At 32.5% G+C, this 288358-nt stretch overlaps 1 protein-coding gene across 1 annotated transcript; it reads left to right on the top strand.

The window, feature by feature from the left end:
- The first annotated feature begins 60382 nt into the window (after positions 1-60382).
- LOC129218856 (dual specificity calcium/calmodulin-dependent 3',5'-cyclic nucleotide phosphodiesterase 1-like) lies at positions 60383-203719 on the top strand. Its single transcript, XM_054853177.1, has 13 exons — positions 60383-60504; positions 65155-65268; positions 103555-103740; positions 110132-110198; positions 110291-110407; positions 134646-134786; positions 149277-149377; positions 154121-154246; positions 165068-165172; positions 169613-169733; positions 172063-172144; positions 189542-189688; positions 203649-203719. Exons 1-13 carry the CDS (start codon positions 60383-60385, stop codon positions 203717-203719), a joined length of 1500 nt encoding a protein of 499 aa, XP_054709152.1.
- Positions 203720-288358: the final 84639 nt, after the last annotated feature.

The raw sequence follows: 288358 nt of genomic DNA, 5'->3' as shown, positions 1-288358 counted from the left end.
TTTGGTCTTACCTTGTAGATCCGCAATCGCAACTGCAGTTTATGCAACCAACCAGGAGTAGTTGGCGTAGACACGATAACTATAGATTCTTTCCAACACTTATGGACACAAGAAGCATTTTTCAACGCTTATTTTGGACGATTCACTTTAATTTGGGTTCATCTCTGCCAGTTTTTCTACCTCATTTATTTCGGTTACTTTTCAGTTGGTCAGTTCTTCTATATTCGTTTAAAGTCTTAAATACCGTAGATTGTTAAACGTTCATTTGAATTGAGTTGGATTGTTTTTTTTCTAGCTTTAAGCAATGATAACATACGTAACTTCGTTTTTTTTTCTTATTTATCATCTTGACGACCCATTTTGAGGAATAAAAGACTTTTAAAAAAGCAAAAAAATACACCGGGCGCCATGCTTCATACTTCTGACAAATGACATGTTCCAATGTGCGAATGATTCATTAGTTGTTTTGTTCAAACAGTTCAGATATTCTATTATTTTGAATTTGGGTTGTATAATTCAAGTTATTAATACCGTTAAATACTTTTAGAGTTTCTTTATTTTTTTTGCAGCAATCTGCGTTTCATTTTATCAGTTATTATTTTTGCAATAATGTTTTCAATCTCAAAGCTCTAACTAGGACACTCTGTACGGTACTTCGGAACTGAAGTTTGTATAAAGTGTTGAAAACCTTCTTAGGATTCTTAATCTTTCTGGAAACTTCCTTCATCTACACTATTAAACCTGTGCGCTCGCGCGCGCGAGTGTGTGTGTGTGTATGTATGTATATAAAGTATATATATATATATATATATATATATATATATATATATATATATATATATATATATATATATATATCTTATTTATATAAAAATCTCGTGTCACGATGTTTGTTCCGGGTAAACTCCGAAACTACTGAACCGATTTTATCCAAATTTCATACGTATGTGTAATTTGGTCCAACTTAAAAGATAGGGTGGTTTTTATAATTTTTTTTTATTGCAAATAAAATGTTTATTATACATTAATAATGTGTATTGATTGTTTGATTCTGTAAATTCTTATAGATGCGCTGTAAGTTAATTCCTCCTCAAAATTTTATTCTTAAGTTAAACTTTACAAATGATACTATGTTTACGGATATTGATGGTTATCAACAATATCGCCGTAGAAAAGAGGAGTATAGAGGTCACACTTTTCTATCTAAATGTCAAATTCTACAAATCAAGTTGGAAATTGAGAAGCAGTTGGTAGTTTCATACTCACGACTGCTTTTAAAAACGTATGAGGCTCATATAAATGTCGAGTTTTGCCGTTCCATGAATTCCGTTATATCCTTTGTCAAATACGTTATTAAAGGTCCTTATTAGGTCGCATTTGAAGTAAGATATATGGACAAAGTTTCTGAAAAAACGCAAAAAACGCTGAAAGTATTGAATAGAATCAAAAAAATCATGGAAGCCACGCAAACAAAGAACACAACATTCATCAGTCTCGGGCATAATTAAAAATTAAAGCCAAGACATTGTGACCAAAACTCCATCCAAAACAAAACTGTGCATCCAAAACAAAGAAAATGTTGTTTTTGCATTTGTTTTCGTTAAACATTCCCGAACAGACGGGAATATTTGCCGACCGTTGATTATCGAATGTTTAATGCATATCACGATTACATTTCGCGAATTGTAATTATTGGTAGCACACAATCATTGGGAGTTGCATTTTCTAATGCAGGTTTTGCATAACGAGAAACAGTATTCCTCAACTGTTTAAGGTTATTTTCATGACATAATATCCAACACAATCATCATTTCTGTGGGGAAACTATATACATTTTATGCTTGAAGATGTACTCCACAAATACACCGATGTCCAAATCTAGATTTTACACCAAGGATGTATAATGAAGCTTTAGTGGTTGATTGAAGATTTATGCATTTCAATTTCAAATTTGTTGTTTAATCATTATGGTGTGATATCACCTGATCGATTGGTCACCGACTTAGTTGACACTGATTTGCAACGAGAAAAAACGGTGCAATGGACGCTGTCTTAGCTACAATTATGGTGAATAATGAGCCATTACTGACATCTGAGAAAAAAATCATAATCAGGTTGTGCTGACCGTTGATGCTAAACAAAGCTATACAGTTGTCGATGAAAACAAAGCCGTAAACATTCCAACTGAATTTTTAAATTCTCTTGATATACCAGGAATGCCTCTAGATGATTTCCGGTTGAAAATTCGTTCACCAATTATTCTTTTTCACAGTTTAAACCCACCTAGATTATGCAACAGTACACGTTTCTTCAATCAAAATTTCAACAATTTTGACGGAAAAGTTTAAAGGAGAAATTTTTGTGTTGCCACGTAAGCCATAATTAGGTCATAATTTTCAAACACATTTGGAAGGCTTCAATTTCTGATTTGTTTAGCTTTTGAAAAAACCATAAATAGATCTCAAGACCAAACAATGTCTACTTTTTTTTGTACTTGAAACATACATGTTTCTCTCATGGGCAACTATCTACCGCCTACTCACAAGTGGGAAAGTTATCATACCTATTCGTGCTAGCAAAACACAGGTTAAGCCAAGAATATTGTGCGCAACTTAGTGCTTAGATAATCTTCAGTTTTCAAATAATAGAAACAATAGATCGAAGTCAATGTTATCTACCTCATTTATGAAATTTAATTTTTATATGTTTTTAATTTAGTTAATGTATTTTGTTATTGATTACAAACTATAGATAAATCTGAGATGAAAAAAATGTAGTGTACATTCTAAAAGTGTATGTTGGTTTATGTTTAATTTCTACGTTCTTATATTTTACAATCAGTTTGCAATATTTACTATCACTTTCAAGTTATTTTGCTTTTATTTTTGGCCGAAGTCATACTTGTGAAATTTACTAAGCGTAAGTATAGTGCTTTAACCATTGGAAAAATTAGTTAGCACTTACTAAATTCAATAAGTACTTAAATCAGCCTAACATGGCCATTATCAATCTCATTTGTTTTAAAATTGGCTAGACTACTTTAAGCTTTACTAAAAAATTACTAATTAGATTCTATCAAAATATTGAGTAAAAAGAATTTTTTAATCCAACTACTTCGCCACAGCAACGCGTGGCTGGGTCAGCTAATATATATATATATATATATATATATATATAATATATTATATATATATATATATATATATATATAGAATATATATATATATATATGTATGTGTGTGTGTGTGTGTGTGTGTGTACGTAACCCCTATCACCTCCAATACTTGTATCGCTAAATACATTACATCCAAAAGAAGCCATTCCACCAAATCTCAACCCTCTAAACCCTTAAGGGACCAGATATACAGAATGTCCTGAGGACCTCCAGAGGTAAAGGCATCCAAATCATCAATTGCTCCCCGTCGCAGGCGGCATTGAATCATCACAGGCGGTTGTCGATATTGTTACAATATTCTAAACATGTAAGTTTGAAATATAGATTAAATGAATCTGAAATTTTCAATACAACATAAAAAAAAACAAATATTAATGATCTGAACGAGTCGTACTTAACCTGCTTTTTTTGTGTAGCATCCCTTTCACTTGACAAAGACTTCATTCGCATCTTTAAAACGAAAATTAATTTGCTTTTTAAGCAAATTGTTCTTTGATAATGTCGCTGAAATCGCCTAACAAATGATTATTTCATTGATAAAGAAAATAATCGGTTACTAAAAAATTCAAGTCTTATTAAATTCGAAATCCTCATCGATTAACCAATAGTTTAGATAGTTTAGTTCAAAACTATGCGCACAATCGATTTCCCATCTATTGATAGTTTTGAACCGGTAGTTCATAATAGGTAAATGTGCACTAAAATATCAGATTTTGACTGAAATAAAATTTCTCTTAAAAACTGCTATACTCTACACATTTTTTTTAATTTTATAACAGAAAGAAGCTGATTTCCATTTACGCAAAATGTATCAACTCTTACTACGTTACACTTTGCCTGAAACTGCTTACTTTGCGTATAGACTTACAAAAAGAACCTGAATAATCTTCCAACATCTGGGACACATACACGTATCTTCTTGTGTAAACAACGTATTCAGAGAGAAAATATTTAAATGATATTGGATGTTTGCTTGAGTCATGGAGAAAGTCTAACAAAGTTTAAAGAGGGTATAAATTGTTATTCAAAATAGCTGAAAAATCTTTTCTTGGTACTCAGAATATCATGTTTTATGTTTACACATTGACGTTAAAAATATTTTACTTTTTATAAGCTGTACTGAGATAAAACTAAACATGAAAATTTTGATTTTGTATTAGCAGCTAAGAATATTTTTTATAATATGTGCAAAAAATAGAATAGTGTTTAGAATAACTAGTTGAAAAAAAAAATAGTTTTAGAACTTGGAAAAGTACAACATAATCAGAAAAAGAATTCAAATATTTTTTATTCGTAAAAAAAGTATAACTTTCATAGAAAATAGTTTATTAGGACGCAAATTTGAAAACCAACATATGCCAAAAATTCTTAATGAATTATGCAACTGTAATAAAAATAAATGCTTTTCTAAATCTTTAGATATAAAAATTCCTTATTTCTGAGTATCACGCCAGCTACTACTGCATGAAAGCAACCTAAATATTGCATCGGAGCTAGATATTTTTTAAACCATTTATTTCGTATGTTGTAAATTGTTTTTCAATTTTGTTAATGTTTCCATTCTAAAAATCGCATAAAATTATTTTTAACTCTGATACTTTTGTAGTGCATGCAGGTCTATATGGAAATTTTTTTATCAACTTGCAATTTCGTATTTCAAAAAAAAAATCGATAGACCCTTTTGCATAAAAAATAAAGTACGTTATAAGAGATTGCAGTATGAAGTATAGCACAGCACAGCAGAAAAATATCCTGGTCTACAAATGAACTTAAACTCTCACAATTAGAAAAAAAAAACTTGTACTGTTTGCATTCATATACATAGCTAATTAGTTTATTTACACTCAAACCTGTTTTTTATGATTTAGCGGTAATTTTTGTTGCTAAAATTATTTTTACACTTACTTGTGAAGTTTTGAACAATTTTTTATGCGATTTATTTATTATTATTATTTTTTTTAATGCGTTCAATAGCCACCGCCAAAAAACATGTTTAAGTGTAATCTCTAATTTACATAGAAACATTTGCTAAATGTTTTAAACATTTCTAACTTTGCAGTTAAATGTTGAAGAAATTGATGATTTACTACATTACATTTTTTATAGGAGACATTTAATTTGCTTTAAGTTAGAACTCCGTCACAGGATTGCGAACGTAAAAACTGTATTTATAATTATAAATTATTATTTAAAAACATAAATATTTCTTGCACACATTTTAAATTCTGCTACATAAAAAGCATTTTAATTTTTTTGACTCCCAGTGACAATGTATTTTTCCTTATAGTGGCGAATCCACCGGATAATGCTGAGAGTAATGAAGAAGGTGCTGCTGCAGTCAGCAATGCCAATTCTGAGCCGGACCAATCAGGTAGTTCAAAATTACTTCAAATTTTCTTATTGTTTTATATTGTAGCTAATCTATACATATAATAAAATAAGATGTTTTGTGTGTGTGTGTGTGGCGCGCTTCCTGGGAAAACGGTAAGGCCTAGAAAGATGAAATCTGGTATACAGTTGCAGTTTTTGCCGAAGATGTGCACCTCGGGCTTCGATTTTTGAAATTTCAATTAGAAAAAAAGTTATTTAATGTTTTATGTGTTTTTTTGCACTTTTTAGTACGTTTTACCTCACAGACCCCGAACCAATCGCACCACACAAATATTTTTTGTACTATAGTGTAGGAAATTTAATTTTAAATATAATGAATGAAAAAATTTTGAAGATAGAGCAGTTTTTGAATTTTTTATGAATTTTTGAAAAAAACCTTTAATTTGCAGCTTTTCATGGGTTTTATTTTTTTCTAATATCATCCTGCGAGAAGTATCAAAGCCTCATTTCTAAAATTTAAGTTGGTAATAGTAAAAACATTTCGTCCTCTTCAGAAGAAAAAAGTTCTTAAAATAAGCAATAGTTTTTTTTTACAATTTTTTTAATGCTGAACACATTATGTCTTTCCACGCATCGGTCGAAAAAAGGTTCTTCATTCCTTTATGCCTGTGACGTCACTACTTGGATTTCGATACGATATTTACGACGGAATCTTAATCGCAAACAATGTTAATCTTTTTTTTACTATATAGCTTAATTCTACATTTTATTACGTAATGACCACGTGTTTTTCCGGCAGCTGTAGGTGTCTGTATGTATTGCTTTTTTTCTTTCCTTTTTTTTTTTGTTTTATTTAGGGATTTCATTTTTTTCTTTTTCCACCTCTCCTCCCCTCAAGCTGGACGTTTTGCATCACCTATATTACGTTACATTTCATAGTTGTGCGCATTTAATTCAATAAAAGCAGCGAGATTTTTTTTTCTTTGTCAGACGATACTTTTTGCACACTACGGGGAATTTTGAGGATAACTTTTTTTTTTTTGCTCTACTTAAATAAAAAAGCGGTTTTTTGAGTGATCTTTGTTTTTATTAGGAAATAGGCGGGGATGTTAAAATAAATAGAGATAGATAAGAAAATTTAGAGATGGATCGTAAAGGTAGATAGCAGCCGAAGCGGCAATCTTGGCGTAAAAATGGCACAAAAAAGAGATAGAGATGGATTGATTAATGATGCTGCCAAATTTATTTAAACAGCCGCCAAAGGCGGCAAACTTGAATTAAAAAGGTAAATGACAAGGTATATGAGCCGTAGGTGGCTGCTTGCACAGAAAGGCGAATGGCGTTAGAAGGCGAACCAGCTGGTCGCCGCAGGCGGCTAGTGGATTTATAATTTTGCTTGTTTATTAAAATTTTCTCATATTAATAAAAAAATAGTAAATAAACGCACGAAATAAAGTCCAAAACTGAGTAAGTAATAAAATAAAAAAGGAAAAAAAAGAGGTGGGGAGGGTGCAATGCATATATTTGTCGGTCTGAGTCTTCCATAACCCTCCTCCCCCTCTAATAGCATTTTCAGAAGTAAACTGTTTCAAACAAACCATTTTCAGCAAAGTTCTTCTTGGAAGTAAAAAATAAATAAATATCATGAAATGAGCTTCGTCAGTTTAAAATATATCGCAAAAAAAAACGTAGGGATTTAGATGAGAATATGTGAGTCAATTTTATTATTCGGTCCAAGAAAAAAAGGCTATTTTGAATCGATAATTTAAAGCGGTTTTATAGCATTTGAAACCATTTTGAAACGTACAACATTAGCTACGCTGGGAGAATTATAAACTTTGTAACAAAAAAATTTAAATTTCTCAAACATTTATTTTAAAACCGGAAAACTGAGAAAAATTGAGAGAGTCTGCCTATATTTTGTTATTGTTTTACTATATAGAAGCAAATTATTAATAAGTTCCAAACTACATTTCTATGCAGATTTATCATTGACAAACGTAAGGGACGGATTAATAGGGTAAAGTTCAGATACTTTAGTTTATAAAAAGATCTTTTATCGTTATATAACGTTAATTTCAAAAGTTTAGTAATATACTTGTAGTTTTGCGGAACTTCGTGAAAGAATAAAACTTTTGGGTAAAAATATCACGCAAAAAAAGGAAAAAAAATCACATTAATTTATTAAAGCTAAATTAGTATACCGTGATGAACAGAACAAATTTGCAACCTATTTATATGAAAATCAACTCTCAATTTCTCAAAAATTTAGATAGATATTTCAAAAACAGTATATTTCGTAAATTTCATTCTCACACTTCATTTTTCATGCACAATAATATTAACATATAGTTTCTTCCTTATGATATAACACAAACGAATATTTATTCAAAATATGACGTGTGGCAAACGTAACTAAAATTTTACAATTTAGAAATAGACTCAATTAATATCATTTACATGTAACTCGTTTTATATCTTGAACATGTATGAATATTAATTCATAATTAAGCATTAATATTTAGTTTTATAATTAGCACTTCTATTTACAAATTCGAAACACATTAATTACTGCTTTGCACAAAATTAACCGTTTCTCTCTCTCTCTTTTTAATCATGCACAAGCAGGAGGAATATCTTTTTCCTAAGTAACTGCCGAGAAAAGTAATCCTTTTTAAAAAAGAATTAGTTTTAATAATTGTTTCCCCCAAGAAGGCTTTGTCATGAACTGTTTTGACTTTAATTTCTAAAACAGTAATTCCTTTTTTTTTCTTCGAAGATCACATGAGGAGGTGAGAAACAAAGGGATGTTAGTGGACATTTTCAAGTTTTGAGTAAAATGCGTTTAAGAAGGAGGTTAAAGGAGGTTAAGGAGGAGGTGAGAAACAAAGGGATGTTAGTGGACATTTTCAAGTTTTCAGTAAAATGCGTTTAAGGATAACTACCTAGGTAGGCTTTCATTGACTTTTTTTTTCTTTTCTTTTTTTTTTTTTTTGTAAATCATGCTGTACAGCAGGACCTACTAGTATTATCTCTTTACCCAAGACAGAGGATGAGTTCACCTACCATTTGTACTGGTTATCTGCAAGTTTCTGAATTTGCCACTTACATCCCTTTGCTTCTCACTGCCTCAAAAAACGTTTATGCAGGGGTTTTTTTATTCCCTTCTTTTTTTTTTTGAGAGAGGGGAGTACTTAGAAGACCATTTATTGATGTTTTTAGTCTTTCCGTCAACTTGGCGTTTGAGAAAAGTGAAGTTACTTGGGTTTACAACACTATACAATTTAACTTACTAGTTTCCTTGCGATCGATTCTCATTTTCTACAATCTCATTTTTATATGTTTGGCATCTTTTTTTGTAATTTTCTTTTACTTTGCCGTAATGTTTGTAGATATTCTGCTAATTTTTCATTTCATTTTCTATTTGTTCAACTGCCATTTTTACTCTGATTTAACTCTTAGTTTGAGCCTTTTTTTCCATAATGTATTGCCGACAAAAATTCCAAGTTAATGCTGAAACATCAAGTTAATTCTTTTAAAATTTTCAAAATGTTATACGGTGAAATTCAAAAAACTAAATTATTTCAAAATATATATTTTATTTATTCCTTATTGAGCTAAGCATTCGAAAGATGCAGTGTTTGTTACAAGCGGTTACATTCGTCACAATCAATTTGTTACATTCTTCATGATGATATCTGATTGTTAATTTTTTTTTTTTTTTTTTTTTTGAATCAGCAGTTTCAATACACTCCAGGTAGCTCTTGTGAGGAGAATAACGCACAGGTGTCCTTGCTATAGTGCTAAAAAAGAGTGTTTAGAGGGGGAAATGACGTTTTCTGACGAAGGTAGCCGACTATTCAACACAAAACTCAAAATAGGTGCAACTGGAAAAAAAATAAAAACTCCATGAAAGAAATTACAGAAACTTAAAATTCAAAATATGAGTAATAATAGCAAAAAAAAAAAAGAAACTTTTACAACAAAAGTACGCTGACAAGTTTTTCCAAGCTGTAATTGTTCTACGCAAATCATCTTTTTTGAAAGGACTGTGTGTTTGCCGGATTAAAATATTCAAAATGATATCTTTAAAATGACGTTAAACGCATTAATATTAAATGTGTTTGAAATTTCGGCCTACAGGTTAATATTTTAGTGGAGTGACTTAAAGAACACTTATAAAGTTTCTCTAACTTAAGTCTTAGGTTGTAATTCATTGGATTAGAAATTTTGTGTTAATGTAAGTTTCTGCGGAAATATAATTCTACGATTTGTGTCTTATATATTTTTACGCTTCAAATCGTAGTGAAAAACGTGAAGCAAAAATAACAGGGCATCAAAAATTATTTATTATCTTGTAAAAATGTAAGGTAAGTGCGTCAAATAAGGCCAACCTAAGGTTCAGGAATTAAATATCTCACTCATTTATCACTCCATTGGCTCCAATTTTTTTGTAAAATTATCAGTTGACTCATAAAAAGTAAGAAAAAAATCATTCCTTGCGAAAACTTTAGTTAAAATTATGTTTTTCAGCAGTTTAACAAGAAATATTGAATTGGCCTTATTAGGAATAGGGTTTCAAATAATTCCAACTCTTAAAAAAATCAAAAAAGTAGGGGAAGACTGCCTATATTGGACCACTGCTTAAATTGGACTGGGGGCTTGAAATTTAGCGTAGAGATCTGTGCACTCTACCGGTGGAAATACAGAGATTTGTGTCTGAAACCTTTGATGGTGAAAATTCGTCAAATTTCGATCTGCATAGCTGGAGTTACTATGTGATTTGTGTTGAAAACGTTTTCGATCTTTTTTTGAGAACTTGTATCTAGTAGGATAATGCTAAAACTTGTGAACCTAGAAAAGTGCTTTTATATTATTATAAACAATATTTAATACTAATGTACAGCAATGTATTTACGTGCACGATTTGGGAACTTGTTGACAAAGTATAAATAAAAGAATAAGAAATGGCGTGCTTTCCTTTATTGGATTGAAAGAAATTCCTATATCGGACCGGTGTGGTGGTCTAATTTAAGAATATGAAATTAAGCAAGTCTTTTTACTTATCACGTTGTAAGATAAGTGATTAGTGTAACTTAATAGCGTAGGTATTATATTATTAAGCATATTTTAAAACTAATTCAGGAAAATTATTTTGACTTTTACTTTTCAAGCACATTTTCTAGAAGCTGCCACCTATTAAACTAGATAATTATCCATTAAGATTCAATTTTAGTTTTGTTAAATGTAGTTTTTTAATTTGACTGACATTTGTACTTGTTAACGTTACTTTTTGATTAGTTATATTATTAATTGCAAGGACCGGTAGTCCAGTTTAAGAATCTGAAGTTCAAACGAACTTTTAAATTTTTTTTATAGAAAATAATTAAGTGGTGACATTTAAATGCGCATTTAGGATTGCTTAAAATACAAATCAAGGCTTATTAAAGCATTCAAGCTGGTTTTATTAAGTATCTTGCTTAGAAGCTTCAACCTCATAAAATATTTTTTTCTCCTTTTTTTTCTTTTTATTTTTGAATTTGAATGAAGTTTGTGCTCGTTAACGATATTTTTTAGCTGATTTCTTTAATAATTATAAGCTACGTTAATTTCTATTATTTTTGGTTTAAGAAGATGTCTAAGAGAGGAAATGTGGTTCTTATGAGGAAAAAATGATGGAAAGAGCCTTAGCTGTTTGTAGGAATGATGATATGAGGCTATGCTATAAACTTGGCTTACGATAACGGTGTAATAATGCTTCCTCTTCCAGCACATGTTAAGCATCGTTTAAAGCCCTTTGACGTGGTCTTTTTCAAGCCTCTATCCACATATTTCAATCGAACCTGTGATGCGTGGATGCGAGAACATCCTATGAAGTACATTACCCAATATAAAATAAGAGAACTGTTAGATGACTCTTATGGACAAACTGCTAGCGTGGCCAATATTCTGTCAGTGTATTCTCAAGAACGGGAGTTTGACCTGTTAAAACAAGTGTGTTCAATGACAGCACCTTTGTAGCAACCGAGTTAGAAGTTAAAAGTCTGAATGAGAATACTCGCCGAAGTGAACACTCAACATGTCGGTCGGAGCTGTACAAGATGCACAAGAACAATGCATGGATAAAATTAATAAAAGTTCCGAGTAATCAGTGGCTAGTTCTCATCAAGTAATGATTGTTGGTTCTATTGATGATTTTGTAAAGGTGGCACACATTAACCTTTGGATAAAAAGTGGATGGCTGAAAACGGAAATCTAACTTGGTAAACGTTCTAAGTGCTCGCTACATAAAAAGGACGCAAAGCAGATAAAGTCACAAAAGAAGGAGCAAAAAAACGCACAAAACAAATGTACTGCAATATTTGTCATAGAGATAAAGTGTAAAGCATAATTTAGAGAATGAAATGCCATCAGTAGGTTCACCAACCCTGCGCAAGTTAGCCTAAAGCAAAGTAAATAATACTGCAAATCCTGTAAAGTGACTGTATGGTTCAAATGCAAGTTATTGTATCATTTACTAATACGGTCCAATTTAGGCAGCGCATTTCAATATAGGCGCATATATTCCTAAATTGGACTTTTGCAACTTTGTCAAAATATTTTTCAAACAAATTATCGTCATATTTACAGAAAATGTAAGTACCTATAGCGGTTCCTAATTAAATTAAGGCTTCAGATGCCCTATTTTTATTTTATTTGCTTCACATTTAACGACACAGGCACCTTGTTCTTAGGGGGTCCAATATAGGCAGTCTCCCCTACTGTCAATTTTTTTTAAAGTGTTTACTGTCAATAAAAATACATATGGAACCTCATTTCGTGAACTCAAAAACATTAACAAAAATTACATCTTTACTCAATAGGAAGAAGAAAATCAATCGTCACATTTGAAGCACTAAGAAGTCATTATTCTGTATTTTATGTCATTCTTGCGTACGATTCGTGCACATATAGCCTATGCACCATAGAATCATATCCTTCACCTGTTTTTTCGGTGTTTTAAAAAATCATCGGAGTCCTTATAATGAAAATCCTTGCCTTATTGAGATATTATCTTAATTGTGAAAACATGACAAAGTAGCAGCAAACATTTTTATTTGTGTCGACCACATAAATTTGGTTTTTTTTTACTAGTAAGCTACAGTAAACCATGAAGCAGCAAAATGTGTTTGAAATAAGATCATCAATTTTGACAAGACTCATTTGTAATAAATGTTGCTACGTTTTTGTATGTTGATAACAGACTTGTTGATAACGTTTTTATCATGACTTAAAATACACCGCCAGCTCAGTCATTCAGCTGCAGTCCTCGGATAGAATGACTGAGCTGCGGGTGTATTTTAAGTATTTTCGCCTTAGGGCCCTCTTAGGGCGGTAACTTACTACAAGTTTTTATCATTAGTTAAAGCTTTCTGATGAAGATTAAAAAAATGATCTAGCAAGTTTTTGCTATTTTACATAGAAAAATGTGGGTTGATCATATTGTTCTACATGTCGAATTTGACGCACTTACCTTGCTTGAAAATGAGGGGAAAATGTATAGCTTTTTTTATGGACTATGAAATGGAAATAAATGCAGATAGATTTGAAATAAACAATGATCCTGCACTAAAGAACGGATTTGTTTTAAATACAATTCATTGAAAAGAGCTCTTGATATTGAATATGAAGAATAAAGGATTTTTCTTCACTTTTTTGGGGGGGGGGAAGTTTTTTTTTTTTTTTTTAGCTATTCAAAAACTACTAACATTAGCGTGCCTGCAGAAAAAAATTCAGTCATTTTGAAAAAGTTAACAGCATTACAAAAAAATGTAACTCGTTAACTGTAAAGTGGACTACCGGTGAGCCTCAAAAAATGTTTTGATTGTGACACAAACCTCACCTGTCTATTTCCACATAATGAAGAAGTAGACCTTAGGCACTTCAGCAATAACTTTATGTTAGTATGTTTATTTTTGTGAGATAACTGTTTTTCAAAACTGTTCAAACACGGACAACTTACGCCCTTTTTTAGCTTATCAGCAAGGTTTTTATATTTATTTGTGTTTTTTTTTGGGAAGATATATGTACTAAATAAGTAGTAGTTTTACACATTAATATTTAAAAAAAACAACTTTCAACGCAAAATTTCACAAAAAAGTTGCACAAATTTGTGTCTCTAGGCCTTAAAGAACTCCCATTTCAATGCAGAAAGTAGTGAACTTATGAATGTAAATTCATTAGACAAAAGCGACGAGGAGGGTCAAGAAAAAACTAAAGTAGCAAAACAACCGAGACAAAATAGAAATTTTAAAATGGAATTTATTTGTAATTCCGCAACAGGAAAAAAACGTTATGCAATGAGTTTCTCAAAAAATAATTTCATTAACACATTTCGCGCTGCCGTAATTGAAACCGTAGATTAAAAAATAATTATCAATAGAATTCAAGGTATTGTTTGAAAAATTACGTAACGGATCAATTGTTCCATTTAGAGAAAAGTAATAAATATAGAATGAAATAAAAACGATTGAAATTTTTTCGAGAAATTACATAACAACTCTTCGAAATATTAAAAAATGAAAATAAAGAATGCAAATGGAAAGACGAAAAAGGTATTTCAGTAATTTTCAATAAAATAATGCAACTCTTAAAAGACCTATTTTTTCCTTTAAATAGGTTTAGTTTTAAAGACTAATTTCGCGTATAGTTAAATTAGTGTTTAATTCAGGATTCGGTGGGTTGTCAGTTACGTTATGCAGTTGTTTATAGGAGACCCCGACTTCAAAAGGTTATTAAAAATTAAGAGATCGTATATAATTAGTTAGGTATTTAAAATAATTCATCGTATAGTAATATAAATCAGTGTTTATTTTATAATTCGGGGTTTAGTTTAGTTGATTTTTGTACTGGAATTGTAAAATAAATTTCATTTCTATTTTTGGGTGGGAAATAGAATGTAAGTGTAATCAGTTATTTTTTGCTTTTTAATTCCTGGGTATTTTTTAAAGGCGGTTTTTTTTTATTATTTAAAAGTAATTTATACATTAAGTGTAAAATAGTTGCTCATGTAATATAATCGATGTATTTATAAATATGATTGTTTGAGCGATTTTGTTTTTGGTATAATTTTTTGAACTGGTTGTTTAAAATTTTGGAACACATTGTAAAGTCTGTTATGAGGCATATTAAACTGATTTTAGGTACACTAATATATAAAAAGTTCTGAAACTCAGTTGCATTGTTTAGGTTTTGTTCCTCTTTACCTAGGAGCATGATCGTTTAATTCTTGGAAATGACTAATTTATTTATTTCTACATAATTGTACATGCTTATGCTAAATAGTACTAATACAAATAACTGTTAGTACTAATACGTTTTTCATCACTTCCCCACCTCACTTGTGTAACTAATGTACTTAAAACTTTTTTTAGTTTAATTTCGGCATTTTGGTGATTGTATTGACAGTCTGTGCGAGCAGCGAACATATTGAAGCAATAAAAATTAAGAACTTGTAACGGTTTTAAATATATATTTAGTTCTTCCGTAAAAAAAAAAGAGCAAACCATTATAAACAAAAACCAAAATGCACTTAAGCACAGACTAAACATTAGAAAAAATTATGAGATTGATCGATTGAGTTAGAATAAGATAAATTTTTTAAAAAAATCATTTTGAACACGATGTTTGTACCTATATATTCGTTGATATTTTAGGTAAACACGCCAACGGTGGCCAGTGCTTCAGTAGTGGCCATTTCAAGGTTTGTATTTGAAAAAATAGGATTCCAGGCATTTCATTCCATTGGGAAACCTGGAATCCTCTATTTTTCAAATATATTGGAGACTGAAATACATTAATTTTCAATTTTTTTCTCTGCTGCAAATTATCAGTTATTTTTTTAAAAAAAGTGCGTGAACAAAGGTAATTATTTTTTATATCTGACCGTATTTTTTTTCGTTTAAATGAAACACATAGTTTTGGTAAGATAATGTTTTTCAAAAATTTCATAGAGGGATCACACATCAAGGGATACATGATCCCTTCATGGGGGATACTTGATGCCACTGAGAAAATACATGGACTTTTCATTTGATCGGCAATTTCATTATAGATTTTAGTTTTCTACATAATGTTTGTAAAAAACAACACCATTTCTAATTTTCTTTATTAAATTATAATAATGTAAACACAAAATAACAGTTTCAAATTTCACGAGACATTTTTTTAAAAAATGTACAGAACTTTCTTGAACTTATGATGCTTTTGATCAGTTAATTATTACACAATACAGTTGTGAGCAATATATTATTTTATTTAAAAAAAAAAAACATTTTTTTTTAGTGTAAATGAAGTAGCGTAATGAAACTAAAATTACAACAAATAAAAAAATAGGATGACAAGCACGGAAATCATCTTATTTGCTTCTTTTCTTGCAATAATAAAATTAAGAGTTTCATCAATTGAATTAATTTTTAAAAAGAGGGATGAAAATGTAAGTATCAGTGTACTTATAAAAAGGAAAGCCTAGCTTATATGTTTTCAAAACCCAAGTTCCGCTCAATCCATTTGGATGTGTGCAGCTTAACACATTTTGTCAATTTTTCAGGAAAAATAGATTGATTAAGGATATTACCTTTTCACTTAGGGGAAAACTGATTTTCAAACTCTAGAAATCCAATTTTGCATTCTATCTGCTAATGGGTCTACATAATGAGCAACTCACTTCTATATTGTAAATCTAACTATAGCAAAATCTTTTTTTTTTTTTTCAAACAAAGATTTGACATCTGTTTTACAACTTCTTAAAGCTCATTCGGCTGATCAAAAAATAATTTATAGTAGAGTTAGTTTATGTTTAGATGTTTGAGATGTTATGTGGGTTACAATTGCGAACTGATATTTTAATTGTTTAGCATATTTACTGTAGTGATTGTTCAAATCTATCACTCAAACAATGATAAATTTTACTATGTTGACATGGTTTTGAATGTTTAAAGTTAATGTCAACTAAATAAAAAAACATTTATATTGTTTTCATTGTGTTTATATTGTCATATGGATGCTTGATCCTTGAGATTATGTATCCCTCTAAACGAAGGGATCAATTATCACCAATATGCGATTTTTACAAACATACTTGTTCTACTATTCACAATCAGTGGCAATTTACTAAAAATATGTCTAAATTATTAAAGACTGTCTATACTTTAACATTACACTTCGGTTTTTTTTAAAGTTGTATTTAACGGATAATGTAAACTTCGGAATGCTTTCCTAAAACAAAGCTTCCCTTGACACATTCAGACGATCATTTCTTGAGTTAAAACAAAATGGCTGAAAAAAACAAAATGTTGCCAGTTTTTATGAACAAGTATAACTTTAATATAATTGTCAGGTTTCAAATCTCTAATTAATTATTTCGGCACATTTTTGGCTACGGGATCATGTATCCCTAGAGATCAAGTATCCCCAGTCTCCCCGTAAACCTTGAAGTGGCCACTACTAAAGCACTACTAAGCACTGGCCACTACTGGTGTGTTAAACTTAGGTATTACTACGTTTTACTTCCTTTTTTTTTTACTGTGAATACACCCTTAAAATTAATCTGTGATAAGAAGATCATGTTACTTATCAATAGGAAGCTCTATTTTTTAGCTTTACAATATTTTTTGCATTTTCATTCTACTATGATTAGGAGAGAAGTTTCAGTCATTTGTAAGAACACACTTTTCATTTTTTCGCCCATTTTGAGTTTTTACACTGGTTTATATTTCGAACAGTTTTTAAAACAGAAATTTGAAAATTCGTAGTTATTACTGATCTTGTCATATGTGTCCTTCACATCAAATGTTATTGAAGTCGGAAATAATGAGGTCAAAGAAGTTATTTTTTTTGACATGGAATTTCTCAACGGCAACTAGCCGCGCAACGGGATAAGATTGAGGAATGGTTTATCCCGAAAAATAGTATTTTCAGAAAAATCCTGAAAACATGCAAACTTTAGTTTGTTTAGTTTTTTTCTAATTGTCAATCATTATTTCAATTTTTTGAATTGAAATTTAAAATAAAAGAATATATAGTGCCCTCTAATTCTCAATTATCCAATGTTTAGGCGTAAATTACACTTTGTTAAAAGTGTTTGTTGCCAAACAAAAAAAGAAAGAAAAAGTTCGGGTTCAATATTTTTAAGTGTTCTCTCGATGTACAACTATAATCGTTAATTACTTGCGAGCCGCTGGGCTTTGTAACATTACTGTAATTATTTGTAACATTAATATTATTAATATTGAAAGCAGTTAAAAAGTTAGAGTTTACTTAAAATGAAATATTACCTAGTGAAAAATTACCTAGTAAATTACCTATTTCTTAATGAATTACATATTACGTAGTGAATTATCTAGTGAAGTATTGCATAAAACTTTATATTTTTATTTGTTTTCCAACCTATCACATTTAATTTCATTGCTACTTAACTATGTATTTGTTTCTTCTCAGTGGACGCTTTCACGTGGAAAAAAAGGACTTCAATTTAAAATGTCCTATTAAAAAAAAATACGAGTTGGAATTTTTTTCGTCGAAATTAATTTTACCTCTAATGGTTTTTCAGGAGTTTCAAGGGAGAAATGTATAATGAAGCATTTATTGAAGCATTCGAGTTTCTGATGAAAAACGACAAAAAAAAAATGAATTGAATATTGTGATCATTAATATGTTATAATATATTAAATCTAATGCCTAAGTTTGTAGACCTTAATGCCTATTTTTTAAATAGTAAATTTTATAAAGTATATTAATTTTTTAATCGTTTATGGAGAACTAATTTAGAATGGTTTTTAAATTATGTTATTTTCTTTTCGCACAAAAACATATTTTGTTTTGAAAAAAATTACTTAACTGTAGAAGGAGTTTGATGCCTGAAAGAATCGAAAGAAAGGGTGAAGGTTAGAAAAGCAATGTTGGTATGCAGAAAAGAAAGAGCGTTTACATAAAGAAGAGCTTCATTTTATCTTGAGTTTTTCAGTTAGTATTAATGATTACAATATTCAAGCTTTTTCAACGTTTGCTTCAGAGCCTAACATGCTTTAATGCATTTTTACTATACATTAGTCCCTTGGTACTTATAAACAAATCATTAGAGGTAACTTTCCTTTCGACAAACTACAAATGAGGCAGTTAGAAGCAAATGGAGGAATTGGCTAAATTAAAAAAATTTGCAGAGAAAACCAGTACCAATCGTAGGTGAACATCTCCTCTGTCCTGGGACAAGAGATGATACTATTAGCCTTGGTAGGTTCTGTTATACAGCATGATTTAGAAAAGCTTTTCAATGATAGCACCTTATCTTTAAACGCGTTTTACTCAAAACTTGAGAATGTCCACTTACATCCCTTTGCTTCTCACTGCCTCAAATATATTTCTAGTTCACGAAACAGAGATACCAATTAAGTTATAAATAAAGAATTAATAAGTATATTATAATACTTTAAGCAGAAAAAACTTAAAAACAAAGTTTCATCTAATTTTCGACACAGGTTTTAATTTTATGTTTGTTAAAGACTAGTAAAAATAAAAATACCCTTCAATTTACAGATGACAGGAAACTTAAGTTTTTAGCCATAATTTCCTTAAATCATAAATTACTATTAAGATGCTCATGGAAAATAGGTGTAAAAGATGGAAATTAATATTTACTAATGTTTTCACTTTATGGCCTCAATTGATTAAAAAAAAGTACTAAGTTACATTTTAAAAACGTAAAGCTTAGTTAAACTGATCGCTGAATATTTTACGCGTTCTATATACAAGTGCAATATATTTAAGTGTTAAAAAAAATGCTAAGTTTTAGTTTAAAATAATAATGAAAGTAATAAGTAATTAATGAAAGAAGTAAAATCTCTTCCGATTACATATTACAGTCTAATAATATATCTTTATAATTGTTATCATAATACATTTCATAACTTTGAAATTTGTTTGCAACATTGACTTTGAAAACTGTTTCTAATATTTATCAAAGATGTAAGCTTTTAAAAAGCCTATGTACTCAAAATTAAATTGTTTTTGTCAGATGAGAAAAGAGGATTCCTAATGTAAGCAGAAAAAAAACTGCAATTTTTTTACACCATTTTCCTCTTAACGGAAGAAAGAAATTAAATATGCATTTGGAATCCTTTGAAATATTTTTCAATTCTTTTTACCTCAGTTTATAGTTTTATTTTTTCAGTAGATGATTAGTTTCAATTACTGCCCATGAGAGCTTTAATGTTAATCTTCTTTGAGTAGTAAAAACTTAGATAGAATGATAAAATTCAAAAAATGTGTTTTTAAGCATATTTTCTTTTAAAACATATAAAGATATTGATTTTCAATCCATTTATTTGCACAGGATTTCAAACAGTGCAAAAAATTTTTTTTCATTAACTGGTTCATGCTATGTTGTGGTCATGACAGTAAAATTTATTTTCAAGCATAGCATAAAAACTGACTATTTTAGATCAAAGAACAAGTTTTGGATATCCGTATAAAAGATCCTCTGGATTTATTTTTCATCAAAACATGTGGTTTCAGATCCTTTTTCTTTTCAAAAACTAATTTCATAATTCGTAATAATAAATGAACTTATATTTTAGAGATCGTAACTATGGGGTTGACTCATATTTGATAATTAAAAAAAAGCTTCCATGTGTCTACGAGGTAGAATTTTCTTAATTTAATTGTAAAGCAACAATTTAATCAAATTAACTGAAATTTAGGAGTACGCAGTTGAATGTTGATGTTAGTTACAAACCTGTAGTGGAAAATGTTGTTATCATAGAAAATTTTTAAACATCGTGATCATTATAATATTAAGACAATCTTTTAACGAAGTTTTAACAATTAAATTATTTCGAGTACATTATTCCTTAAAAAGTAACACAGTTCATGTGTGCCTTAGCGTAAATAATTTTTAAACATGTGTGTGTCTTTTTTTTTTTTCTGTGATTGAATCTGAAGCAAGTTTTGAATCTCGTCCAATCAAACTTGATGCATGCTAATTTTATACTAGATCATTTCCTGGGTGCGAACTTTAGAGGAAGAACTTCTTTCTAAAAATCTGCAGGACATAGCGTCATTAAAATAGGAATTACATAAAGTGATACGGTACTAAGTGTGTGATAAACTAGATTTTGAAGTTTTTAATTGCAGCCTTTACTGAACTTACAAAACTCTGGTGAAACCATCCGTATTAAAAAAAAATTTTTAAGAGAAACTCACATTTTATTTATTGAAGCTTAATTTTGATTATGAGCTTAACGGAAAGACGCAAACTTCAAAAGTCACTAATAATTGATAGAATCCAAACTGTTAAAGATTCACGTGGCATTTGATGAAATTGATAATTGCGTTATTTATTTGATTTAATAATTTTATTGTTTGCACAATTCAATGATAAGAAAAATAATCGACTTTATAGGGGAAAAGGGAACTTCTACTGGATGCTATCGAGTAGGTACTCCAGTGTGTACCAAGACGTAGTGTAATTGGTCTAAAGGACAAATGGGCAAACGCTGGCAAATTCACTCAAAACACTTAATTGACAAGTTTTTAAAACAAAGACTTCCAATCAACAAAAAATGTGTAAAATACAAGTTCTATAGCTAATTATTATTCAAAAAAAATCGTATAATCGTGTAACGGGTCCTTAACGTAATCCAAACTTTTAACTGTCAATGAGACTATGATCGCATATAAAGGCATTTGAAATCGTCGTAATTAGGGGTTCAACGACCTTCTTCGTCAAATCAGACCGTACAAATAAGGATGACGAAAAATAGTGCCCTAAATTTTTAATTTTCTTCAGATACTGCGGAAATTTATTTTGGCTTGGACAATGCTTTCCATGGTTGTTTTTTTTTTCTTTTTGTGGTAACTCCTCGATTATTGTAAGAAATTCCGCTAATGGACGTAGGACTAAAAAATATTTTTGTTAGATACGTATTTGATAAACCCATTGGTAATCGTACATTATTTGCACTTAACAGATTAATTTATGTTTATTATATGATTTCAAAGGCATATTCGTTTTAAATAAAATACGTCTTATACTTTATACGTAACTGCTCATACAACAATATTCATGTAAAAGAATAAAGCTCTGAACATTTTGCTGCATTGAATTTAAAGTAACATGATGCTCTCAATATTAAAAAGGTAAAATATTTTAGTTAAATTTTTCGAGCGTTCAAAAGCAATTCTTCCTTCACCTCTCCTCCTCCAGCTCCCTAGTTACTATGAAATCAATAGAATAGTGTCTCTTATTCTTCCAGAGTGAATTCGTTGTTTCAAATACTTTAAATGCTAAGTGATGAGACTCTGCACAATGTAATGTTCTCCTGCATTAATTACAGTTTGAATGTGGAACGCATTATTTTTAGGACTTTCGCAGTACAAACTTTTAGAACTTATATTTGGAAGTTGAGCTGTTCGAACAGTTTTGTGTACAAATAATCGATGAAGTTTAAACCAGTTATTCAAATTTCAACTCAACAGTAATATGTGCACAAGTTTTACTCTTTGCGGCCCTACGTCTAACGAAGTTCAACATAATAAAACAGGCCACATTGTCGTTGTGGGCCTGTGCATAGTTTTTTCGGACTGAAGACGGCATCTCTGAACACAATGCTAAGATACTTGTATAATTCAAAATAAGGGAGAGTGTTGTACCTTGGGACACTGCCAATTTCTAAGAATCTATTTTTAACAGCCATATTTTTGTAATCTCTAATAGTAACTTTCACTACTAAATGGTGCCATAGTAAAAATCAGCATCAAATGAGTAAAATTGACGATTTAATGAGATAAAGAAAATTTTATGCCTCCAAAGTAAATATTTTCTTCATTTTTAATTCATTTTCTGTCTTCATAAATTTAATCAACTGAATTTTATTTTGTTATAAAAGAGTAGTTCTTTAAATATTTTACTTATAAGAAAACAATGATAGTGCATCCTGATTGACCATCACTTTGGTTTTTCTTAAACAACGTGGTGATTGTACCTTGAGACAGCCGAACATTTTGTGCCTTAGGACACGTTCCAAGGTACAACATATGCATGGTGCTTAATAATTAAGTTATGTTTAGGAACATGGGAAAATGTTCTAATCTTATGTAGTCTTTTAAGCACGTTTAATTTTAGAGAATAATTTATAATTCATTATTAATAATTCATAATTAAATATTCATAATTTAATTCACTACCATGAAAAAAATATTTTTTTGGTTTTCTGGTGCACAATTGGATTAAGTATATCAGTGTTTCCTGATTTATGAAGACTTTCTATAAGTACATTAGAATGTGCCCCAAGGTACAATAGGATGTTGTAACTTCGGACAGCTTGGAACTTTTACTTTAAATGGCTGTCAATATTTTATTTTAAAACTGTCTGGATTTTAAAAAATATATTGCATAGGAGTATGCTGGGGGAATTTAATGTGACATTTAGATTTTAAAATTGATTCAAATAATTGACGTTAAAAATTAAAAAATGAAAAGTGTCCCATGGTACAACACTCTCCCATGTGTGTCTTACCTCCTCCCCCCCCCCCGCCCCGCAACTCCAGTTGCGGTTTATAATGTTTTTGGATCTCCTCGTTACAAAAACTTTAAAAAATAGACTGCAAAGGGTATAGATTTGTTTATAACCTATATGTTTCTAATCCCTTGAATAACACTGTTAAAAATCTGACTTCGTTCCCTTCGAGCCGCTATTTCATTTAAAAGCAGAATTTGAATTTTGTAGTTAATTCTGTAACTTCATTTTTATTTAATTCCATAATGTTTTATTTATGATGGCTTTGAGCCATAAAACTGTTAAATTTCAAGCTGTTTTAATCGGTAATTTTCGTAATTTATTGTTAGTAACGGAAATTAAATTTGCCATTTCGAAGTTTTTTAGCTGTGAAAAAGACGTTTCCATGCAGCACCCGTAAATGACCGAAACAAGCTGTGTTTCACTATCATTCTATTTCATTAAAGTCTATTTAAAAATTTTCTTTAAATGATTATTTAAAACAAGTGTTGGAAATGAATGTGATATTTTTTGTTACCTTCCAGCTATTTTACAAAGCTAGCAAGCACCGTTTAAACTAACATTAAAGTCGAAAACGTATTTAACTTATACTAAGATACGGCAATTTCAAAAATCTAAAAAAAAAGTTAGTTCTTAATAAATGTTTCGTTTCTTATTCTGTTTTTCATATTTACTACCTTTTGACTAGCTGCAGAAATAATTCAAAAATTAATAAGTGAATATGAATATAATCCTATAATAGAAAAATGAACGTGTACTCTTTTCCCGTGCAATAAAACTCTCTAAGAGTATGATATCTCAAAACTCGTTATTATTTGAAAGATTAACATGGAAATTAAATGCAAATGATATTTTGAATTTTTTATTTAAAAGTTGAATATTGCAATCAGTTATTTTTCCTTTTTCGTTCTTTAAATTAGCAGTTAAAAGAAATTGAATCAATAATACGATTTCTTGAAAGAAATTGAATGGACACATTACGAAAAGAAAAGTAATTCATTCGCCCAAAAACAACCTTGAAAGAATTTGTTTTTCTCACCCTGTTTTTAGCATTTTGAAATACTTTCCTTATGTAAGAAAAATTTTTCTTTAAGACTGTTTAAGTTGCTAAAATATTAAAGAAATTAATTCAAGTCTTATCAGGTAAAAAGCTGATAGAGGAAATGGAATTTAAACCTTGAATTTATACTCTGAACATAGAATTTTCACAAAAATCAGCTCGAAATAACCAAAGAAAGTGTCTTTTCCTCTTAATTGTTCCAATACCAAGTTTGAAGAAAATATATTTTGCACATTTTTCATACATACGTGATGCTGAAGAAAGTATTCATATTTAAAAGCCATTCATTAGAAAATTTATACGTGGCTAGTGATTCTGCCACTTTTATGACATAAAATAAAAGCTAAAAATAAGTCCATTTATGGCATAATTCAAATTCGTAAAAAAGAATATACTAAAATGCTTAACTCTATTCCAAACAAGGGGCAAGTAAACTGGTTTTTGCAGCAAAGAAATGCTATTAATAAAACCAATTTTTGCGCACGATGGTTTTAACACTTGAAAAATTTAAATAAAAAGAAGATTCACTATTAGTGACTGAACAGGAGTAACATAATAAATCACGCTGTGGATATAACTTATGTTTACGAAAAATGAAATTCTGTTATTCTTGAAAGAATCTTTTTTTTTAAATCCAGTGATGTAAATATCCTATAATATTGGTTACAAATTTGATTTTGATAAAACAACCTATTAGTGGTCAGCTGACCACAACTAGTCATTTAAGTTAGCGTTAACAGTGAACGTACAGAAGGGTGAATACTATTTTAATTTGACACAAATAGTCTTTAAAATAAAACCCTTTTGAGTTTAACATTGAACAAAACTCTAATAGAGAAAAAAATATATAAAAGATGACTGCTAAATGAAAAAAAAATCATTCGTCTTACAAAAAATTTAAATATGTAAGTCAATAAAACATCTGCACAATAAGCATCAGAATAATACTTTTTTCTCTGTCGAAAATATAAAATGCAAAAATAAAAAATTAAAAAAAAAAAAAAAAAACAAATAGTCCCTTTGAAATTGAAGCTTCTTGGCATAAAACTAAATAATATAAAAATAAGAATAAATTATTTCAGAAAATCCAAATGCTGAAATGAAAATATTATCCCATTAGGCACGAGCTGATGTGTGCATCACATGACCTCCTTTTACTCAAATTTAATGTCATTTTCTCATGATTGGCAATTTTAATGTGATTCAATTGTTTACTCTCTAAAGATCACCAACAGTAGCCAAATTGAAACCAAATTAAAAATTAAAAAAAATCGTCAAATTTGTCGCCAAATTGGCGACAAAACTTAGCGACTAAAATACTAGCGATATATCGCCAAGTGTCCAACAAATTATAACACAACTTGAGTTTACATCGAAATTAACAATGATTTCCCCCCAAAAAGGGGCAAAAGATCCCTTTAGAAACATCCGAATGCAACCAAAAGGGAAGGTGCACAACTAGACCCCACTAGGAGTCAACGTACCAAATTTCAACTTTCTAGGACATACCGTTTTTGAGTTATGCGAGATACATACACACATACGCAAATACATACGTACATCGGACCTCACGAGAAATTTCGTTGTAATTAACTCGGGGGTTGTCAAAATGGATATTTCGGATCTGTTTGAACACATTTCTTAACTATGTATTGCCAATTTTACATGAATAACTGAATTTTTACTGTATTTAAAAGAAAAGCAGTGATGTTCAACATAAAATAGTGTTCCGATGCACAAAATCTATTGCAGAGAGAGTTATTTTTATAACTATAACTGACGTACCATACGTATAGCATGTAGTAATAATAAAATGCAGAATGACTATCGTAGTTTATAAGTGGATGGTGTCAGAATAACGTAATATTATTGACAATCAAAAATATGAGCTGGTGTACGACTAATCACAAGTTACAAAACTTTTTTTAGAAATGTATCATTTTATTTAATTTAAGCCTGCTTATTTACAAAAACCTTGTACTGTAGATAGTATATTTACGGACTGAAAATAAAACAGTTTTTTACGTTATTATAATATTTTTCTGAAAAAAAGAGGAATGAATCTGGAAAAAAAGGAAAAATATAATTTTTACTTTGAATCGCATTTTTTAATCTGTCCTCTCCGCAATGCATTTTTCCTATGAATGTAACTTTAGCTGTAAATTACGATACTTAAAAAACAACATAATTCGTTTTATTAACATTCATTAACAACTTCAGAATGTATAGATTTTACAAGCACAGTTTACTACAATCAAAGTGTTTTTATTTTTTATGCCTTAGGATCAGTTGTCGTGGTTTTTCTTTATTATAACTCAGTTCAGCGATCATATAGCTTTTGAAAAAACAAAATTATAAATATATTTTTTTAATTTTTACAAAGTGATTCTAATGTTTCAGTTCAACTAAGGTGCTTTATTTTTCCCCTTTTAATAATTCTTCCCCATCCTTCAAGGTTTATCTTTTGCTCTTAAAAGATTTTGACGGTTTGCTTATTTATATTTCTTAATGATACGTGTGGTGACAATAAGGATCGCAAAAAGCGCACAGACAACGCAAGCTCACATCCAGACGGGCAGTTTCTGGGTTCAAACATGTTAAACCTATTTATTTTGATTTAAGAAAACAAAATTACATGCGGACTGTTGGATTTTATTCTTTTTTTATTTATGAATCTATTATTTTAAACATCGGCACTTTTATCTGAGATACAATTCTTTCTCCTTTTTTTTGGATTTGAATTGCTTTGCTAAATTAATGCAAAAATTGTATAATAACGTAAAAAATTGTTTTGTTTTCAGCCCATAAAAATACTATCTTCAGTGCAAGGTTTTTGTAAATAGTAGCTTAGTCACGGTGCCTTCAAAACTTTTCAGTTCAATTTTCATTCGAATGATATTAACTAATAACTCACTTTTTCAATTCCAAAATTTTTATTAGTCAGACAAAAAAAAATGACGAGCCAGTCAATTGTGCTCCAAAACATTTAAAATATCATGTAAAGTAATAATTCTAATGCCAGAACTAATCACTAACCTTAATGATGTATCTTATTATGCCGCTAATAACTGAAATAGTCGATTCTCTTGCAATACAATTTTACCGTTATTATTTAGAACTGTATAATCACGCATTATTACCAACTCTACAAACATCAGTCAAGATAATTTGGTAATTAGCCGTCGCAAGACGACATGCTTAATTCGTTTGCATGGAAATCTAGTGCAAATACTTCGAACTCAATTTGGTGACATTTACTCCTTCTGAGGATTTGTACGAAGAAAACTGAGTTAACGTTTCGGAGTTTTAAGAACTAAAAATCGGGGATATGATTTACGCGTCTAAGAATTACCCTTTATTTATATTAATGATGTTCAATAAGTGTAACGGCAGATATTCAAATGATAAAACAATATAAAGTCATTCACACATGTACCATAAAGTTTAAAGTATAAAGTAAACATTTTCTAAGTGAATTTCTCCTAGATTAAGATTACTGCACAATCATTCAATTTTAATTGAATCGTTTATTTCAAAAGCCAGTCAAGCGACAAAATTGCTAATTTTTGGAAAATATGTATATCACCATGTTAAATTTTTCAATGATGATTACAACATTGTTTACTGAAAGAATTATACCTAATACTATGTATCCCTTTTCGTTTCAAACATAGTAATCCTTACAGAAAATTTTTAATACAAAGGTATAAATGCTTTTTCGAAATTTTAGAGTTTTCCGCTTGACTGATTTTTGAAATAAACTGCTCAATTAACATACTTATTTGAAAATAGTTTAATATAAATAATTAATGTAACAGAGTTCTCTTCTTCTATTGAAAAATATTTGCAAAATAGTTATATTAAACCCCAGCAATTATTTTATAAATCCAACATGTGAAGTTAATTTTCATTTTGTCTAATTTGTTCTTTTTGTCAAATTTTGTTGATTTTGTGTAACATTTTAGGCGTCTCGGAATTTTCGCAAAAACTTTGTGAAACAAAAACCCTGAATATAGATCATAACAGATATCTTATAACTGGAAATATCGTATACATGATAAGGGAAAAAATACTTATTTTCTTATCTAGAACCGTTATAAAATTTAAAAATGTTATCTTTCATCACAAATGAGAACAAAACATCATTTACCACCAACGGGACGTCGTTTCGTTCCTGCGTTAATTCTGCCATGTTTCTGACGAAGTTGATAAAAGAAGTTATTTGTCTATTATAAACTTATGATATTTATGCAGAAATTTCGATTATCTCTTGTAAAGAACTAAACTCTTTTACCCAGGGTAGTTTTTAAATCTATGAAATTTGCATATTTATTACATTTAAGGACAAAGAAGTTTCAAGATAGCAAGTAAAGTTTTTCTTGTGTGAATTTATCTGATGACTACCTGGAGAAATATTTTAAATAAGTGATATAAAATCAAAATTGCGAAACAATTGATTTTTTTAAAAACTAAAGCGATTGGTAAAATCTTTAACTTTTTCATTTCTTTCATTCTGTAATTAAATAAAAACAAATAATTGCAAAATAAAATTGCTGTTTTACCGATGCAATATTACTTTATACAGACATGACCAGGGGTGGACTGGCCAGGTCGGCTAGTCGAGGATCCCCGACCGAGCCAGCCACCGAAAGGACCACTTCAATCATTTTTTTAATTGATGTTAACATTTAAATTCACACCTAACATTTTTTAAAGTATCATAATTGAAAAAAAAAAACATGTAATTCGTTTACTCTATATGAAAAACGCGTTTGAAACAGATTTTTTCGTTCCATCCTAATCAGGGACCAAAGTAAATAGTCCACACGTGCGAATGCTTTTCTCTCTTTCATCAACTTTCTCCCTAGTTTTTAGAGCTCTGGGGGGCCATGACTCCCACATTGAGGAACGGGATGGGGCTAAAGATTTTGGGGTCCGACGCGGCCTGAAAAAGGCTCGGGACGAAAAGAGAGCGTTAAAAACTGATATTTGTACGTCTATTAACAAAAATTGAAGGAACCTGCACCATCAGATAAAACGGTCCCGGTCCTGCTATAAATGCGTGGGCCATGCTTTAGGATGTTGATACATGAGCAGGGGCACGCAAAGGGGTGGGGGGACACCTATTGACCCGGTTCCGAGTTTGAAGCAGGTCCGAGATTTTTTAAATGAGGGGGGAAATATTTGTAGGGACGTAGGGGTAAACAAGATAAAAGGGGGGGGGGACGTAAAAGTCATTTGTGACGGGTCCCAAAATTTATGTGCGCGCCCCTAGTATTCACTGGTTGTGATAGATTCAACTAAATGCTGTTAGTTGGCAAGATATTTCATTGGTCTATTGAAAATTATTGCTATACGAGTATTTTCATCTCAGAATCGAATACGGAAAAGTAAGTCTGGACTGCGATAAACTGAATCTGAAACAGGACAAAATTTCGACTTAGAAGAGAGAGAGCTCCTGAACATAGGCGAATTTAGGACTGAGTTCCAAAGGTGGAGTGGGGGCAAGGGTTTTTTTTTTTTTTTAAGTAGCATTAGTTTTATCATGGCCAGATTTATACTTAACGGGGTACCTGAGGTATTTCAGGTATGAGGTCCCTTTGTAGTTCAAAAGTCACCAACGATATTCTTAAGTCTACAGTTGAAGTCTTAGATGCAAGAATCAGTTTAGTCCAAACTTGTTTCTTCTTTTTTTTTTTTATTCATTTTTGTGCATGGAGAATATCAAGTTCCGATTGCTGCAACAACGGGACACAAATATAAGATCAAACCTCTGCTTTCGAGTAAATAATGTGAGAAAGATAGCCTTTCTACCGGACAACAACGTTATTTGTTGATCTTACCAAAAATGAGTGAATCTGGACTTACTTGGTTCTTGGTTCTGCATCAAGTCCTCATTTGTGTTTTTCAGATTTAAATATCGAAAAATTGCCAGACAAAGTCTTCGAACCTTTGCCATTCCCTTAAAGTCACTAAAGATAGCTTAAAATGTCACTTATTGAAATTTTCGTAAGAGAGTTCCGTAACCCTTTAATCTGCACTACAGCCTAAAATTGATTTAAGTTTCAGAAAAAAATGCCCAAAGGGAACTAGTGTTTCCTCCAGACTAAAAAAGGGACAGTGGGCGTTCAGATAAAAGGGTACTTCTTAAAAGAAGTTTTGTAAAACACAAGAGGTGCTTCTTTTACTTTTGGTTTTCCAGGTACATACAAAAATCAAGCGTTTTCGATAGTAGTTATTTTTTAAATAATGAAAAGCTTTTTGATGTTTAGTTTTAAAGGTAATGCAAGAAAAATTCAGATATATTCTAATCAAATTCTTGAGGATAAGTTATTGAAACGAGAGAGTGACGTTTCAAGTACACAGGCTTGTGTGAAGCTTTACCTTTTGAAAAAAAAATCGCTTTTGTGAAGTTTTGTTTAAACTTTCAAGGGACAAGGGGGTTGATCAAGTTAAGGGTCATAGGTTAGCTTAAAAGCGGAAGGACAAGGCGCCCTCCTAAAAAATGTTAGTGGAAACATTCGAGAACCCTGTCCCCTTTCATTTTAATGTTTTTTCAAATACATATTATAAGATTATATTTTTAAATTTTCAATGTCGAAAAATTCCGAAGGAGAGTCGCCGGATTCCGTATAGTAACTAAATGTAGTTTAAAATTGAGTAGAGTATACTTCAGTTTTTAAATGCTTCCAAATGAGCCTCCTCCTCTCTCAAAAATGACCAATGATATTTGTGCGTTTTTTAATATAGTTCAAAGTCGAAACGTTTCGTATAGGATTCCCGATGCTTCCCTGTTCCATCAATTTTGCCAAGGGTAACTTAAAATTTCATTTCTAAAACTTCCCATTTCAGAGAATTTCTGGGAAGAGCCCTCAACATTCTATTGTAAACAAAGATAGACTGAAAAAAACTTAAACTTTGAAGAAAAAAAATTACGAAAACAAAATCGTGGGAGAAGCCATTCTTTTCCCTCATCTAAAAGAAAATTGTAAAATTGCGTTTTTTGACATCAACTTTGAAAATATCGCTTGAAAGGAAACTAGAATCCCTTTTCATTAATTCTTTTTTCCTTATGTCTATGTAGATCAACCAATTTTGAAAAATTTCCGGGGGAATTTACTTGATTTCTCACTTTCCTTCTTCCTATGTTGTCAGTTTAGAAGCCTAAAGATGAGCCTTTTCAGACTTATAACCATTAGTATCCTTTTTTGAAGGTACATAAAAAATGTGTCAGCGTTAGCTTTATTTTACGTTCCACAACTTTCTTTTTTAGTACTTTAAAACTTGATTTATAAACTAAAAAAAAAGGAAAGTAGGAACTAGCGGTAGTTTAATGTTTTGACTCTACTAAGCAGAATCAGAATCCGGTATTGGTAAATTTAATTTTTTTAATTTACAGAGGTGGGCTAAAATACTTTTTTGCCGACTGGGCCAAAGTCAGCCAGTTCGCCCCTGGACATGACTGAACAAATCTGATGAAATATCTTGCGCTTTGCTCAATAAATTTGAAATAAAAAACTATTCCTAAGTGTCCAATATAGTTTGAAAAATAGTAGTAAAAATCAACAAAACATGGTTGAACTAAAATTTTATCTGGATAAACGAACCATGCTCGTTTCATCCAGATTTGAAGACTTTTTATACTTGCTATTCCAACGTATCGTGATATGGTATTTTATATTAGTATAAAATGCTAAGTAAACAGTTGAGTTTTAATAAATTATGATCCAGTTAAGTTTTTTTCAAACAATCTGAAGTTTTGCGAAAATGTATCGTAGATATCTAAAGTGTAATAAAGCGATGAACGATAAAAAATATATCCATGTGGTACAAAAAAAAAGAAAGAAAAAAAAACATGAGATCATCCTGAATGACGCTCTAACATATTTCTTTGACAAATTACGTTGTGTTGATTGGTTATTGAAGGTAAGTGCTTCAGATTTGAACTTGTGTAACGCTTTATTCGGAATATTACTTCCAAATACAGTTGATTCTCTATTTAACGACTTTCAAGGGATCACAAAAAATCGTCCTAAAGTAGAATGCGTCCTTAAAAAGAATGCTTCTAAAACTACAATGGAGTATTCGTGACTGTGAAAAGTTGTCTTTAATTAGAGAAAGTCGTTAAATAGTGCATCATTAAACAGAGAACTGTAACACCAAGTTTATTCTACAAGCCAATTAATACGTTAAGTGAAAAGTGAACAGATAAAATGTGTGCTACAATATGAGTGAAATGAAAAACCAACGTAAATAAAGCAGAAATTCTCAAGAACATACAGCATACATTAAATAGTTACTTCAAGGCTACAATGGAACCGCTTCATCAAGGCAAACAGTTCAGTTCTCTGACGATTTTCTTGTTGTGAAGTGCGCTTTTGCACTGATGAAAAGGCTCCATTCAGGAGCAGCAATAGCTAGTTGCTGTATGTTCTTGAGAATTAGTGCTTTATTTACGTTGATTTTTCAATTGGCTCCTATTAATATGTTTAAAAATTGTTTTTTTTTTATGAGAAACTGATTGTGTATCCGTAGTTTAAAATATTGAATGAAAAAATAAACCTAATTACATGAATCAGCGCTTTAAACACAGATCGAATTTTGCTGATTCTCCAAGTACATGAAAAGGTTTAACGTAGGATAACTTATAAGGTACAAATTTGTAAATTTAGTTAAAGATTGCTTTAGATTTCTAGGAGTTTATTTCTTTTTTTTGAAAAAAATATCTCAAAGATCCTACTTAACTTTGTTTTGAAATTATTTTCGTTTTCATTTTGCTGTCATATCCTTTGTCAATAAATCTTTGAACTATTTTTCTCGAAAGCTTCAGAAGTAGCTAACTTTCTCGAAAGTAGCTTTTCTGTTATTAGCAAGCTTCTTGCTGAAAAATAAATGGTTCTGTGGCTGTCGCGTATTTTCATATCTAAAGTGGTATTTTAAAAAGTTTGCTCCATTTTTAGAGGAAATAAATATTAAACTAGAAGAAATAAACAGAAAAATCACCGTATTTGTTAGAACTTAAATTGTATACTTAAAATTTATCGATTTTTTTTTTTTTTTTTTTTTGATCACTTAATCAAAATAAAAATTAATTTGATCTATTAGGAAAAATATTTATTTTCATAGTTTATTTTAGTCGAGTCTCAACTTACTAGAGGAATGCGTTCCGCGTAAGTCAAAAATTTGCGTTGTGGAAAAAGTATGTGTAAGATTTTTCTATAAACATACCCAATTACTTGAGACATTCGAAAACACCCCTGAAACTGTTTGAATACATTTCTTAGCCATTTATTCCCACTTTTACATGAAGAACTGATTTTTTACTGTATTTAAAAGAAAAGCAGTGATATTCAACATAAAATAGTTTTCCGATGCACAAAATCTGTTGGAGAGACACTGTGATAGTACTGTGCAGTAGATACAGTAATTACGTTCGACACACGGTTTAAGGGCTCAAGTATATCGAGCATCTTCATCTTTTCTTTATTTGTCTAAAACTATCCCTTTTTCCTTCTATTTTCATACTTTAGATAAAGAGCATGCTGTGGTGAAATTATATTTATATTATCAATAATATAAAGGCGATATTTAATACCAGCGATTCATTTCCGAAATTGTTCTTTTTGAGGGAGAGGAATTTGCGTTGCTCTGAAATTCGTTTCTCATGAAAAATTTTCGTTATAGCTATTTTACGTCCAGTCGAATCACGATGCAGCGCGAGTCGACTGTACTGAATTTTTAAATTTTCTTTTATTTTGGGCTAATTTCTGCTCATTTCTTCATTTAACCACAGTTGAAGATCTTGTCTCTAAAAGACGTTATTTTTTTTTCTATTTCTGAAAAAAACGCAAACTTCGAACAGTAAAAAATCCGGACAGTATAAATATTTTTAAATAAAAAAAAGAAGAAATGACCTAACCGCTTCTGGGGCAAAACTGAATGACTTACGCCCTTTTGGGACAAACAAATAACGAAATGAAATGACTTACTTTTATTTAAAAGTAATCAAGCATATTATTTTCATGTATATAAAGCATAAATTTCAGATCCAGAATTTTGTAAGATAGTTCGTTAGAAAAAGCTCCACAAAACGAATTTACCATAAATCGTTTTTTACAAATTCCATTTCCTCATTACTATCACTTTTTTCACTTATATTTAGCTTTAGGTGTATCCTTTTATTGCTGCAATATTGTTCATGAATGTAAAAAAAAATCATACAGTTTGTTAGATTTTAAAGCTTCGAGTAATTTCAAAACATGATTTTTTTTTCTTGTTTCATATTGCATTTTGGTTTTATTAGCTCAATATGAACTCAAGAAAGTTATACTTGATTAAATCATTTTCGGCACAAAACGTATTGTGACTTTGTTGCTCTTTAAAAAAACACAAACGTCACCCTGTTTTCCAAAGCGAAATAATTTTGTTAGCAATTTTTTTTATTGTTAATGTATTGTTGGAAATGTGCTGATATCTTTTCTATCAAAACGTCAATTGTTGAAAGTTTTGACTTAACGCCGTTTGGCAACAAGTTCTTCATTTGTCTTTTTAAATGAAGAAATATTAGTTTTTCTGTTTTGTTACTTAAACCACCTCAAAGGGATTTTTACATTTATCTTGGGACTTAAAATTAGTTCAGTATTTAAACGGTAAAGCACAAATAGGATTTAAGAAACCCAATAAATGTCGATTATTCGATATATCTAATATTACAGTTTATAACTGTATTTTTTAATTATAATATGTATATATTTATCATAGGGGAAGGTCGCCGTCAATGAACCGGTTCCATGACTAGACCGCGAAGATAATTACCGTACCAGAGTTTGTGCAATCAGATTTAAAACCTTCTTTTGTCTGAAAACAGTCTACTACAGAGTCGTCAATTAGCTAGAGTTTATTAATCACAATGGTTATCGGTCAGAAATGATTCCTACCATTATCTTACTAATCATTGGGATTTTCATTTAGTTATAACATGTTTTGAATATCACTGATTATCTAAACGTGAATATTGACTTAAAAGGCTTTTCAAGTACAATTCCCTATACTTCATGTTTCATCATGATTCGTCACAGCAGTAACACCTATAAGTACATTCAAAATGACGCAGTTGCTATCATTGGAACACTAGGTGTTTCCATGAATGGACCACCTGAAAAAGTGTTTCATTCATGGAAAATCTCAAATATTGCGTAACTTCAGTTCAATTACCTTTGAAAATTGATCAGTTGCTTTAAATTAAATATGACAATGAAAAAAATAATCTCAGTAATTCAAGAAAACTCTTATACTTTATTATAATTTCAAGTCAATTTTTTTATGAAATTGATTAAAAGTTTAAAAGGAATAATACAGTTTCAAATTTACTTTTGCTGTTCCAAAAAAATGCAAAAATTAGTAAAATATGGCCAGTGAACACGTGAGAGCATGTAAGTGCTACAGTAGCTCACAGAAATGGTGACATGAACCTTAACGAAGTCTGCCGACAATATAGAGTCCTGAAAGCAACTTTAAACAGTCGCATGGATGATAAAAACCATTTTGTTGTTACCCTAGTCACGTGTTAAAAATTTAGGAGATAAGCCCTCCGAAATAGGAATGTGATTAGTGAATCTGAGTCATATTTTGAAGCTAAAGAAGAAGTTTTTGGAATTATATCCGAAAAATTGGGGGAATTGGTCTTTCGAGAGGCTGAGGAAAATAACATGCCCCACAGATTTAATTAAGACAAAAAGTCTGTTAGTACTATAATCTCTGGTAGTTTGAGACTTAAGCTTTTGGTTTCAGTAATAAAATGGTCAAAAATGTTCTCTGAAATTTTAGAGAGCAAGTACAATCTTGCGTCAAACGAAAATTTTCAAAATCGATTTGACAAAATCATCAACAGTTCAAAAGAGGTTTAAAAGATATTAGATAAGAACACTGTCGCTTATTTTGAAAAAATATCAAGTGATGAACAAGGTGTGATGACAACAAATGTGTGTTGTGTGAGTGCTGAGGGTTTTTTATGTTCCTCTTATCCGAAAATAAAACATTTTAGAAAGTGAATCTATTTTTCTTTAACTTATTGTTATTTTTAGTGTTTATTGATCACCTGTTATAAATATTTGTAAGTTACGCATTGATTTTTTTTAATTTGAGAATGTGGTCCATCGATGGAAACTCTATGGTCCATCCATAGCAACCGGTAGCCATGAATGGACCACATGCTGAAATATTTATCTTTAATTTTCATTCTTTATTGTGTATATTTATCATAAAAATGAATATTATTATTAAAAGAGAAATATCCTGAGAAATTGTTCCTATGATTAACGCGAAATTTTAGTTGGATTTCTTTTCTAAAAAATCGAAAACTGTTATGTGGTTCATTGACGGCAACCTTCTCCTATATACTATACTGTACATATCGCCACCTCGGAGCAACAATAAGATATCTAGTCCCAGAAATAACGCTAAGATATCTTACTGTTGCTCGGAGTCGATGATATACATATTATTATTATTATTACTATCATTATTATTATAACATATATATATTTTTAATTATCATTTCTATATATTATTTTTAGCATATATAAGCAAGTTTCGTAAGCACTGTAGCTTCACAACTCGATTAATTCAATTATTTCTTTTATATAATTGATTTTATAAAACTTATAAACTCACTTTTAAAAAAATGTAGTATTTTCCTTTTAAACTGCAATTATATCAAATGCGGTATTTTATACATGAATTAATTGCAAAATTATTTTGCTTTGACTTGCATAAAAGAGAAGAAAGGCTGTCTAACATCGACTTCGATCTCGTGGTTTAAAGGGCTTTATATTTGAAGCATTAAAAACTTTTTACATTCCTAATTTTAGCATAAATGTTAATAATTTAGTTCGTAAAAAATACGAATGGTTTTTTTTTTCGATACGAAAGTTCAAAAAAAATGCTCGACTCATGTTACGTACCACACACGTCAAATTCTGTTTCAGCATGAGCATGATTTTGTTCAGTTTTTTTTTTTTTTTTCTTTTTATACATTTTATAAATATAATAGTGGAAAAACTCCTTTTTCAATTATGAAAGAAATTCAACTAATAAATAATGTACTTTTAAACCATAAATAACCCAGTTCAACACAAGCGTTTAACATCCTTTATACAGAATCCGTAGCATTTATTTAGTTTTAGTTTTTAACTTGCTATTAAAGGGAAAGAACAAAAAAAAATCGAGAGTTTCACGTTATTTCTAGTGTTTAATAAGTTAAGTATAACGGTAGGTGAATCCAAAAATAAAATTTTACTATCGATATAATTGTGACCTTTGTCAATTTGTAACATAGTTTATATTTTTGTTTAATTTGAATGTATCTATTTTATTTGATTGTGTCTTCACGTCAGAAAAACTCAATTGTCCTACTGTCAAAAGCAGCATAGAAGATTATTACACTTCACACATTTTTCCACACATGCTCGACTTTTGTCAAATTCAGCTGTTAAAATGATAATAGTTTTCTTGAATGGTGATTTTCAAATCGCTAAAGTTGAACAGAAACATTCCGAACCTCTTGGCTGACTCAGTAAAATACGAAATGAAATTCCCCAGTTTAAAAATCATGACATTTATTGTCGATAATAAACAAGTTGTAGTAGCTTTTTTTTCGACATTTTATTGCAAGAAAAATATATGCATCAAATGACTTATGTGCTCTCATATTTCAATCAATATTTCTTTGGAAGTTGGAAGTACTCTTTGTAGTACATTGCAAACCCGAAAAAAAAGGACTGCCAAAAAAATAAATATTTTGCAATTTCCTTTACAAATGGGGAAATTGAAAATTATTTCCTGCTAAATAAACGGTGATCAAATATCGTTCGTAACACATAATTATTTCTATTCATCTATTTCTATTATTATCTTATTATTATTTTATTCATTTCGGTTATAAATATATGCATCAAACAAATGACGTATATATTGTCATTTTTCAATCAATATTTTTTTGGAAGTTGGAGGTACTATTTGGAGTGCATTTCAAATCTAAAAAAAAAGTGTCAAAAAAAAAAAAAAGAAATATCTTGTAATTTCCTATAAAAAATGGAAACTGAAAAATATTTCCTGCGAACGAAACAGTGACCACATATCGTTCATAGCACATAATTATTTCCATTCATTGTTTCGCGAATAATGTATATTCATGTGCTTGCGAAACAAAAAGTTGCGTGTCCTTGCAACGTAATAATGCCAGCCCGAAACTGAACGTAAGCATTAGCAATATGCAATGAGATTGATGCATTTCTACTACTATTACGTTATTATATATATATATATATATATAAAGCTTTATGTTTTATTTCATTTTGCATTTTATTAATAGAACTGTTATCTACAAAGATCTTTTTTTTTTCACAGGGAACTTAAAATTATTTTTTCGAATTTTCTTCGAAACTGTCATTGAAAATGAGAAGTGCAGTAAGTGCTTTCCAAAAGATTTTCATTTCAAGAATTTAATATCTCTGAACGAAAAATCAATGCAGAGATTTTGTAAGAATAATTCGGAAACATAAACTGTCCTGTCAACGAATTTTTAACAACGTTAACTATTACAGTAATATTTTGTTTTTCTTTTTGAATGAAATATTAACTTTTGGTAAAATTTCTGATTAAAAAAATTTTGTGCAAAAAATGCATTGAGAAATAAAAATGGATGAAGTGCAGCGGAAGTGAAGGGCAGTAGTTTTAAAATGTTAAGTAATAGAATGTTTTTCTTTATTATCTAGGCTAGGCAGAAAATCATAGTTTTGTACTTCCCGAATAAACTGTCAGAAAAAATGAAAACAATTGCTTGTTACCACGGTTCGTCATTTCTAGCCTATTTATCAATAAAAGAAAAACAGCAAAAGGGATGAAAACAGATGTTATAAGCTATATAAATATTACAAAATATGTTAAAACTAAATAAAAAGAATAAATTAAAATTGACAAACTTAAAAACTGAGGCTAAGGATTTGAGATAAGAAAATATATTTGTCAATGCTTAGTTGCTTAGAATCTCATTTTGTTCGAAAAATCTTGGCCAAAATACGTTGTTTTCGTTTTTCTTTTTTGATTTGAGCTAATTTTGTTCAATTTTGAATAGTTAAAAAAACTGCCTATAGTGAATTTTAAGGACTATATAAAATCCAAACTAAACATAGGTATTTCACCGACATAACATTTCTGAAAAAAGCTCTTAATAAAAAAAATATGTAAAAATGTGTCGGTTTTTTTTTTTTTTTTTTTTTTTTTTGACAAATTTAATGCGTTTTTATTCATGCTTTAAAAAATACATTTTTTAGCATAAGCGGAACAGAGGAAATAAAAACAGTCTAATCTAAAAAAACTAACGCTAAAAATATTCTTAGAACCCAAAAATACAGGTTGTCCTGAAATAGACTAACTGTTTTAAAAAATGTATGTCAGGAAAACGATTAATGATAAAAAACAAATTCTTGCAAAAAATTCATGTTGTGGGCCGTAATGTTTTTCTCCCACAGTCGAAATTCACCGAGCTTTCCTCTGACCGCTGCCGACGGTAGACATTTTGAAAACATTGTTATGTAATTTTGTTCATTAAAATATTTTTCCGAAAAATTATGCTGCAATTTTCTATATTTCTTTAATTAACGGGCTTATTCTCTGCAGCGCCATCTGTTGGAAAATTTTTGAACTAAAATTTCGATTTCGGGGGGGGGGAGGAATTTACGGCCCACCTCATGAATTTTCTGCAAGAATTTTTTTTTTAATTTTTATAATTAACCTTTTCCTGTTATAATATTTTGAAAACCGTCTAGTTCAGTACACCCTGTAAAAACACTGTCCAAATTTTGTATGTGTTTTTAATTTTTTCTATTTAAAAAAGTAGTTTTAAAATGTTATAGAAAACCAATCTGCAATCTCTTGTGCACTTAGTACTGTCGAAATCTATGTTTTCCTTGAATTAAAGTGTAGTAAATTCAAAGAAAACTGCAAACGATTTCCTTTGTGATGTGATCTTTATTTTCAAAATAAACTATCTCTTTTTATATTTAAATGCAGTTTTTAGTTGACACTGTAAGCATTGATACGTAAATTTTTGACTTGCTCAAAAGTCTTCGTATTTTTTAAATAGCCACATTTCAAGAATTATATTTTTTGTACACGATTTTCAGCTGTATCACTTTCAAACAAAGTTATGTCGGATCAAATTCACTCTTTAGTTCGTCGTTTATATATGCTTTAAATATCCGCCTAGACTCTTGTGTTAGTTGTGATTGTTCAAAATTGAACGAATCATCGCTCCAAATAAAAGAAAAGAATGAAACAAGCAAATGTTGAAATGAGGTACTCTGGCACGATATCTTACTATCAAAAAATGATTTCTTCGAAGCAGACGATTATCTCAAAAGTTATTAGTGAGGAGACAGGCACACTGACAGACCGACCGACATACATATCCCCAACTGAAAACTCCCTACATTTAAATCTTATACTCCTCAATACTCAATTTTTTATTTTATTTTTTACCTTTATTTCTTTTATTTATTTGCTTACTTACTTATTTACCCTTCTTGTTTAGTTATTAGTTTTTAAATGTTTTTACGATACAGGACTCTTTTTATGTTTTATTTTAAATTAACGTGAAAGTAAACGCCTTGTTTATCGAGTAAACACGGTGTGCATGTTATACTCTATTAATAAAGTCTTATAAAAGCATTTTGTGGAGCTATACCCTAAATACTGGGTTAGTATGTTCTCAGTGGATCATTCATTTGAGAAATTATACTCCATGCGCAGGCGTACTGAATTTGCATTCCATAAAGGCAAATATTCCATTAGCAGACTAAATGCGATCTAATAGAATAAAGTGCATTGTATTTTAAAACGTAACAGTTAATCCTGAAATCATTCGAACTGTTTACATAGTATCGAAATCGGATCAATCTGTTGTTTCAATTTTACAGGAAAGAGAAAAAACATATCACGCTCTACACACTTATTTTTCTAAAATAAGTTTTTTTTTTTTTTTTTTCGTCGGACAAACATTCGGTGGGTGACCTCATTTTAGTGTCCTTTTTAAAATTAGCAATGTTGTCTAATTCTTTACAAAAAAAAGGTAATAATAATAATTAGACTGATCAGGATTTGAACTAAATCGGCCTTATTTTGTTTAAATTTTCCATTCATATTCTAATTAAACTCATATGGTCACTCACTTTTAGGTCATGTACTCAGCTGTACAATCAAAAGTGTGGAAAGATTAAGTAATTAATTGTAATAATGTTTTTGATGATACCCATACGTTTTTACTGTGGCTCTGGCTATATGGTAAAAGGACGGATTGAGCTGGTTTAGCACTAAACAATTCCTTTACTATATCTTCAAAACTTTAGTAGTTTTATAACTCTACAGCTACAAGGCTGTTGGATGTTAATTTTATTTAATAACTTCTTATTTAACTATAGAGGGCGCAGTTTGCACTCATGTATATTAAATGGCTAATAAAGGTGTTAGTAGTGCTGAAAAATCGATGATGTTAGTGTGTCTTGCTTAACATATTTAGACTGCGGATAGTTCTTGTGTAAGCGAAATATTTTGATTCCCTTGTACTGTAGTGCGTACAAAGGCTATTCATGCATAAAATATTCTGCACAAGAACTCTCGTTCTTTAATACAGTTACAATCGCCACCTCATTTATAATCAACAAAAGGAAGTTATTGCTATGACAAGTACAGGAGTATTCAGAGGTATGAATAAATAATAATTGAATGGCTTAGCTTGAAATAGTTAGTAAAACCCTATTTCGTTTACAACGACAATTAGTTAGGGGACTCACTTTCTCTATTGATTTAATCGTTATTCTTCTTGTTTAAAGTCTATGCTCAATATTAAAGAAAATAAAACTTTTTTTCATTCGAAATAAATAAATATCTTTGTGCAAAAAATATTTGTAGGGGAATGTGAGACAAATTTAAATAGCAGGCAAAGTGAAATGGTGAAATATTTACTCTGATTTTAGCACCAACTATCTCATAATATTTCAACTATGTAATGGCACATGTAGTCTATTTCAGTAAGGTAAAAAGTACAGCCGACGATTAAAGCATATGATAATACAGGCAGTTTTCAAAAATTGATACACATATTGTAATTATGCTGCAAGTCAAAAATTATTTTTGTAATTATAAAATGATAAAGTGCTAACTATTAACATTTGAAATATTAATTGAGAACTTCAAATATTCGGTACAGTATTTATTTAGTTAATATCTGTTCCTCAGAGCCAGAGTGACGTAATTCCCATGTTGCGATTATCTGTTTATCAGTGCATTGTATGTAAAAACCTATTCCGCATCGAGCCATGTGGACATAATTCTTTTTTAAAAAATCCTTTTCAGTTTTTTACCAGGGTTAAAAGAGCGCGCGTCCCATCTTTTGCATGGGCGAGAAAAAAGTTCTGTACTGTAAAATTATCATAATGTGACATACATCGTTCTGGCTCTGAGGTACAGATATTATGCTTACATTTTCATTTCAAATACTATTTACAATTGGTCAAATACATGCGGGGCAAAGTGTATGGGGCAAAAAATAATTTATTTCATTTTCTGATTCAGTCATGTACTAAATCACTTACGTATTCGACTATAACAGTTCGTTCATTTACATCCCTTCATTTAGTAATTCACTTATATTTATTCATTCATTCACTTATTTTCTTATTCAGTCACTCTTTTAACTCACTCATTTATTTTTTTTTCATATATTAATTAACTTATTTATTTGTTAATTGTTTCATTATCATATTCATTTATTCATTGAACCTGTGGCGACTTAGCCTTGTAAAATAGTGAATGTAGGTTGGTCTTGCATAAATTGTTTTTCATTATTGTAATTGCGTTAGCATAAGCATATGACGCTCGTTGTTATAAAGAAATGGAAAAATAAAATTAGTCAACGTCTTGTTCTAAAGTTGATAGCAACAGATTTTAAACGTGCGAAATATCTAACGGGAAAGAGAATACGCTGGAAAATAACCTCTGAATTGTGGTGAATGCGTTCCGAGAAATGAAAAATCACATTTTATGATTCATTTGATCAAAAATATCTTTTTACAATCAAAAAGAAAACGTTTTATTCGAAAAAATATTTTATTCTTATTTGCCCATGAAAAAAGGAAACATTTTCCACTTTTTTTAAGGTGAAAAATCCTTAATTTCATCAAACAATGCTTTTTTTAAAGTTGTGATTGTATTGTTGTCTGTGAACGATATGTTTAAATACTCGAAAAGTCGATCGCTTGCGGGTTTTTTTTTTTTTTTTGCTTCCTTTTCATATGGAAGGAAAGTTCCTAGTCATAGTTTAAAACACGTATAAGAGCGGACTACAAATGAGGCAGTGAGAAGCAAAGGGGTGCAACTTCGAATTGCGCAAACTTCTGACCAGCACTTTTAAGTATTTAATAAATTTCTTCGCTTGTAAAATTTTCTTTTTAATATTTTTAAAAAATTGCAATTTATCATAAAACAAAATTTGTTTAGAGAACATATAAGGCAGTGAGAAGCAAAGGGATGTAAGTGGCAAACTTAAAAATTTGGATATAACTAGTACACATGTTAGGTGAACCTTTCCTCTGTCTTGGGGCAAGAGATGGTACTAGAAGCCCAGGTAGTTACTGCTATACAGCATGATTTAGAAAAAAAAATTCAATAAAAGCCTACCTAGGATGTTATCTTTAAACGCGTCTTACTCAAAACTTGAAAATGTCCACTTACATCCCTTTACTTCTCACTGCCTCAAATGATGTCACACTTTAAGGGGGAGGGGGTCGGGAAACTGTGACAGTCTGTGACAAGGAGGAGAAAGAGGGAGTAACAGAAAGTGCAATCGTGCATATTTTTATGAAATGTAGCCTAACAAGTGACAAAGAAGAGGAGGGGATACAGGCCGGACGAGAGGCCATGTCAGCCTAGTTGGAAACTAGAGGCCCGTCGCTCGAAGGGGCCAGGTTTAGAATCCGAATAGTACAAATTTGACTAGTTTTATGGGGGGAGGGGCGGTGACCAAAACGACAAGGGGCCCACAAGGCTCTCGGCGGCCCTGAGGAGATAAGGTAAAGCGTGACACTTTGTGACAAAGGATGAGAATGGGTCAAAATGTTGAAAAACTCACACGGACAGTCCCAAAATATTACACAAAGTAGTTTACTAATATCCTCAAGGAGAAAATCATATACTTTCCTTGGCTCCTGAAACTTATAACAACTTTAAGCAAAAAGGACCAACTTAATTCTCAGACACGACTTTCATATTCATTAAGTGAGAAAGTTCTAATTAAAAGAATATCGGCAGCTAATGGACCGTTTTGAATAGCTAAATGCATTGTTTATAACATTATCTGCATGATACTTAAATCTGACTTATGAAATCATCTGCAGCTGCTGTTTGATGGGAGAGATCAACTGAAGCGGGAGGATAATAAATTTCTCTAACAATATCCGGTGAATTGAATAATATATATTACAGATAATTTTCAGACTTCAAATTTTCATGTTAAAATAGATCCAAGCTCGAATAAATTCCGGCTAAATTAAATATTGTATTTGAAAAGGTTTTGGTTAGTATAGGATACACTAAAGTGAATATTTCTCGCACAAATCTTAGTTGTACGAGAATTTAAGTTAAGAAGGGGAATTTAAACGACTAATAAACTGCTTTTCTACTAACTACTTGATGGGATTTAAGAGTAAGAATTAAACTAGGGCTCACAATAGGGTAATTTTTCGGCTGTAAGAACGGAAGTTATTTTGACTATCATTGTTTGCCAAGTACAAAGGCCTAGCTATCAACTAGGAGTTTAACTTCACCATGGTGTGGCGAGAAAGCTGCGAATTGCAGAACACACCTTTCTTGTTTATGACCTCTAGTGTATATAAGCTCTATGGGTGGGAGGGAGATGATTTAAATCTTTAGGCATCAAAATAAAAATTTAAAAATATATTTTTAAGAAATTATTAGAGTTTTGAGAAATTATTCGCAATGATCAGTTAATTAGTAATATTATTGTCGACTAGGGGGCAAATCACTCACGTTTGGACTAAACACAAAAATTTTCGTTTCCTGTACATTGGGGGCCATTTGCAGTCCTATTACATACCCTAGGATCTGGCATTAATTCTTTAATAAATGGCAACACTATCGGCGGATAGCCATTACTACTAAAATTTTGTTACTCAGTTTCCCTACGGCGTCTAGGCTCTTCGATGCAAAACTGCACCAGGAATCTTATTATGCCGAGAGTATTCAAAGTCAAACAAATATGAAAAGGACTTTCTATATGCCGTGGAAAAGACACTTAATTTTCTTAAACTTGGAAATCCACCAACTAGAGTCAGGTTTGAGCCTGTGCCTTTGTGTGTAAGAGGCCAACGCCAAACCACTATACCACTCTACTGCCCGTTACTTATGAAAAGTAATAAGCATTCTTTTTTCAGCAGACCATTTTAGTTTAACCCACTTTTAAATCCTGTCTGTTTAGTTTCAAAGTAGCTTAAACTTTCACTCATAACCTTCAAGACAAACAAGCCTTAAGATAAATGTGTTTCAACAATTTTTAAAATATTTACTTCACAGTCAGACATAGTAGCATTCCTATTTCAACAACAAATCCATAAATTTGTTCGTTTTTCCCTTAAGGAATCAAAAGCACGAGCTGGTTGCAAAGGTAATACTTCCGACTGCTGGTAATATTCTCAAATCAGAACTTCAGCATGTATTTGCCTATTACCTTTGAAATGCAATGCGAAATGTAAATTAACGTTGGCTTGCACTTAAGCAAAGCTCTTGGGTGCACTTTGGATGGAAAAATCATTATTTCTGACGCAAAAGAAAAGGATTTTATCGCAATATAAAAGCGTACTACGTTAAGGAATAACATTCAAAAGCTTATCTGTCCTTTGCTGCTGAATAATTCAGACAACAGTATATATGATATTAATTAGCATAATCTTTCTCCCACGTACTGCCTTGCGTTATTCTTTTCATTTTAAATGCATGGAAAATGTATTATTTAGTGCTATGCAGTCCTTTTTTCGTCTTGAATTTAAAATCTCTTTCGTAATAAAACATGTTTAAGCTGGCATAATTTCTCTGAATCACAACATAAAATTCAAATTTAAAAACTTTTCACTCTCTGTTTATTATAGAAACATTTCATCAAAAAACAACTAGACAACGCTGCAAAAGGATCAAACATGATAATCAGAGATTATTTTCAAAACACCGCAGTAGCTAGTTAAGGGACGTACAAGCTATTCTAAAATTATATGGGGAAAAAAAGCGTTTCCTCTACCTATGACTTTTTACATTTCAGTATAAAAAATGCTGTCTTAAGAATATCAAAGTACTCATTCGAAACGGGAAATTTCAAAAGTGTTTAACCGACTTAAATATTAGTTATTTCCGTATGTATTTTTCTCATAAATAATTAATTAACAGTATTTCATCTAAGCATCATTCTTAAAAATTTCGTCGATTTTTTTAGTAAAAAAATATTTTTTTTAAGTGAAAAGATGCATTTTACCGTTGTCATGAGTTTATTTTCGATCAAAAAATATTTTTAAAACCAAACACGTATCATAATCTAAAGCCCGTGCATGAACGTTTCATGTAATATTTTGTTATGTACCTGCGGTGCATACCACTTGAGAAATTCAAGTTTATCAAATTAAAATTATAAAAGTTACGATTTTCGAACTGATAATACACAAGAATGTAAAATAATGCTAACTTGAAACATTTTCAGGGTTTACCTACACTCTCAGAAATGGACTTTCAAATTTGACGAAATTTTCTTCGTTTTTGACGAAACCACTTCCAGGGATATGCTCCGAGCGAACATTTCGTCAAATTGAAGAAACTGCTTTTGTTAGTGGTTTGAGGATGCGAATTTCGTCAAATGTAACGAAATATTTCTTCATTCTAGTTTCGTCAAATTAACAATCATTTTCGTAGTTTTGAGAGCATTCGTTTCGTCAAATTAATTTCGTCATATATGAGGACGTTAATTTCGTAAATTTTTAAGAAAATTTATTTCCTTTTTTTTTTCTTTGAGCTCATTAGTTTTTTTTATTTTTGAGAATACAGTCGAACCTCGTTAATTCGAACACGCTTAAAACAAATAACTGCTGAAATGAACTTTTTTGCAATCCTTGTCTTATTGTTTATTGTTTTTCGGATAAAGCGAACCACGTTTTTAATCGACTTTAATGGTCCCTTTAAGTTCGTTATAACGAGGTTCGACTGTATTTTATAAGATTCGTGTGCGTGTGATCAAATCGTAACTTCAGAATCTTACCACCGAAGTTTCCCACTTTAATGCGTATAGTCACTTCCACAGGCCCGTCATTTATGGGGTCGGGGGGTCAATTGACCCCCTCCCCCTCCCGTCTTGATTTTTGAACATTCATGTTTTTACACATGAATGGCCGTCGTTTTAGTTGGTTTTCTGTAAAATTTTTATTGAGTACAGACTCTTTGCCATATTTGGGAAAAAATTTAAATAACGGGCCTGCAGCCCCCCCCCCCATCAAAAAAAGACAAGTAATTGTTAAAAAAAGAGGCACATAAAATATGTCAAATAAATTTTTATTTATGTAAAAATGCAAACAAACAACTTCTTAAAAAATTTAAAACAAATCATTGCAGATTAAACTCCCCTTGTTATCTAATTAAATCCCCATAATGGGGCTTTTCCTTCAAAAAATCTAATTTTTGTCGGATATTTACCAAATTTGGCACAGAGGTTCGTTATTGGAGGCTCGGGAATTCACACAAGGTCGTTTATGTCCCTCTATGGGTGGGGGGGGGGGGGCGGACAGACAACCTCGCATTGGGGGTTCTCCGGATTAAAAAAAGTTTTTGTCCGATCTTTTTCTAATTTGCCACAGAGGTTCTTAGGTGCTCAAGAATTACGCAGGGTATTTTTCATCACTTTATAAAGGGAGGGGGGGGTGCTAATTGAAAAAATCTAGTTTTTGTCGGATCTTTCCAAAATTTGGCACAGAGGCTCTTTGATGCCCGGGGATACACGCAGGGTAGTTTTCGTCCCTCTATGGGGGGGAGGCAACTCCTAGGGTAGTTTTCCTACAAAAAAAAAAATCCAGTTTTTGTTGGATCTTTCCGATTTTGGCACAGAAATTCGTTATTTGATGCTCAGGAATTCTCATAGGGTGGTTTTCGTTCCGCTATGGGGGCAACCCCCATACGGGGGGAGGGAGGTTCTTATGAAAAAAGTTTTTATCATATCTTTTCCAAATTTGGAACAGAGGTCCTCTGATGCTCTGGATTCACACATGGTAGTTTTCAACTCTCCATGATGGGGGGGGGAGCAACCCCGCATTGGGCGGTTCTTCTTATATAAAAAAAAGTTTTTGTCCGATCTTTTCTAAATTTGCCATAGAGGTTCTTTGATGCTCAAGAATTCACGGAGGTTAGCTTTCGTCACTCTATGGGAGGGGGGGGAGGTAATCTCGATGGGGGTTTTCCTTGAAAAAATTCATTTTTTGTCGGATCTTTCCAAAATTTGGCATAGAGGTTCGTTTATTGATGCTCAGGAATTCTCATAAAGTAGTTTTCGCCCCGCTATGGGGGACAAACACCAAATGGGGGTTTTTCTTTTAAAAAACCAGTTTTATCAGGTCTTTTCCAAAATTGTCACAGATGTCCTTTGACGCTCAAAAATTCCCGTTTTCGTCCCGCTATGGAGTGGGAAACCATGTGTGTGTCGGGGGGGGGGGGGGGGGGGGTCTTATAAAAATCCAGTTTTCGTCGGATCTTTTCCAGATTCGGCCCAGATGTCCTTTGATGCTGGAAATCCACATAGGATAGTTTCCCATGGGGTAGTATTCATATGGGGTACTACCCGATGTGATTAAAGGAAATATGTGACAAATTAAGAAAAAGATCTGACAAAAGCCTGGATTTTTGTAAGGAAAACTCCCCTAATGAGGGAGGGGGGGTGGCCCTAAAGCGGGAAGATTATTTCAAACTGTTTGAACTACATCCCGATGCATCGCTACGTCGCGATGTAAGGATGGCGATGCATCACGATGTAGAAATTCCTACATCGCCCTGCCCTACTGGGAATATAAAAGTGCTACTTCCTCAGCAGACATTGGGTTCTGGAAAAATAAATCATGTGTCACTTTCATGTACAGTTACATCGATATATGCTCGGGAGAAATTTGCTGTGGATTTTCTTCTTGATTGCATCGCGTGAAAAAAATTCCAGAAAAAAAAATATATTTTTATCCAACTTATACCACAAATTTCAAAGAAAAAGTACAATAAAATGGACAACTTTAAGTTAGTATATCTTTGTTCTAAAATTAGATACAGAAAATAAAATTAGATAATCTTAAGAAAAAACTTACCTTTTTCTTTTTCCAATCAATTATTTGTTTTATTAATTTTGCTTGTATGTAGAATGTTTGTTTGGTCAAATTTATGTTTAATACAGGAACTTTATTATTGCATGCATTTCATACTTCATACTTTGAAAACAATTCTCTGCCAAAATTGCAAAAGGTATTTGAAAATATAAATATTAAAAAAATGCAGATGTGAAATAAATCTTTTGGTAAAATTAGTGTAATGTTTGTTAAACAATTATAAAATATTCCTTTGCTATTTACCCCTAAATTTTTATTATTATTTCCAAACATGTGTAACATGAAATCAATGTATAATATATGAACACTCTGAATATTGTTATAATTATGGAAAAAATCTTCGTCTGTCTTGGTTCTGATTATCTCCATGATGTTGGATCCATCCTAAAAGAGTTTTAAAAAGAAAATATATGTATAATAAGTAAATGTGTAAGTTCATGGGTGTATGCCCTCATGCACGCACATTGATCTTTTTTCTATTTCTAGGAAAGTTTTACGATTAAATGCAGCAGCTTATCTCTAAAATAAAGCTTTTTTCCACAATATCTTTCAAAAGCTGAGCTTTTTTCCCCTTTAGTTAAAAAGCTACGATTCTCATGTGACTTTAAAGAGCATCTGATTTCATTTTCATTACTTTTCAAAATATGATTATTTCGACGGTGACAGCTATTTTTCCAAGCAGATTGCAAGAATGAGTTATTTTTACAGCGGATGGGCAAAATTTTTATTTAGGCAGACAGACAATGATTTATTTCTCTCAGTTGGTATCTGAAATTAATTTCTGAATAGCATTCTGGAATTAGGGTTTCTTCAATTTTTCGACAATCAGCATTACTTAGCCATTAAACTAGTTGATTCCTTTGCATATCAAGTCGTGAATTTTTTTTTTTTTTTTGAGCTATAAAAAAAAATTAAGGGTGCGACAATTGTTGATCTGTGATTTGTTTTTTTTTTTTAAATTTATTTTTTATTTCAGCTGACAGCCAAAATACACCGTTTTCTCCCGACTTTCGTTTTAAGATTTGCAGTTTTCTTGACGAATGTTTTCTGAAGTACTCCCTCCACCACAAATTAGTTCTATTAAGATACTAACAAATTAAGTAGTACTGAAACTGATGATTATGATTTATTTTTACTTTTTTCCGAGATTTTATTGTGTTATGTTATCAATAAGCAACATTTATTTACCGAGCCTTACCTCCTTAAACCACTACCAAATTAGAGTCAAAAACCCCAGGGCTCCAACACTCGATTAATTGATAGTATAGTACCTTGAAATCATTAAAAAATATTCAAACAAAATCATAAAATCGTCAGAATTAATCGCTGGTGCAAAAATATTCAAACGTCGCTCTACTAGTTTGAGACGGAGGGAGTCTTACCAAGGAAGTATTACCTTTTCCCCAAGCATATTTGATTTCTAAAATATGCAATTTTCACGCAGTAAATAAAAAACACGCCAAGGGAGAAAAGTTGCCAAAGACAGGAGAAAATCCAAGAACATAGTGCTTTTCCTTGTTTGCGTCTTGAGAACTAATTGACCGATATCAATGGATTTTTTTTTTCGATTATCCTTTCAATTTTTCAACTAAAGTATAGCTGTTCGGTTAAAATTTCAGATATTTTACTTTGCATTCAGCAAAAATCACAACTGTAACTTACATTTGGATTGATTGGTAGTTCATCTATAAAATGCTTCTTAATCTGGTGTCATGTAGACCCGGATTTCTCATTTTTTGTTATATAATTTTATTACCATATTATGCAAATATGGTAATAAAATTAATGCTGCATTAATTTTAGCCGTAGAAACTATGTATAGTAGAAAAACTCATAATTATCATAAATCATGTAACACAAATTGACATAGAAAAACTTATAAATTTAGTGTATTAAGTGTGGAAATAAACAACAAAAAATGCTTATCATTATTATTTTCAAAACATGCTATTATATATGTAATTTTTTTTTCAATCGAGGTTAAACATTAAAACTCTATTTTCATTAATTTATTTAATTTGCGGAAAAATTGAAAAACATATTGAAAAAATTCTGCTGAAATATCAAGCACAAAGATAGAGTTCTTTACGGAAATTAATATTTTCTCTAGATTAAAATGATTTGTTTTAAATTGATATTTACTTCACCTCATGCTTCATGCAAGTAAAAACATAAAAAAAAGGCTTCACAAATAATGAAATATTGATACAACATAAACATTCACGAGAAACATCTGCTGAAGGGAAAGATATTATATAAACAACATGAGGTACGCCTTTAAAAGTCCTGCCACCAACGAGCATAACAAAAAAAAAAAAAGGTCATCGTTTCGGAACCAAAAGCTGCTATAAACGGTTTGCATTAATTTTTTATTGCATCAAGCGCTTTTTTTCTTCGAGTATCATAGGTTTGTTTAAAAGGTTACTAAACAATTATTTAAAAATATTTTGTGCCATAAAGTTCTTAATTCTTTTTAGATTAGTTATTTCTTCAAAATCATATTTTATTTTGCTATTAAAATAATGTTGTTTACCCATTCCAAAATATTATTTCTAATGGGTAGAGCAATATTTCATTGAAAATGATAAGTGTACGAACACTTTTGGGAGCAACTGTATAAATTATAACATTGAATAAAACATTACATGTAGAGTGGAAGAAGAAAAAATATCAATACTTATTGGGGGATGGGTACATATTTGTTTAAGAAAATAAAAATGCAGAGTGAAAAAAAATTTGAACTATTAAACTAAAAAATACACTTTGTTTTACAGAATTATTTTTGTAAAATTCATGGAGAAGTATGAAAACACATAACCATGCAATATATTCAAAGTTGAAATTAAAATCTTCAAAGTTCTATGACTTTTGTAAAAGCGCTGTATTTATCATCTGCGTTAGTTTAGCTACGGTGGATTTTTTTTTTTTTTTTTTGTAAGTTTAAATTTGCACAAATTCTGTGGTCATGTTTGACATTTTTTTTTCAACGAAATAAAGGAAGTACGTTTTTGGAAACTAATGTCAATAAACCAACATTTTCTTTTGCAAATAAAAAAAATAACGCTAGTTAAGCCTAACATGGAGGTGACTCAAAGTTAGTTCAAAAAACACACAGAGTTCTAAACCTAATCGAACGTTTCGTTTTCAATTTTAATGTGCTTTAAACACAACTATAAGCACAACACTAAACAAAAATGTAACAATAAATAAAAGAAAAAGCACATTGCACATACAAATTTCAATAAATACTAACCTTTTTTTATGAATCCTTTAGGATAATTTAACGCGAGCGAATACAAGACTAAAACGAAAACTCCCAGAATGCACTGCAATATGACGAAATCGGGACGAAATAATTTCGTCAAAAATTTGAGATTTCTGGTTTTGTCAAATATCACGTGATTTGGTGACGAAAGGATCGTCGAAAATAACGAAATAGTGCTCGAGGATTGCCAAATCGTTAAAATTGAGCGTTTCATTTTTGACAGTGTAATCAATTGCTTGAACAAACTGTTCTTACTTAAAGTACTTGTTATAACTTTCTTAAAGTGATCTTATTCGTTCAATGAAAATGTTAAATTATTTTTTTCTGATAACTTAATTGAAAATTTAATTTTAATACCAACGTTTTACAACCATTATATGCTATACTAGTGACCGTTAAAAACTTTTCTAGTGTTTATTTATTTATTTTCCTCCAAAGCTCTCAAGCACGCAATCAGCGTTGCTTAAATGGTTCATAGATTTAATAGATTTTTAGTAAAATTTTAATAGGTAATTTATCTAGAGTGAAGTTGTGGCTTCTACTTAAACTTAAGGTTTAGTTAGGGTCATTGAAAAATGAAGCAAATAGAAACAAACTATATTATGATGCTTGCAGAGATTTTTTGGACGCTTGTGGATTTTTAAGGTATCCGACTGCGTTAAAATCGGCATTTAAGATGAAATTTTCGCAAATAAATGTATAATTCCGTTTTTTTTTTTTTTTTTCGATTCATTGGATTTCTAAAACTGTATTGCTTTTTACTCTACGTGAATTATAACTGGAGTTTTGGCTGTTTTAGTATACAGAGTCGTACACCAAACGGTATACGACTCCAGACCTATGTGGTGTCGAGACCGGAAGTTGTATTAAAATGAGTTTTCTGAGGCATACTTTTGAAAAGAAAAAAGCTCTCTATTATAGCAATGATATCTCAAAACGTTATTCAAGTATTTTAATAAAATTTTCTGAGGTGTTTTCTGTAATATGCTTGATGTTTTCTTCTAAAAACTAAGCTGAATTTTAGAATTAAGTATTTTTTTAGTGCATAAAATTAAACAAAAGCATTTCTTTTTAATGCCAATGAAGGAACTCTGTTCAGTTGTATTTCATAACCATTGAAAAACAAGAAATCATTTACAGCAAAACACACATAAGTGTCATAAAAATGTATTCCTACAAAGATTGATGCGTGATAATAACTTAATTTTTTCAATAGCTGTTAGCGTAAGACACGAGTTTCACTATTTTTTTTTTTTTTTTTTCAAAAATAATGGTTTGAAAATTTGTTTTTTATAGCTTCGAAACATTTGTAGTTAAAAAATAACACTAAGAAAAAGATCCAAGTTTTTTTTTTTTTTTTTTTTTTTTTTTTTTTAATGTCGTCGTATACAGTCGGATCCATTGAACACACAATTTCCTTTTTTTTTTCTGATGCGTGATGACTAGGTAACATAGGAAGGACATTTAGAAAATTTTACTGCTTCCAAACAGTTGTGCAGGCATTATTTGCAGACTTACTGTTGGAAGATGACGCAAAAAAAAAGGTTTTTTTTTTTTCCAGGTTAAGTTAAGTGATCTTGTGTTTTGATCTTAAATAGATCTACAAAAGCAAAGAAAGTTGTTTCAACTTTTATTTTTTGACATGTAAGATATAATATTTTGTTATGTATTTTGTATGTAATAATTATATTTAATGCTGAATTTTATCTTCCCTGCTTGTAAAATACGTAAGTAGAGGAATGTGGGGCAAAGTGAAATGGTTAAAATTACTTGATTTTTTCGAAATGACCAAGTATGAACATTTTTCTGAAAATTACGGTACATGAAGAAAGAAAATTATATTTCACAATTAAACTTGCACTGAAGTATTATTTTTATTTTTGGCAATAGTTTTGTACCTCCAAAAAAAAAGTGGAAATTTTTCCCTTATTTTTTTCATGGGGCAAAATTAAAAATAAAATTTTTTATTATGAAATAGTTTCGATTCCAGTATTAAAGATATTTTTAATCAAATAAATAAACAGATAAGAGAGTTAGGGAATAAATGAAAAGGAAATGAAACAAAATAAACAAATAAATTACTAAATTTATACCAGAGGAAAGATAAAGGAATAGTGAATGAATAAGAAAATGAATGAATGAAAACATAAGGGAATTAATAAATTAAGGGATGCAAATGAATTAACTAATAAATGAAATAAGTAAGGGAATTGATAGCAAAATGAATTAGTGAATAAAATGAACTTTTTCATTTTGCCCCATCCAGTTCGCCCCACATGCACTTAACTGTACAAAGCTTTTAAAACACAAACAAAAATAAATATAAAAAAAATAAATTTTGCATTTAAATTACGTTTCATTTTGTCACTGAAAAGTATTTAAAAATTTCTTTTAATTTGGACTTATGCCCTTTCTGCAATGAATATCCTAAAAGACCAGTTTAGAGTGATGAAAATGGAAATAAAATGAAACAGATTTGTTTCAAACTGATTCATGACAATAAAAACTAATATAACTAAGTGACAAAAATAATTCGTGAAGTCCTTATTCATAAATTCATTATCTTAAGAAAATACATGATATGTTTTCCTCTTTCTCTCGTCTTGTTTTAGTGAAATAATAAAGTCTGGTGTAAAAAAATTTTAATAAAATATAAAAACTAACAAACTGAGCTGAAAAGCAGAAGTTCTACATGTGTATAAAACTATATTCATATTCATCAAATACATCCTCCATGGAAATCTTTTTTTTTATCCTTCTCGTCTAGCTTTGTGTACCAAGTTCGATGTACATTATGTTATGACTATGTTCAAAATTGCACTTGATATTTGTTATTTCTTCCAACAACATGAAAATTTTCGCTTTATACTCAATATTGGCAAAGGTAGTTCAGCCGCCAAGCGTTACTTTGCAATATTCTCTTGAAAACCGTCTATAAAATATAGCTAGCCTGAAACAGTTCCTTTGATGTTCTGTCGAATATTTAAGCACCATGAAAGGAGATAACTGAAAACACTTGTCGCCCAGTAGAATCGTTTTACAAAATCTCAATTTGGGACATAAGACTTTTTAAAAACTGAAGGGCACCTGTTTTAGCCGATACAGATTTCATTGTTTTCAACAGATGTTACGGCGAATCTTGATGTAATTTCAGAATTTCACTTATAAGAGATTGGTATTCACATGGTAATAATCTGTCATATTTGTTTAACATTCGTTATACTGTCTTAAAATCCCGGTCGCAAAAGACAAACAAACATCCTCTCAGAAGAAAGTCATCAGCAATCTTGTTAAATTTCTTCAGTGTTATTTCCAGTAAAAGTCTCCTGCAGTGTTGTTTTTATTCTGACCAGCGTATATGTATCACTGAAAGCACAGTTTTTTCGCAGTTCCTAGAGTGATAATAATAAAATCCCTGAGAAATTAGTGAATTTCATTCCGATTCCGTGATTTCGAACACCCCCCCCCCCAACCCCCGAACTGATGAACATACATTACCGAAATTATGCTAGATCAAAGGAGTTATTTGTTTTTACTTCATTACGCCAAAAAATCTAGTTCTTCTATGATCTTGCCATTGCGTCTTACTTTTTAACCGACTTCAAAAAGGAGGCGGTTATCAGTTCATACCGTATGTATGTTTTTTTTTTTTTTTGTTTGTCCACTCAAAGCGTCTCACCTAGTGAACCGATTTTGATGATTCTTTCTTTAATGGATAGGGGATGGCTCAACTTAGGTCCCATTACTTTGTTTGACCATATTTGTCCTTTAGAAAAAAAGTTATGGGCAAAAAACCATAAATTTCATGCAATTTCCCTATTAAATGATTAAAATATTGTAACGAAGTTCGCGCATACCATCCGTGAATAACGGTGGCTCAGTGGTAGAATTCTCGCCTTCCACGCGAGCAACCCGGGTTCAAATCCCGACTAGGACAAAGTGAATCTTGCTAAGATTTCGTTTCTGCTTTTCGTATTTTCTCGAATGTTCTATTGATTTCTGTATCTTTCCGATTCTGGAAAATTCCGGCATTTTCTCAAGTGGTAAAGATACATTTTTAATGTCAATCGCTTAAAGTTTAAGATGTGCTTATAGTTTTTTTTTTTTTTAGTATGTAGCATTCTTAGGAAAAAAAAGGGTAAAGTTTCATGATGGTAACTTCTTACTTTTACAGAAATATATACATTTACACTAAAAAGGATGAAAAAAAAATTTTGGAAAAAAATAGAACCGACTTCAAAATTGCTCTAAAAAGGGAAAAATAATTTTATTCTTTAAACACCATCGATAATACTTTTAAACATAATTTTTGAAGTTGGCGCAAAAACGATAGAACAGATCATTCACCGCCATAATTCAACTACAACAATAAATTTTACCAGGCCTAGTTCCTTTACTACCACATACATTATGCATTGATAACAGCATCTTTGAGTAACGATATAAATGTTTCGTTTCTAACTTTGGATGATTTTCTGAAAAAAATATGAACGAAGCATGGTTACACTAGATTTTACTTTTTGTTTTTGCGCCAACTTCAAAAATTATGTTTAAAAGTATTATCGATGGTGTTTAAAGAATAAAATTATTTTTCCCTTTTTAGAGCAATTTTGAAGTCGGTTCTATTTTTTTCCAAAAATTTTTTACGTATTACTCTAGAACATCTTAACCTCTGAGCTGAAAGTGTACATCGCGCATTTTTTACTTACATAAATCTTGTATCCATCCATCCCATCCAAAACCCCATCTAAACAGAAACTTAGTTTCATATGCTAACAGTCATAATATCAACTATTAATACACAGTTACTCTCATTAAGTTTCTATCATTGATATAGTGCACAAAATTTTAGCTTACCTGAGAGGTAGGGAAGGATGTAAAGTAGAAGCATTGATGTTCTGTTTTAAATTATCTCAACTGACCCTCTTTAGTTAAAATTAGAACGTCATGTTAAATCGATGTAGTTTTCCAAATAAAGGTCTTAATTTAAAAAGTCATTTTTGGCAATACCGAAGAATAATTGTAACAATAGTGAGGACATTTTTAACCGGTGTGTCATCTTTAGAGTAGGATGAAACCTTATCAGCTATATCTTCCAATCTCATAGGCATGTTTTTTTAATATTATTTCTTAAATTGATTGCAGACTTATAAGAAGTTGTAATACAGGAGCAACAAATCACACAAACGCTCCTGCACAAACGCTCAAGAAAGCCAAACGAGTAAGAGCTAAAAAAAAATAACCGCTCATTACGGCAAATGGATTACACACATAAGGAAATTGATCAAGCTAGGTTACATTAACAACATATGGGGGTGTTACTACACACGGTCGTAAAATTGAAACTTGCAAAAACTATTCAGGTTTTTTTTCCGCACAGCATTGACTTGCCTAAAACTTCTTTCTGATAAGAACAAGCAATTCTGTACCTCAGATTAAGACTAACGTAATCACTTAGTCGCTAATTTACAGGAGAGTGGAAAAAACAATCGCTTGCATACAAAGGATCTGACTCGCGCTCTTTTCATACTGGTAAGTTATTACAAAGATTTTTTTTTTAAGGATCACGTTCATATGACTCGATGCAGAATAGGATTCTACATCAGTAAAAATATGACAACGTGTATACAGACACAAAAGGATTCTACACACAATGCACTAATAAACAGAAAGTTAGTCTGGTACAGAATTGTTTCCATTTGTAAAAGGTGACGCGGTTTGTGTGTATAATCTTTTACGTTACCACCTGCAAGAAGTATTGCAAATCTATCAAAGTAACACGTAACGCTTACTACAGTCTACAGAAACAAATGCTTTAAATGGGACTAACATTTTGTGAAAAAGATAAAATTTGTGATAAGGAATGTGTTTGCGAGAAACAGAATACGCTTAAAATTTCAAAGACTGACATACGTATGTTTTCCGATGAAGTAGACAAATAAAAACACGGGAAATGCGCAGGTTATTTCGTTTATGGGTTGTAAGAAATGTACATGTACACCCAATGATTATTACTACTCATAAACTATACACGAAAGTCTACTTCATCTAGCCCCATCAAGTATTATCGATATAGAAAAAAGGGGTTAATTTTATTTTACTTATTATTTTTCTTTTATGCAGTTACATTTCGGTACCTTTACGCACAAAAACGCAACATCCATAAACAATCCATTACTTATGATTGCATGATCAATTCCTGCACAAACTCTTTTTGGCCGCGGAGACAAAAGTAACACTATGCCTTATCAAAATTGAGTGTTTTCAAACAATAGTCAAAAGAAAGATTCTCGCAATTTTCAAGCCGTGAATGAAAGATGAGTTGAACATAATGCGCAACAAATATCACTTTCCATTGATTAAAAATAAAGTAGAATTCTCCATTGCATAATAAGAGGAACTTTGAGTTTATAATAGTGCATTAAAGCAGTAATTTTGTAGAAGTCAGAAGAAGACTATTGAAATATGAAGCCGTGTAAGAGCAGTTTTAAAAAATATTAACTCGAGTGAAAGTAGCCCGTTCCGCTTAATGAGAAGTTATTTCTATTTTCCGTAGCAAATGTTACACAAGAAACTTATTGTTATCACTCTGTGGCTACCTGTCACCATATCCTAGCTCTCTAACGAGTTAAGAAAATCAATAGACTTTCACTATGATAAAATTAATAAAGGTATTAGTCGATCTAATGCTGCTTTATTTTACGGTTTCCATAAACGAAATCTAGTTTTCTGAACGTGGTTGATATTCATAGAATTTAACCCTTTCAGGGCCATCATGAGACAAATGTACTTTTATTAAGTATCGACTATAAAGAAATCATAAAATATATCGTTTCATGTTATATAAGATATCAAAATCTCACGACATATTAACAAAACACAGTTATTTTCTGATTTTTTTTTTTTTTTTTTTTGAAAACACCGCAAAGCTGTGGTCTTCAAATAGTTAAGGATAAGTATTCTTCAGTTTAACGTAAAGATTGGGTGCTCTCAATTAAACAAGTATTTATACTTTCAAGTTCTATAACTATGTCAAATGAGCGTTTCATCTTAATTTTAACAAAACTGGTTGTTATGGGTTGGATTCAAAAGGAGCAGTATATAAAAAAAATCGTCTAGCCGAAAGTTGACAGCATACTTTTATGTTAAAAGGTTTTTTTTTTTTCCTTTCTTCGTCTTCAAAGAAAAGCATTCTTCCCTTTTTTCCTCTCTAAATGGCCACGCAAGGACCTCCGTTTACGCATTCATCAACTCAGTGAATATATTGTTTTGTTCCTTTCTGTTTGTTTCTCAATTGGAAGTTATATACCGCAATTTGTTAGGGGGCACTGTATGATTTTATGATTTCACAGTAAATAAACATCTTAAGCCAACGAAAATTCATTTTAGAGAAATTTTATAGATATGCGCAGTTGAAATTGTTTTTAGTGAATTTGTTAAATATGTATTTAATAAGTTTTGTTTCATGTAAAACCCTTTTCTTATGCTAGATTTTTCTTTTTAGCAAATCCTGAGGGTGGAGTAGTGATACGCAGAATGAATCCACGCGGGGGGCAACTTCTGCGATCCAAAGCACAAGAAAGTGATAGTCTGGACCAAGCAGAAAACAAATTGCCTCCCGTTGACACGATGGAAGCATGCAACAAGGCGGCGGAAAGGCAAGAACCATTTTCAGTTTAAACAATTTCAAAACTGCTATTTGAACTTGAATCTTTTAACTCAAAAAGAAATTTTGAGTACCAAAATTTATCCTATATTCATATTTTCTTTTTTTTAATTCAAAAGTATTTTTTAATTAATTATATCTTTCGTATTCAAGAAGACAGAAATTATTTTAATTCAAAATTAATCTTATTTCGAGTTATGCATATTCATCTCCTTTACTTATTTTCAGTAGTATAAAACGACTTTCTTTTTATCCACCGAAACGTTTCAAAATTTACTGAAAATAAGTAGCTCAATTTTTACTAAGGTATCAAATATAGATTTTTTTATTGTCACTGTGTGAGTTTTCAAACTTCCGGAGGCGAATAAATCTTTAACGAAAAAGCAAGAAGTGCGATTCGATCAAAGCGATGCCGTGTTAGATACAGAACACTGTTTTTCTCTCCACTCCGTGTCCGATGAAATTTTAGCCTTCTTTTTTACTTTTCATTAAAAAATAGTAAATCATAGTTCTTAAAGAATCACAAAGGAATAATGAAAGTCTAAATCTTTTCAAATTTTCATGTCCGTTGGGTGTTATCGAACTTTTAATTCATCTTTTTTTTTCGTTTTTTAAGGGATCGAAGGATTTTTAACCTTCAAAATTTTCGACTGTCTGGAGAAAGGAGAAAATAAATGTTATGCTTAATTCTGAACAATTTGATACCTTATTTATTACCATGTGCAAAAAACTTTTCAAGTTATCTTAAAAATGTGTAATCTTTCTTCATAGAGACTTATGTTATCAGCAGCTGTTTAAGCCTCTTTTTCTAAGGTGCCGGTTTCGCCGGTATCTCGTTTTGCATGCATCTCAGAAGTTTCTTATACGAGGCGTATCCGGAAAGTAAGTACCGTTTCGTTCTAATGCCGCTGCAGCGCTGCTGTCGGCGCTCAGTGCATGCGTACTTGTTTCCTCTGTTCATCGGCTACAAACTCGCGCCATTACGGTTGATTTGTCTTGTGTTTTGCGTTTACTGTGACCGTATATAATGCTTAAAAAAATCGATGATCCCGCCGACTGTGAAATTCGTTCTGTGATCCGGTTTTTGAAAGCAAGGAACGTTAAGCCATCCGAAATCCATGGAATTGTGTTGCTGCATGACAATGCTCGGCCCCATATTGCTCGTGACACTCAAAGACTAATTGAACAGTTCGGTTGGGAGCAGTTTAATCACCCGCCGTACAGCCCAGACTTGGCACCGTCTGATTTCCACTTGTTCCTGCACATGAAACGAGAGCTTGGAGGTAGGCGCTTTGCTTGTGATGACGACGCAAAAAACGCTGTAAATTTATTGATCTCTTCATTGGCGGCAAGTTTCTTTGAGGCAGGCATAAATAAGCTGGAGAGCCGCTACGACAAGTGCCTCAACAATGGTGGAAACTATGTTGAAAAATAATTTAAGGTATGATCTTTCATGTAAACATTTAAATAATCTTTAAAAAAAAATATATAGCTTTTTTTTTCAAAACGGTACTTACTTTCCGGATACGCCTCGTATATTTCCGTAAAACTTTCAATGCATGTTTTTCAGGTCCATTTTTATGATCTGAACCTAAAGTTATTTATTTTTAATTTTTTTTTTTTTTTTTTTTTGAAATTTTACAGGTTAATATCACAATTTTTAAACATTTTGAGCGAAAATATATTTGTTTTCATATAGTAACTTTCATTTTTAGTTAAAATTTAGGTTCAGATCAAAAAAATAAACCAGACAAACATGCATGAAAAGTTTTACGGAAATATATAAAACATTTTCTGAGATATCTCGCACGCAAAACAAAAAACCGGCACCTAAGAAAAAGAGGCTTAAGCAGTTGCTGTAAACATAAATCTCTATGGGGAAAGTTTACGCATTTTTACGATAACTTGAAAAAATTTTTTACGAATGGTATTAAATAAGGAATCAAATTGTTCAGAATTAAATTATACATAACATATATTTTTTCCAGAAAGTCAAAAATTTTGAAGTTTAGAGCTCCTTAGACCTCTTAAAACTTCCCCTATTGGAACTTTTCGGTGCTGTAGCGACTCCAAACAGAAAAAAAATCGTTTTCCTCAATAATACTGGGTGACTTTAAAATAAATTAATTTTTTCAAAAACTGATTGTGACGAAAGTAAGAATTTCTGGTGCCTAAAGGATAAATAAATCATAAAACTTCATTTAGTCAATAAATATGAATGCAAAAGAAGAAATAAAAGGAATGAAAAAGTAATAAAATATTTACAAAACATCCGTTGCTAACAACAAAACTCAAAGGAATATTAGCATAGCAGTTACGCTGCCTATTCAGACATCTTGAAGTAGTAATAAATATTGAATACATTTTTTTTCTCTCGCTAAAATACTGAAACGTCCAAGTGAAATTTAATTATGAAATGTTAACTTTTTCCAAATACATATATAGCTATATTTTTTTTTTGGGGGGGGGGGGGTAAAAAATACTCTCGCATAGTAAAATAATTATCTTCATTAACAGACGATAAACTTACCATTGTGATTAAAAGCATTGATATAGAAAAATTAATGCTAGTACATAAGTAAAGAAAAGAGTTTTTTTTTTTTTTTTCTTTTTTCAAATTGAATTGAGAGTATTCAGATGGTTATATTTATAACAGTGAAAAAAAATTAATTTGAAGTATTTATCTTGTGTTTCTTTTTTTTTCTTTTTTCGGTCCTGGAAAGTAAATAAATATTCCCCATTTTTAGAAAGTAAATAATTCCCCTCTCCCCCATTTGCTCTCGAGACATAAAAAGGTTTCATTTAACCAGTGGTAAAGAACAGTAACACCCGGCAGTTTCAGAATTTTATTAAGAATTCGTGTCCATTGAAAAATGGACAGAAACATTCAAATTCTAAAGTGTAACTTTTTTTCCATAGTTGTAATCAGCGTTAAAAACTAACCTCTTTAGCCAATATTCGTACGTTTATGTTCATCCTCTCCTTTGCAAATATAAAGAGAAAAATCCACATTGTAGCGCTATTTGTTTTTAAATATTACAACTCACTATGCCTTAACTTTTCAACCCAGGATTCAGCGTTTATAGTTGATTTTTCCTTTGGGCATATTTTCTACTTTCAAGCAAAAATTTCTTTCTTTCAAATGCATCCTTGCAAAAAAACACATTTTTTTTTTTTAAATTACAGGTATTTAGTGATAAAATATTGCTTCATTTGTTGATCTAGATAATGTTAAAAGTCTTTCATCTCTCAGTAGCTCCAATTTTTACAGCTAGAAATTTTCTATTTCCGTCTGACAAATAAAGCAATTAGTTGAAGATAACGTCACGCAATCGAATTTGTTGGGTGATTCAGTGAAGACTAAAGTGCAAGTATACTCGTTAAGGAGAGAGGCTATCTCAGAATTCTTTCCAGAATAAAACTTAGACATCTTTAGGTCATTTGTTAAGAAACTTATTAAATTCTTGCGTTAATTCTACCGCAGAGGATAGAGAAAATTCGTTGGATACTTCCAAATGAGAGTTCTATTTAGCTGAAATTACTATAATATACTTGAGATAAGTTTCGAAATAGCTTTTGAATACGAAACAGTGTAACATTAGCTAAATTTTGAACTCTTTTTTTATCTTTATTTAGCTATTTGTTTATTTTTTATATTTATATTGTTAAAACACTTTGTCATTAATCCTGAATTTTACATAAAGTATAAAAATATTTTTAGTTACTACAGTGTACATTAAATCTGGTGATAAGCAAATGTATTTCTCTCCTAAATCAAAACATACCTGTGTTATTTAAAATTCAATCAATACGATATTTTTAATAGAATATAAAAATTCCCGTAAATGAGCTCGGTTATACAAATAATTGCTTCCTAGTGATTAATTCAATGATTTACTTTAAAAAAAGTTTGTTAAAAAATGCGTTATGTTGTTCGCTTTATAGTATAGTACAATATTGTGACATGAAATAGTACTTTATGAAAATTTACACCCTTTAAGATAACCATAGTATCCTTCCTCAGCCTAGGCACTCACCAGATCTGCAAGATTTTTTTTTTTATTATTTCCAAAATTAAAACCACCTTAATGACCATCTCAAACGAAGCTAGTCAGGACTGTTTTGAGAAAAACATCGATGGGAAAAGTGTTTGAATAGAGAAAGGGAGTACTTTAAAGGCCAGAAGGATGAATTATCTGTAAATTTAATATAGTAACGATTTAAAACCAAAAGTTCGGCTATTTTTTGAATAGACCTCGTACATATATCTATCTATATATACATGAGAAATTAGTGAAAGTGGAGCAAGTCTATGTTCAACCATTAGCCGATAAACAGCAACAGTAAAACAGAACAATATGAGTGTTTTGAGCAAAATTGGTTACTAAAGAAATCATTTCCTCAAAATCTTTTCTTTTTTACTGATTTACACCACTTTTGCTCTCAATGGCTCTAAAAATAGATGTTAATGTAACAAAGCTCCAAAACAGACACACAAAATATACAATATATGCAATGTTTAACCTTTATGTCTGCGAAACATCAAAATAGGAAATTAGGATAATCCTTGCCTTCATAACATGAATCACAGAACAATTTAATTTAATTGCATAATATTTGACTAAAATATTTATTTTTTTAGGCTCCGTGAGCTGGCGAATCATCTTCAACATGGTGAAGTGCCCATAGCAGTTTTGCAGAAGGCTTTACAGTACGCAGCTTGTGTCCTGGATACAGTCTGCGTTGATGACACAAGGTGAGTCTTTTTTACCCTATATTACCTTTCACGCCCTTATAGCATATTTTTGGTTGCAATATGTATGATAAAAAAAATAGAAAAAAAAAACTAAATATTGAGTTTTTTCGTATCATAAAAATATTTTTATTACTGCTGCTTTTAACCTTTTGTTGAAAGAATTATTTACGAAAACATGATTCTAACTCTCTAAATAAGTATGTACGCTACACGTATATATATATATATATATATATATATATATATATATATATATATATATATATATATATATATATATATATATATATATATATATATATATATTAGGGTGGTCCTTATTTATATGGGAAAATTTTTTTTTCGGAATTCAACAAGTGACGCCCCCTAGTTTTGTGACACTATAATAAAAAGTAATCGGTGCAAAATTTGAACTCGATCGGTCAATAATAACACGTGCCCCTAGGACGTTGAACTTTAACACTTTTGATAATTTTCCCACAAATCTTCGAGTTTTTACTTCAGACCCCGTACATCGTTCCTCCTACGTTTGCAAAATATTTTTTACAGCGAGGTAGCACTAAAATTAATCTTTTTAACTACTTCATATCGTCTAAAGATTTTACATTAAATAAGAATGAAATAGTGCTTTAGAAAATTGACCTTAATTGTACGCTTTTCTCAATGTATCTCAATCGTGTGCATTTTTTCCCGATAGTCTTGGACTGTCTGTGAAATACTAATTTGCTTTTGTGACTCATGTTTCGTAAATTGATTGTGAAATTCTTCGATTAATTGTGCTCCTCTTTCAATTGTATCATTCACAACTTTCAGCGTTTTAACGATATCTCTTCCCTTTATAGCTTCCTTCATTTCGCCATGAATCAAGATCAAATAAGAAAACTTCTTTTGGTGTTTGTAACTTATCAAACAGTTTTATTGACTTGTAATTGATTTTATAAAGAGGAAGAACTTTACTAAGAAAATATTCCAAATCATCTACTGTTATCTGAAATTTTTATACAGTCATCAGACACGTCTTCCTATTCAGCAAGCATTTTTTTTTTTTTTTTTGAAGTAGTCTTTTCCTATCTTCAAAGTTAATTCCTTCATCCAATACGGACAAAGCTACTAGTTCATCCCCTAAGTACCATAAGTGATTTATGAATTTTTCAATCACTGCTTCTGCTGCATGTTTGTCATCATTTTGTACGCTGCAGGTTTTTAGACACTGGACTTTATATTAATTTAAAAGGCCTAGAATGGGTTGCTGCGAAAAACTATATCTTCATACAACATTTAACTGTAAAACAGCATTTACGGGCATTCTCTTCATGTAAGGTCAATTTAAATTGTTTCCTAAATATATAAATATTCAAACAATAAATTCCTTTTGCCACCCATCTGGCTCACAGATAAGCTCCAGGTTGCCGAAAACATATCCCTGTAGGAGGGAGGACTTCACCAAGCAATATTATTACACGTTATGAGAATTCTCTGTAATATTTCTGAATTCCGCTTTCTACGAACAATAATATGTCATCAAATTCTTCTTTTAGAATTTAAGTGGTATGTGTACTTTTTGAATTTTAAAGCGCTTAAATAATGGAATATCGAGTCTAGAACTAAGAAAGGCAAGAGCTTCTTTAAAGACACTCTGCAGTACGATTTCAAGTGCATGATGATAGCAATACAAATGCAATATATCACCGTTCAGCTTTTGCTCTAAAAAATTACATGCACAATTTATACGGCCGATATTGTAAGCCGTTGTATCAAACACTACAATTTGAACAGTTAGCAATCAAGAGCAATCATCTAAGATATCATATACAACTGAAGAAATATCTCAGAAATTCTGAGTAACTGTTCAACATTGGGACCTGAAGCTATCATGCTAAGCCTATCGGCTTTTTTTTTTTTTTTTCCAGTTACATCTGGATGTAGCTTTGTATCCCAGGGAATAACTAAAAAAATCTAAATTTAAATTCATGAAATCTGATTTTACCTCTCGAAGATTTTCTCTTGCTCTCTTAAGGGATGTACGATTGATCATAAGGTTATTTGGATTTAAATTTACTGCATCTACATAGGCTGTTAATAAATGAGCAGCATCTTTGTCCCTAATATGGCATTTGTCTAATATTGATGAAATGCCAGCAGATATCAATAGTTGTCAAGCTGTTTTGCGTTGTGTTAGACCAGATATAGAAAAAAGGTTCAACAGGTTAGGATAGATACCCATTTCGGTTCCTAAATCTTGTGAATTGCAAGAGGAATTTGATGATAATAAAGGACTATGTACTGAAATAGAAGACAGTTTAAAGTATAGATTTTTACATTATTCCGATCTGGAATTTTTTTTAAATTTATATTTTAGGTATGGAAAATAAAGTTTTTTTTTTTATGGTAGGGTAATCGAGGATTTTTCAGAGTTTGAATTATAAGAATGCATAAATATTTAAGTATATAACTAAAGAACAGCGAATTAAAATATAATTGTCATTACTTATATTTATAGCATGGAAACCTAGTGACCCTATTTGCCACACCTTTTACATACACAGAAAATTTTCTAAATCAAAACCCCCAAAGCCTGGAGGAGGCAATTTGTTGTTGTCAAAAATCATTCATTAATGACCTACGCCATTCATTAATGGCCTTTAGAATCCCTTGTGTGCATCTTGGTGGGAAGAAATGTTCCCCTGCCTCTTGGTTTGAAACGAGCGCGAATAGCGGTATGCCTGTCCCAAAGCCAGCCATTGGTGTATATGTACCCTATGTAATATGTAAAATTTTACAGAATGAAAGTGAGAGAATGGTTGGTCTGGAAGTAGCAACATTTATTGCGGTTCAAAATTACTTTAAATATGAAACCTAGGAATATTTTTACATAAAAATGTGAAAATCCGCAATTTTTCATCGAAACTCAAAAAAGGGAGGGCCTAGGGGCACGTGTTAATATTCATGGAGTGACTTAAAATTTTGCATGGATCATTTATTTGTATAATGGAACAAATTGAGGGGGCGTCGTGTAAAATATCTACAACTTCGAAAATAAGGACCACCCTAATATATATATATATATATAAATATATATATATATATATATATATATATATATATATATATATATATATATATATATATATATATATATGATTTTAAAGTTATTAATTTATGTTAAAACTATAAAAACAATAATTATAAACTAAAAGAAAAATTAAAAAAAAAAAAAACATGTAACGGAAAAGAACGTGGCAAATACTATACTAATCATTATTAAATAAGAAAGCTTCTTTCATTTTCTTTTTTGAGAACTTATTAACTAACTTATTTTAAGATAACACCAATACTAAAAATATTCTAAAATGTATGTAATAGTAAAATTTAACTAAGTGCATTAGAAAACTTTAACAACCAAAACAAAAAATATTACACATGAATTTAAATGCTTATCGTGTGACAAAGTAAAATGACACAAAAAGATTTTGAAAAAAAAAATGTTTTGCAGCAAATAAAATTCTAGTTACAAGTGTTCCTTATTATAAAATAACTGTGACAGATTAAGAAAGCGTGAAAATCTGAGTAAAGTTTTAATAACAAGTAAACATCTCTGAAATTGACAAGATATGTGCAAAATGCGACATGATTTTATAAAAATTTCTTGTTTTTTTTTTTTTTTTTAATACATTTCTTTCACTCAGTGAGTCCGATTCACCTGTGATAAAAGCTAAATGAAGACATCTGAACTAGAAAGGAAGAAAATATTACAAACTTTAAACGTTTTAAAAAGCAAAATTTAAAAGGAAACAGAAAAATCCTGTTAAATCATTTCTTAGTAAGAGCTGATAAAAAAGCCTCTATGCATTGGCGGTAAAAGACATTTTGTAAAAAATGTTAAAATATTTAGGACAACAGCTGAATGATTTTTTTCCTAGCGTTTCTTCAATTTCAAAATTTTATACTTTTATTCTTAGCTAACTGCGTTGTAGGCCTACTTCTAAAATAAAAGTTGTGGCAAGTGACGCATGTTCAGCAATATAATACGCACGTTCAACTGTATAAAAAAATATAAATGTAACAAAATAATTTCAAAAAATGAACATAATTCATTAAAAACACATGTTGGGTGCATACCATATTTATTTAAAATAGATATTTGTTAATGTAGACTCTCTCAGGCAGATTTTCAGGAGCAGTGATCAGAACATTAAAAGTATTATCGTTGTGCGACTGATTTTCCAAAATATATTTAACAGAAAAAATATAATGTATACGTTTATGCATTAAAACTGGAAAAAACGTCGCAAATAAGTATCTACACTGGTGGACAAAATTAAGAGATGGAAGGCATTTTCCCAATTATCTCGAGAAATATTGGATAAAAATTAATAAAATTTCGTATGGATATAACTTATAGTATGACAATAATGAGTGCAAAGTAATTTGCCATTGTTAAACTTTGACCTTTTTTTTTCTCCTTCTTCGAGTGTTAATTTTCTTAGGCGTTATTTTTGTTAGTGAACCATTTTTACACTACATATGAGGCAGTGAGAAGCAAAGGGACGTAAGTGACAAAATCAAAAATTTGGAGATAACCCAGTACAAATGGGAGGTGAACCTCTCCTCTGTCTTGGGGCAAGAAATGGTACTAGTAGCCCTGTTAGGTGCTGCTGTACAGCATGATTTAGAAAACAAAGAAAATTCAATGAAAGCCAACCTAGGACGTTATCTTTATAGTCGTTTTACTCAAAACTTGAAAATGTCCACTTACATGTCTTTGCTTCTCACCGCCTCATATAGAGTTCAATTTTTACCGAGGGTGAAATTTCTATCGACATTTGATCCCTCAAAACATTAGTCAAACATCGTTATGTTTATAAATAATGATGAGTTTTTATATCTTATGAGTTGGATGACAAAACGAGTACTAAAATTTTCAAGTGTTCTTCTGGTTTGTATCGTTAAGGAGTTTCACTGCAAATGTCAAACGTATAAAACATTTGCGTCCCTTTATGATAAAAATAATCTCTCATTTTGAAAAAAAAATCATCTTCATGTGTTGAGAAACTGTTGATGGCCAAATTCATGAAGCAAGACAATATACTTTAAATAATAAGAACTGACTAGTAAAAAGTCACTATTTTCTAATATCGTCAACTCAAAGCAATAGCAAGACATCTAAAAAAAAATAGGTCTTACTAGTATCACTAAATGTGCCTTTATTTAATGGAGCTCTCAAGCGTTATGTATTCATATCATTTTCATACTTTTGTATTACTTTGTGTTGCAGAAGTTCCAAAATTTATCTTAGTTTTAGAGGTGAAGTTGAATTTTAGTCTCTTTTCGCTCAAATCCAAGTGTTGCCGTGTGGAAGCGACTTTATTGAGCAGAAAAAGCAACAGATCTTTTGAACTATTTGGGTTTCTCCTAAAAAGCTGCGATACTGATACGACATCTATTTTTACACCAATAAGGAGTTAACTGCCAATATATGACTTCAAGATCGTTAAAAGTACTTAAATATATGATAAATATTCTATGGAACATATTTTCTTCAAGAAACATGATGTTTTCTGCTTCATAAAATCTAGTTTTTATTTATTTATTTATTTATTTATTTTTGTAAGAACAAATCTACCATTAAACAGCGCATTAAACACAATGAACGCAAAAATATGCTACTTATGTTGAGTTGATTCTAGCAAATAGTATCTTCAAAACACAACCAATGTCTCCGGAAGATATTAAATTCATACATATTCTCTTTACCACCATCAAGTACCATCTTCCGAGAAAGGAAATTCATAGCTATATGCGAAAGGTAATTGCCGTACTTTAAGTAGGAATTTGCAAGATAATGCTTCGAAATGTATTTTGCGTCGGAATATAACAATATTTCTCGAAATAGAACCTTTTTCCAGCAAGTATTTTAGCTTACTGGCAAATCATAGGGATTATTTTCCTTTGAACTCCCTTTTAGATATTGAATGACGATAATTGGCCTATATTTTTACTAAGATTAATGTTAGTAGCAATTCTAGTCGTTAAACAATGCCATTATACTTTTTTTAATTAAATTAAGCTGTTTTGAATAAGACCACCCCAAACTGTTAGTAGATATTCTATTTTGCTTCATTGAAAATAACTGATTCTTCATGTTAAAAATCCTGAATTTAGAAATAAATAAATTTAAAATTCAATTCAAACAGACTGCAAACATATTACACATTCGAATGAGTTAATGCTTACACTAGCTCGGAAACTGATGTAGATTTTATTCAGTAATGCAGCATCTGGTAGCCCAGGGGTTCCCCCCCCCCCAAAAAAAAAGCAAGAGCCCCCTTCCCCAAATAAAAAATACCCCTTAAAACAGCCCCCTAAAAGTTTCAATGGCGCTGTCTGAGGCCATGACCCCCCCCCCCCCCCAGGTGGGCACCCCTGTGGTAGCGTTTAAGGATAGTGTTCTCTCTCAAAATTATCGCCAGAATCACTGGTACTAGGGTACGATAGGGTTGAGGGAACATAATTTAGTTATTTTCAACTTTGCTAAGCAACGCTTCTAAAACAACTTAAAAATTGCTTATTGTTTTCACTTCACCGCTGAATGACGTCCTAGTCCTTTGTTGTTGTTTTTTTCTATGCTTATAATGTAGGCTACCATGTGCCTCAAAATCGAATTATTTTTTTACGTCCTTCTCAACTTTTAAAACCCTTTTCACGCGAATACATTATCCAGCACACAACATTTAGCATCCAGCACATAATGTTCAGCATCCAGCCTCTTTAATTCATTTGAATTTTAACGTCTTGAATTTAAATCTATACCTTCAGAGCCAGACTGATGTAAGTCTAAAAATTGCGATTTTTCGTTTATTTGTGCGTTGTATGTAGAAGCCAATTTCGCATCGAGCCGTGTGAAAGTAATTCGAAAAGAAAATCATTTTCCATTTTTTACGAGGGTTAAAAGAGCGCGCGTTTCATCCTCTGCATGCGCCAAAAGAAAAGTTTTTCCTCTCTCCCGTAAAATTTTCATAATATGACTTACGTCCTTTTGGCTCCGAGGTGCAGACATTATGGTTGCGATTAAAGTCATTAGTAGAAACAAGAAACTCAGCGAGTAGGGTCCTATCGTAACTCGTGATTGCAAAAAGCATAATTTGAATTTAAGACCTCAAAATTAAAATGTTTTCAACTGTTGTTTTGTGCGTGTGTGCTTAATGCCATAGTAGACTTTTTTTTTTTTTTTTTACTAACGTTCAATTAAACGGAACACACTATTAAAGTTTCGCATTTAATTAACTATAAACTTTCAAGAAATTTCTCTCAAAATATGATTTTTTGATTAAATAATTATTTTAGTTTCACTAAAGTTCTCGTAAAAATAACTGCTAATTAGCTATCAATCAATAATTAAGGAATACATGTTCGGTACATACATTCCTTTTCATAAAAGCTCATTTTTAAAAGCACAGGAAAATAATCAGTGCACTTCTTAAGCAAAATACTTAAAAAGAACGTTCCACGTTCCTTTTTATCCTTAATTACTGGAGCATGCAATAAAAATCGTATACATTCCTCAAAAGGATCAGTCGAATGAAGAAAACCTCGTAAAAGAACAATGCTCGTTTTTTCTCATTGCTACAAAATACTGAAAATTTCATTAACTCGATAATTTTATTTGCTAACAAATAAATCTCCTATCTGAGACAGGGAAGCCATGTTAAATTGAGAATAACATGCCTCTGCGGGAATATCTGCATGACAGTTTAGTTAACAATTCCGATCTGATTGAAGTCTTATTTCTACCCGCCTTAATTACTGAAGAATGTTCTAAAAATTTTTGAAAGATGTTTCAAAAAAGATTTATCACCTTTTTACTGAAAAAGAAAATTAGCCCCCTTTTTTGGAATTTATTTAAATTTTTTAGTGGAAATTTTTTTTGTTTCGTTAATGAAAGGAGTAATTTGCCAAGAAACCAAAAACCGATACAGATAATTAATCCTGATTTTCGTGAAGAATTCCGTTGCGATCAGTTCAGCTTTTTGAAAAGTATAACTGAAATTTAAGAGAGAAGTTCTCTAAAATAAACATTATCTACTCTGTGAATTTTATTTTTGTTAAAGAAAACCTTTTTTTAACTCTAAATTATTTTTTATTATTACGAAACTTATTTTTATTTTAGTTTTTGGAAAGTCATTCTCATTAGGAAATAAACGGGAAATATATATATATTTATACTAGCTGACCCAGCCACGCGTTGCCGTGGCGAAGTAGTTGGATTAAAATATTCTTTTACTCAATGTTTCGATAGAATCCAATTAATATTTTTCGTGAAGCTGAAAATAGTCTAGCTAATTTTAAAACAAATGTGATTGATAATGGGGCGTGTTAGGCTAAATTAAGTACTTATTGAATTTAGTAAGTACTAAATAAATTTTCAATGGAAAAAGAGCTATACTTACGCTTAGTAAATTTTGCAAGTATGATTTCGGCCATAAATCAAAGCAAAATAACTTGAAAGTGATAGTAAATATCGAAACTGATGGTAAAATATCGGAACGTAGAAATTAAGCATCAACCAACACACACTTTTAGAATTTACACTACATTTTACTCGTATCAGATTTCTCTATAGTTTGTAATCAATAACTTCTTAACAAAATACATTAACTAAATTAAAAATATATATAAATTAAATTTATAAATGAGGTAGATGAAATTGACTTCGATCTAATGTGTGGTTCTATTATTTGAAAACTGAAAATTATCTAAGCACTAAGTGTGTACAATATTCCTGTTTAACCTGTGTTTTGCAAACACGAATAGGTGTGATATCTTTCCCACTTGTGAGTAGGTGACAGATAGTTGCCCATGAGAGAATCATGTATGTTTCAAGTCCAAACCGAAAGTAAACATTATTTGGTCTTGAGATCTATACATGGTCTTTTCAAAAGCTAAACAAATCGAAAATTGAATCCTTCAAAATGTGTTTGAAAACTATGATGCTATAAATGGATTACGTGGCAACACAAAAATTTCACCTTTAAACTTTTCCGTCGAAACTGTTGAAATTTTGATGAAGAAACGGGTACCGTTTCATAATCTAGGTGGGGTTGTGAAAAAGAATAATTGGTGACCCAATTTTATACCGGAAGCCGTCTAGTGGCATTCCTGGTATATCCAGAGAATTTAAAAATTCAGTTGGAATGTTCACGGCTTTGTTTTTATCGGCAACTGTATAGCCTTGTTCAGCATCAACGGTCAGCACAATTTAATTTTTTTTTTCAGCTGTCAGTAATGGCTCATTATTCAAAATATTTGTAGCTAAGACAGCGTCATTGCACCGTTTTTTCTCGTTGTAAATCAGTGTTAACTAAGTCGGTGACCAATTGATCAGGTGATATCACACCATAATGACTAAACAACAAGTTTGAAATTGAAATGCATAAATCTTAAATCAACACTAAAGCTTCATTATACATCTTTGGTATAAAATCTTAAATTTGAACATCGGAATATTTGTTTAATTCTATGGAGTACATTTTCAAATATAAAATTTACATAGTTTCCCCACAAAAATGATGATTGCGTTGGATATTACGTCGTCAAAATTATCTTAAACAGTTGACGAATAGTGTTTCTCGTTATGCAAAACCTGCATTAGAAAATGCAACTCTCAATGATTGTGTGCTACCAATAATTACAATTCGCGCAATGCATCGTAATATATATTATACACTCGACAATTAACGGTCCGCTAATATTCCCATCTGTCCGCGAATGTTTAACCGAAAACAAATGCAAAAACAACATTCAATTTGTTTTGGATGCAGTTTTGTTTTGGATGGAGTTTTGGTCCCAGCGTATTGGCTTTAATTTTTATATATGGCCGAGATTGGTGAATGTTGTGTTCTTTGTTTGCGTCGCTTCCATAATTTTTTGATTTTATTCAACACTGTAAAAAAAAATAAGAATTGTCCTGAAAAATAATGGGCAGCGAATACGCCCAATTTCTGCCAGTAACGTATCTTGCAAAAATATAGGAACGCATCTCACTAAAAGTGAGAAACCTTCCTAAAATTATCCTGAAGTCTTTCTAAAGAATTCCGAAACCTCTCCGATTCGAGACAATCATTTCTCTGAAATCTTTAGAGAGAATCGAAGTAAGATTAAAAGTAATAGCTTGTCACATTTTTTGACTCACCAAGAAAGTACCAAATGCGTTATTCCTACCATAGCCACTGCTAAGATGAACTTGCAAGCATGCGCAAAGTATTCCTTTTGCTTGTTACTCTTGGAAAGTTACGGAATCCAGAGACTCACTTTCTCCCATTGGGAGTTACGTCAATCTGAATGGACCACGACGACGGTAGTGAAGTCAGTTCTATAAAATTCATTAACCTTCCTGAAATTATCCTGGAATCTTTTTCAATGAATTCAGTATTATCCTAGGCTTCAAGCCAGTGGTGTCACTGGACAGTCAGGAAAATTTTACGTAAGTTGAACACAAAGCTTCACACCACACTACTTTTCCAAGAAAGCTCCAACAATAATGCTGCAAGCATGGCGAAAGGTAAGACCGACTTGCAAGCAAGTGCCGTAAGTCTAACTCGCCTAGATTCCTACAAAACTACATTATCCAAAGGGTCTTTCACTCTCTCTGGGAGCTTTTATGCAGTACAAACGGAACGTAATTGACCTGAAGCCGATATACTTAATAAATACGCTCAGTTAATCTTTAAACTGGGAGCTAAAATATTTTTCGCAACAGTGAGAAGTGTGCATTCATGACGTTTGTAGCAATTCAGGAACCTTTTGGAAGCAGATAGTTGATTTCAAAATAAAATTGTTAATGACCTGTGAAATCCCAACATATTTCACGGAAATAATCAGTGACATTTCGGATTTGTTTACAATGCATGTAAAATAGCGTGTAACGTTGGTAAATAATTTTATCTCTGAGAATCGGGTCAAACACATTATGTTTTAGACAATGTAAAAAAAAATCAGGGTTGTTTTTGGTGGTTCAAGTGCTCTTCGTAGAAAATATTTTCGGTAAAATATACTCGTTGACCGTTTTCAAGATGTACTGCAAGATGCTGTACAGAAGGGTCTCTTTCGCATATGGGGAAACTAAATTATGTCAGATAGCTTCGTTGCTGCTCATTTATCCACCCAACGCATTATTTCGTCCATATCTCGTACCTCCAATGCGACCTTATAAGGATAAGGAATAACGTATTTGACAACGTATTTAGCGGATTGTACAGAGCTGAAAATTTGAGATTTATATTAGCCTCATACGTTTTTTAAAAAACAGTGGTGAGTATGGAACTACCCGCTGCTTATCAATTTCAACTTGATTTGTAAAATTTAACATTTAGATTGAGAAGTGTGGCCTCAGTACTCCTCCTTTCTACGGCGATATTGTTGATAACCATCAATATCCGTAACATAGTGTCATTTGTAAATTTTAATTAACTTAGGAATAAAACTTTTGAGGTTGAATTAACAAACAGCGCCATCCATTAAGAATTTACCAAACCAAACAACTAATACACACTATTAATGTATCAAAAACATTTTATTTGCAATTAAAAATTATAAAAACCATCCTATCTTTTAAGTTGGACCAAATTACAGATACGTATGAAATTTGATAAAAATCGGTTCAGTAGTTTCGGAGTTTACCCCGAACAAACATCGTGACACGAGATTTATATATATATAGATATGTGTGTGTGTGTGTGTGTACTTTGTGTGAGTATATGAGACATGAGTGTCTGAGTAAGTGAGATGGTAACAGGTCACTATTAACGATAAAAAAAGTTACGGGAAACAAATGTGTTTATAACATTTCTCTTTCCCAGTAGTTAGTAAAATTTCTCACCTATGATCAATGAACGTCACAAGTTTTGGACCATTATATGATTAATCATTTGTTACATAAATTGGACTTACGAAATGGAAGCGTTGAAATGTGTTTAAAATAATCCGAAGCATGCATTTGGGTTAAAAACTAATCTACTGCCATAAAATATAAAAAGTTCTATCTTATGAATATTGTAATGTGAAATACTGATCCAATATAAGAAACAATTGCCTGTTCAATAAAGGAAAACACGCTACTTTTATCTTACTACTGTAGCTTTTCAAAAAGATTCACAATCTCATCTATAAATACTTGGTTATTATCCCAATTAAATACTGCTTATAACGCATTGCAACCTTTAACTTAGTTTCTGTAGTATTCAACTAGATATAACTAGGGTAAGGTGGGGTATAGTGTTACAAAAAAAAAACTAGAATGTAGTTTCGAAAATATTGTTTTAATCAGCTTATTTTTGGCATGGATATACATTACGTATAACAATCTCTCTTTAATTAAAATTATTTAAACATGAACATGATTAGGAACTACTTAGTTTTTATTGTACTTTAATTAAATCAATAGAACGTAAGACTTAGCGCCTTATCTGGGGTACTCTGTTACATGTCAGGAGCACAATATTACAACATATAAAATTATAGAAAAAATACCAATAAAAGAAAAATAAACATCTCTAACGAATATTAAATTTCTTTATAATACTTTTTGGGAACGTACAGACATCTGCCTGACGTTTGATCTTTCTTGCAGTAACATTTACAAGAAGCACTATTTTAATATCGTCTAACGATACCATCGCCATATTGGGTTCAATAGAAACATAGAAATTAGTATTAACTTTGCCAATTCAACGTAAATAGCTAGCGTCATACTCATTATTGTCAGTAATTTGTCAGCACAGTGTCACACAGTGCCCCGGAGGCATATAAGCTACCTTTACTCCTGTTCGGTCATAGGAAAATTTCAGGCCCTGTCATTGGCTTATTCGAGTGTCAATCAAAGCTTCAAAGCTGTGACGTACTGCAATTAGTACAGTAAAAATAGGGGTCGGACCCAAACATCCAAAAAAAAAAAGCTAAACCTGGTGCAAATTGTTTATTACCCTCCCAATAAGAACAGGTAAAAAGTCCCACCCCATTGTGCGTCGGGTTTTGGAATGGGGGGGGGGGCATCTAAAAATTGCAGTTTTGAGTATTTTTTCAGAATTTTTAGAATAAATTTAAAGTGAGAATATTATGTTATACTAAATTTAAAAGCATAAAATTAAAGGTGTTTGACCCCCAAGAGGGATGACAAAACCCACAAATGCTACAGAGCCCCCCTATCCCCGTAAAGCGAAGCAGTACCCCCGAACCCCCCTCCATACATTTCATATGGAAACATTATTTTATGCTAAGAAAATTGTTAGAAATCAAGTGTGTCAATTTTCCAAGAGTGATGGTGCATCTCCTCTCAAAGCTACAACACCCCCCCCCCTCTGCCAAATAAAATAAATCCTCACCCCCCCCCCCCCACCTTTTATTTCAAGTAGAAGTATTATTTCATGCAAATCTAAAATGCATAAATCAGGATTGTCCACCCCATAAGAACAGTAGCTCACATCCCAAAACGAAATTATGTACTAAAATATTATCCTCCCCCCCCACCCCCTCTGATGGTGCACATTTGATTAAATGGCCAGAAAAATAACACTGAACTGTTTTTTGCTTTCAAATGATTTCTCCTAAGCTTGTAACAAAAAGTTTTCGTTATCAAGATGTTTTTTGGAATCTAGATCCTCAGCAAAATCGTTATTGTTGCAGCTATGTCTAACACAGTTTGTGCATATAATTGAGCACTTCAGTCTACTTTCAGACTTTTCAAACATTCACTGTATCCAATGAACCCATCAGAGCAAGCACAAGATTTGAGACGCAGAAAGTCTTCTAGAGCAGAAGGCTTGGCTGTTGTAATAGGACTTCATTTATATTTCTGTGGTGCTTTCTTTACATCCATCAAAAATGACACTAGCTTTCCCATACTTACAAGTGACCTACACGCTGCATTGCTGGCATATTTCCTTGAAACTTATATATCATTACCAAAAATATGTTCAAGCGGGTATCTTCCTTCTATTACATATGAGGCAATGAGAAGCAAAGGGCAAAATTAAAAATTTGGAGATAACCAGTACAAATGGTTGGTGAACCTCTCCTATATCTTGGGGCAAGAAATGGTCCTAGTAGACCTGGTAGTTGCTTCTATACAGCATGATTTAGAAAAAAAAATCAATGAAAGTCTACCTAGGATCTTATCTTTAAACGCGTTTTATTCAAAACTTGAAAATGTCCACTTACATCCCTTTGCTTCTCACTGCCTCATATATGACATCAGCTGTTCGTTCTGTGATTTTGGATGAACCTTTTGCTTCAGATAATAGTACTTTAACGATACAGGATTTCTTTCCTACTGAAACCAAATTCATCGAATACTGATGGAGGATCAGCGCGTAACTCGTACCAGAAGTTTTTAGCAATTTGTTATTCCATCTTTACTGTTCATACCATTCGGTGTAAAAGATGGTTTGGGCTTACACATCTTTACAGATAGTAACTACTCTCGTAACAGAAGCTAAAGACATAACTGCTTACCTTCTTTACAAAGAAATGCCACAAAATTGTTTGACTTCAATATGATTTGATGTTACTACCCGAACGTTAAAGGTCTTATCGCAACTCACCTTATCATCAGCGAGCAATACCCATACCAACTTGAGAGGGAAGAAACTTCTGGGGCTTTAGAAACGCATTGAGATTTCCAAACTGGGAGACAAAAAGGTGTAAATATTTAGCATTCTATTGATGTATTGCTCATTGCTCCCATCAAGACTTGTTCTATCGTTGAATCACTACAGGTTCTAGACCACTTGAATTTCTCACTGCGTTAGATCGATGGATAGCTGATGTTTGATGTGATCAAATTTTTTTTATCGCATAATGTACTCAAAAGTTTCAGATAGAGTTGCAAGTATATGTCCGCATATTTAGCATAATTCACATAACCAGCTGCGTAAAAGAGAGGTAGCTTGGTGTTTGCAAATGAGAACCCCAATCGACTTAGAGGGTGCAGAATTGCAGCATTGCCCGTCTCACTATTGGCAATTCCGGTTTGTCCCACCCTTACGGTGATGGCAAAAGATTGTAGAAAAGTTGAAGTAAGTTAATCAAGAAGAAGTAGGGAAACTTTGGTCAATTTGGACTTTTTTTATGCTGCACAGGAATTTTTTTTCCAGCGCTCTAAACAGTTTAATAACTCCAGTCACAAATAATTTGGTTACTGAGCTCGCTTAGATCTTTTAGAATTATCATTCTGACATTACCATATCATTGTGAGGCATTTTGTACTTCGGAAAAGTTTAAGTCAGGGAAATTTTTTCGTGAACTTCACTGCAAATGTGCACTCACTGTGATTTTGGAATGTAAATTCAGGGTTCCCCCCCCCCTCAAAGCGATGGCGCACCCCTTAAGTGTGACGGAGTACCCATCAAGAATAAAAATCCTCAATAAAGAAAGAAATACCCCTTGAAAAAACTACCTTAAAAATTCCAATGACTCAAAGCTGCTCCATGGACACCCCCCCCCCCCATTCCCCCTCCCCCGCCTGTACACCCCGGTTAATTAGAATTTTTTTATGTGAGAGGTTATTGTTTTACTATTATAGAGTGGTTTCTGCGAGGTTTCAGAATTTTTTTTAAGTAATAGAAATTATTTTTATTTAAATAGAGGATTATTTCGTCTCCCCCCCCCTTCCCCCCAAAACCCGACGCGCAAAGTGCTGGGACTTTTTACCCCTTCTTGCTGGAAGGGTAAGAAGTAATTTGCAACAGGTTTCACTTTTTTTTTTTGGATGTTTGGGTTTGGCCATTTTTTAGCCTAATTTTACTGTACTAAATGTTGCTAGTCCTCTCTCGCACTGTTTCATGTTTGTAATCTGCTAAATACGAATACGCATTTGCAAATGAAATCTTTAATTGAATGTTGCTGACTAAAGCAGCATTATTATTTCCAATCAATTTCATCTTTTGCAAAACAAATGAAAACTTTTATTGAGAAGCTATGCTTCGAAATAAAAATAGGTGGCGCCATCTTTAAGCAGAAAATGTATGTTTTACGACATCGTTTTAATTTAAATTGAGGTTATTTTAAAAATAATTCTCACGGTAAATTAGTTTGTTGATGGAAAAGCGAATTCCGCAATTTTTCATATTTTAATGATATTTAATGCAATTTAAACAGCTCTTCTTAAAGAAATGATTACCATTTAAGTTAATAATAAATACTTTTAGTGAATAATTTAATACATAATAATTTCTAATATAATTTTCTCTTGTGCCAGTTTATTTCTAGCTAATTTCTATTGAATATGAGTTAGCATCCAACAATAATACATCCAACAATTTTCTCTTGTGCCAGTTTATTTCTAGCTAATTTCTATTGAATATGAGTTAGCATCCAACAATACTTCCAATTGAATATTGAGCGAGTCTGCCGAACATATCCTTCTTTTCTCATATTAATTTCATAACTCATAAAATAAAATAATGCTCTGCTTTAAAAAAACATGCAAAATACATAATTAAAAGAATAAATGGCATTATCTTTAAGCAAAAAATGACGCTTTTGAAGAAGGTACTATTTGAGTTTAATTAAGCTCATTTGTCAACTAATTCTCAATGTAAGTTTTTTAAATTAAGCAGCGAATTCTTTATCTTTTAATATTCTTCATAATATTTAAAGTTATGTAAAAAGGAATAGGTAATTTAAACCCTTGAATGAAATAATTGAAAATAACATTAAAAAGCAATGTTTCTTAATGTAAAATTATATATATGTTATTTCAAGTCAAACTTTCAGAAATCACACCCTTTGACATTTTAAATTCATTTATTATTTTGAAAAATATTTAACACGCACAGTTGATAAGACAATTCAAGATAATTTCATGCAGTTTCATTTACTATTTAACTTAAAAACATTTGGGGAAAAAAAGTTTCACAAAATTCTAAAACTTTAAAATTTAACCATTTTTGAGACAATTTTGAAATCAATATATGACTTTTAATGTATTGTAATAAATACAACTAAATATTTTAGACTGGGCCCATGAAGAGATCAGCAGCTGCTAGATATTTTCAGCAAAATTATCAAAAAAGTTTCCTTTTTTTTCTTTCTTGCTGTACTGTTGATACGACCTTCGTGGTTTCATGAATAGTTCTGAAACCATTTGAATGTAATCATTCAAATACATTAAATATCATACATTGATTGAAATTTTTTCAAAGTATTAAAAATATTGAATTTAAAATCTTGTGAAAATATTTCTTTTTTTGAAAAGTGTCGAAACTTAAGTTGTCTTTGAAACAAGCTGCTTTACAACTCTGTGTTTCTCGTAGAGCTTGAGAAGTTGAAAATTAGGGTGAGCACACTTTCATAATTTGCATATTTTCCTTGATTTAGTTGTATTTATTACAATACATTAAAAGTCATATATTGATTTCAAAATTTTCCAAATTGTCTCAAAATGGTTAAGTTTTCAAGTTTTAGAATTTTGTGAAACTTTTTTTCCCCAAATGTTTTTACGTTAAATAGTAAATGAAACTGCATGAAATTCTCTTGAATTGCCTTATCAACTGTGCGTATTAAATTTTTTTCAAAATAATAAATGAACTTAAAATGTCAAAGGGTGCGATTTCTGAAAGTTTGACTTGAAAGTGATTTGACTTGAAATAACATATATATAATTTTACATTCAGAAACATTGCTTTTTAATGTTATTTTCAATTATTTCATTCAATAAGTTTAAATTACCTATTCCTTTTTACATAACTTTAAATATTATGAAGAATATTAAAAGATAATGAATTCGCTGCTTAATTTAAAAAACTTACATTGAGAATTAGTTGACAAATGAGCTTAATTAAACTCCAATAATACCTGCTTCAAAAGCATCATTTTTTGCTTAAAGATAATGCTATTTATTCGTTTAATTATATATTTTACATGTTTTTTTAAAAGCAGAGCATTATTTTATTTTAAGAGTTATGAAATTAATATGAGAAAAGGAGGATATGTTCGCCAGACTCGCTCAATATTCAATTGGATGTCTTATTCTCAGATGCTAACTGATATTCAATAGAAATTAGCTTGAAATAAACTGGCACAAGAGAAAATTATATTAGAAATTTTTATGTATTAAATTATTCACTAGAAGTATATATTATTAACTTAAATGGTAATCATTTCTTTAAGAAGAGCTGTTTAAACTGCATTAAATATCATTAAGAATATGAAAAATTGCAAAATTCGCTTTTCCATCAACAAAATAATTTACCGTGAGAATTATTTTTAAAATAACCTCAATTTAAATTAAAACGATGTCGTAAAACATATATTTTTTGCTTAAAGATGGCGCCACCTATTTTTATTTCAAAGCATAGCTTCTCAATAAAAGCTTTCATTTGTTTTGCAAAGGACGAAATTGATTGGAAATAATAATGCTGCTTTTGTCAGCAACATTCAGTTAAAGATCTCATTTGCAAATGCGTATTCGTATTTAGCAGATTACAAACATGAAACACTGCGATTGAGGACTAGCAACATTGCAGTACGTCACATCTTTGAAGCTTTGATTGACACACCAATAAGCCAATGACAGGGTCTGAAAATTTCCTATGACCGAACAGGAGTAAAGGTAGCTTATGTGCGCCCCGGAGAGGCAAACCGAATAGAAAATTCACGCGAGTCTTAGTTTATGTTTGCAAAAACTACTAAACGGTCCTTTGTAACTAAATATACAGAAAAAAAGAGGAAAACTCACATCACTTACCTAAATATAATACGCTCGGAAAGAAATCAAAAACTTCAAAACTGTTTTTTCGTTATTTTATCAAACAAAATTTTTTTTGTTTGTTATTTTTTAAACGCGGTTCACACTGCGGCATAAACAACTGCTTAAAAATGGCTACTTGCGAGGTTGACAAACATGTGTACCAACATCATAAACATGAAAGACAGAGGCATACATATGTGCATTGTAACATCTTTAGAGCAGGAATTAGTAAATGGAGGGAGCTAGTCCAATTATTGGCTTAGCAAAAGATTAGACACAGAGCTCAAGTCACGTGAATTAACAGCGACCAATTGTTGACACGTTTTGCTTGAAACTGGCGAGAGAAACCTGTTTTCTTCCAATACTTTGCTTTAAAATCTATCACGTGACTTGGTGTCTTTGATTTACGAATGAAAGTCTTCACTCCCTCCATTTTATCCCTTCTCGATGGTAACAATGTTCCCACCTTTCCCTACTCAAAATAAAATTTTAGAATAGTGAAACACAAAGCACGTCATAGTAAGCTACGTTGTTTGAAGTCAGATTGAGAAACTTCATCCTCGTAGCCTGCAGTTCTAAAGCTATGCTTTTCTAACGATCAAGTGTAGTGCATAAATATATGCTAGTTTTTAAGCTTCAGGTGAAATTTAGGCAGTGGTGCAATCTAGGCGGTTATATCTACTATCATTCCTCTCGATTACATTTCCGTGGTGGTTATCATCGATTTATCATTTACCTGGGAAAATAACTGCTTATTTTTCTGTCCGTTTTCCTTAATTTCTCATCTTTTCCTTTTTGCTATAGAGCAAAGAAGAAAAAAAAAACAGCCAATATTGATGCAGATATCTTGCATAGGGTTCTTAACCCTTTCACAAAAAAAAAAGAGTGATTTAACGTTCATGGCCGCCAACCATGGAAGTATTAGCGATCCACTTAAAACGTCTTGTGAGTGATGGTCTTGGCTGACGTCATAGCACATTCCTTTTCCGTCCCTTTTTTTCTAACCTATAGAGATAACACCTTCTCTTATTTTCTTTCTTAAACGCCCTTCTTCTGAAATGAACGAATGAACGACCGAGTTAATAAGGACGAATCGTGGTCCTTTAATGACCGCATAGAAGTGACGGCCACACAAGTGATTACTGCAAATATCAATTAGGCTCAATAGTCCGATACTTTGTGAGTAAATTATGGAAGTAGCTCACTTCATCACCGAGCATATTTATTGGGCTTTTAATTTCACTCTTGGCTGCACATGATTGCTTAAAAAAAACCTTTCTTTAACGGATTCTTTACGAATGTAGTTATTGGATTTGCTCCCTTGTTCCTGCTTGGCACTGTTCTAGTAACATTTCTTAAAAAGAATGATCGGTTCCTTGAAAGTGTTGAATTTTCAGCATTATAAAGTGAGAAATAGGAGTATAAATTATACGCAAGAATGTGCAAAAATTCTTATTAACTACTGTCCGAATGTTGTGTGCGTATTGGCTATACATGGTCTAACTGTAAGCATACAGAAAACAAACTTTTTTTTTTTTAATTTTAGAAGCTTAGCAGGCAATAATACTATTGCCGTTTTAGAGGACTTCGTTTCTTGTGTATTTTTTTTTTCTTTTATTTCTTTGAAGTATAGAAAAGGTTTGAAATTTTAAAACAATCTTTTAAATTTTGAGTTTTGATCTCGCTCAGAAACACTTTTCCTGTAGTCGTTCAAATTAGTTAAAGAATCTATAAACAATTACTTTGAAAACGCTTTTGAATTTTAATATTCCCGAGAAAAAGGACGAGAAGAAAGACTTGAAAAAGAAGAGAAAAAAAATCAATTTGAAAGTAGTTGCTATACGTTAATGTTTGCATAACTAATACTATTTATTTATTTATTTATTTTTTTAAGATTACTAAATGAGTTATGTTACTTTTATATTGTGGTTGTAGCATGTGACCAACCGGAAATCAATACATGAATATCTGGCAGCTCAACAAACAAAGCAACAAAATAAACATAATACATAAACGAACAAATAAGAAAGGAAAAATGAGATTGAGGTCAATAAATGCTCATTAGGGTTCTGGCAGTCTAATATAATTTGGGTATTTTACCAAGTCTTGAACCAAGTCTCTAAGCCTTGGCAAATAAGAAGGTGCTCTGCCCTCATGGGATCATCTTTGCAGATTTGACAAATATGTAAGGCTAATATATCTGTTTTATTGAGGTTTTCTGCTAAGCAGTCGAATAATGAATGTTGCCCCGAACTCCTTAAGAGGTGCACATTATGTTATGGCACCACGCTTTCCAGCTGTTTTGAATATGTGCCTACAATTTCGCTCTTAACTGCACATCGTCAGACTCGAATGCATCTATATGCCTTTTTTTTTTTTTTTTTTGGCCGTCGATTCCTACATGAGAGGGGATCCATTGAAAAACGATGATTTTGTCATGATTTCGTTGGAAGTTTTAAGTTTACTTGTGTTTCAATAGGGTCTGAGTATACATATACTTTGTTTTCAGTAACAGCCTGAATAGTGATGATATTTACCTAAGCATGATTAGCTCCACGTATTTGACCAAAAAAACCCGAAAAAGAGATCTGCCGAAACAGTATTTAGTAAACATACTCATATCACATCAATTTAATACTTTAAAACTAGGATTGTCAAGTATTGTTCTTCTCTAGCTTTTCAAGCTTCCTTAATAGTGCACTAATCCAAATTCAAAACCTTACAATAAAAATACAAAAACCCTTTAAATACAAAAGGGTAAAACTGTGGAATAGATGTATATCTTCGCTTGGTGCCTGTTTGCTTTGTTCATTGGGGGAAGGAAAGAAACATTGTTCAAGTTATCGTCAAGTTTGCTCGTCTTGAGCTAATTTTACATTTTAATTGGACTTAAAATGTTGTTCAACGGCTTCTTTACTTGACACAAATTAAAAACGTTACTAATTGTACAAGAGGATAAAACTGGAACAAATGTATATTTTTGCTCGGTGTTTCCTTTATTCCTTGGCGGAAGGGAAGAATCATTGTTACACGTAATCGTCATATTTACTCGTTTTGCTCTAATTTTGCATTTTAATGGAACTTTTTATGTCGTACAACGGCTTCTTTGCTTTTGTACACAATTTATTTTACATTTTAATGAATTTTGTAGTACTGTTTACTTTAGTTTGTGGATTATTTCATGCATTTATTCATATTTCATTGTATTTAGTGACATAATTAAATTAGTTTGGGCACCATTTTACTATTGAAGGAAACATTTAACGCGATTTTATTTATTTGACGGATTATTTTGTTTTTAATGGGAGGTTTTAATATTTTTTTAATTGCCTGTTTTGCGGAATTTACATGTATGGGAAAACAACTTTACTACAATCATCTTTCTGCAACTATTTATACGATGCCTCGATTTTACTTTTTTAAAAAAAGTTTAGGGTTTGGTGAATTAAGGGACACTATTTTATCATTAATTTCTTCTTTCACAGTACATAACATCAAAACATATTCGGCGATTACACTGTTCCAAATGCGTCAGTTAAGCAGGGAAAAATGGTAAGCACTATCCTAAAATACTGGTTAAAATGTGAAAGTAAAAAATGAGATTGGCAATTAGTTTTTTTTATTATTTGACATAAAGAATATAATATGTAAATGCAAAAAAAAGTTAAATAAAAAAAGTGTTTTCATTAGCTTACATACTGTAAGTATGTGTGTGTGTGCATATAAATTCAATGTCTGTCTCAAATGCATGTACACATGAATTTTGTCGTGATGTTAAAATATATTTATATTCATTTATAGCCATTTTTCGCTTTTAGAAGGATTGTCTCTTGCTCTTTACCTACTAAAAACCGTCCCGAAATAAAGTATGACAGTCATTGACCTTTTTTGAAATATAATTTTTTTTTTCATTCCTCTACATCCTCTACATCGCCCATGTAATACAGCATTTTCATGATTCATATAGTGAATAGAAATAGTTCAATATATACAAAGATAGGACATTTTTAAACTTTTATCATAATTTCAACAGAGAAGGTACGGTTAATGCATCGAAGCTAATTTACCTTGAAATAAAACGTAATTCAAAAGAACAGATTTATAGTACACGAGATAATACAAGTCTAACTTTTACCGAAAATGATAGTTCACTTTCGTTGTTTTAATTTCTCGTACATCTCAGAACATCACGCAATGAATCGCCTAAATTCAGAATACAACTTTTTTTCCGTTAAAAAGGAGAAATCCCGAGTTAAATCCTAAATTCAATCATAAGGGAAGTGTAGCTCTTTATAAACTTTCTCGACTATTCTTAAGCATATTTCTTCAGTTTTTTTGTCATTATTATTTTATCAAAAATATCAGATGTTTTAGTAATTCTGTTTCTCTAATATACTATTTCAAAGTATTAAAAGTATCACTGTGATATGGTTTTCATATATTAAGTAACCTCGTTTTTATCCTGATTTTGAAAAACTATGATGCATTTCTGACAAATTGATCACCGTAATTTATATAAAAACATAGTCGATGTTTTCAAATTTAATTCCAAATGGAGTAATTTCAAATAAGTTTGTATATGTCCCTAAAAACGTGTAAGAGTTGTAACAGATACATAATTGCTAAAAAGTCACATAATTGCAAAAATTGTGATCATTTAATCTTTTTGGTTTAAAATGCTGTATTTTGTTTCTTGCACTGCATTTTAAGTTAAGAATGTTGAAAGTCTTCACAAATAACATTTTATGGTGAAATTTATATGAAAATGAACTTTATAATCGAAGTGTTTATATTTTAATGCAACTTGTAGATAGATTTTGTAAGATTAAACGAGTGATGAAAAAAAACATGTTGAAGAATTAAGGTTCTAAAAAAGTGACGATAGTTTATAAAAGGCTTTCCGGAGAAATTATAGTAGAAAATAACTTGCCAAAGTAGGCAATCTCATAGTAAAGTACTTAATTGGACAGTTTTGGTTGAGGATGTGATGACAAGTTAGTTTTCAACAGGCAGAAAAGTGCAAGTCCAGTTTTAGCAATGAATATTTCTTCAGTTTTTTCAAAATAATAAAAATAATAATAATAATAATTTACCAGATGCATCCAAGGGAACGCGGTTTAAGGTAATCAATATACACTTAGTTCTTTTTTTAAGAGATATAAAAAACTTTAAATTTTTTTTTTAATACATAAAACGAAGTTTCGGCACAGCCGTTTAGGGCAACATTGAACTGTGCCGGTTATCTTTGCTTCACTACACATTTTTTAATGGATTTGAGTTTTGAAAAACCTAAAACTCCCAGTGCTGTACTTTCCTAGTAAGGTTTTGAAAAAGATTTTTTACTCTTTACTTTGCAAAAAATAAAATTAATATTTATCGCTGTTCATAGCATTATTCAATATATATATAATTCTGAAGAAAATCTCTTTCTTCTTTCAGAAAATAATTTTTCGATGTTGTATAAATTTCTCTTCCTACATTTTAATATACTACTCAATATTATTAATGATCGCAATCTTGTGACGTAGTGAAGTATGAAGTAGAAATTTTGAAACATTTAGAACGTTCATATTTCTGCTTTAAAATTGCATCACTCTTTTAAAAATAATTAATTTTACAACCAATTTCTGACGTGGCTCAAACTTATTCAAAAGAGCAGAATATCTTTGAACTAGGCCAATTATTCATGTTATTTCTTATCATTATTTTTATAAAATTAATTAATTTTGCACCCCATTGTTCACGTGGCTCAAAATTACCCAAAAGCGCGGAATATCCTTGAATTAGGCTAATTTGAACAACTTAAAAATGCTTTTGCTTTTATATTGCATTTTAACTCATTTCTCGTATTCCATGTACTTGTAGCAATTTCGGATTTTTTTTCTCTTATATTTTAAAAGTTTCTAAAAGTAATATAGTAATTAGATTTTATTTAAAATTATTTACAAGTTTTCCTTTTTTTATTATATGATGGTTGGGAGAAAAACGTGCAACAATAAGAAAAAATAATATAAGAAAAGATAAAGATAAGAGAATAATAGAAAGAAAAAGAAAAATAAGAAAAAAAGATAAACTTCATTGATTTTATAAAATTAAATTCAATCAATTAAAACATTTTCTAGAAAAAAGGAAAGAATGAAAGAAAAATATATAAATACCGAATGAAAAATAATTTTTAATGTTTCATTTTTAATGTTGGCATTAAAAATGAAACATAATTTTTAAGTAGTTTTTTTGTTCTCCTCGTCTTTTTTTCAACGGTAAGCTGTATTTTGTAATTCTTTATAGCATCTTATTTTCCCCATCATTTGAAGGATAACTCAAGGAAATAAATTACACAAAACTCGTTTTTTTTCATCTCATTGCTTACACACACACGCACACACATATACATGCTGATCCGTTTTAACCTGCAAGACCTTTATTATCGCAACCGTTAGTCCTAGACGTATCCTCTTAATTGCAAAAATGTTCAAAATCAGATGCAGAGTTAAGATATTGAAAGTCTGAAATGAAAATAAAAATAAGACAAAAAATACAAAATGTAACTTTATATACGGGCCCCAGGTCCTTTAACTAATATTTAGGGAAATAATCTCCATTGAAAAATAATTCCAAAACAAAAAGTTTGAAGTTAGTACGTCCAATATTCACCGAGATATGAAACGCAGAGTTTTGTGACTTACACCACTTTACACTTGCCGTTAATAACACCTTTTGGGGGAAAATATAGCTGTTAACAAGTGTTTAAAACTATGCGTTTTGATAGAGTGGTTTTTCAAATTGTTCGAGGTTTTATAGTGTGTTTTTTAGTATCACGGCATAACATTAGCATTTACTTTTGAATAGCAATGAAAAATTATAAATAACTTGTTTTTCTTAATTTGACGACCTGTCATTCTTCTGAAAGGACGATAAGTTCCAATCTCATCTTCTGTATGGTCCCTTAAAACTTTAAACTGGAATATCTCCTTGAGTTTTGGTCGCACAAATGTCAAGTTTTTTGTGTAAGTAATAGGTTTCAATAGAGATTATTTCCCTATTATATCGGTTAGGAGACTTAGGGCCCCTATAAAATGTTAAATTGTGGCTTTTTTGACTCATTTTAATTTTTGCTTTAAACTTTCAATATCTTATCCCTGCATCTGATTTTGAGCATTTTTGAAATTTTGAAGTATACATCTAGGACTAACGGTTGCGAAGATAAAGGTCTTGCAGGTTAAAACGGAACATCCTGTACATATAGTATTTATTTATATTGCACATTTTTAGGTTCGTGATGCAATCACGTAGCCTTCAATGAATCACCAATCTAATTCAACAAAAACATGTAGTGAAGAAATTCCAGATTGGATGGGGGGGGGGGGGGAATCTGAAACAGACAGACAACAGAATAATAAGAAAAGGCCAATGCAGCATTATAATAAAAAAGGTCTGAGGTACAGAGGAAGGTTTTTTAATAATAAATATATCCTCTAGTATCTTATTGGTGAAAAAAATTAGACATTTCTGGCATCCTTCATTATGTTCGAACTCCATCTGAAAATAGCCTATTAGTGTAGAACTCAGAAAACAAATGTTATTTTACCTACACTAATTTTTTTCTTCGATTTTCTTTTCTGTGCACACTTTCATTTTCGCGTTTCTTTTGTTCTTTCTCCAATTAGTTGAAATTACGCGACAATAATAGAATTCAACGTCTGACATAGAAAACGAGCTGCGAAAGCATTTTATTCGACCCCCCCCCCCCCCCCCAGATACAATGTGACCTTTTTGAAATGTAGTGATGTTTTGCCAAATTCATAAAAATATTAGTATGAAATACGAAGAAAATTTTTGATAAGAAATATGTTCTCTTTTCATGATATAAATCATTGTTTTAAATATAAAAAAAACAGCACGTTTAGTAAAAAATTGTATATGATTTTCTAGTTGCGTAAAAATCTTACAAACAATCAGGAAAATAATCAAGCACAAATAATTTTCTAATGCTCGTCTCAGTTTTAATGTTATCGTCCAATTTATTAAATAAAAAAATGAGTTTAATTTATAGGGGGGCACTCCTTAACTCAGTGGCACAACAGTCCATCAAAGGGTCTATTGTGTCCATGTCAGTTTTCGTGGCCGAGGGCTATGTGATGCAATACAGATGCTCCGGTTTGGTAGTCGCAGCCGAACGCGAAACCCCCAGGTTTTAGTGCCCACATACGCTTGGTACTTATCTTATCTACCCACGACCACTCCTATCCCGGAGATAGAATCAGAATTGTAGGCGGCGTGGAAGCGTAAAGCGTAACCATTGAACCTTCAAGAAACTCCTTACTAAAATATGTACTTGCATGTTTTCATGAGAGACTTGAATTCTGGACGATATCTTAATCCATTTGTTAATGCACAATATTCTATTTTTTAATTTTATTTTTTAAAGTTTGCCCTAAAGCACTTTTTTTAATAATTTTATGAATTAATATATATCTATTTCTTAATGTCTGCCTAACACACTAACAAAAACTCCGTTCACGAGTAAAACCTCAAATGATCTACAAAACTTCAAAGACGGGTATATTGAGTCATTAAAGTAGAACTCTTTCCAAAAAACCGGATCAACAGTCAAGCTAAAAGATTTTAAGATAATATATTTTCGGATAAAGTCATTAAAAGAAAAGTTTTGGGAGAATTCTCAATCTTCTAAAAGTTTCATGAAAACACACAACGCAGCGACATTTTTTTTTTTTTGCAAAATATAATATATATATATATATATATATATATATATATATATATATATATATATATATATATATATATATATATATATATATATGTATATATATGATCCTATGAAGTATAATCTATATATATATATATATATATATATATAATAAAAGTGAAAAATATTGAAAAGACCACACCAAGAGCCCAGAGATGCGCAACGCAGCAAAACTAAAAAACCAAGTAAATATAAAATTAAGCAATCAGAATTTCAAATACACTCTAAGACAAAAAAAAAGTTGCACCATGAAGGAAGTCTTAGAATACAATGACATTTGGAAGGTATGTTAAGTGTATATGGAAGAGTAAATGATTAGAAAATGAGAACGATATAAGCAAAATTTATTGAACAACATACACAAAATGGGTAACATTCAGTATGGGGTATGGCCGCCATTATTCCGAATACAACATGCTAATCGTCTTGGTAACGAATCGTACAGGTTCTTAATGAAGTCCTGTGGTAGTCTATCCCATGCTGCTTTAACTTTGTTACGGAGTTCCGGCAGATTTCGAGGTACGGGTGGAGTGTTGACATCTCGTCCCATGGCATCCCACACATTCTCGATTGGGGACAGGTCTGGTGAATATGCCGGCCACTCCATGCTGTCTAGGCCTTGAAGACAAGCTCTAGAGACGGCAGCAATATGGGGTCGAGCGTTGTCTTGTTGGAATAGCGGCCGAACACGGGTGCTCAGGAATGGCAAAGCAACTGGCTGCAGGATCTCTTGAACGTAACGTTGGCCGGTCAAAGCACCGTTAATGAACACTAGAGGTGATTTTGCATCATATGCAATTGCGCCCCACACCATGACACCAGGTCTCGTGGACGTATGACGCTGTACAATAAACCGTAAATTTTGGCGCTGACCACGTTGCCTCCACACGCGGATTCTATTGTCGTCTCCACCAAGACAGAAGCGGGACTCGTCAGTGAAGACTATGCGATACCATTCGACGCTCCATGTCCGTCTTGTACGGCACCATTCCAATCTTTTCCGACGATGCAATGCTGTTAATGGCAGTCGTCGTAACGGTCTACGTGAGCGCAGTCCCACGTCGTGCAGCCGTCGGCAAATGGTGCGACCACTTATTGGCTGATTGATGGAAGGTCCCACAGCCCGTTGGATGTCTGCAACTGTGCTGGTTGGATCGTTACGAGCTTGCCTTACGAGCCTCCGGTCCTCCCTCGGTACGGTTTGTCTCGGCCTCCCTGAGCCTGGTTGACGCTGATATGTGCCTTGTTGAGTCCACTGCCGCCAAATGCGTGCAACAGTAACATCAGTGTAACCAACGTGCTGTGTTATCCGTCGAAATGACCATCCAGCTTCTCGGAGGCCAATTATGCGACCCCTTTCGAACACTCCTGGTTGCGTAAATTGCTTGCGAACTTGATTTCGAGGCATAATCCAATGTTAAACGACGTAACTAACAAATCAGATTGAGTTAAATTAAAATTGCTGCTCTACTGGACGCCCTTATATAGCTGGTGTTGCGCTGTGCTTAGGGCCACCCTGCACGCGTTGCATGCGCAACCCTAACCTGGAAATTTAATCATTTGCATATCTTAGGCAGAAGAACCATCCCTCCAAATTTCATTCACATCGGTCCACACCTTCCTGGTGCAACTTTTTTTTTGTCTTAGGGTGTATTAAACAAATTATAAATAATAAATGATGATAAAAAGGAAAAATGCAAACAGCTATTAAGTAGGAATAGATAAAGAGTGAATCCAGAGCTCATCAGACGTGGAGGATTCATTAATTATGGTCAAAAAGACCAAAATTTTAACTATGAACTAGAAGAGAATGTTTAAGCTCCAGTACATGTAATATAGAGTAACAATGGGCAAAAGCACCACTTGCTAAACTAAAAACAATAAACTAGAGCTCAAACTTAAAACTAAAAGCAGGGGGTTTCGCCTCGACTAATTAGGAAAACAAGTTCCGATAATTAGCCTTCCACGGGACAGTACCTGCCTATAACAAAATTGTCTTACCTTGAAATCCACGTAATCACAACCCAATCCATTGTTCAACCTTATAAAAAAAACATTCCATTTGTCAACAAAACATTAAAAACATAAAACCATATCCAGAAATCAGTCCATAGACATACCGAGTCGCCTGTTTCGCACGTGTAAAAAATTCATCCACCCCGGTGATTCATAAAAAAACGTTTGTCACGGTTGTATCATACATTTACACAGTTAAACAGTTTCAAAAGAAGCGAAATGCTCATCGAAGGCTATACTTAAGCAAATGTTTTCAACTAGATTTTTAAGGAAGTTATTATTAAAAAGTAAGTTTTTGAGTACTGAAATTTCTTGCTTAAATGCGGAAATGGTATTGCAAATTTTTTTAATTCTGATAGTTTGCGAAACAATAATGCCAATAAAAACCTTTTTACTTAAGCAGGAGGAAAAATCTTGTAAGCTGTTAACTGTGAAATTGAATTCGCGTCTTTTACCATAGATTGTAGTGGAACAATTTGAGTCAATTTGTATGTTGATATCCAGGAAATTAAAGCTATTTTGATTAGAACTGGTCTTTTTGAGCCTTAATGAACTATGATAAATAGTTTTGCTAAGTTCAGAAAAATTAGGAAAATTTATACACAAAAGGTCATCAATGTATCTGCAACAAAGAGGTGTAGAGGAAGGATTGTCAATTAAATATTTTCTCTCATAATATAAAAGAAAAAGGTTGGCTAATGTAGAGCTAAAATTAGCTCCCATTGCTATGCCATTAATTTGTAGAAAACATGAATTACCATTTTTGAAAAAAATATTGAAAATACAAAATTTAAAAAGACCAAGAAAAAACAATTCATTAAAATCAAGGGAATCCTTGACTGAATTAAAAAGTTCTGAAACAGAGGAAAAAAGTTCAATGAGTGGGATATTGGTGAAGAGGTTTTCAAAATCAAAAGTTTCTAAGTAATTTATATCAAGCATATTAAGTAAATTGATCACTTCAACACTATTATTAACAATCCAGAACCAATTCATTTGTTGAAGTTTAAGTTGTTCAAGAATTTTTTTGAGAAACTGTTCAAGTTTTACACTCAGATTTTTTCCAATGATGTTGGTGGCAGAGCAAATAAAGCGAAATCCAACAGGTGTTTTATGAAATTTTGGAATTGCATATAAGTAAGGTAAGTTAACAGAATCAGGACGTGGCAATTTAAAAAGTTTGTAAGCAGTAGCAAATTTTTTGATGATGGAGGATTCATTAAGTTTGGCGGAAACATAAGTGGTGGTTTTTTCTAGTTCATTTTTCAAAATATTAGCATATAATTTTTTGCAGCAGATAGAGTAATTAGAACTGGCTTTATCAACAACTGTAAAGACAAAGGCTTTTTTAAAATCATTGATGGCATTATTTTCATCAGCAGAGAGATGGAAGTATGAAGATTCTGTGTTAACTATATCACGTAAACGTGATTTCAGTTCAATTAAAAAGTGGTGTCTATATTCAAGAAATGCATTAAGTGGAACATTAAAACAATAGGAGATTTTTCTTAAAAAATATTCAAGTTCAAATGTAAGCTTATCAAACTAGAAAAATCCACCACTTATGTTTCCTCTAAACTTAATGAATCCTCCATCATCAAAAAATTTGCTGCTGCTTACAAACTTTTTAAATTGCCACGTCCTGATTCTGTTAACTTACCTTACTTATATGCAATTCCAAAATTTCATAAAACACCTGTTGGATTTCGCTTTATTTGCTCTGCCACCAACTCCATTGGAAAAAATCTGAGTGTAAAACTTGAACAGTTTCTCAAAAAAATTCTTGAACAACTTAAACTTCAACAAATGAATTGGTTCTGGATTGTTAATAATAGTGTTGAAGTGATCAATTTACTTAATATGCTTGATATAAATTACTTAGAAACTTTTGATTTTGAAAACCTCTTCACCAATATCCCACTCATTGAACTTTTTTCCTCTGTTTCAGAACTTTTTAATTCAGTCAAGGATTCCCTTGATTTTAATGAATTGTTTTTTCTTGGTCTTTTTAAATTTTGTATTTTCAATATTTTTTTCAAAAATGGTAATTCATGTTTTCTACAAATTAATGGCATAGCAATGGGAGCTAATTTTAGCTCTACATTCGACAACCTTTTTCTTTTATATTATGAGAGAAAATATTTAATTGACAATCCTTCCTCTACACCTCTTTGTTGCAGATACATTGATGACCTTTTGTGTATAAATTTTCCTAATTTTTCTGAACTTAGCAAAACTATTTATCATAGTTCATTAACGCTCAAAAAGACCAGTTCTAATCAAAATAGCTTTAATTTCCTGGATATCAACATACAAATTGACTCAAATTGTTCCACTACAATCTATGATAAAAGACGCGAATTCAATTTCACAGTTAACAGCATACAAGATTTTTCCTCCTGCTTAAGTATAAAAAAAAGGTTTTTATTGACATTATTGTTTCGCAAACTATCAGAATTAAAAAAATTTGCAATACCATTTCCGCATTTAAGCAAGAAATTTCAGTACTCAAAAACTTACTTTTTAATAATAACTTCCCTAAAAATCTAGTTGAAAACATTTGCTTAAGTATAGCCTTCGATGAGCATTTCGCTTCTTTTGAAACTGTTTAACTGTGTAAATGTATGATACAACCATGACAAACCATTTTTTATGAATCACCATGGTGGATGAATTTTTTACACGTGCAAAACAGGCGACTCGGTATGTCTATGGACTAATTTCTGGATATGTTTTTAAGTTTTTAATGTTTTGTTGACAAATGGAATGTTTTTTTTATCAGGTTGAACAATGGATTTGGTTATATTTACGTGGATTTCAAGGTAAGACAATTTTGTTATAGGCAGGTACTGTCCCGTGGAAGGCTAATTATCGGAACTTGTTTTCCTAATTAGTCGAGGCGAAACCCCCTGCTTTTAGTTTTAGGTTTGAGCTCTAGTTTATTGTTTTTAGTTTAGCAAGTGGTGCTTTTGCCCATTGTTACTCTATATTACATGTACTGGAGCTTAAACATTCTCTTCTATTTCATAGTTAAAATTTTGGTCTTTTGACCATAATTAATAAATCCTCCACGGCTGATGAGCTCTGGATTCACTCTTTATCTATTCCTACTTAATAGCTGTTTGCATTTTATTTATTTTAAAAAGTAAATGAAGAGCAATTGATAAAAGTAACTTTATTGTTTTTTACTTGCTGTTTAGAGTTTTTAATTTTGAAAAGCAAAATCATCATCTTTGAAAAGGGTAATATTTTTGGCCATGCAGTTTGTTCAGTGTTTATCTTTCTTTTAATTTTACCCATTTTCTTTATTCATATATGAACTACAAACGACAATAAAAGTAGTGGTTAATTTAAAGTCTCCAATTCATTCATGAAATACACAAAATACACTAACTCATACAAAACCATTTCAAGTAATGAAATTTAATCGTAATGTCAAATTTTACAAAGCTCTTCAAAATGAAAAATGTAATATTAATAGCTTTAGCACTATAAGTTGTTGTGTTACATTTACGGTTCGCTTTAAAAGCTGGCTTTAATTGAAATCATCCAAGGGTTTAAAGTCAAATAACATGTTCCCAGTGCAAACTTTATGAAGCATTAAAGCTTTTATTGTAAACTACTCAAATTGTCGTTGGTCATTCTTCACTCCAGTAGTTTGCTACCTTACTAAAATTCATACATTTTTGTATCAAATCAATAAATCAAAGAAATAATTAAGGCCTTCTTCTGCAGGAAAAACTGGAATAAATCACGCTCCCATTAACACAAAATTATATCTGGGCAGAAAATCTATTTGTTCCTTTTTCGGACTACCTTAACTCATTGAACTGTTTACTTCCTTTCTCATATTTACTATTTGTTGCTCTTTTTTTTTTCAATGTGAACAACTTTTGCTCTAATTTACTTTCTGTTTATGTTTTTCAACCAATGAGAACAATTCTGGTGACGTCATTACATATAATAACTATCATAATCGTCATAACTTAAAAGATCAGTCAGAAAATTGCTCTTTTCAACACATTGATGGGATTTTTTCCCCTGATTGGTGAGCATGCGTCACTTGATCCAACTTTTATTTCTGAGGTAGTCCGTGCAACGCCGGGCAATGCAGCTACTATGGAATAAAAAGCAAATTTCTATAGTGTTAGTGCAGAGTGTTAGTTAATGTCGTAGTACAACATAAACACAAAAATAATCAAAAATATACTATTATTTATGTAGTATATTAGGAGATCAAGGAGGGGGGGGGAGGGTCAATGAAAATTATGTACTAAAAGACTGAGTACTATACTTAGTACTAAAAGACCAAGAAGCGCTAATTTACAGAAATAATATAGAAAAAATAGGTGTGATAAATTACCCAAATTTATTTGCTGTGTGTACCAAAAAAAAAATGCAAAATCTTAGTTACAGAATATCAAAATACAGTAAAACCCCTCCTAACGGACATTCCTCAAAGGTGGACAACCCTCTTATGCGGAAAAGAAAAATTGTCCCTTTAGTGTCTGCATTAGAGGGATTTTACTGTTTCACTAAAATTAGCAATGGAATAAAAATGTACTTAATCTTGTTCTGAGAAAAGTAGTTAGTGTTTAAATAATGTTGTGATATCGGATCATGTAGTGTTATTCTTACTTTTGAATATTATGGGATATATTATTAAGCAAAGCGAAGGTAGAAGAAACTATTTACATAAATAAATAGCAAAAATAGGTATGATATAATGCACAAAACTATTTCCTGTGCGAGTACCGGTAAAAAAGCATAAAATGTTAGCTGCAGTACATCCAGAATTAAATTTCTAAAATTAGCACTGAAATAAAATGTACTACATTTAAATCTCGTTATAATGAACTTCAAGGGACCACAAATTTAATTCATTTTAACAGAAAATTCGTTGCAATGGAATCCAAGCATAGTAATGGCAATTAAAATGAGACTGAAAATTCTTTTTTTTGAATCGAAAATTTCTTTGTATTGGTATTCGATATAATGAAATTTTCCTGTATCTTTAGTTTTAAGAAAAGTAGCTTGTGCTTTAATAATGTAGTGAAATGGGAATATGTACTGTTATTTTTACTATTGAATATTGTGGGATCTGTTATTACACAGGACGAAGGTACGAGAGAACGTCAGTTTCCCAGGTCCTCTTCCAGCTTCAGATCGTCCAGCACGACACAGAAGACAGTTCACTCGACTTGTTTCAAAAAGGTTCTCTTGATAGTTTCCTGTTTAGCAAAATAAATATCATGGTTATTAGTAGAACTGTTTGTGACTAACACTTTTTAAGTGGAGTATGTTGATATCTACGAAACTAGATGTTTATGTTTATGCCCAGCATGGCATGTGAACTGTCTAACATCTATTCCCATATGATTGTTTAACAGACATATAGGTGTATGTTTAGTCATGATCCTATGTTCTTTTTTACCCCTCAGCATGTAATGATATGTTTTGCATTATATCCCATTTTTATGTGTTTTGATATAGTAGAAGCATACATAGGTTCTATTCCCAAATAGGCTTGAATCCAAAATGTGTATCTCCGCATGGAATCTAGCTTTTATATTTCAATTAAATTATATATTATAATATTATAATATTTGAAAAAGTAGTTTTACATTGCATAACCTCTTATTGTTTTCAGATTTACATTCACTTCAAAAAAAAATTCTTGAATGCGATTTAATTAAACGTTGTTATTCGAAATATTGTTTGGAGGAAAATATATTGCCCCTGTAGCCTGGGTCGTTTTAAAATAGGTAGGAAAAAATGTTTTTATATGGAGATGCAAAAAGTGTGCAGAAAGATCAGTGATATAATTAAAAGCGTTTATCTAAAGCCCTTTATCGCAGAATAAGTAGCAACGCGTCCGCCATCTTGTGGCTAAACGATGCTTTCTTCCTATGTCTGCTATAGTGAAGTAGCGTGTCTTGCTTTTTGATTATGGTTTCTTATTAACTCCATGAAAATCCCAATCAAGAAGCAAAACACGCTAATTCATTATAGCAGACATATGAAGAAAGCGGTATTTAGCCTCAAGATGACGGACGTGACACGACTTAAACTATGTACGATCTAGGACTTTAGGGACTAGGTATATCAACACTACTTCCCATAACTGACTAGACGCGAAACTGGTCAGCATGATCTTCTTCGTGACACAACCACACTTGTTGATACTTGTCATTCATAATCATGATTCATCAAACACAGAGATGTTTGATGAACTCATCAACTTAGAAAGTTAGTTTTTAAATTCTTTACAATAACTGTCATTCTCATGGGCAAGTTCATGTCCTTGTTTAAAAAATGCTAACTAAGCAAGGTCTTACCATGAATGTTTAAAATGTTTACCCACATTTCATTTCATCCACTACAATGTGGATCAGTTTAAATGTGGAAACAAATTCAATCTAAATATTAAAATTTGTAAATGTCATTAACATGGATTGTCATTATGTCATTCACATAGTCCAAAAAACAGATTGTATAATTTTGTACCATTATATTAGACCGTATATGGGGGGAGGATAATTCCGCACTTATAAATTACATAAAAAGTATAAAGTTATACCAAACACAATAAGAATAGAACGTAATTAGAGACGAAAAGACAGTCAAGAGAAGCCATTTTTGGCTAGAAGTTTGGTAGGGCCCCATGCAAAAATTTTACCCCGTGGAGAGGCCAAGCTTTCGGCGGCCCTGATTTCAAATACCCAAATAATCGATCGACGATCAAAGCATAATTATTAACTGGAGAAAAAAAGTACAGGATCAACAAAACAAATTTTTGTTTCAAAACTGATTGAAACGCGAAACCGAAAAAAAAAATTAATTTTAAAGTTTGGAAAGACAAGACGAAATGTAAAAAAATATTTCATGCCCATGAAATAATCATTCTATACAAAAACTTAGCAGTAAAAAATAGTGGATTTGTGGTGCCACCTAGGAAGCTAAAGATGAATTAAAGAGTATCTCCCCATAGGTTTATTTAGCAATTACAAAGAAAATATCTCCTTTCGTCAAAACCTGCAATATTAATGTTTCTGTACTAAGGAATTTTTTTGAATTTTTTGCTGTAAAACCTTAGAGCTAAAATGAAGAGTATTCAAAGATTTCATTTTATCACATACACGTTTAGATATCATCTATTTGAAATAGTAATTTACACTTGAGTTAAAATTTAACCTCTCCTTAAAAATCCCCGGCAACGAAAATGACACGACTCAAAATTTTGGGAACGTGCAACAATTATTGATTAAAAAATCCATATTTAATGCTCTTTCTTCAAACACAACTGGCACAAAGTTAGCTTGAATAACTGGTGTTTTGTGGCGTAAAAACGATGTAATTGATAGTGACACATCATTAAAATTTCATTAATTAAGAAAGAAAATTCCAGATTTTTATGTAGACATTAATTTAGACAATAAAACTAACCAGTGAACTTCATATCATATTTTGGTGCGTATGGTAATATTTGAGGCTAAATCACTTAAAACTACTTTTGAGTTATAACCTTGACTGTCTCAAATGCTGTTTTCTTTCTTTATTTGGGGGGGGGGGGGGCGGTCACTTTTGTTGATGACGTGTGGTGCGTTTCAAAAGTTAAGCGAAAACAGTTTTGAAGAAGTTTTTAAAATTTCAATCACACTTTTAAAAAATACATGCTTTTTGAATGTTTAAAAAACTTTTATTTACATATATGTGGTGTGTCTTATTAAATTTATGCTGCTAAGTTTGCAAACTTTGGCATTGAGGAATGTAGATTTCCATAACATTTAAAAATATCGACCCAATTCATAAACACTGAAAGTAAAACACATGATTAAATTAAAGCTGACTGAAATTTTGAGCAAAAAATATATTTGTCTGAGAGAAAAGTACTAAAAGTTTCGTAGAAGTTATTATAATCTGAATGATATTCTGAATGATAAAGGTAACATTACATGCTCTCAAAACGTTCGAAAACTTTTATTTACCTATCTCAATAAAAAAATTGTAAAAATATCTCGAGACTAACTTTTGTTATCCGACTAAATCAGGCAAGCTTCGGCTGGGACTAATTTTAAATATTACAAATATGCCGAAAAATATTCACACGATTCAAATCTATAAAAACCTACTTTATATCATAAGCTACAATTTACCTCCCCACAGCTGGAGCATAGACAAAATAGCAAGAAACTGGATGGTGTATCGTGCTGTACGGTATCCACATCATGTGCTTTTGCTTTTGCGAAACGTATTAATTTGTGTAAAACTACTTGTTATAACATTTACTAATATTTGTGAGCGTACATAATTTTAAGTGACTATAAATAATAAGGTCTTGTGCTAACTATACAAGGATGCTTTATAAAACGGATCCGATAAGATGAAACCTGCACTTGAGATTTTCTTTGACTTAGATCTTCTTTTGTCTTCACTGAGTAAGGGGAGAGTTATTAACGCTGAGTTGAATAGAACTACCTTTGCATAAGTATTGTGAAAGTAACCCGACTCAAATCATCGAAAATAATATTTCCCCTTTCTAGTCAATTCCTAAAGAAAAAATAAACTCTTAAGGTCGGGATTCATCTTACCAGATCCCTAATATATGCTCTCAACTCTCTGATACATATTTTCTCATTAACATGTGATGTAAATTTCTTTTGAAATTATGTGTCCTAATTTACTACTATTTCATTCTCATTCGTTAAAAATGTGTGTAATATTTGCTTTCTCTTTCCTTTCCTAACTTTTTCTTCAGCCGGCGTACTCTTGACGACGAAGACGAACTCTCTGAGTTCCAGCCTAATGCTGTTCCTACGGAAGTGCGAGAATGGTTGGCGTCCACTTTTACAAAAAAGACAGCAACTCAAAGAAGACGGTCTGAGGATAAACCACGCTTCAGATCTGTGGCCAATGCAATCAGAGCAGGCATAATGGTAGACAGGTATGCTCTGGTTATAAGATTTAGTACTCGAAAAATATTAAAGCAAGCATTTTACCTTTTTGAAACATGCAATCAGGCTAATGAGCAGCGAGATATCCCCCTGTAAGCCATGGATAATGCACAACTGCGTAAAATATACCGACAGCCCGGTCATGTCGTCTAGAGACTGAAATTTCGTCCTTGTTATAGACTCATTAGTATTGAATTCCAGACTGATGATTCTACAGCAAGGACAAAACTGCTGTCTCTGGATGTCATTACCGGACTATCGGTGCTTTGCACGGAAGTAAAAAAAGGTTATTCGCAAACAGCTTGATTAATTCAAATAATTTTAATTCGGTCAACGAATAATTTAACAACTAATCTCAAACAAATTTGTAATGTTGTTTCGAGAGTTACTTTGTGCGCAGTTTTTGTAAAATAGAATTAATGATATTTCATGCAAAGTTACGCTGCAAAAACTGTTAATACTTTGTATGAGCTTTACAAAATGTAAAATCATCTACATTATTAAAAAAAATCTATAACTATATTGTTTTAGTCATGACTCAAAATGTATAATACAAATTGGTCATACCAGATTATTCTGCATCAAAAAAGCTTTCGCAATACAAATTTACTCAATGCCAAGATGATCATCTTGGGAAAAAAAAAACAAAAAAAAAAAACAAGGAATATATGAATCCCCTCTTTAAGAAAGCATCTAAAATTTTTCACACTATATCAGCGTTATGAGCTTGTTTAACTGAAGAACTAACATAGCTGTTGCTACGAATAAGAAAAGAATTTAAAAATTCCCAACAGCATGAATGAGTTAAACAGATTTACAATTTTAAATACTCGAAAGATGTGATCCACTTTTTTTTTACTTCCTTTTACAAAAAAGGAAGTATTGTATTCGCAAAAAAATTTTCACTCAAAAATCGGCCAAATTTCCATTTTTCTCACCCCCGGATGAATGTTTTTTTTTTTTTTTTTTAATTAGACACAAAAAAGATCTTTTTTTCGACCCGACCACACGTGGATATATGCCTAAGAACCTACAGACACCCGAAATATCCATTTTGACGACCCCCGAGTTAATTACAACGAATTTTCTCGTGACGTCTGTATGCACGTGCGTATGTGTGTGTGTGTGTGTGTGTGTATGTATCTCGCATAACTCAAAAACGGTATGTCCTAGAAAGTTGAAATTTGGTACGTAGACTCCTAGTGGGACGTAGACTCCTAGTGGGACCTAGTTGTGCATATTCAATTTTGGTTGCATTCGGATGTTTTTAAGGGGGTCTTTTGCCCCTTTTTGAGGGGAAATCATTGTTAATTTCGATGTAAACTCAAGTGGTGTTATAATTTGTCGGACACTTGCCGATATATCGCCAGTCGTTAAGTCGCCAAGTTTTTTCGCCAACTTGGCGAAAAATTTGGCAATTTTTTTAATTTTAAATTTGATTTTAATTTGGCCACTGTTGGTGATATTTAGAGAGTAAACAATTGAATCACATTAAAATTGCCAATGATGGGGAAATGACATTAAATTGGAGTAAAAGGAAGTCATGAGATGCACACACCAGCTCGTTTTAATTTTATGTTAATAATGATTTATAAATATGACGTACTTAGTCAATAAGTAAAACAACTCATTTATAGAAAGAATTTCGTTCATTAATTTATTCATTAGAAAATTTTGAGGAATATTTAATCAAAACTATTGAATGCAAATATTAGCTTGCAAAAATTACTATAAATTTATTGTCAATGATTTTTTCTTTCTTACTTACACATAATGCACATAAATGTACTGAACGTACGTGTTATGCCATGCGTACCTAATTTCCATGTTATTTGTTAATAATTACTTTTGATGTTCTTTTCTGTTCCATTCTTTAATCTATTCTAAGTATAACTTTCTTTTTACGTGTTATTCTCCTGCAGTGAATTATGTGTGTGCCTTGTTCAAAGTACTTACGCTGCCGTGGGCAGGTAAACGGCAGTACTTGCAGAAATGAGGTATTTGAAGAAATACGTTTTGGATTCAATACTAATATTAGCAAAAGGTTTGAGAATTCAGACTTTTTTTTTTCGCACTTTTTTTCCCAAACTAAGTAAGCAATACAATAAAGTACTACAAAAAATGACAGAAATGCAAAAAAATTAAAAATTTGCAGTTGATGCGCTTTACCTGCCCACAGCAGTATTGTACATATGTATTAAAAGGAAAATATTCCTTTTTCTTTTTTTCTTTCTTGAGACAAGTATGGTGCTTCCAATAGACCAGCAAGCGAAGAGCATCATATTTGAATAGTCAATAGTGTCTTCCTCGTACTAAATACAACAAAAAACTAATACAAACCACTATTCCTGGGTTCTTTTTCGTTGAACTTTCAGCTCAAAACCCTTCTCTTTTACCAAAAATGAATCTGAGTTGGTTATTTTGATGTGGCAATTGCATTTTTACAAGCGAGTATTAATGAAACACAAACCTTAGATAGGATAACAACAAAGGACAATGATTATGAATTCAAACTCGAATTATGTCAACTAAGAACCTGGAGCTAACTTTTTACATAAACGAATCAAAATTTGCTCTTTTTACCAATAGTGACTTCGAAAATATAAATTTTGAAAAAACAAAAGGGTTCTTAAAAATCGAAAAGCGTTTTCCAAACCTGAACTTTAAAGAATAGCATGCCCAGGTCCTAACTATGATTTTTGAAGACACTGGGCACGAAGTTTGTTTTGCACCCCCCTCCCCTGCCCCTTTACCTCAAAATTCTATACAGTGAAGCACTAAAATATTTTGATACTTGCGTATTAACACAGCTATGCTAAATTTAGCAGAACCTCGTATTACAATTAATATGCATTATAAAAAAGTAGAAGTGGCATAGTAATTAAACATGATAATATAAGATGTCGTCAAACTTTACCCGTTGCAATAAGCTGCCAATAGCAAAATTATATATGATCTAACTTTTAATAGTGTCAATATAGACTCGATTTGGAGTAGTTTTGGCATTTGCGAATGAGATTACATTTTTAAAGGGATTTTTTTTTTTTTTGGTTTTAATAGCTATAGTGCGATTTAAAATGAGTCCAGTTAAAATTTTTCTTACAGATTTGGTGCCCTCCCCCCCCCCCTCTTAAAATGATGGTGTCTTGGGCTCGTGCGCCCAAGTAAGCATGCCTTATTCTTTCCCTGAGCATATCTTTAAGAGTTAGGAGCGAGTTTGTGGCCACGTGCTTCTACTAGTGTATTCCAAAATAATTAATATAACACATTTGTGTACAAAACTAAATAGAGCTTATAACCAGGGCTTGACTAAAATAACAGGAGGCCCTGATCCAAAAAGGTTTTAGTTGCCCCTGTAGTCAAATCTTACAATTTTTGTCATTGGCTAAAATGTTTTTACCCATTTAGGGGCTTCTACAAAGCAAAAGTCCTATGTTCGCCTTCTTAGTAATCAGGCCTGCTTATGATGTTACAAGTTTGTGTTTTCATTCTCTAGAGTAGTAAAAAAGAAGTAACACCATTCAAAGATAATAAATTTTTCAAATGACTAGAAAAATTCAAGAATTATTTGTTGCAAATGGTTTGTTCTAACCCCTAAAAATTTAACTCACATAAACGCGAAATGCAATGTAAAAAGTACAGAAAAAGTGAATGGGATCCAGATATACATCTGAAAATTTTACTAACAAAATCCGCAACAACTCTAGTCTCAATACTATGAAATAAATATTTTTCTTAAAGTTTTCTTTCACTTCGGGAAGAAATATATTATTCAAATTACTTTTGAAATTTGATTATGTGAATTGATTTCCGTCGAAAAGTATTACATCTCTTGAAACCTATACCTGTATTGATTAAACAAGCGAGGCTAGAAGCACATAGGAAAAAATGTTTTTGTAGTCTCTAACAAATTTATGTCTTTCTGTCAATGGCAGGGTGCATCTTCTCGCTCAGTGTTATTGATGCCGAAGGCGCTATACGAGAAGAAAAAAATAGTCTCAGATAAAAAGGTATTGATTAAAGCTAGCTGAGAAAGGAAAGCAAACAACTTCCATCGATTTCTTCCAAAGGGGTTACTGGTTGTTGTCGATTTATTTGTTCCCTTTGCGACTTCTACCTGAGTAAGTTCGTGTCAGTGGACCATGCAAAACACGCGCTAAGGGTTTACTGAGATTGTGGTTTGATGTTTTTTTTTACAATCGAATATTGAAGCAATTCACATACTTCATGGCTAGAGTGGCAGCTTTTTTGCTAAACGTATATCTTTTATGTGAGATGGATCGATTATTTTTTATAAAACTCTTAAACTGATTGTTGTCAACTGAACAGGATGTTTAATAAATTGTCAACAGTTTTGCATTTAATGCGATACTGTTTTTATTTTTACTATGATACAACGTTGATTGTACAATCAATATCAGAGAAATATTTCTTGAGATTTTCTTATATTCTAAGGCGGTCTTATGAATGCTAAATTATTTCTTACTCTGAAAGTTTAGGTGGATTTTATTAGACAAAAGAACAGTTATTTTTTATTTTTTACATCTCGAATGAATCCATTGCAGATTAAGTTGTTAAACATAACATTTACTTGCGGTTGAATAATGATGAAAAAAAAAGAACTGCAGGCTTCTTTAATTTTTAACGTACGAAAGGAAAAATTAAAAATATTTTATTTGTATATTTATACATACTAAATTATTAATTATATGAATTCCCCCATCCCCATTTATACCAAAAAATATACCTTTTTCCTAAAACAAAAAAGAAAAAAAATTATCCCACAAAAAAACAAACATGATGTACATTGAAACCTGTGTAAGTTCACCACCTGCGGTGCACTATTTTAGTGGTCAACTTAAACAGGTGGTCAACTTACAGAGGTTGATTTATATGATAAGGGCTAATTCCATGCCCGAAAAAAGCTGTCAACTTAGGCAGGTGGTCAACTTACAAGTGTGGTCAACTTCACAGGTTTTACTGTACCAGAAAAATGCATTTGGTTTAAAATAATAACTTGGGAGTATTTTTCACTTCAATATTTTTTTTTAAAGATGCAACATACTGATAGCATATCCAATGAATAAGCTCATATGACGGTTGAAATCTTAAAGTCAGAGTGAAAATATTGCGAACATCAGTACAATAGGTGATTTGAAAAGCAAAAGAAACGAAATACTTTTTAACTATAAGTTCGGTTAAACAGCTGCGTTACGAGCATGAAAGAAAAAAATTCATGTTTCAAAAAAGTACTTGAACATTAAAACATACATTGTTTTATGGATAAAAAACAATCTATTTTCTCGCATTAGTTTTTAACATGGTTAGTCGCGTTGCACCAACGAGGTGTTTCTAGTTTTTTGAAAGCTAACTTCAATTATTTCAGTATAAATATTTAATTGTTTCCTGTTTAAGATCAACTACTGATTTATAATTAGTGACATATATGAAGCTCTGTCGTATGACACTTAGTCGCCAAAAGCTTCAGTTACGCCACAGGGAGAAAAAAGAGCAGTAGGGACGTACCGTTGAGATGAACAAAACGAGAAAGGAAAAGTTATTTCCTGAAAACGTAAAATCAAACAAACAGATACTACATTTGAAGGAACTGTACAGCAGGGGTGCCCCCCCCCCCAAGGGCAAAAGCTCACCCTCCTAAATATCGCGACCCCCCCCAAAGCAAGAGCCCCCCCACCCCCAAAGTTAAAAATACTCCTCACAACACCCCCCTAAAAATTTCAATGGCGCAGTCTGCGCCGTGACCTCCCCCCCCCCCAGGTGGGCACCCTGCGTACAGTGAAAAACAGCTGAGATGCCCAAAAAACTAAAACCAACAGTAATGGTTTTTCGGCTACTTAAACAAGTAATCGTGTAAAGTTTCCAAACTCTAAGACCGAAAAACAGTAAGCTACACAAGAAGTTACAGGAAATATTTAAGCATTTCACATACAAAAATTTTACACCAATAGAAACAACTTCACGCAAATGTGTTACAATTTCTAAGTTTCGATACATATTCGTTTTTATAGATGTAGAAAATAAGTCTCCTTAAACCTCGAACATCACATTGTAACTTTCTCCGGTACAATGTTAACATTCTGAATATTTTAGCCATGGAAGTTTACTAATGTTTCAGGAATGCTAATTGCTCAGTTTTAGAAGCATTTTATTCAATTATTTCAATTGATCAAACAATTTTTACCTGTCATAATTTGAGCATCATTTGTTAAATTTACTAAAGTTTGAACTGGCCTTCTCTTAGCGGTAAAAATTACGAATACCTTACATCATATTGTACTTGAAAAAGTTGTCCTTGTAATTTTCATACTCAGGAATGATTGCGTCCAACTGCTTATAATTTTACATATTTTTCACTTCCAGACTCTACAGAAGAATGTCCAACTCTACATTATTTTACATTCCAACACACATATCACTTTATTTGAAAGTAAGTTCGTGAGCCCTTTCGGTAGTAAACTTTAATTTTCAAGCAGTCGTTTCCTGCAGTTGAAAATGCATCTGATTTACTTTTGCTTACAGGGAATTGACGACTACTCCTTTGATGTCTTTACTTTAAACGAGAAAGCGAATGGGCAAGGCCTGCGTTATTTAGCTTATGATCTACTCAATCGCTACGGACTAACTCATAAATTCAAGGTAAGAATATTTCAACATTGTTAGGCGTTTGATGTTTGTTGAATATTGTATGAGGGAGGATTCATTTCCTTCTATATTTCAACATGCATCACACGCATTTTACAGAAACGTGCATGCAGTAAATTTCATAGCATTCGTCAAAGTAATTTTTGGTTAATTATTTTTCCTTTGACCTGTCCTGGTATGTTATTTAATTGGAGATTCTCAATACGCAATTTAGGAAAAGGCTACATTACTAGAAACAACTAAGTGAGAAGTTAATACAGTGAAACCTGTATAAGTTGACCACTTGCGGAGCACTGCTTTAGTGGTCAACTTAAACAGGAGCTCAACTTATAGATGTTGAATTACATGATATACGAGGGGGGACCCAAAAGAAACCAGACTAATGGTGCGATGCCAATCCTAGATGTAGTAAAGTGTTCTCCAGCTAGATTGCTCAAGTAGAGACCTTCACAAACCAGCTGTGCAAGTGGCGTCAGTTTAATTGATACCGTCTGATCGTAGGGTTGGTTTTCTCAGGTGCTGTTTCTTTCCGCCTGCGAACTCATTACATGGAAGATTTAAAAGAACAAACTAAACTTGAAATTTTGCTTCTCCTGCTTGAAAAGTCGGCAACGGATTAGCTTACCAAATGTTTCAACAAGCTTTCAGGACCGATGCTATGAGCCGTACATAAGTTTTCGAGTGGTTTGGGCGCTTTAAACGCGGGAGCATGAATGTTGAAGATCATGCTCGCCTTTCAACGTCTCGAAATGATGAAAACGTTGAAAAAATCAGCCAAAAAATCAACGAGAGTGGTCGTTTTACGATTGACGAAAATTTAGAAGAAACAAGAGTGGGTTGGAGCTCGCTAGGGCGATTGAAAGGATGGTTCCTTCACAATGATAACGCTCCCGTACACACAACCTTTACTATTAACCGCTAATTGGCCTCTCAGGGGTGACCAGTCATTCTTCGACCCCCATATTCGCCAGACCTAGCCCCTGTGATCTTTTTCTGTTCCCGAGGATGAAAAAAAAATCTGAAAATGAAGCGTTTTGATGATGTAGAGGCTGTAAAAACTGCTTCGCAACGGGCACTGGACATGGTCAAAGTTAGAGAGTTCCAGGGGAGCTTCTAACAGTGGAAAAAAAGAATTAACAAGTGTATTGCATCTAAGGGTGAACACTTTAAAGGAGACAAAAGAAATTTTGTGAATAAAATAATATATAAATATTTTAGAACAAAAATCCGGTTATTTTTGGTTCCCCCCTTGTAGATCTAATTCTGTGCCCGAAAATTGCGGTCAACTTAGACAGGTGTTTAATTTACAAGGGTGGTCAACTTTACAGATTTTACTGTAGTTACATTACTAGAAACAACTAAGTAAAAGTTAATAGTTACATTACTAGAAACAAGTAAGTGAAAAGTTAATAGTTTATTAAGTTATTACTATAACGAAGTGAGAAGAAAATAATTTCATTACTAAATTATAAATAAAACTAAGTGAGAAGCTAATAGTTTCATTACAAAGTTATTAGTAAAACTAAGTGAGAAGTTAATTGTTAGTTAAATTTTGAAATGCGCTTGAATGTCGTATTGAAGTTGCTTTATGAGTGATCGGATTAAATAAATTGATTACAAAGATTTTTGATTAAATAAAACATCCTTTATTGCCTTTTTCTGTAAAATAAAGCATTAAAGATCAAAGTATATTTTTGAATGACTCAGAAGAAAGGATTATGGATTACTATGTAAAAAAAAAAGAAATAGCGGGAAAATAGTGCTTGTCATTATTATTATAACAAAGATGCTAGTACTATTATTATGCAAACACGTGTGTCGAAAGTTTTAAAGACCCTCACTTAAGAGCGTATTGATTGATGCGAAAGATTGATTGATGTTTATTAGAAATTCACTGTAGAAAAAAAATAGCTGAACCAATAAAATTTTAATAGTTCGTTAAATAATAGTGTTAGTACTCTTCCCAGAAAGCTTATCACAGCAACTATTTACTTTATAAAAGATATTGGTTGATATCAAATATTTACCCGTGTTATTTTTTTCTTATTTTAATCTTGATTTTCGATTACCGAATAACGATCATTACCTAAAGCAAGATAATGATAAGTCTTAGAAAAATCTTGGAAAACCATTTCTCTCTGTGACTGATTTATTATTTGCGTCTCGTTCTGGTAACAAATGTGATTCGTTCTTGACGAGCAAATTTTCCACATCATCTTTCAGTTTGGAATTTCTAAAAAGGAAACCAATCTCATCTTGAATACATCTGTTACATCCTTCAAATGTAAAACGTGAATTATGTTTTTTGGATGATTTGAATCATTTGTTCCTTAATAATTTAGTTGATTCACTTTCTCAAAAATATATATCAAACGGTCTAAGAAATTATACTAAATTCAATTCACTTCAATGTTGAAAGCTTAAAACACGAGCCCCCAAAATTAATTTTAAATATGTTTATGAACGTGTTATCGTCGGCACCATGCTAAACGAACAAATGTGAAAAATAACGAACCGCATTTTACAAATTCAATGGTTTACCGTAGTACTCAAAAACGCCTACCCACTGGTTAAAACTACTTCAAACGTTAGTTTTAAACTTAAAGTTATCTATAAAAATTGAAACATGGAAAATACCTAAATGCGTCAGGTCGAAAAAAAATATTGTTTTGGCTCTCCTGAAAAGTGTCAATTTTCACATTCGTTAGTTCAGCATGGTGCCTACGATATGTCATATCCTTTTGACACCATATTTTGAGGGACATGTGACCAAATCTCATTTATGGTCACAATATTACAAAAGAGAATTTGTGGTAGATTGTGAAAAACGTGTTTTAAGGGTCGTGCACAAATGATGTCACGCTTTAAGAGGGGGGGGGGCTTATTTTATAGTGATATTGTGAAAAAGGGAGGGAGGGGGTAAACAAGGAGGAGTGGGACATCACAAGTTTTTTATAATAATATGCTCATGAAAAGCAGTGTGACAAGTAAGAAGGGGAATGAGGGGGTAAGGTGAAGAGATACACTTTGTACCAAAAGGGGGAAGAGATCAAATTTGCTGCAAAAAATTTTACATCATTCATGAATCGCCCTGAAGTGTATCTATAAGATCTCAATAGTGACTAATAAATAATGTACATTAGTGAAAAAAATGACCAGAGGAAGAATGGATTTGAAAAAAGCAAGATCTCACATTTCAATTAGAGCACATGAGGTTTGATTTAAATATGCATAGCATTTTGTTTTTATCGTTATCATTAAAGGGTTATCATACTTTTAATTTCACCTTTTCCGGTAGCGTAACTCTCACATATTTCAATATCAGAAATTTCAATCTTCGAGTTGAACCGAACCATTGCTTCGGTCACTCGTCTGGTCTACTAATTCTATGGTAGCTACCAGTTTGTTTCGCACTCTTGGCTTCCTTAAGAGGTTTTCCATCTCCAGCTCAGTCACTTTCCTATGCCGGGCTGATGAGTACTAATAAGCACGAAACTGCAGTCCTCGGCTGGAAATGACTGAGCTGGCGGTTTATTTCACGTATAGTTATGTTTAAAATTAGTTAAAAAAACAAAATTTGCTTAATTATTACAAACACAAAGAAGATTCAAGTTTACTATACCTGATCTTAAGAAATTTACATAGGAATTTCTCACTTCGGTGATGTGAATTATATATAATAATATTAACGTAATTGAAAACACCACATCTAGTAGTTATCTTGTAAATGTTTAAATATTTGAACTCAGAGTTAAAGTTTGAGATTGCGTTCTCCGGACATCAATTTTTAAGTATCCTCTTTTATCCAGAGTTTTCAATTTACTGAAGCTGGTCTGGTTCCAGTCAAATTAGTAATTCGAGGCTCTACTGTACTGTAACTCACATGATCTATAAAAGTTGAACCTCGACTAATGCTGTTGATTTTATCTATCTTTGCTTATTACATTAGAAATGCACTTATATGCATGTAATCATCATCACATACGTAATTTGTCTCCCAATATACATTAAATATTTACTTTATGATAATTACGGAATATTTAGATGTTATTTTATTTTTTGCATAAAGCTTTACAAATAAAGTCTAGTTGAGGAAAGGAGTTCAGAAATTTTACCCGACAGTAAAATGTATAAAAGATAATATATGATTGCCTCATAGATTCAAAACATTCCTTATTTGAGCTTAAATAGTGATTTACTGATGTGTTGCATATGATTTTATATTAAACTTTTAGTTTAGTATATTTCTGACAATGTCACAATAGAAACTATAACACGAAGGTCCGTTTATTTCTATGGCCCGTATGCACCATACTTTTTCATCATTTTTCTAGGAGTGCCCAACTACTCTTTAGATCAGGGCGCAAACTGCACCTTTGAAATGTTTAGGCGGGTCTTTTAGGGGTCTTTTTCTCTTTTTGGAAGGTTTTCACTGTTGGGGGGGGGGGGTCTTGATGGTATTTGATGGGCCCTTGCCTTTTGGGGGAAGGGAACCCCTAACTTTTCTCTACTTTTGTTTCACGGAGTTAGTTGATATAGCAAGTTCATGCATTAAAAGCAACATGCTATCAAAGTGTCTCAATAGCTTCAAGCACTATAACTGCTGATCATTGAAAATGAAACTTAAGTTTAGTGACACTCAATTAAGTCAAAAACATGCGGCCGACCACAACATAGCGTGCAATTCGAGATACAATCGTATATCTGCTTAACAGTTTGTACACGTGCACTCTAAAGGTCGAAAAAGTAGTGATTCAAGATGAGACAAAAATACCTTAGATGTATCATAAAATAATCCCGAGACCGGTTTTGTTATTGGCTAATACTGACGTCAGACGTGTTTTAAACGTGATTCACATTAGGAATGAAACTAATTAACTGTGTACATTTTCTGGGATTTTTTCAATAGTTTTTTTATTGAATCTGTGCATTAATCATCAACAAAAAGGTACGAAAAACGTAGACCTTTATCGATAAAAGCACTAGAAGTTTCATTAACAAAATCACCTATTTTCATTAATCACGTTATTTATCACACAAAGAGTGTTACCAGATTAATATAAACGTGATGTAAAGTTTTTGTCTTAAATACATCATGAATGAAAATTCAGATTAGATCCGAAACATCGACTTTATTTCTCGAAGATGAAAAATAATAGAACATACACACAAACCTGAATATGAAAACACGACATTGCGTAACACTCTTAAGTTAATGTATTAGCTTGAAAGTCTTATGTAATGTCTTGGGTAATGGATCGCGAATAAGAAAATTACAGAGTAGGATTGAAGACGTCTGCGTAATAATAATGAGAAAGGATATGATAAGTAAACATTAAGATGACTCTTTATCCCTAAATTAATGATAGATTAATCGTAATTTGATGTTTAATTATTTCAAAACTTTAGTTGAAATATTATATAAAACTATAATTTCTAGAATTTTTCTCAAATTTCAAAAAAATTTTACTTTCGAAAATGTGTATATCCATACATGGAGTTTTTTTATTCGCTTACACACTTTTTTCTTGTTGAAATTAAAAAAAAGAACATTTCCCGCCTAACTAATTTCTATATAACCTCTTTTACACAATGTAATCATATATTTGCTTCATTTGTATTAAATATTTTTTTCTATGCACCCAATTTTCCAATTACATGTTATTTATCCTGTTAAAACTTTGAGTGAAAACACACTACGATATTTACAGTAGTAGCCATATTTTTAGATCCGTGAATATAATTAATTTATATTGTTAAAATGATAATATTGGTCAAAATCACTCTATCATGATAAAAAAAATTATAAAAATCCGTCTATCGTTGATTTTTTTAAAAATATCAAAATTTCGTATGACTTGATTTGCTGCTGTGAGAATTGTTTCGTGTTGCAAGTTACCTGCAAAACTTTTAACCCCTGCCAGAAATAAAAAACTGAAGCCTAATTTTTAAAAGTCTCATTTGAGGGTCGCTTTCTTTTTAGTAATAAGTTGCTGTCAACTTTGCAATGCATTTTTTAAAGTCTTAAAACTGTATCATAATGCTGTCTACCAGTGAAATTTAATAAGATGCATCTATTAGTGGTTTATAAGAGGTTCTTTTTTCATAAGTATTGGTAGAGATCAAAGCAACGTCGTAGTGCTCATACAATATTTTACGAATAATGTAAATGAAACAGAATAAAAAGCTTATTTTTCTTTATAAAAATACTTTAGTTATTACGGAAAAACTGTTAGAACAAAGTTTGACATAACTTTACCTAAGAACAAAATCAAAGTGACCATTTTTACCAAAAAAAAATGGAACGTTACGATTTTGATTTCGAATCTGTCAGTATAAATGAATAAAATGCCCATTGCATTTTGCAAAAAAAAAAAAAAAAAAAAAAATGCAACATTATTGTATGTGAAAGAGACTTTTACCCTCAACATTAATTGATTTTGCATGTCTTTTAAATCATAGGTTCTTAGAAAACATAATTTTTATTTAATGTAGAATAGTTTTTTGTCACTGAATTTTGATAGGAGGTAAAAACAATTAAATCAATCCCATCTATTTTAGTATAAAACATCAGTAGATTTCTCTAGAATAAGAGAACTACTTTAACAAATGGTCATTAAACCTCAAACAATCCCTCTTCAAAAGCATACCCACTTAAAATTTTAAAAACATGATTTTTGAAAATACCTCAGTTATCGAAAGAGCAATAGAAGGTTATAATTAAATATCACATTCCTGCTATGAGTCAAAGTGTTGTCATTGTGTTACAGTTAATAATGACTGTAATATGGGGTGCCATTTCCTCGAGAGATCAGACTTCTTCATACATGTAGGACAGCATAAGAAAGATTTACAGCTGAAAAAGAGGAAGTATACTCAGTTCGATGGTAGGAATCGAACCCGGACCTCCGGCATTCGAAGCGAAGTTTTTACTTCAAAGCCACGGGTCTCTGAGTACCATTAAGGTATTGAAATGGAGGTAGGGGAAGATCAGCCCATTACAGCCCTAAAATTACCTATTTGTGGGTATGAACGCATCATAAGTGAACCCGATAATGGATTTTTCACTGATGGGTATCCAAAGTGTTAGTCCAATATCATATGATTTTAGAGTATGACATTAACTCCAACGGTTAAGAATAGTTTATTATTGTTGAAAATAGTGAAAAATTTTCAGCTATGTGACACCTTTTTTTTTTTTTTTTGTGAGCTTTTAATTGTGATCCAAAGTCCAGGCGAAAGTTATTGCAACTTTTACTCGTTCTAAAACCCGTTAATGTGTTTTTAAAACATCGATATATAGTCATTCATATAGGTTTCATTGATCTGTTGAGCATGTAAAACATTAATAAAACAAGAAAAACTGCATTTTCTTATATTCTTTCTAAAAAAAAGTATAAAAATGTTAATGTGGGGCAAACTGAAACAGATAAGATGACTGAGTTTCTGCAAAATGAACAAATTGTAAATTTGTTTTGAAAATTATACATAAAGAAAGAACATTGTATTTAAAATAAAACTCGCACTGAAATAGTATTTTGTATTTTTGGCAGTAAAAATTTTCGTTTTCAAAAAAAAAAAATTTCACTTTTTTTCATGGAGCAAACTAAAAAAATTAAATATTTTTGCAATACCTTCTATTTGATTATAAAAAAATTTTTATCAAACGAATCAGTAAATAAACGGTTGAATGAATTAACGTGAAAGATACTAAAAAAAATAAACGAATAATTAAATAAACTAGATAATGAATGTATGAGGACAACTAAATAAATGAGTAAAAAGTGAATGAATGAATAAGTAAGGGAATCACTAAATTAAGGTATGTTAATAAAGTAATAAATAAAAATGTGTAGGAGATGTAATAAATGATTGAATTATTAAACGAAATTATTTCATTTTGCCACACCCACTTTGTCCCACATATACTTGTCTAATGGTCAGGGGCGTGCACGGAGCGGGGGGGGGACACCTGTTGGCCCAGGACCGAGCCTAAAGGGGCCCAATATTTTAAAACTAAGGGTGAAATATAGGGGTAAACAAATATGGAGGGGGGCCCGGAAAAGTCATTTGTGACGGGCCCCCAAAATTTTTGTGCACACCCCTGCTAATGGTACAAAATATTTGAAATACAAATACGCTTAATATTAACTAAATAAATACTACACCGAATATTAGAAAGTCTCAATTAATATTTCCAGTGTTCGTTAAAAAAACTGTTATGAAATAATACGAAAAATAATTTTCGACTTGCAGCAAAATATTACATTATGAATATCAATTTTTGAAAATTGCTTGTATTATTGCTTGTATGATTTTCAGGGTTTTTTTTTTTTACCACACACTGTTATAACTAGAGGTGCCAGCTGGGTGCGATTTTCTGCCGTAGGGTGCAAAGATGGAGCCACAGGGTGCCACAGAGGCTAGGAAATATTGTTCCGATATCTTTTAGCACCTCAGTGGATGAAAGAAGGTAATGAAGGGCCATCAGCTCACGCAATAGCCAATAGCGACTCTTTTCCTCCGCAAAGGGGCCTCGCTCGCACATGCGCTGTACACTCCTTCATAAGTTCCGTTCAGCCACTTTAATGGCGGACGACGATGCTGCAACGTAGTTGTTGGTACATTAAATTTTCACATTTGAATAGACACTTATACTGGATTAAAATTTTACATTTTTGGGACAAATCTTCAAAATCTTGCGTAAGTACAGGCATTTAATCATGGTATAACATTTAAGGCTTTCCAACAGACTTTTAGTGTTTTCGGAGTTGTGTTTCAACAAAGTAAACTGAGTACTGCTTATTGTTTATAGTTAACCGTTTTAACATAGTGATTTATGGCTTTTTTTATCACGTGTAATAATGTATGGTGTTCACTGCTTGTCACGTCTGCGGTCTCACAGATTTTCCCCAAAATTGTTTATTGTTAGCAATACGAAATAATTAATAAGTAACCGGGATGAAAATTCAATGATGTAACTAACGGCTACAGAAGATACACTAAATGTCTTTATCTTCTCAATAAAATATCTGCGTAGACGTAGCAAAGAAAAAAAAAGCTTTAAAAAGAAATCTCTCTGTGTGTTTCATGCCATGACTCATTACGTGAAAATATTTCGTTGGTGTTATTTCAAAAACCGAATGCAGTGTCTAGACGCGTTTCTTTTTTTCTCTCTCTCTAATTTCTCTTTCCAATGCTTTTCATTATGTAGGATGCTAAAAATTTGTTTTGATTTTTAATGTCAAAAAAGTTTCTATTTAACAAAGAAAAAAAGTGCTTTTTTAGATTACTTATGTTCAAATACGATATTCAAATGTCGAACTATATAATACGTATCAATTTGTTACTCTTGATTAAAATATTTTGAACGCCTGCATTTTATGAAACGATTTGATTTTTCCGTGATTGTAATATAACTGAATATTTTTGGCTGTGCTTGTAAATTATCCATAAATGCCTACACTCTTATTTTTTCGTATCATGCTATAGTAAATTTCAATATCATTTAAAACTACTGAGCAATTCAATGGTTTTTATGAGAGTTAGAACTCAGATGGAGGAATTGAAGTCATAAACACTTCTAAATTATGTTGGAAAGTCTGAAATGTGATCAAATGCCTTAAATGACAAGTTTTAATCCAAAATGAATTCAATGTGAAAAAAGTACCAAGACTTTGTCTATCATAAACCCAAACAATAAATAGAACACAATAATATTCAAAAACGCACACAATAGGGGGGAGGGGGAGAGGATCTACTGTAGAAATCAGTGAGGGTGCCATTTTTCTCTCCGAAGGTTCCTTCTTTTCCCCCGCGCTGCCTCTCTTTTAAAAGATGCCCATTTTTCGCCCTAGTAAGAAGTGCCATTCCGGCTCCGTATTGGGTGTCGCTGGTGAACAAGCGTTTCACCCCTAAAAGGTGCCAAATGCAACCTGTAGTTTTAACAGTGCATAGTTAAAATACTACTATATATGTGGCGCTAAAAGCAAATCAAATAATTCACCATTTCACTTTGCCCCACATTCAATAACTAATGTTACCAACAAAATGTTAAAACATTAAACAAATCAGTCTTAGAATAGGAATCAGAGGTAAGATAAATAAGATATAACTGAGTCACAGAGCTATGACTTCCTCTATCTATTGATTTCCTTCTAATCTTCGTATCTTCTATAATTTCGAATCTTACCGCATAATCTCGAATAAGAGCCTTCTTGAAATTTGACTAACCGCACTTAGAAAGGAAGCTCACGTAGTATTTCGTCTAAATATGACAAAATATTTCAAGGAGGCTTATTTCAACTACATTGCAGTCACCATGCGGGCACAAAATGCTTATCAATCCGTAAGATTTTCGCCTATATTTGGTTAGTAACTTGCTGCGTTTAATCTGAACACATTCAAACCTAAATGTTCATGATGATCACCGCTGTTTGCTGATAAATATACAGAAAAAACAAATAATGTGAGAACATAATACCAAATACTTGAAAAAGACCCACAGTTTTTTTTATTATTCAGGAAACTGAACAGGGAAGACTTCCGAGGTTATGCAGTTGTTTAAATTTTTAGGCAGAGGGTATTTTTGACATACATTAGCTTATCTCAACTATAATAACTTGGTTCATTAGTCTCTACAACAGCTCATTAAGAAAAAAAATGAATGAAAATTGTCGTAAACAGGGCATTATATTGCCTCCTTATTAAACTGGACAGACCTGAGTTCAAAAAGAAAAGAGTATTTACTGAGTCTTTAATTGATCTCGTTCCTTCGTTCAAAAAAAACTAACAAGTTTTCCTAATTAGCATCTTAAAGAAAGTCCTCGCAAGCAATATTTTACGCTGCACAATAAACAAACTGAGGAAAAAATACTTATTTTTTTGTCCTTTTCAATACATGCTTTGATTCAAGAGTTAGAAAATATTTGAAATATCCTTAAAGTAAGCCTTTTCACTGAAAACTTTTATTTTTAATATATTCTCTCAAAGTGACATAATAATGGAAAATGCAAAACCTCATCAATCAACTTTCAGCTAAAAATACTTTCTGATATCCTCAAGCTGAAAACAGCCTCCGAAAGCCATTGAATAATTCTAATTGGAGACTACATTATCATTATTTAATGACAGTTCATCATCTAATATCACCTCATTATTAAATAATGAAAGTAAAACGCGGTAATACTTCGCATAATATAGGTTGAAAGGTTCATATTAATAAGAGCTATACTTTTGAAAGTTAATTTTTGTTTGGTGTTCTTGTTTTAACTTCGCCGTTCGATTACATTTAATACAGAGATTGTTTATAAAGTCTTGCACTGATAAAGAAATTCAAATAAATATTTAAGACTTCCTTATAGTTTTACTTTTATTTTGATTCTTTATTCATCAAGTTTCTTCCCCGTTGGTACAATATTACCTTACGACGTGTAGGTGGCGCTCACATCGATAACTGAAATATTGGAGTGTAAGGGGGGGAAAAAAGCACCTAAGGACGCCGTGAAGGAGGTTTTGAGGGTCAACTCTATACCCCCTCCCCTTCCAGAATCTTTGGAATCAACACATGCATGGCCAATTCTAATAATTTCAGTTTTTATTCATACAAGGATTTTTGGGACCAAAACCTTACTCCTGGATGGTAAATTCAAAAATCGTGAAATTCTGGCTGCGCTAGTGCTTGGGTTGAAGTTGAAAAAAATGTTGAAATAGGGGGCACACGTAGAAGTGTTTGCTTGTTGTAAAAAAAATGAGAAAAGCATCAAAACAAAAAGAATCATGCTTAAATCTGAATTATTTTTTAAATGAATATTCTTTATCAGTGATAGACTAGAAAAAAACACTCGCCTTTTTCACTCGCCTTATCTTTTTTTTCAGTCTGAAAATTAATGTATGTTTACCATACTAATGAATTTAAATGTACTTAAGTGTAAATGCTTAATGAAACGAAGACTACTTACTTAGTTTACTTACAAAATACTTTAATTAAAAGACTATCTCCACAGCTGTTTTAGAGCATGGTGAAGTTTGGATGAAATTTTAACTTATTAATGATTCGCAATCTTGCAGAAACCTACTATTTTTGCTGAAATTGTTACTTCTAGGCTATTTTGTAATGCTAAGTCGCCGAGATCCAACGCATTAGAATCTAGTCTGTTTGACTGCGATGACTTAAATCGACTATTGAAGAGAAGCCATTTTCAGCGCACTCGACTATACTGCCGTGAGCAGGTAAAGGGCAGTAACTGCAAATTTTTCATTTTTCTGCATTTTTGTCATCTATTGTACGTTACCTTTATTGTACAAGTTCGCCGATTTGGTTTCCGCTGAAAAAAGGACGTGAAAAAGACGCCTAACTCCAACATTTCCCTATTGTTAGCATTGAATCGAAAACGTGTTTCTTCAAATATCTCGAAAACTCATTTCTGCAGATACTGCCGTTTAACTGCACACGGCAGTATAATGTATCCATCTTAGTGGTCGGAAGTAGCGCGCTACAAGTAGCGACGCTACTATAGTAGCTACATTTTTTAGTAGTTTGTAGTATAGCGCACTACTTTTTAAAAGAAGTAGTGTAGTGAGTAGTTCGATACAAAAAAAAAAAATAGATTGTAACAATTTCTGGAAACTACTTTTCAATAAACTTAAAAAAAAAAAAGAATCAAGGTTCACAAACGATTTTGGCTGGTGCAAATTTTACACAAGTACATCAGCGGATGCAATGAGAAATTAACTCATAAAAATAGGAGCTGACCTCAGGCATATCATTTTGACGCCATGCGTTCTATTTGTTTGACGCCATTAGTTATTTTGCATTTTAATTTTCATATTTCGCCAATACTTGTGTTGAATAGAGCTTGACTTAAAAAGAAAAGAAAATGAATTAGAGATAACCACCAATTTAGTAACTCCTTTGTTTCTTCTGGCTGCCGAGAATGTCCTGTGGATGAACGTTTTAGATTTCAAAGAGATTCTTGTTCTAATACTATAAAAGCACTTATTTTCGCGAAAACGAAGATATCGATGATTTCGCAAGTTGAAAATTTCGTTCATTATAAATGAAAACCGAAAGTTGAAAAACAAAAATATTTCATGAGGCTTAAAGTTTCGTGATTACGACGGGCACGCGAAAATCGCGAAAACTAGTTTCCTGAAAATAAGCGCTTTTACGGTATTCACCAAATAAAGGAGCTACTATCACGGGACGCGGGAGCGTTCCGGCCGCCAAGAGAACCAAACGTCAGCAGCCAACAAAAACAAATCCACCGCCAAGAAAGACGAAAGAAAAAAGCGACTAAGGAACAGTTTACAAGACAGAACAAGTTTCGGGTTTTCTGGGTTTTTCACGCATCTGTATCTCAGCCCCATGAAGACCCCCGGAGTTGATTTTTGGTATACTCAATCTCTACTGGCCCAGTGGCGTAGCTAGGGAGGGGCGGAGGGGGCGGTCCGCCCCGGGCGGTACTTTTTGGGGGGCGGCAATTTCACACTTTTGACGCTTTTTCCCAATAAGTAAATCATGCTTTTGATCTTTTTTTAGAGTCAAAAAAAGGTCTTAATTCTAAGGTTGTGGTGCAACTATGATAATAAAATTACTCAAATACAAAACATGTGTTGTTCTTGTGGACATCTCAGCATTATATTGTTTGTTTTTTCTCTTCCTTCGTATGAAGTTACAGACTGAGGCCGGTGTCACATTTTTCGGGAAGAGCAATCGGAAGAGTCTTCCTATCCCTTAACGTCACTAAACAGCCCAAAAGTGCAGTTTTAGGCCTTGAGTTTCAAAACATTTCCAAAGGATAACGCCTACCCCATCCCTTTACATCCCATCCTTTAGCCTAATATAGGATTTTTAAAATTTCAATACTAACAAATTCCTGAGGGCGGTCAAGCCCTAACCTTTCCTTTAACGTTGTAACGTCATCACAGTTGGCTAGAAATTTCGTTTTTAGAAATTTGTAAGGGAAGACCGCAAAGCCTTCTTTTCTCAGTGATGAAGAGCTTAAAATGAGCAACAGTTTCGAAAAAGATTTTGAGTGGGAAACCCCCCTCCGAACTCTCTCTCATGATGTTGTCCGTCAAACAACGGCTAAAGTAGCTTTTTTAAGACGTCATTTTCAAAACGTTTCATAGGGAGAGGAAAAAACCATCTGACTTCCCAACATTTTTGAAAATAGTTGGAAACTTCTGTCGTCAAAGATAGCCTATAATTCCCTTTTTTAAAGTTCGGCATCGGAAAATTTCTAGAGAGCTCGCGTACGTTCCCTATTCTCTATCAAAGGTAGACAAAAATTGATTTCATATTTCGGGAAGAAAATCCAGTCTTCGTTGGAGTTAGGGGAGGCCCTTACACCACTAGATACAACCTACATTTACGTGCTTTTCAGTACAGTTGAAAAGCTTTCCGGACAGCGCCGCTGAACCTTCCCCAATGTCTTCACGTATCCAAAGATAGCCTAAAATTGCTTTTTTAAGACTTCAATTTCGGAAAATTTCCTTGCGAACTCCCATTCCCCCTAACGTCACCAAAGAAAGCATAAAACTGATTTTAATTTTGAAAAAAAAAAAATCTGGAGAGAGCTCAAAGCTTCTTTTCCATAAACCGTTTGCAAAAATTGCTTAAAATTCTGAATTTTGACTTAACTTTTGCAATTTTTCGGTAAAGCTCTGAATTCCTTTTTTTTTTCTTCTTTAAGAAAAATAAGAAGGGGGAAAAATTATTTTTTTTTCTTTATTAAAATCTTATTAAAACACTTTTGACTCTTTAATGTATTAACTATTTCCTATCAAAAGTGCGGCAAATTGAGGAACCGCTCCAGGCGGCAGAAAGCGTAGCTACGCCACTGTACTGGCCCCTGACGACATGAACCAAAATACAATCCCCAGGACAATCAGGGGGAGGAGGAATTCAAGTTACAAAATCGCTGTTCAAAAAAGTTTTCGCTTTCTTTGACAGGGCTACAGCTCAGACGAAAAGACGAATCAAGCTGAAATTTCGCACACACATTCCTTGTGCCCTACTGATGTGCCTTTTGTGCCATTTGACCCCCCCCCTCATTTTTACCCCCAAATTGTACCTTCCCGGGGTTCTGTCACAGCCCCCCGGGGGGCTATGGTAATGATTTTTGGTATACATATTTTTGGGGGCCATTGAGTACATATACGAAAATTCAACCCCCAGAGACATCATGGGCTGGAGTAATTAAAGTTTGAAAATCACTAATTTCCCTTAAATTCTTATGTACTTACTCTCAGCTCTTAGCGTTTGTTAATCTCTGACTGCAATTGCAAGGTTAGAACAGATCTAACAGTTGTTCAAAGTTGTCTTAAGAAATGAAATTCAATCAAGACTAAAACAGATCCAACAGTTGCAACTAGACTTTAAATCGCGGATATCTCAAATTTGCCACAGCGACTGCGCATGCGCGTGGAATTAGCTCATTGGGCTTTCTGTTTTAAGATTCCATGTTGTTTGTTTATATATAAGAAAAGAAAAAAATTAATAAATCAGCTTAGAATGCTGCCCCCCCCCCCACGTTTTGCCAATACGAAATTTCCTTCTCCCTGTTTTCCAGTTTTGATATATTTAAGGGGGAGGGATTTTAAATGTTGGTGCGAAACTGGGGTTAAACCATTAGAATATTTTACATGACATATTATATGAAACTATACGCATATGAATATGATACATCTAACTTAATAATTGAAAGCGAAAAATAGCCCTTTTTTTATTGGTTTGCTTATTTTCTAAATTAATGCATTTTTCACAAACATAACACATTATGAACTAAAAATATATGAAATACGTGTGTGGATATCTATGTTTTGCAGTAATTTGTTAACATACAAAATTTTTCAATTAATTTAATCAAGACTTTTAAAGAGCTAAGTCCGCGTGCATCATGCGCAATCGCTGTGGCAAATTTGGGATATCCGCCATTTGACGTCGAGTACAGTTGTATAACTCTTCTGACACTTTCAAATTTAAAATATTTAATGGCTTGTTTTTTTTTTTTTTTTTGCTCGGTAATAACATGCGTCATTTCGTCTTTTTAATGAACTTTTAAACAAAACTAGGCATTAAACAAGACAAAGACCTCCATCAAAAGAAAGATAAATCTCCAAACAATTAAAATTATCCCATAAAACATAAAAAACTTAAAACGTAAATACGATTTAAGAAAAAAAAGTCGTAAAATAAAAAGTGAAAAGCTAGATTAAAATAGCTCGCAAGCTGTAAAACATTTAAAAAAACCTTCATGAAAATGTTGAATAATCCGTCAAATAAAGAAACTAATAGAATTTATTGTAAAATACTCGAAAACAATATAATTTAAAATATAGTATTTTATTAGCCATGAAGTTTTCTATGCAACAGAGAGGATACATTGTAATAAAATTTAAGCAGCCCAATTCTCGCAAAACGAACATAGAATCTAAATGGTCAGAAAATAACTTGACGTAAAATTAGGCTTGCCATTATTGTTCCTTAAAAAACACAAAACAGGGTTGTTTCAATTAAATATTTTCTAACTTGAAGTTCTCAATTCTAAAAATACAGACAAAGTAATAATATCAATGCAAAAAGGTGTGATATTTCTTCAAAAACAACCCTGTTGTAAAAATTTCCCCGCCAAGAAAACCTTTAACTTTTCCGCACAAAAAAGAAGGCCTTCATCTTAAACCCCAAAACCATCAGCCTTAAAAAGTTATGATATCTAGTTTGCCCGCCAAGTATCTGCCAAACTATCATCCTCCCTGTTCTCCTCTTTCATCACATCTACTTCCGTTAGAACCTCCTCCCACCTTCAACTCTTCAGAAATATGGATAGATCCTTTAAATTGTTTATCCTGTTTGGCGGGAAGCTTTTTACTCACCAAGCAACCACTTTACTTTGAAAAGCTTTTCGCCAAACAGGATAAACAATTTAAAGGATCTATCCGTATTTCTGAAAAGTTGAAGGTGGGAGGAGGTTCTAACGGAAGTAGATGTGATGAAAGAGAACAAGGAGGATGATAGTTTGGCAGATACTTGGCGGACAAACTAGATATCATAACTTTTTAAGGCGGAGGGTTTTGGGGTTTAGGATGAAGGCTTTCTTTTTTGTGCGGAAAAATTAAAGTTTTTCTTGTCGGGGAAATTTTTAGAACAGGGTTGTTTTTGATGAGATAAATATTATAGAAGAGGATGTGTGATATTGAACTGCCATGGCCGGCTTACAATAAATACGAGTATTACAGTGTTATTTTAGAGTGTGATAACGGTCATTTTTGAAAAAAAAAAGAAAAAGAAATAATAGACAATTCTTAGTAATATTCCATGTTTAGATCAGCTAGTTTATCAATCTTAAGCTTTTTTCGCTCAATCCTCCTACAGTACGTGCATGAATTAGGGTGTTCCAAAAAATCGAAAGTTGATTTTTCAATTCGCACACCCTCTTATATATTTTCTTTTACGTCAAAACAATTGTAAAAAGATAATTTCGAAAATTTTAATAATGGCAACCAGTGCACACTTCCGTGTTCACAGTGTTTGAAAATGTGTTCACTAATTATTTTTGAGCTTAATACGAGGCGGGACCCAAAAGAAACCCTACTAATGGTGCGTTGGCAATCCTAGGTATAGTAGAGTGTTCTCCAGCTAGATGGCTTAAGTAGAGACCTTCACAGACCAGCTGTGCAAGTGGCATCAGTGTAGTTGATAACGTCTGATCGTGGTGTTGGTTTTCTCAGGCGTTATTGCTTTCCGCCTGCGAACTCATCATGTCACATTTAAAAGATCAAAGTGTAAGCTTGAAATTTTGCTTCCTGCTTGAAAAATCAGCAACGGAACAGCTTACCAAATGCTTCAACAAGCTTTCAAAAACGATGTTATGAGCCGTACATAACTTTTCGAGTGGTTTGGGAGCTTTAAACGTGGTAGCATGAGTGCTGAAGGTCATGCTCGTTCTGAGCGCCCTTCAACGTCTCGAAATGATGAAAACGCTGAAAAAATCCACCAAAAAATCAATGAGAGTCATTGTTTTACGAATGACGAAATTTCAGAAGAAACAGATGCGAGTTGGAGCTCGCGCAGGCGATATGAAGAATGGTTCCTTCACCATGATATCGCTTCCGCACATTCAGCCTTCACTATTAAGCGCTACTTGGCCTCTCAGGGGTGGCCAGTGGTTCTTCACCCCTCGTATTCGCCAAACCTTGCCCCTGTGATTGTTTTCTGTTCCCGAGGATGAAAAAAAATAAAAAAAGAGGCTTTTTGATGATGTAGAGGCTGTAAAAACTACTTCGCAACGGGCGCTGAACACGGTCAAAGAGTCCCAGGGGAGTTTCTAATAGTGGAAAAAAGAATTAACTGGTGTATTGCATCTAATGGTGAATACTTTGAAGGAGACTAAAGAAATTTTGTGAATAAACTGATCTATAAATATTTTAGAACAAAAATCCGGTTATTTTTGGGTCCCCTCTCGTATTTTATTTAAATTTGTATGTATTTTTTTAAAAAATAAATTTTATTTAAATTTGCATGTATTTTTTTTTTTTAAATTTAAAAAAAAATTTTTTTGAAGGAAGTTTTAAATATTAGGCCAAGTGTGGGTCATTCAAATATTTTTTTTATTTTGATAAAATGTTTTTGTGGAGGGGTGTGGGGTACAGGGGGGGGCAACGTTTTATCAACAGAAATTTCAAGTTTCCAAAAAAAAGTTTTCTTTTCGATTTGGCCTAGCATATAAGTATTGCTTTCCACTTTCAGACGCAATTCAGCACGGATTGCCGTTGTTCAAATTATATGAAACTTTTTTTCACAATTGTTTTGACATAATAGGAAAGATATAAGAAAGATGTGACTTGAAAAACTGACTTTCATTTCTTGTGGGACACCCTAGTGTATATGCTCTTTATTTAATTATTTTTTGAAAAGTAACGGAGTAGCGACTACATTTCAAAATCAGTTTGTAGTTGCTACATTAAAAAAAAGTAGTTACAAATGTAGTACTTAACTACATTTGTAACAAAGTAGTTGTAGTTCGCTACAAAACAAATCTAGTTTTTCCAACCACTGATCCATTTTTATCATAGGAATCAGGCTTGGCATTATTTTATACTTAAATTGGTTTTCGTTTATGACTAGTTGTGAGTCAGCACCTTGGATTTGAAAATTGTTCCCCTCGATACAGACCAATCTTGATCCAAATTTGCCACTTTATAACAGCTGCCGGTGCCATTCCCAAGTGTGTTGATTGTTGCAATTGAAAATTTCACATATTCTTAGCATCAATAGGAGGTATTAAATTTAAACGTTCCGTTTTCGCCAGAACGGTCAAAAATTAAACTAAATACTTAACATTTGATGCCATTTTTGTAGCCATTATAGATATTTTGCTTTCACTTTTCACCCCAACTTAATGCACAAGGTTTCCATTCTATAAAAAATTCAAAACTGAATCCAAGGCAAAGAAAGAGAAAGCAGTGACAACACGGCAAAAGAAATTGAATAAATTTGTTAGGAAAAGGCAAAAGCGACTTTTTAGTTTGGAAAACTCTTCAGATAAAGGAGGATATCGACGTCGAAAAGTTTTGTGACGACGACGAAAATAATGACCTTTTTGATTCAAGCGATCTAAACGTTCAACTTTGTGCTATATGCAACAAATATGGAACGAGCAAGCTGTGATACAGATGCACTTGCTGTGGCAAGTGGGTGCATTCAGAGTCTAGCAATGCTGAAACAGCTGTTAACTACATTTGATTTTTGTAAATTTTAAGAAAATCAGATGAACTAAAAATACTGCTTTTTCTCTCGTATAAACTAAAAATTTCAATTATTTTGCTTTTCGATTCCTGTATTGTAGTTCTAGTTGCATATAGGATTTTCAATAAATTTTCCTTCTTAGTCTTTTAGTCATATTGGCTAGTGGCGGGATTACCCCAACTCCCTGGGTAATACCGCCACAGTGCAGAGGTTGGCAAATTGCTGTTATATGACTATTTTTTTATAGATTTATTAATAACAAATTTATTATACAATCTTAAGATGGCATACAATAATCCAAAATATTGATCTAGCTCATAAATACGATTTTTGATGGTGATAAAAATTGAAGTTCCTTAAGGTGGAGGCATTCCCCTGGTCTTCCCTATTAAAAATTTAGTCGTTTAAATTACCATGCTATTTAACACGTTTAAAAACTACGATAAAGGATACCAGATAATTAGGACAGTTTTGGATTGAAATTCTAATCGAGGAAGCATATCTTAATTCTGAATTTCTACTACCTTAAGAAGTGTTTCTACTTATTGTCTTACTTATTTTTCATTGTAAAACTCTTACTTCAGTATGGATAAATAAATATTCATTTTCAGATCCCACTTCATTGCATAATTCATAAAATTGTCTGGAATGCATTGCATTGCTTTTGATATGCATTTAGCCATATCACTGCATAACACAATACAATTTTGTCGAGTTCAATAAGTTTCTTTCAATACAACTATCAGCTGAACTAAATATTTCGGAATTAATTGCATGATTGAACAGATCAGTAACTCAAACATCCTTCTTTTATGTCTCTAGTTTCGTAAATCAATGTAACGAACTTAACATAGCAGAGTTGCTTAATTAGTAACATTTTGAGATTTGTCACGATGAATTCTTCGTGCAATTACTTGTTAACTTTTTTAGTCATTTGGTTATTTAGTATTTAACACCAGTTACTTATTCATTGATTCTACATCAAATAGTATCTATAGAAGGCGGCAAGTTTATCATATTAACTTCAGAAGCTTTACCTAGTATTTGAACTAGTAGCAAAGTGAAATAGCGGGCAAAGTGAAATCGTGAAATATTTACTCTGCTTTTACCGCCATCTATGTGGTAATATTTTAACTATGCAGTAGCACATGTAGTCTATTCCATTCCGAAAAAAAATACCACCAAAGATAAAAACATAAGATAATACAGGCAATTAAAAAAAAATTGATACTTATATTGAACTACATTTTTGCAAGTGAAAAACTATTTTTGTTATTATAAAAAGATAAAGTTCTTCTTATCAGCATTTAAAGTATTAAGTGAAACTTTCTCATATTCGTTGCAGTATTTATTTATTTAATACATTAACCTTAATTTTATTTTAAATATTTTTTACAATTAGGCAATTACATGCGAGGCAAAATGAAATAGATTTCGTTTAGTCGTTCAATCACTTACTAAATCACTCACGTATTCATTTGTTGATTAATTCAGTTACATTCCTTCATTTAGTAAGTCTATTTTTTTGCTCATTCATTCACTTATTTTCTTATTCATTCACTCTTTTACTTACTCATTTATTTTTCTTCATGCATTAATTAATTAATATATTTATTTATTCGCTTTCTGTTTCCTTAACTTTTCATTTATCATTTTAACTTTTATTTACTGATTCATTTGTTTAAAAATATTTTTATAATACAATAGAAAATATTTCATTAGAAAAACATTTTATTTTTCACATTGCCCCATGGAAAAAAAAGTGAACATTTTCCACTAATTTTTAAAGGCGCAAAATTACTGCCAAAGGTAAAAAATGTTTTGATGAAAGTTTTAATAAAATAAAATTGTCTTTCATTGTGTACTGTAATTTTCAAAACAAATTTTCAATTGGTTCATCTTGAAAAAGCTCAGAAATCTTAACTATTTCACTTTGTCCCAAGTTCCCCTACTTCAAAACACATACATGGAGCAGTTTTACGATGCACTACCATATGCATTTTTGCGCTGAGCAATTCTTATGGCAACTAAATAAAATAATTTAACTATAGATTCACCCACAAGAAAAATTTTAAACGTATGATTTCTAAAGCACATTATTAAGGTTATTTTTGCAAGAGTACTTTTTCCCATTTTGCTGCAAAAAATAAAAGAGTGGGGAAATTCAATGATGCGGTATAGGGAGGAATGATAGATAAATAATGCATAGAAATGATATACTTTTGCATGTTTGATAGTAAAGTTTCAAATTGTGAACTTTATGTGTATATATATATATATATATATATATATATATATATATATAAAGTTCACAATTTAAAATTTTAAAATTAAATCCTCCCCACATCGCAAACATGATATATAAGCACCTAAAAAAAAAGGGTATGAGGCAAAATTTAAAATATGGAAACATTTAGTGCAAATGACAGGAGACAGGTTGATCTGATTTGTGTTAAAGAGATTAAAAAAATAATAATAAATAGCACTGGCAGTGTGCTGCTATACAGTATCATTTAGAAAAACTTTTCAATGAAAAACTATCAACAATTTATGCTTTGCACATGTTTTACTCTCATAACTTAAAAATACCCACTTACATTTATTTAGTTCTCAGTACCTCAATCATGATATTACTGAAGGTAAAATTACTTTATTAAAACTGTAGGCATGAAACGTATAAATTTTCAAGCATTGTTACACTGCAAAAAACATGAGCTAAAGAAAACGTCAGCAAAAGAAAAAATGAGCAAAGAAAACATGAGCAAAAGAAAAAATGAGCAAAGAAAACATGAGCTAAATTCATACCTACTATTAAAACCTGTGCGCGTCTGTTTGTGTGTCTGTAACCCTATCTCTTCCGAACTGTCAATGTCTACCAGGTTAATATTGGTACTGTTATATACAGGACATCCAGGGGAAGCCATTCCGTCCCGTCTCACATTTATAAACTAGCACTCAAAGCAACGATTGCCACCCGCCGCAGGTTGCATTGAGCCACCGTAGTCGGCAAGCGAAGCGAGCAGGAGGTTGATTCCCCTAGTTATACATCGAACTTATTCTTGAATTCCAATTTCTACCTTAAGTATTTTGATCAGCGTATGCTTTTTTCATAGAAAAGTAGGTTTCGAGGAACATTCAAGCAAATCGATTAAAATAATAAGCTTATTAATTTCATCTATTTGTATTTTAAAAGAATGTTTAGTAATGTTTTGAGGTGAAATTTCCAAACAGTTACGTAATCCAGAATGAGGATCATTTTCCAAGGAATATAATGCGCATTGGAAGGTAGCACAAAAAATAAGCACTCTGAATTCAGATCCGTAATGGACAATACATGTCATCGACAGCTGAAAATATCTATATTTAAAGTTTCATTTCTATAACGACTTTGGAACACCCATCAAACCGTTACGGAATGTGCAATAAAAGATAAACTGAATTCGTCTAGCTCCCTATGAGTCTTCATACTTCGAACCAATCGTTCTCTATACTATTATATTCAGGGTCAGCTTCAACATCCTTATAACAATCGAAAATTGTTGGATTTTTATTTTCGTCGCGTGAAAGCTCTTTTAAGGACCTGTTTTTGTTTTTACACGCACGAGTAATGTGAAGTATTGTGTTCTCCGGGGAAGAACAATACAGAAGCTCTGGAAGTCGGGCGCAGTTTTTTTTTTCAAGAGCTGATAACCTCCCCCCCCCCTTGTTACAGCACGTTTTTTCCTCTATTGCATTCGTTCTTTTTCTTTTGTTTTTCACAACTAGCTTGTAGTATGCAATTATGCCCTTCTACCCCCTTGCATTACCAAGTGTAGAAACAAGTATACTCTTTGAATATCAAAGGATATAGAGCTTTAAGAAAGTAATCTTATAAAACATAGGAGAAAAACAACTGTTTTGATTTGAACTGCAACCATGTATTTTATTGCGACTTATAGTACCAATGACTACATTTAATGATTCACAAGTAGAGTATTACAAAATCTATAACCCAATAGAGTCAAATTTTAATACCTAGGCATATATTCCTACGCACCCGTCATATGATTCTAATGGGTTTTTATGATTCTAGTGAGGTTTTTTTTTTTTTTTTTTTGGCTCATAAAATTAATTTTTTGTAATTTATAAATCAAATGTCCAAAACAATACTTTCAAAACACTGATAAAAATTACCTGGTTACTTTCGATGACGTGAAAGAAAGAGAATAAGTTCGGGACCTCCGTCCTATCTCCTCATTGGCTTCATCTCTATATTATATTTGTTTTGTTTTCTTATAAAAATGCTGTGGGATCTCTCCGCCACTCCCCTTACATGTAAAAATCTGATTCATAGTAAGAGGTAATTAATAAAAAATAAATTGTCCCCTCCTTGATAAATTTCTGGATTTACTCTTGTTATTCGTTAAATAATGAATGTTTACGTACGTGTCTGTGTGCGGTTTTAGCTCAATAACTCATTTTCGTTTTCTTTTTTCCTACTAGATTCCTTCATCAACAATGGAAAATTTTATGAGTCAAGTTCATCATGGTTATGTTCGACACAAAAACCCTTACCACAATGATCTCCATGCCGCTGATGTTACGCAAACTGTGCATTATATGCTTTCTCAACAAGGATTAGCGGTAAGGACTATTTAAAAATGCGAACACACCATTTCTAAAACACATTTTTATGCCTTTTATTTTCTCTGAATACTTGAAAGATGCTATACGACAAAAGTCTGTTTCAAAAGGAAATAATTGTAGATTTCCGACAAATAATTTATCTGAAATAATGAAAAAAAAGGGAGTGCATCCTGAATGTCATCCTGGTTGTTGAACTATGACTATGATAGAACAATTGATAACATTCTGAGTTTCTTTCGTATTTTTGTGTTTTAGGGACTCATTCCAGGCTTTTGATGAAATTAATTCTAATTATAAAGAATTTCTTCTGAGAAAAATTACAAAGTTATTGAGAGTCAGCGCACATATTCACGCATAAACCAACCGAAAAATATGATATTAGTGAAGAGAGAGACTTCTAACATCCTAAACATTAGTACTATAAGAGCAGAAAAATTGTGTAATCTTTTGTTTTCTAAAAAAACAATAATTTAAAAACATCCGTAAAACTTAACTTTTTAAGATGGAATAAATATTCAACATTGATTAGGGTTGAGATAGTAGGCTTTAAAGACACACTGTACTAGCAGACAATGATTCATAAATATATACATAATTACAATCTATGCTGTGGTTGACAGAAGCATTTGAGGCAACGCATCTTTTCACAGAATACATGTCATGGAATTGGCGGTTTTTTATAAAGCCAAAGTATACCAGTTCATATTACTTATGATTACTTATTTTTTTTTTTTTTTTTTTGTATTTTTGTCATCTATTTTACGTTATCTTTACTGTACAAGCTCGTTTATTTGGTTTCCGCTGAAAAAAAAGTCTAATTCGCGCCTTTTATCAACAACATTTTCACATTGTTAGCATCAAATCCACTACACATTTCTTCAAATGTCTCAAAGACTCATTTCTGTAGATACTGCCGTTTACCTGCACACAGCAGAATATACCTTATATTTACAATACCAAACTACATATTTGGGGAGCAGCATTCCTCCGCGTTCTCCTTCCCAAAAAGACAGCACTGGTTACAAGTATAATGAATTGTAAATGCTTCTGCTCTTAATTTGATATTTGAATGAGAATTATGCGTGCGTCGGTTACTTTTTTCAAACACAGATATATACGCTTTCAAATTTAAAATTAAGCTTTGTATTCACAAGTATGGTTGAAAGATACACGTACTAAAATATTTTTTTTCATAATGCATATATAACATGGTTTAAAAATAACAATAAAAAATGTTACAACAGGCATTATGACTTATTTCTTAAATTGAAGTAAATAGGCTCGAAATTATAATTCAGTCTAACGTCTTACAAATACGAAACATTAAGTAACAGAAGGGTAACATAACTCGTGAACTTACTGTAGTAGGAATTAGAGTTAAAACAGGGAAATGAGAACTAAAAATTCTTTATCTTAATTCCAGATATTTAAGCAATATTTTTACTAAATTAAGTTATTTTAATTAGCAAATTAATTCTTACGTGTACCAAATAATTTCTATGCTCTAGTAGCGTCGCGTAATAATGCTGCTTCATTTCCATAATACCGGAATTCTTAGATTTTTATCAAGTCATGCTGAGACAAAAATTATTAAGAAAATATATATATTATTGAAACTGTGTACATATTTGCCAATTATAACTAAGCTGAATAAAAACAAGATAATTATCAATCTATTTAAACGAATGTAAAATAGTATTCAAATTGTATCAATTAGGGATAAAAATATGACAACTATTTATGTGATGATAAACTGACACACGATGAATTGATGCACAATAAATTTCAATTCTGAAAGGTTGCTGCCAATAATTTCTCCCCATGATGAAAAGACAAGCGAAAATATTTTATCATAACGAATTAGTTTAGAACCGGATTTTTTCAGTAATAAGTTGTCCTTTGTTTTATAGTTTGCTCACTGTGTTGCACCGCGATGCACGGTCTACCTCGAAAATAAAAGCAGTGTAAAGAGACACATGCTCGAAAATCAGACTTATATTAAAGAAAAAATATGGTGTAAAATTTTCCGTCAACGGTGCAGAAAGGACTCAAAATTGAAATGTAGACCTCTTAGTTTTTTTTTTTTAATTCCAGAACTTCAGTTATTGTTATTAACAAGCGTAAACCTTCCGTTTAACGGCTTGTTCCTTCTGATCCTTATGGAGGATATTTACGTCCTCCACCCCCACAGCGGTTTGTGTGAAAAAAGCCCTATGTGAATTCCCTGTGCCAAATTTGGTAAAAATCCGATATAACCTGGAGTTGTATAAGGAAACCCCTATGAGAGGAGCATTAGACTTATGTGTCAAATTTAGTGAAGGTCCGATGTAAACTGAAATTATATAAGAAAACCCCCCTATGTTAGTTCCTGAGCAACAAAGAACCTCTGAAGCAAATTTGGCGTAGATACGAAGTAAACTGTGGATTTGTAAATGGATGGGGTTTTCGCCCGATATGGAGACGACCCCCCCCCCCCATGTAAATTCCTGAGCATCTAAGGCCCTCTGTGTCAAATTTGGACAAAATCTGAACTAAACTGGATTTGTATAACGAACACACAGACTTTGGTGTTATCATTTGGGAAATAAATTCAGTCATGTAACACAATATTTGCAAGTGATATAAGACGGAATAATATTCATATCCTTCCTACCCTCTCAGAACTTCTAAAATCCCAACTAAGTCTTAAGTAAAAGAAATAATAATAAATAAAAATTTACAAAAATATTTGTCAAACTGAATTATCTGAAGACAGGAAATAAATTCCAAAAGAAAGGATCGTTTGAGTTTGTTTTACGCAAAGAAAATACCACAAACCAAAACAACTTCTCAGGTAACTACGGACATTGCTAAGAAACTACAGTCAATAAATTATGAAATGACCTCGACCTTGTGTCGTGATGCATGTGAGGCCACTCTTCATCTGTGTCCAGACATCATTGCTATTAAGGTGAAATTCAATTCACCGCTTGAGACGATTGGAATAAACGATTTCGCCTTGCCCATCCTGTGGTTAAAAAAGCCGGTTTGATAGGTCAACGGCATCACCTTGCATATTCAGAAACACTGCCCGAGGATGATGTAGTGCTTTAATTAGGTACATTGTTCAAAAACACACGAAGCTCCCCCCCCCCCCCAAGAGCTAATGACATACCCCCTTGTTTGCCTTTCTCCTTCTAACGTAGACATGGTTGAAGCTTTCTGGAGTATGAAAATCTTTACTATTTTTTTTATTTTCCTTTCCATCATCTTCCTCATGAAAACAGAAAATTTCGAACAATTTTCAGACAGTTATTTTTGTTTACATAAATCATGCATTTTTGAAAAGATCTAGATGAGGGACAGTTTTTTTAAAGTTCATTCAAATATTTTCTTCCAAAATTAGTTAGGAATTTTCAAATTATTAATTAATTTTTATTCAGTAAATTTATACTAGGTTCTAGACGCAGTCTTGACAATTTTTTTTTTAAAAAAATTAACAATAATATTAACAATATTTACTTGTGTCAGAGCTTCTACTACTTGTTGAAGGTGTCAGCATTTTTTTTTTTTAACGTTAAAAAAACGGAAAAATGATTTAGGACGGTTTTTAAATATTTATATGTATTACAGTTTTCTTATATTTAGGTGTTTGATCACTTTCTTCTGATATACAGATTAATAGCCTATTTAATTCTGAATCACACTGTGGAAAAGCATTTAAGTCGTAAAGGGGGGAGGGGATGCAGTATTTTTTTTAGGTTAAACATTTTTTTAAAACCCTTAAGCTCTTGCGAAAAATACTAATAATCTTTGCAATTAAAACTTCCTTGATAACAATTTTTCCACATCAAATAATAATAAATAAATATATATGTAAAGAACAAAATCGTTATTTTTTAAAACTATTACCATAAAAAGCATTTTTTATTTTATTTAAATTTTATCATACACTCAGAAACATTGAAAATAGCGCCCCAAAAAGGAAACTTTGGATTGAAGTGAAATTTAATATACAGAATAATATAGGTGAGAGATATACTTGATTTCCCAAATTTTAGACAATTAAACAAATACAGGCTAAGAAATGAGATAAATACAGAGTGCTACTTCAATAACGCGTTGGATGGCCTTTTGCTGCAATACAAGCCGCAACACGGTCTGGCATTGAGCTAATTAAAAGTCTGATGTTGTCTTGAAGCGGTTTTACCCACAAATTATTAACAGCCACTTCTAAATCTTGTACAGAGTAGGACGGCGGCATCTGCTGTTTCAACTGATCCCATACATGTTCTATAGGAGACAAGTCGGGGGAGCGTGCTGGCTATGGAAAAGTCTCAAAAGGACCTAAGAAGTCTTGATCAACTTTAGCTGTATGCGGCCGAGCGTTATCTTGTTGGAAAATTGCCCCTGGGAGACCATTTAGGAGCGGTCCTACATGTGGTTGCAGAATTTCATTAACATATCGCTGACCCGTTAAGGTTCCAAGTAGCACAACTAGAGTAGACCGGCTATCATAGGTTATGGCCTCCCAGACCATTATACCCGCGGCGCGGGCAGTGTGTCGTGCGATAGAATGGGTGGAATGATACTTTTCTCCAGGGCGCCTCCACCCTCTTCGCGGTTATCATCTGACCCCAAAACGAACCGGGATTCATCATTGAAGACCACCTTTTGCCAGTCAATGACATCCCACATCGCTCTGGCTTCGCACCATTGTAGACGGAGCTGCCTATGTTTTAGTGTTAAAGGGAGTACACGAAAAGGACGTTTGGACATCAGATTCACTTCTGCTAGACGTCTAGAACTGCTACCCCCTACGTCTGCTTGAATGATGGACCGAGTTACTGTGGGATCCACGAGCGCTTGGCGGACAATCCTTCGATCCTCTCTCCTCGTCGTCGTCCTGGTCGCTCCAGATCCGGTTTTTCGCACGTAAGTACCATTTCGTGTCCACTGCCTTCAACATTTTCTAACGGAACACTCCGAACGATCCACCTGGGCAGCAACACGGCTCGTCGACCAGTGCGCAATTTTCATGCCGATGATCAAACTTCTTTTAAACTCGCTTAACTGTAAGAAACGTTTTCTAACTCGCCTACCTGGCATCCTTCACTCATTAAGGTTCTCCAACAATCGGGATGTAATCGTAACATTTAACAATCTTAAATTATGCACTGGTTTATATAGAACCGTTTTTTCCGATTACACTGATACTGTAGGTAAACGGTCTTGCGCATTGACACCAAATTTGGATCATTTGCATATCAGATGTCACTCTTCTTATTTGCAAAGTTTCACGATTGTACCTTTCTTCTTTCTTGGGGCGCTATTTTCAATGTTCCTGTGTGTATATGACTGTTAGATTGCACTTCCATTACTGAAAAATATTTCCATCCGGAAAAACTAAACGAAATTCCTTCGGTTTCACCGTTTCTGGCATAAATATTTACTTTCAATACAAAAACCAACATTAATTCCCTATCAGTATGAAACCAGTAGCGCAACTAATGAAAATTCACAAAGTTCAATGAAATTCAAAATTCAGTGACATATTTGTTTTAGCCAAACAGTTTTACAGTTTTAATTTCAGAAGAAATGTGAAATTAAAAGGTATATTTTTCCTTTCTATTAATCCATAAAGGGAAATTCAAAATGAGTTTGAAACAGCTTTTGCGTAAACGTATCCAAAAAGGCTTCCTTATTTGCCAAAAAATGTTATCGTACGAAATAATTAAAGACTTTACACAATCGAAGGGTTCCATTTATTGCCAGCCTGTTTGGAAACTCCACGTTAGAAATAAAAACGCACTTCGTGTTAAAAATAGTCCCCACTCATGTCATACTCTTCGTCTGATTTCCTATGCAACGCATTTTCTTTCATAACTAAAGGTGGATGTAGTAAAGGATTTTCCATTCATAAGTTTCAGTTACTATTGCGTTTTACCTAATACTACATAAACTCGTCACATCCTCAAGCTTAACGCCTCCACTACGAACGCAAACGAAACGCTTCCTACCTAGCAACCTTTTATGACGTGCTTCCTGTTTTATTGGGTTCAAATAGTAAAGAATTGTGGTGTATTTACGAAACATGGGAGGAGTTGTTTTCTTATGTAGTCTTCCACCCGGAAGTCAAATGGATAGGAAGTTACCCCCCGGAAGTTACATGATAGTATTTTGCAATATAGGGAAAAGAAAACCAAAGAAGAAAAATGGGAAGTGAACTGAGATTCCACCAGATCTAATTAAACCTATTTTCTGTAAATCAGCATCGATTTTTCTATCATCAGCTCTAGGACAATTACGGGAGAGATGGGTCAACAAGTCAGATGTATCACTCAGATGTTTCATTAACATGCCTTTCCACTGAATGCATAACTTTTTCAGTTAGACACTGAGAGATATTATGTATGTCGTGCAACATTTTGCTTCTGCAAAATCGCAATATTTGTTCTAGCTGAAAGTCATTGCTGATTTTGATCAATCAGAACCTTTTTTTATACACTATTTGTTAAACAATCATAGAATTTGATTTTCACGAGATTTATCAAGCTTTGTTATAATCTCGGAAATTATTTAAACTGTGGGTATGACTAAATAAGATTCATAACGTAAAGTTGAGGTGAAGGTTTCGTCCGACTCAAATAAACGGGAGGGATTGATTGTCTGATCCACAAGATGGACTATGTCTAGAAGAAAAAGATAAATCACGTTGCTTATCAGAAGTGTTGGAAATTAAGTCTGAAGTTTTACATTTAGCTTAATAATGAGCTGAATAGAATTGTAAATTTATGTTTTCGAGAGAATTCCAACTATCTAATTAGGCAAGATTGGTATTCTCAGAAGAACTGGATCGATAATAATTATAAAATATCCATTAAAATGGTTAAAGTTAAGATTATGGGGATTAATAGAAATACAAGCGACTTCAAATAGAAGATTTCAAACAAATTACAAAGGGTTCTTCAGGCTCTTTATCAAAAAAATGCCGTGAACATTAAAGCATAACACGAGAAATGCTCACATAACTAAACTAGTCGCAAGAAAGTACATATTTAAGTGATGAAAAAAAAATTGCAATATTAAAAGCGTATTTCTTTCTCTTTTTTAAAATAAGAATGTTAAGCGTGATTGACTTTTGAAATGTTAAAAAAATGAATGTTTTCCATTGGCGCTTATGTTGAAATTTTGAATTTAAAAAAAAATCGTTAAATAATCAAATGAAAAAATACATTTTTTCTTTTTACCCGACTGCGCGTGAGCGACGCAAAGGAGAGTAATGTGTTTATCAGTCTACGTATGTATGTACGTCCGTTTCTATGTGGCGTTCTACAGGCTAAACGCCTGGGCCAATTTTGGTAATTCTTACGTCAATGGATTTGTCTTAACCTTGGGAGTGTCACTAAACACATGACAGTAATCAAAAGTACAATTTCACAAACCAGTTGCCATTTTGTCAGTTTGGGATCGGCGCACGCTGGGTGTCGCACGCTACCTGCGTGCGACAAATGCAGGCAGTTTTCACTGCCTGAATTTTTTGTTTACTAAGTTTACTAATTGGGGTCTCAGTGGCCGAGTGGTCTAAGCGATTGCTTCTCCCACTTGAGGGGGTGGGTCAAGACACCTTTGCTCCGGATGTACTTTCCCCTCTTTCTGATGTAAATTCTTTCATGTAATCTTTATGTGTAATCTGTACTGTAATAAAAAATATATTATGCGTAACGAAAGCAAGACACTCATATTGTAGTCCTCATCAAAATAAACCCTTGCAATAAGCAACTAAAAAAAAAAAGAAAGAAAGTCAACTAATTCGATTTTTATCTCTAACATATGATGCATTTGTTTTTGTCTTGATACAAGGGACTGAGTTTCGCGACGTGTACTTTCTTGAGAGGCATTTTTAATTTTGCGAGAAAGATTTGACTGACGACGTTTCAGATAACGCGTCATCATTAGTAGGACTCGACCGATGCATCGGCCTGGCCGATGGTTCAACAGTTTAGCCATCGGCATCGGCGGCCGATGCTAACTTGCAGGAAACATCGGCCCATCGGCCTTAAAAAACATCGAAAAGCCGATGGAATTGGCCGATGTTTTTGGGGAAAAAAAGGATCTTTGTTGTTTTACTTTGTATTAAAAAGTAAAGTGAGTTATTGTTTTCACATAAAATTGTTTACTTAAATTTCAGTATGAATTTTTATTTCAATCACCCCTGAAAGAGTTTTTAATACTGCATTCAGGTACCAAACAAGTTAATTATTGCGTTGTTTCTTGCGGTTGGATGTATGTAAGTATCTCTCATAAGTCATAACTCAAAAATGGTAAACTGTAGAAGGCTAAATTTCGCGTGTGGGGTGTGCGTACGTTCCAGTTGTGCAATTCCCTTTTTGTTTTCAATCGGGTGTTCTAAAAAGCCTATTTACTCATTTTTTTGTGGCTGTTAATTACTTATTTCAAGGCAAAACTAATACAGCGCCTCAGACTGACGATCATTTGATGATATATTGCCGAATTGGAGACCGTGCAAACAAATATGAGATGGCGAAACCGGTTTTGTTTCATTTTGTTAGATTCTCGTTGAACCGACGGTAATTTTTAATTTTTCAATATTTGTAATATGAATCACAGTAATGCAGTCTTTTTTGTATCGCTTCGGCGGAGCTACAAGTTTGAGGCCCGTCGAAATACATTTTGGGGCCCTATTTCTCAATCATAGAAAATGTAAAACATTTATCATAAGCATTTTCTAACTCGGGCCCCTACGGTTATGGGGCCTCTTGTGCAATTGCAATATTTTAAATCCGCCACTGCGCGTCAAAACAAACTCGGGTGCAAGTTTTAAAAGAGTTTTTCTGCTTAATGTTTATGATTACTTTGAACTCTTTTTTTTACGACTATTTTTTGTATTTCCGAGAACACTTGCGTGCCCCTCCTCCCACTCCCTCAATTTCTGAAATTAAGCTGTAGTTGTACTTTTGAGTTGTTTAAAAGTAACACCATTCATAAAATTAGAGTTTTTTTTTTTTTTTTTTTTTTTTTCAAGCTTTATTTTTTGTTTAGGAAAAATTTAGAGAATTAATCTAACAAAATTGATTAAAGACGTTTTGAATAGTGACATAATTCGGAAATCAAAGGGACTTTTGAATTTTTTCTTCGTAAGTGCGGAAGTTGATACAGAAACTCTTCCGAGGCGTTGGTGGTAGCGGTTCTGTACTAAAAAAATGAGGCCGAAGTTTAAGGTTGTGAGTTACCCCAAAATCAAAGGGTGACCCTCTTAACCCACCCTCGTCGTGTCAAGCATTTCTTACATATTTAGAGATTATTTATTTTGGTCAAGAAATGTCATTTTGTGTATTTCTTATATTTGTTTCACCTATATTTCGTAATGCGCCATCTTTTTTGCATCATCAATAGCGATCGATTTTTTTTTCTGTTATTGAAAAAAGTTAGTAAGTTAAATAATAGTTACCGCATAAGTAACTATTTTTATGTATTTATATAAAATCAATGAATAAATTATTTTCGTTTTCATCATATTTTTAATAATATGTTATAGAAAAGTTCAAAGGATTTTCTATTATGCAATTTTTAAATTTCAGAAAATTATTGTTAAATTGAAAAATTAAATTTGAACTTGTTCGTAGTGCTTCATAAAAGATTAAACAATCAAATTATTCAATATTACGTGTACATCAGATCAAGTAGTATATGTATTCAGTTATTAACTTGGTGTAAATATTGAGTTTGTTTATTGTAGTTGCGTTTTAAGAACCTCGCTCTTTTCATGCTATTTCTTTTTTCAGAAAAATTTATGTCACTCTTATAGTTTTTATGAAAAATGCAAACTTTTCTATTCATAAATTTTAAATAAGTATAAAAATATTCCTAATATGATTTAATATTGAAATTTATCTGTTACCTTTTTTGTTTAATTTGATGACTAAAAAATGTTTACGTGCAATTTTCCCACTTTAATTGCGTTATTTGTTGACGGTATCATAGTTTTATTCTTAATTTTCATGGTAAAACATAATTTAATGTTTTTTAACTATGTTTAATGTATCTAAATCTATACATTATTACAATATTACTGAAATCTTAGTTATATGTTCAATTTAAAAAAATCAATTGGTTATTAAACAGTCTCTTTGCTTCTCTTCCTTTTTTTTCTTTCTTTCTTTCTTTTATTTTATTCTTTTTTTTTTTTTGGTTGTTCTTTGTCTTCCATCATACAGCAGTAAAAAAGGAAAAACATAACTACACCCTATACAGATTGTACGGACTACGATCCAAAAGTTCGGGGGACAAGCTGTATAAAACCTTACCCAGAATAGTTCACATAACCGAAGCACATCCACCTTCAAAAGGTCACCATGAGGGACTATGTCAGTGTTGCCAGATGGTCAAATCCAGATTTCCCCAATTCCCTTCCAACTTTTCCCCCAAAAAGCGATGTTTTCTATCAAAATTCTCCAAATTTAAAAATTATTTTTCCACTAAAATTTTCATAAAAAGAATCGACTTCCTCTGATATTTTTGTCTCTTGAAAAAATCCCCCCCCCCCCAAATAGCCAAATTTTCTTACAAAGTTCCCCAACTTTTTTTTCTTCCCATTTTTGCTTTTTTTTGTCTTTATCTTTTTTTATCTTTACTAATAATAAAGCTGAAAGTCTCTCTCTCCGGATCTCTCCCTCTCTCTCTCTGTCAAGATCTCTGTGACGCGCATAGCACCTAGACCGTTTGACTGATTTTCATGAAATTTGGCAAGGAATCAGTTTGTAGCATGTGGGTGCGCACCTTTAAGCGATTTTTCGAAAATTCGATTTTGTTATTTTTCTATTCCAATTTTAAAAACATTTTCCCGAGCAAAATTATCATAAGATGGAAGACTAAATTACCAAGTTATCATAATATGGAACCGTAACGTGGGCAAGCCAATTGGCGAGAAATTCACCTTGCATTATTTGTAAATATACAGGGGAACCAAAATACCTTTTAATTTTTCTACTACGGGCAAAGCCGTGCAGGTGCCACTAGTCATAAATACAAGCGCCTGACCCGAAAGATAAGAAATAACCAAATATTTTTTTTTCTACTCGCAATTAATACTCTGCTTCTGCAAATTTTAACTATGATTTTTGTATATATATATTTATCCAAGAATATTCTTCATCACACTTATTTTTGCCTGTTTCACGTATCAACTAGAAACCCACGCAGAACTATTAATGCGAATTCCGTACATAATATTCCACACAATACGAAATGCGAATTCCCTAAAGTTGAACAAAACTAAACCAACGCTGTTTGATACAAACAATGTAACTACCAGATGTCAAGACGCAAATTTAATTACAAATTTTCCCGAGGTTTTTTTTCCCCCAAGTTTCCCCCAAAAAATTCCCCTCAAAACCCATTTCCTCAAATTTTCCCCAGAGAGCACCAGATTTCCCCAAAATGGGAAAATTTCCCCCAATCTGGCAACACTGGACTATGTACCTCTTCCAGCGTTCATATAACTTTTGAAAACACTCATGGAAGTCATTTTTCGCTACCTTCTGTGATGAAGCTTTATCTTCTCCTGACGGAAGAAAGCGGCGTCCATGCAAATCTTTTTTGCTGGGAACAGGTAAAAGTCATACGGAGCTAAGTCCGACGAAACCAAACCGTGCATCCTCAACATGAAAGTCGCCTTCTTCCTCACGATGAAGTTAAAGCCTTACAGGAACTTGCGAAAATGGCTGTCAGTGCTTCTAAAAGCTATACGAACGTTGGCAGAAGTGCATAGTCGTTCAAGGTGACAATTTTGTAGATAGATGTGCTTCGGTAATGTGAACTATTCAGGGTAAGGTTTTATACAGCTTGCCTCAAACTTTTAGATCATACTACGTACGTAAGAGTTTCCAACTTACTATTTCATAACATTTTTGAGTGACGCAAGTTTACGCGGATGAAGACATCACAAGTGAGTTTGCAATAATTAACTAAGGAGGAGTTCAAAATGGAAATTTCGGTCATCTATATGTTCTTAGGTACATATGCATGTACAGCTGTGCCGAAAAAACTTGTGAAGTTTAAATTGGGTGATCGTAAAATATAAATTTAGGTCGAAATCTGATCAATATATTTTGTGATTACAATTCCTTATTCGTCGAAAGAAAGTAAAGTGAAATGAATCAATGATCCTTTAAACCTGATAATCTTATCAGTTTATTTCTGTTCGATTTTTTTTTTTTTTTTTTTTTTTGCCATCGGCCAACAACATCGGCCATTTGGAGGAAAACAATCGGCCATCGGCCATCTTTGAACAATCGGCATCGGCCCATCGGCCAAAAAATGCCATCGGTCGAGCCCTAATCATTAGTTATACAAGCTGTTTATATAGCTGTGTTTAGGTTGACTACAAACAAACTCTCTCAATGAAATGACAAGGTTGCGAAATGTACCGTCTTATAACCATAATAAATAAGTCAATGAAAATTAACTAAAAAGTGTAAAATAAAAAATTATTAAATAAAAAACAAAAAACCCGACTGCGTAAAAACCAAAAAAACTATAAAGAAAAATGTATAAGCCCAGTTGTTTAGAATGTTATTAAGTACTACTGAATAACCACACCGTTGAAATAGTTTTATAACCGTACACAGATAAGACAAATCATAAATTCAAAAGCAGAATGGAAGTATCAACAGTCGGGACCCATTCAAATTTTATGGGGTTCCTTGAATCAGAAAGGAATGGGCCCTGACTGTTGATCCTTCTATTCAAACTTTGTTTCTTTTGCTTCTTAAATCTCAAAATACTGTATTCTTAAAGTGATGAATTCAGATTTTTGAAGGTTGCATAATGGGGCAGATAAAAATTAACGCAATGGGTGCTGAACATTCAAAATTATGGGATGTACAAGATGTCCTTATAATGAGTGAACATGTATTTATTGTATGTCTACTTGTTGTAAGGACATTGGCTATTTATTATACATTTTTTAATTTTTTTTTACGAATGCGAATTTATTATATCTTTATTTTACTTCTACATAAAAAAAAAAAACACTTTCTGTAATTTAACCCATAAGTGCTTAATGTAACCCATAAGTATTTAATGTAAATTTTTAATGTAACTTTTTAATGAAAACTTTTTGCTAATTGAAACTTCCGACTTTTCCAACAGAGCATTTTTTTAATTATTTTATAAGTTGATATAAGAGACGAAAAAAAAAAAATAAATTGAAGAAAATTTGCGAATTGCAACTTCCTGCTCTTCCGGAAGAGCATGTTTTTTTATTAATTTTTCACTTGAAATAAGTGATGAAAAACTCGATATTAAAAAATGTTAACAAAAATATTTAAATTAATTTTCAAGCGTTAAACGTGTAGATTAGTTATTTAATTTGGTGACAGAATTTTCAGAAAAAACAAAAAAGCATCCGATGAACTTTAATGGAATCTCAAAAGATATTTAGACTCTAATTTCTTACGAAGTTTTCAGAAAACTATGTCACCAAATGAAGATGAACGATTCAGTAATTTTTAACTTGACTTGATTTCTCACTTATTTCGCTTACTAACTATGCCAAAACGGTGTGTTCAAGTTTAACTGTCATGCAAATATTCTAACGACAGTTATCGAAAGAGAAACGACGAAATGTCAAGACGTAACGTATGTCGCTTAAAAACTTTTTTTTTCTTCAAGTGAAACAAATAATTTGATTTTTTTTTTTTTTTTGTCGTCATTATGAACGCATTTAGTGTCCAATGGTAAGTACAGTTTTCTGTAAGCATTGACTACCAACTATGATGAGTATCGTCTATCCTTCCGTAAGTGGAGAAGGAATTTATGACTACCAAAGTAAGTTATCTTCCTTTATATTAGACTGTGATGAAGTGTGTCAAATTTCCATTTCCACAGCCAATAAAAGGTAAACTGCGCTTTATGTCGTTATGTTTTACTAAAGCACAAACCTGCGCACGTTTTAAGTAAATTCTGATAACATGCTTCCAATTAAGTGTTATTTATATGTACTCTAAACTAGTATAACAAAACTATCATAATTTCTCTCTGATATGTCGCCTTATGCTCCTTGTATGCTGAAATTCATCCAAAAGATAAGGGTGCCCTCTCAATATTTGTAAAAAAATTATCTATTATTTAGTTATTTTACTGCCGGTGACAATTAATTTCCTTTAGGTGATCTGCCCTGTGACACTGGTCAAAACAAATGCTAATGCGAGTTCAAGAAATTTAAAAGTTTGACAATTCATTAAATGGAACTATTGATACGTTTATAGCTCACTCCCCAAAAGTTTATGATTCGTGAACGTTTAACAGATCATCTATGGCGGAAATTCATGTAATACGTTTCCAGTCAGCATGCATAGAGCATAAGGTTTTAAACAGAAATGTTCCTGAAGTCATTGTTGTTGAAAAATTTAAAAATTGGAACTCTCATTAGCAATATTATCTTGACCAGCGTGTTTTTGATCCCCCCTCTTTTTGCCCTTCCAGAATTGGTTGACAGACTTGGAAATATTTGCTGCTATCATAGCTGCCATTATTCATGATTTTGAGCACACTGGGACCACCAACAATTTTCACGTGATGTCAAGGTGAGTGCATGTTTTACTCAAATGCAATTTTTCATTCAACAAAAGTATTTAACCCTCTACTGCCGAAAATCGTTATTTCCGGTGGAAAAAAATTAAATGCACAGAATCCTTATACATATAATAGCCAAAATCACTGATCGAGAAACGCTCTGACGTCACCAACACTGAAATTCGTGAAAAAATGTATGTACCGTCAATTCCTATCTTAATACAAAATCATAGATTATATATGATTTGCGTAAGGGTATTATTATTATTTTTTCTTTCTTTTTTTTCTGGTCGAGCCTCTAAAATTTGGTTATTTCAATTTTAAAATGTAGTATCCCAGAAAAATTATAGATAAGCATCTTTCCGCCTGCAAACCGGATGTTAGCCTATCCATCTCATCGGTGGTCAGACTGTATGAATAGATTCCTATTCCAAATTGAGCCATAACAGAGTACTTTTGTTAAAAAAAAGGAAAGAAAAAAACTTTATATTTATCGATCAATTTTATACGAGCGCGAGTCTAAACATTCGTATGCAGTAACGAACGTTCTAAAGCTCTCCTGAAAAATAGTTAAAATGTGACTTACATTAGTCTAGCCTTAAGATACAAATATCTATTGGAACACGTCAAACTTGAAGGCCAATCTCTCTGATAAAAAGGCAATTTGCCCCAGTCATACCATAACAGGTTACTTTCTAGTGTTAAAGATTAATGCATTTAACATGAATAAGGTGGATTTTTGTTTTTAAAATATTTTATGTTCTCAAATCTCTCTGTGCCTGAAATATTAATTTGTTTTAGTAATAAAACCCCAACTGTAAAGTAGCCCTATTTCTCCACTTAAGTCACATTGGTGAACAAGGGAATAATGCTCCTATAGAAAAACATAATGATGAAATTTGATGTGACCTCTGAGTCACAGTAAGCAGTAGAGGGTTAAGCATTAACAGTTGAGTATTAAGTGTGCTTCAAGGGCCCTCAGTGGTTAAGCGGTCAGAGCAATAAACATAGAATACTTGAGGTGGTAGGTTCGACTCTTGGTCTCGCTCTGGATATAATTTCTTTCTTAGTTCTGTAAATTATTTCCTGTATTCTCTGTATGTGTTCTATACTATATGGAATAAAATATATATTATATGTAAGGAAGCCGCAACACTGAGATTGAAGTCCCCATCAAAATAAACTTGATCAGTAAGCACCTTGAAGAAAAAAGTATGTATCTACATACTTTTGCAGTAGATACGTATGTTCTAGAAGTAGTAGACGAAGATTTCTTAATACCATAAGTGGAAGCATTACCGCAACTTATAATAGTTTGTAAATTGTAAAACGATTGAAGTGCAGAAAGTACATAGAATCATTTGATATATGAGGCAGTGAGAAGTAAAGGGACGTAAGTGGACATTTTCAAGTTTTGGGTAAATTTTGTTTAAAGTTCCGGTCCTAGGTAGGCTATCATTAAAAAGTTAATCAGGCTGTATAGCAGCGCCCCTACCAGGGCTACTAGTACTACAATACCGAAAACAGAGGGGACGTTCACCTACAATTTGTACTGGTTATCCGCAATTTTTTAATTTTGGCATTTACATCCCTTTTCTTCTCACTGTCTCATACGTCACATAGGGGCATGATAATGTTACCATGAAGACTCACTTCTCTTCGCTACCTAATGGTAGACTTTTCATATTTATTCAAGAAAATTTGAGATTTACGCTTTTACATTAAACAGAAGTATATAAGGATATCTTTTTTTTCGCAAAATGTCACCTTTAGTTCTTTTTAGGATTATATGATTCTTCGACTCATTTCTTTGTACACCAGCTGAAATTTACTTTTAATGTATCAAAGACACCAGTCAGATATAGTGAGTTTGCAAATAGTACCTGATAAAACAAAGCTAGATTTTAAAAAAGCGCATGATTATTTAGTACGAGACAAAAGTATTTGCACATTTTGAACTCATTGAGAAGTGAAATTTTCGCTCTCAGAAATTGTATAACAACTTCTTGATCAACTGAACGTCGTGTAATTTTGATAAGTATTTACTAAAAGTGTCTCTTATCATTCATTAATAGGTGTTCCCATGATGCAAATTTGCTTACGGGACAAATAAATAACCAAATGTAAGAAAATTAAAATGCAAAAGTAAAACATTTGTATTTCTGCATATTTTTAATTTGCTGTCAAAAATTACAAGGCATATTGTGAAAGCATTTTCTCTTAAGTATCAAAAATTACTCAAACTTCGCTTTTATGAAACCAAGTCTTCACTATATATACACTGAAGTGACAAAATTCATGGGATAGCAATATGCAAATACAGATGGCAGTAGTATCGCGTAGAACAGGTATAAATGCGCAGTGCTTTCGCAGAGCTTTCATTTGTGTTCAAGTTGTTCATGTGAAGAGATTTTGACGTGATTATGACCGCACGACGGGAATTAACAGATTTTGAACGCGGAATGTTAGTTGGAGCTAGAAGCATGGGTCATGCCATTTCGAATATCGTTAGGGAATTCAACATTCCCATTTCCACTGTGTCAAGAGTGTGCCGAGAGTATCGAATTTCAGGCATAACATCCCACCATGGACAGCGCAGTGGTCGACCGCGTGCACTTAACGACCGAGACCGGCGACGTCTGCGTAGAGTTGTGAATGCTAACAGACAAGCAACACTGCGTCAAATAACCGCAGAAATCAATGTGGGACGTACGAGGGACGTGTCCGGTAGGACTGTGCAGCTAAATTTGTCTTCCTTGGGCTATGCCAGCAGAAGACCGACTCGACTGCTTTACTGACAGCACATCATCGCTTTCAGCGACTCTCGTGGTCACGTGAGCATATCGGTTGGTCCCTAGATGAATGGAAAACCGTGGCCTGGTCCGATGAGTCACGATTTCAGTTGCTAAGAGCTGATGGTAGGGTTCGAGTGTGGCGCAGACCCCACGAAGCCATGGACCCAAATTGTCAACAAGGCACTGTTCAAGCTGGTGGTGGCAGCATAATGGTGTGGGCTGTTTTTACATGGCATGGACTTGGTCCTCTGGTGCGACTGAACCAAACAGTGACTGGAAATGCTTATGTTCAGCTACTTGGAGATCACTTGCAGCCATTCATAGACTTCATGTACCCCAACAACGATGGGATTTTTATGGATGACAATGCACCATGTCACCGGTCCACAACTGTTCGCGATTGGTTTGAAGAACATTCTGGACAATTCCAGCGAATGATCTGGCCACCTAGATCGCCCGACATGAATCCCATCGAGCATTTATGGGACATCATCGAGAGGTCTGTTCGTGCCCAAAATCCTGCACCATCAACACTTTCTCAATTATGGACGTCTATAGAGACAGCAAGGCTCAATATTCCTGCAGAAGACTTCCAACAACTTGTTGAGTCCATGCCACGTCGAGTTGCTGCACTTCGCCGGGCGAAAGGAGGACCTACACGATATTAAGACGTATCCCATGACTTTTGTCACTTCAGTGTATTAGGAATATATATTTTTTGTATGAGTTTATATGTTTCGAGTTTATTACCTTTGTCTCACTCCTTCCTTAATAGTTTCAATCCCTTAGTCACTTTCATCTTTTTTTTTTTTTTTGTTTCAAATCACGATTTAAAATAGAAGGCCCCTTTCTTTTAGAAACTTGTTATTTATGGCCTACTCTCTAGAAAAAGATCTGAAAAAACTAAATCAAATGAGATAAAATAAAGAATTTTATACTTTGGCTAAATTTCTCTTTAAACTATTGCAAAGTGTAAAAAGAAATTTAGTGCGCAATTTTCTTTCTGCTAATTTACTACTGCAGTTCATTGAAAAATTAGAAAATGTCAATCAGAATAACTGTTTTGTCAAACTCAAAAATGTTGTGAACATTTCTTAAGTATTTATTGTGCCAAGTACTAGTTACGAAAATTTTATGGGTACTAATTTTCTGCTAAAATTTCCCTCTTCATAAAATAAATCAATTGTTCAGCTCATTGTAAGCAACTAAAGTTTTGACGTGAATTTTAAGCTTTAAAAGATACTCTTTCTCGAATAATTATATTACATACTGTTTCGAGGATATTTATTAAAGAATAGAAGAATGAATGCTTTTAACGATTTTCAGGATATTCAGCAATACTAGCATAGATTTTATAAATATGTTAATTTATTAAATAATATCAGTCGTATTGAAATTATATTCACAGAACTAATAATTTGAGGCAATCAAATAAGTAGATGAAATTGAAAGTTTATTACATAAGAAATCATCCATTATTGTATACATTTTTTACTCTAAAAATATTTCATCCAAGTACTCCACTATTTGCCTTGAAACGCTGTAGTGACGCCAAAGAGTTTTATAATGTTATCCAACCACTACATGGATTTCCACTGAAACGTTTCTTTTCTGAAAGACTTACAATTCAATCATGTTTTTCGGTATTTTAGCATAGTTTAAGGCATTTTTCAAGACGATAATTTTAAAACTATTTTTTATGTAATAGCTGTGTGAATAGCAAAGTTGTTTCTTAAGCATAACATTCTCATCCTTTCTTCTTTGGACATTGGAATATTATCTCATTTCTTACAGTTTAGACATCCAAGACTAAGTTTATGTACATAAACAAGATAAAAAAAAATTTCAATAGTCTTTCAGAGATTTTGTTTTCTTTTTTGTAAGGCAAGCAAGTTTGTCTATTTATCACTTTCGATGTACCCCTCAGCGTGATGAGATGATTTTTTTTTTTCTTTTTAGGTCTGATACTGCTTTGCTGTACAATGACAGAGCGGTCCTAGAAAATCATCATGTGAGCACAGCATTCCGTCTCATGCGTGAAGAGGACTCAAATATATTATTTCATTTGAGTAAAGAGGAATATAAGTAAGCCGCCACTTATTTCCTACATCAATACATTTCACTGTAATATTAATGGTTTACATGAAATACACCGCCAACTCAGCCAATTCCAGCCGAGGACTGCAGTTTCGTGCTTATTAGCACTCATCAGCCCGGCATAGGAGTGACTGAGCTGGAGGTGGAAAACCTCTTAAGGAAGCCAAGAGTGCCAAACAAACTGGTAGCTAATACAGAATTAGCACTGACCAGACGAGTAACCGAATATTGAATACAAGGCATGGTGATTTCAGTAAGTTCGGTAACTTACTGAAATCACCATGCATTGCCTTCAATATTCGAGTTGAACCGAACCATTGTTTCGGTCACTCGTCTGGCCAGTGCTAATTCTGTATTAGCTATCAGATTGTTTGGCACACTTGACTTCCTTAAGAGGTTTTCCACCTCCAGCTCAGTCACTCCTATGCCGAGCTGATGAGTGCTAATAAGCACGAAACTGCAGTCCTCGGCTGGAATTGACTGAGCTGGCGGTGTATTTCATGCATTTCTGCCTAAGCCCTGGCTCTAGGGCGGTAACTTACTGAAATTAATGGTTTGTTTAAGATTAATATACAATAATTCCTGGTTACACCGCCGGTTCAGATATATCGAGTTTTTCCTTCGTCTCTCAAAAATATGTTTTTATGGGAAAGGGGGAACATGGGAACACAAGGCACATATGATCATGGTATGTTTTACTAGGAGAACTTCAAGAAAACAATCTTGAAAAATTCTCAAATATTTGCAGTACCCGTCCTACTTCTTGGACAAACTTTTAAAGCAGTGAGCCAGTGTATGTTTTGTGGTGACAACTTCTTTCTTTTAGCAGGTGTTGAATGTAGTTTTATCAGTCTTCTTCACGTGAAAATGTATTTTAAACTAACAAATAAGCTAAACGCAATTATTGCACGCCGTTATAAGAAAATTCAAGAAAATTTATGACAATGTTTATTAAGAGTTCTTTATTTTTTCTAGTTAGTTCTTAGGTAGATGATGGAGCACTTGAGAACACAACATCTAGGGGCATATGTAAACAGTCCCCACATCCAGTCTTTAAGTGTTAAAAAATGTTTAAAAGTTATAATTAATATTTTTTCTACAAAAGGTTTGTAAATTTATTGTTAATTATTTTTATTATTATTATTAAATATATATTCACGTATTTTCAGTATTTTTTTTTTTTTTTAATTTTTCGTTACTAAATTGATTGTCTAAAGTTTAACGCTATATAATATTTACATTAAGCAAAAAAACAAAAAACTTTCATTTATTTAAAAATTGAAGTTTAAAATAATTTTGAAATGCATTGTCACATTCTTCATCAACCTGAAAAGCAATATATAATAATAAGAAAAACTTTTCATTATAAATATTCTTTGTACTATGTAGTCTTTCTTATAAGATTATCTAGTGATCAGACCATGCTATGAAATTTGACAGTGAGCAGAGCTCAATAATGCGGAGAAATATTTCTTACTGACGCAGTTACTGTGCACTTCAAACTTACACAGTATTATATGATTGGTATATTTACATACATGTATATGTTTCATAATAAAGAGTTTTTCGTTGAAATGTGATGCTTGTTCTTTGTTAATCCTGTTCATATGTTCCCCCGACCTGTTCAGATGTGCACCCCCCACCCCCATAGGTGGTTATGTGAAAATTTGAACCACTAGGAAAAGAAATAATTTTAAAAATATCTGAAAAAATGGCGCAAAGAAAAACGATTCAATCACTGAGACATTTTTGTTCCGAGAAATTGATAATATATGTTGAGAATAAATGAAAAATAAAATGTTCACATTGTGAGCCCCTCTTTCCCCTACATTTAAAAAATGTAGCGTTACTTTTGACCTCAGAGTTGTTTTTTTTTTTTTTTTTTTTCAAATATTTCCCAGAATTTTTTTTTTCTTTGTTTAATCAATGAACAAATCTGGCATATTTTTCATATACTTAGTTCGTTAGAGTTTAATCTACAACTTTCGATTCATATTTCACCGTAAAACAATAAAAATATGTTTATTTTTTTAAGAAAAAATTGGCAGAGTAATTTTCTTTTGATTTCATAAAGAAAAATGAGTCCTAACATGATAGTAAACTAATATTTTCGTTAGTAGTTTCGATAGTAAACTACTTTTTCGTTTTCTCCCGACAAGCGCGATAAAACGAAGGGTTAATGTATTTTGAAATCCCAAAACAATCAAAGGTAAATTTTTGATTTTCTAACGTTTAGTGTCGTTCCAAAAAATCCCTGTAGCTCAATTGTTTTTACATTGTGTCTAAAAGTCTGTTTCAGCTTCAGGTATGCGTAATCAAAACAATATTTCGCAGAAAAATGCGTTAACTCCAAGTAGCATTCCTTGAAAATGATATTTACGAGCTGTATTATTTCTTCTATGGGTCAATCCATACAGGTTCGACGGATGGTTGCGCTCCACCATTTTTAATTTTTTTGAAACTCATATCCCTAAAATCTGCACATGAAAGATGTTTAAAACCACTTTTATTTTTTCTCTAAACTGGACCTTTGATTTTTTTAGAGATCATCAAAAGTGATTTTCGTAGTCAAAAATGGGACTTTTAGACCTTCGCATTTTGGTCAAAATCTATTTGAATTACATTTATGGCAGTTAATTTTACGCTTTGATGATAAAGTGCATAAGATGATAGTCTTACATGCTGAAATTCGCGGCTGTAACTTAATTAAAATAATGGCAACAGGTTAAAGTTCAAGGTCAAATGTAAAAATTATACTCATTTCAAAAAAGGGATAACTCGCGTGGGGGACGGAAACACAAAATGAAATATAGCAAAAACTAACCATTTGAACCATGAAAATAATAAGAATATGTAACTGTTGCTGTGTGTTTTTTACCCTTTATAGATTACAGCTCCTCAAAAATCGGTAAAATGACAAAAATTACATTTTTAGACCTCTGTAAACCAAAAGGGGAAGGGATGGAATTAAAAGTAAAATTTCGTGGCCAATTGAATATTCCATTCAAGTACTATACATGTTATACATATATTGTTTTGTTTTGTAAAAAAGATACATGTCTTTGAAATTGAGCAATTTTGCTAGTTAATTCACACACTGAAACAAAAATAAAAATTGTGAAAACTTCATTGCATCTTCTTAAATTACGTATATTGTGCTCTACATAATATATTATACTGAAAAAACATATTGTAAGCATAAAAAGTAAAGTGAAAAAGAGAAAAATCTAGTTATATGCATTTTTAAAATTTGCATAAATTTAATTACGCACAGTCAATCACAAACTACAGAATTCGCGCTTCCTTCCTTCTACCTTAAAAGGCGAAACGCTTAAAAAGAAAAAAAAAGTTTGACGATTGTAAGTTCTTGATTTGTTCTGATTTGAATCCTTAACCCTTAAGGGCAATATTGCTAACCATAATACAAAAAAAATGAAATTCTTGCACGTTTCTAATTTAGCTACTTTCCGTCTAACTTTCGAAGCTCTTTGTATGCTTTATCACGTAAAATAATGCAATTTGCTTGACAATATTCTTCGCTTCCAAAACTTGATATTACGTAGGTGTATTTCCCTCTAAAAATAGTTCATGTACTTATACAGCATGTGCTTGGTATTTGTTATGGTTCCTTTTTAGGGAACCTATGCTCGCTGTAATATGTAATGGATTATTAATCATTCAGGAATTATAATACTAGACTTTACTATTCTAATTGCTACATTTACTATATACATAATACTATATACAAGACAGAGTGTGCCGCCAATGCGCACATCTCCGGAGTTCGTTCCGATCTGCTCTGTTGCTGAGAGGATGTTTTTCCTCAGTGACATCAGTGGCTTCTGACGTCACTGCGATTACGATAGCGGAGTTCAATTAGTTCGATACACCACATTCCTCCCTTTTTAATCTTTAGTAGCCCAGTCTATCTGGTGCTTTTCTCGCGCGGGTGGAACGTCTTAGTGGAACAGGTGCAGCTGATGGCTCTCCTGGCATCTTGGTAACTGCCATAGGTATGGCGGCTGGAGATCCTGGCCGGACATCAGTCATCTCCGAAGGCATGGACCGGTCTCTCTGGAGATTGCTGTTGTCGTTGTCGGCTGTACCGCTTTCAGGACGTACGTCACTGGATCTTTTCCGGAAGGATGGTCGGCGCACCCAGTCGACGTCTTCAATGTCTCCCCCGTCACGCATCTGGTCGATGTGACGTCGCCAGAGTTGACCATTCACATCTACTGTGTAATGTAGTTGGCCGTCTTTGCTTTTTACTGTTCCAAATCGCCATTTTCTATCGCCTTGACGATAGTTTCTAACTGCAACCTTATCTCCTACATTGAATCCTCTATCCGAAAATTCATAAGTTCCTTTGCGAACTCTTTCCTCGACTCTGCTCTTTAGATCTGGTCTAACCAGGTCGATCCTTGTACGAATTTCTCTTTTCATCATGAGCATAGCTGGGCTTTGTAATGTCGTCATGTTGGGGGCCTTCCTATATTGCATAAGAAAGGTACTCAGCTTTTGTCTAAGAGTTCCAGGATAATTTTTCATAGTTCTCAAAGATTGCTTTACAGTAAACACATACCTTTCGGCCTGACCGTTACTTGATGGTTTGAACGGTGCTGTGGGTCTGTGTTTTATGCCATTAACTTTCAGAAATGGCTGAAATTCTTGTGACGTAAATTGTGGACCATTGTCACTTACCAACATGATCGGCAGTCCAAAGCGAGCAAAGAAATCACGTAAACATTCGACAGTTTTGAAAGTAGTGCTAGTTTTCATAGGGTATACTTCTAGCCATTTTGAGTGTGCATCAACTATTATTAAAAACATATGTTCAAATATAGGGCCTGCGAAATCAACATGAATTCTATCCATTGGGGCGCTAGGGTACTCCCAATGGTGTACTTTTACTTTAGGAGGATCAGTTTTGTTAACTGCACAATCTACACAGTTTTTTGCAACCCTTTCAATGTCCTTGTCGATTCCCTGCCAGAATACGTATGATCTCGCGATTGTTTTCATTTTGACTACACCTAAGTGTCCGTGATGCAGTTCATTTAAAATTCTTTCTCTATACAGTTTCGGAATGCATATACGTTGCCCATACATTATGCAACCATCTTGCAGGCTGTATTCCATCTCCCTTCCCTTCAGTTCACCACCACTTTCCAGGATTCGTAATAACGGAGTGAGTTCTTCATCCCTTTCAGTTTCTTTGGCTAAATCTTTCGCTGTCACCGGCAGCGTTTCAATTTGACGTAACTGGAAGATATCAATATCATCATGTATAGCCAATTTTTCCGAATCCGTAGGTAAACGCGAGAGAAAGTCTGCATTGCCGTGTTCCTTAGTTTGACGATAAATAATGTCAATTTGAAACGATTGCAGAGTCAACGCATAATGCAATAGACGTGTAGCAGCTGAAACTGGCAAGCCTTTCTTTGAGCCAAAAATTGCCAGTAGTGGCTTATGATCTGTAATTAGAGTAAACTTGGTATTTTTCACATAGAGAAAAAATTTCTTCACAGCCCATACTATAGCTAAGGCTTCTTTGTCAATTTGAGAATACCGTTGTTCGGTCGGAGAAAGAGTTTTAGATGCAAAAGCAAGCGGTCGTTCTAAACCATCTGGAAATTTATGTGACAATACTGCTCCCAGTCCAACTGGTGACGCATCAGTTGCCAACAAAAGTGGAAGTTCCGGGTCATAATGTGCCAAAATTCTTTCCGAACAAATTTCGTCTTTGACCCTTTGAAAAGCTTCCTTACATTTCTTATCCCATTTCCAAGGAACATCTTTCTTCGTTAACTCATGCAAAGGATAAGCCAGTGTAGCTAACTTTTTTGAAAAGCGCGAATAAAAATTTACCAACCCCATAAATGATTTAACTTCATGAACATTTTTGGGTTCCACGGCATTTTTAATTGCTTTAACTTTTTCAGATGTTTGGGATAGTCCTTGAGAGTTTATCTTGTACCCTAAAAATTCTATTTCTTTTTGAAAGAATTTACTTTTTTCTTTGTTAATTTTTAATCCATGAGCGCGACATCTTTCAAAAAATTCTTTTAATCTTACTAAATGAGTTTCAGCGTCTGGAGCTGCAATTCTAGCATCGTCAAAAAATACTTCAACTCCCTTTAAATCCTGAAAAACACTTTCAATATATTTCTGCCAGATCGCCGGAGCGGCATTTACCCCATACATTAATCTTTTACATAAATAGAGTCCCTTATGTGTATTTATTGTCAACAATTTTTGACTTTCAGGGTGCATTTTCATTTGCAAATATGCCTGAGAGAAATCAACCTTGGAAAACACCTTGCCATCACTCAGTGATGCAAAAATATCTTCCATTCTAGGAAGTGGGTGTTGTTGCACTTTTAAATTCTTATTTAATGTTACAGAGTAATCTGCACACAATCTAACTTTACCATTTGATTTAATCACAGGTACGATCGGTGTTGCCCAATCCGAAATATGTACCTTTTCGATAATATTTTCGCGTTCTAAGCGATCTATTTCCTCGCCAACCCTATTTTTCAGTGCAAAGGGCATGGGTCTAGGTCTGCAGAATACCGGACTAGCGTCAGGTTTTAGCTCTAATTTGCACTCGTAATTTTTAATTTCTCCCAAGTCATCACTAAATAACTCTTTGTATTCGTCTAACAATTTAGAAAGACTAACATTTGTTTCAACTTTGCAATTTTTTATTGAATTCCAATCTAGTTTAATTTTATACATCCATTCGCGACCAAAAATTGTATCTAAATTTTCCTTAACGATATACAAGTTTAATGCGTACGTAACCTCGTTATAGGTAACATTTACCGTTACATAACCCATTGGAACAATTCTATCCCCTTTGTAGGTTTTAAAAATTAATTTTGTAGGCTGAATTTTCTTATTTGAAATTTTTCGGAAATTCTTCAGCGACATTATTGAAACGGCTCCACCTGTATCGGCTTCAAAGTTTACCCAATGGCCTTCGATTTGAACTTTTACCATTATTGGTTTCCTTGGTTCTTGTTCAGGCAGTGTACACTCTTCAGACTGAATTGTGTAAATAGGCACGGAATCATTACCTTTATCTTCAAGAAAAGCTTCTACATCCACCTGTTTCTGCTTAACAGGTTTGTTAACTTTATTTGCTTTGGCAGAAAAACATGCTTTTCCTAAATGACCAATTTTGCCGCATAATTTGCATTTGTAAGTCTTGAACCTACATTCATCTGTAGAATGATTTTTTCCATTACATCGAGAGCATTTTCTATTATTTTTATCTTCAGAGCACTTTTTCTTCCGATATTGGCTCTGTTTCATTTCAGCATTATATTTATGAATTCCAGATTGCCTTCCAATTAATTCTGCCGTGGATTTATGAGATTTTTCCATCGCTAAAGCAATCTGTAAGGTTTGATTTAATTCAAGGTCATTTTCCTCAAATAATCTATCTAGTATTGCTCGATCTCTTAATCCACTAACAAAAACATCTCGAAGCATCATATTTAAGACATCTGGTTTATACATACAGGGAATCGCTAATGAGCGAAGTTCTGCGATGTAGGCGTTAATCGGCTCATTCTCGTTCTGCTTGCGGTTTAAAAATATGTGACGGCTAGGAATAATTAATGGCTTCGGATTGAGATGATCTCTTAGTATGTCCTTGAGCGTTTCGAAATCTTTTTCCCCAGGGTTGTCGGGTGACAAAAGATTCTTCAGTAAATTGTATAATTTTGCTGACAAACTTGATATTAGCGTTTTCGCCCTTTTTTCTTTCGGGACATTTTGAATATCTAAGAATGCCTCGAAACGTTCTATAAAAGAATCAAAATTTTCGGACATTTCATCATATTTTTCAAAATTGACCCCTGTCACTTTTGACTCATTTGGGGTATCCACTTTAAGCTTGAGAGCTTGTACAAGGGCTTCATTTTGTTTTATGAGTTCCTGAACCAGGGCCTCCATTATTTTTCAATCCAAAATACAAAAATATATAAATTTCCTACCTTGAGCCGTCTTCGGGTAATTACCCTATCCTTTTTGAAACGAGAACACTGTTAGAGCACTACATTAGTGGTTTCATCCCATCCTCGTCGCCACTGTTATGGTTCCTTTTTAGGGAACCTATGCTCGCTGTAATATGTAATGGATTATTAATCATTCAGGAATTATAATACTAGACTTTACTATTCTGATTGCTACATTTACTATATACATAATACTATATACAAGACAGAGTGTGCCGCCAATGCGCACATCTCCGGAGTTCGTTCCGATCTGCTCTGTTGCTGAGAGGATGTTTTTCCTCAGTGACATCAGTGGCTTCTGACGTCACTGCGATTACGATAGCGGAGTTCAATTAGTTCGATACACCACAGTATTTTTGTTCTTTCTATTGTTTATTATCAAAGTTTATGTAATTTTCATTTCGATAGTTTTGCATCTTTATTTAAAGCATAGGAGATCTGGATATAGTTGATACTCTTTTTACATACATTTGGACTTTTCAAATTTTTTTATCAGATAATGATTTTAGAAACTTTTTTTCTTCACTTAAAAAACATTTTTAATTTACTTTTTTTCCCCGAAATATATGAACTTGACCCACCGTGGCTCAAGTTTACATACAAATGGATAAACTGTTATGCTGATGTAATAAGCAACGAAAAGAAATTTTTAAGAGGTTTTTTTTTAAAGAGTCAAATAAACTGCATAGAGTATTAATCCGAGTTAGATGATAAACGCGAATCTAACTGACAGCTAATACAACATCTGCTCCAAAATAAACTATTTTAATTTTATTTCAAGAGGAATTCCCTTCCTTGATTTTATTTTACTTTTTTATCATTTGCAAACATTTATGGAAAAGGAAATAGCACTTAAATATTTTTGAGCTAAATTATTACTTATCAACTTGGCCCCTAGCGCGATACATCAACTTAACACAAACAACGCCATTACTTGCACTCAAAAACGATGAAAACCAACTGCAAATGCAAGCAATTTCTTAGATAAAACCATGCTTTCTTTCAAGTAACACAATAGTATCTTGCTCAATGTGACACAATTACTTGAACACCGCATACGACAGCTTAAAGAAAACCATAAATATTTAGTTTGGAGTACAAAAACGATTTCTTTTGGATAGCTTTCAAGCAAAAAAAGCCAGGTTCTCCAGCATACGTAGATCAAATCAGCGTATAAGTCTGTAACTTCCTGACAAGACTCTCAGTTTCAGTCCCAAACACACTCAAGAATCAAAGTCCTTCTTTCAACAAAACCCTATATCAACTAGCCCTAGTCTCCCCTATATTTAAATTTTGTGTATTCTATCAGGCCGTCCCTTGACCTGATATAGTAGTACAACTCTTATTTTTGAAAGAGTGTTAATATTTATCGGACTTTCTAGCTGTGAATAAATACTCAATATGTACTTTAGCAAATATGTAATAAATCATTTCTATAAAGTTATAGAATACTATCTCTGCTTTGAAAGTAAAAAACATAACATAATTTTTGGAGAGTAGATTTCTTCCAAGCTACAATAAAAATGGATTAACATAACAAAAGGTTATATATCTTACATTTGGCAAAATCAACGTTCGTCTTATTTTTTACCCGACTGCGCGCGCGACGCAAAGGAGGATAATGTGTTTATAAGTCTATGTATGTCTGTTCCTATGTGGCGTTCTAGGGGGTAAACGCCTTGACCAATTTTGGTAATTCTTACGTCAATCGATTTGTCTTAACCTTGGGAGTCTCACTAAACACATGACAATAATCAAAATTCACCATATCAACAACCAGTTGCCATATTTTGTCAGTTCGGGATCGGTGCATTGTTGGGTGTTGCACACTGTGTCGCACGCGACATATGCAGGTAGTTTTCGCTGCCTGAATTTTTTTGTTTACTAAGTCTACTAATTGGGTTTCAATGGCCAAGTGGTCTAAGCGATTGCTTCTCCCACTTGAGGCGGTGGGTCAAGACACCCTCGCTGCGGATGTACTTTCCCCTCTTTCTGATGTAAATTCTTTCATGTGTTCTTTATATGAATTCTGTACTGTAATAAAAAATATATTATGCGTAACGAAGGCAAGACACTCAGATTGTAGTCCTCATCAAACTAAACCCGTGCAATAAGCACCAAAAGAAAGAAAGTCTACTAATTCGATTTTCATCTCTAACATGCTGCATTTGTTTTTGCCTTGATTCAAGGGACTGAGTTTCGCGACGTGTACTTTCTTGCCAGTTTTTTTTTTTTTTTTTTTTTTTTAGTTTTGCGAGAAAGATTTGGCTGACGACGTTTCCGATTTCACGTCATCATGAGTTATACAGGCTGTTTATATAGCTGTGCTATGGTTGACTTACGTTCGCGCATTTTTGCCGAAGGTCAAGCACATGTAGCTTTAAGCCGAGTGGTCCCTAGAGGGACTAATTATCAGTAGTTTAGACCACCGCAAGTTACTTAATAAACCTCACGATACAAACTCTCTCAAGGAAATGACAAGATTGCGAAATGTACCGTCTCATAGTCATAAAACCGAAGTCAATGAAAATCAACTAAACAGTGTAAAATAATTTTTACGCAGTTTTTACGCAGTCGGGTTTTTTTGTTTTTATTTAATAATTTTTTACTTCTTCCGTTTTGAGTACCGATATATTTATATAGGCCCCGTATATGTTATTCACTTTGCTTAGATATTACGTTGGTCAAGTTACTGCCCCAAGAGTAACATTGTGTTTTATGGTTGTTGCTCAATCTTATCATTTTTAGTTATACATTTTACACAATCATAATTCTTTTTCAGGGAGTTTAGATCGTTGGTTATTGACATGGTCCTGGCCACGGATATGTCTTCCCATTTTCAACAAATAAAGTCGGTCAAGTCCCTAATCAGCCATTCTGAATTCAAGTATGCATTATTAATTATATAATTTCTTATTTCTTTCACTTTTTCAACTTACTCGTTACATTATCCATTCTTCAAAGTTTCAGTCTCACGTAAGTTAAGCATAAAGAACTGAATTTCTTGAGATATTTTTAAAAATAAGTTTTGTATAATTGTTTTGCATTTCTTCGTCCATAAAAAAATGCATTATGCACAGATTTCAAATTTACCTCAGCAAATATAAAATATTATTTTTTTAAAATTTGGTTCTAACTCTACTTTAAAAGTTAACTCATTTTCCGATTAGTTAAAATGTCTTCTCATTTGCATATCTAAGTTAAATTGTTTTTCTCTCAGGCTTGAACTTCAGTCTCCTGCACGTACAGATTGAAGCAAAAATCTTAATATTTTTTAACACTTAACGACAAAAGAAGAAAGTTATAAGTTTACTCTGTGTATCTATATGCATCTGTAGCATCTTCTTAAACGTTTAAATCATTTTCACTAGTAATGTATTCGTAAAAAAATTTCACTCAAATATCGGCCTATTTTTCCATGGAGGATCGAGAATGATCTTAGCTATTGCTCATTTAAGTCTTTTTTTAAGCTTTAATTTAATATTGGTTTTTCTTATATAGTTTGATAAACTTCTTTTTTCGGCTGCAAAGGCTAACTCTATAATAGGAACCTTTGATGGCATAAAGTCATCATATATGCTGTAGTGCAATTATAGCAAACATCGTTTTATGTTTTCCTTGTTTTTCTGTATCACGCGAAACCCATTCACGAACAGAATGTAGGATCAATTGGTGTAATAGGAAGTATGGGGCAAATGGAAAAAAACTGCTTTACTACTCGTGAGATGGTTATAAAAACTGAGCTTTTCGGTGAGTAAAGATCCGGAACATAGGCATGACATTCAGAAAGTTTGTCGAATCTCCAAACCGATGTTGGTGTCTTTGTTTGAATGTTTGTTTTTGATTAAAGGACTGGGAAGGAACTGGGAAAAAAAGATCTTTATCAACTTTTAGTGATCTTATTTTTTACTCCACAGCAGATCTAGAAATGCGAAGTAAGTTAATTATAACTGCTTTCATTTGGGATCTAAAATGTTGCTATAAATTCTACCCGCACTGACATTTTTGATGAACAAGTTAGATGTTTCCAATTACCTCATACAAATTGTACCCTGAGGCAATTGAAAACAACTAAACTTGTTACACTTCATATATTTTTGAAAGAAATTTACGATTGACGTGTAAGATATACTTTCGTGAATATTTTACACAAGTTTACAGTACAGTAATTGAACTTTTGCCGGATTTTCCATTAAAAATTTTTAGGTGACATTTGGATCATTTTCCGGCCTATTCGAGCGTACTTTCCGAAAAAAAAATAAAGAATAAAATATTAAGATAATAATGATAAATATAAAGTGAAATAAATAAATGAAGTAATAAGATAATGTACTAAGATAAAAAGTCATGAAAAAATGTCTAAATGGGAAACTAAAATAAACTAATTTAAAGAATTAATAATAATGTCAATTTTTTGGGTTATTATTTGAAAGAAATGCGTGTGTCAGTGTGTCTACGGAAATATGCTTTTTATTTTGACTTTTCGCAGAGATGCCTTTACCAGAACAATCGCACATTTTCAGCAACTCATCACAGCTTGTGTACCGTTCCTCTAGAAATTTTGAACAGCACAATTTTTTTCACTCAAATTCATTCAAAAGATCAAAAACATATAGTAAAAACATATCTCATCAAAAACAACCCTGTTGTAAAAATTTCTCCGCCAAGAAAACCTTTAACTTTTCCGCACAAAAAAGAAAACCTGCTTCCTAAACCCAAAAACCCTCAGCCATAAAAAGTTATGATATCTAGTTTGCCCGCCAAGTATCTGCCAAACTATCATCCTCCTTCTTCTCCTTTTTCATAACAGCTACTTCCATTAGAACCTCCTTCCACCTTCAACTCCTCAGAAATATGGATAGATCTTTTAAATTGTTTATCTTGTTTGGCGGGAAGTTTTTCAAAGTGAAGTGGTTGCTTAGTGAGCAAAAACCTTCCCGTCAAACAAGATAAACAATTTAAAAGATCTATCCATATTTCTGAGGAGTTAAAGGCGGGAGGAGGTTCTAATGGAAGTAGCTGTGATGAAAAAGGAGAAGAGGGAGGATGATAGTTTGGCAGATACTTGGCGAGCAAACTAGATATCATAACTTTTTATGACTGAGGGTTTTGGGGTTTAGGATGCAGGTTTTCTTTTTTGTGCGGAAAAGCTAAAGGTTTTCTTGGCGGGGAAATTTTTACAACAGGGTTGTTTTTGTTGAGATATCACATCTTTTTGCATTGATATTATTACTTTGTCTGTATTTTTAGAAATGAGAACTTCAAGTCAGAAAATTTTCAATTGAAACAACGCTGTTTTTTTTTTTCTTTTTTTTAAGGAACAATAATGTCTAGCCTAATTTTACGTCAAGTTATTTTCTGACTATTAAGATTCATTTTGCGAGAATTGGGCGGTTTAAATTTTATTGCACTCCTTGTATCCTCTCTGTTGCAAAGAAAACTTCTTGGATAATAAAATACTATATTTTAAATTATATTGTTTTCGAGTATTTTACAACTTCGCAATAAATTCTATTACAGTTTCTTTATTTAACAGATTATTCAACATTTTCATAAAGGTTTCTTCAAATGTTTTACAGCTTGAGGGCTATTTTAATCTAGCTTTTCACTTTTTGTTTAATTACATTTTTTCTTAAATCGTGGATTATTTTACGTTTTATGGGATAATTGTAATTGTTTGGTGATTTATCCTTTTCTTGATAGAAGTCTTTGTCTTGTTTAATACCTAGTTTTGTTTAAAAATTCATTTAAAAAATGAAATAACGCATGTTATCACCAAGCAAAAAAAAAAAAAACTAAGCCATTAAATATTTTAAATTTGAATGTGTCAGAAGATTTATACAACTTTACTCGATGTCAAATCGCGGATATCCCAAATTTGCCATAGCGAATGCGCATGTTACGGGCAGACTAAGCTCATTAAAAGTCTTGCTTAAATTAATTGCGAAAAATTTTTTCAGCTAACAAATTACTGCAAAGCATGGATATCCATACACGTATTTCATTTATTTTCAATTCATTATGTGTTGTTTGTGAAAAATCCATTAATTTAGAAAACAAGCAAACCAATAAAAAAAGTGCTATTTTTCGCTTTCAATTCAAATGTTATATGTGCCGTATTCATATGCGTACAGTTTCATATAATTTGTCACGTAAAATATTTTAATGGTTTAACCCCAGTTTAGCGCCGACATTTAAAATTTCTTCCCTCCATAAATATATAAAAACTGAAAAACAGGGGGAAGGAAATTTCGTATTGGCAAAACTTGGGGGGGGAGGACAGCATTCTAATCTCATTCATTAATTTGTTTCTCTGCTTAAGTATAAGCAAACAACATAGAATCTGAAAACAGAAAGCCCAATGAGCTAAGTCTGCGCGCATGCGCAGTCGCAAATTTGTGATATCCGCGATTTAACGTCAAGTTGCAACTGTTGGATATGTTTTAGTATTGATTGAATTTCATTTCCTAAGACAACTTTGGAATAACTGTTAGATCTGTTCTAACCTTGCAATTGCAGTCCGAGATAAACAAACCCTATGAGCTGAGAGTAAGTACATAATAATTTAGGGAAAATTAGTGAGTTTCAAACTTCAATTACTCCGGCCCATGACGTCCCTGGGGGTTGAATTTTTGTATATGTACTCAATGCCCCCCCCCCCCAAGAATATGTATACAAAAAATCATTAGCGTAGCCACCCGGGGGGGCTGTGGTAGAACCCCGGGAAGGTACAATTTGGGGGTAAAAACGAGGGGGGAAGGGGAGGAGGGTCAAATGGCACAAAAGGCACATCAGTAGGGCACAAGGAATGTGTGTGCGAAATTTCAGCTTGATTCCTTTTTTCGTCTGGGCTGTAGCCCTGTCAAAGAAAGCGAAAACTTTTTTGAACAGCGATTTTATAACTTTAATACATCCTCCCCCTGATGGTCCAGGGGATTGTATTTTGGTTTACGGCGTCAGGGGCCACTAGAGATTGAGTGTACCAAAAATCAACTCCGGGGGTCTTCATGGGGCTGAGATACAGAGGGGTGAAAAACCCAAAAAACCCCCAACTTGTTCTGTTGTGTAATCTTGGTCTTGGACGCTTTTATTTCATTTCGTCTTTGGCGGTGGATTTACTTCTGTTGGCTGCTGACGTTTGGTTTCCTTGGCGGGGCTTGACGCTCCCGCGTCCCTTGATAAATTTCGCTCCCAATTACACCATTTGACTCCTAACCTCCCACGCCGCTCAGAAAAGCAGAACGTCACACTCATTTAATCAATCTTGTAATGATCATCTTTATCATAATGTTTTACTAAAATTTAATTCATATCCCTCAATCTCTAGCATCGAAAAGTCAAAAGCCTTGTCCTTGGTCTTACATTGTTGTGATATTAGCCATCCGAGCAAGACTTGGGATCTTCATCATAGATGGACTTTGCTTTTGATGGAAGAGTTTTTTCTTCAGGTGAGTAATACTTAAAATATTTCTAGGAATATAATATATTCAATATATTGCAATTAAATAAAGCTTGATCGTTCCATGCAAAAAAATGTGTATTAAAGGTTAAATAATTTGGAGTCGAAATATACTAGAATAAAAATGTAAAAAACTTTTTTCTGTTATTAAAAGATCAATATAATCATTTAATATGGACAGTAAATACACATAGAGTTGAATAAAACAGTGAAAATAAATATATCTTTCTTTACAATACGCATAAACTTTGACAGCTAAAGTTTTTCACGCTACTACTTCAAAATAATAAATATACTTCAAAAATACTTCTAAAGATAAGGGTTAAAGAATTCTAGGTCATAACAAATCACTCTATCCCGCACTAACTTAATATTGAAAGCCGCTACACTTTCCTGAAAAAACATCTATTTTAAATTCAATCTTTTATAACCTTTTAACTTTAAATTCCTTCTGGGTTATTCCTCGCGAAACTTCTGACTAATATTCAAAATCAAAACGCATTAATAAGTATTTTGAAACATTAAACACGAAATATATGTCTCTGAAAAAGATTCTTTCTTCTGGTTTATTGTTTTTCAAGCTAAATTTAATTAGTAATTGAATTTTTAAATTACATTCTGGGTGATTTTAGAAAAAAATGTTAAAAATATGGTAACTGGCTGACACAAATGCAACTTGTGTGAAAAGTAATACAGATTATCTGATCCGCGTAAAGGTCTGCCCTTCGACGGCAGGAATTCAAAAATCTGATTTTCTAAGCGCAATTTTTTGAGTAAAACCCAAAATGTGACTTTTATATTTTTCGTTGATATGTAGTAGCGAAGAAATCTTTAAATGATGTATTTTCTTACGAAACTAGATGAAGTATTATGGTATTATGTCTGCTGAGACGACCTTTTGTTGTTTATAGTTAATGATATTAATTATTTTATAACGGCATTAACCTCATTCCCGTCATCATATGCAATGTATAACTACAATTTCAATTATTATTTTTTTAAAGCAGAAAGGCCATTTTCACTTATGTGATAGTTAGTCTGTGTGGTTGCTCACTTAAGTTTTGTATTATTTTCGTGATATTCAAGGTAAAATTTCGTTGAAAGTGCCGAAAATCATATGCTGAACGTTCGAACGAAAGTAAATAATCAGCACAGTGATCATTAATTCAAACCACGCGTTTAGTGACATCATGAGTTGTTCTTTTCTAATGTTTAGGCTTCACCTATTCGTAGTTGAAAAGACTGACATGTAATGACGAATCTTTAAGATTAAAATTTTCAATCTAGTTTAACGAATATTAACCAGAATGTTGTCCTAAACATTGAATGCTTGAGCTCAAATTGAAGGCAAAAATTCAAAAGTAAAAAAGAAAGAAATTTGCATCAATATTCTTTGCAAAAATGCATCCGATACATTATTATTACTTTTTTAATAACTCTTTAAAATACATGAAAAAACAGAGTTTGAGTTAATGGTTCTGAACTAAAATAAGTTTCTAATGAATAGCTGAAAATTTTAAGAGCGAAAAACGATAGGTTTAGAATTTTTGTCAGGGAAAAGAGTATTTTGTGAATAAAATTGGGAGATTGCAGTTCTGAAAAATGGCAGCAAAATGCTATCTATTAATTTTAAAATGAGTTTTATCTTTAAATGTATTTTTGTCTACACAGCTAGTTAGGAATTTGTTTTTTTGGTTTTTAAGTTGTATGATAACGACTTTAATGCTTTGTAGTTTATGTGGACTAGGCAGGCCTGATAAGCATCAGATAAACAAAATAATTTAAGCTACAGTCATTCATTTTTTGAATTATGCAGAAGATTAAAATTCGAAATAATTTTTTTTTTTTCATTGTGTAAATATTAACACACAAAAAAGCCTAGAATCTAGAATTCTTAAACGAACACTTTCTTTTTTACGTTTTTGAAGTAAATAAATTCCGCTTTTCGCTGGTGAAGCGTGGAGTCAATTCTTTTTAAGAAATACGTTAATTTCTCGGCAAAATGTAAACAAAAAACATTTGCATACTTTTATGTCTCAGGTATAAAATTGTTTCCTCTCTTTCTTTCCCCGAAACTTTTTAACTTTGAAAAAATAATGATTTTAGTTCCACATTCCCGTAAACGTTTGCACTCTTGATGTATCAGTTTATGATAAATTTCTGTTTCCATTATTTCCTTTGCTTTAAAAGTATTTCGCTTCCATGAAAAACCTTACAGCCCGCCATTTCAATTCTAAGCATGCAATTGTTTTAAAAGTTTCAATTCACAAGCCCAATGCTAAATACATATTGTATTTCATCTTATGATTGTATTTTAGGGTGATAAAGAAAAATCTCTGGGCTTGCCATACTCGCCTCTGTGTGACAGAAATACCACTCTCATTGCTGAATCTCAAATTGGTAATTGTTCTTCTTTTATTAGCTTTTGTAATGTTGCTCATTTCAGTACAATTTTAAAATTTAAAAAAAAAAATTCATATTTTAGATTTTGTGCAACACAACCATGACATAAGGCTCTATTAAAAATTGTATAGCAGTGATGTCAAAAAAAGAGCATAAGACCTCTTTAAACAAGTTGAGAAAATAAAAACATTTCTTCTGTTTCCGAAACTTAAAGCAATATTAGTATAGATATAAACTTTCTCGTTTTCATAACATTTTTTATTGCTGTTGCACTCCTATTAGTCACAGAGTGATATTATATAGCCTAGAGCCTTCCTCAACGAATGGACTATTCAACACAAAAATAATTTTTCAATTCGAATCAGTGGATCTCGAGGTAAGCGCGTTCAAACAAACTCTTCAGATTTATATTATTAGTTAATTAATTAGTTAGAAAAATAAGACAATGATACACATAAAAATGTTTCTTTTTTTTCAAGTCAAATCTAGCATCGTTTAGGATTTTCTCTGAAAAGTACGCATGAGATTTGCCTTATGGCTGACTCGAACCTACGCTCACTGGATCGCAAAGTCCGGACGTTCAGGTCGAGCCACTACGCTTATTCTGCGTTCCAAGCATTTTACATTATAATACAAATTTTCCTGTTTTCAAAACGTTTTTATTGCTGCTCCACACCTATTAATCATTTGTGTTATATAGCCTATAGCCTTCCTCAATGAATGGACTATTCAACACAAAAAGAATTTTTCTATTCGAATCAGTAGTTCCTGAGATTAGCGCGTTCAAACAAACTCTACTGCTCTATATTATTAGTATAGATTAGACGACAAAAATAGCAAGTTAACATCACATCCTTTTTTTTTTTTGCGTGCGTATTGTAATATTTCAGACTAAGTCACTTTAAACTACTATGACATAAAATCTTAATTTTTCTAATATTGTGTTGTTGTTTTTTTGTTCTTTTTTAAATTTTGTGTGTGTGTCATTTTTGTGATCGGGGTGCGATATATTACCGTGATTGAGCGACATTGGAATATATCCACATTCATTTTTCTTTATCCGGAAATATTCGATAATTCTCCGATGTGTTTGGTAAGTCAATGTTAATATTAACTGGTTAATGTTGAAATTAACCAGATTTCTTACTTTCACTGTAACTAACTCACAACAAATTACGAAACCTTTCTTCTTTTTGCCTGTCAATTCCGTAAATGTCACTTAAGGTTTAACCTTGAAATAATATCGTGAGCATCAACTTAATTTCGATTGCGACCTTTACAGTTTGAATACAGTTTTATGTTAATGTTTAAAGATGAATTGTTGTTAAGAAAGTCTTGCAGAGTTCTTGATTTTCTTATATTAACCACCAGTTCTATAATCTTTAATATGTAGGTACTCTTTTGGTTTCTTAAATACTGAAAAAAACGTTTCCGTTCTAAAATTCTTTATTTTTGCTTAGCTATGGTAACGTAGATCAGCATTTTCATTATTTTTTGACAATAAGTTTAATTTACGGTAAAAACTATTTTGTGAGTAGAAATTGTCTTCATAAAATTTACAGTCCTTAACTTTTGAGAATACAAAAGATTAGTCTATAGAATATTTTTAAAAAAAATCAAATAATTTTCAATCAGCACTTTGTCTATATGCTGCGAGCGGAATTTAAGTATCGTGACAGAAGAAAAGAAACAGAATAGATACTTACAAAAAAGTAGAATTTATATTCAAAGATTTTTTTCTTTATTTTATTTCTATTAGTTAAAGGACTTCTTCTCGTTCAAAAATTCAAGACGAGAAGCGTATTATGAATAGGTAAAGATGAATTAGAATTGTTATGTTTAACTATCAATTTGAAAACATTGTACAATTTAGACGACACATTAAAAAAGGGGAACAAGTACAATAGGAATATCAGTGACAAAAAAAAAAAAACATTATCTGCAAGAAATATTTCCTGTATTGCTTCAAAAGCTCAGAATGGGCTCTGTATCAAACACTAGAAATACTCGGTACTCAAAATTTGGTTTCGAAACTTTGCGATTTAAGATAACAGAACTTCAGAATCATGAAAGTGTTAGACTCGCGTCTCCTTTCAAAAAATTTTCAAGTTAAACCACAGATTGCATTCACAACTTAACGTAATTATAAACTACAAATTTTTAACGAGGCGCACAAATTGAAACGCAGACAAGTATTTTCCCTCTTTCTCTTAAAAACCTCTTTGTTCAGAAAAGGTTTAGCGTACATCCAATTGTAGACACGCACATCACTTGGAGTCCTTCCACTGTTTTGATTAGTGAACTAGGAAATTGGACATGACAAGCTGTCCAAGGGCGCCTGGCGAGTGTGAAACCGAAAGGCTTCTAATTCTTCCCATCTCGGATCATTTATGGCAGGAAGTGCTACTATAAAAGAGCGAGAAAAAAATTCGTTGATCAGGAATATTTGCAGTTGCTAAAGTAGTTGCAAAGTGCATAGTATTTTGTTTAAACGTGTACTAAAGACATGAAGAGGTGCTTGCTCACAGATACGCAATGGTAGTGCAACCATGATATTTACGAATTATACAATCCGAAATGAAATCAATTTAGGGCAGTTACACTTATTATATGTATCAAAAAAATTGATAGTTAACTTCTTCTTTCCCAAGAATCTACGGTGGCAATGCGCAAACGAAAGTGTGGTTGACCATATAGCCGTGTGCAGGTAAATGGCAGTATCTGCAGAAATGTTTTTTCGAGATATTTGAAGAAATGTGTTTCGGATTCAATACTAATAATAGAGAAAAGCTGGAATTAGACGTTTTTTTTCGCGTGTTTTTTTTAGCGGAAACCAAATAAGCAAGCTTGTACAATAAAGCTAACGTACAATAGAGGACAAAAATGCAAAAAAATGAAAATTTTGCAGTTACTGCCCTTTACCTGCACACGACAGCATAACACTCGATTGTCACAATGTCCTATGGGTGAGACGATGTGTTAGTGGTTATGCACAAACATAATGGAGAATTTTAAGGGTTGTGTGCTACGCACTCACCTTTCGCAATGCACACTTTTGTAGATTTTCTCATCATCTTTAAATTTAGAATCCTTATATATTATTTCTGTAACCTGTTTTTTGTTTCTACGCGAGATTTTCCTCAATCCTTGATCGATTTCTTTGATTTACACCTTATTTTCAAGCTTATCGTGCGCGCTATTAACGAAAAATAGATCCACGGTCTAAAAATTATTTTTTGGGCAAAAAAAACCTGTTTTAAAGAACCTGAATGAGGTTTTCGGTTAAATTTATAACTTTAACCTGCACTGGGACCGACAGAGCTGAATAGCTTGATCGGCTGAGCGTTCGACTGGTAATCAGGAGAATGAGTGTTCGGGCCCACGTCCGGACAATCTGCATCAAAAAATTAGAAACATATCGCGCATTACATGAACACTTAATAGAAATGAATAACAAATATGAAGGAATAGAATAAATGAGATGGAAACACTCCTTGCTGTTATGAAAACTTGATGCAACACGGAGCTAAAATGATTCTCAATTGTAAGGGTTTTTTTTTTAAGTTTTGGCTCCGGTAAGAAAATTAAAGTATAATGTAAGCGAAAATATAAGTATCAGGTTTAAGATTTCAGACTACAATGGAATTGTTTTTTGTTCAGAAAAATATAATAAATCGTATATTGAAATATGGATTCTTCTAATGAGTTTTTGACTCTTTGTCAAATAAAAAATACTACTTCAATTTGAAGGGTGATATATATATTTTTTCCTTCTGTTTGCAAAAGAACAAATAGCCTATCTCATTTTTACTGCATTCGAAAAGCTACGCTGAAAAAAGGACTTAGTTCAAATTATTTTGTATTTTAACCGTGCTGTTAAATGATGAACACGTGCTGCCATCTAAGCCATAACGGTTCAAGCAGCCTGCGATAACAAATTATAAAAATTTTCAAAAATAAAAACACTTCTCTTCAATATCTTATCTTATATATTATTTCTGTGGATTATTTTTCTGTCAGTATGCGAGATCTTCCTTATCTCTTAAAGAAATCCCCCCCCCCCCATTTTAAAAGTTATCAGGCATGCTAATGAAGAAAATAGACTTACGGTCTAAAAATCAAGTTTTCAGAAACGCTCCTTGCTGTTGCAAAACCTTGATGCAGACTGTAGTTCTTATGCAAATTATTTTTAAAGCAAAGTTCTAATAAAATTTTCCAATTTTTTGTGTCACTTTCGGCAAGAAAAAAAAATTAAAAATAACCTGTTTGTGTGTGAGTGTGTTTTAATAAAGCTCAAAAGCACTGGGCTTAGTTGCTCGGTTTCATTGATAAGTTTGTTTTTTTTTTTTTTTTGGTAGAGCTTTCGGCTATAAATTAGCTAAACTTCGGGTCCGCCATTATAGCTAATTTCGATTAATATTACGCATTACATGTATAGCGCAGCTCTGGTTAGTTGAGCTGTGACCTTGACTATGTTTACCTGTTTTAGGGTAGTTTAGTGAAAAACAGACGAGTTATTAGCTTGGATTTTAGTTGGAATATTTTTGAAAAACTACTACGAAAGTTCCTCAACTCAAATTAGCACCAATTAACGAAACAGAGGTAAACATTGTCAAAGTCGGAGCTCAACTTTTCAGAGCCTCCCAATACTCATTACAACAGATAACACACGTAAGGCAATAACATAAACGCGACGGGAATTAGCATTTCAACTCTTTTATGCAGGCTACGGTTATTATTCAGATAAATTGACTATTAATCAAAGGGTGTTCTTCCTTTTTTTGAAAGCTTTAACTCCGTTTAGATTACTAAGCATAATGCAAGCATAAAAAAATATTAGATTAAAAAATTCAGACCTCAAGGGAATCCTTTTTGCGCAGAAAATTTCTTCATTGTATGCTGAAATGTTGCTTTTGCTGTTAGCAGTGTTCGACCTTTTGTATAAATACAAAACTACTATACATAAAAAGTAGTCGAAAACTTTGTACTGCATAGTGAATAAAATACGACAACGTATATAAAGTACAAATTGAGAATGGAAAAAGGTTAAAAAACCAGCAAACAGCTGTTTCGGCACTCTAAAATACAAGTGCCATCATCAGTGCATTAAAAACGATAACAGGTTCACCCGACTAAATGGGGCATTTACAGTGTTTCCTGCCAGTGCAAATTGGCCTACATTGGGCAGACTCGACGATCCCTCAAATTCCGGATAAAAGAACACGAAAATTACGTCAAAAAACAGGATCTCAAACGCTCCTCTATTGCTCAACATTGTTGGTCCTGCGGTCATAATTTTATTTTTTCTTCCGCCAAAGTTATTCACGAGTGTTCGTCCATTCATGATTTAGATTTTTGGGAGTCATATTACATATGGAAAAATGCTAATTTAATCGTCAATGATTTGTCTAGCACTCCCCCTTTTCCTAATGTTTGGAAGTCTGTTATTTGATTTATTTTTTGTCCGTGACGTTTTCTCCTGAGTGCAACTGTCTTCTGGAGTTCTGACGTAACCTTGACGTCATCGTTTCCGGTACTGCTCTCATATCTTTTGCAACTCGTCTCTCATTCCATTGTTCGCCTCGCCTGTGTTTTAGTCGGGTGAACCTGTCTTCGTTTTTAATGCACTGATGATGGCACTTGTATTTTAGAGTGCCAAAGCAGCTGTTTGCTGGTTTTTTAACCTTTTTCCATTCTCAATTTGTACTTTATATATGTTGTCATGTTTTATTCACAAAACTACTATGCCAAATTGAAATTACGAGTCTCATCCAGTAAACCTTCATAACACCTTCATAACTATTTATTCGAATACGATGTAAAACATTAAATTTATTATCAACTTCAAAAATTAGAAATCATTTTTTTATCCTCTGCTTTCGTCGGAAAAAAATGCAATTTTTCTACGTTCGAAAAATTACACTTAAAAATCGGATTCAGTTCAACTGGTTTTGGTTTTGAATTTTAAGTATTCGATTAAAAGAAAAACATGTGCTGGCATTCAAGCCATAACGGTTAAAGCAGCCTGCTATGGGAAACTGTATCAACTTTCAAAAACAAAAACATTTATTTTCAATCTAATCAAGGGCGCCCATATGCAAAATTTTAAGGGGGGAGGGCTCAAAAAATTTCCCCATGGTTTAGCAAAATATTTTCTCCGTGGAAACCGATTTCAGTATATATCCGACATAATAAAATTTGACACTTTCAATAACTTATTCATTAATAGGCTGAAAAAGAAATGTTTATACATTTTTGCAAAGAAAAAAGCATTAAAAACAAGGAAGTTCTCGTTTCAAAGGGGGGACTTGAGCCCTTCCCCCGCTATATGGGCGCCCTTGAATCTAATATATTATTTCTCTAGATTGTTTCAATCGTTCTAGATTGTTCATTCTTCAAAAAGTGTAACTTTTGTGTCACACGCCTTTTACAGTAAAAACTTTAAGGAACAAATCATTTAACAATGCTTTTTAATTTCATCAAAAACACATCTATTTAAATCTGCCAACAATTTTTTAATAATAATTTTTATTTTACTATACTTTTGGTTCACAACATGTGAATTCTCACCTCCGTGGCATGTCACAAACCCGGTGTGACTGTTTATGTTGCTTAATAACTTGTTTTGTTAAAAGTATATATATATTTATTTATCATTCCTTTCAGAAGTGTCTCAAATACTAATTGTTTAAGTATGTTTAATTTTTTAATATTGTGCTTTGGTTTGTTTTAAAAGGGTACGGAATTATATCACACAATAAATTCTCACATCTGTCACCTAAACGCAAAATGCCATTTCTCATTAACAGGTGGCAATAATGACATCACATTTTATTTTCCATGATACAAGGGAGTCCCTTGTTTATTTTCTGCCATAAAGAAGTTGTGAAATTCTTGTTAAAAAAAAAACAAGAAGGTAGATTTTGTTTTAAAAACAAAGAGTGGTTATTCAGGATTTCTCACCTCCGTGAACTTGAATTTCAAGGTTGTAAATTAATTTAAAAAAGAAGTGAACATGTTTTCATATGCTTAACATGTGAAAATTGTAGCAACAGAGAAAAAAATATTTCCTTGAAAAATGTATCCATTAGTCTTATATAAATGGAAAATTCCTCACTTCCGTGACAGACCTTATCAATGTCATTATTTCTAAGGGGGAAATAAATGACGGAGGGGAAATACATCAATTTTAGGCATCCAAAATTATAAATTGCCAGTATATTCTCAAATTTACTAATTTGGAACTATATCAATATTATACTATTTTTAACACACATTTGAGCTAAAAGGACAACTAAAATTAAGAGAGCTTAAAATTAGGTTCACACTAATCATCAAAATAGCTCTTTTTTTTACACAATTAACGAAATTACTACTTTGATATTAAAGTGGAATCGCTTTTCAACATTAAAAGTTTTTTTTTCCCCGTGAACAATGCATTTTTTATATATTTCTATTTATGAGTGAAATAATTGGAATTTAGCTGGGCCATTGTTTGTGGTTACTTCTAGTAGGTAATACTTTCATGTAAGAATGAAAAAAAAGGTTTCGAAATTGAGAAATATTTTCGTTTAAAACTTAAATTCCGGAGAATGACCCTGCTTATGGATAGATCTTTTAAATTGTTTATCTTGTTTGGCGGGAAGCTTTTTGCTCACCAAGCAACCACTTCACTTTGAAAAGCTTCCCGCCAAACAAGATAAACAATTTAAAAGATTTATCCATATTTCTGAGGAGTTGAAGGTGGGAGGAGGTTCTAATGGAAGTAGCTGTGATGAAAAAGGAGAAGAAGGAGGATGATAGTTTGGCAGATACTTGGCGGGCAAACTAGATATCATAACTTTTTATGACTGAGGGTTTTTGGGTTTAGGATGCAGGTTTTCTTTTTTGTGCGGAAAAGCTAAAGGTTTTCTTGGCGGAGAAATTTTTACAACAGGGTTGTTTTGATGAGATATCACATCTTTTTGCATTGATATTATTACTTTGTCTGTATTTTTAGAAATGAGAACTTCAAGTCAGAAAATTTTCAATTGAAACAACGCTGTTTTTTTTTTTTCTTTTTTTTAAGGAACAATAATGTCTAGCCTAATTTTACGTCAAGTTATTTTCTGACTATTAAGATTCATTTTGCGAGAATTGGGCGGTTTAAATTTTATTGCACTCCTTGTATCCTCTCTGTTGCAAAGAAAACTTCTTCGACAATAAAATACTATATTTTAAATTATATTGTTTTCGAGTATTTTACAACTTCGCAATAAATTCTATTACAGTTTCTTTATTTAACAGATTATTCAACATTTTCATAAAGGTTTCTTCAAATGTTTTACAGCTTGAGGGCTATTTTAATCTAGCTTTTCACTTTTTGTTTAATTACATTTTTTCTTAAATCGTGGATTATTTTACGTTTTATGGGATAATTGTAATTGTTTGGTGATTTATCCTTTTCTTGATAGAAGTCTTTGTCTTGTTTAATACCTAGTTTTGTTTAAAAATTCATTTAAAAAATGAAATAACGCATGTTATCACCAAGCAAAAAAAAAAACTAAGCCATTAAATATTTTAAATTTGAATGTGTCAGAAGATCTATACAACTTTACTCGATGTCAAATCGCGGATATCCCAAATTTGCCATAGCGAATGCGCATGTTACGGGCAGACTAAGCTCATTAAAAGTCTTGCTTAAATTAATTGCGAAAAATTTTTTCAGCTAACAAATTACTGCAAAGCACGGATATCCATACACGTATTTCATTTATTTTCAATTCATTATGTGTTGTTTGTGAAAAAACCATTAATTTAGAAAACAAGCAAACCAATAAAAAAAGTGCTATTTTTCGCTTTCAATTCAAATGTTATATGTGCCGTATTCATATGCGTACAGTTTCATATAATTTGTCACGTAAAATATTTTAATGGTTTAACCCCAGTTTAGCGCCGACATTTAAAATTTCTTCCCTCCATAAATATATAAAAACTGAAAAACAGGGGGAAGGAAATTTCGTATCGGGAAAACTTTGGGGGGGGGGGGAGGACAGCATTCTAATCTCATTCATTAATTTGTTGCTCTGCTTAAGTATAAACAAACAACATAGAATCTGAAAACAGAATGCCCAATGAGCTAAGTCTGCGCGCATGCGCTGTCGCTGTGGCAAATTTGTGATATCCGCTGTTTAACGTCTAGTTGCAACTGTTGGATATGTTTTAGTATTGATTGAATTTCATTTTCTAAGACAACTTTGGAATAATTCTTAGATCTGTTGTAACCTTGCAATTGCAGTCCAAGATAAACAAACCCTATGAGCTGAGAGTAAGTACATAAGAATTTAGGGAAAATTAGTGATTTTCAAACTTCAATTACTCCGGCCCATGATGTCCCTGGGGGTTGAATTTTTGTATGTGTACTCAATGGCCCCCCAAGAATATGCATACAAAAAATCATTACCTTAGCCCTCCGAGGGGCTGTGATAGAACCCCGGGAAAGTACTATTTGGGGGGTAAAAACGAGGGGGGAGGGGAGGGGGTCAAATGGCACAAAAGGCACATCAATAGGGCACAAGGAATGTGTGTGCGTAATTTCAGCTTGATTCCTTTTTTCGTCTGGGCTGTAGCCCTGTCAAATAAAGCGAAAACTTTTTTAAACAGCGGTTTTATAACTTTAATACCTCCTCCCCCTGATGGTCCAGGGGATTGTATTTTGGTTTACGGCGTCAGGGGCCACTAGAGATTGAGTGTACCAAAAATCAACCCCGGGGGTCTTCCTGGGGCTGAGATACAGAGGGGTGAAAAACCCAATAAATCCCCAACTTGTTCTGTCGTGTAATCTTGTTCTTGGTCACTTTTATTTTCTTTCGTCTTTGGCGGTGGATTTGCTTCTGTTGGCTGCTGTCGTTTGGTTTCCTTGGCGGGGCGGGACGCTCCCGCGTCCCGTGATTATTACAAAAAAATGAAGTGGCTAAAAAAATCCTTGAAAATGACTGCGAAGTGATAAACATAGCAATCTTCATCTTAAAATCGATTCACCGAAAATGACGTGTGCTGTTTTCTTTTTTTTTAAAGATAAGTCAATTTTAGGGAGAAAATGAAAAGGAAACGTAAACAAGTTTTTTAAGTGTCATCTTTTGAAGCTAATGCCACACAATGTCACTTGTTTTAGAAATACGAGATAGTAATTACTTGAGAGAAAACGATTCATGGAATTTATTTCTTAAAGCCTGTTTGTATTCGCTTACTTTTAAAAAATTTGGTATGACCTTACTTCATTAAATAGATGGCAGCATTGCTGCCTCGAATATTTTGGAGTAATTTAACTGTTATATAAAGTAATGTAAAGTAATGCATTGCATTGGAAAATTTATATTGACGTAATGATGTTATGTTTAAAGATATTACCAATTTGTGTGGAGTACACTAGAATTTTCTCTAAGCTTACAGAGAAATTGCTTGAAAGGTTACACATTAGCAAAAACAGCTTTATTCAGACTCTTGGAGTATTACCAGGTTTTTTAATATATATTAATTTGTACTTCAAGTTAACTATCCGATGATTCAAATAATCCAAAGCTATTAAATCATCTGGCAATAACTTCGTTTTATAAGATCTAAATTGAACTTATAAAAATTAATTAACTGGTTACAATGCTTGAAACTATCAAACATATGACCATAATTTCTTACATATGATACAAACTAACAAGTAATGCCATAATCATTTACATTTTGCTGCAACAGTATGAAAAAATATCAATTTCATGTTTAAAAGCCATTTTGTGCTCCGTCTTCTTTGCAGCTTTTGCCTTCCATGTTGTTCTCAATCATGTTTATTCAATATTTATCAGATTAATGCTTTTTTCACATCCAATGTATACCCCCCAAACATTTTTATACCTATTCGAAATTCATTTTAGCTACGGGCAAGACATTTTTACTGCACAAAGAGAGAAAACAACACCTAGGACACTTGGGGGGAATCGAACCTGCAATGTCAGTCTTACTCTTCAGAGATAGCTCGCAAAGCAAGAGTCTTTAAACGCTCCGCCGCGGAGGCCCTTGTTGGTTTCATTTGAAAGAATTTACGATCTGTATGTCGATGCTGACCTTTAAGCATGTGTTTACCACCTCAGTTTTAAAAATAGTTTTGACGCTAGGTGAAATTTAACACACTCTTGAAGGCTTCCTCCAACAATTAGTATTCTTAAAACCGGCACGACTTGCTCCAAAAGTTGTGTAATGTTTACCCCCCCCCCCCCGATTGACAAACATAACCTTACACAATGTTTTTAGCGTTGATCACGCGATTCTTTACCAGCAAAAGTTTTTAAAAAAACATAAAAGGCAGAAAGTACAGAAAAAAGTATAGCATAAAAAAAAGAAAAAAAAAAGTCAAAACTAAATAGTAAAATGAATCTTCAACAATTTATGATTTGAAAGTAGCGTTTGAGTTGGTTGGTTGGTTTATTTAATTTTAATAGCACAAGAGCCCTTGAGGATTATACTGCGCCAAACGTTTTCTTTATGTAATATTATTCATATGAAGTCATGATATTGTAAAGGTAAACTTGTTTTGAGGTAAAAAGTCTTAAACTTCAGTACTTTAAAATAAGTAGTGAAGAACATGTATACAGGGTGAGTTCGATCGAATCTGCCATACGAAAGGGGGTGATAGATGAGCCCAAGTGGAGCATAGAACCACCCATTATCGTGTCCAATCCTTAACCGTAACCGAGTTTTGGTAAATTTAAGGAAAATAAGTAAAAAAACAAAATTCTGAGAAAACGGCCGATTTCTGAAATTCTTGTAGGACATACAAGGAAAATAAGTACATATTTGGAAAGAGCAGACTAAATCCTACAAAATGATACCTTTCGCATTAAGATAGTCGCATTTTACCGAGAGCTACAAGCTTTGAAATATTGGACACACTCAGAATTAAAATGGTGCTAACATTTTTAATCGACATTTTCAAAAACAACTGTAAGAGCTACAATCGAGCAAATCTACCAAAAACTGGCCCATTCCATTAGCTTTCAGATGATACAACAACAAATCATATTGAGCTTCATGTTCAGCTGAAATTCAGGCTTTTGTTTGAAACAGTGTAAAAATCTGCATTCGTTAAAAAAAGGAAAACCAGCGAAGAGTCGCACTTTTCTGTTTTGAATTTTCTGTTTCACGATAGCATGTTGCTTTCTTTGTTTAAGAAAATGATATTTTTATATAAAAATAGTTTTTTTTTAACATTTAAATGGATAAAACAATAGGCTGACAATAACCTTGGTTAACAAGAAGAGGACAAAATCACAGTTTGACGAAAAAAACACTAAATTAAAAAGGAGAAACCAATCTCCTGGAGGAAGGAGTACAAATTGCGATGAGGTGGGTCCCCCAGCAACTCCTTCAAAGATGGATTAAAATTATTAAAATACTTAAAACGAATTTGATTAAAATTAGGGCAGTTACTCAAAATGTGTAACACTGTCTGATTTACATTACATGTAATGCAAGTTGGAACTGGTTCACGACATAAGATGTACTTGTGGGTGAATCTGGTATGACCAGTGCGTAGTCGCACTAATAGAACTTGTTCTCTCCTGGTAAGCTGCATTGATTTGAAACCTGCTGTCGAGGGCTGGATCGAATGCAATTTGTTTTGTGTTTCAAGATTCCAGTTCTGCTGCTAATGTGTGTTAAGACATTCACAAATGGCTTTTTTAATATCCTCGAAAGGGACAGTGTCATCAGTTTGGATACATGCAGCTCTGGCAGCCAAATCGGCTGCTTCATTGCCGGCAATGCCCATGTGACCAGGGATCCAACAAAAGAGTACGTGAAAATTATTTCGGATAAGATTTTTGTATAGATGATATGACTGATTGACTATGGGGTGGCTATTGTTATTGCAGTGAGTGATGGCTTCCACTGAACTCTTGGAGTCAGTGTATACTATCCATTTTTTTTATTAGATTGGGCTATTGATTGGAGAGATTTAAATATAGCTTTTATTTTTGAGGTAAATACTGAGCAAGATGGGTTTAATTTTTCTGCGGTAACTTGATCATTAATTATTGTAGCAAAGCCGACGTGATCGCTTGTTTTTGACCCGTCGGTGAAAATGGAATTGTATTCAGAATATTTGCTTTTTATGTCATAAAATATTTGTTAATAGACTGTATCTGCAGTAGTTTGTTTGGGGGAATTTTGAAAAGTCACTGATTATAGAGGGTATTACTTCGCACCATGGTTCAATTAGTTTTATTGTGTTGGCAGTTTTGAAATCTGATAGCTGCAGGTCTGACAGTACCCGACGCACTCGGATCCCAAATGTTGGGGTGATCGAAGGTCGATGTAGAAATAATACAACATTAGATGGGTGAAAAATATGGAGGTGTAACGGATGATCGATACAAGGTTTTATTTTGAAATAAAAATTTAAAGAAAGTTTAAGACGTCTACTGTTTAGAGATTGTTCATGTGCTAGAATATGAAGGCTATTAATAGGTGAGGTCCGGAAGGCTCCTTTGCAGATGCGCAGTGCCTGATTATTTATTGGATCCAGAGCTTTTAGATAGCTTTTCGCGGCAGAACCATAAATTTGACATCCATAATCAAGTTTTGAGCGTATAAGAGCCCTGTAAATTTTCAACAGAGACTCTGTATCAGCACCCCAAGAAGTGTTTGCTAAGACTTTAAGGATATTTAACTTCAATAGACATTTTTTCCTTAGCCCTTGTATGTGCGGTATAAATTTAAGTTTTTTATCAAGTGTGAGACCCAGGAATTTTCCTTGGTCTTTTACAGCTATTGGTTGATTGTTAAGGAGAAGATTTGGATCAGGATGAAGACCTCTTTTTCGGCAGAAATGGATAGAATGTCTTTTGAGCAGAGAAAGTGAAGCCATTTTCCTCCGCCCATTGTGATGCTTTATAGATTGCAATTTGCAGTTGTCTTTTCACGATACCTCATGTTCGACGACGAGAAAGATATTTGAAAGTCATCAACGAACATGGTACCTTTTAGAGCGGGGGGCAATTGGTCAATCAAGCTATTGATTGCTATTATAAATAGAGTCACGCTTAGTACACTTCCCTGGGGTACTCCTTCTTCTTGAGTGAAGGTATCCGATAGAACAGACTTGATACGTACGCGAAATGAACGATCTCTTAGAAAATTAGAGAGAAAGATGGGGAGGTTACCTCGCAACCCATACTCGTGCAGGGTTTTGAGGATCCCGTATCTCTAGGTACGGTCATATGCTTTTTCAATGTAGAAAAATACGCTCACAAAATGTTTTCGCTTGAGAAATGCTTCTCTTACGGATGTTTCGAGAAGCAATAGGTTGTCTCTTGTGCATCTGCCATTCCTAAATCCACTTTGATATGAAGATAGCAGATGGTGCGACTCCAGAATGTACATCAGCCTGGCGTTGACCATCCGCTCCATTGAGACAGGGAAGTGTTTTTGCATTTTTGCTTGTAAAGCTCCCACTTGTGAAGGAATAGTTCTAATTGAAGATACTTGTTTTTTTTTTTGTTTTTTTTTTTTTTTTTGAAGACCACCTAAATCTCGCAAAAGTTTGAACGATTTTAAGTTTAACTTTGAACATTTAAAAAAAAAAAAGAAAAAACTCATGACTTACGAAGAAATACCCATGAATTATGAAGCATTATCCCACTTACGAAGAAATATAAGACAAATACAGTTTTACTTTAACAAATTTTTGACGTAAATTATGCTTGTCAAAGGATTTTTGATTCAGTTTTCCGAAAGTTATTTTTGAAAGGTTCAAAATATTTTGACATCGTGCCTACGGTAGAAATTCAAACTACTTTATCTAAAAGCAAAAAAACTAAAACCAATTTTTTTTATAAGTTACTAAAAAATCAAGAAAACTGCAGAGATATTGAATAAATTTTTAGGTTATTGTTTAGAAGTTTAGTTTCTGGTTAGAAACTGAGAAATAAAAGTTATTAATAAAACCAGAAATGCAGTTTTTTGTGAATTTAAAACTAAAGCAAGTTAGAAAGTTTATTCAATCAAAATGAAGAGCATTTAAAGTACAATTAATTATAGTGTGAATATAAATTCTTATTGAGTATAAAGGTTTTTTTTCATTTCCTTCCAAATTTTATAATTATTCTTGGCAATGGAAAAAACTAAAATTTCAAGCTCTTTATTTTTCCCCTAAAAAAGAGGTACGAAGGACTGTTTGTAAAAGAGACATTTATTCATAGAAAAACAGCAAAATTAGCTATCTTTGTATCGCAAAAACATTTTCGTATTTGATTTGTTTGTTTATTTTTATTTATTCAAATTTAAAATATTATTTTGAGAGAAATGTTTTTTGTAATTAAGTTCTAACAGTTTACTTAAATATTAGTAAAAATTGCTTGAATTTACACTGTTCCAAGTGAAAAGTTTATTAGTAATTGAAATTTACTGAAACGTTACGCTTAACGTATGACCAACTGAGTTTTAAAATGTTATTACTACTTTAGCTACTTTTATGGTTAATGGTCAACTTTTTACGTAAAATTACCATTTTTTATTTAGATGTACAGAAAAGTAAGCTCGTTTTTAACGAACTTCGAAAAATGTATTCACTTATTTTCCCCACGGAACTTTTATTCACTTCACTTTCTCAATTTAGCAGCAACCGTTGCAGTACCAATTTAGTTCAAATTGGTACTGCAACGGACAAGTCTAAATGTCCCCGAGTGCTGAATATTGGATTTTTCTATTGACGGAGAGTACTTTTTTCCTCACCCGGGAAATCGATGGGAAAAGGTGGACTTATTGGGTAAAGTGATTGTTTACTGTGAAATACTCATGGAACTCTTCGGAATTTTTTGTTGAGGTGTTAAACTTCAAGAAGTGTAACTTCTCAATTATCTCTAGCGATTGAAAAGAACAACAAAAACCACTAGCAAACAAGTATTCCCAGAGTCCCACCCTTCTTTCCATTGCTGCAAACGGTTATTATCTTTGAATTAAAAAAAATTCGTTCGAAGCGAAAAGAGATCCCCCTCCGCTCATTCTCGCAATCATGAATTACGAAGGGGAAAAAACGCAGAAGTAACTGGTCGTAAGTATAAATGCACGCACAAAAAAAAAAAGGCCTCTTCCTTGAAGAATCTCTCGGAATTGAAGTCTTAAACATGCAGTTTAAGGGTATCTTTAGTGTTAAGGTTTGATAATGACCCCTATAGCTCCATTCCCCTCCTTTTGGATCATTCTTGAATACTTGAGGGAAATATGAAGAAAGACATAATGAATAACGCTTTAATTCGAGTAAAATAAAATTATTTTACTTTTTTTTAAATTTCAAAGAATCCCAAAGCTATTTTATTGAAATGTTTTCTCGAAGTAGTTAACAATTTTTTTTCTACTAATTGTTCTTCTGCTGCACTTCAGAGATTAGAGTTGACTAGCATTTGTAACCCTCCAGTACTCGCGTTGACCTGAGAACACGAACTTCAGAATTTTTCTCGCATTACGTATTTCCTTCAAATTCAACAACTATACGTAATATGTAATTGATTTATTCATTTATTTTAGTCCATTTAGGTGCATAAGAGTCCTAATTAGTTCCATTTAGTCCATTTAGGTCCTAGCTTAACATTTAATGAAACAAAATAAAAGTTTTCGGCAAATCACGTGAGCACTTGCTTGATGCGAAAAACACTCACATTCGAAAAATACAATTCTACGAGTCCTCATGCGATGAGAGAAACACTCACACAGTGGCTCACCGAATAGCAGCCCCTCTCCCCTCATTCTCACTACAATCAAAGACTATGGGAAAAGGACAAGAAAAGGGTGCAAGTGCGTAGAATATCAGATTGCTTTTCTTCCTTTTGGTGTGAGTATTTTGCTTACGGGTCGAATTTCGGAGAATTCAAGTGTTCGGTTTGCACCCCCACAAATACAAAGGTTTAAAACCTCCATTATCAATCGTAACAAATTATCCTACGGTATCTTAACTATACATACTTAAGTGAAATATTATTTTTGTTAACAACTGCTTTCGTATTCCCAAGTTTGCATATTTATCTTTTTATAATCCTACTTTACAAATGGAATTGTTCGATAGCTCGAAATTATCGTCAAACGAATTTGTTAATTACCTTGTATCCAAACTTATCAATGTTAAAAGAAAAATAATAAATTGAATACTTTAAAATAGAAGTGAAATTATTGGATTTGTCTCGTACAATTGGATTTAAGAATTAAAAAAATTTTGATGGTATTCTTAAAGTTCAACTCCGACTGCATAATACATTTCTACTATTCAAAGTATTTAAAGATAATGATACTCCCATTATATAGCTTACTTTTATTTTTTTTAATCGTCATTTACTTTCTACATTCAAATTTGATTCTACAATTTTGAATCAACAGGTTTCATCGATTTCATTGTGGCTCCGAGCTTAGAAGTTCTTGGAGATATGCTTGAAAAAATTGAACTGAAGACGGAAAGCAATCGTACCGCGCCTATTTCTGAATCGATCAGCGAGGAATCACCTTCAGAAAACAATAAAGCATCCGGTAAGTTAATAAGATGGTAAAATATTGAAACGATGTTTTTTTTTAAATTTATTTGTAATTTTGAAAAATGTAGATTAAGTTTTATATCGTCAAAAGCTTTTTTATGCCAATATAAATGACAAAAATCTTTTAAATTGCTAATTTACATCACAAACTTGCGGATCAAACATTTTGAGATTGACCAAAAATTTGGAGGAAAATGTGTCGTCCATCAACAATCATGCCTAAAAACTTATCTTTTGCAATTATTGTTTGTTGGCTTAGTTCTGTACCACCAGGAATTTCAAAAAAATACCCGGTTAATGCCGTTGTTTGAGGCTATTCGACTAATTTTGACGCTTACAAGTGGTTTGCACTTGCTAATCTTAACTAAGACTATCAACGCAACTATTTATCTAAATCTCACGGTTCTTCACAATGCACTGTAAATTACTATATCAATGTTAACTTACACTGTATTTCATTTTATGAATTGTCATTAAATTTGAACACGAGTTAACGGATTGCGATTTATGAAGAGTTGAAAATTTTGCATGGCCGAAATTATAAGCCCTGGTAAATTTACGTAGTTAATTTTGATCAATCCAAAACCAGAAAGTAAAAGAAAAGAATCAGTCCAGAAATCGTATTAACTTAGACCATGCGTGTGAAAGCTTGTTAGTTACGAATATTAGCGACTTTTAATTTACTGTATTAGTTTTTTTCTTTTGTTTTCTTAACTATTATTCAATTCATTTTTATATTAATTTCTTTATTCTGTGTGTTTTTTACTCGAAATAATAAACATTCTTCTTCATCTACTGTGATACAGAAGGTTCAGAGGAGTTTTAAGCAAAGCGTATGTTTGTCTAATGTAATGTAGATTTGCCTTTCGTAAATCTATCAACTTGAAATCTAAAAGTCCAGAAGATTTGAAAGTAAAGTCATTTATGTGGTAAACGTATCGCCCACTTATCACTTGCTAAATTTATCGATTGGTAAACTTAATATTCATTAAGTTTTCTAAAATAATCAGAAGAAATATTTCAAAAGTCTTAACTTTGATCCCAAAAAAACATTAGATTTCCATTAAGTAAGCATTGCTTATTCAAGCAATCGAGGTGACAAGGAATGCTGTAGCTTCTTCAATTAAAAAATTAGTTTGGCCGTGATCAAAAAAATGGAAAATAATTCCTGACAAAAATAAAAACTTAATATGGCAATCAAAAAAAATCATAGTTATCGGCAATAAAGCAGCATCCACTACGAGTGCCTGGTGATACATTAGTGCAATTACATGATCCTTCTAATAAATTTTAATATCCTACTAAAGCTAAATAATCCTTAAATTGGAATGGTTGCATGTACAATTTAGATAAAAGATATCCTAACGTGAAATGTGCACTCGTGACTTAAATTATCCTCCTTTTATGTTTAACACCACTTGAAGGTGGGAATAAAAACAGTAAAATTCTTGGTGAAATTTGAGCACATGTTCTATAAAGTGCTCAAATAGTGCTGGTATAGAATATGCCATCTCAAACAGTGAATAAATTAACGCCATGTAACACTTATAAAACATAAGAGAATAATTCTTACTTGAAAATAACTTATCCAGCTTGCAGCATTTTCATGTCAGTCATTTCATCAAAAAGAAGATCGTCGAAGCCAACTGCGATGCAATTCTAAATTTGTAACGAAATTCAGGAGGCATGAAAGTCACAACTTTGGGAATTAAGAAGTTAATATCCAACTGCCTCGACAACTCACATCACGCCAAAAGCCATAAGAGTCGGTAGGCTTCCAACAAAGTTTTTTTTATGAACTAGTTTGGTTTATTGAGAACATATATTTCGAGTACGTGTACTTGGTCTCGCATGACCCGTTTATGAACTCACGCCCAATATAACAGTAGTGAGCTCGTTGGAATAGTTAGAATACTTATGCCCTGAGTCAGAAAAACAATACGCATCATTTCATTTCATTTGGCTCAAGCGCGAAAACAAGTTGTGAGATATGGACTCGAAAGTCTCTCCTCTCTATACGAATTATTTCTTCTTCTTTTTCTTTTAGGAGCTTATTCGATTCGATTCGATTCCGAGTCACAACTGACTACAACTGTATTTATGTCGAGGACTGCATACTAAGTGCCTTGCCTCCATTATTTTTTTATACCGATAGATGGCAGCACCATCACCGAATCGAACAGTTAATGAGAATTTAGAACTAGACCAGGAGCTAATAGCTACCTGGTGCTAGCACCCCCAGAGGTATCGTTTCACTTGGAGGACATTGAGACCACGAGCATATTTAACGTCGCCCAGTCCCCTTTAATGACGACGGTGGATCTTCGACCATCGAGGTTCGAGCTCAGGACCCTCCGGCCCCGAATCCAACACTCTACCAATAAGGCTACCACGGCCCAGGAGCTTATTGCTCATACTTATTTGAGCAGTTTGCAGTCCTTCGATGTATGTCCTTCGATGTGTGGATTCTTGTACGGCAAAAATGGTGATAATCACGTGCTACAAGTAATACTCAAAGTAAAAAGACAAACTTTTCACTTTGGGAACAGGTTAACTTTCCAAGAGTGTAAAAGACAAAATGAATCAAAATGTGGGATTGTTTTTCATCTCCTCATTAATGGGTACATTTTATGAGGGGGGGGGGGGTTCAGCGGCAACCAAATAAGCAAGCTGGTACAATAAAGCCAACACACGATATGAGGGAGTGAGAAGTAAAGGAATGTAAAAGTGACAACATTAGAAATTTGGAGATAACCAGTACCAATGGTAGGTGAACCACTCCTCTGTCTTGGAACAAGAGATAGTACTAGTAGCTTGGTAGGTTCTGCTATACAGCATCATTTAGAAAAACTTTTCAATGAAAGCCTACCAAGGATCGGAACTTTAAACGCGTTTTACTCAAAACTAGAAAATGTCCGCTTACATCCATTTGCTTCTCACTGCCTCATATATGAAAAGAAAAACGCAAAAAAAATGCAAAATGAAAATTTTGAAGTCACTTCTCTTTACCTGCCCATGGCAATATACTTGTGTTTTTGCATAAATGATTTAAAAATTGGAAACCTTGCGTAATACTTCCGAATTATAGCAAAACTTATAGTATGATTATTACAGAAACTGAAGTGACTAAAAAAAATCCTTGAAAACGACTGCGAAATGATAAACATAGCAATCTTCATCTTAAAATCTATTCACCGTAAATGACGTGTGATGTCTTTTCAGACAGGTCAATTTTAGTGAGAAAATGGAAAGGAAACGTAAACAAGATTTTTCAGTGTCGTCTTTTGAAGCTAATGCCGAGCAGCCAGCAACTGCAGCTTAGCAGCTTAGCAGTCAGCCTGTCCGATACTAATTCAGCGACCAGAAGTGGCGAAGTCTCCTGAAGATGAAGTTTCACCGAGTCTTGTGACGCCAAACGCGAAGCAGTTACTGAAGATGTCGGCTATCTAGATAGCATTATCTAGAATGAGTAAATAAAGCAAGGGGGTTGGCAAGTGAAGTGAAGTGATAAGAAGGCGCAAACCATTGCTTGGATTATTAAAATATGAGAGATAAATTTAATTTTTTCAAGCTTAAGGAATCTCACTATGCACAAAAACACAATTGCCAAAACATCATACATGAACGATAAGCAGATGTGAGCATGTTTTTCTTATTTTCAATAAAGATTGCGTACTACTTGGCCCTAGGAACGTATTATTACGTGCAGTAAAACTAGAAGCAAGGATTGAAAGATCATAATCACATTTCAAGCGAAAATGTTTCATTATAATTGTTTTTATATCTTTGAGGAAGCTGTGACTGACAATGTCCATCATATATCAAAACCCGTAACTTCAACATTTCCGCTTCCAACCTTCTAGAAAAGTTTTGAAAAACAATGTTTAATTTTTATTCTGAAAGAAAAGAAAATTAGCGGTTTGTGAAGCAACTGACAAGTTGATTTATGTGTTAATCATTTCAAGCGTAATCATTGATTTAAAAGAACCTTCCATTTTGAAATTTATCTGCTATTTTAAATGCACTTTAATTCAAACAAAATAATAAACACCGATTTATAACACTGAAAAACAAATTTTAACGAATTTTCTGTTCCCCAATGTACTTTGGGTGTTTCTTATAGATTTCAAGGTGCTGCAAAAGAATATGTTGGCAAAAATGTTCTATCACCCACCAATTTTAATACATTTCATTTATACGTTTTGGATTATATAGGCTATCTTATAGCAGTTATAAGTTTACTACATTTTTCTTTTAGCTGCATTTGATCCATAGACACATATTTTTTACTCATTACAGCGGTAGAACATGAAACAAGAGAGTAGAAAACAAATGCACTTTGATAAGTTTTATATATGCGACCTTGAGCAGATGGCGCTAGGTGCTCTGTATCATTTCGGTGTCACGCAAGATCACGGTAGTTGAAGTCGTCTTTCGGCACGTGGAAATGCCCTGCGATCGGTTCCCATAGCTTATATTTGGATACTGAAAGAATCTTACGAAATATGAAGATATTGGTTCATGAAATCGACTACTCACATCATAATTGGAGCATATGTAAACTTTTTAAAGCAATTGCCATTCTCATTGGTCTGCAACTCGATTATACAAAATACTGCTATTTTCAGTGCAAGTGGGACAGCAGGGCAAAACATGAACATTACATCAAACAGAAATGGCCAGAGCGCAAACGATACATTGCATGTGAAAACAAAAATCCAAAACATTCCTCTTATTGATAAAAAAAAAAAAAAATATTCTCCCACCTTCACACATAAAGTTGGGTTTAATGTAGAATTTCGTCAAAGCAATGAACAAAAAAGGATGTAGATTTCAATATTTGCAAGGACAGTTCCTATCACTCACAAAGGGGGTATTTTCATTGACCCACAAATTAGAAAGCTTATGAACGACCAAAATTTTGAAGCTAGTTTAAGTGATTTAGGAAAAACAGTATGGCTTGATTTTTAGAATGCTGTGACACAATTCTTAAGAAATAATAGAAGTCCTACATAAATATGAAAATGTAATTAAAGACTTCTAAAAAACTTACAGAAAATTAGGATGTTCAATGTCATTGATTTTTTTCCCTTGGCATCCCACTTAAATTTTTCCCCTGAAAGTCTGGGAGTTGTGCGCGATGAGCATGGGAAGCGCTTCCACTAGGATATTTCTGCAGATATCAAGGACAGCTCACTCCTAATATGCTCGGGATTACTGTTGGAATTTTATTAGATAAGTTTGTGATAGGGCCGATTAAATCATTTACAGCGACATAAAGTATGAAATTTAAGAATTTTTCTACAAATATCATTATTTTTTCTTAAAAAATCTTTTATTCTTCTACAACTTTTTAAACAATATATATATATATATATATATTGTGTTTCATATTAGTTTTACGCTTTGTAATCGTTTGTATGAAATGGTAATTGACAAAAATATTGTACATGTGTTGAATAAATGTCATTAAATTTTGATTTTAAAGATTTTGGTTTTTTTTTTTTTTTTTTTTTTTTGAAAAATCTGTGGGTGATGGAATATTTTTATCGTCATATTCTTTTTCAACACCCCCTAAAATATAAAATCCACTATTTACTTTTTGAGGAACAGAAACCTTGTTTACCAGTGTAATTTAACTTCATTTTTAACAAATCAATTAAATTCTTCTTTTAATGTAGTGATTAATGATTTAACTTTTGCATTTCAGGAAAGATTTAAGAACTACAAGGTTTACTCGTGTATATATTGCCCTCACATGTAAAACGAAAACTAGTTTTGAAACAGCTGTACAAGGGGGCAAAAAAAATCCCCATAAATGAAACGCTAGCTGTTCATCTGGTCAATCAATTGACCCAAAATTTTTAATCAAGGTTGCTTGCAGGCGTGCGCTGCAGGTTGTGGTAATATAAAGCCCAGAGTTCACAATTACGATTACAGTGTGAGAATTTCGTAATTTTCGGAGTACACCATCTACTTTTTACTTGTGCATATTGATCAGCGCATTAAAAACCACAAATGGGGTTGAAACGATTGGCTTGTGACGAAAATATCCGATTAAAATCATTTGCAAAGAAGAGCATTATAAAATACTAATGAAACACAAGAGAGAAGGGGTTTGCCGCACTTCACATTAGAGTTAGCTTTGGCTTAGACAGTAGTAGAAGCATCAATCACGCAACGCCACTTGTAAAAGTTCTAAGAGAAATCTTCAATAAACAGTGTTAAAAGAACATTTCTACAGTCAAGTACTCAAAAATGAAACGAGCAACTTTCGACGAACAACATGCAACGAGCAATATACCAATCGTTCGAACGCCATCCATGATTTTTCAATAAGTAGTTAAAATAGCGCAAGGATAAAGTGGGTTTCATCCATTGAGAAGAGATAAAATGGAGGGAGTTAAGACTTTCATTCGTGAAGCAATGACCCCCAAGTCATGTGATCAATTTTTAGCAAAGCATTGGAAGAAATCGGGTTTCTTTCGCTTGTTTCACGCAAAACATGCCAACCATCCGTCGCTGTTGAGTCACGTGACTTGGGATCTTTGGGTCAGCTTTTTCTAGCCAAAGGGAGTCTTGCCCCCTCCATTTTAATTCCTGCTCTAAGGTTTCATCATTCAAAATAACAGAAGTTCTTTCCCTGCAACCGTTACCATGAGCTCGGCGATGTTTGGAATCATCACAATCTTTAGTGCGTACTTTCAAACAAACATGTCTGAAGTTTTAGGTTTGATTGAGTAGAACGGATTGAAGTGCTGGATCGTAGCTAAGTAGCGACATGTCTGCCATCTTGGATCTAAATGCCGCTTTTTTCAATGTCTGCTATAGAGAAGTAGCGTGTTTTGCTTCTTGATTGTCATTTCATATTAACTCCATGTCAATCTACAAGCAACAAGCACCTCAATCAAGAAGTAAAGCACGATACTTCATCATAGTAGACATAGGAACGAAGCGGCATTTTACCCCAAGATGGCAAACGTGTCGCTTTTTAAGCTACGACCTAGAGCCATTCCATGAAAAAGTAAGTCACTTTGCCCCGCACGTGGCGGCTCATATAATTCATTAAAAAGTACTAATTTTAAAAGGTAATGACGAAATCTTTTGTTTAAAGAATTACACACACGTTTGTAATTTGTAAAGCAAAAAGATTTGTTCATTACCCTTTTAAATTATTATTTTTAATGAAATATATGAGACGTTACGTGCGGGACGAAATTAGTTTTTCGAGGAATGGCCCTGTAGGGCTTTCGGATAAGCCGCTAGGGTTTCATATAAAGGTAAACTTGGTTTCGGACCAACTTGAACATTCCTCACACAAAAGTTAAAGCGATTTTTATCAAATTCAATAGCTACCCCATTAGGTACAACAGTAAACCGTTTATCTTTGAAACTATTAACCTTATTTCATTCGTCAAAACCATGAGCTTTGATTATAGTTGATAATACTTCAAGAGGTTTTTAAAAGAATGGCATTCTGAATGGATTTGAAAGAGAAGTTTTGTGGAAACACATCAGTTCATTAGAAACTGAGGCAGTTAGCGCTGAAAACAATATTTGTAATGTTAATGGATTATAATGATTAATTTGTGTAGTTCATTAATTAACTTTAAAACGCCTCTCAAATACATTTGTGCAATAAAATGTATTTAAAAATATGAGAAAAAATGCCGCATTCATTTTCGTTTTGCTTTTATTTAGCATAAAAAATATTTTTTTATCAACACCACATTGTTTACCACCATTGGGGGAGTTTTCTGTGTACAGCAACATTTCCTCGTGAAGAAGCAACTGTTAAATTCTTCAAACTTTTCTTCCTTTTAAATATTTTTTTAATGCAATAAAAATTCAAGGTGGGATTGAGAAAAACGTATTCTTTTTTTCGTGTAATAACGTGTCAGGTGTCGAAAATGCTTGTACTTTGACGCGATCCACATTCATTTTGGTCCAATAAGCATCAATGTCTGTCAAATATAACTTCATTTCTATTGCTTGCAGCATTGCGTCGGAAGTCACAATCGCTTACTGGAGCAATTACCAGTGCAATGCGAAGAGACACTTCAGATGGCCAAGCCACATCCGGTGAAAATAGTCCAGGGACGAGTAGTGCTCCTTCTTCTCCTAAAGCATCCCCAACTTTTAAATCGAAAGTTAAACGACCTTGGGTGCCTCATCTTGAAGAAAATAAAGTCAAATGGAAAGAAAGGACGCACAAAGGTAAATGCAAGAATTTGTCTAACCATAAATTTGACATATTACTCCGATTTTTCTCATAAATGTTAGGTGGTTGAATGTTTTCTATGGCGGGAAAAAATTTCATCTTTTTCTCTCATTAATTGCCAAATGGAAGGGTTTTTTTTAGTTAAAGGCGATTAAATTTCACAAGATTTCAAAATTGCAAGTGAATTTGAAAAGTTTTCAAAGTATTTTGAGTCACACAGAATTTTAAAACAGATGAATAAAACTGCTAATTCCTTTGGGGAAATATATATGTATGGTGAAAAGTGCGAAATTTAACTTTTTATATGGCTTAATATGGATTGCATTTAGAAAAATTACAACCATAAAAAGAGAAATTCACAAAAAAAACATATATATATATATATATATATATATATACTACCAAAATTCAAGCAGATATTCATTTTAAATTCTAAAAGACCGTTCTGGGAATGAGATAGAAATATATCACCCTACCAGAAGAACACGGATTATGGTAACTATGGAAGCAAAAAAATGCTGCACAGTATTTATTACTTTCATTGCACTTAAAAAAAATAAAGTTTAAAAAATACACTTAAAAAATAAACTTTATGATGCGTAAAAGCATTCTAGAAAAGCATCCACAACATGATAAAAAGAAAACAAGTTCATGTTCATTAAACCGCTATATGGCCCCTGAAAACCATGAGTGTCAAGCAGTATAAAACACAAAACGCAGCGTTTCATATCTCGATAAATATTGGTCTTACTTATGACAAAAGTTTTTTGATATTGCTTTTTGTTCCCCTAAGTGTAACTTTAGAGACCCGGGGACTACATAAAAAGCTGAATTTCGTATTTTTCACTTTTTTTTTTTTTCGCTTTCAACTTTCAATATCTTTACTCTGCATCTTGTTTTTAACATTCATTTTTAATTGGAAGTATTTATCTAGGAACTAACGGTTACGAAAAAAAAAAGGTCTTGCAGGTTAAAGGGGGACACGCTGTAAAAATATGGATTTGTACTATGGATTGATGTTACAACCCGAAAATTTCTAACAAAGAAAATGCATATAATAATTTTTGTTGAGATCAAATATTGCTTGATAGCATACATTTATAAAGTGGAATAGCTGAAACTAAAAATGTAAATTATAAAAAAACTTATGAAGCATTTTTAAACTTTAACAGTTAACTTAACAGTCGATCAGTTTGATTTATGGTGTAGAGCTTGACCAAGCTCAAGTGTATAAAATAAAACTAATTATCTTCTTCGGTGAGAGAAATAATTAGTTACAGCAATTTGATACAAAATAATATTAGAAAGTAACTTTTCATTTCATGACAGTAAAATTGTATTCATACGAACTCAATTAGCATGTTACAAGTGGCATGCTTATTCCCACGTTCATGCATTTTATTCTTAGTTATATCTTGAAAAAAAAATCATACCTTCCCCCCCCCCCCCATTTTTCTTCTTTCGTGAAATAAGTAATTCATTTACAGGTGCTGTGAAAAAGCTTCAGAAATAAGGGGAGAAATATCTGCAGTTAAAGCAGGAGATATTCACAAACAGGAAATACTTGTAAAATGTGCGACAGAGAAAGAATGTCAAAATATTAGGAATCAGGAGCAATCTTCTAATTACTAATACATAACTGCAATCAGTTACACTCGGTCACGCAATGTGCAGAATGAACTGACAAACGCAATATGAATTGCGAAAAAAAAAAAACACAGGCTAGCGGTTAGAGATGATGCAAGATCGAGAAATATTTTGAACGGATGTTAAAAGATTTTAATGTGAGAAATATTACAGATGAGGAGCACACTGTGGTAGGTTTTACTTCGAAACATTTTAAGGATTCAAGAAAAATACAAGTTCCATAAAAGTAACTATTTTATTCTTAAATTTAGAATGATAGGATTAGTTTTAAAAGAGTTCAGGTGTGATTTGAAGCCGGAACGCCACACAGCAGAGCGAAAACGGCAAAAAGCGCTTAAAAATGTTTTTATACCTTTCTCGTTTGTTTGTTTATACAGGAATGTAATTAACGAGTTTTTCCGACTTGTTTGGGCTCAGGGTCCAAAGTTCGCAGGTTTACGCAGCTAATTCCTTTTCAGGGTCTTTCTACAGACCATTTATGACTAACTAATATTAATTTCTAAGAGGACATACGAGGACATTTTTTGTAGAGTGTTTTGAAAAAAAAATATCTGAAATTCTCTAGTTTTCGGTGCTGATCAAAACCGATTTTCGTCTTTTTCGATTTTCGTCGAAATCTTTTGACTTATATTTTGGGTTGAAACAACTCAAAAACTGCTCACTTTTTGTAGCATTGAATTTGCGAAACTTTTTCTCCATTGCAGGTATCAGAGTTCAGAGATTTACACTTGAACCAAATAAATTAAAGAGTTAAAATAAAATCTATAATTTCAAATGTAAATAAACCAATAATACCTGTTTTGTTTACAAGAAAACTTTTTTTACGCCCTTTTCAAAGTTTAACATTGTTTTAATCATGCATCATTACAAATTGCATTGTCAAATCATGCATTATTAATATCATGTATTATTATTATCATTACAGCAGACAGCTCAATTATTTAAATACCGATTATTAGAATGTGCAAGAATGTAGCCAAATATTTCGTCTTTCATGAAAACGTACTTGTGTTTGTTGACATATAGCGTAGAGGGTTCGAATGCACTAAAATATATCGTGTGGTCCTGGTTAGTAGGGCTATGACCTTGACAATATTTACCTATTTTTAGTAAAAAGAGAAGGGTAATTGACGCTTTACTGTGTTGCATTACTTTCGTAGTAATGTTTTAGGAGTATTCCAAGTCAAATCTGCGCAATAACAATACCCTTTTTCACCGAGTTCCCAAAAAGAGGTAAACATTGGCAAGGCCATGATTCTACTAACCAGAGTCGCATTTTAATAAGCAAATAATTGGTCTTTCAACGATGTACTTTGTATCCAATTGCGATCATTGTTCTGTAACTTTTGTCACATAAAAAGTATACTTCGGCTGCCGAGTTTCAATAAAAGTTATACCAACCATGCATTTAGGGGACCAGCAGTAAACTGAAGAAATTATTGAAGAAACGTTTTTGATCATCATTTATCGTAAATTACATGGAATAAGCTGTAAATTTCAGCAATTAACTACTTACAATGTAAAATAACTTTATAGATTTTCGGAAAAGTATCACTTATATTTATTCACGAAGATATAAGCATTTCTTACAAAAATATCAATTTATTTTGGCATGTCTTTGGCTCATAACGCGCAGAGTTTTCCGTCCTGGCTCATCAATTTTGAGAAATCTCTACAGCATACAAGATAATCATTATACTCAAATTTAAAATAAAAATTTTGAAGATTTAATGAAATATGAACATGCGATTAATTTCTCACTACGCATTTGCGAAAGATAGCAATTTGTAAGTTTCAAAATTTCAAAGCCAAATAAATTCGGCATCTTTTTAAAAATTTCCAGTTGAATATCATCAACTGAATCAAAAACTTAAAAAAATATCGGCGACTTAATGAGTCACATTTCAATTATTCTTTTACATCAACGAACAATGGGATCGTTCGCAAATTTGCATCTATTGCCAGCAATCGCTCAGTGTGATTTTGTGATAAAAAACAGATTATTTCTGAATGATCCCTTACGATTTAATTCCTATCCGACAGTTGAAATGCGGCTTAGCATTTTTAGAAAGGCAAGATGTGCATTTTTGTTAATCTGCAAAAGGGAGAAGGGTCACAAAATACGAGTATCTTGATTTATTTTATAGATATTGAGTGTTAAATTTGTAAATTTGATTAATTTTACGAATGCATTTTTTTCTCAGTTTTCCTTGGCTTTGGTTCATGTGTCAATTGTTTTTTATGCTTCATTATAGTCATTATCTAAAATTAAAACAAAGATATTAAAAATGCTAAATATTGAAATCAATTAAAATACTCAAAAATACTCCTTACTAATGTTTCAAATGAGTTTCAATTTAACTAAAGCAGTTAAACATCCGTGGTTTAAAAATTAACTACCAAGAAATCAATCATCTAAAACGTTAGAAATAATGCACTAAGAATCATTTTATCCTCTTTTTTTTAACATCCACATGTTTATAGTTTTTGCACTGGATGGTAATGACATTTTAACGTTTTTCCACTGACAAGATATAAAATATGGCTACTTTTGTTGAAATTTTACCTATTTTGAAGGAAGGTTCGCTTGTTGTAAGCATAAAAAGAACAAAGTTTCATAATAATGATAAAAGTTACTCATTTTGAGTAAGGATGGTAATGACTGACACATTTTTCTTCTAATTTAATATTAAATGCACCTAATAAGGAAGCTTAGAAATTTCTACGCACAAAATTCATGTTTTACTGTCAAAGTTATAATGGCTGCTATTAAAACTGAAAGTTATTTCAGCTGCCAGTTACAACTAGTGGTCATGAAAGCCCGTAAAAACTTTGTGATTGTAATGACACAAAATGCTGGGGACAAGTTTTAACTTTGCAAGAAACATATTAATGTATGCAATCAAGCAAAAAATAAACTGAATTTTAAATAAGCATACTTGAAGCACTTTAGAAATTTATTTTAGAGATAGCTTTTAGTTTCTTTCCGCTGTCTATGTAGACTAAAAAAGACAGAAATTCTGTGGGACAATGGATGGTAAAGACATTTTAGAACTTATATTTAGCCTCTACATAAATAAGTATTATTTAACCCTGTTAAATTCCTGTTATATTGTTTTTAAGAAGATTTTAAATAAATAATTATAAGAAAAGAAACAGAAAACACTTTTCTCTGGTTGACATGAGCCTGGGACAAGAAATTGCACTTTTCTAGACTGCACTTGCTTACAAATAAATAATTCAGCTGAAATCACACATTTTTTCTAATTTTCATTAATAAAGATTCTGTCTAAAATTACAAGTTTTATAATCTTTCAAAAAATGATTTCTCCCACTACTTTCTGCATTAAAATTTGGTGCAATTTTCAGTTACGTTATTTGCATGACCGTTATTTGAAAAACTGCTACACAATTTCTACACAGTTTGTACTACCAAGAGAATTTTATAACAAAAACAATCTCAGTTTGGTCGTAGGCACACTCTTAAGACAGTTATGGAATTAGTGCAATGAACAGTTTTGGGCAATTTTACCGATTTTCGACATTTGTAATTTTAAAATTATCTTTGTGCTCTCGGTTCAGAGCAATTCATTCCAGAATACACGCCATTTGTGAGTCGAAGAAGCTCGCAATACGGCAGATTACAACAAGAAATAAGAAGTGCAAGAAATAGACACTAAATTGGAAATGCTACCATCGCGGTATCTTACAGATCTCAAAGAATAAGGGTCTACTTTAAAGTAAATAATCAAAATAACTACACAAGTGCTGCTTACTTACCTAACTAACCATAAATTCAAAATAATTCGAAAGTTTAATTGGCAAAAGTAATTTGGAAACGAATCTTATTTCTTGAAAACGTCTAAAATGGAACGTACATTCTCTGCTTTAACCATGAATGAAGCTACTTGACCTTGACTGAACGCCAGCATATAATTTGAATCAACAATCCCACATAAACGCAGACTTGCTGTTTATAAATGTTCATATAACATGGCTTACTCCTTTATGCCGAAAGATTGTTTTGCACTTTTTGAACTCTTTGAGTTATTTTGATAATGTTGGTAATGATGCTTTTTATTTCCAGATGCCGAACTGAGGGCACAGCTTTCTGTAGTCCATGACGACGCCGAATCTTCCAGAAAAGCAAACGTTTGAGAAACCTGAACGCTCTCTATTGAGAGATTACCTTTTTGCTTTCTTTTCTTATACTCGCTGTTTGTTTACGCTACGCTTTCACAGAATCCGAACAAGGCAAACGTTTTCACGTACCGCCAAATTATTTTGTTTTAAAATGCGATAATTGGAGGCGCCGAAAAATGTGGACCATTGTATTTTGGAAAGCCCATTTTAGAAATGAACTCAAAGCAGTGATATTGTATAATATGATCGTGAGAAAAAGGCGTGAACATGAAGCATATCCTCACGTTAAAAGAAAGTAAGAAACTGGTTTAGGCACTCTTTTTTGACTTGTTCTCTTTTCTCTGTCAATCTTTATTGTGCTTCGTCACTATGTCTATCTCGTCTACTCTGCTGTCAATCTATAACTGGTAGTATACTAATCAAAATAGTGTATTTTTATTTCTCAGCATAATGTGTCTATTTGTAAGCACTTTCTAGAAAGAATATTTTTATGATACCTGACGCAATCCGAAACTTCACAGTATCTCTATTGCCGCTAAAGTGAAAGAGAAAAATACGCTATTCGTAACATGGCATTTTTTCTCCTGCCGCTCACAGCAAAGTAAATGAAAACCGAACCTCTTTGTGCATTTGTATATTTTGTAAAATAAGAGATTTTACTTAGATGTGCACATTAATTATGCATTTACCACAGGGACATGACACATGCACATGAATTTAATCATTCAAATCACTTTTTCAAATTTGAAAGCAATGCGAATTATGTAGTATCCAGTGAATATTTTATTAAACTGCTTCTTTTTTGTCACCTTTATCAATTTAATGCGATTCAGTGTAAATAAAGCGCTCGGAATGTATCGGAGGAAAGCATACATTTCATTCCTTGCTTTTGAATTTCTTCATTGATTGGCATGTTTCTAGATAATGGTATCATCTGTCTGAGCCATTTATATTTGTCAAAACATGACGTTAAACATGTCCATCGGTGACCGATGGAGAAAATCAAAAATACTTCCCCCAGCAAGAAAAACCATAACAACCTGTTTACTAGCGCAGCCAAAAATTTCTTTTGAGGGCGGAAAGGTGTGTTGGTTCATAAAGTCCGTATATGTATTGTATATATACGAGCATACAAGGAGTGGCACTATAGCTTAAAAGCGAGAGTTCTAGTGGGGTTTAACCCCTCTCTCGGTCCCTGTATCTGTTAGAGAATAAACAGAGAAGTCATGTTTGCGTCAATACAAATCAACTTCAGAAAACTTACCATGTTATACCATGCTATTGGCATAAACACGAATCACTCTAAGAGTTACTAGTAAGCCTCAAGTATATAATTATTTGACGTATACTTATCACATTTTTAAACCAAGACTTCTGGGAGGAACATAGCTCGGTCCAAGCTTACACTAGTTTGACAGTAATGGATCATGCCCCTTCCTTGTACTGTCAGAAAATTTTTCATTCCAGAAACGAAATAACTGTATGCTTTTTCCGATTTCATGTTTGCCTTTTATTTTCACAGAATCGTAAATCTCTTAGATGATTGTGGCTTCCTTTAATTGATAGATTTTTGAGTTTTTCAAGTTATTTTTTCATACAGTGAAAATTCAATATTATATTAGATGTACAAATGATTGCACATAACGTTTGAGGAATCTCTTTATACACTTTCGTAACTTTGCACATAGTTTTTATTTAACTTAGTGAGCAAAATTTTACTGTTTCATTATAAAATTACATCCAAAATCTTCTACCAATTATTCATATAACAAATGTTAGTTTTGTACAAAAGATTTAATTAACACATTTGTGTACGAAAATTTTGCATACAAAATGTATATTCTGGGGAATATTTATTAGGTATTTAAATAAATGAGCCCCTTTTGTAATTACATAATTTAGGATCATATTATGAAACAATTCACAATACTGCTTAGATGTTGTTCGTAGTGCCATTTACGCTCGGTGTCAAAAGACAAGTACGATAAGAGAAATCCATGGGCATAAAAAAAATTTTCAGGTTGTAAACACTAAACAATGCACACGGACTCAAAAATAAAATATAAGTATGAAAGTTAGGAAGAAGGATAACTTTTGAATTTGAGAAATATTTTTAAATTATAATTAATCAACACAATACTTTGGTAAGGATTTACCATGCGCTGTTGTGCCAAAAACACGAAAGGATTAACATTCCACAATACTGGAAATAAAACTTGCATCCGATTGTAGCAATCCATTCAAGATTCGTTGAGATTGTGGTTGATCAAAAATTTGGCTCGTCATCATTTGAATACATTCTTTAATTGAAAGTTATGTATTATAGCTGACTATAAAATTTTGATGTCTTTTCTTTTAAAAAAATTCATATTATTTTTCGATGTATGTTTCCTTGGCCAAAAACTTTGCTCTCTCTCTCTCTCTCATATATTTAAAATTTAAACAAAACCGAATTCAGAATGTCATTAATGTAGTTATTTCTGTACACTGTTAAAACTACAGGTTGCATTCGGCACCTTTCAGGGGTGAAACGCTAGTTCACCAGCGGCACCTAATACGGAGCCGAAATTGCACCTCTAACTAGAGTGAAAAACAGGCACCTTTTAAAAAATAGGCAGCCGGGGTGAAAAGAATGAACCTTCGGAGAGAGAAATGGCACCCTTACTGTAGATCCTCCTTCCCCCTCCCCCGTATTGTGTGCGTTTTTGAATACAGTTGTGTGTGTGTGTGTTTTTTTTTTTTTTTTAATAGTTTTGTTTGATTCATGATAGTCTACGTTTTGCACACTTTTCACATTGCATGAATTCAGTACTGGAAATGATTAAAACTTGTAATTACAGCATTTGATCGTATTTCAGAGTTTTCAACATAGTTAAGAAGTGCTCATTGCTTTAATTCATCTGATCGTTCTCTACATCAGTGTTTCTCAACCTCTTTTGGCCCACGGGTCGGTAAAAGCAAATGAAAAACATTGCGGACCTGTGAAATTTTTATCCTTTTCTTAAAAATAAATAAAATAAATAATAATTATTATAATAACTCTCGGGGTGGTAAAAAAACTTGTGAAAAAATTCTGCGAACTGATGGTTTTTTTTACAAAGTAATAATTAAAAATGAATAAAACAATAAATATCTACAGACTTTATTTGGTGTCAAAGAGTTGTCACAAATATATTTAAAGTTAAAGACGAGTAATTATTTGAATAATCACAGTTAAGTTAATGATCGTTTGTGAGAAATAACCGCACCGAAAGTAAAGTGTAGAGGTACTTATGAATTATTTACAAGAAGAGCCAAAAATATTCTGGGATAATAATATTACGGAAAAACAAATTCGTTTCTCAAACGTTCAAAATTTCAATCAAAATAACAATAAAATAAAATGCGCATGAAATTTTTCGACAGTTTAAAAATTTAAAGAAATTCCTAACGCTATCGAAATATTAACCGCTAACAGGAAATGATTCAAACACTTGAACGAAAAAGTAAAAGAAAAAGCTAGACGGAGAGAGATTTCTTTTTTATTTTTTGCGTTCGCTGTTTGTGTAGTAATCTACGAAGCACAAGAATCATTTTTATTTAGGTTCTCACTTGTTGATTATTGATACTTTTATTGCGGTTATTATTTTGGTGATTACCTAAATGTTGCTTATCGAGTACTCAAGAACATAATGGTATATATATATTTAGTAGCGTTTTGAATGATGGAAATTTCACGACACTAACGGTACTACGGTATCGTAACGGACTAACGGCAAATGAAAAGCATTAAACGTACTTTTAACTATGTTTGAAAGCCCTAAAAGCTACAAAGTGATCAAAAGCTATACTTACCTGTTATTTTAAAGAAATATCCTAGAAAAGTTGAGATTTAATCCAATAGTGTACTTCATTCAATGTGAAAAACATAGAAGTCACGCATGGATGCAACCTATCATTCGTCCGCCATATTGAAGTGGTTGAATGGTGAATGTATGTCGGAAGCGCTAAAGCCCTGGATCCGTCTCTTAAGTGGCGACACACTTTGATCCATGCACTGGGCGCCGCTTTCGACTGCGATTGGAGGCGGGCAGTCACGTGGGTTCAGTCCGCCATTTTGTGTCGTTGCCTGTGTGATTTCACTGTGCGGAATACTAGATATTTTCTCTTTGCTATTCGTATTTTTCATCAAACGCTATCTTTAATGTGAAGATGCCTTGGTGTAGTGCATTAAGATGTTCTAACAGTTCAAAATTACTATATCGAAGTACATTGAAAGATTATTTATGTATTTTAAATGTTTTCACCAATACTGCTGCGTAATTTCAGATACTTTATGAAACTCTTGTTGAAATTGTAATATTTTTTACTTTTCATGAAACTGTCTGATGGTTTGTTAACTTTTATGGGATAATAAGGACATTCACTAAAATCATCATAAATAGTTCCTTCAAATATTGTAAAGCTCAACTATGTAACGGCACCTAATAAATTGCTAGCAGTAGTAAAATATTTGCCCTGTTTTCAAAACTGATTTTTCTGAGTTTAAGATAACAAAACCGCCAAAATTTAAATATACTAGTTATTTTATTTATTTTTAATGTAAATTTTCTATTGTTTAGTTAGTTCCAAAATGTCTCAATAACTGTAGCAAAATTATTTAAGAACACGTCGTTTTGCTTTTAATTGTGTCATAGCCACGAGTTTCAGTGTGTTGCCAAGTTAATTATTTATCTATTTTGCGCGTAAAAATTAAGATATTAAAAGTATGAAAATATTCATTAAAAAAATTAAGCTTCTTTGAGATTACAGTAACATGTAACTCAAGCCAAGTTATATAATTACGTGAAGATTTTTTTTTTTTTTTTTTGCTCGGAAAAAAAATCTGTTTTCGTTTAATTTTTATTTTGATGTGAAAACTTTTTTAATAAATAAATAAATAAATATATATATATATATATATATATATATATATATATATATATATATATATATATATATATATATATATATATATATATATATATATGATTTATCCCAGTATCTGTTAATTTACAAATTCATTATTACTATTTATAACAGTTCGTCACAGATGTAATCTGCACTCTTTTATTTGAATTCCTATTGGTATCAAATATTTCAATTATTATTTTTTTTTTTAAATATTGATTTAAAACTGGTTACATTTTATCATCAGTTCGTTGAAATTTTAAGAACTAGTAGTATCCTTAAAAATCAGGTTTAAATGAAAGGTATTTTTTAATGTAAAATCGTCATGAGAAACAAGAAAGTGTTGGTAAAAAAAAAAAAGAAAAAGAAAAAAAAAAGAAAGAAAACTACACACATTAGTAATATAAATGATACTGCTTTGCATGAATAAGTTCAAACTGTTGCCCACAAATAATTTATGACACAATTAATTTAGCTCACTACTGTTCTACTCAGTAGTGGATTTAAGGGGGGGAGGAGGCCCGTGCCCCCCCCCCCAAAGGATGAATTTATTTAAATATTTTATTCACAATTTTTTAATTGACTTCCCCATAGCGTTTTTTTATATAGTTAATTAAACAGAACACAAAACACACATAGAGCATGTTTTGAATAATAGCATTTTTGTTTTCTAAAGAAGTCATACTGGAGTGGCAGAATACATTTATACATTTAACTCGCTGGTTTTGAATTCAAGGGAACGTAATATCGCGATTCGTCCATTAATTTTTCTTTGATGGAATCAATAACTAACATTCTTCAAAAAATGTGCAGGCGTGCCTAAAAGAATTATTTTGATCCAGGAAGCTATTTGCGAAATAATAGCTTTTTCTTTTTCAGCTTATAAAAAATGCAAAATGAAAGAAATCATATCGTAGTTTCTTGAGAAAACCATGATATTAATGGAGGCGGTATGTAATATGAATATGTTATCTCAACTGTATCAAGGCTTCAAGAACAATCAGCAACTGCTTCGAAATCCACACAGAAATTGTCCTGAATTTTTCAGTAAAACTTATATGTTTAATAGCTATGATTTTCTTAATTAAATAATATTTTATAGCTAAAATACTATAAAATAATACTAAAACCTCAAATGAGGTATGGGTATATTTTTTTATTGAATAACCTTGCCCTCGTGTTATAATCATTACGACATTGTTCCTAAAATTAAAACCGCTAATTGTATAGCATTTCGATAACATTATTATGGTTTAGCATTTAATTGGCTTGAAACGTTAAAGATGTTTTACGTCCACATTCAAAGTATATTGGTACATAATATGTACGTTCTTAGAAGTGGATCATTAGCTTAAGGGATCCTAAGAAAATTTAAAAAAAGACATTTTAAAATAAAGTAATGAAAACTTTGTTATGAAACACCGTATGTGACAGGGGGAAGGAGGAGGTGCTATTCAATTTCCCGGGTCCCCTCCGAGAGATTTTTCTGTATCCGCCCCTGGTTCTACTACACTAACTTTCTAATAATAAAACGCATATTTAAAACACTTCAAGTAATTTAACTCAGAAGGTCTATATGGGGGAAAAAAAGAAATTACTCTTAAAAATAGTCGAAAATTTCTTCAAAACACCTTTTTACTAATATTTGGTTTAATAATAAAAAAAATATTTTACTAAGGTAAAATTCAACATTTTTGTATGTATATTATCAGTTACATAAGTTACGATCAAAAATCTGCAAACATTCGTTGATAAAAAGATACTTTTCAAAGAGCGAAACTCTGCATTTTTCTACTGTTGAGATAGGGAGAAAGTTGCGGAACGACACAAAATGGCGGACGCTGGAGCGTGTCGCCACTTAAGAGACGGATCGAGGGCTTTAGGAAGCGCATGCGCCAGCAAGTCATTTTGCAATTGCTTGCTGTTTTGGCACCCCTGTTTACGAGTGTCTGCTGTTTTCGCACCCCTGCTCTACTTCCTGGCTAGTATGGCACCCTTGGGCACCATGCTTTCACCTTAGAGGAATATATTCACTCGTCTGGAACCTCTGGTTATAACAGTGTACGTAAGGACCATATTCGAACACAAGAAGGGTAACTCATTTTAAAATGCAGCAGATTTATTTTGTTTTATAATAGCTAATACAACTTAGAGATAGTAAAATATCTGTAAAGTAAGAGACATGGTGCATAAACTCCAACATCAGCTGAACAACAGCAAATGATACATCTACTCTAGTACAGATTGCACAAGAAATGCAGTATTAGATTATGTCTAATTCTACACTTAACAGTACTTAGAAATGCAGTAATTGCAAGGCCGACGAGAGGCCATGCCATCCTAGTCGGAAACTAGGGCCCCGTCCCTTGAGGGGACTCGGTTTGGAGTAGGAGTAGTGCAAATTTGTAAATGAAAAGACAAAACTGACAAGAGGTCCACCTCGGCTATCGGCGGCACTGAGTAATTGACAACCGAAAATTGGTTGAAGACCTTTTACCGAAATCGGGAAGATAACGGTAAGAAACATACATGAAAAATTGTGACCAATTAATGTGGAACAGTAGTGTAACGCCAAAACACTGCATTCAAAACCAAAACAATGGTAGATACAAAAGATGTTTTTTTTAATAAACTGTAACTTCAATGGCTAGTTTTTGATATTAGATCAATTGTTAACCTCGTTTGATTTTATAAATTATCCTCAGTCTTTAAACCAATATATAAAAAAAAATATTGTCAAGAAAAATGTCATTAGTGGTACATTGTTAAAAATTCAGGACATTTTTCAGGTAACTATTAAGGTAAAACGGAGTGTTTGCAGTACAGAATTTTTTCACCGTAAAATGTACGAGATAAAGTAAGCGATAGCAGCGCAAATTTGTACACCACGTGACTTATAGTGCGAGGCATATATTTATTAATCTCCGTTCACCTTCTGCGTCCCACTTGTATGGTGGCTAGCAAAGCGCTCTTGAATCACGACGGCGCAGGTTCGGACCCGACTGCGTGCGTCTCGTTTTTTATACTCAGTACAACTAGCCACAGCGTTCTTGTTTTTTCTACCGTAAAATTTTACAGTATAATAGGATATTATGGTAAAAAGCATTTTACCGTACTTTTACCGTAAAATTTCAGGAAACTTTTTAACAGTGTAGGACCCACGAGCTCATTTTACCTATTTCGTCCAACAACCATTTGCTTGTCTTGACTTCGATTGCTTTTCATCAATGCTTGCACGTTTTGTGTATCCATCTTTATGAACATTTTTGAACATTGATACCCCTGCTTTTGATACCGAGAGTATATGACACATAAAATTCTAAACCTTTAAATCAAATAGTAAATATTTTTGAAAACAGAGATTTTCTAATCCCAATCTACTTCTCCCTCTTAGACATTTACTCGAAATTTTAACGTACTTCAAACAGATAGTGTGTGACTATCTGTTTAAAGAACACATACACCCAAACCTGTTTTTATACGATCTTTTTTATGCTTTTTTTTTTTTGCGGTATATTAAAATTTTAATCAGATTGGAATTTAATTGACGAAATTACTTTCAAAACTAGTGCGAGGTAGCATCTTCAAGTGACGACATAGGCACACCGATGAGAAGCCACTGTGACCTCCCAAAATTTCCTTATTTGGGAAATTTGCCCGAGTACTCGGCAAAAATCATCACTTGGTTCATTTTGATTTCATTTAAACATTACAACTTTGTAAGATTTTGGGTTATTTTCTATGTGAGACTTTTTTTATGCGGTCCCTATCCAACGCATAAAAAAAAAATATTTTTTAACTGTGTTTCGAAAACAACCTTTTAAAACTACTCGTGAAATTTCAAACATATTTTTTTTTATGCGGTCCCTATCTACTTCATAAAAACTGGTTTGGGTGTATTTTTAGTTGTCAATAAAGCATGAAAACTAATTCCCTTGTATCATAACTTGTGTTGGAAGTGAAAATGACCTGAGTGAATGCGAAATTGCTTTGCTACAATGTGTCTTTAGATATGATGATTAGGATAAATGAACTAATTATATAATTCGTAAGCATTTACTTCTATTTCTTACTGATATGCGCCACCTTTTCATGACCTTGCGTTAAAAGTTCCAAACCCTCGGTTAAAATAAGATGCCTGTGAGTGCTGAGGCCCGGTTAGTGAAATGACCCACATACTTGCCCCCCCCCCCCCCCCCCGATTTATTAAAAGCATTTTTTATATTAATAATCTTCTGAGGGGAAGAAATTTGACAGATAGTGATAATAACCAGGACGAGAAAACTATCTAAAGCTGGAGTTTTGTAAAGATGTGTTTTACCTTGGGACATTTTTCATATTTTAATTTTTAACGTCAATTATTTGAATCAAATTTAAAATCTGAAAGTCACATTAAAATATCCCAACATATTTCTATACAATATATTTTTTAAAATTCAGACAGTTTGAAAATAAAATATTGCCAGCCATTTAAAGCAAGAGTTCCAAGCTGTCCCAAGCTGCAACACCCTTGGGACACATTCTGTTGTACTATGGGAAAGTCTTCATGATACAAGAAGCAGCCATATACTTGAACCAATTTAGCACCAAAAAACAAAAAAAGTACTATTTCATGGTAATGAATTAAATTATAAATAACTAATAAAATGTAGTACGAAATAATACATTATAAATTCTTATATAGCATTAAATGTGTTAAAAAGACTCATAAGATTAGAACATTCTTCCATGTTCCTAAAAATATCTTAATTATTAGGAACCATGCATATGTTGTACCTTGGAATGTGTCCTAAGGTACAATATGTTTGGCTGTCCCAAGATACAATCACCACGTGGTTTAATAAAAATAAAAATGGTGGTCAATCGAGAATGCACTATCATACTTTTCTCATAACCAACACAAAAAGAGAAAATGAAATAAAAATAAAGAAAATATTTACTTTGAAGTCATGAAATTTTCTTTCTCGCAAAATCATTAATTTCACTCATTTGATGCTGATTTTTACTATGGCACCATTTATTGCTGAAGGTTACTATTATAGATTAGAAAAAACATGGCTGCTAAAAATAGATTCTTAGAAATTAGCAATGTCCCAAGGTACAACACTCTCCCCTACTATCTGTTTATGTCGCATTTTCACTCCATTCCACACATCGCAATGATACATTTCTGAAAAATGTTCATCTTCAGAATTGGGTACGAGAAAATTTGGCTGATCAAGTTATTTTAAATAATCACTTTGTGGGCTGAACTTAAGAGATGATTTCTCTAAGTCTATATAATTGATTGGCTTCGGTATCACGAGATAGCCAAGCACTTACGATTTGGTTATCTGCATCTTCCCAGCCTGGGATATATCCTGGGATACATTTTATAAATTACAATGAGGGAAAAGACATAGCATCATTTTATTGTTTCTTAATTAGAAATTTCAAAAGATAGTAGTATTGAGTAAAACTAACCTAAATTTTTATTTTAAACGAATTTATTTTTCATTTGTGTTTGAATTTTAGTCAATTCAAACCAGGTACTGTTTCCAATTTTTCAGATTAGTGGTGCTTTACTGTATTTGGAATACAATTCATATAGACGGAACAGAGATTTCGAATTGAGGAAAAATTTTCTCGATTTATAACCGGACAAAAAAGTGTTGAAAAAATATTTTGGGTTTCAGGAAAAATTGTGACAGCAGGTGTGCCACAAAACTCTCAGGTTCTTATTTATGTAAATTTAACCGAAAAAGTCCTTTATTAAAATCAGCTAATTAACAACTGTCCGCGTTTGCAATAACTGCAGGAAAATATTTATTTTGTGGTTTCTTTCCTAGATCTTGGCTTTTTACTTGACTTAATTTATAAGATTCATCTACTAAAAGAGACATTCGTTTCTCATGAAAATATGCACTTATTACATGTAACAAAGTAGCTACTAAGATATCATTGGTAGGGTAAATTAGTATAGCACTTCGTAAAATGTATTTCAGATGCTGAGCTTTTTTAACTACTAACTAAACTAAAAACTACAATTTTGAAAAAGATATACCGGCTATAAAATACATTTTTACTTTTTAAAAAATAGACGTAAACACCCCCCCCCCTTTTGTGGTTTTAGTTTTATTTTACAAATACTGAATGTAATTCAACTGTAAATATTAACATGTTCTGCTAGCAAGTTGTACGCATCAACAACATAATTACATGTAAAATATAAAATATCATGCATAGAGCTATTTAAAGCAATTTTATGATTTGTAATATGTCACTTACGAAGCATGTCATAAATATGTCTTTTGTTGTCCAAACCGAAATTAAATATGCAGCAAAAAGCAATACGTTTATGACTTTCAGAACTATATTTAAGAAAATTTGTGAGATTTTTATCTAAAACAAATAGATAAACTGGAATGGTGTAAGTACAGCGAATTATTACTACTCTGATAACTAAGATTTTCATGTCAAACGTGTATCTCTTATTGAATTTCTAATTTAACTTATTTGTAATTAAAAAAGCTATGGCTTATCATTTTGTTTCAAGTCTAGAGTTTCATTAGATGCTCATTTCATGCATCGTTAATTACCATTGTATTAATGAAAGGCGTGTGCAATTTAATATTGGTTTTTCTTTAACACCTCATGTCCTACATATATAACTAAAAGCACAAGTTTTACTCATCTTTTAACCTAATCTGCGCACGCTAGCACACATATAAATGCACACAATTCATTACATAACATTTAATACTGGTGAAATCTTTAATTTCATTTCGTTTGAGATAGTGGTTTTGCTATGCTAAAATGTAAAATATGTCTGTGATAAATATAATAAATTTTGTTGAGCGGGCTTTTCCCCTTCAGAACCAAATAAAAAAGTATACCAATTACCTTTTGCAGTTGATAATAAGAACTATGACCAAAAACAATTTGTAAAGGTTTTTAAATTCTTAGCATATAAAGCATCTAGTGCAGTTAAATTAAAAATAATCGTTACTTATATTTGTAATTAAATTACGCAAATGCTATTTTTATAGATAAACAAAAGTATTTAAAGTAGAAAAAAAAAGATTTTTTAATATAAGTTCTTCTTTTTCTATACTAAAAAGGCTAATACCATTTAAGCATTTTTTATCGGTTTACTTACCTCGAAAATTTGGTTAAAAATAAATCTGAACACTCATTCACTTTCATAATAAATGTGACCAAGAAATTGAACTCCCTAAAATTGCAGTAGGTAGGCATACTTAAGAATTGTCTATTCAGTGCAAGGGTTAAGAATTTGGGATTGTTTTTGTACATTGGGAATGCTATTCAGATGCTGTTTATTAATAGTTTCAAAGTTCATTACCTTCGAACTACTTTCAATACTAAGGCTAATTGATATTATGTGCATCATTTTATATATTATGTGAGAAGTTTAATATTAAAACCAGCCCCCATCCTTGTTTTCTTACGTATTTACAGGTGAGGCAAACACATTCACGCATTGAGCTGATCTTCAAGGGAAACGTGTTTTTTTTTTTCAGCAGTTATATACCTGATTGAGCTGGATACGTTACGAATTGCTTTTTAGCGTGATATTATCCGATAACAAATATCACATTATGATATAAAAATATTTTTGAAAATCTATAGATTGAGCTGGTTTTGATACTAAACGTCTAATGTATACAACTTGTCCCTTTAACTTGAAAGACATCTATTTTTTCAACAATAAATCTTAGATACATATACTTCCAACTGCAAAAATGGTCGAGATGCAGAACTAATACAATAAAATCTTGAAGTGAAAAAAGAATTTAGTGAAAAAATACGAAATCTTACTTTTTATATAGTTTCTTTGTTCCCCCATTCATGTTTAAGGAAGTCAAGAGCATGGGAAAAAAACAATTCAAACACAAAAAAATCTGAAATTAGTGCGACCAATATTCACTGAATATTAAGTTCAAAACTTTAAGGATTCGTACTGGAAATGAGATACGACATATCGCTCTACCAAAAGAACACCAATTACAATAATCATTGAAGCAAAAAACAGCATATATTTATGCTTTTCATTGCTATTGAAAAAAAAAAGAAAATGTTATACTTATGAAATATAAACACATTTTACAAAAGTTCCTGGAGTTTGAAAAAAACATCAAATTTTTTTAACCGCTGTATGACTTCTGAAAACTACGAATGTAAGGTGGTATCAGTCAGAAAGAGCTCAGTTTCATAACTCGGTGGATATTAACCGCATTGATGTCTATATTTTTGTGTTTGAATTCCCTAAATATGGATAGGGGGACGTAGGGACCATAAAAAAAAAAGTTGGATTTCGTTTTTTTTAAATTAAACTCTCTTTTCGCTTTAAACTTTCAATATCTTAACTCTGCATCTCATTTCGACCATTTTTGCAATTGGAAATATGTGTCTAGGACAAATGGTTGCAAAAGTAGAGGTCTTTCAGGTTAAACGGAGATACGCTGTATACTATATGTACTCATATTTATAATGAAATTAAATTCCCTTTAAAGTTTTAATTTGCTTGCCATATTGCCGAATGTTACATAAATAACATGTGCTTATGATGATTAAAGTGAAAAACCAACGTAAAAAAAGCATAAATTCTCAAGAAAACTTGTTCGACAAGATTTTCTTGAGAGTTTGTGCTTTAGTTACGCTGGTTTTTCTCTTTAATCATATTGTAGCACAAAGCTTTTTTGCTCATTTTTTAAACATATTTCCTTTTTTTTTGTTAAATTACTAGACTAATAAGGCAAAAGAAATACGAGCGAAAAATATGCTTTTATAATATATACTGTTACATTGGAAATGTCTCGCTTTTGTCAGACCAATGATCGTCCATAACTTTATTTTTGAGGTTTAATTCAACATTTTCAAATCATTACCTTGTTAGATACCTATCTCAAATGAGGGTCAGTATTTACATGAAGAATATTTATTAGTCTGTAACACACGAAGGAAAATATCATAAATGGCAGAAAAAAATTCTTAACTCCCCCAACCTGATCAAGAGATAAAGCTATTTTATGTAAAATAATAAAATGCTTAATGACATAAACTTTAAACATAAAATGTGACCAAAGATGGGATAAAATGAAAATAGAAAATAATTTATAATGACATGTGCTTAGTTTAGTAGCCCTAGATGTTAAGTAGATTAAAAATTGATACAAGAGACATTACTCTTGTTCAGTGTGATTGGACCAATATTTTTGAGCGTTAATACACTTTTCTAAAAAGTACTATTGAAACGAAATTTTAATGAAGTTTCTAATGACATACATGTAGAAATTTTGACCACAGTTGAGAACTTGTCAACTTCAGTTCAATTAATTCTATATTATTGAACGCGGAAAGCTTAACAAGGTTATAATTCGTACTTAAAGAGCTTAAAATCAACAGTAATATTATTTAAAAGAACTATAATTATAAATTGCCTATAAAATTGTTTATTGTAGCGGCGAATGAAAATTTTTTCACTGTCTCTTTCTGGGGTCATCATTAAATAATTTTCAACCAAAGATTTCACTTTTTATCACATTTTAATGAGAAACGTATTTAACACACATTTATCTCTCGTAAATTATGACACACATTACATTTTTACCTTTTCTCAAGGTATTGTACACTTTTTTGCTTTTCTTTAATAATATTTAAATCGTTCTTTTAGTGTAATTGTCTGAGATAAAAATAGTGCATATAATTGCAAAAACGATGTTTTATAAAATTATTTACATAAATATCAAATTTCTATCCTTAAGAGCAAAAATCACAAACAGTGCGATCCATTTTTTTTTTTTTTTTTTTTTTTTCAAATAAATGGGATTTAAATGCATAGATTTTTAATTGCAAAGTTTTACTTGCAGAAAGTAAAAGTTAAATCTTGTATTTAGATTGCAACCAGGTAATACATTTACAAATGTAAGTGATAATTTTACAATTGAATTTCAGTGTAATCAAGCTATTACAAGTTGCGACTTTTTAATCATCCGAATAAAAATGTCGAAATATTTTATCACAGTTTTCTGTAAAAGAATAATCAATTTGCATTTAATAATTTTCTTTTGGGGACGTTACAATCAGGAAGGGATAATTAAAGGACAGTAAAGAAACCTTAATTAAAAGAATTAGTTTTTTGGAAAGTTGTGCGCCCGGTGAAACGGTAACTCATCATATTCTTTTTATTTTACTATCAGCGTCTTTATTTTGCCAAAATTATGTGTTACTTTCATAGAATGTATCCATGTCGTATAATAGTTATGTGTTTTGTTTTTGAACATGTATCTGAAAGAACTGTGCTTTCTAAAGAATTTGTCCAAAGTAAAAATTTAGAACAACTACAGGTTTTATGTTACATTTCGGTATTATATAGATGTGTTACTACTAAGCGACTTTATAGAAGTTACTACTTTTCAAGGTTACTTGTGTATTTTAGCTTACCACTTTATGTATGACACTTGTGTGGAGGTAAAATTAAACTGGAAATTTGTACTTGATTGTATTAAACGTAAGGGGATGATTTCACCACACATGTCACTAAGTGCAATAAAATATATATTCTTCGTTGAGATTACATAGAGCATAATCAGGAATAGCTCGATGGAATGATAAAAATTTTAAAATTATTTCATTGCCAATAAGAGAAACTTTCTCGATAGCTTATGATTTAAGTATGGACATAAACTATAAAGAATTGCTGAGACATATTTAAAAACATAACACTTTTCGCCAACTGGAAATTACTGCAATCGTTTGTAAAAATATATATACACAATAAAATGAATATGAAAGAGTGTTTATTGGATAAAAATAAACATTTACTCTGAAAAAGAATGCTTTTAATTATATTTTTCTGACGTTATTTTTTAGGTTATTTGCATTACGTATGTAAAATATATCGAACATAATTGAATATTATATTATTAAAGTTATTGTTGTTGTGTTTTTTTTTTTTTTTTTTTTTTTTATTTTTCTTCTGGGCATTTGCTTTGTTAAAATTTTACTAGTCATTTCATTTGATTAGAATAAATAAATAAGCACCTTAAAACTACTTTCTAATACAGAATAAACCAAAGTTAATTCGTTGCGGGAATTTAGAGCATTTTATATGCAGGCCTTTAAAAACACTCTAATGATATTTTCCAGTTTTTTCCTTAACGAACATAGTTTTTCAGAATTAATCCGCAAAAAACGCAGGCGAGAAATGTTTCTAATGACTAGAAATTACTTTTAATGTACAATGAATAAATTTTGTCACATTTGAGCAGAACTTTTCAGTGTACTGGGTACGTACGCCTTACCGTATATTAGTTGGTTTATAACTCTATGATAACAATGCTAAATACAGGGGCATATATGCAAGTATTATGAAGGTAGAATTTATAATTTCATTACACAAGTTCATTTCACAAACAGTGAGTGTGTCGTAATTGAAAATTTGTTAAAGATCCACATGATTAAAATATAAGAAAGAGTTAAACACTAAACTTGATCTAGCTGCCTTGTTTCAAGAACCAGTATTATTCAAGTTTATCAGTATTTGAATAAAACTATTAAGAAACAAGATCACTAAAGCGGCGTATTTATTTTTAGATGTTTTGAAATTCATCTATGAGCATTTTAGATAGTTTAAATCAATGTGCCTTTCCAGCTCATAAAAATTTTAAAATGGATTCAACATCATCAAAAACTCCGTTACTGAGGTTCCTGCGACACAATACTGCTTTCAAAATTTCATTCTTACATACAGTGCGCAAACGAAAAATCTTAGCGACGGGGTTTTGGTTTCCTTTGCTTTTAGCCATCATTAATTTTTGCCCTCTATGCTTTATCACAGGCTTACACAAATAACTTAAGTTAATTGCAGCTAGTTTTATTATTGTGTGCTTGTAGAAACGATGGTTGAAAAGCAAAATACCTTTCAAGAAGACTTACTTTTCAAATTAAATCGCTATCCTGAAGATGCTTAAGGTTGCTGCTATTTGGTTTTAATTTAAATATTTGTCCATTGTAAATAAACTGCTGTGTTAGTTCACAAAACACCGTCTGTAACAAAAGAAAGTAAGCATTACAATCATAAATGCTCGTTTATAGCAGTTTCCAATCGTCATAGTTGCACCTTTTCGAGTTACTCCTGAATAAACTCTATGTATATGCTATGTAAACATGTAAAAATGTACATTTAACTAGCAATAAAAGTATATTATTTCTTACATTAAATGTTATGCAGAATATGTTATGTTGGCTTTTAAACTATGAGTCATGAAATTTGTATTGCAAATAAAAGTGCATAAAATGGTGGAATGCAATTATTTTTTATGTATTACATGCTAACCTGCATTATATGGTTTAGCAATTACAAAATCGTTTATTGGCGTCAATATAGATGTGATGTACTCATTTGTTTCAAACATTAAAGAATTTTTGAAAAAAAAGGCAATATTTTTGTTTAGATGATTTTTATTTCCTATTTCGAATAAAAATTGAATTTTAATGCTAATAAGAAACTGATTGGCTTTAGTGACTACAGTGGAAACTAGTTAGGCTACACATTAACTACAAAGCTTACTTATTCATCATATTTACTATACAATTTAACTATTCAGTTTCTCAGTACGTTTGTAAGTGCGGAAAGCTAATCGAGAAGAAACCGTACTCTAGGGTGGTTCAAAAATACATGTTAAAAAAAAGTTTCTCCTAGATAACAGAAGACCCCTTAATATTTTTAGACTTGCAGATAGTAATATACTGGAAGAATTTTAGCTTTTCCTATTTCAACTGAAAGAGGGTGCTCAACCTCCTCTCCCCAAACTTCATAAGTATGGGGAGGGGGTTAAAAATGCATCGAACTAAAAAAACAATCCTTATATATTGTTTCTGTAGCCTGTTTTTTGTTCCTACGCGAGATCTTTCTCAGTTCTTGATCGATTTCTTTGATTTTTACCTCATTTTAAAGCTTATCGTGCAGGCTAATGACGAAAAATCGTCCCACGGTCTAAAAATTGTTTTTTCTGTCAAAAAAACCTGTTTTAAAGCACCGGACTGAGATTTTCGGTTAAATTTATAAGTTTAACTTCAGCTGTGTGCCGACAGAGCTGATTAACTCGATCGGCAGAGCGTTCGAATAGTAACCAGAAGAACGAGTGTTCGGGCCCGGCCCGGACGATCTGTATCAAACAATTAGACGAATAGCGTTCATTACATGATCACTTGATACAGTGCGGCGTAAAAGTTTAAGCACAACCGAAATCTTGTGATAAAAAGGAAAGTATACACCGAATAGCTTTTAAATTTTTACTGTATTTAAACAATCAGCTTACAGATTCATGTTTCGAATTTGGAAACAATTCATAGAAATTAAAGTAAGATTTCATAAACAAATCAAAATTTTGCTGTCGCAAAAGTTTAGTCACAAAGACGAAATATTTACATTTAAGAAAGCATAAAAGTATTTTAATATTCTGATGTGCTCAAATACGCGATTTTCCATTGATAGAACGAGATATTGGAATGTTTCGGGAATGAGTCTGTTTCAGGCTTCTTCGATTACTGGTTTGAGATCTTGTACAGAGGAATACTGCTTCCCATTCTGGCATACGTCACGTGAGCGAAGTCCCAAGATGTTTTCTATGGGATTGAGATCTGGGCTGTGAGTGCTGGCCAGTTCATTACACTAATATTTTGAGACGCAAGCCATTAATTTGTACTACAGGAAGTGTGTATTGATGAGTTGTTTTGCTGGAAAATCCAATTAGTACCCCCTTGGACTTCCCCAAACGGCGACAAATGCTCGCTTAGAATATTTTGATATTCTTCTGAGTTTTGTCTGCCGTTTAGAAAGCTAAGGGAAGTTGGCCCGTTGAAGCAAAAAGCGCCCCATACCATGAGCGAGCCACCAAATTGTTGCCTACTGAATATGTACTTCGGATTTTTCCTCATGTCACGCCAATATTATGAGGACCCATCTAGACCGTCTAAATTCCATTTTTTTTTCATCTGAAAATGCAACAGTAATCCATTCGTCACTATAATGCATGTGCTGTTTTACCCATTGCAGTCTTGCTTGTTTGTAACACTGTTTCAGAAAAGGTTTACGAGCTAACTTTTGTTTTTTGATAAATCCTGATTCGGTTATTCGTCTGCGTATGGTGTCAAATGATATTTTAGATCCAAATCGAATTTTTATCTGATTAAGAGACAAATTTCCAGTTAGAGCCGTTCTTTTAACACTATGTAAATTTTGGATTTGCCGTGTCCATTTTACAAAACGTTCCACGTCGTTTACACAATTTAATATCCCAAGTCTTACCGACGCCCTTCATTAATTTGGGCATCCCTTTCCTTTCCACTCCACCACTATTTGTTTTCTTTATTTCTTAATTTTTTAAGCTTTAAGGTTTGCTTTCGGGTATTAATCTGAATACTTGAGCAAATCATCAGTTGGGTAACGAATCATTGTCCACACCGGAATCAGTATAAATAGTTAATATGTCTTCTTTTTGAAAAGCATTTCAGAATTCATAATCTGTGTAACAGCTTGCCTTTGTAGCTTTCAACATAATGACTATACCTTAATGTTAAAATGTCAGTAATCCAACGTTATTAAGCACAAAACTTGCAAATGATTGCAGACACGTGTTTCGGTGTTACAAGGAACACCTTTTTCAATGCAAAGAAGTGTGAGCTTTTGGATGAAAAGTCATCCGAGAAAAGCAACACGGTGGAACAGGAGGTAGTATAAATATCAAAAAATAGAAATTAAACAAAACAAAAAAGATAAAATGACACATGGAGACAAAATTTATTATATAATTCCATCAGGAAAAAACCGTTAAGTAATAAATTTTAAAAGAAAACCCATAAACAATGCAAAAAGTCCAAAAATGAAACCACTCTGAATAAATTAGCAATAAATTTACCAGCGGGAAAAACTATGTATGGAAGCAATGTATCAAATGGAGAAATGCAGAAAAAACAGAGTGAAGGATAAACATATTGGAATTAGTTAATCACAAAACGAAATAAGAAAGCAAAAAATGAAAAAATAAAAGTAAGAAATGTACGACGTTTACATAAAAATAATAGAAAATCTAAACCAATTTTAACAAAGGAGTCCACACAGAGGAAAAATAGGGAATTGCAGTAAGATCGTTAACTAAATTAGAACGGTTCCTCAGGATGTGAAAAGATTCCCAAAAATCAAGATCCAACGAATTGGGGCATTTTTGGATAATTTGATAAGAGTTAAAATCAAAAGAGTGATTCGATTCCCAACAGTGTTGAGCAATACTGGATTTATTCAGCTGTTGTTTTCTCACATAGCTTTGATGTTCTTTTAACCGAAATTTCAAAGAACGGCGGGTCTGTCCGATGTATCCGAGTCCACAATTGCAAACAATTTTATAGATCCCACAGCAATTAAGAGGGTGAATAGAATCTTTAAGAGAAGAGAAAGAAAGTTTATTAATAGGAGAAAATACCACTTGGAATTGGAATCGCTTCAGAATCTTAGCAACCTGAAAACTGATACCAGGGAAGAAAGGCAGAACAACTAAATTCTTAGTGTTAAAAGTTCTATTAAGAATAACATTTTGAGATTTTTTGCAAAGTTTTTTATAAATGGAATCAACTAAGGTGGGCGGATAGTCTCTATCAACAGCCACAGCTCTTATATAGTTAAGTTCCGCATTAAGAAGCTCAGGTGAAGAACAAATATTCATTGCCCGATAAACATATGTGTTGAAAGCTGAATATTTTTGATTAGGAGGGTGGGACGATAATCTATGTGGGGGTAAGGAAACAGCAAAAGGTTTACGATAAACCGTAGTTTCAAAACCGGACTCAGTTCGAGAAACGAGAACATCCAGAAATGGAAGGCAATTATTCTGTTCTTTTTCAATTCTATGTTCGCTATGTTGATGACTGTTTTGTTCTTATGAACCACGGTCAACTAAGCATTGATGATGCTTTATCCATTTTAAATTCCATTGATCCTCATATTCAATTCTCTTGTGAAAAAGAACAGAATAATTGCCTTCCATTTCTGGATGTTCTCGTTTCTCGAACTGAGTCCGGTTTTGAAACTACGGTTTATCGTAAACCTTTTGCTGTTTCCTTACCCCCACATAGATTATCGTCCCACCCTCCTAATCAAAAATATTCAGCTTTCAACACATATGTTTATCGGGCAATGAATATTTGTTCTTCACCTGAGCTTCTTAATGCGGAACTTAACTATATAAGAGCTGTGGCTGTTGATAGAGACTATCCGCCCACCTTAGTTGATTCCATTTATAAAAAACTTTGCAAAAAATCTCAAAATGTTGTTCTTAATAGAACTTTTAACACTAAGAATTTAGTTGTTCTGCCTTTCTTCCCTGGTATCCGTTTTCAGGTTGCTAAGATTCTGAAGCGATTCCAATTCCAAGTGGTATTTTCTCCTATTAATAAACTTTCTTTCTCTTCTCTTAAAGATTCTATTCACCCTCTTAATTGCTGTGGGATCTATAAAATTGTTTGCAATTGTGGACTCGGATACATCGGACAGACCCGCCGTTCTTTGAAATTTCGGTTAAAAGAACATCAAAGCTATGTGAGAAAACAACAGCTGAATAAATCCAGTATTGCTCAACACTGTTGGGAATCGAATCACTCTTTTGATTTTAACTCTTATCAAATTATCCAAAAATGCCCCAATTCGTTGGATCTTGATTTTTGGGAATCTTTTCACATCCTGAGGAACCGTTCTAATTTAGTTAACGATCTTACTGCAATTCCCTATTTTTCCTCTGTGTGGACTCCTTTGTTAAAATTGGTTTAGATTTTCTATTATTTTTATGTAAACGTCGTACATTTCTTACTTTTATTTTTTCATTTTTTGCTTTCTTATTTCGTTTTGTGATTAACTAATTCCAATATGTTTATCCTTCACTCTGTTTTTTCTGCATTTCTCCATTTGATACATTGCTTCCATACATAGTTTTTCCCGCTGGTAAATTTATTGCTAATTTATTCAGAGTGGTTTCATTTTTGGACTTTTTGCATTGTTTATGGGTTTTCTTTTAAAATTTATTACTTAACGGTTTTTTCCTGATGGAATTATATAATAAATTTTGTCTCCATGTGTCATTTTATCTTTTTTGTTTTGTTTAATTTCTATTTTTTGATATTTATACTACCTCCTGTTCCACCGTGTTGCTTTTCTCGGATGACTTTTCATCCAAAAGCTCACACTTCTTTGCAATGAAAAAGGTGTTCCTTGTAACACCGAAACACGTGTCTGCAATCATTTGCAAGTTTTGTGCTTAATAACGTTGGATTACTGACATTTTAATTTTTCAGCACAAAGATATTTATTCTTTATATACCTTAATGTGTCTAGTATTGATTCCAAAAAACAAGTTTAAGTATGCATGAGCTGAACCCTTTAAGTATCATTATCTCTGAAACAGAATATTGAAATTTCGGACGTTTTCAAAAAATACAAACAAAAAACAATTTTTCTTCTTTTTTTTTTTTTTTTTTTTTTTTTTTTGCTAATATTAAGATTCTAATGGCTCGATAAAATGAAAAAATATCATTTATAAATTATTTGCATTCGATAATTCCAAATAAACTTGAACCGAAATGTCCCTTAAATGGGTTAAACACAGAAATGATTTAAAATGTTTGAGTGCACACGTGAGAAAATTTCACTTCCCTAAAATAGCGTTCTTCCAGTTCCGGAAGAAAACGTCAAGTTCAAAGATTCCGCCCATGAATATTATTGATTTCATGTATTTTCGACGTAAAATCTAATTGTTTGCAAACATATTTTCTGAACAATATATATATCACTGCAGAGGAATAATGACACCATCATATTGCACCCGAATAAACTACACCGTGTCTCGCATTTCAATGCCTGGGGAAGTCAAGGTCAAAGCTAGCATTCGCATTGGGTTTCCCATCATTATTTCGCAGAACACTCTACGCAACTTCCAACGTCTCACGCCCCTAGCCGTGCTCGACTATCTCCAAAACAATCCTTTTTGACAGGGTTTCCCTCCCGCCACTTATTTCTCATCACGCCACAACTTGGTTCATGAAACTATGCAGTTGACTATCAAGTTTCTTGGCTCTAAAGTCTGGATTAGATATGAGGGCGAAGTGGATAAACGAACCAGACGTACGTGAGAATGCCATGGAGCTAAAAAAAAAACATTGTCTTTAGAATTCAGTTCATTGGATTCACCTATCATTCTTTATCAGATTTATGGATTACTTTGTGTACAAAAGAGCTGACGTAATAGTCTTGGAATATTTTTGCTTAGTCGGAAATTAGAAATATACTTCCTATTAATTTTAATGAGTAAGTTTTATCTTTTCAATAATACCAACTCATTATTTAAAGGGGCCCGGGACACATTTTGAAAAAAAAATTTAACAAACTGTTTAGAACAGTTTTAGAACAATTTAGATGGTTTTTCACCATCGATTTAATAAGCAAAATCATAACATAAATATTTATTTTTTGAAAAAATATTTGAATTTAATTTGTTGTCTTTATAAAAAAGGGTTGCTTCAAATTGATAAAACTCAAAATATTCTTGGTAAATTTCCAAATTTTTTCAAAAAATTATACCCAAGTATCTAAGCTGAAATTTTTATTCGGGGATTCAAAAAATATTAATTCAATAAAAATAGAAAATATCTGAAGAAAAATTTCGAAAAAATTGATGACACTTTTTTTTAATAAAATCATATTATTTGAAGCAAACTTTTTTTTTTCAAATTTTCCGAATAAAAATTAATGTAAACTGTTTGAAAAAGATAAACTCCAAATTTCATTACTTTATCTTTATCAGTTTTTGAGTTATAAGAGTTTGAATGCAAAAAATCGGGAAAAAACGCATAAGAAAAAAAAATTACTAATGGAAGAAATTGACTGAAATATAACGCATTTAACAGCTTTTGAAAAAATTAAATTGATATAGTTTTCACTTTAACAAATAGTTTTGAATTTACATAAAACAGGCATCTTTCCTTTCAAGAAAAGTATTTTAAAAATTGTGAGTGAAGTATTTTACTGATTATGTCAATCGATAGAGTTTCAGTTAATGGCAGAAAACGTATGATCGTAGCCCCTATTCTTAAGAGCTAACTTAATTCTGCCGGGTGCAGGTAAAGGGCAGTAACAGCATTTTTTTTTTTAACATTTTTGTCATTTATTGTACGTTATCTTTATCGTACAAGCTCGCTTATGTGGTTTCCGCTGAAAAACAGGCACGAAAAAAACGTCTAATTCCAACATTTTCCTATTGTTAGCATTGAATCCACCACACATTTCTTCAAATGTCTCGAATACTCATTTCAGCAGATACTGCCGTTAACCTGCGCACGGCAGAATGATCAATATCACATTAGAGTTGCTTTATTATTCTTTAAACTTTACGTCCAATTTCTACTATACGTAAAGAGGTGTACGTCCATAACGCTACAGCGTGCAACTAAACCGTAACAATAAAATATTCATAGTATATTTTAAGAGAAACTATATTTTGGAATCTATATTTGAGATTCTCTTTCTATATTTTAAATATAAAACCGTTACAGAAATATGTCACTACATTTTATAAATTTTATCACTTTAGGACTTCTGGGTATCTCATTTTGAAAAACAAGTTCCGAAAACACCTACATCGAAAATTTTAATATTTTGAGCTGTGTGAGTTTGCCACATTTCTCCTCAAAATATTTCGATTTCTTACGGATTTTTATAGAGTAAAAAAATAGATTTGGGAATTACCAAATTGTCCATAAAAGCAATTTCAGGAAATTATCTCATACTAGGCCGCTCTCAACTAATCATTTTCCATGTAAATAAATTAGAGTGGAAAATCTAAAGCTTCCTTCATCACCTGATTTTCAATTAATTCCAGCGAAAATAAGAAATCGATACTTCTTTTCCTCGAAATCTCCGAAACGGTGAAAGTTTTTTTTTTTTTTTTTTAAAGTAAGAGAATCATTGAATCGAAAGAAAAAAGCTTTATCTCATTATAACTGCCATTTTTCTAAATAAGCCACCTATTATTCTTCTTTTTTACCAATTACCATTATGATAAAAGTTTAAAAAGGTTTGAAACGGAAACTTTTTTTTTTTCGTGATTTTTTCTTTTCGTTCCCTTTTCTTAAAACTCATTGCCTTTTTGATTAAAAGTTCAGAATACTTTTGAACAAATTGCTACGAGTGAGTTGAAATTTATACTGTGGACGCAGCTTTAAAATTGCTCCGTGCCTCCAGAGCTATTTACCTATAATATAAAAAAATTGCTGTTATTTAAAAAAAAATAAAATATTAAGGGATTCATAGGGGACTTTATTTTTATGAAATTCCGTTACTGGTTTTGCTATTTCGGATGCAAGTTGGCTAAATAAAGGATGTATTTCTTCCCAGCTATGAGCAGACAGAATTTTACGGAGTAAAATTGATTTGATTTATTCAACTGTAAAAATGTATGACGAATTCCAAATTTGAGATCAGTAAAACTTAACAAATAAAGAAAGCGTTCAGTGGCGTACATAGCACGGGTGTCACCCGGGGCGGTAACATTTGGTGTCACTTCCCTCCCCCCAAAAAATTTACCTTTTAATGTTGCATGTAAAGTTCATTCAATTTTTAAAAAGCAACTTTTTATTTATTTAAACGAAAGTTGAAGTTAGCTAATATGGATTAAATTACAAAAGACAAAAAAAATGTGAAATCATTTTATTTTTCATCTAAAGGGTGAAAAATTTAACAAAAAAAATTAAGAAACATGTATTTTTAACGAAAGTATAAAGTAGAATCCATGTCAATTCAACAAGTGCTGTAACATGATGGTCTCGTTTTTTTTTTTTTTTTTATTAAATAACATATGTTGAAATTCATAAAAAATTAAGAAATACGTTTTTTTTTTTTTTTTTTTTCCCCCGCCCAAAAAAATTTTTAGGCCGAGATACAGGCCGCCAAAGATGGCGGTCCGGTCATGATTTCTCACTTGAGATTTTCGTCAAAATCGTTAAAATACATTATCTCAGGAACGGTAGAATATATTTTGTTGCAGTTTGTTTTACTTAAAAGGATATTTTTTCTTGTTTCAAACATATGCAACATTTTGAAATATGTGCTTTAGTTTTTTTTTCCAGTCTTTTGAAAAAAAAAGTTTAAAATAATGTTTTTGATTTTTTTCATATATGTCAATTTCAAAAAATTTCATTTTTTACAGTTTATTAGTACCACTGAGCACTACGTTCCCTGAAAAAGGAGTGCTTCCACTTTTTCGTTTAACAGATTTTAGAGGCATTTGAAAAAAATGAGGGTTTTTAAGGAACTTTTTACATAATTGCAGACCTGAAAATTCAAAAACATTTACCCAAACAAGCGGTCAGAAAACCCTTTTAATTAGTTTATATAGCGAAATTTTCATTTTGAGTCTCTACTTAATCCAGGAGTTTTATTTTTTATGAAAACTATATCGCGGTCTCCAGCCGATTCGCTGTATTTCCCCACACAACCTTTCAGCGTAGCGACGAAAGAATCGTTGAGCTAAAAGTTCTAACTAAATTTCAGATCCTGAATAAAATGGCAACTCAAAATGAAAATTTCGCTATATAACTTAATTAAAAGTGTTTTCTAGTCACTTGCTGTGAAAAATGTCACTTAAAAACCCTCATTTTTTCAAATGCCTCTAAAATCTGTTAAACAAAAAAGTGGAAGCTCTCCTTTTCAGGGAACGTAGTGCTCAGTGGTACTAATAAACTGTAAAAAAAAAATGAAATTTTTTGAAATTGACATATTTGAGAAAAATCAAAAACATTATTTTAACCTTTTTTTCTTCAAAAGACTGGCAAAACTGTGGTAAAGCACATTTTTCAAAATGTTGCATATGTTTTTAAACAAGAAAAAATATCCTTTTAAATAAAACAAACTGCAACAAGATGTGTTCTACCGTTTCTGAGATAACGTACTTTAAAGATTTTGATGAAAATCCCAAGTGAGAAATCATGACAGGACCGCCATCTTTGGCGGCCTGTATCTCGGCTTAGGAATTTTTTTTGGGAAAAACAAAAAAAAAAAAAAACGTATTTTTTAATTTTTTACGAATTCTAACATACGTTAAATTCAAAAATATCCGACACTATCATGTTACAGCCGTTGTTGAATTGACATGGATTCTACCATAAAGATTAACTATAAAACCTTTAAATTTGATGAAATGGGAAATTTATTGGGACAATTTTTCAGACTTGAAGTACTTATATTTTTCATAAACTCTTAAACTTATTTTTGAAGTCACCCCCAAGAAGGGTGTCACCCGGGACGGACCGCTCCCTCCCCCCCCCCCCCCGGTAGGGACGCCACTGAAAGCGTTATAATATGAACACCCCAAACAAATGTCATTTCTCATAGTAAGAAATACATCATTATTTCTTCATGGAGTCATGTATAACAATGATTTCAGTGAAGAAACATTGAGTGGTAAGGACTCTACTCACGTAACAGCAATGGTTATCTATCAAGAAAAAATACAATCGAGAGCGAAGTAAATCTCGATAAGTTGAAACCTAAAACTGAGAAATACGAGTATGATTTGAAAGCTTTAAAGTCTCAAGAAGTTTAAGCAAGTATGGAACCTTCAGCATTTGTTTATTCTGACAGTAGTTGTTTATTGATTTACACTCAGAATTGTTCACAATTTGATACTTTTCTCTGGGTTTTATGTAGATTGCAGTATGATCATTTATCAATCAATAAACAACTTCCGCAGACCATTGAAGAACTCAATACTAGGATGGACTCCATTCCACCAATTGCTTTTATCTGAAAATTCACCTACAACTACCGTTGGATTCAACCCGGTGGTTCCTCAGCCACCAACTACAAAAGTTGTTGTATATATTACCATGAAATATTTCGTTAATATATGCCTATCATTGAATAAAAACATGACTGTCCTTTCTTGCGATATATCCATATATCTTATAGGAAAGATATCCAACATAGAAGTGGTATAACCCATGGGTATGTAAAAAGTGATAAAAGTTCCACATACAGTTTCGATTTTTAATGGTTTCAAATGCAGTAATTTTTATACAAATAACTGAAAATATAAATTTGCTAGGTATATTGTCAGGAAATTAAAAACGTCAAATGCAGTAAAATGTATAAAGTTAACAAATCCGTCTCATCAAAATGATGAACAACGTGACAAGAAAAACTTGGAATGAAAATTTCGTACATGCATTTTGGGTTTACTAGAAATTTATTCCTCAAAGCAAAGAAATGAAGTTGTAATAGAAAACATCAGTCTTCTATTTATACGAAATCGAAAGCCATTTTCTCACATAGTACCATTGCTGTACCCTAGAAACTCCAAAACAATCCATAAAGCAATTTTCGTCACAAATTTTACCCTTTTGTGTTTTTTCCCTTCTACATTATTTTTATTTATGCCTAAACTGTTCAATTGCTTCTCCTTTAAAAAGTGAATTTTTCCTAAAAATATATCAAATCTTAAGTTGAACGCCTCGAAAGTTTTCTAGTTATCAAAATTTTTGACAGGACAGTTAATTTGGTTATCCTAAAATTGAGACACCGTTCTCTTTTATCAATGTTTACCACGACTCTTACCGAAAAAAGGAAATCTAAGTGTAAAGTGAAAATCTTTCAACAATACGTAATTAGGTTTGCAAAATTTATATACAGGGTGTCTGAAAAGTCCCTGACACATTTAAAAAAATTCACAGAAACGCAACATATTGCGGTACGTGCCAAAATCATAGAATCAAGAGTTTTTTATGACATCGTAAAAAAAAGAAAAAAGAAGAATATATAATTATGAATGATTCACATTGACGTCACAAAAATAATATATTTTTCTTAATGTGATGATACAGCCGTCAATGTAAATTACTAATGATTACGTTTTTTTTTTCTTTTTACTTTTTTTAACGATGTCATTAAAAAAATTCTTGATCCTGTGAAGTATTATGGTGCAGACTGCATATTTATATGAGAATTTGTTTCTTTTTTATGGCCTTTTAAAATGTGTCAAGGACTTTTTGAACTCCCTGTATTTTGAATGATATCTAATCCTCATAATATTGAGAGGGAACTCCCTTAAGCAAGCAGTTCCATAACGAAAATCCGAGCATAAAATAACATGATTTTTTAGTGACATGTATCAGTTAAAAACAGCAATGATTATTATTCTAAATATCTTTTCTGTTTAGAATCTTCTGTTTGAAAAATAATTCTTCTTAGTTGGACAAAATGTGTTTAGAACAGAGCGTTCCTGATAGTTGTACTACTCCCATCTGCGCAGCTGCATAGTGCGTACAGTAACTTCTTTAGCATCAGTTAAACAGCATGAATTCCAACTGAACATTACACGCAGTATATGTTGGAACAAGTAAAGACTTTTACACTTCGAACTAGAACTAAAATGATAAAAATTTTAAATTCACTTTAGTCATTGAACGGTGAAATTTTCGCCTTCTTTAAACTATCGACAGCAATACTCAAGTTCCCTTCTTTTGAAAATAATTACAAGATCAGTAATTGTGTAATTATTCTGCACACCAACCTAAAAGCCATTGAGTAGTCTATATACAACAGAAAAATGTTTAACATCTTGATTATTTTGCGCCTTCGGCACTTATATAATTCGACAGCTAAACTGCTGAAGAATTTTATACATCAAAAGGTTTCTTAGAGCCGTTGGCCATTGAGGAGTCATTGCTTTTGTACTGGTTTTATTCCTTTTTACTAAACACAATTAAAGCTTCAAAAATTGTTTATTAATCAAATCACTGTGGTGAACAAACTCTTATGATCGAGAGTAAATGCTAAAGATTTAATTTTTGAAAGACATATTCATTCCCCGGGGCTACCAATTTTAACTGTAATCAAATTAATTAAAACAAGATTTCGGTTTTCAGAAATGAATACTTTCTTTTCAAGTATAGAGCATCAGAAACAAGCATTTAAAAGTTAGTGAGATTCAACTGCAATACCAATGTGATGTCAGAATTTTACAAATACAGGCTATTGATTTCATTTTTGGGATGGATCCGTTAAAATTATTTATAAAGTAAGAAAAACTAGAGATTTTTCTAGCTTGAAAGACAATATTTTAGAATAAATCGGTGTGCTAGTGCAAAAAATTATAAAATGGCTTTTGATAATCTTTCAGTAAAGCAGTTACAAAGTTAAGAGTTGCGTAAAAATAGAAATTATTTCTTCAATAGTTCTGAAATATTTTGTATCTATCAAGCACGGAATTACGCGTCCAAAGGTAACCTGAAACTGTTTTTTGGGGTCTTGAATTTCGAGGACCTTAGATAGTGTATTTGTTATCAAATATTAATTTTCTGATACCCTTTCCGATTTTTTGCTCTTAATACAAGGGTTTTTTTTTTTTTTTTTTTTTTTTTTTTTCAAGCTCCGTTTGGCTATAAAAAAAGAAACGGGTGAATATACAATAAAAGCTTTTACTATCAAAAGTAAGGTACAATGCATATTATTTCTCCACATAATCACCTTGAAGATTTAGGCATTTGTCGTACCTGTTCACTAGTTTTTCTATACCTTCCTCATAGAACGTTGCCGCCAATGATTGAAAGTGATTTTTGACGGTGTTTTTGGACCCAGCGAGCACAAAGTTTTCTGTAGCGCAAACGTTCTTTAACTATAGAATGTAGGGACGATCTTGGAACTTCTAGAATCGATAATTCACTTATCGTGAGTCTTCGATTTTCCTTAACCGCTTTGTCGACTCGTTGAGCAAGGTCGTCTGTAGCCGTCCAAGACCCCCTTCATCATGCACATTAGTTCTGCACTCTTTAAATTTTCGGCACCACTTACGAACCGAGTGACTTTCATTAAGAGCCACTGTCTGTAAGAATCAGGCAGTTTACGGCATTTGTGATTGTTGAAATTTTTAATTTTCTTTATTTTCACATATGTTGTTCCTTATCAGGAATGTAATGTTTGTGCAAAATATGAGCTTTGTCTTCCTTACCGTTTTTGGGAAATTAAATTTTTAAATTTAGAGGCGTGGCACTTTTTGCGTGTTTTTCAAATTTGCAGATTTTAAAGTTCTTGTTGCTTTAAGCGACCCTATAATGACATGGATTTTCAAATTCTATACTATTATATGGTCTTCTTAGATACTATTACAGCTGTCAAATCGGTGGTACTACGAGGGCGACGGCCACAAACTCTGTTTAAAAATGACCTAAAATGAATTTTTTTACTACATTCAATGCCAATTTTCTCAAAGCGCCTTCATGATGACACCAATGTTTTCACATAAATTCCTAGCTACACTTTCATACATCAAAAACATGTAATAAAATTGGTGTCACTATAAGAGCGCCAGAAGATATTGGAACTTTTATGTGATAAATTTCACAAAAATGTGAATGTTTAAATTCTAACTACCACCCTCATAGCAGAGATCTAAAACTAATTAAGTTTGATAACCAACATGTTCGTCTAACATATGAACTAAAAAAATCGGTGTCACTCCTAATACTTTCGGAAATATAATCATTCGAAATTAGTATGTTATGGAGTTATTTAAAAAAAGACTTTTCTAATTCGAATGGCTTTTTGCACGGTTTGTTTTAAACTTTAATATAAAATTACAGTAGTGACGCCTAAAATAATATGTTTCTATTGCTTTTTATATAAAAAAAAGCTTTATAAAAAGCATTAGAAACACAGTAAATCGATATAGGTACAGATGGACGTAATATGTGATGTGCATTATAGGCTAAAATAGTCGTACTAATATTCATATTTTTTCAACCATACTAATTTTTTATGTTATTTATATTAAAAATGCAACTATTAATAATATAATGTCTTAAATAGTTACGAACATAATGTATTATATAGCGAGCATTCAAAATCTGAAACATAATTTGAGGATGACGTAGATTAAAACAAAGAAAACAGAAAACATCAAATCAACCAGTTTCAGACAGACGGTCAACTCTTGCTGAAATCTGGTAATTTTGTAGCACAAAAGCATGGGAAAACATGGTACCCCGGAGAAATAGCAGAAGTTGACCATTTGCAAGTAAAGGTCAAATGCATGGAAAGAAGAATTGGAATAAATAAATTTATTTGACCGGAAAAAAGGCGAGTGTTTGTATGATAATCTAAACATATTATGCACAATAGACCCACCTGTACTTATATCAAAACAAGCATTTTCTATTCAAGATAAAGACGCTCTTACTGCCTAAAATATGTTTATGTTAAATGTTACTTCTTTGTAATACATTAAAAATAAATATATGGTCAAAAACACTATCTGAGTGTCATAAGATTAAATTAACAAAATACATAAATCAACAAATAAAATAAATTTAAAAAATAACAATAATAAATGAAAAAAATACACCACAACATGCTATGTTCGAATGATTATATTTCCAAAAGTAGTAGGAGTGACACTAATTTTATTAATGCAAATGTTAGACAAACCTGTTGGTTATTAAGCTTAATTAGTTCCAGATCTCTGCTATGAGGGGGCTAGTTGTATTCAGATTAGCAAATGCTCTACTTCTACTATTTCTCCGGCACACCATGTTTTCCCAAGCTTTAGTGCTACAAAATTACCAGATATCAATAAGAGTTGACCGTCTTTCTGAAACTGGGTGATTAGATTTTTTATGTTTTCTTTGTTTTAGTCTAAGTCATCCTCAAATCATGTTTCAGATTCTGAATGCTCGCTATATAATACATTATGTTCATAACTATTTAAGACATTATGTTATAAATAGTTTCATTTTTTATATGAGAGAGATAAAAAATTAGTATGGTTATTAGATAAAAAATATATTATTAGATAAAAAATTAGTATGGTTGAAAAAAATATGAATATTAGTGCGACTATTTTAGCCTATAATGCATTACACACAATACGTCCATCTCTACCTATATCGATTTGCTGTGTTTCTAATGTTTTTTATAAAGCCTTTTTTTTACAAAAAGCAATAGAAACATATTATTTTAGGTGTCACTACTGTAATTTTATATTAAAGTTTAAAACAAACCGTGCAAAACGCCATTCGAATTAGAAAAGTCTTTTTTTAAATAACTCCATAACATACTCATTTTAAATGATTATATTTCCTGAAGTAATAGGAGTGACACCGATTTTTTCAGTTCATATGTTAGACGAACATGTTGGTTATCAAACTTAATTAGTTTCAGATCTCTGCTATGAGGGCGAGAGTGGTAGTTAGAATTTAAACATTCACATTTTTGTGAAATTTATCATATAAAAGTTCCAATATCTTCTGGCTCCCTTATAGTGACACCAATTTTATTACATATTTTTGATGTATGCAAGTGTAGCAAGGAATTTATGTAAAAACGTTGGTGTCATCATGAAGGCGCTTTGAGAAAATTGGCATTGAATGTAGTAAAAAAATACATTTTCGGTCATTTTTAAACGGAGTTTGTGGCCGTCGCCCTCGTAGTGACACCGATTTGACAGCTGGCTGCCGCCCACCTGGCTTTCCTACTATGAAAACGGAGCTTGAAAAAAAAAAAAAACCTACGTATAATAGCGATTCCCCTCTAAAATCTGAATCTAGATCCGCTCTTTTAGACATTAAAGTCTCAGAATAAGCTCAAAGTAACGATTATTTGTAATTGGTTAACAGAAAATAAATTTGTTTGAAAAAGCGAAATATTTGCTCTGCGCTTAGCACCACCTATTTGGTAATGTTTAAACTATGTAGTAGCACATGTAGTCTATTCCAGTCAGGACAAAAATAACACCGAAGATTAAAGCGTATGATAATACACGCAATTTTCAAAAATCGGTACTCTCATTGTAATATTTGTTGTAAGTCAAAAATTATTTTTGGTATCATAAAAAGACAAAGTTGTTGTTGTTAACATTTTAAGTATCAATTGAGACCTTCTAATATTCATTGCAGTATTTATTTAGTTAATATTAAGCTTATTTGTATTTTAAATATTTTGTACCTTTAGTCAAGCACATGCAGGCAAAGTGAAATAGTTTATTTCTTCTACTCACTCAACCATTGACTAAATATCTTACGTATTCATTCATTAATTCATTCATTTACATTCCTTTCTTTGATAATTAACATATTCATTCATTCATTCATTCACTCTTTTACTCACCCATTCATTTTTCATACATTAATTAATTAATTAAATATTTTGTTTATTGTTTCATTAACTTTTCATTTATTCATTCAAACTTTTATTCACTGGTTCATTTGATCAAAATTATTTTTCATAAGCGAATAAAAAAATATTTCGTTAGAAAAACAGTCTGTTTTTTACTTTGCCCCTTGAAAAATAAAAGTGAAAATTTTCCACTTCTTTTTTTGAGCAATCACTATTGCTTATTGTTCTCACTTGACTGTTTTGAAATTCTATTATTTTATTTTCCCCCGCCTCCCTCTGCAGCACCACCGCCGGCCGGCCTAACGATGCTGCTCCTCTAGCGAAAACCGACTCCAGGTTGCCTCATTACCCGCGCACTTACACGCATACATACAAGCACCTACACACACATACACCTACACATACACACGCACACACACAAACACACACACACACACACCTACACACATACACACATGCCTACACACACAAACGCACATACACACACGTACCCACACACTCATGCCTGCACACAGACACAAACACACCACTACAAACACACACACTCATGATTGCGAAAAACATAATTTGAATTCCAGATGCCAAAATTCTTTTTTTTTTTTTTTTTTTTTTTTTTTTTTTTTGAAGAAGCAAATTTACTGCCAAAAATTTAAAAAAGTGTTTTAATTCAAGTTTTATTTTTTAAATGTTCTTTCTTTATGTACTGTAATTTTTGAAAATTAAAGAAATGGAGAAAAGTTGTACACATGTGTCCTCCTTTCTCCTACTATTTTACAAAGTTTTTTTAAATGTTCAAAAAAAAAATTTTTGAGCAATCACATTGCTTATTGTTCTCATTTGACTGTTTTGAATTCCTATGATTTTATTCCCCCCTCCCCGCATCCCTCTGAAGCACCACCGTCGACCAGCCCCTCCCGATGCTGCTCCTCTAGCGAAAACCGTCTCCAGGTTGCATCCATTACCTGCACACACGCACACACACACACACACACACATACTCGTGATTGCGAAAAACATAATTTGAATTCCAGATGTCAAAACTCAAATTAATTTTTATTTATTTATTTATTTATTTATTAAATAATTTCTGCACTGCAAAAAAAAAAAAAAAAACTGACCGTTTACTAGAAAATTTCCAGGAGACTGGGCTCTCATAAAGATTTTTAGTTACGATACAACCTTTTCTAAAGTAACGTTGTTAACGTTACTTAAGAATGTTTAAAAAGGTGAAATAGAAACCTTTGTGGAAGTCAATTTCTTACAGATTTTTAAGAAATAAAAATAGTTATTAACATCATCAAATGCTCTATGCTCCTATCTTTCGTTGCCTTTTGTTCTAGCAGGACATGTGGATGACAAAACGCAAGCAATATGCCGTCCACAAATCGCATACTACAAAACATTGTAATCATAGTTCTCATAAAGAGCTGATTATGACTACATATTATCAATGATTGTTTATGCTTATTATATGGCATGTTAATGGTAGGGACACTTCAATTTAAATTAAAGTCAAACTAGTTACAAATCATGTCACACTCGATCAGTAGCAAGATGTAACTTTAATCTGAAAGAACGAACTTGCTCTTTTCTTAAAACATGACACTTTATGAAACAAATCTCGAACAGTAAAAAATAATCTTTACTTTTGAGCATGCAGATGATGGATAATTCTATGGACAATATTTGCATTCATTCTCTGAATTGATATTTTAACATTATATTGATCTTTTTGTGATAGCTGTTCCTCGCACACACATACTCGATGGCAGAAAAAAAATGGAAATGAAATCATCAACAACGTTATGCCCAGATCCTTCACTGTAAAAAAAATCCGAAACGTTTCTGAGTATTTCCGTGTAACGTTTCGGGATTTCAATGGTTTTTATCCACATCCCGGAAAAATCAAAAACCATTGTCAAAAGGTTTTCTGAATCGCTTCAAGTTGCAAGAATGCAAGATTTTCACAGTTGTGAAAAATATTTTTAGCTCCCAGTTTAAAGATTAACTGAGCGTATTGATAAGGTGTATCGAATTCAGTTCAATTACGGCCCGTCCAGACTCATTAAGCTCTCAAAGGGCGTGGATAAGTTTATGGGCTACGTAGCTTTGCAAGAATTGCAGGCGAGTAAAATTCTTGATACTTACTTGCAATTCTGTCTTAGCTTTTTCCATGTTTGCAATAATGCTTTTGGAACTTCCTTGAAAAATCAGGAAGGTGTCAAGCTATTATATTATACCATCCTAAGTTTATCTAAAGTTCCAGAGACAAGACTGCCTTTAATCGGGAAGAGTTCTGAATTTTTCAGGAGGTTTTCAGGATGATTTTAAGAAGGTTGCTGAACTTTAGCAGAAAACGTTCCTGGTTTTTGCAAGATATATTACTGGCAGAAATTGGGCACATCAGCTGCCCATTATTTTCCAGGAATGTTTCTGAATCGTTTTTACAATGTTTAGAACATGAAAATTATGCTTTGGGACCGGGCAATTGAATGGTATTTCACAGCTATAATTTATTTTAAATGGAATACAGTTTTAAATATTGACATGACTGAATATCAGTTATTATATTTATGTAATTTTTAACATAACTGATAGAAAAGTACTTCTCCCATGGCTTCGAACAGCGTACAGAAAGAAATTGAAGTAATAATCGTATTTATTTTGACTGTCCTAAATGCAAGCTCTAAACATCCAACATCAAAAAGATTTAGCATATAATACTCCGTTGTTTACAAAGACCGGCGGTAAAAACATCCAACAGAATGAAAACGATTTTAAGAGATTTGAATGGTAAATTTAAAAAAAAAGCATCTGATTTTGCGAAGCAAATTGCCTCTTCAAATTAAGCTCTATTCATGTATTTCTGTTCCTACGCGCAATCCGATGCATATTAAATTTTCCTGTTTCATTTCAATTTTTTTTCTCAAGAGTGAAATAAACACTTAACTTCATTTAGTAAAATTAGTAAATGAAACTTTCTCTTTCTAACCTTGACTGTTAAAGTTGTTGTTAATGAGGAACTAATAATGTGTGAACTTCCTTAACAAGTCCCTTTGAAACTACAAAAGTAAAAGTAAAAAGAAAACGGTTTCATGAAGAATGAACTTAATAGCTATAAAAGAAGCAACTGAAAAAAAATCTTCATGGAAAACTACATATTCAAAGGCAAAATTCATTATCATTGTGCGCTACTCAAGAGCACTTCTAATATGCAATACAAAGGTTAGAAAAAAAAGGAAGAAATGCGATACATGGTACTTCAGCAAACAGACCTCATTTTAAAAAATGCATTTCGGAGAACCCAAGACGTTTTCTTGCAAACGCAGACCGAAACAAATTACTTTCCTATTTGCAATCCTTGTTGCATTTTTCGAGTGCATATTTTTTTCAGTGAACTGAGCAAAGAAAGAAAATAAAACAACACACACTCGCATAAAATAACAGAAACCCATCGCTACATTGCGCCTCGTTATATCGCTGATTCGGATATATCGCGCTTTTCCTTTCTCTCCCAAAAATTACATATATCTATCTATTTAAAATGAAAAATGTTACTTTGCATTTGACACCAAAAAAATTTTTTTTTAATATTTCTCAAAAGAAATCTTTTTATATTTGTTTAATAAATGAACAAAATTGGCATAATTTCTACACACTCATTTCGTTATAGTTAAAGCTGCAACTTTCGATTCATACCCCACCTTAAAACGATAAAAATGTTTTCAATGTGCTTCTTTTTAAAGAAAAGTTGGTAGATTAATTTTATTTTGATTTTATTAGTAAAATTGTTATAATATGATAATAGCTAATATTTTTTTAGAGGAAACATTTTACCTTAATTAAATCGTCACTTTTTATGACTTCAGTAATGGACCAAATTCCAGGTGATGCTTACTCTTTTGAACACGAGGTGCAGGGCTGCACGAGCACCCTCATTACTTCCGACGGAAGTCTCATTTCCATTACATCTTACGACGAATTGCTCGGTTTGATCCGTTATTTGATTGATTTTTTAAAAATTAATTAAGAATTTTAATGACGCAAAATTTTCGTAAAAGAAGCGGATGTTGTTCTGCTTTCGGGTGCAGCATGAGGACAGGAGCAAATTTGATGTCAGAAGTAAAGATGCTCAAATTTCTAAGGGATGCTGATCGTCGAATCGAAGCCAAAGCATTAAAGCGAAAATGTTGGATCTCTACGAATATTATGCAGTATAAGCACTTTGTGTCAGGCATTTACGAGCTGGAAACATTCACCTAAATTTCACCAGCTTTGTATTTTTACTGTAATATATGTGAAGATCTATTCATGTATATTAAATTTATTATTAGGAAAACTCAAACTTAAAAATATCATATTTGTTTTCTGCAGGGCTGAAAGTTTCCAGTTTTTGACGGATTTCAAACATTTTTATTTGATTTGTGTGATTCAAATTAAAAACCACTATTTATTACACTGCAAATAATCAAACACTTTTTGAACACTTTTTTCACACGGACACTTGTCTCCTTTTTTAGAACACTTATTTCGGAACATTTATTAGAACCGTTGTAGGAACACTTTTTAAAGCATTTTTTAAACACGTACTCTTGTCCCCTTTTTTAGAACACTTTTTTGGGTCAGTTTCCAAAACACTTCTAGAAACAAAGTTCGGAACATATATTTAGTGCAGCATGCTTTTTAGCGCACTTTTTAAGCACTTATAGGATCACGTTAAAGACACGTTCTTGAACACTTCACTGAACATTTTGTGGCACACATATAGGTACAGTTTCTAGAATGCGTTTTAGAACAATTTCTTCGCACTAATATCATCTGAGGTTACCTACCGCACAAATATAAAAGTAGCTTTTCGAAATTATAAATATGCACTAAATTCGTGTTCATTTTGAGACTGCAGGCTGATGATGGTTTAGGCTTTGGATGAATCTAATTATTAATCAGCATAGCTACTATGAAAATTTAAAATACAATGGTATTTCCAAGATAATTGAATAGCTTACAGCAGAATTGCACACGAACAATGTTTACCAATAAAAAGGTTGCAGGAAAATGTAGTGCTCAATATTACTTAGTACAGAAACTGCATACATTTAGAATATTAATTTCCATATTTCAGTTTTCAAAGCTAATCCATACTGTAAAAAGTAATCAAAAGTGTACAAACAAAGGCTCACATAACTACAGTTTGTTGCTTCATAAATTTCATTTTCAAAAATTTTAATTTCTCAAGATCAAAATAAATTTGCCTTCATTGTTTGAATTCGTGCTACTTTGCTATTCAGTGATCTATTGCTTGGTATCTGATCAATGACCTTATTATTCTGAATGACTAGAGATGTGCAAAGTTCTAAATCTAGTACATATATAGCAAAAAAAAAACCTCCGCCTCCCCCCCCCAAAAAAAAGGGGGGGGGTCTACAAAAATCGGTACATGTAGGAGGAAAACGGAGATCATATTTGGATTCAGAAGATAAATTTGCAGAAGAATCAGGCGGAATAGCCTCAGAAGCATTTGAGAGTAATTTTTGTTGCACAGTGTGTTTGGAGGGGTGCCCCCCCCCTGTTTTCCTTTTTGCTACATACGCATACGATTTTGAGCTTTGCACATCTCTAATCATTCAGAATTATGTTTACGGTTATTGTAATGCTCTTTTCCCCCTCCAAATAAAAAAATGGTGGAGGAGAGGAAGGAGGGGGGGTAGGTTCTAAAAAGGGGCGTGATAGGGAGAAAGATGGTCGTATTTGGAAACAAGGGGTCATAGGGGTCATTTTACATAGAAATCAGCCAGAGGAATGCCTTTTTGAATGAAGACCTGCTATTCAAATCGTATGCAACGTGCGACATTCACATGATATTTTTTTTTATTTTTTTTTACGTCGAGTCTTATACTAAAAAAAGATCGTTTTTCGTGATTTTTCTTTTATTTTGAGAGGTTATACTTCCCCCCCCCAAGTCCCCCTTTTTGCGATCGGTGTCCATGATCTTGAACTTTGAACCTCTCTTGCCCACCAAAACAATGTTAGCAGTTAATATAAAGCTCCTTTCACTTCTAAAAAAAAATGCTCTAAAACTAAAGAAAATTGAAAAAAACTTGCGAGTCCTTTACAAAAAAAAAATTGGTACGTATAGGGGGAAAACGGAGGTCATATTCGGATTCAGGGGGTCATTCTACATAAGAATCAGCCGACGAAATGTAAGAAGCATTTTGAGGGTTTTTTTTTTTTTTTTTGCCTCGCAGTGTTATTTACAAAATCACTTACGGATTCATTTATTAAATTTACATTCCTTCAATCATTAATTCACTTATTTATTCATTCATTCACCAATTTTCCTATTCATTCACTATTTTATACGGTCATTTATTTTTCTTCATGTATTAAGTATTTCATTTATTTAAGTATTCATTCATTGTTTCATTATCTTTTTATTATTCATTCTACCCTTCTTTCACTCATTCATTTGAACAAATACATTTTTTATGAGTGAATAGAACATTTTTCATTCAGAAAAATATTTTATTTTTCATTTTCTATAAAAAAAAAATAAAAGGAAAAATTTCCACTTTTTTTTTTTTTTTTTTTTGCAATGTTCTTTCTTTGTAAAGTGTAATTTTCAAAAGAAATTTCCAATTTGTTCATTTAAAAAAACTTAGCCAGCTTAGCAATTTCACTTTACCCCACTTTCCTCTACAATTTTTTTCTATAATAATAACTTTTCCGAAAAAAGCACCTATATACCTGTCTTGTTCTTTTTCTCTTTACATCATCAAAGATAGCTAAAATGTTTTAGACGCATCAGTTTTTACAATTTTCTGGAGACCCCCCCCCCCTCCAACCAGAGTTTCCTTCCTCTAACATCACCAAACATAGCTTTGAACTATACTTTAAAAAAAAAAAAAAAAAAAAACATTTTCAAAATATTGTGGTTAATAATATCCTTATTCCTCAAGTTACCTTACAAAAATGTTTTTAACACTTTAGCTTCAAAATAATTTCAGCTGAAATGAACCCCGGAACATAAAACCCAAAGTTCCTTGAAAATGCCCTAAATGTAGAGTTTTAAAACTGTATTCTTACATGTTTTCCTAGAGGTATCCTTCCCCCTCTCCATACTTTTCCCCATCTTTACATAATCAAAGACAGCTCAAACATATTTTAGACTAGATAAATCTCGAAGGAGATCTCCCTACGCCCTTTCCAGAACTGTAAAAATAGCTTTAACTTGCGTTACTAATATTGAATTCGGTATTTTTCTCAGAAAAAGGTCTGATATTTCTTGTTTCCTTAGTCTGCGGTCACCCTTAATCTATCTCTCAATGTGATAGAACATATAACAACTAAATTACAATTGAAATAGTTTTTACACTGCAACAGACATCACGTTTAGTTATCCAACAATTTTTACTAAGTCTTTCATGGAACTTTCCATGGTTCAAAAAAAAAAAAATGTTTTTGTGTTTACGTTATCAGGTTTGTACCTGTTTTACAAAGAACTAAAGGTTTTTTTTTTTTTTTTTTCAAAAAAAATAAAGGATGAAATTTTTTATTCACATGTTTTTTATCACACGGCAAATTAAAAAGTGGAATAAAGAAAAAACTATTAAGCATTTTTTTCTGAACTAGCAGTTTTAACTATTTTTGTGTCATGACCCCATTTTTAAGAACACGAGACCCGATACATGTATTGTACATACTCAAAACACACATTTATATAAGGCACCCTGTTTGCTCTAATTGCTTTAATGATTTCAAAAATTTGACTAAGATACTTAATAAGATTTTTAGCTAATGTTTTGAACTCAGATTATTCATTCGAACAATACTTTGCTTGGCATTTCTGCAAAACATTGATCATGAAACTCAAATTTCATTATTTTTTAAACTGCAACAGATAATAAAATTAATTATCCATAAATAAGATGCTAAATGGTACGCAATATTTTGTCCTCAAAATTCAAGATAAAATTGATTGATATGAAACATTAGACAATATATTTTGTCAAACATCATTACTTAGAAGAATCTTGATCTCTGGACCTAGGTTCGAATCTCATTCATACTATTGTGGTAGATTTTGACCATATTCAAGTTTAACCTAATCTAAGCCGCAATTGCGATTCATTCTTTTCGGTTTGTTAAACCAAAAAGTTGTGCACAAGATGATCGATCTTATGGGATGTTTACAAGCAAAAATACTAACGTATCAAAAAATTGCTAACCAGAAAAATAAAATCACCTGAACTATTTATAAAAACAAAAAGTAGGTGACAGAACTTACAAAAAGCATTTAGATGAAAAAGATGCTTATTTTTAAGATTGAAATTGAACAGCGTAAGAAATGCCCTTCGACCTTCATTAGAAATGTTTTTGGGTCATAACCTGTAGTTTAGGAGCCCTTTTTTAAACCTCTAATTCCGATGTTCTTAAAAAATTCTAAATCTAAAGATAAGGACAGGAGCCCTAAATCAATCGTCAAGTTTCAAAATTAGAATCGTAACACGTTAGTCCTAACGTAACCATACAGTTTTAAAACACAGGATTTCATTTTATTTCAAAACTTAAGCTGTATGGTAAATTATTAGTTTATTTAAAACAAAAGTATGAAGCTCAGTAAATGTACAAAATACAAAAATTATCTGTAAAGAACATAAAAAAGGAAAGTGGCGTACCTTTTGAGCATTCAAAAATATCACGAAAATAATTGCGGCCGATCCAGATTGTTTACAAACATGGCGTAGCAAAGAAAGCAATGATTTCAAAAGCACTCTTAAATCTGCGCGCGATGTGTTCTCAAGTGTATTCCCAAACTTCGGCTGAATAGAGATTCCCAGCAAAACACATTCGGTGAACTTTTGGAACGTTTTCTTTATAACGGAACGGATTAGTAAAACATTTCAGCTTCATTTCGTTGTACATAACACATTCGAAATACATTTTAGCACATATTCAGGCAACTGGAACACTTAAAGAGTTTCAAATGTGTACCGATTATTTGCAGTGTACTTCATAATAAAAAAAAAAAATTATTATTAATTAATTGCTGAGTTTGGAAGAAGTCGTGTTGTGTTGTTTTCCTCTTGGTTGAAATGTCGAATTTTAGGTTTAAGTTCTTGTTCTTTTTAACTAAATAATGGCAAATGTTCACTAGAAAACTACTTTTTCAGCAGTCTCCCAAGATTTCAAAACTGCTGTGAGATGCTAGGTTGTTGAAGACTCTAAAGGAGTAATTACTTCTTTAAACTGTACTGAATGGTGTGCGGTTCTGTTTTGTTTTGTTTTTACATCAACATTACATTATGGCATACTTTTCGGTTTCAAAGAAGTGATGTTGTTACAAAATAATTTTGATTTACTTTTATTCTCTGAGTTTCAAATTTTGTAATCAAGAAATATTCAGTAGATACTTTTTTTGAAAAACTTCTTTTTTTTTTAACTTTCATTTTCATCCATTTATTTATAACAAATAACAGCACAGAAGAATCACTTTTTCCCCACATTATTTGTAGCAGTTGCTTTGAAGTTCTTCCTCTCAGTACTATTGCAGCTTTATCAGTCTCGCTTTAATTTGAGCAAGTTAATTATTACTCTGTAATAAATAAATGCATATGGACGGGAGTTAATCAAACTAATTCAGTGATGAAAAAAAATATAATAAAACAGCAAACCTGAAAATGTGCAACTGTAAATCACTAAGTATGTGCGATATATATATATATACTGTTGAACTCGGTTAATACGAACTGCCAAAAATTCACGAATTTGTTCGTATTAACCGTTATTCGTTACAACCATGAATAAGTAAAATAGGGGGGGGGGGAGGAATGCATATGTCAATTTAAAACAGAATTGCTTTGCAACTCATTTACAATGTCTATCTTTTCAAGAATTATTAGTGCTTTCCTTTTTACGCTCGTCATCTTTAACTTTTAATGGGCCAACAAATAAAGCAACATTCAGTTTATAAGAAGCGTCCGACAGCCAGGCAGAAAGATACTACGGAATTTTTTCTTTCATTTCTTATTTGCAGCATAAAATGGCGTGCTTTATCGATATTGTAGAAGAGACGCAGGGCCGTATACAAGGGGGAGTCTTGAGGTTCAAGCTCCCCCCCCCCCTCCTTTAAAGTTCGGTTTGACATTTAAATGCTCTTTTATATTTAAAAATTTCCAAAAAACATTGTTCCAAAACTCAAATGTCTTTCATATGTATATTAATTGCATAAAACGCTTTCATAATAGATAACCCGATGAGTTGAACATTAGCACAAATAGCGCAAAGCTCCGCATGAAAGTTTTTAAACCCTCCCCGAAATTATTTTCTGGTTACGGCCCTGGAAGCATAGGCGTGCGCACGGGGGTCAGCAGGGTTACAGCGGTACCCCCATTAGCTCAAAGGGAGAAAGAAAGAAAAGGGAAAAAAATAACTAAAAAATAAAGAATAAGCAAAAACCATAGAAAACAATAATTTAAGATGGAGCAGCGTTATTGCGGGAGGGGGAGAAATTGAGTGGTAATTGTGTGCCCTCCTCCTGACTACCTTAAATGACGGGCCTGGATGCAGTGGTCAAGATCAACAGTGATACCCCCATTACTGAAGCTCTGCTCACGCCTCTGCCTAGAAGAGACTAAGTGGAAGGGTGGGACATAGTGGGACAGTAATTTTTTTCGTGTAAAAATTTTTTAGCGATGATTGAAGAACAGAACCAATTTGAAGAAAGATGATAGGGGGGGGGACATGTAGATGGTAATACCCAAATGAAAAGACTGACGGTTTTGACAGTAGAAAGGAGGTTCTCAACTCTATATATACGGTTTTATCTCCCAGCAGACTGACCTGTCCAAAGGTGTAATGAGCTTTAACTCTTTCTGAATAGCAGAGGCCCTGTCTACCCACAATAGTTCAATGCAGCCGAGAATATTTTCCACCCCCTAGAGAGCTGTACGTACCACAAGTGCGTATGACAAGTACGCACTTGGGGTGTGTATGCAAGATTAAGAAGAGGCAGGCAATTTTTTAAGATAATTGGGGGGATAATGTTTGCGTTGACAGCAGTTTCTCTTTCACTTAAAATTTTCAGTGCCACTTGGAAAAGGTAGAATAGCTGTCACTTCTTGATGACTCAAAGAAAAGGGTTGGAAGTTACTCACAGGATTAAGGAATACATAGAGAGCATTCTAAAGTGACACAATTGCTGAAAAAGAAAATTGAAGTATTCAATCGGAATTTTTTAAAGGAAGAGGTCAGAAGTTTTGTTCGTCTGAACCGAAACTTTGTTTTTAAACAACGTAATATCCGTGATATTTTTAATGTAATTAAATAGTAAACCAAACTTCATTGACAAAATGTTCGTATTAACCGTGGTCGTATTTACAGAATTCAACTGTATACGAACGGTTGGTTTTAGCCTGATCGGTAAGGCATCAGATTTGTGACCGGAGGATCCCTGGTTCGATCCTAGCCGGTCCAAGAACCACCATCTTCATTAAAGGTGACTGGGGCACGTTAAACATGATCGTGGTCACAAATTCCTTCTAGAGAAACGATACCTCTAGGGGTGCTAGGCCCCTCCCCCCCCCCCAGTTGTTGAAGTTATTCAACTTCTAGTCTGGTTCTAAGTTATCGAACTTTCCATAGATGGTGCTGCCATTTATCGTGTTGTCTGAGCCAAATCGGACTTCCACCTAGAAATAGGCACTCGATAAAGCGGAAGCCGTTCCCCTTTGCCTTACAATCGAGTAGCAATGCTACTCGGGCTCGGATTCCCGAGTGGCATAAGTAACACCAACAACATTTATATTAACTCTGTTAGTGTGAAATGTCAAAAATAAACAAATTTGTTTATATTAGCCATTATTCGTAGCAACGTATAAATGGATGTTTTTGGAAAATATTGAAAATAGAAGCTGATAATCGACAATCGCAGAATAGGTTGTAATCCACAATTGAGCAGCTCAGAAGCGAATGCGGTTAAATCCATTTTTTGATATTTTCTGATTTTTGGAAATTTTGATGAAATAAATAATAATCTTCTTAATTATTAAAGGATTTATTTGTTGGTTACTTTTTTCTAGGTTAGACAACCCTTTTTTTAATAGCTTCTGAATATATTGTAAAATAATTTCAGAAGCCATTGTGAATAAGTCCACCTTTTATCAATATTTTTTTACATAAACTTTAAAATAAAAATTTAATTATTCTTCTTCTTTCGATAATTGTTGGAAACACTGAAAAACAAGAAATTCATAGTACAAGAAGTCATAATCCCAGACGCAGATACTTAAATTCAGATCTTTCTATTGCAAAAATGTATAACCTGTATATCAAACAATGTAATGAAGAGCAAATTGTACAAGTAAAGGAAAAGTTTTATTACGATATATTTTCGACAAAATTTAACTTACATTTTAAGCAACCTTCAAATGATGCTTGCGCAAAATCTGATTATTTGGTAATAAAAAAACAATCTATAATAGATGGAAAAAAAATGCAGCTGAAGTTGAACATGACGAACACTTGCGAAATGCAAAAATTGCCCGTAATAGCATGGCTAATGATCGACTAAGAGCTTGAGACGAAATATACGTGTTTAGTTTTGATTTAGAAAAAGCATTACCATTTCTGAAACTATCCACATCAGTGGCTTATTACAAGAGAGACTTATATGCATACAATCTTGGTTGCCATGATTTAAAGGCTAACGAGGGCTACATGTATGTTTGGCCTGTAACCCAAGCATTGCGGGGTTCACAAGAAGTGTCTCATCATGTTTAACTAAACACATTAAATTGTACGCAAAGGATTTTCACAAAATTATAATGTATTCAGATTCATGTTCAGGACAGAATTGAAATATAAAAACTGTTAAGTTTACTGAAATTGGTTCAGAGTGAAGATATAAAAGCTGAATCAATTGAGCTTAAATTTTTTTAAGTGAGCACAGTTATTTGCCCAATGATACTGATTTTGCAGTTGTAGAAGCTTATGCAAAAAAAAATCCGTATATTTATAACCTAGTAACTGGTATCATATAATACAAAATAGTAAAAGATACAAAATAGAACCCTTTCAGAGTTGTCGAAATGAATCAACAAGAATTTCTTTCCGCAAAACCATTGGAAGAAGCTGTTACCAACAGAAAAAAATCAACAAGTGGACTAACAGTCAATTGGTTTAATATGAGATGGATAAAATTGGAAAGGTCAAACCCAATCAGCCTTAAGTTTAAACATAATTTTGACGAGGATGATACCTTTCATGTAATTGATATAAAAAAAATAGACAGGCCAGTAAATTTAAAAAATATTACTCAACCTATATTATATCCTAAAGACAGAACAATTTCAAGAGAAACAAAAATGGCATCATATGTTTATTAAAGTATATACCTCCAATTAAACACGACTTTTACAGGACATTAAGGACAACACGTGGAGATCAAGATTTACATTTAAATAATTCAGAAGAAGATGGTGTTTGTTGTGATGAATAAACATAAAACTTATGACAATAAATGCTATTTTATTATTTTTACATAAATTTCTTATCTTTTTCAGCTGCCAAAAGGTATAACTCCTAAAATTTTTAAGATGCTGTCATTATTTCAATAAATACTTACGCTTTTTTTTTTACACGTCTTGATTTTTTGCAGAGTTTACACCTCGAAAAAAGATTTTATACACTTTTCTAATTAAATTAATAAACCAAGAATTTTAAAAACTAAAGTATCAAAAAACATTAATTTTTCTCAATTTTTGTGTTTTGGACTTAACCACATTGGCTTCTGAGCGGCTCAATTGAAAATGAAGTTTTATCTCCTATTAATTCAAAAATATCCACAGGTAAACAAATGTACGGGCTTTATTTTCCATGCAAAATGTTTTAATATTTTCTTCTCAATACGCAACGGGTATCTTCTACCTAAGGGGTCCCACTTACCCCGTAAATATTTGCTATAAGGGGTAAGTCGGTCCCCGCACTATGGGTAATTGGGTCCCTCTAAAATAATGGGGATTTTAAAATCAAAAGCAACTCTGATTAAATACTTGTATTAGTGAAATACAAGACAACTATGATGACCTAGTAGGAATTAATAGTTCAACTGCAAAAACTGCTAAAGCTGGTGATTATGTATTTGTTAAACTTACATCAAAGTAAACGATAAAGTAGGTCCGAGGATGAAGTAATAATAGTTCTTTCTTAGCCAACTTTGAGTAGACGCAGAGTCATTTAGTGTTTCCAATTTCTTTTTCAACTTATAGTCTTCGCAAATTTACCAAAATTTATCTTAATCAACTGTATTACGTTCATTAAACACAACTTTATATGTAAAAGCAAAATATATACTTATAGGCTTTCAATAAGTTTCACAAATAAAATTGTTGTTTTTTGCTTTAAAATTTTCCGTGATACAGATTTAAAAGACAGAAAATATCTCATAAATGGATGTATTTACAAAAAAATAATTCACACAAAAAACTTAAATACTTTATCATGTAAGACCCCCAACCCCTTTTTTAGATATGCGTCATTTAAATTTAAATAAAAGGGGGGTGACCTACTTACCCTTACTATGGGGTAAGAGGGACACCAATCAGATTTTTTTAAAAATATGATCGTTAAGAATAGTTAAAGCATTATTTTAGAAAATAATAATGATCCTTTGTTTATTAATGATGTCCAAGATAAAATAAGACAATAAGCTTAATTTTTTTTCAAAACTTTTGTATAAGGTTTCAAAAACGAACTATTCTCAAAAGGGGTCCCACTTACCCCAACCAACCCTGCCTGTATTTCAGCGATAAGAACTGGACATTTAAATTTTCAATTTTGAATAAACGGAGATAAAACTTTTCGATTCATTGGCCTCAATAGAGGAACATAGAAATGATATTGCGCGTATCAGTGCTCTCAAGTAATATGTTTTATGTTTGCTAGTGCACGTAAATAAATGTCAGTTTTGTGCTGTCATCGAGTATCGAGCATTTTTTGAATCCACTGAACCACCTATTCGACAATCGGACTTGTCGGACATTTCCTATTTTTTGAAAAAAAAACTCCTTACAAAGCAATCAAAAATACCGTCAATTCCACCTCTCAAACGCACCACCTCTCAAACGACCACACGTCAAACGCAAGGCTTTTTTTTTTCTTTTGAGCAATCACGATTGCTTATTGTCCTCACTTGCCCGTCTTTGATGTCCGGTTCCTTTTTCAGCTTTGACCAGGGGCCTCTGCAGCACCACCGCCCACCGTCCTCTGCAGGCGCGGCTCCTCCGGTCCTGAGATATCCGCTTGTCATGGTCGGAGGCGTCCATGTCCTACACACACACACTCACACACGCCTACGTGCATACACACAGGTCTACGCACACACAAGTCTACACACATACACAACTATGCATACGTAACCGCCCAGAAGGAGAGGCAGGCTTGGGGGGACAGGAGCCGTTTCTATAAACAATAACTCCAATGAGTAGGGTCCTTTCGCAGTTCGTGATTGCGAAAAACATAATTTGAATTCAAAATTTTTAGAATTCTTTTTTTTTTTTTTGTCTTTATTCAAAATGCAAGAGAAAAATATAGCTGAATCTTCAAACCTGCAGTTTTAAAAGTAATATTTAAGAAAAACTCTCAACTCACTGCGTCACAATCAACGAGCAATGTACAAATTAAAATTATCTCTCGTATTGTAAATGCCCTAAAGCAAGCAAAAAAAAATCAGAAAGAAATCTATTAAGCATGCTCAGACTTCCAATACCTCCAAATGAAAATTACTCTAGCGCTCAGGAAAGTCTACATGAACCAACCCAGTAGTAGTCTTCAATAAAAGCAATCAATGACTCAGAACAATTTCTAATTTGTTCAAACTGATCATTAACTCAGTCACGAAAAGAATTTGATTTTTTGCGATAAGTAATCTAAAGGGGATATCACACGAGAGAAATTACGGGACATCGCAACCGCAATAGGAACCGTCAACGCTATCTGGAACTGGTTTTTCGGGCGGGAAGTTGCCTATAGGGTTACTGCAGGTTGCTCGGACGGTTGCTCGATTTGCTCACAACGGGGGCTACCATTTTTTAGCGTACATCCATGTGCTTGCGCTTGTTCATCGCTTTTCGTCAATTCCGCATTTGGTTATCGATGAAATTAGTAATCGAATACTTAATGCAGCTCTTGCAGCTTTAATTGTATGTGGATTTGTGAAAAAATGGCAAAAAAAAAAAAAAAGGAAATGATCAAGGCAATGATTTCAGAGCTAGAGCATCAATTATTATTTCATGCAGTCACCAAAGCTACTCCTGTTAAATTCATATTTGGGTTTTAACATTAATTTGTAGAACTTATGGTGAAAATTTCAGAAAAACAGAAAACTTTTATTACTATTAATTGAATGTTTGATTTAAAGTGATACTCTTGTTACATTTAAAGAAGACATACAGAATATATGACTTCTCTAGGCTTATTTTTTCCCATAACTACTAAATTAAATCTTAATTTTAGATAGGAATTATTAGTCACTTATTGACAGGTAAAAAGAAATTTTAATTCTAACAAATTATACCTAAATTCATAGCTAAAAACAAACATGACAAATAAAAAAAAGCCAGCAAACTCTGATCAATAGGCCTTTCATAATTATTTTTTTAAACTTCGAGTTCATAAATATATTGGAGGTGTGCTAACACTTTAACTTACACAAATATAACGCCACTAGATACATATTGCACACAGGAAAATCTGTGGTCGAGTTTATTAAAATAGTTCCAGACATTTAAAAATAAAGTGACGCTTTAAAAAAAATGTAATGAAACAATGATGCGCATTTATGCAAGCTATACAAGCATTTATAATACAAATAAGCTTAATACTGAGCAAATTAACACTGCATTGAATATTAGTACGTCTCAATCAATATTTCAAATGTTAATAAAAATAACTTTATCATTTAATAATGCCAAACATAATTTTTGACATCTAAACAAAATATTACAATGTGCGTATCATTTTAAAAAAATTCTTTGTATTATCATATTCTTTGATTTTCAGAGGGATTATTCTTCTTGACTGGAATAGAGTACATGTGTTACTACACAGTCAAAATATTACTAAATAGGTGGAGCTATTCTATTCTATTCAAGAGTCACAACTGCCTACAACTGTATTTATGTCGAGGACTGCATACTAAGTGCCTTGCCTCCATTATTTTATATACCGATAGATGGCAGCACCATCACCGGATCGAACAGTTAATGAGAATTTAGAACTAGTCCAAGAGCTATAAAATAGGTGGAGCTAAAAGTAGAGTAAATATTTCAGCATTTCACTTTGCCTCATATTCTCCTACATTTTAAGTATTTTCAAATGGTACATACTGTATGCACCCATCAGTTTGAATTAAAAAAGAAAAGTACAGCTTCAATGCTATGATTTTTAAAAAGGAATTTTCACGTAACTTTTTCAAGGAAAAAATTTACTGTAATTGTTCAAGTATCAGAATGGGGTGGCTTCCTCCAGTCAAAATTAGTACTTTTATCACTAAAATTGATAGAATAAGCAAAAAAAAAAAAAATAATAATAATAATAACTTGGACCCAAAAATACTTTTATTTTCCCAACCGTTATTTTTTAATTAATTTTTTTAAATGTCCGATTTTTCAAACAAAGCGCGGTCTTGATGACGTTACAAATACACGTGAGTAAAGATGCGAATTAAATATTTTGCTCTGTGAATGTCAACACGAATGGCATTTCATCATTCGTGACGTCACACGACAGAAATGTAAACAATGAAAGCGCCACGATTTAAGTAATTTTTTAAAAATATTAAACAAAAACAAATTATTTAAAAAATGGTCAGACCCTATGTTTTTAAACATGCTCTTTCAGAAAAAAATACGTTTAAAATTTTAGAAACGACCCCATTGTAACATTTGTGCAAAACAATTTTCAAAAACCTAATGAAACGAAAAACACCAATATAAATTAAGAAATGCATAAAATTTGCACTGATGTTAACTAACATATAAGTAGCAATTTAAATTCAAAATCAGATGCAAAACCAAAGATTAAATGTCGCTCATCCGTTTTTTAAAGTGTAACTGAAAATTTTTGAAACATAAAATAAATAGAACAATAAAAAGGAATCCCCACATTTCTGTCGCCACGATTGCAAATGTATTTTACAGTGACGCTGCCTGACGTCACGAAATCCCAGCGCCCTGATTGGTTCCTTCGTAACTTGCCCAGAATTAAAGGCAATTTTTTTCTAGCGGAGGAAAAAGTTTGCCCCTATACGAGCAACTGCAAATTTCCATAGCACACGAGAATTTTGGAGCAATCGTTTGTGGAAGTGAGTAGAAAAACCAGTTCCGGATAGCGTTACGGTTGCTATTGCGGTTGCGATGTCCTGTAATCTCTCGTGTGATATCCCCTTAAGGAACACAATGAATAAATATCAATCATTTTCAATGCATGGCATAAAAATATTCCCATCTTCCCACATATATAGCTGGTAGGTTCCTGAACCATTAATAATAATTACTAATAAGCATCCCGATTTTTTTCCAATGCAACTAAAGAGTGTTGTACATTGTTGGTAATATCAACAAAAAGAGCAAAATGAAAAGGTGAGTCAAATTGGAATGATTCAAAGAAACATATATGTGAAGTTATTGTATGCAAAATGCTTTGATATTGGTATTTCATCAGTATTTAGTCATATTGTATTATAAAGTGCCTCACATAAAAACAACTGATTGCATATCAGGGTGCAAGAGCTATTAGTCCGATCATCACGTGATGAAATTCTGATCATCGTGTGATGAAATTTTAATTAGACTCCAGCTACTGAATTAATTCGCAATAGACTGTTTTAAGCTTTCTCGTAGTGAAAAAAAGAGAAATCTTTGAATAGGGTAACTACAGTCTAAGAGCAGATCCTAGAGGGATGGGTCGTGAGGGTCGTGAACGTCGGTCTAAACCGACCACGCCTAAAACTGCGCTTTATGGACAAATATTTCAAAACATTCGCCCCAAAACCTTCATTTATGCCCAAAAAAAAGACACTTTCCTTCTGGAAATTACTCGTTTATGAGGTTTATTTCATGCAGTTAGTTCAGAAAATGTGAATTGCGGTTATGAACATTTTGATTAAAGAGAGAAAAGTACAACTTTAACACAAACTCGGTTCCACATAAAACCGGTGAAGTACCCGCTGAAATTCAAACGATTAATAGAAAAAAATAAAGACATACCGCTCTAATAAAACAGAATCATCTGTATGCTTGTTTCAAGTGATTTGAATTATACATCTCATTCGTTATGTGTATATAAATCTAATTATTACGGATCATATGTAAATCCCTCTGTGCAACTTCTCACCGCATAAACTCTGTGAATAGGATTCAAAATAGAAATCTATTCAAGAGTAACATAAACAATAAGTTGTAAACATTGGAAACCTCAAAGGTTGTCTATCAGCGTAATCATGATTTATGAGTAAAGATGAAAGGCGTTACAGAATTAAAAACAAATAAATAAATCACTTCAATAGCGATGAATTTTTGGGATATGCCGTGAAAGACGCAACATCACGATATAAATGCGTAATTAGAACTTATGAACTAATGGCAGATGGTTTAATTGTGGATACAGAAGATTTCTATGAAAGATAACAAGAATGTGAGCAAATGATCTACTATCATTGTTGAGAGTGGCAAACTGTTTAATTAATGCACACAAATTACGTGTTATTAAAATAGATATTTCAATAAGTTTAGTATTGCTTGCGTAATATGACAAATTACAAGATTTAATAACCATTTGCTGAACTCATGAACTCATATTTTTGCTCTTGATCTTGAACCAACAACTCTCAAGGCTGTAATTACAGCCTCGCAAGGAAGCAAGTAGTTCCTGAAGAGTACCACGATTGAAATCAAAATTTTGACATGAGTTATCTTTCCATGCAGGTGTCAATTTTGTAGAATCTGACATCCATCAGACATATGTACAGCTGTCAGAAAATAACTCCATATCAACAGAAAGAATTGACAAATACAGCCTAGAACATACGATGGAAATTAACAATTATTCTTGATTGATATAAAGTCTGTCAAATCGTGCCGCTTTCAATGAACTCTGAACTTTCACTATCGCATATTAAAGAAGCATTAAACATATTTGATGTCATGATGGAACGTGGAAAAATCTCTTTTTTACGCATTAATAAATTATACTGCTTCTGGTTTTTTCTAAGAAATTGATAGGACTTTTGCTATGAAACCTTCTTGGCGTATACTGCCCTGGAAAGGTAAAAAAAAATAGTATTCGCAAATTTTCCTTTTTTTTTTTAATTCATTTACACCGAAACCAATTTTTTTGCGTTGGATAGGGAATGCTTGAAAAAATCGCATAAAAAACCTCGTTCGTTTTTAAATAACTTCGTCCGTTTTATAAATACTATCGTCAATTGAGTCCCAATTTGATTGAAATTTTCATACACCGCACAAAAAAAGTTCGTACAAAAAAGTCACACAAAAAACCGCACAAAAAGAGGTTTGGGTGTATTTTACTACAGCTATATTAAAACCTCAATTTTCAACATTTCACTTTAGTTTGCGGGAAATCAAAAACGCATTTCATCAAATATCTCAAAAACTTTTTTTTTTTTTAGATACTTCGCCTTTCCTGCACTTGATGTTGCTCCCGAATCTTAAGAGATCTGTATTTGTGTATGAATGTATAAGTATATCTTCATTGTAAATACAACAAAGTTGGCGTGTATACACACGCAACTTTGTCATCAGGTATTTGTCAAGTGTGACCAGAGGAGAAAGTCGAGCAGTACAGAATTTTGGTTAGAGGCACCTTGAGTTAGATCCTGATAAACCTGTATTGATTTTTGTCCAAAAGATCAAACTCCTTCTCTTTTAATTCTAATTTTAAGCAAATATTAAAATTTGAAATAACGGCTCAATTTTCTTTCATCATCTGTGCGACTTGAAATCAGCGTAAAAAAATAACCGACGAAGCATAATAGCACTACTTATTCAAAAGTTATAAAGAAAAATTTTTTTTAAAAACATGATTATTTGATAATGCATGGAGTTGAGTCTCTGAAAGAATTAAAGCTATTTGTCATTTTGCTCCAAAGCAAACTCTCAGTAACAATATCATTTAATCACATAAGTGCCTTTTTCGAATGATCAGCTAACTATTTGATGACTGCGTGTTTCCAAACAATTCTGTAGGAGTCCTGATCGTTTGAAAATAACACTGAAAAAAGTTGTTTATTAAAGTTTGGTGATCTTATATTTTCCTGTCCGACAGGTCTACAAATGATCAGTGACTGGTTTCAACTAGATTTACTTGTCATGTAGGTGGCTACTAAAACATTTATTTATGAAGCTATTCCAGCTATTATTATATGAAATTTAGATGTTTCCATTTACCCCATAAATCGTGTACTCTGGGGTAAATGGAAACAACTAAGATTTTCATTCTTTCTATTTTGGGATGATTAAATTTTGATGCAAATTGCACTTTTGTGCGTACTTTAATCAGGGTAAAATTTAATTTTTTTTGAAATTTTTTTAATGTTTTCAGATTACATTTGGAGGATTCAGCGGGCCGTAAACAACCTACGAGCTACATATTGAGTATTGCTGACGCATAACTTCTTAAACTGATTGTGTATAGTGCGATTACATATCTACATCAACCGAACGGGGAAATGAATGGGTGCCTTTATTTACCCCTAGCCTTTGGGATAAACGGAAAAATGATTTCCTTCGCTAACAAACATAAAGTCAAATTTTCAATACCTAGATACTCTCAGAGAGTGTAGTCTTGGATAAAATGCACAAAATTTTATGTTTCAATTGATCCAAAAGAAAAGGAAGAATCTAAATTTGAGACATTGAAATTATATTTCCCTTTATGTCAACCAGTTTCTTAGCCACGGGGGTTTATCCCTCCTCCCACTTCCTAAAGCAAAAAACATTTTGTATGAACGCACATGTAAGGGCCTAAAAATGCAATTTTCGGACATTAATTTCAAAAAAATTTCCTACGAACTTCCCCTTCTTCTAGGGGCCCATTCAATTACTGACTGAATAATAGTAACTAATAATAAGTCTAATAAATGGACTTTTCTTTTCGCTGTGCTTCTTCAAATAAGTCTCCGTATTCAAAACTACTCTTTAAAGTACTGTTCTAACTTAAGAAAAATATTGTTGCCACTTTCTTTAGACTGAAATTGATTTTCGGCTGATATAATTTAACTACTACATTTGAGCAAAAATTTTAACCATATTATTCTCTATAATATCCTGCTAATATATGTAGTAAAGAATGACATGAAATTTTCCTCGCACTATAATTTAGGAATTGACTCTGAAAGCTGGCTGAACAATGCTACACATTTTCGCTGCTAATGATAAAATATCAATTTAAATTTTTGAAACATGGCATACAGTTTTAAAAATTTAAAGCAAGGAGTTTTCAATAGGTTATTCAATGATTGTACCTTATGAACCAACGACGGACACAATCTGTCACTTTTATTACGTTCTGGGAAATTTTCAGAGTTCATCAAAAACTTGTTTAACAAGTCGAGTTCTCTAAGGAAACGCATGCGATCTTTTTCTAATTGTTAATTTTCCAGACGACTTTTTTGTGCTGGCTCAGCGTTACTAGTTGAGGGGTTTAATCCTAGCCAATTAGTTTCCAATGCTTCTTTTTTTTTTTTTACAAATAACTCTTTCGATATCATCTATGTAGGTTGGGGGGGAGGAGTCAAGGTTGGCAGCAAATCACGTATTTAAGCAGAATCAGAAAGTCATACGAAAGGCTAAAAATATACATGTTTGCGTGCGACATTGTCTGCAATAAACGTATAAAGAAAATAGAGCCCCACTAAAGCAAATGCTTGTTTAATCATTAAATTATGCAATGATCATCTCTATTCTTTATGTCGTGTTTTTCCAATGGAGCGAAGAGAAAGACTTTAATGCCAATTTTTAAGTTTTTCTGTTTTATTTTCCCTGCACTAACTCAAGTACACTTAAAACTTTCTGCTTTAAAATACGTAACTAAACCATTTGTACACAAACATACCTTTACGTACATCAAAATTGATTCTGTACCATTAGCTATTACTATAGTTAATAATGTTCTCACAAATCTTCGAGTTTTTACTCCAGACCCCGTACATCGTTTCTTCTAGGTTTGCAAAATATTTTTACAGCGAGGTAGCATTGAAATCAATCTTTTTAATTACTTCATATCATCTAAAGACTTTACATTGAATCAGAATGAAATAGTGCTTTAGAAACTTTACCTTAAGCGTACGCTTTTCTCAATGTATTTCAATCGTGTGCATTTTTTTCCTGAGTCTTGGACTGTCTGTAAACTAAATTGCTTTTGTGACTTAAATTTGGTATACTGATTGAAAGTCTTCGATTAATCATACTCCTCTTTCAGTTGTATCATTCACAACTTTCAGCATTTTAACGATATCTCTTCCCTTAAAATAGCTTCCTTCATTTTGCCATGAATCGGGATCAAATAGGAAAACATCTTTTGGCGTTTGTAACTTATCAAACAGTCTTATTGACTTGTAATTGATTCTATAAAGAGAAAGATCTTTACTAAGGAAGTATTCCAAATCATCTACTATTATCTGAAAATTTTTATACAGTCATCAGACACGTCTTCCTTATCAGCAAGCATTTTTTGGAGAAGTCTTTTCCTATATTCAAAGTTAACACCTTCATCCAATACTGACAAAGCTACTAATTCATCCCCTAAATACCATAGGTGATTTATGAATTTTCTAATCACTGCTTCTGCTGCATGTTTGTCATCATTTTGTACGCTGCTAGTTTTATTAGACACATTATATTATTTAAAGGAACCTAAATTGGGTTGCTGCGAAAAGTCATATCTTCATACAACATTTAACTGTAAAACAACATTTACGGGCTTTCTCTTCATGAAAGGTCAATTTAAATTGTTTCCTAAATATATAAATTTTCAAACAATAAATTCCTTTTGCCATCTGGCTCAGGTATAAGCTCCAGGTTGCCGAAAACATATCCCTGTAGGACGGACTTCACCAGAAAATATTGCTACAAGTTATGCGAATTCTCTGTATTCTTTTTCAATTCCGCTTTTTACGAAGAATAATATGTCATCAACTTCGTCTTTTAGAATTAAAGTGGTATATGTACTTGATTGAAATGTTATAAGTTCTGGATGATGGTGATCTTTCCACAAAATTTTAAAGCGCTTAAATAATGGAATATCGGGTCTAGAACTAAAAAAGGCAAGAACTTCTTTAAAGACACACTCAGTACGATTTGAAGTGCATGATGATGGCAATCCAAATGTAATATATCACAGTTCAGTTTTTGCTCTAAAAAATTGCATGCACAATTTATATGGCTGGTATTGCTAGCCGTTATATCAAACACTACCGCTTGAACAGTTAGCAATAAAGAACAATTATCTAAGATATCATATACAACTGAAGAAATATCTCAGGAATTCCGAGTAGCTGTTCAACATTGGGACCTGAAGCTATCACGGTCAGTTTATAGGTGTGTTTTTTTTCCCAGTTACATCTGGATGTAGCTTTGTATCCCAGTGAATAACTAAAAAATCTAAATTTAAATTCAGGAAATTTGATTTTACCTCTCGAAGATTTTTCCCTTGCTCTCCTAAGGGATGTACAATTGATCACAAGGTCATTTGGATTTAAATTTACTGAATCTACATACGTTGTTAATAAATGAACAGCATCTTTGTCCCTAACATGGCATTTGTCTAACAGTGATGAAAGGCGAGCAGATATCAATAGTTGTGAAGCTTTTTTTTTTTTGTTGTAGTAAACCAGATATAGAAAAAAAGGTTTCAACAAGTTAGGATAGATATCCATTTCGGTTTTTAAATCTTGTGAATTGCAAGAAGAATTTGAAGATAATAAAGGACTATGTACTGAAATAGAAGAAAATTAGTTTAAAGTATACATTTTTACATTATTTCGATCTGTAATTTTTTAAAATTTATATTTTAGGCATGGAAAATACAGTATATTTTTATGTTAGAGTAATCGAGTATTTTTCAAAATTTATACTTTAAGAATTAAAAATTGCATAAACATTTAAGTATTAGGACTCGACCGATGCATCGGCCCGGCGCCGATGGTTCAACAATTTAGCCATCGGCATCGGCATCGGCGGCCGATGCTAACTTGCGGGAAACATCGGCCCATCGGCCTTAAAAAGCATCGAAAAGCCGATGGAATTGGCCGATGTTTTTGAAAAGAAAAGGACCTTTGCTGTTTTACTTTTCAATACAAAATAAATGGAATTGTTGTTTTCATATAAAATTATTTACTTAAATTTCAGTATGAATTTCTATTTTTAGTCATCCCTAGAAGAGTTTTTAATACTACATTCAGGTACCAAACTAGTTAACTATTGCGTTGTTTCTTGCAGCAGGATGTACGTATGTATTTGTCATAAGTCATAACTCAAAAATGATAATCTGTAGAAGGTTAAAGTTTCGTATGTGGGGTCTGCGGACGCTCCAGTTGTGCACTTCCCTTTTTGTTTTCGATCGGGTGTTCTGAAAAGCCTGTTTACTCATTTTTTGTGGCTATTAATTACTTATTTCAATGCAAAACTAATATAGCGTCACAGACTGACGATCATTTGGTGATATATTGCCGAATTGGAGACCATGGAAAGAAATATGAGATGGCGAAACCGATTTTTGTGTCATTTTATTAGATTCCCGTTGAACCGACGGTAATTTTTAATTTTTCGATACTTGTAATATGAATCACGGTAATGCAGTCTTTTCTGTATCGCTTCGACGGAGTTACAAGTTTGGGGCCCGTCGAAATACATTTTGGGGATCACAGAAGTTGTAAAACATTTATCATTCTCATTTTTGTAACTCCTTCGGTGGCCCTATGGTTATGGGGCCTCTCGCGCAATTGCAACATTTGCTATATTTTAAATCCGCCATTGCTCGTCAAAACAAACTCGGGTGCAAGTTTTGAAAGGGTTTTCTGCTCGATGTTTATGATTATTTTGAACTCTATTTTTACGACTATTTTTTGAATTTCCGAGAACACTTGCGTGTCCCTCCTCCCACTCCCTCAATTTCTGAAATTAAGCTCTAGTTGTACTTCTGAGTTGTTTAAAACGAACACCATTCATAAAATTGGAGATTTTTTTTTTCAAACTTTATCTATTGTTTACAAAGAATTTAGGGCATTAATGTAAGAAATTGATTAAAGACATTTTGAATGATGACATGATTCGGAAATCAAAGGGACTTTTGAATTTTTTTTTTTTTTTTTTTCGGAACTGCTGAAGTAGATTTAGAAACTCTTCCGAGGCGTTGGTGGTAACTGTTGTGTACTAAAAAAATGAGGTTGGGGCCGAAGTGTGATTTACTCCAAAATCAGAGGGTGACCCCCCTAACCCTACCTCGTCGTTTCAAGCATTTCTTAACTATTTAGAGATTATTTATTTTGGTCAAGAAATGTCATTTTGCGTATTTCTCATACTTGTTTCACCTATATTTCGTAAATTGCCATCTTTTTTGCATCATTAATAGCGATTGATTTTTTTTCTGTTTAAAGTAACTATTTTTATGTATTTATATGAAATCAATGAATAAGTTATTTTCGTTTTTTATAGAAAAGTTTCAAGGATTTTCTATTATGCAATTTTTCAAATTTCAGAAAATTATTGTTAAATTGAAAAATTTCATTTGAACTTGTCTGTAAAGCTTCATAAAAGATTAAACAATCAAATTGTTCAATACTATGTGTGTAAACATCAGATCAAGTAGTATATGTATTCAGTTATTAACTTGGTGTAAATATTGAGTTTGTTTATTGTACCTGCGTTTTAAGAACCTTGCTCTTTTCATGGTTCTTTTTTTTTCAGCAAAATGTATGTCACTGTTATAGCTTTTATGAAAAATGCAAACTTTTCTATTCATAAATTTTAAATAAGTATAAAAATATTACTATTTTGATTTAATATTGTAATTTATCTGTTACCTTTTTTGTTGAATTTGATGACTAAAAAATGTCTATGTGCAATCTTTCCACTTTAATTGCGTAATTTGTTGACGGTTTCATAGTTCTATTCTTATTTTTTTTTTTTTTTTTTTTTGAATGATTAAACAACGTAATTTAATTTTTTTTAAACTATGTTTAGTGTACCTAAATCCATACATTATGACAACATTACTGAAATCTTAGTTATATGCTCAATTTAAAAAAAAATCAATTGGTTATTAAACAGTCTCTTTGTTTTTCTTCCTTCTTTTTTTAGCTATTGTTCTTTCTCTTTCATCATACAGCAGTCAAAAAAAGAGATCATAACTACACCCTATACAGATTGTACGTAGTACGATGCAAAAGTTCGGGGACAAACTGTATAAAATCTTACCCAGAATAGTTCACATTACCGAAGCACATCCACCTTCAAAAGGTCGCCTTAAGGGACTATGTACTTCTGCCAGTGTTCATATAACTTTTGGAAACACTCCTGGAAGCCATTTTTTGCTACTTTCTATGATGCAGCTTCATCTTCTCCTCACGGAAAAAAGCGGCGTCTATGCAAATGTTTTTTTTTTTGCTGGGAACAGGTAAAAGTCACACGGAACTAAGTCCGACGAAACGTTATGTTATTTGTTTGTCATATCAGAGTATTGACCAATCGAACCGTGCATCCTCAACATGAAAGTCGCCTCATTCCCCACGATGAAGTTAAAGCAGCAGCACAAGAGGCCTTACAGGAATTTGCGATGTCTTCCAGGAGTGCTTCTAAAAGCTATACAAACGTTGGTAGAAAAGCATAATCGTTCAAGGTGATTATTTTGTAGATAGATATATGCTTCGGTAATGTGAACTATTCAGGGTAAGGTTTTATACAACTTGACTTCGAACTTTTAGATCATACTACGTACGTATTTACCATACTTTACCGAACTTTTAGACCATACTACGTATGAGTTTTCAATTTACTATTTCATAACGTTTTTGAGTGACGCAAGTTTACGCGCATGAAGACATCACAAGAGTATTTTCGATAATTAACTGAGGAGGCGTTCAAAATGGATATTTGGTTATCTATATGTTCTTAGGTACATATTAGTGATGGGCATAATGATATAATTAATATTTTTGATATAATATAATTTTATTACTTTACTTTTGATAATCGAGATCTCGGGAATCGAGTACTTCTGATAATCGAGTGATTGATAATCGAGATCTTTTTAAGTCGATCACTCGAGTGATTGATAGTCGAGATCTTTTGAAATCGAGAACTCGAGCGATTGACTTCTCGAGATCTTCCGAATCGAGTACTCGAGCGATTGACTTCTCGAGATCTTCCGAATCGAGTACTCGAGCGATTGACTTCTCGAGATCTTTTGAATCGAGTACTCGAGCGATTGACTTCTCGAGATCTTTTGAATCGAGATCTCGAGATGTTTTAAATCGAGATCTCGAGATGTTTCAAATCGAGATCTCGAGACGTTTGAATCGAGTACTCGATTAGTTCATTTTCTGAGCTTTTCCAAAATTGAGTTGACTGCTACGGGGGTGCCCACTAAAAGGGGGGGGCATGGCGCAGCCTGTGCAACTAAAATTTTTAGAGCCGGTTTTTTGAAAGGGTTTTTTTAAACTCATTTTCGGAAGGGGGGAGGGGGTCCATGGCGCAGCGTGCGAAACCGAAATTTTTAGAAGCGGTTTTTTGAGAGTTTTTTTTTTTTAATCTCATTTCGGGAGAGGGGGGGAGAGCTCTTTCTAGACGGATGCTCCGTAACATTTGAGAGGGTGCGCCATCGCCCTGCGAAAGGAGGGAGGTGGACTCCCTTGACTTCAGTTGAATTCCCGAGTTGTTTTGGCAGGGGTGCGCTCGAGATAGGAATGTGACATTTAGCGTACCATTTAGGGGTATAATAAGGGGTGAACCCTCCTGGCTTTTAGAAGTTTTAGGTTAAGTTGGGGGGTATTGACACCCCCTTTTAGAAGGGGGATCAATACCACTCCCCCCAAATTCCATGAAAAATTCTAGTTTTTACATTTAAGTGGGTCTAGTTTTTTGTTGTTTTCCGATAAAATGAGCAGATACACCTTTTGTCCCCTTCCCCTCTGGTAAAGTTCGAAATGCAAGCTTGTTTTAGGGGGTCGATTCGATAGATTTTAGTCTTCATTTTGGGGTCGCAATCCTTGGGGGATGCAAGTTCGACTAGATTCCCTGTTAGCTTATCAGAAACTAGGAGCTCGGCATTTGGGTGACTAAATGATTTATTCGAACGGTTATGCATTTAAACTAATGATTTTCAGTTATCACGTGATTATTTCGAATGGTTTCGGGCTCTCAAACACGAAGTTAATAATGTAAACAAGTAGGGAAATAGTTGCTCTGCGCAAAAGTACTCATTCTTTTCTAGTTTATAGCTTTGCTTTTTTTTTTTTATGTTCTTGTTGAGAGTTGTTAAGTATATTTATCTGACTAATACATGAGGAGGGAGGGTAAAATATTTCTGATTGCGGTTTCCAGAGGATTGGGATTCCCGACGCATTAAAAAGTGTACAAGTGTGGCTTGAAGTGCATTGAAGATCATGATTATTTTTTTTTCTTTCTTGATCCGCTCTTTTTTATTTTTCTTTTTCATTCGTCGACTTTAGGAATATGCAATAACAGTAAAAGTGTTGGGAGTGAAGTTGAAATGTTTCTGAGTGCATTAAAAAGAAATATTGAAGTTTGTCGTAAGGAATTAATTTTAGTTTCCACTCTTCGGCCCAATTTTTAAATAAAAATTACATTTTATACAGATTTTTTTTTTTTTTTTTTTTGAAATTCCATACGCAAGATATTTGTGACTTCTTGTGGGCGTAGCATTTATTTTCGCTTGGGTAGTTAAATTTAAGTATTTTGCTTGTTTTACTCGCTTCTGTTTATGTCATATTCCTTATAGTTTCGTAAATGTTGATTAGTATATTATTTACTCAACTTAAAAATTTTCAGTCAATTAATGTGCTGATTTTATGTTTTCTGTTTTTTTTTTTTTTTTTTGTAAAGTTGAGGCAAAACTGCTGAAAATGCTTAGGCTCCAAACGGTCCATTTCGGAACTTAAGGTTCCGTAGCTACGTTTCATTTTCCGTGCGCTGGTCCTCAAAAAGATTAAAATTGATTGTCAAGTTTCTCTGAAAAGCAGATTACGTATTCGGTTTTCAAATCATCCGAGATGCTCGATAACCGAGCATTTCACAGTAAACAATATATTATACAAGAGAGAGCGCGGGGGAGGGGGGTAAATGGCGCAGACCGCGCCATTGAAGTTTTGAAGAGGAGAGGGTAACTTAAGCGGGCTTTAATTTATTTTAGGGGGTTCAACGTCGCATTTGAGGGATGAGTGTCATCGCCATGGGGGGGGGACACCACTGCATTATAAACACCTTGCGTTTAAACATTTCATAAACGTTTTAACATGGCTGCCACAGCTTTAACAATCGCTTTAAAACGTTTACTCAACGAAGTGTGCTCTCTGAGTAACCCCATTCGAAAAAAAGCAGAAGCAATTATTTGATTCAATAACTTTATAGAATGACAGGGGTGACACATTTGAGAAGCAATTATTTGATTCTAAAACCTTATAGAATGACAGAGGTGTCCGTCTGTCCCTGTGAGCAATGGCGCGCTTTTTATGACAATCCCCCCCCCCCCAAGAAACGATAATCCGAAAAAGGGCTAAGACTACATTAAATTTTCAATTACACGGTTTGTACCACACCGGTCAAGGGCGCACATATGCAAAATTTTAAGGGGGGTGGGGGCTCAGATATTTTCCCCATAGAAACCGATTTCAGTACAGATTACAGTTATTAAAATTTGACATTTTTAATAGCTTATAGATTAATTGCTGGAGAAGAAATGATTTTACATTTTTGCAAAAAAAAAAAAAAAAAGTACTAAAAGCAAGGATGTCCTAATTTCAAAGAAGGGGGAGGGGGCTTGAGCCCCCACTTGCCCCCCCTCCATGTGGAAGCCCTTGATACCGGTTTAATATATTTTTAAGTTTAACAACTCTCAAGTTTAAACCTGCTAGTGTCGCCCAACGACTTGCCCATATTATCATTATCCCTCACTTTTTAATAAAAATTGTACATAGGTACGTATTTAATCTTAATAACTGTCAAGTTCAAAACAGTATGGAAAGCGTTTCTCTATCCTTTGCTTCAAGATTTCACCACCAGATCACACCAGGGTCGGATACAGAAAACCATTTGAAGGGGGGTGGGGGTCATGCTGAAGAAAGCCCTCCCCCATGAACGAAATTCCCGTTTTAAGTACGAAAAAATTCTGAAACTTTTTTGGGGGTCAATAAAATGCCCCAAATCGGTCAGGAATAAGGCACATAATTGGGGATAAACGTTGCAAATTAATTTCATAAGCAATAAAACAAAGTAGTAGTTCAAATACTTTCTTTGAAAAATAATTGATGCATTGAAAAGATAAGATGCTGTCATCGTTTGCATTTTATGCATAAATTATTTGAACACAATATGTACGGATACTATTCTCGAGAGTTAAGGGGGGGGAGTCATGACCCCCACGATCCTCCATTGTATCCGCCACTCACACAACACATGCCCCTCCATAAATCCGCTCATATTATAATTAACAATTTTCGTTCTAAAAATATCCTTCGATTATTAAGGAATCTCTCAATTATCGAAAATTCGAAGAAAAACATTCAACTATTACCCCATTCGAATAAAGCAAGAGAAAAGCAATCATTCGATTTTAAAAATCATTCCAAATCTATCCATTCCAAGAGCAAAGGGCACCACCTATGAAGCTCTTCCCCCAAGAGCAATACCCCCAAAAGAGACAAAATCCCCTAAAAATTACAATCCCGCAGTTTACGCCAAAACTCCCCCCCCCCCCCCTCCCCTCTTATTTGCACCCATAGGAATGAATTACACGAGAAGTTAACCACTTGTTTTATTAAGAAATAACTAAAGTACCTTTGTGCCGAGAAGTAACAAACGTTTTGTATCCCAAATATACAGAGTACTGCAGAAACGTGTTTTGGAGTTTTAAGGTACCCTTTTTCCAACAAAATAGTGAGCTTTTACATATAAGGGACCATTCTTTTGTTACGTATGGATGATTTTGACCATTTTTGACCCCTTCCCCCCATGTAAGGGTACGTAAGGTTTTTCAAACCCCTCCCCCTATTCTTACGTAAGATTCCATTTCGTTTTTCGAAATAATGAGAAAACTAATCTAATATCACTGGAATCGAAATTGAATTCACTATTATTAAATTAAACCTTTTTGTGTGAAGAAATATTTACTAAAAAGTTGGAATCTAGACTGAATGGGTTTTCGACATTTTTTTGTATATGATGCGATAGTAGTTAAAAATAAAACATGCCATACATAGTGCAATTCTTTTATTATGTTTTACATCATTAATTCTTCGTAAAACAAATAAAAAACAGTCATCCTAATACGTTTTTATTTTCCAGACGCAAATGAAACATCGGCTTGGAAAATACCGCGTAAGAATGCGTTTGAACCCCTCTATCCCCCCCCCCAAAGTATGTAGACATTTTTCCAACCCCACCCCCTCGGGACCCTTACGTAATTAATGAATGGTCCGTAAAGACATCCAGTAATGTCCTTACATCCACAATCTCACTATTTTGCGTTGAAAAAAGGGTTCCTTGAAACCCCGAAACACGTGTCTGCAGTGATCTGTATATTTGGGCTCTAAAACGTTTGTTATTGCCTATTACACTTGTATCATTACCCAATCGTATAGTCGAAGGTGAACGTAAGGGGGAAGACGTCCCCTCAGGTTTTCAACTTAAGTATTCCCCCTTTTTACTTGAACTATAATTTTAATGCCTCTCAAGTTAGAACCTTATAAGCGCCTCCAACCTTTACTTTCACCACCGGGACACACAACACATGTCTCCCACAGACCCGTCCATGTGTTCATTCATTAACACCTTTCGCTCAAAACATATCATTAGACTACCAAGCATCCCCAAAGAATCATTTGATAATCAAGCATTCAATAGTCAATTATAACACTATTCGAATAAAACATTCGAAAGGCAATTATTTGATTGTAATACCATTTAGATCGCAAGTGTATCTATTCCTCAAGTGTGCTGGCACACTTTTTAAAATTAGGGATCCTCTCTCCCCCTCAAGAAGGACACTCCCTAAAAAAGTCTAACGTCCATTAGGAATTTCAATGGCGCAGTCTGCATAATGACCCACCTCTGTGGGCTCCTCAGCGCAGCCCGTCTTTCTGGGAAAAGGGTTATAAGGTTTCAATGCAAATTTTTTCGGAAGACAGAAAAAAACCATGCTCATTCATAAGTAAAACCATTAACTTTTCAAAGCCAGCCCTTTGACCGCCTAAATGACGGATCCGCCCCTGCAACTAAAACGCTTCAGAAGCAAGGGTGCGTGCCCACCCGCCTTGAGGTCAAGCCCCTCCCCCACCCTCAATATCGCAGAGACCTCCCCCCAACAAATGAGAAAAATACCTCTTAAAACACCCCCCTAAAAATGTCAATAGCACAGTCTGCGCCATGACCCCCCCCCCCTCCGGCACCCTTGTCATAAGTCAACTATATTGAGAGGTTCATTCGATTATCAAATCGATCGAAGAATACACTGCTCGAGTGATTGACATCTCGAGAACTCAACATCTCGAGAAGTTCAAAGCGAGAACTCGAGCAGTTGATCGCTCGAGTTCTCAGAAAGTGATAATCGAGAACTCGAGAAGTTCATCGCTCGAGAACTCGAAAAGTGATAATCGAGCACTCGAGAAGTTCATCGCTCGAGAACTCGAAAAGTGATAATCGAGTACTCGAGAAGTTCATCGCTCGGGAACTCGAGAAGTGATAATCGAGAACTCAAGGTACGATAATCGAGAACTCAAGGTACGATAATCGAGAACTCGTGGTAATCGAGTTCTCGAATGATCTTAAATAATCGAGTGATTCGATTATGAGAACTCGATTATGCCCATCACTAGTACATATGTATGTACAGATGTGCCGAAAAAACTTGTGAAGTATAAATTTGGTGATAGTAAAATAGAAATTTATGTCGAAATCTGATATATTTTTTTTTTTTTTGTGGTTACAATTCTTTATTCGTAGAAAGGAATTAAAGTGAAATGAATCATTGATCCTTTAAATCCCTGACAATCTTATCAATTTATTTCTGTTTGATTTTTTTTTTCCATCGACCAACGGCATCGGCCATCGGCCATCTTTGAACAATCGGCATTTGCCCATCGGCCAAAAAATGCCATCGGTCAAGCCCTATTAAGTATATTTATAACTTAAAGAACAGCGAATTAAAATATAATTGCCATTACTATATTTATAGCATTGAAACCTAGCGACCCTATTTGCCACACCTATTACATTAAAAAGGAAATTTTTTAAATCAACACCTCCAAAGCCCGGAGGAGGCAATTTGTTATTGTCAAAGATCATACATTAATGGCCTAGGCCATTCATTAATGGCTTTTAGAATTCCTTGTGTCTATATTGGTGGAAAGAAATGTCCCCCTGCCGCTTGGTTTGAAACGAGCGTAAAATAGCGGTATGCCTGACCCAAGGCCATTGGTGTACATGAACCCTCTGTAGCTTGTAAAATTTTACAGAATGAAAGGGAGAGAATGGTCAGTCTGGAAGTAGCAACATCTATTCAGGTTCAAAATTACTTTAAATATGAAACTTAAGAATACTTTCACATAAAAATGAGAAAATCCGCAATTTTTTCTTCGAAACTCAAAAAAGGGGGCCCTAGGGGCACGGGATTCATGGATTGGCTTAAAATTTTTCAAGGATCATTTATTTGTTTAATGGAACAAATTGAGGTAGCGTCGCGTAAAATATCTACAACTTCAAAAATAAGGATATATATATATATATGTGTGTGTGTGTGTGTGTGTGTGTGTGTGTGTGTGTGTGTGTGTGTGTGTGTGTGTGTGTGTGTGTGTGTGTGTGTGTAATGATAGTACGGTTATTAAGTTTAGGTACTGCGTTGTGAATTAATCAAAAAACTCAAAGGATATTTAAACATAAAACTTAAGTGAAAACCTTTGTAGAAACATTCTTTTTTTCTGCTACAAATGATTCAGAGGAAGCCGGAAGTGATGAACAAAGTACCCTGGGGAAGGGCATGTCATGCAAGCAAATTTAAAGAACACAAGTTAGTATATTGCTCTTGTGATTAAAGATAAAGCAAATCTCGGGAAAATTTAGAAAAACAGGATACAATCAACAATTGACTAAATGGAGTAGTTAAAGGAACATTATAAAATGGAGCGTTGTAAATATAACCCAGGTTCAGCTGCAATGGAGAAAAGAAAGGAACATTGAAGTAACAAATAAAAAACAACTCACCATTTGGCCGTTTAATGTGTCGCGCCTTAAACATGGCAGAAAGTGGGTCTAAAATCAAGCTTTTTTTTTTTAGAAAGGGTTCTAAAATTAGACTCTTAAATTTATTATAATGAAACTTTTGATGCATTTTATATACATTGGATTCATATAGATTAAGCATGAAGCAAAACAAATCAATTTTAATAGCTTGTTCATTTAAAAGATCGTGTATTGGTATTCCCACTTTCCCCCCATGGTGGGGTAAAAAAAGGGCTAATTCAGAAATTTGGGTGTATGAAAACAAAAATGCGTAAATATTGTGTACAAAAAGTATAATTTTTGTACTATTATTTAATTAAAGAAATAATGACAACAATATCCGGGTTTTTTTTTTTCCTTTCCTCCCTCTAAACTACATTTAGAGAATAAAATTGTAAAAGAAATTTTTTTTCCAGTTGAAAATATTTCCTCAGTTGATAAAATTAGAAAAATAGACTTTGTCAGTTTTTAACAAAGAATAATACATTAATATTCGACAAACGTTAACTCAGAGATAAAAAGAATCAGCCTAACACTTAGCTTAGTCTAATCGTAGACCCGATTTACAACCACATCAAAAACGCCTAATAGTAAATAGAATCTTTTAATGTATTTCTTATCGTTCTATAGAGATCTATTCTCTAAATTATTCACTTCTGATCTGTTCTAAAAATTATATAGCTTGCGCATTTAATGATGATTTTAGAAAGTTTATCACCAGTATAAAATTACGTTCCATATGGAACGAACATAAACAAATATTTTTCGGTTCTATTTAACTTGTCGCCAGTTTTTAAAACTAAAATAAAAATGCTTTCCCATAATCTCAATATGTGTCTGCAAAACAGAATTAACTAAACCTCTTAGTTAAAAATAAAAATTTAAAAAATGAGTAAATTTCAATATAGCTCCACTTTATCCCATTTTCCCCAACTTGATGACCATATGCAATGTATCTGTAGTGTTTTATGCTGTAAAACTATTAAATAAATGTCGTGAGTGAATCATATCTTTAAATTTATTGATAAACACAACAAGAAGTTGGAAGATGATGGAATCTTCCAACACTAATTTTGAGTCATTTGATGTTAGGTTAGAAGATTGGCCAAGTTAAGTAGAACGACTTGAGTATTGCTTCTTAGTGAATGAGATTGAAGAGACTAAGAAGGTACCAGCAATTTGTTAATAGTGGGAACCACTACTTACAAATTACTGAAGAATTTGGCTGCGCCAAATATTAATTATGATCTGAAGTAGGATGATATTGTCAAATATTAACTGAACATTGGAATCCAAAGCTATTAGAGATGACTGAAAGTTTCAGATTTTACAAACGTATTCAGTTAAAAGGTGACGATATTTCATTATATTGTGCTAAATTACAGAAACTGTCGACTAACTGAAATTTTAGTGTCACTTTACGTACAATGTTAAGAGAAAAAATAGTGATAGGTTCAAAAAATGAAAACATTCAGAAAAAAATGATTGCAAGAAAATTTGACGTATGCCAAGGCAAAAGACTTTGCTTTTGCAATGGAATTGACTCAGTGTGATGAGTATGAAATTCAGAAAAAATGGTACCCATCAAAAAACTATATTTCTCAAGATAAAATTGCTAAAAATATACCGAATAAATTTAAAAAACCAGAATTTTGAAAGAAAGCAGGAAAATCCCCTCGTCAATGTTATAGGTGGCATAGTATATTTCATTTAGTCCATGATTGTAAACACAAAAACACGGTAAGCCAAAATTCCAAAAGAAAGGACATTTGGCGAAGGTATGTAGTGCAAAAAAAAAAAAATCCAACCGAACCTGTGAAAGAAATTTAATCTTTTTCTGACAAGTGTCCCTGTTCCTTATTTAAAGTCTACTGCGCAAAGCAAGACATATTGTTGAAACATTTTACTTGAATTAGATACTAGAGTCGCATTCACATGCATGAATGCAAGTGATTTTAAGAAAATGTGTCAATTGGTGGTCATTTAACCGACGAATATGATGCATCAACTCTGTTACATACCCTCTGGAGAAGCTCGTATCAGAGTTCGGTATAAGAATGAGTGTAGTGCCAAAAAGATTTATTTGGTAAATGTGAAGAATGGGTGCAGTATTTAGAAGAGAACGGTTAAGGAGTTTCTCGAGTGGAAAGAACTGTTCGTGCTTACAAATCCGACTCACGTAGCAATAAGTTAAAAGAATTGTTATAGAAGCATGAGAAAAGGTTTACTCCAGGAATAGGGAAATTGGTAAACTTTAGCTGTAGTCTTCAAAGGAAACCTGGTTCCAAGCCGGTATTCTTTAAGCCATTTGCCTTAAAAAAGCGAATCAAAGCTGAACTCGTTATTGTCGAACGATATTATAGAACCAGCTAAATATAGTGATTGGTCAACTCAAATTGTACCTAATAAATCCTGGACAAATTATTGAGCAGTATCCATTACCTAGAGTTGAAGATATTTTTGTTAATTTAGACGGTGAAGAAACTTTTACTAAAATAGATTTAACCGAGGTCTATCTACAAATGATGATTGATGAAAAGGACCGCCTCTTATTTATTATAAATACACATAAAGGTCTTTCAGATGTAAACGAATGAACTATGAAATCCCTTTAGTTCCTGCTGTTTAAAACGTAGTGTTGAACACGCGTTATCCCGAGTTCCGGGGGTGCATGTATCCCTAGATGATATCACAGTAACGGGCCGTAACAATCAAGAGCATCTAAGCAGATTAAAACAAGTACTCGTATTACAGACTTTCAGAACACTGTCTTGAGGTAAATAAAATTAAGTGTGAATGTTTCAAAAGTTCCGTAAATTTTTTGAGAGTAACCAATGTAGAGTGAATTATTACAGAAAATTCATACCTAATTTATTCACTTGTGTTGCACCACTAAATAATCTACTTAAGAAAAGAATCAAGTTTTGATGGACCACAGAATGTCAAAATACTTTTACTATTCTAAAACAATAGATATCAACCGAAAGTGATGTATAAAAAGAGAATTTTTGCTAAGATATCTTGACGAAAACATTCAAATAAAACAAGTTATATTCTAATCGGACAATTTTCTTGAACACTATTTGAAGAACATTCAGACAGATGGAGAGGCATGTTTCTCCCATTACACATTTTTAATAGCATATTTTTAATATTTATTGAATTAATTTATACGTTCTTGAATCCTTCCCGTTTTTAGAAAAATTCTTACCATATATTGAACCTTTTTCCATGATTTTCTTCGTTTCTGTTTCGTTATTATTTTTTCTTCAATGAAAGTAAAGAGAAAAAAAAATAAAGTTCAAAAATATATACTTATGTTTGTAACTCTTGTCATAGAATAAACAGTTTGAAAAAAAACTATCAAAATAATTAATAAAAATTGAAAGTACATTTTACCACTCATGGATAACATATCAAATGTTACTATTATTCATAATTATTTTCCTCCTGATCATTTCGAAAAACTAAAACGGTGAAATGCAATATTTCAGAAATCGTGGAGCAAATCGATACGTACACAAACTATGTAGTTAAGTTAACTCTAAGCAACTGCATTCAAAGTATATTCTAACTCCTGTATTCAACAGATTATTCGACTTTCGGTCGAATACCTGGCCCGCACATTGAAGCCCTCTTTTTGACTGAAGAAGGCATGAACCGACTGTTTTGTTGTCTGACCGTGGATCGAAACGTCGCACAGTGGGGCGAAAACAGAAAAAAGCGCTTAAAAATGTTTTTCAACCTCTCTCCGTTTGTTTGTTTACACTACTCTGTAATTAACGAGTTTTTTGGATTTGTTTGGGCTCAGGGTCGAAAGTTCGTGGGTTTACGCAGCTAATTCCTTTTCAGGGTCTTTCTACAGACCATTGATGACTTATTAATATCAATTTCTAAGAGGACATAAGAGGACATTTTTTTGTAGAGTGTTTTGAAAAAAAAAATTTTTAATTCTTTAGCTTCAGGTGCTGATCAAAACCGATTTTCGGATTGAATATTTGATTATTCATTTTTTTTTCATCCTATTACTATCGCTGGACACGAGAGAAGTTAAATATACCCGCATTTAATGAGAAAAAAAATGTATAGACTGCTGTAAAGCAATTTTTGTAAATGCCCACACTCATGGTTCTTTACCGTCTAAAGGCTCCCTTCAGCTTTGTAGGGGACAAAGGGTTCTAACATTCCAGGTCTGATTGCCTAAGAGATAGGCCTGTGCAAATTTATTAATCCTCAAATGGTTGAATATAGGGAAAAAAACATTTTAAGCGTTTTTTTGGCGTTTTCGTCCCAGTGTGCGTCTGGTAAATATGAGCGTTAATAATGTTCGATCATGATATTAGGTAGATCCTCCGCGAGCAGCGAAGAGAGAGCTTTGCAAAGATACAGATAAAAAAGATATCTGCTTCTGAAAGTAATTATGAACGATTTCATGGAACTGAATCCTAATAATGCTTTCCTGCGGTCCTATCTTAATAACAGGCTTTTTAGCAGCAATTTTCTTACCCATTATATGCCAACAAGTTTCAATGGAATTTAAGTCGTGACTATTCTGCGTCCAATTCAAAGCTTTAATGCTGGATATTTTTCAGATAAGCCTGGACCAGAAAGGAGGAAATAAAGGAAAATTATATTTCCAGTATCTGTATTTAATGTTGGATAAAAACTTTCAAATTTGACAGTAAAATAATTCATCAATGAATTGGATTGTGCGTAAGATGCCGTCGTATGCCAAGGAAAATTCAGGGGAAAATCGTTCTACGTAGATCTTGTTGAAAAATGCTATTTCCAGCACCTTTCAAATCACATTTAGTAGATGATTTTAAAGAATTCTCTAAGTTTCACTTTGTGCATTCTCTTTTCCAGTTATAAATACCAGGCGTTCAAATCTTTTGCTAGGTCATTCAAAAAGGGCAGGGAAAGTAATTTTCAATGGGAATCTTCTATCATAGAGAAAAATTGTAACCAACAATTCAACATATTCATGAATGATTTTGTTGTATAATTTACAATTTTTCACCTCCACAACATCTCAGATGCTTGAAAAATAATTTTCCCGCCATTTCTATCCTTCAAGTGAGGCCTACCTAAAAAAAAAACAGAATTAAAGTTTTGAATTGAACAAGGGATAGTCCTGACCTGAATCCTATTTAACATTTTTGGCATACAAGCATTCCCTTAAAGGCACAACAATTGCTGCTAACAAACCTGTTACTAAAGTCTCCTGCTGGAAAGTCTTATTAGAAAATGATTTCATAAAATTATTCAGAATTACAACTCAGAAGTTGATATCCTAATGTAAGAAAATTACATTTGCTCTAGAAGATATTAAATTTTGATACTGAACATTTGAATACACGAAACTGACTAAAAGAATCGAACTTTAAAAATGATTCGTTAGTTTTTCCCTTCTACAGCCATACTGCAGTTTTTTATTCTTGCAGGAAGTTTTTAATTCACAATTGCCGTTATACATAAAAGTACCGTAAAAATTTAAGTTAACTTCATTTTATTTTCTTGACAATAATATGGAGTCATTTAAGCGACAGCGTCGGTAAAAATAAGAAAGAACTGATTCTCCTTTTTTTATGTTTATTGCGTTTTACACAGATTCCACATATTTTCATGCCTATGTTTAAATTTATTAGTCGTTTACTATACCTAAATGCTAAAATTTTTAAAAGAATGAATAATTTATTTATTGCCACGAGGGACATGACAAACTGTAATTCGACTAACTATATTGTTTGCTCTATTTTTTAATCTCATTTAATCGGGTTCTTTTTTCTTCTTTTGCTTTTTTTTTTTTTTTTTTCAATTTCGAGGTAGTTAAAAAAAAGTTAATTGTTGTGTCCACCGAGTTAGAAAGTGATTTTTTATTGGTTTGTTGTTCTTATTCTGACATCCCTTGCAAGAGTAGGCAGGGTTTTGTGTAGCATAAAATCTAAGCGGTAACATTTTCTTTTATCAGTAAAATTTTCATTTGTCTATGAAATCAGTACAAAAGGTGCTTGGTATATTATAGATGCTGTCTTTAAATAGTTGTTATACACAAAATTAAGTTATGCGAACTGAACACAAAAGTATGTAGGTTAGACCGGGGCACGTTTACGAGGATTTTTTCAATGAATTTTCTGAATTGTACGTTTTAACTTGGGAAATTTTAGACATTACGGTTTTATGAAGCAGTTAATAGAGTCGAATTCAGTTGTTGCTCAGTTTGTGTTTTTAACCGTTAAAAATATTATTTTTGAGACCAAGTCGGTTCCGTAAACGTGATGTGGACACTGGGCAAGTTTACGCATATTTATTTTGGCACCTAAAGTGGTTCTATTAGTGTTTTGAACATAATTTTTTACCATCGTTAAAATAAAGCAAATTTATTACTGACTGAATAGTGTATAAAGTAAAAGCTTAAAGGGCATGAAGACTTTACTCCGTGATTGTATGGCATAAGATACAAATTTGTAACTCAATTAAAAATTAAATGGTGATTTTCAAGACTAAATTGCCTGAAAAGGTTGGAGACCGTTCGGAGCGAAAAAAGCGTCCGGACACGTTTAGAAGTAAGACACAATAAGAACGTGCTCAGACGTCAACGCGTAAATTTGTCCCGTCGCCAAGTTTGGATTTATTTTTAACGTGCAAAAAAAAATTAATAACATTTCAGTTCATACAAAGACAATTCTCAAAAAAGGACAAAATTCTGTTATTTTTTATATATTTGTTAGTTCTTAACTAAGTATCATTTATTCGCAGTAAGCTTCAAAACGTTCAACTCAAAATTTACTCGACTTCGAAGAAAACAGATTATTCTTTGTGCGTGCTTGACTGAAGCTCGACTGATGCTCAAAAACTTGTAAGGATATTTGCTAGGAAGCAACATGAATATGTTATGACAGTTGGGGCCCTCCACTTATAATTCGTCTTGAAAAAAGGGCACTGCGTAAACGTGCCCCATGCGTAAATGTGCCCCGGTCTACCCTACACGTTTTACCTTTCTGCAATGAAATAGTAAAAGATGTCTATAATGTCGGGGTCACAAAAAGAATGGCAGCACAAAAATAAAACCAGGATGTATTTCCTCATCAACCGTAACAAACAGCGAATTATGTGTAACAAATGGCTCACAAAAATCAATTTCCAACTTTACTAGCGTCTGTGGTAAAAAGCAGTTTTTCTAGATCTGTAATGATGACGACAAATCTTTAAGCAACGTGTTTCTCAGATAATAATTAGATGTTTTTCGAGGAATTTCAAGGTTTCCTTTTAAAGTTTAGACTGTGGTTTTAAGAAAAGAAACAACTATGTGTTTTGGTAACAAAACGTGACATATAAAAGATTTCTGTTTACCATTTTTGTGGTTTGTTTGTCATTCATTTCCAATTATTTAAATAGACGACAAGTCGCATAACTTTTTCAAGGTTCGGTTCCTAAAAGTGAAAGTTTTTAATATTTTATTTTTGACTAAACAACAAGCAGGCTGTCATTTCAGTAAATTGTAGCCTTTAGTAAAAAAAAAATGAGCTGTCTGTCCTTCATTAAACACTCTAAAAACGTCGAGAGACGTCCGTAAAATAATTGATTCAATTCCTTGTTCAGCAGTTTTATGTAAAATATAAAGAGCTGAATAGAAGGAACATGTTCATAACGTGTATATACAAGTAAATCTCAACAAATCCGCTTTTCATTTCATTACTAGCTTCTTTTCTCAGCTTCAAGCTATCTAAGTTTTTTTTTACCACAATATTATGAAGATATGAGAAAATTACAATTAGAACTCTTGAATTTTTTACGCTATTATTTCATTCTTGTGTCAGTAATCGTTTCCAATCCAATTTCTTCTATTCAAGCGAATCTTATCTCATCACAGAAACTTGAAGGGTGAAGGGGAGGGGGGCGCAGCAGAGGTTTTGTTACTGGTCATATACTACAAAAATAATTAAACATCCCAATATTTCTAAAGAAATTGAACAAAATATCATTGCCGCGCGAAAATTCATTTCCGCCCCATCAATGTGTTGCCACCGCGAAAAAAGTTTATCCGCCATTTTGTACTAGTAGTAGACGGAGAGCCTTCAGCGTGTTACCTGAAGCGCTCCGTCTACTTGACCTAGTGGTGGCTGTTTGCAACCTTCCACCACTGTCTTGTATATACCAACTGGTTCATAAAATTCACTCTGATAACACTAGATGGTTGCACTGTATTCATGAGTCACAGCAACATCAGTTTTACCAGCCTAAAATTCTTATTATTGGAATCCAAACTTATGACCAATATCCCAACTTATATATCCCAACTTATGTTATCAGACCCTTCTCTATTATTGGTGCCGTTACCCTAATACATCTTTTGTAACGTGACCTAACAACCTGACATATTGCTTAAACTAGTCTTTATTTAAGCTAAAATTAAATTATACTAGACGACCCGTGCGGAACTCCGCACTGTGCTTCGAATCGTTTCCTATGGCACTCCACTCTTTAAAAATTTTAAAGAAAGAACATTAGGAAAAAGAATCGGAAAAAGTAAACCGAAAAAATTAAACGCACAAAAGAAGGCATGTAATTAAAAGACATCAGTAACAAAACCTCCTTAAATACAATGGCGTGATAATGTGATCATCGCTCACTTTTTGGATGTATGTATTTTCAATGCAAACATATATATCATTAAAAGTGTGACTGATTGACTCGTGAAAAAGCAGTAATTGTGCATGTGAAAAAACGGGTTGTGGCGAATACAATCTTACCTATGTGAACTTCTGACGAAAAAAAAAGAAACATTAAACGGATACTTATTGGCACGGATTCGAACTGGCGCCATTTTTATTATCAGCAGCAAATGCGCTGAATTTCGAATGCTATTCATTAAAGCAATGTGCAAACATCAAGAAAGCTTTTTGTCAAGAAAAAAAGACCATGGGTCTATGTTTTGTTATTTGCCAGCATGATACGCTTTAAAATAATTCGTAAAATATGGAATTTGATTAAGGAATGGGGATGATCTCGCGTACCAACTGAGAGAAACATTCTAGAAAAATAATAAATAAGATTGAAGTGTTTTTATTTTTGAAAGTTGATACAGTTTTCCATAGCAGGCTGCTTTAAACGTTACGGCTTGGATGCCAGCACAAGTTTTGCTTTTAATCGAACACTTAAAACTCAAAACCTAAACCCGTTGAACTTAGTCCATTTTTTAAGCGTAATTTTTCGAACGTAGACAAAATGCGTTTTTTTTCCGCCGAAAACAGAGGAGAAAATGATTTTTTATTTATGAAATCGATAGATATTTTAATGTTTTACTTCGTTTTCGAATAACTAGTTAAAGGTTCACTGGGTGAAACGCGTAATTTCAGTTTAAGGGAGTATTTTTTTATTTATACAAAAGGTCGAACACTGCAATTAGAAAAATCTACATTTCAACATACAAAGAAAAGGTTTTTCTGCACAAAAATGATTCACTTAAGGTCTGAATTTTTAAATCTAATACATTTTTTATGCTTACATTATGCTTAGTTTTCTGAGTGAACTCAAAGTTTAAAAAAAAAAAGAAAGAAAGAACTGTCTTCGATTAATAGTCAACTTATCTGAATAATAACTGTAGCCTGCATTAAGGAGTCGAAACACCAAGGAACATTCACGTCGCATTTATTTTATTGCCTTACGTGTGTTATTTAATGTATGTTATGCGTACATGTAATGCGTAATATTAATATAATTTAGCTATAATGACAGACAGAACGGACAAGCCCGAAGTTCAGCAAGTCTATAGCCGAACGCTCTACCGAAAAAAACTTATCAATTTAACCAAACAACTCAGTCCAGTGCTTTTAAGCTTTATTATTAAAATTAAAAAAAAAAACAAGTGAAGTGTAAAAAAAATTTTCGCCGAAGGCGGCGCAAAAAAGTGGAAAAATGGATTACAATTTTGCTTTAAAAAAAAAACTGCATAACAACTACAGGCTGCATCAAAGATTTGCAACAGAAAGGAGCGTTTCCGAAAAATTGATTTTTGGATCGTAGGTCTATATTTTTCGTCATTAGCCGGCCCGATAATTAGAATTTTTTTTTTATTTGTACAAAGGGTCAAAAACAGTCATTAGAAGAATCTACCTTTCAGTATACGATTTATTATTTTTTTTCTGAACAAAAAACTACTCAATTGTAGTCTGAAACCTTAAACCTGATACTTATATTTTCGCTTACGTTATGCTTTAGTTTTCTGACAAGAGCAAAAGCTTTGAAAAAAAAAAAGAAACTTCCGCGTCAACAGTCAAGGTATACAGACTGCAGCAAGGAGCATTCCCGGCTCATTTATTTTACTGCCTCACGTACCTTATTCATTGTATGGTAAGTGTACACGTAATGCATGAAATAGGTCTAATTTTTCGAATTTCAGCAGATGGTCCTGGGCAGGGTCGAACACTCGCTCATCTAGTTCTCAGATGAACGCTCTACCGATCGAGCCATTCAGCTCTGTCGGTCACAGTGCAAGTTAAACTTATAAATTTAACCGAAAACTTCAGTCCTGTGCTGTAAAACAGGTTTTTTTGACAGAAAAAAAAAATTTTTAGACCGTGGGTCTATTTTTCGTCATTAGCCAGCACGATAAGCTTTAAAATGATGGGTAAATCAAAGAAATCGCTCAAGAATTGTGGGAGATCTCGCGTAGGAACAAAAAACAGGCTGCAGAAAGAATATATAAGGATTAAGAAAGCAATTTTCAAATTAAAAAAAACACAACTTCACTCATGCTCTTTTTTCGAGAGAAAATAGAAAATAAATCCCTTCGGTAAGAAAACTTTCCACCGTTTCGTTATTCTAAATTAAAAAACGCGTGCACAGTGATAAAAATTTTAAGTGAAACCATTTGCACACAGCACGAATGTTTTTATTCCTCTTGTTAAACGATGCGATGATACAATGCCTTGACGAAAACCATATTTGTTTTTACTGTTTTACACAGCTTTCTTTTCTGCGTCATTGTCGATATAAAGAGTTCCACTCAAAAACTATAAAGGGCTATATATATATATATATATATATATATATATATATATATATATATATATATATATATATATATATATATATATATATATATATATATATATATATATATATATATATATATATATATATATATATATATATATATATATATATATGTATATATATATATGTATATATATATATGTATATATATATATATATATATATATATATATATATATATATATATATATATATATATATATATATATATATATATATATATATATATATATAAATCTCGTGTCACGATGTTTGTTCGGGGTAAACTCCGAAACTACTCAATCGATTTTTCTCAAATTTCATATCTATGTGTCATTTGGTCCAACTTAAAAGATAGGATAGTTTTTATAATTTTTTACTGCAAATTTCATATTAATTATGCAATAATAGTGTGAATTAATTGTTTAGTTCTAAAAATTCTTAATAGATGGCGGTGTAAGTTAATTAATCGATATAACTCTAACATCGTATGACTTACTGCTAAAAACACCATGATATTTTTATCATGGTGACTCAGAGATGTTGCTTAGAATTTCCATATAACGTTTCGGGATATTACAGGTTATTATTTACTTCCTGAGAAAATCAACTATATTTTTCAAAACGTTTCCTTGAATTGCTACAAATTGCAGATTTCACACCTTTGTGAAAAGTATTTTTCTCCACCAGTATCAAGAATAACTAAACGTATTTAATAGGTGTATCGGTTTCGGAGTGATTGCGGTTTGTCCAGATTGACTTAACACCCAATGAGTGCGAAAAGTTATCTGGATCACGAAGCTTTGCAAGAGTTGCAGAGGAACTACATTCGAGCTACTTGCTTGAGAGTCTGTCTTCGCGTTGGCAATGCGTGTATTAATGCTTTGAGAGCTTTCTTAGAAAAGCAGGAAGGTTCCAGGCTATTATATTAATCTTGCGTTAGGCTTCTCTGCAGGTGCCAGAATCATAACTGCCTTTTTAACCAAGAAGACTACTGAATTCTTCAAAAATATTCCAGGTTTATTTCAGGAAAGTTAATGAATTTAAGCGGAAAACAATTATTTTCTTTGTTTTGTTCCCCAGGAAATTTTTAATATCATTAATTCTTGCAAAGATACATTCGCAACAGAAAATTGCAGTGACAATTGCATCGTCAGGCATTGCTGCTACTTTTTTTAGATGGTACACGAACAGCACATTCATCTTTAAAGTTGCCTATTAGATATTCATAACAAACAAAACGCAATGTGTACAATAAAGAAAAAAAAGACGTCTGAATACTGTCTGGGGACTTCCGGCAGACATTACCAGTTATTCCGATGAAATCAACGCATGTTTAAAAAAACGTTTTTTATAGCGTAATGACGAGATAATGCGATTGGCCATGAACATGCGAGTATAAACGCAAAATAATCTAATCGCATAAGTATTTTCTAAGCAATTGCTGAGTATTGGAAACGGTGAAATTGAACTGTATCAAAATATACAGTACAACAAATAGCCAGACAATTTCTGCACTGCCGTTAAGACGAAAAGTGAACCAATTGAGAGTCTATTTGAAGATAAATTTAATTTTTTAAAAATCATAATTGCCTCTGTAATCGCGCTGGTTTTGTAGCAGTTTTGTTTTCGGTAAACATTCCCGAACAGACAGGAATATTTCTGGATCGTCAATTGTCGACTGTCAAATACATATCCTGATGCATGTCGCAAATTGTATTTATTGGTAGCACAAAGTCATTGGGAGTTGACACTTTCTAATGCAGGTTTGACATAAGGAGAAACAGTATTCGTCAACTGTTTAAAACAATTTTGACGACATACTATCCAACACAATCATTATTTTTTAAGGAGAAACTATATTACTTTCACGTTTGAAGACGTATTTCATAAAGTTTAACAAACACACAAATGTCCAAATCCAGATTTTACACCAGAGATGAATATGAAGCTTTAGTTTTAACTGAAGGTTTTTGCGTTTCAATTTCAAATTTGCCACTTAGTTATTATGATACGCCGTCACTTGATAGTTGGACCACCGACTTAGTTAACACTGATTTGCAACGTATAACAACAGAGCAATGACTCTGTCTTAGCTACAATTATTGCGAATAATGAGCCATTACTGACGGCTTTAAAAAAAAGCTCTCCATTGATGCTGAACAAGCCTATACAGTTGTAGATGAAAACAAAGCAGTAAACACTCCAAATGAATTTTTAAATTCCCTGGATACACCAGGAATGCGTCTACACGATTTCCGGTTGAAAATTGGCTCAACAATTTATTCTTTTTCGCGATTTAAACCCACCTAAATTACGCAACGGTACACGTTTCTACATTAAAAGTCAACAATATTTGTCGGAAAAGTTTAAAAGAGAAATGTTTGTGTTGCCACGTAATCCATTATTAGCGTCATAATTTTCAAACACATTTGAAAGGCTTCAATTTTTGATTCGTTTAGCTTTTGCAAAGACCATAAATAGATTTAAAGAACAAAAAATATCTTCTTTCGGTTTGTACTTGAAACATAAGTATTTCTCTTATAGGCAACGAAATATTGCCTACTCACACGTGGAAAGTTATCATACTTTTCGTATTAGCAAAAGACTGGTTGATCAAGAACATTGTGCACAACTTAGTGCTTAGACAGTTTTCAGTTTTCAAATAATAGAAACAATAGTTCGAAGTCAATGTTATCTACTTCATTGAAAAAATTTAATTTTTATACGTTTTTAATTTAGTTAGTGTATTTTGTAAAGAAGTTATTGATTACAAACTATAGAGAAAGCTAATGTGAATAAAATGTAGTGTAGAATCTAAAAGTGTATGGTGGTTTACGCTTAGTTTCTACATTCGGTTATTTTACAATCAGTTTCGATATTTACTATCACTTTCAAGTTTTTTTCTTTTTTTTTTTTTTTTTTTTTTTTTTTGCGGAAGTTATACTTACAAAATTTACTAAGCGGAAGTATAGTGCTTTTTCCATAGAAAATTTAGTTAGTGCTTATTGAATTCAATAAGTACTTTCTTCAGCCTGCACGGTAAAAAAAAAAAAAATCCGAAACGTTACTGAGTAAAAATTTTCGATACTTGCTTGCAGTTCTGGCTAAGCTTTGGCTATGTTTGCATTACTGCTTACAGAAGTTCCTTAATAAATCAGAAAGGTGCTAAGCTTTTTTTTCTAATCCCTTCCTAAGTTTACACTAAAGTTTCAGAAACACGACTAGCTTCAAACAGAAAGATCTTTGAATTTTTCAAGAGGCTTCCGAGATAATTTCAGGAAGGTTATTAACTTTTATCGGAAAACTTTCCGGGTTTTGGCATGACATGTTACTGGCAGAAATTGGCCACATAAGCTGTCCATAATTTTCCAGGAACATTTATGAATCGTTTTTACATTGAATCACGCCCATTATCAATCTCATATGTTTTAAAATAGGCTATACCATTTTAAGCTCTATTAAAAGTATTTATTTGATTCTATCAAAATAATGAGTAAACGTTTATTTTAATCCAACTTCTTTGCCACAGCAACGCGTGGCTGGGTCAGCTAGTGTATATATATATATATATATATATATATATATATATATATATATACGTAAAAGTGTGTGTAGAACTGAGAGAGAGAGATTGTCCAGATGCTCAGTTAAAAAAATGTTTCTGAAATGTATTAATTTATAGTTGATCTCTTACAATTTTGTGAGTAACAAAACATTCAAAATAGGGGACTATAGGGTGGTGAAGTGAAATAGAGGAGCAAAGAGAAATGGTAAAATATTTTCAAACTTTACTGTGCCACCAAGTTAGCAATATTTTAACTATAGTTGATTCCAGTCAAAAAGGAAATTGCTCTAAACTTTTCAAGTCATTTTCAAAATTTGTTACCCATATTGAAATATTTTGTTGTTCATCAAAAATATTTTTTATTATTTTAAAATGCTAAAGTTTTTGTTATT

This window comes from Uloborus diversus, chromosome 3, assembly GCF_026930045.1.
Source record: "Uloborus diversus isolate 005 chromosome 3, Udiv.v.3.1, whole genome shotgun sequence".
Taxonomy (NCBI): Eukaryota; Metazoa; Arthropoda; class Arachnida; order Araneae; family Uloboridae; genus Uloborus; species Uloborus diversus.
Note: the sequence above shows the minus strand (reverse complement) of the source record. Positions and strands in the feature narration are given on the sequence as shown.

Coding starts and splice junctions, on each gene's coding strand:
- LOC129218856 (XM_054853177.1), top strand. CDS start 60,383: ATGAATCCACGCGGGGGGCAACTTCTGCGATCCAAAGCACAAGAAAGT. Junction 110,408..134,645: donor GACTAACTCATAAATTCAAG/GTAAGAATATTT, acceptor TTTTCCTACTAG/ATTCCTTCATCAACAATGGA. Junction 134,787..149,276: donor TTTCTCAACAAGGATTAGCG/GTAAGGACTATT, acceptor TTGCCCTTCCAG/AATTGGTTGACAGACTTGGA.